This window comes from Molossus molossus, unplaced genomic scaffold, assembly GCF_014108415.1.
Source record: "Molossus molossus isolate mMolMol1 unplaced genomic scaffold, mMolMol1.p scaffold_m16_p_1, whole genome shotgun sequence".
Lineage (NCBI taxonomy): Eukaryota > Metazoa > Chordata > Mammalia > Chiroptera > Molossidae > Molossus > Molossus molossus.
The window spans coordinates 136713029-136956821 of NW_023425344.1; the positions used below are offsets into that span (position 1 = coordinate 136713029).

General features: G+C 37.4%; 3 protein-coding genes and 4 pseudogenes across 12 annotated transcripts; 5 read left to right on the forward strand and 2 right to left on the reverse strand.

Moving 5' to 3' along the window:
- The first annotated feature begins 45109 nt into the window (after positions 1 to 45109).
- Positions 45110 to 81280, forward strand: LOC118641131 (ankyrin repeat domain-containing protein 26-like). The gene is made up of 12 exons (XM_036278219.1): positions 45110 to 45333; positions 49978 to 50095; positions 50257 to 50430; positions 51142 to 51239; positions 60814 to 60841; positions 65184 to 66296; positions 69588 to 69748; positions 75567 to 75600; positions 75867 to 76008; positions 78845 to 79058; positions 80801 to 80984; positions 81230 to 81280. The coding sequence occupies exons 1-12, from the start codon at positions 45110 to 45112 to the stop codon at positions 81278 to 81280; spliced, it is 2541 nt and encodes an 846-aa protein (XP_036134112.1).
- A 130-nt stretch (positions 81281 to 81410) lies between these two features.
- On the reverse strand, positions 81411 to 92683 carry LOC118641194 (annotated as a pseudogene).
- Positions 92684 to 105432: 12749 nt separating this feature from the next.
- KLHL28 (kelch like family member 28) lies at positions 105433 to 142239 on the reverse strand. 3 transcript variants are annotated; one of them, XM_036253244.1, is made up of 5 exons: positions 142136 to 142239; positions 120033 to 120931; positions 113322 to 113765; positions 110951 to 111159; positions 105433 to 107649 (listed from the first exon to the last, which is right to left on the reverse strand). In XM_036253244.1, the coding sequence occupies exons 1-5, from the start codon at positions 142166 to 142168 to the stop codon at positions 107486 to 107488; spliced, it is 1749 nt and encodes a 582-aa protein (XP_036109137.1). In that variant the 5' UTR covers positions 142169 to 142239; the 3' UTR covers positions 105433 to 107485. The 3 variants fall into 3 exon arrangements, with proteins under 3 accessions (XP_036109137.1, XP_036109138.1, XP_036109139.1); XM_036253245.1 differs by lacking the exon at positions 142136 to 142239 and adding an exon at positions 141924 to 142044; XM_036253246.1 differs by lacking the exon at positions 142136 to 142239 and adding an exon at positions 141847 to 142002.
- On the forward strand, positions 134865 to 135532 carry LOC118624937 (annotated as a pseudogene).
- On the forward strand, positions 142155 to 240733 carry TOGARAM1 (TOG array regulator of axonemal microtubules 1). 8 transcript variants are annotated; one of them, XM_036253235.1, is made up of 22 exons: positions 142157 to 144563; positions 161406 to 161565; positions 164593 to 164724; positions 171921 to 172226; positions 174428 to 174687; positions 176497 to 176729; positions 177535 to 177635; positions 188747 to 188896; positions 204413 to 204511; positions 205692 to 205867; positions 207160 to 207313; positions 207516 to 207650; positions 212034 to 212187; positions 215167 to 215272; positions 215568 to 215803; positions 216210 to 216368; positions 219326 to 219452; positions 221501 to 221619; positions 232056 to 232287; positions 234454 to 234673; positions 238829 to 238915; positions 240194 to 240730. In XM_036253235.1, the coding sequence occupies exons 1-22, from the start codon at positions 142659 to 142661 to the stop codon at positions 240445 to 240447; spliced, it is 5505 nt and encodes a 1834-aa protein (XP_036109128.1). In that variant the 5' UTR covers positions 142157 to 142658; the 3' UTR covers positions 240448 to 240730. The 8 variants fall into 8 exon arrangements, with proteins under 8 accessions (XP_036109132.1, XP_036109131.1, XP_036109128.1 ...); XM_036253236.1 differs by having other exon boundaries at positions 232098 to 232287; XM_036253242.1 differs by having other exon boundaries at positions 142353 to 143660; positions 240194 to 240726.
- On the forward strand, positions 209969 to 210065 carry LOC118621871 (annotated as a pseudogene).
- LOC118639457 lies at positions 227503 to 229468 on the forward strand (annotated as a pseudogene).
- Positions 240734 to 243793: the final 3060 nt, after the last annotated feature.

Genomic DNA, 243793 nt, shown 5'->3' on the forward strand with positions numbered 1-243793 from the left:
TTGCTGGATTTATTTCATTATTCCTCACTGGACAATTTCTTCAGGCTTCTAGGATAACATGACTTTCTTTCCTAGACAGTGTTTCCTGACAGTATATATAGAAGCAATATTTTTTAGTGTCATAAAAAAGGAACTCTTATCTTTTGTGACAGCAAAAATGGACCTGGAGATTATTATGCCAAGTGAAATAAGCCAATCAGATAAAGACAAACATCACATAATCTCACTTTTGTTATTAAGAAATCTGTTTCTTTGTGAGCAATGTTATTTATGTGCTATACAAATAGCTGAAGGTTAATTAGAAATATAACTTAATAGTATTGCTACCAGTCTCCCTGAGACAAACATTTTAAAAAATATTAAAAAGAAAGAAAGAAATCTGCTTAGAACATGTCTTCTAGACTTCTTCTACACTATAACTCTCATTTCATGGTAACTAAGCTCCTTCCAGTGCTTAAACCTAACTGAATGTTGGTTCTCTTCAAAGAACAGTACTTCAGTAGTCATTTCATGTGGAACATATTAATATGCAGATACTCAAGTTCCTGGATTAGAAATAAGGTTTTTATTCTTTTAGTTACTGTGACCATGTCCAAAGTATCATACTTACTATTTCATATATATAAAATCATATCTTGTCTAGTGACGTTCTTTCCTTCAGTGAAATTCTTGCTGATACCACCTTGTTATGGTCAATCACCAAGATTCTTTCCACTCTCCTGATTTCACGGAGTGGCTACCTTGATTTTTTCTCCCAACACAACCCATTTTAAACCAGTTCAGTCTTTCCAGTTCCCACCTTAAAAGTCCTAGGAAGGAAAGTGATTCTCTTTCTAGATTTACTTCAGGAATCAGCTTCTTTTTTTTTTTCCTGGTTAGAATCTTTATCATATTTAGTTTATATCTTTCTTTATATTACAAACATAATGACTGGTCTCAAAATGTGCCTGCAGTTTTAGGAGTTCCAGCAATACTTTAAAAAAAAGGGGGCATGCAAGTGTCCATCAGTAGACAAATGGATCAAAAAGCTGTGGTACATATTCACAATGGAGTACTATGCAGCGGTAAGAAAGAAAGATCTCTTATCCTTTGAGACTACATGGAGGGACCTGGAAAGTATCATCCTAAGTGAAACAAGCCACACAGAGAAAGACAAATTTTATTTGATCTCACTTATTTGTGGAATATAATGAACATAACAGTTTGAGGAATGGGGTAGTCCCAGAGACGCGGAAGCGGGGTACAGACTGACAATCCCCTAAAAAGTGGGGAGGTGGGGGAGGGATGAACCACAGAACTTATACGCATGTATGCATGAACAGTGGACATGGACAACAATCTGGGGAAGGGGCGGGGAGGGAGGGGGAGGGGGGAATCAGTGGGGGAAAAAAGGAGAAACATCTGTAACAAAAATTAATCAATAAAATTATATTTTAAAAAGGGGGGGCATGGATTTAATAAATATCCCCACTGGCACCGCAGTATTTTTTAATTAAGTGAGGAGCCTAAGTAGTGCCGAGCCTGCTATTTAAACATATGTTAAAATGTCAAAATTGTATGGTTTCTTGAATAAGTTAATCAGCCATATTTGAGGGTAAGATATAGAGACTCCTCAATCTACTTCAAGTAAGGGGTTACTTTTTTAGGATAGACATAAAATCTCACAGATATGTGATTAACTTCATGAAACTTGAAGTGAAAGATGTTTCTGGTAATTGTAGCAGAAAGTAAATGCTGAATTCAAAGTGAGCCTGGAGGTCTCCTCAGTGGTTCTTAGCTCTATAATCTAATGTTCCTTCACTACTGGTAGATCTGCTAGTTCACTGTGGCTACTCCTAGAACCTGCACCTATAGAACTTCAATTTGCAAATAGTTATCAAGTCACCGAAAATTATATTTTGCATGTAAACACCATTATATTTGGGTAATGCTTTTTCTTTATGGTGCTTGTGACAAATTCTGAGAGAAAACAATTGGTTCAGGTCCTATTATAAAGTAAGTTTACATATACATATGGAATATGTGCCCTTGGGTCCAGTTGAAACCTCCTAAACTGTTACTTGTTTTCTGTGCTACCAAAAGGAATGCAGTATGAGTTGTGAGCCACAATCCTGACAAGATTGTATAAGCAGCATAGTTACTCTGACGGAATACAGAATGTGACAAAATATCTAATCACATTTCAGATATATGAAGTAACCTTGCTGGAGCTGGTTGTGCGATATGGTGTTTAAATAACTTTGGAAATGAGTGAAAACTGTAAGACTAAAGGCAAAAGGAACTATATGTGTAAACAATACACCCTGGTTGGTAAAATTCTTTCCCACATGTTTTAATTCTGAAACCACTATATATCTGTATTAGTATTAAGTGATTCAGTAAATGACTGGAAAATGATGGGAGTTATTTTTCTCCCTGTTACAGTAGGAGGTTACAGATGAACAAGGAAAGAAGGCAAGAATAATCCATGTGGTGAAGTATTAGAATTATAGACAGCGATATAGATTTATGTTTAGCTTAATGTAGACACAGATGAATACACAGAGTAATATATCTATATATCTATCTTGATGTTTGTATACTTAGAGTGTGTGTGTGTATATATACACATATGTGTGTGTGTGTGTGTGTGTATATATACACACACACATATGTGTATATATATGTATATATATATATGTATATATATGTGTATATATATCTTTGTTCTATCAGCTAAGAGAGTCTATACACAGACATCCCAGTAGTAAGAGCAACAAGCACTCAAATCTGCTTTCTAATACCGTGCACCCATGAATGAGACCACCGTTACTCAGAGAACTGGCCCATTCTAGACCTGGATATGGAATGTACAAGATGAGCCTAGAATACCTTGTAGTGCCAGAAAGGAACATAGTGCTTGGGGAAAACACAAAACCGGTATCACAATGGAGGTTTATCAAAGGAACACAGAAGCCAACTGAAATAGTTCTCAGTGCCCCAAACTGAAACAATTTGAGAAATAAAGTAGTACTGCATTATAACCCAAAGTAGAACATCAATATTCTAAGTCTATACTGATATAAATAGATGCTTGGCTACACACATAAGTGGGAGATGATAGATAAGTCTTTGGTGCAGAATAATTCTAAATAATTTATGTAGGATTGTTGACCTCAAGGAAGTGTGGGCTGTTCACTTCTTTCCAAAGAGCAAAGAATGGAAAAGGGGTGAGGACATAGTAACTTTACAGTAGGAAAATTTGACAAACGTTACTTCAGCCATCTGATACGTTCAACATCGGCACTAATAAGTAATATTGACAGAAACATGTACCCTCAGTATGTTGTGAGAAGATGGACACTTTACTGCTGTGGTCTTCCTTTTTTCAAATCATAATTTATATGTAATAATGTCAGAAAAATCCAGAATGAGAAATTTTTCGCAAAATGCTTGTTAAGTTCTCAATATTTTCAAGGTCATCAAAAACCTGAGTGACTGTCACAGCCTAGAGGAGATGAAGGAGGCATGGATACTAAGTTTTACCTGGCATCCTAGAAAGGGTCTTGAAACAGATAAAGAACATATGTAATAGATTAAAACTATAAAAATCTGAATAATAATGGATTTTTAAAATAGTAATGCATCAATATTTTTTCATTAGTTGTGATAAATATACCATATAATGTATGATGTTAAAATATGGAAAATTGTGTGAGAGTTATATGGGAATTCTCTGTGTTGTCTTTGCAACATTTCTGTAAATCTAAAACTATCCTATCATAAAAAAATTATTAGTTGATGTGATTGGTCATCAACTACGACTGATATCGGCAACTATAGGAGGATTCTCTTTTAAAGGCTAAACTATTGCCAATTGCCATTTTTGATTAGACTGGTGAAAGCTATTCAGTATGATAGACTTGGTTCTTCACCCACAAATACATGGAATTAAATAAAAATCAATGTATAGTATTTGCTTTCCTTCTGTTTAGGTAACAAACAACAATTTATATTAAAGACATATCTTATTAAACACTGTTTTAGAGGATATGATTCAGAACTGAAAACAAACTGAAGATCATTGGAACTTCCTGTGGGGAGTGTTGGAATGCTAAATTGCATTATCCCAGCCAGTCACATTAAAGAATAGTGAGGCCTGATTTAGGAGTCAATAGAATAATTCTATAAAGAGAATTATGACAAATTAGTGGACAAATATACATTATATTTTTAATAGAGTGACCCCAACCAGTGGTTAACTTGACTTGATGGGGTTAACCTATCTTGCCAAGCTCTCCATATGTCACCAATCAGATAAATCAATCAATCAATGGGAGGGAATAAATAAAGGGTATAAAAACTCCTGGAACTGTTCACTCTAATGCTATATATTCCAGAGCCTAAAGCAAAGTCTCTTCACACACACACAAAAAAAGACAGGAGCCAAAGATTAAGTACAGTATCAAAATTAAGTTAAAATCAAATCAAATTAATTCAAACTTAAAATATTAAATCTAATTAAAAATTAAATAAAAAATATTTAATAGCAAGAATAATGAGTAAGGTAAACAGACATATTCATGTGAGTAGACAATTATAATTAAGTATACTTTATATCTATAGATGAATAATAAGAATATAGGTAAAATACCTAACCTAGTCTATAGAGATGAAATAAAGCTTTCTGGAGAAAATAATAGTTCAAGATTAAGGTAGGACTTGAAAGAAGTATAGAAATTAGCCTGACATATATTGAGAGTCAATGGGGGTGAGGGATACAGAATTATTTAAGTATAGAAAGAGTATGTATGAATAGCAAATCTAAGGGGGATGGAGAAATATAAATGGACAGCTGATAGAATATGATAAAATCAGCCAGCCTTGGTGATGGATTTAATGGGGGTGAGGGGTTGGGGAGGGAAGAGAGAAATAATAAAGGAATTGAAGAAATAATAAAGACATAATAATATTCAGGTCTGTGGTAAGTAGGAAACTGTCAATACCACATAATATGACAAAAGAAAAGGAAAGGGATAGATCTCAGGCCAAGGGGATTTAACTATTGTTAGACATGCTGAATTTGAAACATATTTTTGACCTCCAGGTGAAGATATCCAATAGGTGAGCTACAGGGGTTTTAGGATCAGGAGTGGATGGGCTAGAAATGTGTATTTGTTGATCCCTGAAGCACGACATATAAATGGTAATTAAAGCCTTGGGAATACACTATTATATAATCTGTATTTTTTTTTTCTTTATTGATTTTAGAGAGAGGGAAAGGGAGAGGGAGAGATAGAAACATCGATGAGAGAGAACATCAATTGGCTGCCTCCTGCATGCCCCACACTGGAGATTGGGCCCACAACCTGAGCATATGCCCTGACCAGGAATCAAACCGGCGACCTCTTGGATCATGGGTCAATGCTCAACCACTTAGCCACACTGGCTGGGTTGTATTTTTTTTTTTTTTTTAAGTAAAATGTTTAAGGAGTGAAAACCATTAATATAGTGATCTCATTGTGAACAAAACATAGGCTTTTATATGTAAGATTGATCTTTTTTTGTTGTTTTGTTTTTAATCCTCATCTGAGGACATTTTCCATTTTTTGTTCAGATAGAGTGGGAGGGAGGGAGAGAGAGAAACATCGATGTGAAAGGGACGCATCCAGTGGCTGCCTCCCACAAAACCCAACCGGGGCCAAGGACAAACTGCAACCAAGGTTTGTGCCCTTAGTGAAAACTGAACCCGGGTCTCTCTGGACCACAGGCTGATGTTCTAACCACTGAGCCAAACTGACCAGGGCTCGTATTTTTTAATATAAAATTATTCAGAACTGAGAGATGGCATTAGATAAATGTTTATCTGAAAAACATTAAAATCAAACAAACCCTGCATGTGTAGAAAGTTTTCAGTCTTTATAGTTTCTCATCTACAGAGTTGTTTCTCAGGTAAGACACTTTATTATTTCTTGTAGAATGCACTAAAATATTTTTTTTAAAGAAATAGTATCAGGCAACCACTGTGACAACAGAGGAAACATACTCAAACTAGGAGAATCAAAAGTAGGTGACTGAAAAGGATAATGCAAGTGGAGCAATGTCATAGCCCAGGGAAAGGGTCATCTCTTACAGAGGTTGATGCCTATTCTGACTGGGCTTTTGCCCCATAGTATGCACAGCTGGGAGCCAAGATGAGTTTCACTCTGTATTACTTTTTTAATTTAATCCGAGGAAATGGAATCTCAGCATTGTAGGGCAGAACTTTTCAACCTGATTCTGAAAGAACTTTACTGTTGTCACTTGCCAAGAAAAAATTCAAAGTAGTTGGAACCCCCAAAGAGATAGAAAGGGAGGAAAATGGGAGAGGTGGGAGATAAAATTATTATTTCTAGAAGAGTGATGGAGTGAGGTATTTACCAGTGACTTTATAACATGTTCATTGTAGGCATGAAAGTTGGGATGAAAACAAACACACTAATATGTTTAGTGCAGCCTGGATGGAATTTGCACCTTAATTTCCAGATAAGATGAGTTCAAATTCTGCCACAAGTCCTTTGTGAAACTAAGAATTCTTTTTTGGTTTTCTACTCTCTATTCACACCTGGCTGTGATTTTCAGCTTTGGCTAAATTCTCATATCCATTTCTGCACAGTGGTCTAGTGCTGACCCAATTTGGGTGCCCACAATTCTGTTTCCTCTTTCCTAGGTCACAAATAATACTACTGAAAGGAAATATAATGAGTTGGAGATTCAAATAAAGCTAGAGGAGATGCGAAATGACAGCATTCTACAGAAGAAAGTTTTCAAATTACACCCAAATTCCCAGCTCCTAAGAAAGGTCTTTAGCCCTATCTGTCTACTCAGGCATCAGACTCCAGCCATGTCATTCTGCCTTCTCTATTCTTCCTACATATCACTATTTTTTCTCATTTTTTATCTGTTTTATCTCATATGCCTGTTCACTTTTTACGAGAAAACTTAAACACTTTATGATCTCCTCACATCTCATGTCCATGAACCCTCAGTTTATATTCTTAAAAGACTTAAAAAAATACTTTCCTAACCAAAAGGAGTTACTTAAGAAAAATGAACTTTGATGTGAACCATTTAAGTTAGAGTTTTTACCCAGTAAATACTTCTTCTAGTGGTCATAGTCCTTAACTCAACTTTTCAACCATAAGTAAGTTAATTACCAGAAATCCTTCTCAATTCTCTTCATTTCTGTTCTGTCAGGTTTTATCACAATGCTTAACACACAGATGATGCTTAAAAAATATTGGGAATATGAATGGAAGAATGAGTGAATACTTGATTAATAAAAAGGCATTGATAAATGTCCTTTGGGGATATTAGAAGAATTCATTCAGTGTAAAAGATTACAGTGCATTCAGTTTGTAGTTTTTTTCCAGGAATCAGAGAAAATGAGAATGGCAATTTTGCTAATAATGCTACATATGTAGCAGCAGCATAGATTGTATCTTTGTAATGAAAATTTTTGTAATAGGAACAGTAATTTCACTGAGTACAGAGAGCTGGCTCAGTTTTCATGCTAATTATTTAATACTCTACACTACATTAACATATAGACACTAATATAAATGTAAGACTTTATTTTGGAAGTTTAGATAATTCTTGAATTTGATGTAGTCAAATGCAGGTCTCTGAAGTCTCATTAGCATAAGAGTTTGCTGCTCTCACCCAAAGGACAATGTTAACCAAGTTAGTAACCAACTGCCTTTCTAAAATCAGATTCCTCCAAATATGCTTAGGAATGTTAATTCTAACAGTTGACCATATAGGCTTTTAACAGCCTGTTTTTCTCTCCCTTGGTTAGCCTTGACCCCCTATGCCTACAGTTTCTGTCAGATCTTTGTGTTTAAATTAAACATGGTTCTTTGGTCAAATTTGTCCCATTTTTTCCTCACCTATCAAACCTACCTGCTCATCCACTTTCTTATCTTCATCTGCTTTCTAACTCCAACCACTATTCCAATCATCCCTTGTTTACATGCATCCTCTCCTTTCTCTTAGGTCTCTATTTTCCTCTTGTTTCTGTTCTTTTTCTACATTATTTTATATGTATTATTGTCTACATTTTAACTTTTTCCTGCTTACTTGTTTTTGAGCTATTTTTCTCCTTCAGAAATAAACAACCATCTAATAGTAGTGGCAGAATTTGTTCTGAACACTGTTTCATTAGAAATGAAATTATGTAATTGAGTATATAGATCACTAGAGAATTTAAAATTTTCAAAATCATTATAAAAAAGACTTAATAGAATCCATTTCAAAACCAGTTGTTAATAAACTTTGGTACATAATTCTTGTCACTTCACTGATTCCAAAACAATGTATAAAAAAAGTGTATATTAAAAATGTTACACATTTAAGTGCACCATATACAACATTTAGCAAAATGTAGATAACATAATTAATCAAAATAATAAAAACAGTTAAATGGTCCTAATGTTTTTCTATATATAGTTTGATAAATTCAGGAAATTAGAGCTTGATGTTTAAATTATTGATAAAAAGTTAACAATACTACCAGCCTACTTCAGAATTTCTGGAAATCAATTTTAGGAACTTCTGGTCAAGATGGCGGTGTAAGTAAATGGGTATCATGTCTGTCCACAACCACTTCAAAGTTACAACTAAACTACAGAACAACCATCATTCAGAACCCTGAAATCGTGCTGAATGGAAGTCCTACAACTACGGAATTAAAGAAGAAGCCATATCGAGACTGGTAGGAGGGGCGGAGGCTCAATAGGCTGGGACCACACTCACGTGTGATGGATAAAAATTAGGAGGATACCTCAGCTGGGAAGGTCCTCCCTGAGGACTGAGGGGTCCCCATCCCACACCAGGCACCCCTCAGGGTTCCAGTGCCAGGAAGAGAAGTCCCCATAACTTCTGGCTGAAAAAAACAGCAGGAACTGAGGCTGAGGTGGCTGGAGCCCAGGCAGCTCCTCTGAAAGGGCCTGCACATGGACTTATCAGACTTTCTCCCTCTAAGCTTAGAGGGGAGGCAGCTTGAGGGGCACCAGAGACATACAGGAAAGAACTGAGCTGTTTGGCATTGGAGCGAGGGCTGGAGAGGGGGCTTTCTCAGGGACAGATGTGCTGTCGGAGACCTTTCCCCCTTCCCTGGGGTGGCAGACAGTAGCAATATCTGGGACTCCAGCAACCTGGCTCACACTGGTAGCCCCACCCTGGTGATTTCGTGAGGTCCCGCCCCACTCAAATTTCAGGCCCACCCAAGCTGTTGCCAGTTGGTTAACTATCGGATTGGCCTGTCTTGGATCCTGCTTCAATTTTTCCTAAATTCTTTCAAACAAGCAGCATCTGGTCTCAGCTAGGCCCATACCTCTCATTAAGTAATACACAGAAACAAACACAGGCAGGCAGCCAAAATGAGGAGACAAAGAAGCAGGTCCCAAATGAAGGAACAGAAGAAAACCCCAGGAAAAGAACTAAGCAAAATGGAGATAAGCAACCTAACAGATGCTGAGTTCAAAACATTGCTAATAAGATGCTCAATGAACTTAGTGAAAACATCAGTGAACTTAGTGAGAGCCTCAAGAGCATAAAAAAGGACCAGTCAGAAATGAAGGATGCACAGTCAGAAATGAAGGAAACACTAACTGAAATAAAGAATAATTTACACAGATTGAATAGTAGAGTAGGTAAAACCAAGAAGCAAACCATTGATTTGGAATATAAGGAAGCAAAAAACACCCAATCAGAAGAGCAAAAAGAAAAAATAAAAAAAAATGAGCATAGTGTAAGGAGCCTCTGGGACAACTTCAATATTCACATCTTGCTGGTGCCCGAAGGAGAAGAGAGAGAACAAGAAATCAAAAACCTATTTGAAACAATAATGGCAGAAAATTTCCCTAACTTGGTAGAGGAAATAGACATACAAGTTCAGGAAGCAGAGAGAGTCCCAAACAAGATGAACCCCAAGAGGCCCACACCAAGACACATCATCATCAAAATGCAAAAGGTTCAAGACAAAGAGAGAATCTGAAAAGCAGCAAGAGAAAAGCAGTTAGTTACCTACAAGTGAGTTCCAATAAGACTGTCAGCTGATTTCTCAAAAGAAACTTTGCAGGCCAGAAGGGAGTGGCAAGAAATATTCAGAGTGATGAAAAGTAAGAACCTACAACCAAGATAACTCTATCCTGCAAACCTGTCATTTAGAATTGATGGTCATATAGTTTCCCAGACAAGGAAAAGCTAAAGGAGTTCATCACCACCAGATCATTATTATATGAAATGTTGAAAGGTCTTCTTGAAGAAAAAGATTAAAAATATGAACAAACAAAAGGTCAATGAGTACATATCTATTGACAACGGAATCTACAAACAAAATGAACAAGCAGAACAGAAACATTCTCAGAGGTACAGAGAACATTTTGTTGGTTGCCAGATGGGAGGGGGTTGGGGGAATGGGTGAAAAAGGTGAAGGGATTAAGAAGTACAAATTGTTTGCTAGACTGACAAACCTCAAAGGGAAGAGGGGTTGGGGGATGGGAAGAAATAAACCAAAGAACTTATATGCATATATGCCTAATCAATGGACACAGACACAGTGTGGGGAAAGATAGGAGGGGGAGCAGGAGTGAAGAGGAGGGGGTCAATGGGGGAAAAATGAGGAACATGTGTAATACATTCAACAATAAAGATAAAAAAAATAAAAAAAAGAATTTCTGGAGTTCTCAGAACTGGACAAATGAAAGGTGTAAACACTTTGTGTTTCATTGTGAAAGTACACAGACACATTGACTTTGGCGCCATAGTGGTAAAGCATATGTGTCCTTTCATAAAAATAACAAAGATTACATGAACTTGTTCTAGATGGTAGTAATTTAGCAGAAAAACATATTAAGGTAACTATGTACTCTGGAAGAAATCTTTGATTTATGAGAGGTTTTATGAAACCACCTTAACATAGCAAAAACACAAATGATAATGCCCATTTTAGAAAGACATTCTCGTGGGAATTGTTATCCATTGTTGTAGTTTTATACATTATTGCACAATGCAAACTTTTAGCTCAAAATATTACAGATACTAAAAAACATACTGCATTTCACACCCGCTAAAATTCCACCTGGCTGTCCCCCAAGACACCGTTTTAATATTATAGAGTCAATCAGCATTTTCTGAGCAGAAAGATTACATGCTAAAAAGTGTTTGGCACAATATGTGACTAATGGTTTTTGACATATTATTTATTAGTATTAATACAACATAAACAATAGAAAGTCAGTGGCTTGGAAAGTTTTCTTTAATAATGTATAAACAATATTAAACTTCCTACCAAGAGAAAAGAGTGTTGCAATAATTAAATAGCAGAGAATCTGATTTTTTAAGAAAATGAATAATGAAATAACAAAGGAAAAATTTACCCAGAGAGAAATCTAGCACCTTTTCAATGAACTCATTTGTTATTACAGGGGAGGTATTCAGAAGACAATTCCTGATGTTTTTTATGTTGTCAGTATCATCTAGCTATCAATTTGCTAATGACATAACTGTCACCCTATTATTCACTTACAGGAAATATTTTTTTTCTACTTTTGGCAGTATTTATGGTATCAAGTTTTTTTTTGTTTTGTTTGTTTTCTTAGTGTTTTTCAGTTTTCTACCAGATGTGCAAATATGAATTGCCTTTGAATTATTTATTGCTATTCATCAATGAATTCTTGGTCCTTCTCATTATGCTCTTTCACGTTCTCTTTATTATATCTGGATCTATTTATCAATCTTTCTGTGTTACTGATTTTCATTTTAAACTTCTTATTCTAGTCTATATTTCTTAACATTATATCCCCCATTTCTTTATATTTTTTGTATATATTATGGACACTTAATTTATATCTATTTATTTCTAAGATTAAAGCAGTTTTTAATTTTAAAAAATTTTCCTGAGGTTTGCTTTTGTACTTTTAAAAATTACTTAATTTTTTATTTTTTTTATTTATTTTTATTTTTATTTTTTTTATCCTCACCTGAGGACATTTTTCCATTTTTTGTTCAGGTAGAGTGGGAGGGAGAGAGAGGAACAGAGAGAGAGAGAGAAACATCGACGTGAAAGGGACACATCGAGTGGCTGCCACCCACACGACCAACCAGGGCCGGGGACAAACTGCAACCGAGGTGCATGCCCTTTGCGGGAACTGAACCCGGGTCTCTCCGGACCGCAGGCCGACGCTCTAACTGCTGAGCCAAACCGGCCAGGGCCTTAATTTTTTAAATTAATAGTTTCAACAAATGATATGGCTGCTTGTTGAATCTGCTGACTCATCTTATTATTTCTGCATTACTTCCTCTTCCCTCCCTTCTTCTCTTCCCCCTCCTCTTTCTTTTCCTTTCTTTCTGTCCGTTTCTTCATCCTTCCCTTTCTCTTTCTTTCTCACTTTTTCTCTCTTCTCTTTGAATTTTAATTTGTGAGAATTATGAGATGTCTAAATTGAATGTACATTTCTCTAAACTACAAAGAATTTGTTTTTCACAGTACAGTTTCCAAGGGACACTTTAACACAAATTAAAAATTAAACCAGTTTATGTCATTTTATTAGGTTTATTGAGATATTAGATTGTATAAGTTTAAGTTGCACAATGTGATGCTTTGATACATGTGTATATTGCAAAATGTTTTCAACAATAAGATTTGTTAACACATCCTTCATCTCACATAATTACCATTTTGTTGTTGTTGTTGTTGTGATGAAACATTAATGCTCTACTCTCATAGAAACTTTTAAGTATACAATACAGCTTTGGAAACTATAGTCACCAAACTGCACCTTGATCCTTGGACTCCAGAAACATTTTTTTTTTTATAAAAAATGTTTATACCATTTAAACAACATTTCCTCATTTTCCCAACCCTTCGACTCTGTCAACTACCATTCTACTCTGTTAATAATGAACTCAATAGTTTCACATTCCACATATAAGATATCATATTTGTCTTTCTCTGCCTGATTTATTTCACTTAGCACAGTGCCTTCAAGGTCCATCTATATTGTCACAAATAGCAGGATTTCCTTCGTTTTTGTGGCTGGCTAATTAATATTCCATTGTGTATATACATAGTATTATGTTTTCTTTATTCATTCATGGGTCGATGCATAGTAGGTTGTTTTCATGTCTTCACTATTGTGGTTGATGCTGCAAAGAACATAGGGTGTAGATATCTTCTCGAGATAGTGATTTTGCTTCCTTTGGATATGTACCCAGAAGTGGAATTGCTGGATCATATGATAGATCTAATTTTAAATTTTAAGAAAACTCTATACTGTTTTCCATAGTGGTTGCACCAATTTATGTTCCCAGCAACAGTGAACCAGGGCTATCTTTTGACCACATCCTTACCAACATTTCATATTTCTTGTCTTTTTTATAATAGGCATTGTAACAAGAATGAGGTAATATCTCACTGTGATTTTGATTTATATTTCCCTGAGAATTAGTCATGTTGAGTATCTTTTCATGTACTTAATTTGCCATTTTTATATCTTCTCTGGAAACATGTCTATTCCAGTCCTATGCCCATTTTTAAATCAAATTATGTTTTTGTTTGTGGTTTTTATTTTGCTACTGAGTTGTATGAATTTCTTGTATATTTAGGACATTAACCCTTTATCAGATATAATTGTTGACAAATATTTTCTCCTATGCCTTATAATTTCATTGATTGTTTCACTGTGCAGGGGATTTTTTTCATTTGATGTAGTCCTGTAAGTTTTTGCTTTTTGAGCTTTTAGTATCATATCCAGAAATCAGTAGCAGGACTGATATCAAAGAGATTTTCCCTGCTTTCTTCTAGGAGAGCTACAATTTCAGTATTTCAGTTCTTTGTTTTTCCCTCTTGGTGGTAACCTTCTCTATGTTGACTTCTTATCTAGGCATCTCTCTACACAGTCATTAAGAAATATGCCCAGCCTTGGCTGGTTTGGCTCAGCAGTTAGATATCAGCCTGCAGTCCAGAGAGACCCAGGTTCGGTTCCCACTAAGGGCATGTACCTTGGTTGCAGTTTGTCCCTGGCCCTGGTTGGGTCGTGCAGGTGGCAGCCACTTGTGTACCTTTCATGTCAATGTTTCTCTCTCTCTCATTCTTCCTCTCTCTCCCTCCCACTCTATCTGAACAAAAAATGAAAAAAATGTCCTCGGGTAAGGATTTAAAAAAGAAAAGAAAAAAGAAAAATATGCCCAGAACCCCATTGTTCCATCATAACCTAAATTTCATATGAACAGAATATACCTCTCCAGTTCACACAGAAAAAGCCCTGGAAAGATCTCATTAGAGAAAATAAAGTATTTTCATCCTAGAGCAAGGCTGAAGGGAGGCTCTAAGAAAGTCTAGGTTACGAGCTCATCTTAGGAATCTTGACGGTGGGGTACCTGATTTTATCATTCAAAATCTCCAACAAATACCTAATAAACATATATTAAGAAACTGTAACTTTACATTATTGGGGTTTTTGTGCTTTCATTTAGGAAATTGAAAGCAACTTTTGAACAGTAGTTGGAAAAGTATTATTTGTTTCCCCTCTGGAAGGGCCACCTGCATTTTGCAAACTATTCTAATGAAAAGATACAAATCTGGATTTAAAATGCTCAGTGTTTAAACAGTATAGGTTTTTCACCCTGAAAAGATGTATGCATGAAATACTGTTTGACTTGATTACACTGGGAAGCAGGAATACAGTAAGAGAAACAAGAAGGCTTGACCTTCTTTAATATGTCACTGAAGTTAAGACTGAGTCTTAACCTCAACCACACATTAGCACACACCTGCCTGGTATCTTGCACTCTTAGATCCTTAACATGTATCTGTTAAATGAATACATTAATTGGCATCACATAAGAGATAATCATATACAATCCTTTTTGCACTATTATGAAGCTAATTTTTTCAAAATACCATCATTTAAATATTTTATTTAATGATTCATTTACATAATATTGGCATACATCTTGCAACAAATGTCCAAAAACACAAATATGTATACTTTTGCAGTATCATGTCTTTCTCTAAATCATTAACAAATTCAGTAAATTAAAATAACAAAATTATTTTTTTGGCATTCTACAAGATGATTAACATCTATGTATATAACAGAAGTACATTTGATGTTAACTAATATGTAAGAAAAGAGATCAAGAGATAGTTAATTCTATTCAGTTGCCATTCTTTTAAAATTAGTAATTCATTGAAATATTATATTAAGGTAATGAAACCTTTTTGGCTATATATGTCATTAAATTATGATAAAATTTATTACAGCATAAAAGCAAGGAACTAAATTTAATGTGTATCATGATTCTTTTTTGCATATCATTATTATTTCCTTCAGGGTTTTAACTTTTTCTAATGCACATGGTTTTGTGGAAAAGTATGAGCACCGTGTGCTATAAACAAAGTGAGGACACTGAAGGGTAGTGAGCATGTCTGTCTTGGGAGCTCAACCTTCCCATGCTCTACAGCTATTTGTTTAAAAATTTAACGCATGTTGCAGTACCATTAAAACATATTGTGACCCAACTAGTAGTAGGCAGCAGTGGTGCCTGAGGACCCACACACCTCAGCAGTGCACCAGTGGGATCCAAGCACCCCAGTAGTAGGCACAGTGAGACTGTGGCCTTGAGAAAGAGAATAGTCAGTCATAGGGTGATAGTCTAGGAAAAATTTAAAATCATAGAATAAAATTGTAGCGTTGTACAAAAAACAAAACAAAGCATTTAAGTAGGAGCCCCAAAAGGAGAAAATTGCAAGCAGGAAACAGAACAGAGGTGGACATCAACATATACAGCACATAAACCTAGAAGCATGCTTACCAAAGAGCCCCTATGTGTTCAAGACTAATTTGGACATTCCATACTGAATCATTAATCAATCTGTCTACCTTCAAGCCAATACCACACTATCTTATTAGTGTAGCTTTATCTACTTGAAATTGAATAGCATTAGTCCTCCAACTTTGTTTTTTCTTCAGAGTTTTTGTGCAGAAATTTTGCTTGAGATTACTTACACTGAAACTATAAATCAATTTGGAGATAATGATCCTCTTAATACTATTGAATCTTTCAACCCGTAATAAAGATATATCTTTCCGTTGTCAACTTTACTGTGTCATCAATATCTTTTTTCACCCCCAGGTATAAAATCTTTCTTTTATTCACAGCATTGCTAAATCAGAAGCATTCACAGTTTCCAGTTTCTGTCTGGAATCTTCCTGTGTGCCTCCCAGCGCGTCCACGTGGCCGGACAGCCTGGGGCGGCCGGCGGGCGCAGGCGCAGTGGCCGGCGCTCAATAGGGCTGCCACAGGGCCTCCTCCAGGCGCGTGGTGGGCGCCATGTTGGTGGGTGAGTTGCTGTGGCTGCCCTCGGCCTCCACGGCGCCGCTCTGGTTCAGGAGTCTGGGGTTGAGCAGTGCCCAACCAGTGGGCACGTTGGTGCAGGGCAGCGGATGCGCGGTGGGGAGTGCTCCCCGCCCACCATGGAGAACTGGTAAGAGCCCTAGTGTTGTAACCCAGGAGATCGACCACACTCAGACTCAATTTTTCAGTTTTTGGGGATGCTTTATTACCTGCACAGGGACTGCAGCCAACCTACACAGAGGAGAACTGCAGCCCCGAGCTCAGGGGGAGGGTTGCTTATATAGGGCAGGGGTCGTTCAAGAGTTTAGCAGAGCAAGCAAGCTGCGTGTACAGAAGCGGAGGCAGTTAGCGATAAGCAGGAGGGCACGGAGGGGGGAGGAGCTGAGGCGAAAGGGAACTGGGTGAACTGGGTCAGCACACATCTATCCTGCTATTCATTCCATTATCCAAGTTTTAAAAACTAACGAATTCGAGACAGATATCAGCAGTCAGTCAGGTGCAATACACACATGTTTAACAGCTACAGTTTTCTGGGGTAAAGGGAGCTTCAGTTTCTCCCTATCAGTTTCTTTACAGAGCATGCGGGACACTCTGGCCTTGGGGCCGTTTCTGTCCTCCCTTTTCTTGAAGGATGTTGCTTTTCAAATTCCCAGTGGAGGTCAAACTCTGGTTAATTTTTATGGGGCTAAAGCCGTCAGTAACATTCCCCATTGTTCATCTTGCTGTCTCTGAGGTTGTTAATTAGGGCAGCTCAAAGACAAGTTGGATTCTAAGGACAGTGAGCTACAACAGTAGTACAGGTGGTAGGACAGCGAGCCGGCCTGGAACGGGCCGCCCTGCGCCTGCCACGAGTCGGGGTAGAGAGGCGGCAAGTAAGTGTGGTAGCTCGTGACCAAGCTCACGGCAGACATGCCAATGCCGATGCCTGAGGTGATGGGCGTCAGGGAGTAGGTGAAGGCGATGCCAATGCCCCGAGGTGATGGGTGTGGGGGAGTAGGTGAAGGCGCAGGGGTAGCGCATGCCAGGGTCCGAGGTGGAGGGCAGGGCCGGGAACTGGTGCAGGTCGCCCAAGGCTGTCAGGTCAGGAGCCACTGGGAGCGGGAAGACAGCGTGAGATGGGAGTTCAGGCGGCCTCGTGCCCTCCTCGGCCAGTCCACTCACAGGCCAATTCTCATCGATATCTTATAGTTTATAACATATAACTCTTATACATCTTTTGTCAGATTAATTCCTATGTATTTCATATTTTTATGTCATTGTAAATTAGTCATTTTATTAAATTTTATAGCAATACGATTGGTTTTTGTGTGCCACTATTATACAAAGTTTAGGTACAATTATCATTTTTCAGAACATTGCGTTTTTTTCCCCTTGCATTTCTTTCTTAAAGGATATCTACTGTCACTGTATTTTGGCTCTTCTGTATTTAGCATGTTTGTTTCCTACGGCAGCATTTGTAAGTTTTGAGCAGCTTTATCATGGCTCTGTGTATTGTTTTTTTCTTTATGTTTTTGTGTTTGAGGTTGTTTGAGCTTCTTGTATTTGCAGATAAATAGTTGTTATCAAACTTGGAAAATGTTCTTGATATAGTTTTTTGTTATCCCTCTTCCCCCACCATTTTCTCATACTGCTACTTTACATTGATTAAGTCATTTGGAGTTTTCCTTGTGCTGACTGATGCTCTTTTTATTTTTTCTGTTTCTTTTGTGTATCTTCTGTACATTCTCTGTGGTACCTTCGATGTCACTAATATTTTCTTCTGTAATATCTAATGTACTGTTCAATTTAACCTGTATATATGTTATCTTGACTTCATCTGTTTTGATTTGTGTCTTTTAAATATTATTCATTTAGGGGGAGGGGAGAGATCAATTTCCACGTATTTATGTATCTCTTAGTCGATTTTTGTATGTGTCCTGACTGGGCATTGAAACCACAACTTTGCCATATCTGAACGACACTCTAACTGACCAAGCTACTTGTCCAGGGTTTATTTGTGTCTTTTTCACATCCAATATTTCTGTACATTTTGAACATGAGAAATGTAATTATAATAACTGTTTGAATGTCCTTAAATGCTAATTTTACCTTTGTCAGTACTGGGTCTATTTTGATATTTTTGGTCCCTTTATTAAAAATTTTTTTTTTATTTTTGCTTTTTGTATGCTTGGCTATTTTTTGTTGGTTGCCAGACATTGTGTATTTTACTATTTGGGGTGCTGGAAAGTTTTCTATTACTACAAATATTCTTGAACATTATTTTTGTGAATAAAGTATTATTGTGAATAATGCTGCACTGAACATAGAGGCACAGATGTCTTTTCAAGATTGTGATTTCAATTCTTTTGGACATATATTTGGGATTCAGTTAAGTTATGTGAAAACTCTTCAGGACACAAAGCAGATGTAGTTTGGGGCTCATTTCATTGTTTCCCATATTATAAGGAACACTGTTCCTTCTTGCTTGTCAGGTGTCTTCAACACCTTAATCCCATATGTTTGGCTTTTTTTTTTTTTTTTCATTCATTTGTATTAAATGAGAGAATGACTTTGATCTCTGTTGCTTCATATTGATTAAAAATGAATTTCTCTTTTTCTATATTTTAAAGGTTTTTAAAACATATTATTGCATTGCTTTTGTTGTAACAAATTATACAAACTTGGTAGCCTGAACAATAAAAATTTATTACCTTACATTTCTGTTGGCTAAAAGAACAACACGGGTTTCTGAACTCAAAGTAAGGGGAGTTACATTGGTTTCTGGAGTGTTTAGGAGAGAATCCATTTCTCTGCCTTACACAGATTCCAAGACCTGTGACCTGCCGGAGTCCATCACCTCCAGTCTTCGTTTTCAGACAGCACTGTGGGCCAAGTCCTCATGCAGCATCACTCTGACATTCACATCTTCTCATCACTTTCTCCAACTCTGACTCTCCTTTTGTTTCTCTTCCACATTGAAAAATTGTTGTGATGACATTGGGCCACCCTGGATAATCCAGAGTAATCTTTCTGTCTTCTCACTGGCAACTTTAATTCTATATGGAATCATAGTTTTCCTTTGCTACTTAATATAACATAATCACATGTCCCATGAATTAGAATGCAGACATCTTTGGTGGGGCATAATTCTGCCTATCACAAGATAGAGTTAGGTTCTGCTTTTTAATCCATTGTTAAAATCTCACCTTTGGCTGAAGAGACTGAACACTCTATATTTAATATAAGTATTTATATAGCTGTTATATTAGTAAAAAATCTTGCATTTTATTTTTAAATTTTCATTGTTATTTGATCAATTCTGTATTTTAAATAAACTCTATATTTAATTCCATTTAGCTCTTCCAATGTTATACTATATATAACTCTGCTGTTGTTTGTTTCATTTTATTTACTCACTTATTTTAGTTGTTGCATCTATTATATTGACTGATTTTTCTCCTGCTTACGAGTTATATTTGGAATACTAATTTGTTGAGTGCCTGGATTTTGTTCTGTTCAATGAAAGGGTTTTGATTTTTGTTTTAACAGGAAGATTAGTCACATGTAGATCAGCTTGGTATTTTTCAAGCCTCATTTTTAAGTTTTATTTTGTGACATGACTAGAATATTTTGTTCTTGAGCTGGTTCAGTCTAACTCTTCAACTGATTTAATCACCTTCCTCATGGTCTGTTCAGATTTTCTATTTCTTCAAAATTAATTCTGAATAGGTTATACATTTCTAGGAATTTATCCATTCATTTATGCTCTTCACAGATTTCCTAGTTTTTAAAGTCTCTACTCTGATTGGTCAGGCTAGGAAATCACCTTGCCCTGCATGACTGGGAATTGTTGTACTTACAGATGTGCAGTTATTTTTTTTTTTTTTTATCCTCACCCGAGGATATTTTTCCATTTTTTGTACAGATAGAATGGGAGAGAGAGAGAGGAAGAGAGAGAGAGAGAGAAACATCGACGTGAAGAGACACATCGAGTGGCTGCCACCCGCACGACCAACCAGGGCCGGGGACAAACTGCAACCGAAGTACGTGCCCTTAGCGGGAACCGAACCCGGGTCTCTCCGGACCGCAGGCCGACGCTCTAACCGCTGAGCCAAACTGGCCAGGGCAGATGTGCAGTTATTGTTCTTTCTCCAACAGTTGTTCTCCACTTAGCTCCATGTATTCTCACCATGTGCCTGAATAGCTTATTTCTCAGTTCTGTTGTTTATGGAGGTCAAATCTTCTTGCAGGTATGCCATTCTGATCCTTTCAGTGGTTTCTGGTGTATTAGTCAGTAAGATTTCTCACAGTTTTTCTATAATACTACAATTATATTTTCACAGATGTGTGTTGCCTTACAAAATCTTTACATATACTCTTTGAAAATGTTGTTGCTTGCTCAGCCAGCGTGGCTCAGTGGTTGAGTGTCAACCCACGCACCAAGATGTCGCCAGCTCAATTCCCGGTCAGGGCACATGTCCAGGTTGTGGGCCCAATCCCTGGTGGGTGACATGCAGGAGGCAGCCAATCCATGTTCTCTCTCATCAATGTTTCTATCTCTATTTCCCTTCTCCTTCCTCTCTCTCTAAAATCAATAAAGAAAAAAAATTTTTTTTAATATTGTTGCTTGTAGATCCCAGCTATAAAGGCCGAACTGTCTATATGTTTTATATGTCATGTGCTTATAGAGTAGCTCTGAATTAATGTTTGATAAAGAAAATTTACAGAAGTCATTTTAAAATTTCTGGCTAATGTAAAAAACATTGGGCTTTAAACCACACTTTTATTTTTATACATAACAGGCACGTGCTATAAAAGCCTAAATTTCACGGCATTAATTACATCTAAAGTGGAAGAGACAAGGTTTTGAATCAAAGATGACCGCTTTGCCAAATGGATAACTATACTGTATTCATTTATTTAATAATGATTTTCAAAGTGCTCTTTCAATAGCATGTTTTCAGCCATCACTGAGTTTCAGTTGACACTAATCTAATCTACTGATTATTCAGAAAGCAAAACTGATCTTTTTTTTTTTTTAATCCTCACCCGAGGACATTTTTTCATTTTTTGTTTAGATAGAGTGGAAGGGAGAGAGAGGAAGAGAGAGAAAGAAAAACATCGATGTGAAAGGGACACATCCAGTGGCTGCCACCCACACAACCAACCAGGGCCGGGGACAAACTGCAACGAAAGTACATGCCCTAAGCGGGAACTGAACCCGGGTCTCTCTGGACCGCAGGCCGATGCTCTAACCGCTGAGCCAAACCAGCCAGGGCCTGATCTTACCTCTTAAGGAATAGAAGTAGTCAATTATCCTGCAGCAATGAAGCATAGATCTGGAAAGCATTTTCCATTTGTATATTTTTCCCAGAGAGCTTACAGATGCATACAGTTAACAACAGTAAAATGCCCACCAAAATATTTATTGAAATAAATGTCAAAAATAAAATATTATATTAAGAAACAAATGACTGTAATCCAAGTAATATTCTTGATTCTCTAGTGAAATATAACTATTTAAAGGTTTTCAAAACAAAGCTCTCCCAAGCATATTCCTTTGATCTGTCAGTAGGAATTACCCAACATCTTTGGTGAGTCTTTCCTAACACAGAAATATAAATTTTTTTAAAAATTAAATCTTTTCAAGAGTTTCAGGAGTGAAAATGTGAATTAGAGAACATGACTAAAGGCCTAAATGCTAATTTTCTGTCAAGAAACAAATTTTGGATGTATTAGATATTAAATTTTTAAAAATAAAAAATATTGAGTTACATTTCAGAATACTAAAGATGAAAAGAAACACTAAAAGCAATCTTTAGTATAAGAAAACTAACAGGTTTTTTTCAATAATAGAGTACGACTAACAATAACAGGAAAAATAGAAGTTTGTTGACAACTCTTCTAATACATTCCTTGGTTGTTTGAAATATTAAGATTTTCTATTTCTCCAATTTTAATTTTCTTTTTATATATTTCACTTCCAAGTTCATTTATTAAAAAACAGTTTAGACAGAATTAGTTAATGAACACAAGTTAGTGCTGCATCATTTCACAAAGGCTATTTCTTTGGCTTCTTTAGCTACTTTTCATAAAATCCAGAGCTTTCCAGGGGATTCCCTGAAAGGGAAAGAATTTCCAGCCTTCTTCAATAAAACTATAAATAATTATTTAGAAGCATATATTTTACTTGTATATTCTTTGCTGTTACATGCTCAAATAGTGCTTTAGCAGAAGCAAAATTATTGCATAAGGCATAACTTTTCATATGGAAGTGTATGCTTCTTTGTCTTCCTTTAATTCAGATTTCCATTGTATTACTGTCTCATAGTTGGCATCCTTCTAGATCGCTAAGAACACAGAATAATGACACATCTCTAAATATATGAATTCCAAAAAGTTGAAATTGCAAGGAAAATAGGCAAATCCATAAACATAAAGTTTTTTGGTTTTTTTTTATCCTCACCCGAGGACATTTTTCCATTTTTTGTTCAGGTAGAGTGGGAGGGAGAGAGAGGAAGGGAGAGAGAGAGAGAAACATCGATGTGAAAGGGACACATCGAGTGGCTGCCACCCGCACAACCGACCAGGGCCGGGGACAAACTGCAACCGAGGTACGTGCCCTTAGCGGGAACCGAACCCGGGTCTCTCAGGACCGCAGGCCGACGCTCTAACCGCTGAGCCAAACCGGCCAGGGCCATAAACATAAAGTTTTAATGCACCTCTGTTAGACACTAAGAAAACAAGTAAACAGGAAGGATACTAAATATTTGGCCAACATACATAACAAATTGAGATATATGCCATCAAATGAATAATAGCCATTCAAATAGAACAATTACTAAATCGACTACTTGCAAGGCATAAATCAAATCTCAATAGTTTTTTTTTTTATTTGTTTTTGTTTTTATTTTTATTTTTTTCTTTATCGATTTTACAGAGAGAGGAAAGGAGAGGGAGAGAGAGATAGAAACACCAATGAGTTGGCAGCCTCCTGCATGTCTCCCATGCAGGAGGGATTAGGCCCACAACCTGGGCAAGTGTCCTGACTGGGAATCAAACTGGCGACCTCTTGGTGCATGGGTCAACACTCAACCACTGAGCCACACCAGCCAAACAAATCTAAATAGTTTTTAAAGAAATTGTAATATCTGACCACAGTAGGAATATATTGAAAAATAAAACAAAGGAATTGGGGTGTTCTCAGCAATCTCATGATATGTCTATAGGAGGGACCAGGCAACTAGTTGTGGACTATACAGAACGAAGAAAAGCATCGATAAACTACAAACTGATTTGCCAGTCTCTCTGACAAGATATTTATTGTATCAATTGTAGACTTCAAACACTCCTCTATCATTTTTCCTAATTATCTTTGTTGTTGAAAATATTACAAATGTCCCCCCTCAAGCCCACATCTGCACCCCCTCAGACCTTCCTCACACTATTGTCTGTGGCCATGGGTTATGCATGTATGCATATAAGATATTTGGTTGATCACTTCCTGTCCCTCCCCTTCCCTCTGAGATTCATCAGTCTATTCCTTGCTTCCATGTCTTGGGGAATATTTTGTTTATCAGCTTATTTTGTTCCTTATATTCCACAAATAAGTGCGATCATATTGTACTTATCTTTCTCAGACTGGCTTATTTCACTTAGCATAATACTCTCCAGGTCTCTTGATGCTCTCTCAAAGGGTAAGAGATCTGTCTTTTTTGCCCTGGCCGGTTTGGCTCAGCGGTTAGAGTGTCGACCTGCAGTCCTGAGAGACCCAGGTTCGGTTCCCGCTAAGGGCACGTACCTCGGTTGCAGTTTGTCCCCAGCCCTGGTTGGTCATGCGGGTGGCAGCCACATCGATGTTTCTCTCTCTCTCTCTGTTCCTCTCTCTCCCTCCCACTCTACCTGAACAAAAAAAATGGGAAAATGTCCTCGGGTGAGGATAAAAAAAAAAAATTTTTTTAAGAGGTCTGTCTTTTTTACAGCTGCAGAGTATTCCATTGTATAACTATAACGCAGTTTTTGTTTTTTTGTTTTTTTAATCCCTTCATCTACTGATTGATGCTTGGGCTGTTTCCAGCACTCAGCTATTATAAATAGCACTGCTATGAACATAGCAGGCGTGCATATATTCTTTCTGATTGGTGTGTCAGGATTCTTAGGATATATTCCTAAAAGTGGGATCACTGGGTCAAATGACAGTTTCCTTTTTAATTTTTTTTTTTTTTATCCTCACCCGGGGACATTTTTCCATTCTTTGTTCAGGTAGAGTGGGAGGGAGAGAGAGGAACAGAGAGAGAGAGAGAAACATCGACGTGAAAGGAACACATCGAGTGGCTGCCACCCGCACAACCGACCAGGGCCCAGGACAAACTGCAACCGAGGTATGCGCCCCTAGCGGGAACCGAACCCGGATCTCTCAGGACCGCAGGTCGACGCTCTAACCGCTGAGCCAAACCGGCCAGGGCTCCTTTTTAATTTTTTGAGGAAACTTCATAGTGTTTTCCATAATGCAGCACCAGTCTGCATTCCTACCAGCAGTGTACTGGAGTTCCCTTTTCTCCACACCCTTGCTAGCACTTGTGCTTGGTTGATTTATTGATGGCAACCATACTGGCAGGTGTGAGGTGATACCTCATTGTCATTTTAGTTTGCATCTCTCTGATGATTAGTGACTTAGAGTATTTTTTTCAAATGTCTCTTGGTCATCTGTATGTCCTCTTTGGAGAAGTGTCCATTAGGATCCTTTGTCCATTTTACAATCAGATTGTTTGTCTTCCTTTTGAGTTAAGTTGTATGAGTCTTGTAGTGCTATGAACTTTCCCTCTAAGGACAGCTTTCACTGTGTCCCATAGATTTTGGGTTGTTGTGTGTTCATTATTATTTGTTTCCAGGTAGTTTTTGATTTCCTCCTTGATCTATTTGGTAACCTATTCTTTGTTTTATAACATGCTATTTAGCCTCTATATGTTTGAATGTTTTTATTGTGGTTGACTTCTAGTTTCATACCATTGTGTTCTGAGAATATGCTTGATATGACTTCAATCTTTTTGAACTTGTAGAGACTTACTTTGTGCCCTAACATGTGGTCTATCTTTGGGAATGTCCCATGTGTATTTAAGAAGAATGTATATTCTGAAGCTTTGGGGTAAAGTGTTCAATAAATATCAATTAAATCCATCTAAACTAATTTGTCATTTAGGGTCACTGTTTCCTTGTTGATTTTTTGTCTGGAAGTTCTATCCAATAAAATCAGTGGAGTGTTAAAGACTCCTTCCCTTAAAGTCTTCCAGAAGTTCTTTTTTAAAAATATATTTAGGTGCTACTATATAGGGTGTATATATGTTTAACAGGGTTATATCCTCTTGTTGGATTGATCTTTTTAGTATTAAGTAGTGACCTTCTTTGTCTCTTTTATGGCCTTTGCTTTGAAGTCTATTTTGTCAGATATAAGTATTGCTACCTCTGTTTTTTTTTCATTTCCATTTGGATGGAAAAATTTTTTTCATCCATTCACTTTCATCCTGTGTGAGTCTTTTATTCTGAGGTGGGTCTCTTGTAGACAGCATATGTATGAATCATGTTTTCTTTCTCTTTTTTTTTTTATCCTCACCTGAGGACATTTTTCCATTTTTTGTTCAGATAGAGTGGGAGGGAGGGAGAGAGAGAGAGGAAGAGAGAGAGAGAGAGAAACATCGACGTGAAAGGGACACATCGAGTGGCTGCCACCCACATGACCAACCAGGGCCGGGGACAAACTGCAACCGAGGTACACGCCCTTAGCGGGAACCAACCCGGGTCCACTTCTATGCTGTGGATATTGTCACACTTCATTTTGTCCCACAGCTCCCTTAAACTGTCCTCCTGTTTTTAATTGTTTTTTTTTCCTTTTTGGTTTTCTGATTGAATGATTTCTACCCTGTCTTCTGGTCTGCTAATTGAATCCTCAGCTTCCTCTAACCTGCTGTTTATTCCTTCCAGTGTATTCTTTATTTCTGCTATGTCATTCTTCATTTCTGACTCATTGTTTTTCATAGTTTCTATGTCTTTTTTTATGCTGTTGAGCATTCATATAGTTATCATTCTGAACTTTATTTCTGATAGGTTGCTTATCTCCATATCTGTTAGCTCTTCTTCTGGAGAATTCCCTTGTTATTTCACTTGGGACTTGTTTCTTTATCTCCCCATTTTGAGTTTCTTTCTATGTATTAGATAGATCTGCTATGACTTCCAGTATTGGTAAATTGTCTAATGTAGGACGTGACCTGTGGGACCTAGTGGTGCAGTCTCCTTGATCACCAGACCTGGTTGCTCTAATAATGTCCCCTGTGCATGTTCTGTAAACCTTCCTGTTATAATTGAGTCTTGATTGATATTGGCCAATTTGTGCATGAACTTGACCCTCTGGCTGGCTGACAGTGAGGCTCATCTACCAACACAGCACGCAGGCTACTGTGCAGGTGCTTATCACATGAAGCACAATTTGCCTAAACAGGGTTTGATCCTGCCAAAATCTCCCTGGATATACTGCTTGTGAGGCTTATTGGATCCTGCTCGGTTGTTGTCTGAAGCAGGCCACTGGGATTATTGCTTTTGGGCCTCTTTGGAGGGTCTCTGGTGAAAGCCAATGCCAGATGCGGTTTGTGATTGGCCCTGTATACCCTATTTCAAGCTATCAGCAGTCCATCTGGGGCTGGGTGCATGCAGAAAGGATCAAGCTGCACACCAAGGTCTGCTTTCATTAGCCTTGGTCCCAGGAGCAAGTCAGGCAAAGACTCAAAGCACCCAGAGATCTGCTTCTGCCAGCAAGCTAACTGTTAGTCTCATTCACTTAATGAGCCTCAGGCTGTAGTTCTCAGCATGACATAATCTCCACAGAGTGAGGTGAGAAGATTTCCAACAGGTGAGGCAATTGCTTTCCCCTAGGCCAGTGGTTCTCAACCTTCCCAATGCCACGACCCTTTAATACAGTTTTTTATGTTGTATGTGGGCGTATCTGCATGTGGGTGAACCCGCCTGGAGACGATAGAGGAGTGGTGTCTCAATTCCTAAGACCATCAGAAATATGTGTTTTCCGATGGTCTTAGGTGACCCCTATGAAAGGGTCGTTTGACCCCAAAAGGGTCACAACTCACAGGTTGAGACCCATTGCCCTAGGCTAAAGCTTCATTGATAGGAAAGCTCTGCCTGAGAAAGATGGCTTCTGCAGCATGGGGGGATGACTCAGCACTGGGGTCCTGGGAGCTGTCCTCTCAGCTATTTCCTCTGAACCACCACCACTAGGCTCTCAAGCAGCTATAGTCCACTCTGCTTCTGGGACCAGGGCTAACAAAAGCAGACCTTGGTGTGCATCTTGATCCATTCCTTTGCCAGAGCCCAGTGTGAGTGACTACAAACGAAATTTAGAGCATTAGCCCTTTAAGACGGTGCCTGTGTTTCTAGCCATCTTCCCTGCCAGACGGAACCTCAGTGCTTTTCATAGATAGATGTTATGTGGGCAACTTTCCTGATTCTGTTACTCTTGGCTGGGGAGCCCAGGTTGGGGTTTAGACTCCAGCTTCTCAGAGGGAACCCCCTACAGCTGAAATATCCCTCCAGAGTTTCACTGCTTTTTGTGGAAGCCCAGCCAGCCCTCTTGCACTTCTGCTATTTCTACCAGTCTTGATGTGGCCTCCTTTTTACATCCTTAGTTATAAGGATTCTCTCCAGATAGTCTTCAGTGGGTTATTCAGGATGATTTTTTCTATATTTTAGTTGTAATTCCAGTTTGATCCTGGGATAAGGTCAGTGTAACTTCCACTGAATCTGCAACATCTTGGGATCTCTTTCCTCTATCATTCTTATGTATTAAGTACACCCTGCCAAATTACTACCAGTCCATGGTTAGAGTCCCTGAACAATTCTGTTATTGTTCTTTATTTCTGTAAAAGTGATGCCTGTGAGGAAAATTACATGTGAAACACTAGATGAAACTAGAGTTTATCTACCACCTTTGAATGCATATATACTTTCTACATCAACTGTCAAGGCACAAATCTTAACAACAGGGCTTACTGCTACTTTAGAAATATTCTGTCTTATATTCAAGGTGTCTTTTAGGCTGTGAGACTCTTTCTCAATGTTTTCATCTCTAGGTTCCAATGTTATTAATTTTAAAATAGAATTCTAATAAATGTTTATTCTTTAATTCAAACCAAAAGTGACTAGAGAAGGCTATTAAAAATAATCATGGGTTATGGTGTTATTTGTTTTCTTTTTAATAGCATTCTATTAGTCTATAGTCTGTGTAAATTCTGATGTTGAAATTGATTTTTCTCTGAATTCTTTATACTATCAACAATTTTATAACCATTTGTTGTTATGAAGGAAAATAAATTTATGAGGTATCTGGATTTATAATGTTTAAAATTATATTAAATTTGTTCATTGTATTATATAAGCTTTTATGTTTTTCTTCAACTTTAATAAATTGAATAGTCAATATTTAAAACTAGTATAGTAAGTCCATCAACTTTGATTTTATTCTGCAAATTTATCAAAAATGTTTTTATATTTCTTAATTTTTTTCTTAATTATTCTATTTTTAATAATTTTCAGATATGATACCTCAATGTTCTTTTATTTCCATTGTTTTCTTCCTCTAACTTATAAAGTTAAAACCATATTGTAGTAATATTATATATTTTCCCTTGATTTTATTCCTCATATGATGTATGTCTCATTTAATACCTGCTTGTAAGTTTTATTATTTATATTTTGTTTGTATTTTTTTACTATAATGTTGCCTTATAATTTTTAATTTTGGGGATCATTTCATTTTATGTATTTTATAAAGTGTATTTCATTTCATTTTAATCTTTTTATTACACTCAACAAAGTAGTCTATTTTAATTTTTATTCTGTTTTATTCTGACATCTTTATATCAGAATAAAATAGACTGAAAATTAAAATATCTCATATTTATATATATATATATATATATATATATGTATACTCACACACACACACACACACACACACATACATTTTCTGTACTATAACTGTCTGGTATTTCAAAACATGGATTTTGACTTTCTTAGAGTTAAATATTTCTAAAATATTTCTTAATTTCAGAATTAAGAGATTAGTAATATCTCTAGAATTAACAAACCTTTTACTTTATTTTCTAATCTCGTTGAACTGCATATTTTAATGGTGATATATATGTAGCATTTGTTACATTATTATTTTAAACCTTCCATATTTTCTCTTCCAAGAAGGAATATTACAATATTTGCATTCTGTATAATTAATGTGCATATAGATACACTTTTCTTTATTTTGAATTGGTTTCAATATTAACTTTGTTTTTTAAATTTTTATTCCATATTTCCTATGTTTTGAATTGAATTTGTTTCAGATTGGAGCACATCTTCAAGTAATTTCTGAGTTCTAAAATATTTTAAAATTTTACATTGTAATTTCATATGTAAACTTTGTTTTGAATAATTTCAATCTTATGTTGCTATAAACTTGATAAATCTCAAGTATTTTCTGTCTTAAAATTGAAGGCTTGCCTGATTTTAGTTGGTATGTAAGATTATGTCCCTAGCACCTTATAATAGCTTTCCTTCATTCTTGTTCAAATCAAAACTGATCTTGTGGCTTTAAGCCTGCTCCTCCTCCACCTTTCCTCATCTGTTTGATAGCTCAGGTCCCAAATTTCAATGTCTTTATATCTCACCATATCCTTTCAAGTGTACATGAAATATACATCCACTGTTTAACACCTCTTGACCACTTCCCCTCCTCCCACCCTGGACCAAGCCAACATCACCTGATCTAAGTCATATCCCTACTGCTACCTTTGTCCCACATGAATTAAAGCAGCAGGCATGGTGATTTATTATAATGTAAGTCATCATGATCCTACCTTGCTTCCTACAGTACTGAGAGTATAAAAGATACTCTTCACAGTGGCCAACAAGGCCCCTGCTGCACACACACCCCCTTCCAGCAACCTCCTGGCCGCCTCTCCTAGAGAGAGCAGCCACAGGCTGGTCTCTGGCTGGCGCCCTCGTCTCCCGGGCTGCTCGGGCCGCTCAGGCTGCTCGTCGCCCCACCTCCTACACTCCGACAGAAGGCCTGCCGGCCGCGTTCTTTCCTCGGTATCAGTCGCAGCGCTGCTCAGGGTGCCAGTTCCACTCGGGCTCAGGTGCCCCCTCTCTCCTGGCCGTCTCTCTGGCTCCTGCCCCTTCCCGGGGCTCCCTGGGAGGCCGACATGGCTCTGAGACTCTCTGCCGGAGCCAGCGGAGTGCACACACCGGGGTGGCGGGACTTCGGAGCTTTATTGATTCTTTTAGAGAGAGAGGGAGGGAGAGAGAGACAGAGAAACATCTGTGTGAGAAACAGATTGGCTGCCTCCTACAGGCCTCCTACTGGGGACTGAGCCAGCAACCCAAGCAGGTGCCCTGAATGGGAATTGAAGCCAGACCTCTCAGTTCATGGGAAGGCGCTCAATCCACTGAGCCACAAGGGCCAGGCAAAGACATGATCTTTAAAGCAAAATTGTCTGCTGTTGCCAAGTGACAGCTTATTTAAAAGAAGTGGTGGACTCACTTTGTTTTAGGAGGATTTAGTCAATGTCTACAAGACTTGAGCACCTTGCCTTACATTTTATTAGGGTGTCGGTACTTTTATTTATGTTACTGTAGTCATTTTATTTTACTTTATTTTCCATGATTTTTTAAAACTTGCCCATCATTTCTTTATAGTCACTGCAAAACCAGTGTATATTTATAAGAAAAATTTGTTGCATTCTTAAGTGCCATTAAAAGTTCTAAACTATTCTTAAGAAGCCATTAGTAATTATAAAACCTAAGTTAATTTGTAAGCATACATGTTATGTCTTGAAACTGTAGCCAGGCAATTTGTTGTTTTCCTCCTTCTTCCATAAGCTGCCAGTTGTAGACTTAAATCTATACTAACAAACTATGTAAAAATCACCTTTAAACTTAAGTAATATTATGCTTTATAAATATTTGCACAGATTATAAAACTTTGCAAGTGATTTTAGTTTCTTCTAATTAAGAACTCAACAGGAGCTACTAATAAACTTGACAGACTGAATATTTTGTATGTTGCTTAACGATATACAGCAATAACTTTAATTAATCTGAATAAATATTGAATAGAAACAAGATGCACTATTGTGATTGGCCTAGATTTTATTTAAAGAAAAGCAATTAAAATTAATTCCATCACATGCTTAATTTAAAATTTCCCAATTTAGTGTTCTGTTTATATCAATGAAGTTGTTAAGTACATCCTGTTATTCCATATGTAATCCTTTTTCTCCACAAGGGAATTTGAAAGACTAGAAAATTATTTTAATTGTAAACAGAGCTATATTATGCATTTTATTTTAATAGTGTTTAGTCAATGTATCATTGCCACTATCAAATTAGTGTAAAAGATCTAAATCATTTGGTATATTAGATTACCAAAGGCATCTATTGATTATTGATTTGGAGAAATTTTAATTTCATGTTGAAGAAGACTAAATGTGAAATATTTGATGCAATAATAGGAGCCATATACCAGAGGAAAAAAATTATGAAAACCTGCAAAGGAGAAGAAAAAAAACCAACAAATTTAAAAATATTTATTTCAGATTTGTTAAGCCTACTGTGCCGTTCCTAATAACTATAGGTATTAATGTGACCTGACAGCTCAAAGTTTACAATACAACCTTCTTGTACAAATTTGTGAGGAGAGTCATTATGAAGACTCTGCTGACAAATTGTGAATTTAAAGCCACATATTTCTTATGTTAAAAAAGATAAAGATATTTGATTAAAAATTTCCAGGATTAACAAAGTTAGAAGTAATGTTGTATATTCAAGGAGAAGACAGCTATTTAAGATTGCCCCAAAATATGTATTTTAAAAGTGATAGTGAGAAATAGAGATTGTCTAATCATTTGGAAGATAATTGCCTTTTATAATTATTTTATGAAGGTATAATCAGTTAGGAATGCTTGGCTATTTAATATTTTTTGAATATAGTAATAGAACTTAAGTGATTTTTAATGTAGGCCAAAGGATATTTATGTAAGTTCCATATGTTGTTTCTAATACATTTTTAGATATGAATGAATATAAAATTATCATTTTATGTGATATCAAGTGATAGAAAAATGGCATTCATTAGGTTTTGAAAATTATTTTAATAGCTTGACAAATATGGAGGGTCTACGGTTTTGTATGAGATATTGTGCTAGATGCTATAGAGGGTAGAAATATAAATAAAATGCAGTCTTTTCATTAAAAGAAGAAAATACAGTGAGGGAGACCTACATCCAAATAACTATTATGGTAAAGTGTGAATCTAATTCCTTATCTCTAACAACACAAAAAGAAATTAGAGACCCCGTTTATGTATAAACATTTGTATCCTTTTGTGTTCAATTAGGTTTTGTTGGCATGAAAGAAAATTATGAAAAAATCCAATGTCAATAGAATTCAAAATTTCTCGGAATTTGATGGTATATTTTCTGGTAGAGAAACATAATTATAGAAGTTTAAAAAAAATACCAAGTATATTATCAAGGCTCTGGCTGACATTGGCAGAAAGAGATGCACATATGATGTTCTGTTAGTTTTTAGTTTGGGCGTTGAATTTCTAGTATTGTCACCTAAGTGTTAATTTTCAGGAAATCAGATTCCACAATAAATGTACTGCTTAAAGTGCAATCAACTTGTGATCATCTGTATAACCTCTGTAGTCTGAAATTAAGAAATTAGCCCTGGCCGGTTTGGCTCAGCGGTTAGAGCGTCGGCCTGCAGTCCTGAGAGACCCGGGTTCGGGCACGTACCTCGGTTGCAGTTTGTCCCCGGCCATGGTGGGTTGTGCAGGTGGCAGCCACTCGATGTGTCCCTTTCACATCGATGTTTCTCTCTCTCTCTCTTTTCTTCTCTCTCCCTCCCACTCTACCTGAACAAAGAATGGAAAAATGTCTTCGGGTGAGGATAAAAAAAAAAAAAAGAAATTATAAGATGTCACATGTCAAATTAACATCGAGTTCTTCTTTTAACCTTTCTTCCTTTGTAAAACAGCACTTTAAATTAGACATGATTTAATTAGATACAGTTATTCTGTGGCTGGATATATACTGGATTTTCACTTACAGTATATTGATTCACGTATCAGTGTTGACACATATTTGAAAAGAGTGAAAAATACAGTGTTAAATACCATAGGTTTACAAGATTTCTTATTAGTCTGAATACATAGTCAAATAAAAATCCAGTTTACATCTCTGCAGAGAGAAAAATTGTTATCCATGTGTCTCATGTTTCACATATTTAACTAGAGGTAACTTATTGTTCCTTTTGTCAAGTTATCATGTGTAAGTCCCATTTATTTTAAAACATGAAGCAAAAGGTTCCAGGTTTGCCTTAAAATACAAGTGAAATTAAAGAACTGGATAATAATACCTATATTTTTGCCTTGTGAATTGTGCTGTACCATAAACCAGAGATGGTTTTGACTTTAACAGGATTCTGAAATTTTGTAGATGTAGAGTACTATAGTATATGTACTCTCTTGTAAAGAATGTGATCTAGTGTGGATTATGTTAATATTTAAATGTTTTTGTATATGTATTTTTCCTCTGAATAGGTATCTTTTTAGCATCAGGGTTTCATTTTACTTTCGTTTACATAGTTAAAGTGGCATTTAACCTGTTGAAGGTTGTATTCTTTTGTCCATTATTTTAAAAATTTTTTGCATGTAGTATTGTGGTAATGCTCTGTAATAAGTGGTTAATTTTCATTTAATGTGAAGTGTTTAGAATAAATTTGAGAAACATGACTTCCTTTGTGTCAATTGTTGTGAACTGACCTAAGCAAACTCTGTCATGCTTAAATTTTTGGTTCTTCTTGGTAGATAGGTAGTGGCCACAGAAATTGAGGTGGGTGTAGGATAGCCATACATTCACAGGCTTATTAAAAAAACATTGATTAGCAGGGCAGGCCCAAGTGTTCAGTGGGTAAGTTCAGTACAGTCCCAGCTTTCTATTCTTTATTTCTCTAACCAGTCTTTAAGAAAGGTGTGCTTGAGGGAGACAAGGTAACATTACAGAGGATTTTGTTACCTTTGTGACCAGCATCAGGTAACCAGCAGCCCTACTTAAGGAAGGGCTATAAACAACAGCTAGGTGCCAGCTTTAAAGATGTTGGACACCACAGGCTTGAATGTATTCAGATAACCTGTCCATGCAAGAATCGGAAATCTCTCATATTTTTAGATAATCAACAGTCTTGAAGAGGGACTTTAATTTTTGGATTTTAATGGTTTTCCTTAGCTTAAAAATCTTGGTTTCTATCAACATTAACAATAAGATGGCCATTGTGAGAGTGTGAGTGAACGTGAAGTTGGACAACCAAACCCGAGCAGTGCAGAGCCACAGAGCAGAAAGTTCCTGTACTGTGGACAGGAGCAGCCAGCTACCACAGTAAGCAACCCTTCAGAGTGTTTCTCCTTGCACTGCGAGGAGGTCCCACCATTTTGGAAGATCCCAGATCTTCCCTGGGAGGAGGCAGTGGGAGCAGCTAGGGCCCAGCTACCTGAGCCCACCAGCACATCTGGCACCATTGAACCAGTGGGGACACTGTGCAAACGCAGACTGGTGCACAGTAGTGGAGCTCCCAAGCCACAGACAGCCCAGAGCCCAGCATCATCCCCCATAGTAGCAGCCTTATCAGAGTCCAGATACACCCCCAGCAACAAAGGCTGGGGAGCAGAAATCCATCCTCAGGCAACAGAAGCACAGACCATCAGCTGAAACCCATCCCCCAAAACTACAACAAAAGTTGAACAGAAGTTGAGCCCCACAGGGCAGCAGCACTCCTCAACTGCCAGTGGCAGGACGTGGGGAAACACAGAGGCCTGTGCAGTCTAGTAGTTCATAAGAGCAGTGGGAAGCCGAAGCCCCAGAGAGACTGGTGTGATCCAGCTGCCTGTCCATGGGAATTGCAGGATACAAGGGCACCAGAGAGGCCTGTGTGACACAGCAGGGACTGTACCATCCAGTTACCCACAGGACCTACGGGGTGCTGAAGCACCAGAGAGGCCTGCATGACCCAGCAGGGACTGTGCCATCCAGTTACCCACAGGACCTGTGGGGTGCTGAAGCACCAGAGAGGCCTGTGCTACCCAGCAGTCCATAAAATAGGCATAGAGCCTGGTCCCCAAAGGGACTGTATGATCCAGTTACTCTAGGGACCTGCACGGTGCTGGGGCACCAGGAAGGCCTGTGCAAGCCAGCTGTGCACAAGATATGTATAGAGGTTGTGAAAAATGAAGGCAGAGTGAATAAAAGCCACACAGATGATCTCCCAGGACCAAACTGGAATTACAACTAAAATAAAGACAAAGCCTTGGGAAAAAAAGCAACAGAAAAGTACCAGGACAGGACCATATAACCAGAGACACTGGTAGGATCTGCGGAGGCACAACAGGGTGGCGGGCTGGGAGCCCATGGACAGCAGCAGTCTTAGCTGCGAGTAGTGCCCTTGGGAAATAAAGACCAAGCCTGACCACACTGCAGAGAGATGGGACAGAGCACTAAAATAGCCAGTCACTCACCTGGGGGTTCCACAGAGGGAGGGCAGACTGGGCTGGAACTCTGTGGGGACACCTGGGATTTAGAGGGCACTCAGAGTATTTGCTGAGTTGCAGCCACAAACGACGGTGGCCAGTGTGCGCCCTCCTGAGCTGTGGGGAAAAGCAGCAGCCCCCCCACCGCTGGAGATTCAGCCTTTCCAAGGGGAGGCAAAGAAATGCAAATTGAGGCTCTTTAACAACCAGCATCTATCCCACCCTGTGGAAATCCTCTTATGCAGAACACCAGGGCTACATTCCAAGGCACTGAGTAACTGTGACTACTAGCCACCAGGAAAAGGCTAGTGGATAACTGAACCATTCCTGAGCTTGCAAATCTACCCAGGAAAGTAAGACTTGACAGTGGTGTTTAATGTGGGTCCACCCAGGCTCATCCAAACCCAGTAGAGGGAGCCACAAACAGCAGGACACGAACACCCACAGGGGAAATTTGGCAGGCTCGAAAACCCACTGAGATAGCCAAAATGGTGAAACAAAGAAACAAATCCCATATGAAAGAACAAGAGAACTCTATCGAAGATGAGAGCAATGAAATGCAGCTAAACAAATTATCAGAGGTAGAGTTCAGAGCCATGATCTTGAGGAAGCTCCACAGCATGAGTAAAGACATCAGTACCATGAGTAAAGATATAGAAACATTGAAAACCAACCAAGTAGAAATGAAGAATGACATAGCAGCAGAAATTAAGAACACATTGGAAGGACTAACCAGCAGAGTAGAGGAAGCTGAGAACCGGATCTGTGAATTAGAAGACAGGGTAGAAAAAAATCAACCAATCAGAAAACCAAATGGAAAAAAACAATTAAAAAACAGGAAGACAGCTTAAGAGAACTGTGGGACAACTGGAAACGTAATAACATTTGCATCATAGGAGTCCCCCGGAAGAGGAAGAAAATGGGCTAGGGTTAGAGAATATATTTGAAAAATAGTCACAGAAAACTTTCCTAACTTGGTGAAGGAAGGAGGCATTCAAGTTCAAGAAGCACAGAGAGCCCCAAGTAAGAAAAACCCAAACAGACCCACACCAAGACACATAGTAATTAAAATGCCAAAAATTAAAGACAAAGAAAATCCTAAAGGCAGCAAGAGATAAGCAACAGGTTACCTACAAAGGAAACCGCATAAGGCTCTCAGGTGACTTCTCAACAGAAACACTACAGGCCAGAAGGGAGTGAGTGGCATGAAGTAATCAAGGTCATGAAAAACAAGAATCTGAATCCAAGACTACCCTATCCAGCAAGACGATCATTCAAAATAGAATGTCAAATGAAGAGCTTTCCAGACCAAAAAAAAAAAAGGCTAAGGGAACATATTAACACCAAACCAGCAATGCAAGTTATGTTAAAAGGACTGTTGTAATCAGTACAAGAAATATAAAGAAAAATAAAACTACACTAAACAAAAATGGCAATAAATAAGTACATATTAATTATCACTTTAAATGTGAATGGTTTGAATGCTCTGATAGAAAAACAGTACCTGACTGGATAAGAAAGCATGACTCCCATATATGTTGTTTACAAGAAACCCACCTCACAACAAAAGACTCACATAGGTTGAAAGTGAAGGGATGGAAAAAATCTTTCAAGCAAACAAAAACAAAAAAAAAAAAAGTTTGGGTAGCAATACTCATATCTGATAAAGTAGATTTCAAAATGAAGACTATAACTAGAGACAAAGAAGGCCACCACATAATATTGAAAGGATCTATCCAACAGGAAGATACAGTGATACCTCGGTTCTCGAACGCCTCAGTTTTCGACCAAATCGGTATTCGACCAGGAGATTCGAGAAACTTTTGTCTCGGAATCCGAACAAATATTTGGAACTCGAACTTCCGAGATGAGCCGAGTTGAGCCGAATGGCGTTCATTCGGCCCAGCGCGCCTTGCTTGCGTCATCAGTGTGAGTGTAGAGAGAGAGTCACGCTTTGTGGAGTCACGCTTTCCTATTGGGTTTCATTGCTTCGGTTCTCGAACAATTCGGTTCTCGACCGTCCTCCTGGAACGAATTATGTTTGAGAACCGAGGTATCACTGTATAACCTTGGTAAACATATATGCACCGAATTTAGGAGCTCCAACATATTAAAAATCTTTTGGAAGACTTCAAAGGAGAAATCAACAGCAATACAATCATAGCAGGGGACTTCAATACACTGACATCACTGGATTAATCTTCTAGACAAAAAATTTACAAGAAATACAGACTCTAAATGAAGCGCTAGATCAAATAGATTTAATAGATATCTACAGAGAATTACAGCCCAAAACCTCAGAATTCACATTCTTCTCAAGTGCACATAAGACATTCTCAAGGATAGACCACATGTTAGGGTACAAACTAAGTCTCTACAAGTTCAAGAAGATTGAAATCATATCAGGCATCTTCTCAGATCACAATTGCATGAAACTAGAAATCAATTGCAACAAGAACATGCAAGGACATTTGAAAACATGGAGGCTAAATAGCATGTTATTGAACAATGAATGGGTTACCATGGAGATCAAGGAAGAAATTAAAAACTTCCTGAAAACCAATGAAAATAAACTCACAAGAACACAAAATTTACAGGATGTAGCAATAGCAGTTCTGAGAGGGAAGTTCATAGCACTACAAGCCTACCTAAAGAAGCAAAAAAATTTTGTAATACGCTATCTAACCTCCCAACTTAAAGAACCAGAAAACAAACAGAAAGAAAACCCCAGAACAAGTAGAAGGAAGGAAATAGTAAAGATCAGAGCAGAAGAAAATAACATGGAGACCAAAAAAAAAAAAAAATTCAAATGATCAATGAAACAAAGAGCTGGTTTTTCGAAAAGATAAACAAGATTGACGGACGCTTAGCTAGATTCACCAAGAAACAAAGAGAGAGAACCCAAATATACAAAATCAGAAATGAAAGAAGAGAAATAATAACTGACACCACAGAAACACAAAGGATTGTTAACAAATATTATGAACAATTATACGGCAACAAATTCGACAATGTAAGTGAAAGGAACCAATTTCTAGAAACACATAGTCTCCCAAAACTGAACTAGGAAGAGATAGAAAACTTGAACAGAACAATAACAACAAAAGAAATTGAAGATATAATTAAGACTCTTCCAGCAAACAAAAGCCCAGGCTCGGATGGCTTCACTGGGGAATTTTACCGAACATTCAAAGAAGAACTAATACCCATTCTCCTCAAACTATTTTAAAAAATTCAAGAAGGAAGACTTCTAAACTCGTTTTATGAGGCCAGCATGATTCTAATTCCAAAACCAGAAAAAGACACCACAAAGAAAGAAAACTACAGACCAATATCCCTGATGAACATAGATGCCAAAATCCTGAACAAAATACTAGCAAATCAAATCCAGCAATACATCAGAAAAATTATACATGACCAAGTGGAATTCATCCCAGGAATGCAAGGTTGGTACAATATTAGCAAATTAACAGCCTGGTACTAGCACAACAGACATATAGAACAGTGGAACAGAACAGAGAACCCAGAAATGGATCCAAGGCAATATGCTCAATTAATATTTGAGAAAGGTGGCAAGAGCATCCAGTGGAGTAAAGACAGCCTCTTTAATAAATGGTCTTGGGAAAATTGGACAGCTACAGGCAAAAAAATGAAACTAGACCATCAACTTTCATCATACACAAGAATAAACTCAAAATGGATAAAAGACTTAAGTGTGACTCATCAATCCATAAAAATCCTAGAAGAAACTGTAGGCAACAAAATTTCAGACATCATACGCAGCAGAATTTTCACTGATACATCACCTAAGGCAACAGAAACAAAGAGGAAAACACATGGGACTACATCAAACTCAAAAGCTTCTGCACAGCAAAAGATAGAATCATCAAAATGAAAAGGCAACTCACTGTATGGGAGAACATAATTGCCAATGATATATCAGATAAGGGGTTAATTTTCAATATATAGAGAATGCTCATACAACTAAACAAAAGGAAGACAAAGAACCCTTTTAGAAAATGGGCAGAGGAACTAAATAGACACCTCTTCAAAAAGGACATACAAATGGCTAAGAGACATAGAAAGAAACGCTCAACAGCACTAGTCATCAGAGAGATGCAAATTAAAACAACAATGAGGTATCACCTCACACCTGTCAGAATGGCCGCCATCAACAAATCAGCAAACAACAAGTGTTGTCATGGGTGTGGAGAAAAGGGGACTCTAGTACACTGCTCGTGGGAATACAGATTGGTGCAGCCACTATGGAAAACAATATGGTGTTACCTCAAAAAATTAAAAATTGAACTACCATTTGACCCAGTGATACCCTAAGAAGCCTGAAACACCAATCAGAAAGAATATATGTACCTGCACGTTTGTAGCAGCACTATTTACAATAGCTAAGATCTGGAAACAGCCCAAATGTCCATCAGTAGACAAATGGATAAAAAAACTGGGGTACATATACACAATGGAGTACTATGCAGCTGTAAGAAAGAAAGATTTCTTATCCTTTGAGACGACATGGAGGGACCTGGAAAGTATCCTAAGCGAAACAAGCCAAGCAGAGAAAGACAAATATCACATGATCTCACTTATTTGTGGAATATAATGAACATAACAGTCTGAAGAATGGGTAGTCCCAGAGATGTGGAAGTGGGGTACATTTCCCACTGATAATCCCCAGAATAGGGGGTGGGGGAGGAGATAAACCACAGAACTTATATGCATGTATGTATGAACAATGGACATGGACAACAAAGGTGGGAACGGTGGGGAGGGAAGTGGCAGGGGGAATCAGTGGGGGGGGGGAGAAACATTGTAACAAAAATAAGTTAATTAATTAAAAAATAAAATAAAATTAACGGACCTCAGAGAGCTCTCTCTCCTCTCTTCCATGTGAAGACACAATAAAAAGTTGGCCATGTGCAACCTTGAAGAGGTCCTTACCAGAACCTGACCATTTTGGCACCCTGATCTCAGCCTTATGGCCTTGAAAATGTTGATAAATAGATTTCTATTATTTATAACCCACCCAGGTTTTGTTTTACAAGCCCAAACTAATGCAAGGGTTTTAGAGCATTGGGCCAGTCACTCAAACATTCTTAGAAATAATGTCTTAAAACATGAGCTAACTGCAGTGTTGCAGAGGAGTTCTAGGAACACAGTGAGAGGTGATCTCCTCATTCTGCATGGCAGCTGAGCAGGGCTGGGGCAGCTGGAGCTGCCTCACCTCAGGCTCCTTGGAGAGCAGCCAGGGTGCGTCAGTCTAATGGCATGCCCTGTGGTCCTGCAGGCAGCACACACAATGAGCAACAACCCTCACCAGTGCCTCTGCCTTTACCACCTGGCGATGGACCTAGGCAGCCAGCCACAAGGTCTGCAGCTGCAGACCATGGACAAGGAGCCCATAAGCTACCGAGGAACTCTGTGCCCGATGTGGCCACAGCCCAAAGGCCAGCGGGGTGGACCGGCTCCCTGCAGGCACAGCTGAACCTCCAGCTTCACATATATTGGATACTTCTGTTGGGATTTTGGGTGATATGCCTTTTAGTGGTGTCCAAGCTAGCTGAGAAAGCACTACTCTAACAATGCATATTTATTCAGCAAATTAGAACTTCTTTATTCTGAAATAGTTGATATGAACTTTGTAGCAATTCCTTTTTAAGTTGACGAAGTGAATGAACATAGAACACAGACACACAGAACATAAGACACACAGAAGACAAGACACATAGACAGGATATAGCTGCAGCCCTGAGTGCTTGCAGCAGTTTATTTTTAAAGGCAAAAGTTTGACAACCTGCCCTGCTTACTTACCAGCCTTATTGGACTTTGTTTCTTATTCTTTCCTTGAACCCTTTATCCGAATGACATAGTCCCTTGTCTGTTCGTGTACTGTTCTTAGTAAGAATCTTCCCAGGAAGGTCAGTACATGCAACTGCTCCTTTCAGCTCCCCCTGTTTGCAGCGTAGGAGCACCTGAGCTGGTTTGCAAAGCTTCAGGCATGATCGTGGGAACCCCGTTTGCAGCTGCTCTTAGTGTCTTTAGTGTGTGGGTCTCACTTTCGTGACCCTTAGAATTCCTTCTAACTAAATTAGTTTAGATCTGAAATTTTGTTCTGATTATCACAGAACAATCAACATTACATATGACACAAGACAAAGAGCTATTAGATTCTTTAAATATGAATATAATATAATATTCACTGACTAGACATTTTTCTAAATGTATTTAAATATATTATATATGATATCTGCTTATATATAAATATATACATGAATGTTGTAAGTATGCAAATGGTGTAAACATTGTCTTTTGTCACCCACCACTACAAAAATATCTCCCCACTCATGCAGTTTGCCATGTAAAGAGTATCATTTTCTTGGTGCCGTGTTATGAATAGGTTGAGAGACCCTCTGCAGTCCCAGCACACTGCCTCTGGTACCTGCCACATGGACAGCACAAACCACCAAAAGGCCTTATATGCTGAAATAAATACTTGAAATAAAGGCCTCCCCGAACATAGCCACAACTGTCCATAATCATTTCTGTCATTGTAGCAGAAAAATTTGCCCATGGGGCTAAAACACACACACGTATGCACGCACGCACGCACGCATACACAGTCTTCAGAGATAACCCTGATACAAGAGTATGAATTGACTTGGGGAGGAGATTGTTCATTTGGAGAAGTAAAAGAAACACAATAACCAGAAATGTTAGGTTTCACAGGGACTATGTTGCTTAGGCACAGCCAATACTGACAGGACTGAGGTTGAAATGCCCTGGTTCTCAGGCCCCTAGATCCCTCTAGGCCTACTAATGAAAAGGGTAAGTTTAATAAAATAGAATAAAAATGAATGGCAATATTAATAAAAGAGACACAGCCTGGTACACATTAAAAACAGGCTAAATTAATCTATAATATTAGCAATCAAGACAGTGGTTAACATAGATGGAGGGCACAAGAGGGGCCTCTGGGTTGTAGATTCTGTAATGTTGCTTAATCAGATGTTGATTACATGACTGTTTCTGTTTGTGACTGCTGACCACATGATCCATTGAATATACTAAAATAATAATGGCATTCACAGGTTAAAATGCTTCTCTCAACCCTCAAAGCTCCAGAAACACCTAAAATACCACCTTGTTTTAAGTCTCTGAGTCTTAGGCATCATGGTGTTATCAGAATGCTTGGACTCCTCTTAACTCTGTACTGGTCCATGTTTTGATGCCTTTGCACCTGCTATTTGTTCTGCTGCAAGGCCTTTCACATTCAAACTAACTCCATCTCACTCTTAAAAGATTTGGCTCAGTTGTTACCTTCTACAAAGTGTAAGTCCTAACACCTCCACTACCCATGGACATAGTACCACTGCTTTTCAAAACACATTACACGTACTTTTATTACATTGTTCAGTTGTCCTACCCTCTTATCAGACTGTACCTCCTTATTCCATGAGATCATATCATTTACTAGAACCCCAGTACTAGTAAATGATTGCCGAACCGATTTCTCATAGACAATAATGTTTATGAAACAGGCTGAGCAGCAAAGAAGTAAAGAATTGTTTATGCACACCAGAGGATATGTTTATTGACTTTGGAGGAAAAGGTAAGGAGAGAGAGAGAGAAACATTGGTTGCCTCCTATATATGCCCTGACCGGGAATCAAACTGGAAATCTAGGTATGTGCCCTGACCACAGATCAAACTCTCAACCTTTTGGTGTATGGGATGATGCTCCAATCAACTCAGCCACCCAGCCAGGGCATGAAGTAGAGGATCTGACCATAGAGACTGAGAAATATAAGTCAGAACTGTGTAAAACTATTACCAAAAACATGATAAAGTGTGAGGAATGAATAGTAGCAACTGTTCTACATACTTCATGAGAGTTAGAATTAGAAAACTGATGAATTTACAACTACATGAAATACACTCCATGAATAAGTTATGACTGACACATTTGCAAACTGAATAGCACTAATGGCTAACTCTCCTGGGCCTGGAAGTTAGTCTGACTTCCTACCTGAGTCTGAAGCTTTCCTCAGTCGGCATTTCACTTCTCCAGAGGGCACAGGCTGGAGTTCTGTCCTGGAAGAATCAGTATCAGTCCCCAGTCCCTTTGGCACAGTCCAGAGGACTAACTTTGTGGATTTTAGTCCTGGTGAGATAAAGTGCTTTTAACTGGGTTAAGTAAGACACACATGGAAAAGCACATAAATTGCATTTTGTATGTTTACATATACACAGGGCATATATATTAAATAATACCCATGTCAGCATTTTATACTACTCATAGGGCAGCACAGCCTCAAGGGACATGGTCATATAGGTAATAACTGTAAGTACAAGGGATGAGTAAAAATTAAACACCATTAAATTTAAAAAGGCAAGTCACAAATTAAGTCCATTATATTTTATTAGGTTAAAACATTAGTTTATAGAATAGATGTTGATATTTTTCATCTATATCTTAGCCCAGACTTTTGCAGATGAGATACACTTTCAGCATCTTGTTTGATTTTTTGGGTTTTTTTTTTTTTCTTTCAGTTAACGGGTGTTAGCTGGAACCATTCTAAGCTGTCAGAGAGGTTCAAATAAAGCTGCAAAAAAGATAAGACTTCACTTTCTCATTTGTTACCAGATCTGTACCCTAAGGCCACTTTATATTCTGTGTGTGTGTGTGTGTAATATATATATATATATATTACACACACACATATATATAACACATATATTTATATATATATGTGTTTATATTTATTTATGTGTATATAATTATATATATAATTATATATATACATATAACATGTTTATATTTATTTATGTGTATATAATTATACTTATTTATATTCTTATTTTATCATCTTTGCATACCCTTAGCCAGTGGGCATCTGGGTGCATGCACGGCGCTGTCAGTTGCTGAAGCAGCGTTGCTTGGTTACCATGATTCTGGGCCTTGAGATTCTAAACCGCTAAGCTGCCCTACTGACCGGTTGTGGCAGTGAGGTGGTTGGCTTATCTACAGATACTATTGTGCTCTGGAGACGCGAAAAGCAGAGGGAAGAAGAGGCTTCTCTGAAGCCCCTAGGCCTCTGCCATGAAGAAGATATTCACCCGTTGGAGGAGACAGGAGTCCTGGTCTTCCGGATCCTCCACCAGCACAGGGAGGAGCAGAGTTGGAGACAGAGGCCCCGGGTACCACATCCGAGGCAAAGATCTCAAGGAGATACACAAAGCTGCCAGCGTGGGCAATGCAGTAAAAGTAAGGCAGATACTCTTGCTCCAGATCAATGCCTTAAATGACAGAGACAAGATGAACAGGTAATAGGGCAGTTGAGACCTGCAAGGTCTGTAGCCCGGGAGTCCCCTGGGAGGAGGTGGGCGGACCTGGGAGAAGTGCTCACCTGCACCGGCTCAGCCTTCTTGTCAGGCAGTCCTTGGTCCAATAGTCTCAAGGCGCCTCAGTGGTGGAGACCTTATGTGGGGTCTAACGTTCAGGCCAATTTATGAACAAACAAAACTAAAACTTAAGGAACCACTCACCATTCCCCTGATACAGCCCTTACAGACAATTTTATTTCTTTTTGTTTTTTAACATTTTTATTGATTTTTTAGAGAGACAGGGAGAGAGAGAAATGTCCATTTGAGAAACATCAATTGGCTGCTCCTGCGTGCCCCCTACTGGGCATTGACCTGCAAACTGGCATGTGCCCTGACTAAAAATCAAATCCTGACCCCTCCAGCCATGTCCACTGAGCTATGCCAGCTGGGCACTGGCACTTCACAGACAATTTTAAAGTGATTTAACTAAATATCAATAATGGAAACAAAATTACAGTGGGAAGAGATAAACCAAAGAACTTATATGCATAACCGATGAACACAATAGTGTGGGGAAAGCAGGATTGGGGAGAAGGTGGTGTGGAGAGGGGAGTAGGGAGGGGCAGCAGGGTAGAAGGAGTCAATGAGGGAATAAAGGGGGAATATCTGTATGACCTTCAATTATAAAGATAAAAAGTAAAATCAGCCCTGGCTGGTTTTGCTCAGTGGTTAGAGTATCGACCCCTGAACCAAAGAGTCGCAGATTCCATTCCAGTCAAGGGCACAAACTTCAGTTGCGGTTGATTTCTGGTTGGGCAACCAATCAATATGTCTATCTCACATGGATGTTTCTCTCTCTCCCTTTCTCCTGTCTGAAAATAAATGAAAAGTATAACCTTGGGTAAGGATTAAAAAATATAAAGTAAACTAAAATTATCAAAGAAAAATATTTAATAAATAAATAAAAGATTTAAAAATGAATAAAATTAAATTTTAATAAATTTATATTTATTAAATACAGAGCTTTTATATTTGATGTTTACTTTTTATACCATAATGTTATATATATAAAACACATATATACACACATATATATAAAATTACATAATGAGAGAAATAATTCCCATCATAAATCAACTTTGGGCTAAAAGTCCTCCAGATAACATCCAATAACCATTTTCTATCAGTATACATAGAGGTACATATGTTCTTTATTGAAGAATCTCACAGAGGAATTTGAACTGGGAAGAGGGTTATGTTCTTGAAAAGAAAGACTTGTTTTCTCAAAATATGTGTTTGTCCTACAATGATCAATTTTATAAACCAGATAAAATATGATTTTAATAGTTTGAGTTATATGTGTTATCTTTTATTGTTGTTATGAAATTAACATTTTAGTAGAGTAGAAAAAGATATTGCCTTCTAAATATCAACATGTGCTATAAATTTCCCAAAATTACTTTTTACCAATAGCTGAGAAGACAGATAAATGATTGGAACAGAAAAGATAATGAACAAACAGCAAAATATATGTAAGACTTTAGAACTTGATCCTGCTGATGTTTCTTGTTGGAGGGAAAGGTGAATTGTATACAAATAGTGGAAAAATACCTGTTAAGTATTTGGAGAAAACTAACTAAATTTCTATCCCCTCATAAAAAGTTTCAGATTAAAATATTTAAATATAAAAACGAGAAAAGTATGAGAAGAAAACACACAAAAAAAATTTATACATTTTTTTTATGTTGTCAAAGACTTCAAAAGTAAGATTTCTGGAGGTTGGTTGGGCAATATAAAAAAATTAAACCCTCTGTCTATCAGAATATAATATTAAGTAAATGAACTTGTAAAATATGTACAATGTGTATTACAGAAAAAGTATATCTTCATTTACAAAGAAGTCTTTAAAATCAACAAAAAAAAAAACCCTCTAATTTGAAAGTGGAAAACATACTTTTTGCATATCTACAGGTGACCTAAAGTAAAAAAAGAAAAAAATATTTAGTGTCCCTGGTAAGAAAAAGGAATTTTAGTTAAAAAGGGGTGACATGTCCCGGCTGGTGTGGTTCAGTGGTTGAGTGTTGACCCATGCACCAAGAGGTTACTGGTTGGATTCTTGGTCAGGGCACATGCCCAGGTTGTGGGCCCAATCCCCAGGTGCAGGTATGCAGGAAGTGGCCAATCAATGTTCTCTGTCATCAATGTCTTTATCTCTCTCTCCCTCTCCCTTCCTCCCTCTCTAAAAAAAAAAAAAAGAAGTGACATGCTGTTTTCCATCTACAAAGTTTGTGGAGATGGCCAACAGGGGTCCTTATACTGCTGCTTAAAGTTTAAGTTGCTTTTGACTTTGAAATAGGCAATTTGGTGCTGAATATCACATTTAAAAATATATATTTTTTTTTCTATACCCATCAATTCTATTTATACTATTATATCTGTAAAGAGAATTAGATAAATTACATACAACAATTTTTTCTCAGCACTGCATAAATAGCGATTAAGAAAAAAATCCGTTTTAATTATACTTACACACAGACTATGATCTTATATTAGCTGAAAATGTGTGAAAAATGTAATACATTTATTTCTGAGCAGTTGTATTATATGTGAAAATATTGTTTATAAAAAATCTGATTTTCTCCCTGGCCTGTGTGGCTCACTTGTTTGGAGGATCATCCAGTGCACCAAAGGGTGGCAGGATCGATTCCCAGTGCAGGTACGTGTAGGAGGCAACCAGCCGATGTTTCTCTCATATCATTGTTTCTCTCTCTCCCTCTCCCTTTCGCTCTCTCTAAAATAATATATGTATATATGTGTGTGTGTATATATATATCCCTGGAGAATAATAATAATAATAATAATAATAATAATAAGGCACTGTTTTGGTTCAAGCAAAGAGATAAAATATCTAATTTCTACAATGAACATGCATAGAAATTATAGTAAATGTAGTATTATTGGGAATGAAGTTATCCTAGAGAAGACCAATAAAATGAATCTTGTACAGATTTTTTTAAAAATAGTTTCTCACTTTCTGTTTTTTTTAAATGTTTTTATTTAAAACCCCAGGCATGTGCCCTGACCAGGAATCAACCAATGACATTTTAGTGTTGTAACAGTGCTCAATCCATTGAGCTACACTGGTAGGCCATCATTTTCTGTTTACCAAGATTGGTGTCTTCTGATAACTTTTAGCCTCTTCAGAAATAAAGGGAATTTTTTTATCTGCTCCTATACAGATAAACAAACATATGTATTTTACTTCATATATCTTTATTACATATAATATGTAATCATTGATACATTATTTATTTTAGTTGTTTGTTTATGAAAATAAAAAATAGCAAGAATAAGTGATTATTATTATTGCAGAAGTATCTCTTTACTTTATAAAAGTGTTCTTTTAAAAAATATTAAACTTTCTCACTATGTTTTACACATTCTTTCAACCCATTTACACAATCTATTTTTAAGGCCCTTTTTATTCTTAAAAATCTTCATGTTGCCCAGTATGATCAAAAAGAGAAATTCAAAATGGAAGTATTAGGACCTAATCACAGTTAAAGCTTTTTTTCCCTCCTTTCAGACAAAAAGATTTCTAAAGGAAGGAAATTGTAAAAGAGAACCTTTACCTGCCCTTTGAAAACATATAATAGTATTAAATACTGAGTACTAGAAATTTCTGATTTCCATACAATCTATAAATCTGAATGTTGAACAAAATGAGACATCCTTCTTCATTTGAATCCAGAGTTTCTTTTGGCTCAAAGATTTTTGAAAATCAAAGTAAGAATTACTTTTTTCAAAAAAATTATTGTTTTGCTCTTTTAGTCATCTTTCCTCTATAAAGCTTTACAAAACTAAAATTTATTTAAATACCAACCCTTTGACTAGCACTGCAAGAGGTCTGTTGTATTTACCATCATTTCACTTAATATAAGGCACCATGGATGGTATGATACTCAGTATTTTATGTACGAAGAAGAATTTTTTAAAATGCTACCAATTGTAGTTGTAAGAAATTCTGGATTATAAATTGCATTCCAATGTCAGAGATGTAAAACTGTGAGAATAAGCACCTTAGAATTATTGAAATACTGTGTTCTTTATGATCCTTAAAATATATCTGCTGTGTAGATAAAATGATATCATTTTGCTTAATTGAAATATTGTCTTAGTAAAGTCATAGTCATAGTAATAATAATAGTAATAGTAAAAAATAATACCAATATTATATAACAATCATTGAGCTATTTTTTGTGCTAGAAACTGTAGGAAACATTGCAGATTTTCATGTAAGCAAACAATCATGTTTTGTGAGGTAACTACTACTTTTATCCCCATTTTGTTAATGAGGAAATTGAGTCACAGAAAGACAAAGTGATAGCTAATGCATGACAGAGTTAAAATAGTATCAGACCCAAGTTGAGCTGAATTCCCTGGTTATGCTTTCTCTTTTCAAATAGGCTGCTCCTTCATGACTGTGGTGAGTAACAAAAACTAACAAATATTGTACTGTCTACAGAAGAAAACTACTATTTTTTAAGGCACAGGGATCACATGTAATGTCTACAATTACATGAATAATTGTATGCTTTGAGAGAGGGCACTCAAAGTTCCTAAAAGGTTCTCTCAATTTCATAGGACTGCCTTACATTTGGCCTGTGCCAATGGCCATCCAGAAGTGGTCACTCTGCTAGCTGACCAAAAAAAATGCCTGTTGGACCTTTGTGATAGACAAAACAGAACAGCTTTGTTTAAGGTATGTAGGAGCCAGTGATGTCAACATGAGATGGATTTGTCTTACTTATTTACATAAAAATGCGTTTATCTCATTTAACAATAAGTAATTGGTGAAACTTGTGGAATGCTTACTTTGAATTTCCAGAATTTACAGTCCGTTTCTTGGCATAATACTGACAGGCCGTGCAGTGCCAGCAGGAGGAGTGCGCCGCGGTTCTGCTAGCCCGAGGCGCTCACCCAAACCTGGTGGACATCGACGGCAACACGGCTCTGCACTATGCTGTCCTGGGTCAGAACGCAGCTATCGTGGCAAAGCTGCTTTCATATGGAGCAAACATGGAAGCTAGAAACAAGGTATCAACCAACTAATTTATTTACAAAACACTTGAGATATATGTCTTTGTTTTAGCCACAAGCATTTTCTTTCTCCTAGACATAGACTGAATACAGAATATCAGAGATTGTCACCATGGAAACCACTCCAAAGCCAAGTCAGGAAGGGCTGGAGAAATGCGATGTCCACAGAAAGGGCTGTCTCCCCACTACCCTTCCAGCCCAGAAGGAAGAACTTCTTATTAACCCTGAGAGTGGGTGATAGGCTCAGAGCCCACCAAGGACTGAAAGGCTCGGGGAGTGAAGTGATGGGGGTGGGTGGGGTTGCTGCTCTGCAGGCTGAGGCCTAGGAAATGGGTGCTGCTGGGGATGGGTGGCAGGAGGAGACCTAGCACCTAGCAGGGGCAGCTGGGCGAGTGTAAGCAGGAAGGGGAGGCAGCAGTCCACAGTCAGTAATATACCGACAGTCCCCCACGATAGACACTGCGACAGGAACAAAGGTTCTTGGAACCGTACTGTACAGGTGTGAAGTGAGTTCTGGACATCGGGGTTCCAGCGGATCTGTTGAAGAGGGAGAGGAGGGCATTTTGAAGAGAAGGAGCTGCCAGTGACAGCTTTTTATTTACTTTCTATTTTATACGTTTAAGTTCTAAGGATCTCTTATCATTTTTAAAATTCAGTTTTGACATATACAACTTTATAAATTATAAATCATTTTTTTCTTCTTCACAGGATGGTTTCACATCACTTTCACTTGCTAAAAAACAAAACAAAGAGCAGATGGTGGAACTTTTAATAAAGAGTAATGCAAAAGTCGATCTGATGGACAGGTAGATTTGTTTGTCCTTTATTATTATTTTTTTATTTTTAGCTTTAGTATTGTCCTAGAATGGTAACAAGCATTCATGTTATAAATATTAAATTAATAAGGAAAGGATAGTGAAAAATATTAGCACATCATCAGTTAAGTACAAAAGCAACTTTTCTGATTGGGCAACTGGAAGAACAGCATACTTCAGGATTCGTATTCATTTATAATACTGACTGATGTTATTTTCAATCTGGTCTTTTAGGTCATGATTTTATACTTGCTAGAGGGGTTTCATATTAGTTTCATTAGTCTTACATAGTATGGACTCTGTTTGCTTACTTTATGATACAATAGAAGACCTAATCTCTCTTACAGTATTTTTAAACTATACTTGGTATATATTTGTTTCAGAAGATGCGTGGTAAAGATACATAGAAAAAGATTTTGTCTTTTGGATGACTTTTGCTTTAAGTTGATTTCTAAGTTATCCTGAAATGGCTGAGCCCAGATAGTATGGGCTCATCAGTGTTTATCCCTTCTCATTTTTAGTATATTTTGATGTTTTTATTTTTAACTGGTATGGATAGGAGGGAGAAAGATAACTTAATTGAATAAACCTTTTCTATAATGAAGACAAGTTCCTATCACAAGTAGGTGATAAAGAAAATGCAAATGGGCTTTCAATTCACACAAGATTGAGTTTAAGGCCTAGCTTTTCTGCTTACCAGGTGTGTGACCTTGAGAACATTACTTATCACTTCCAAACATTTTTTCTGATATAAAAGGGACAATAATAATATAATTATTATTATATTGTGTGTAAAGTTATCCAGCATTTAATTTAGTGCCTAGCACATGCGTATCAGCATCAATAACAGTAACTATGACTACTATTATTATAATTAATATTAATATAATTGTTTTAAGCCTGACAAGTAGATTTTACTTACCTAACTTCTAGCTGACTTGGAAGAATAGTTAGTCTAAGGATAAAATAAAAACTTCTTTATTTAAATGTTTTCCTACTTCAGATTAGTGACCTCAACATAGTTTCTTATCTGTTAGAGGACTTTAAATTAGCAACTTCTATGTAATACCCAAGTTGAACAAGACGCTTCCTTTCAGTCCCTTCATTTTAGCCTCGGAGGTAATTTACAAAGATGAACACTTAGGCCTGTAAATGGTTAATTCTACACAGACAAACAAGATATTAACTTGGCAACATATCAAATTAGCCATTTAAATAGCTTAAATTTCTGAGGATAAATTTGTGTCTGTGGTATATTTGAACAGCCGTCAATGCTGCTGGAAGTGATGAGACTGCAAATAGGGTCAGGTTCTTCAGCAAGGCGTCGATGTCTCTCTCAAGATAACTATGGGTGGACTGCAGATTACGGTTTTGTTAGTAGTTTTAATTTGTAAGTATTTAAAATAAACACTAAACTGAGGTTTAAAATAATTTATTCTTATATAACAAATGAGATTCACAGTTTGGTTCAGGCAGTTTGAGAATGGCAGTGAGTTAATCTGTGTCATCAGCCAGAAACCAAGCAAAAGGTAGCTTAGTTAGAAGAGACAATGGGCCAGATTTTTTATCTTAGAACTTTTAAGTTCTTTATTATTAGGCATGCTAATGTAACCCTTTTCACTCCAAGTAGAATGCCTCTGCATGGGGTACAAATAAAATCATATCTCTGCCCTGGCCAATTTGGCTCAGCAGTTAGAGTGTAGACCTGCTGTCCAGAGAGACCGGGGTTTGGTTCCCACTAAGGGTACGTGCCTTGGTTGCAGTTTGTCCCTGGCCCTGGTTGGATCATGTGGGTGGCAGCCACTTGATGTGTCCCTTTCACATCGATGTTTCTCTCTCTCTCTCTCTCTCTCTCTCTCTCTCTCTCTCTCTCTCTCTCTCTCCCTCTCTCCTCCTCCCACTGTATCTGAACAAAAAGTGGAAAAATGTTCTTGAGTAAGGATAAAAAAGAAAGAAAAAAATTATTATCTCTGATTTTTCTAACTAGTTATTTGGAGTCTTGAAGTCTGCAATTTAGCAGAAAAATCTGTACTTTCGGGGGCTAACTTTTATACTTTCCTCTTTCAAATTTTTAAGAACCTTACGGGTTCACTAAGTCCAAGGGACACAATTCTCTTTCACAGGTCGGATAGAGAGGTATAAAAGAACATTCTGAGTTAAACTTTGAGCATCTTGTTTGGGTTGCTTTGTGTGTTTTTTTGGTTTTGTTTTTTGCTAGCAAATGTTAGTCTGAACCATCCTAACCTGTCAGGGAGCTTCAAATAATGCTGCAGGTAAATATCAGACTTTCCTTTCTGTTTGATTACCAGATCTGTACCCCAAGGCAACTGTGGTTCAGGGAGGTGATTAACTGACCCATGAATTAATAGTTAAGAAATGTTTGATCCAAGATTTGACCGTCAACCTGCTTGGCTCCCAAATGCATTCTGTTGTCCCTCAACATACTGATAAGTTCATGTGTAGCACTGGCATCTAGTTACATATGCAAATCAGATCAACTCAGAATGTCAAATCTCACTGTGTGTTTACTTTGATTTAGAGTTTTCCTAAGAAGCCCAGTGGTAACTAGTACCTTGTTTTTTGTTTTCTTCCTTTTTAAAAAAATTTTTATTAATTTATTTTTGTTGTAGATGTTTCTCCTTTTTTTTCCCATTGACACCCTCCACCCAATCCCCCATCCCATAGCAGGCTTTGTTGTCCGTGTCCATCGGTTATGCGTACATGCATATAGGTTCTGTGGTTTATCTCGTCCCTTCCCCCACCACCCCCTCCATATCTGTACCCTACTTCCACGTCTCTCAGTCTACCCAATTCCTCAGACTGTTATGTTTATTGTATTCCACAAATAAGTGAGATCGTGTGATATTTGTCTTTCTCTGCTCGGCTTGTTTCGCTTAGAATAATACTCTCCAGGTCCCTCCATGTCGTCTCAAAGGATAAGAGATCTTTCTTACAGCTGCATAGTACTCCATTGTGTATATGTACCTCAACTCCTTTCTCTGTCTACTGATGGACACCTGGGCTGTTTCCAGATCTTAGCCATTATAAATAGTGCTGCTATGAACATGGGGGTACATATATTCTTTTTGATTGGTGTTTCAGGCTTCTTAGGATATATTCCTAGAAGTAGGATCACTGGTTCAAATAGCAACTCAATTTTTAATTTTTTGAGGTAACACCATAGTGTTTTCCATAGGGGCTACACCAGTCTGTATTCCCACCAGCAGTGTACTAGAGTCCCTTTTCTGCACACCCTCACCAACACTTGTTGTTTGATGATTTGTTGATGGCGGCCATTCTGACAAGTGTGAGGAGATACCTCATTATTGTTTTAATTTGCATCTCTCTGATGATTAGTGACATTGAGCATTGCTTCATATGTCTCTTGGCCATTTGTATGTCCTGTTTGGAGAGGTGTCTATTTAACTCCTCTGCCTATTTTTTAATTGGGTTCTTTGTCTTCCTTTTGTTGAGTTGTATGAGCACTGTATGTATTTTGGAAGTTAACCCTTTATCTTATGCATCACTGGCAGTTATGGTCTCCCATACAGTGGATTGCCTTTCCATTTTGATGATCATATTTTTTGCTGTGCAGAAGCTCTTTAGTTTGATATAGTTCCACGTGTTCATTTCTTCCTTTGTTTCTGCTGCCTTAGGTGATGTATCAGTGAAAATTCTGCTGTGTATGATGCCTGAAATTTTGTTGCCTACATTCTCTTCTAGGATTTTTATGGATTCATGAGTCACATTTAAGTCTTTTATCCATTTTGAGTTTATTCTTGTGTATGGTGTAAGTTGATGGTCCAGTTTCGTTTTTTTGCCTGTAGCTGTCCAATTATCCCAACACCATTAATTAAAGAGGCTGTCTTTACTCCGTTGTATGCTCTTGCTTCCTTTGTCAAATATTAATTGAGCATAATGTCTTGGATCCATTTCAGGGTTCTCTGTTCTGGTCCACTGGTCTATATGCCTGTTCTTGTGCCAGTACCAGGCTGTTTTAATTCCAGTAGCTATGTAGTATAATAACCTCATATCGGTATTGTGATCCCATTTACCTTGTCCTTCTTTATCAAGATTGCTGTGGCTATTTGAGGTCTTTTTTGGTTCCATATGAACTTTTGAAGTATTTGTCCCAGTTCTGTAAAATATGTTGTTGGTGTTTCGATGGGGACTGCATTGAATCTATAGATTGCTTTGTATAGTATGAACATTTTAAGGATGTTAATTCTTCCAATCCATGAACAAGGTATGTCCTTCCACTTTTTATATTTTCCTCTATTTTGTTTTTCAATGTCCTGTACTTTTCTGAAAAAAGGTTTTTTACTTCTTTGATTAAGTTTCTTCCTAGGTATCTTAATTTTTTGCCATGATGGTAAATGGGATTTTTTTTTAGTTTCTTTTTCTGTGGGTTCATCATTGGTGTATGAGAATGTCGTTGATTTCTTGACGTTAATATTGTACCCTGCTACTTTGCCAAATTTTTTTTATTAAGTCTAGTAGACTTTTGATGGAGTATCTAGGGTTTTTATTGTACAATACCATGTCATGTGCAAATAATGACAGTTTTACTTCTTCCTTTCCAATTTGTATCCCTTTTATTTTTTCTTCTGGTCTGATTGTTGTGGCTAAGACTTCCAGTACTATGTTAAATAAGAGTGGCGAAAGTGAGCATCCCTGTCTTGTTCCTGTTCTTAAGGGAAATGCTTTTAGTTTTTGCCCATTGAGTATGATGTTGGCAATAGGTCTTTCATATGTGGCCTTTATTATGTCGATATATTTACCATCTATTCCCAGATTGCTGAGCATTTTTATCAGAAATGGGTGCTGGATTTTGTTGAATGCTTTTTCAGCATCTATTGATATGATCATGTGGTTTTATCTTTTATTTTATTTATGTGGTGTAGCACATTTATTGACTTGTGAATATTGTAATAGACTTGCATCCCTGGGATGAATCCCACTTGATCATGGTGAATAATTTTTTTGATGTATTGTTTGATCCGATTTGCTAGTATTTGGTTCAGGATTTTGGCATCTATGTTCATCAGGGATATTGGCCTGTAGTTTTTTTTCTTTGTAATGTCTTATTGTGGTTTTGGAATTAGAATTATGCTTACTTCATAAAATGAGTTTGGAAGTCTTCCTTCTTCTTGAATTTTTTGGAATAGTTTGAGAAGAATGGGTGTTAGTTCTTTGAATGTTCGGTAAAACTTCCTCGTGAAGCCTTCCAGGCCTGGGCTTTTGTTTGCTGAGAGAGCCTTGATTACATTTTCAGTTTCCTTAGTTGTTATTGGTCTGTTCAAGTTTTCTATCACTTCCCGGTCCAGTTTTGGGAGACTGTGTGTTTCTAGAAATTTGTCCATTTTACTTAGATTGTCCAATTTGTTTTCATGTAATTGTTCACAGTATTTGTTCATGATCCTGTGTTTTGCTGTGGTTTCAGTTGCTACTTCTCTTTCATTTCTGATTTTGTGTATTTGGGTTCTCTCTCTTTGTTTCTTGGTGAGTCTAACTAAGGGTCCATCAATCTTGTCTTATCTTTTTTATAAACCAGCTCTTTGTTTCATTGATCCTTTGACTTGTTCTTTTAGTCTCCATGTTGTTTATTTCTGCTCTTATCTTTAAAATGTCTTTCCTTCTACTTGCTCTGGGGTTTTCTTTGTTTTTGTTTTCTTTTTAGTTCTTTAAGTTGTGAGGTTAGATAGTCAATGAAAATTTTTTCTTATTTCTTGAGGTATGCCTGTAGTGCTATGAACTTCCCTCTCAGAACTGCTTTCGCTGCATCCCACAGATTTTGTGTTGTTGTGTGTTTATTTTCATTGGTTTCCAGGAAGTTTTAAATTTCTTCCTTGATTTTCATGTAACCCATTTGATCTTAAATAATGTGCTATTTAGCCTCCATATTTTCAAATATCTTTGCATGTTCTTGTTGCAATTAATTTCTAGTTTCATACCATTGTTATCTGACAAGATGCTTGATGTGATTTTAATCTTCTTGAACTTTTAGAGACTTAGTTTGTGTCCTACCATGTGGTCTGTCTTTGAGAATGTTCCACATGCACTTGAGAAGAATGTGAATTCTGCACTTTTAGGGTGTAAATCTTTGTAGATATCTATTAAATCCATTTGGTCCAGTACTTCATGTAGAGTCTCTGTTTGCTTATTAATTTTTTTTATCTAGATGATCTATCCAGTGATGTCAGTGAGGAGCTGAAGTCCCCTGCTATGATTGTATTGGTGCCGATTTCTTCTTTGAAGTCTTCCAGAAGATTTTTAATATATTGGGTGCATATATGTTTATCAAGGTTATATCTTCCTGTTGAATAGATCTTTTCAATATTATGTAGTGGCCTTCTTTGTTTCTAGTTATGGCCTTCATTTTGAAATCTAATTTATCAGATATGATTATTGCTACATCAGCTTTTTTTTTTTTTTTTTTTTTTTCTGTTTGCTTGGTAAATTTTTTTCCATCCCTTTACTTTCAACCTATGTGAGTCTTTTGTTGTGAAGTGGGTCTCTTGTAAACAACATATATATGAATCATGCTTTCTTATGCAATCACCTACTTTGTGTCTTTTTATCAGAACATTCAGTCCATTTACATTTATGGTGATTATTAATATGTACTTATTTGTTGCCATTTTTGTTCAGTGTGGTTATATTTTGCTTCCTATTTCTTCTAATTTCAGCAGTCCTTTTAACATTTCTTGTAGTACTGGTTTGGTGTTAATACGTATGTTTTCTTTGCCTTTTTTTGTCTGGGAAGCTCTTTATTTCACCATCTAATTTGAATGATAGCCTTGCTGGATAGAGTAATCTTGGATTCAGATCCTTGTTTTTCATGACCTTCATTACTTCATACCGCTCCCTTCTGGCCTGTAGTGTTTCTGTTGAGAAGTCAGATGATAGCCTTAGGGGGTTCCTTTGTAGGTAACCTGATGCTTATCTCTTGCTACCTTTAGGATTCTCTCTTTGTCTTTAATTTTTGGCGTTTTAATTACTATGTGTCTTGCTGTGTGCCTGTTTGGGTTCTTCTTACTTGGGTCTCTCTGTGATTCTTGAACTTTAACGCCTTTCTTCCTTCACCAAGTTAGGGAAGTTTTCTGTCACTGCTTCTTCATATGTATTTTCTTACCCTTGTTTATTTTCTTCCTCAGGGAATCCTATGATGTGTATGTTATTATGTTTCCAGTTCTCCCTCAGTTTCCTTAAGCTGTCTTCCTGTTATTTAATTATTATTTCCTTTTGGTTTTCTGATTAGTTGATTTTTTCTACCATGTCTTCTGATTCACTCATCCAGGCCTCAGCTTCCTCTACTCTTCTGGTTAGTCTTTCCAATGTGTTCTTTATTTCTGCTATGTCATTCTTTATTTCCACATGGTTGATTTTCAGTGTTTCTATATCTTTACTCATGGTGTTGATGTCCAAATTCATGCTGTTCAATTTTCTCAAGATCATGGCTCTGAACTCTACCTCTAATAACCCTTTTTTCTGATACATGCTTCTAGTGTGAACCAAACCCGGGACTCTCTGGTCCCAGGCTGATGCTCCAACCACTGAGCCAAACCGGCCTGGGCCCTCTGATAAACTCTTAACTGCATTTCATTTATCTCATCTTCAGTAGAGTTCTCTTGTTCTTTCATTTGGGATTTGTTTCTTTGTTTCAACATTTTGCCTTTCTCAGTGGTTTTTTTTTTTTTTTTTTTTTTTTTTTTAAGTTCTTTAAGTTGTGAGGTTAGATAGTCAATGAAAAATTTTTTTTATTTCTTATTTCTTGTTGCTTTATTAAAGCAAATTTTCCCTTTGGGTGTTGGTGGCTTGCTGTTTGGGGCTCCCTACACAGCGTTTGGATGAGTGTGGGAGGACCCACGTTAAACACCCCTGTCAATTCTTACTTTCCTGGTTAGATTTACAAGCCCAGGAAAGGTTCAGTTATCCTCTAGCTTTTTGCCTGAAGGTGATTATTCTCAGTTACTCAGGGCCTTGAGTTGTAGTCCTCAGCTGCATGAAAAGCTTCTGCCAGCTATGTATTCTTAATTTTTCTATAGATAGAATCAAAGGCATATAAAATTTCATAGGATTAAGGAATCTTAGCAATTAATTAATCTACCTGTGTTCAACATTCTGGCCCAGTGGAGGTTCACATAGAGAATCTGAAACTCAAATTAAAGTGATTCATGTGGATATAAAAAGTGGTACAAATGAGACGTAAATTCACATATCCAAGCCCAATACTCTTCTTTATCATCCTGTATGTGAGTGTTTTAATAATGAAAAATGAGGAGAGGGTCAAGTGAATGCAGTGCAAAGAGAGTACGAATGGAAATTTCAGGGGAATCCCAAAGTTTCAAAACAAATAACACTGGGCTGAGATAGGAGTGAGAGTTTTGCAAAAAAAAGATCAGAATATTGAGGTTTATCACAAGTTAAAGCTAAGTTATAAGAAGGAAGACCACAGGACATTGGCAGTTGTCTAGAAAGGCAGATTAATATAAGGGGTGCAAGGGAGTCATGAAGAGGTTGCTGCTCATTTGTTTGTTGTTTGAAATGGAGGAACTAGCAGAATTCATAACTTCTGTAGAAAGATACTAAAATAATTTGAGCCACTGGAAAGATACATTTCATTGCAAACAAGCCTGTGATATCATCTACCTGAACCACAACTTACAGAGTGGGCTTAGGTCTCAAATCCTAGCAGACCAAAGAGTACTGAACTACATAGGTCTATGGCCCAAGGCAGGTGGCTCTTCAACTCTACTTCTTTTCCCAATTAGGTGATGTCCTTCCCATATATAGGGGGCATTGCGCTGACCAAATAGTGTGGGAGTTGGATAGTTGGTAACATGTTTATGTTAGAAACGGATGGCTGAGACTTATTTTCCAGGAGCAGGGCAATAGACAGCTCCTCCCCTTGGGCATTTGAGCATATTCTTGTTTCAGGAGGCTGTGACTTCATTAGCTGAATATTTAAAGGTTAGAGACTGCCATGGAGCCTGCAGAAAAGTGATCTGGGAGTGGGAATGTGAACAATCTCTACATTGTTCTTTGACATTGGAACATTTAACTTTCATCCATTTCAGGGAACTTCCTGTGTAGCTTTAGGGTAAATAGAAGGAGTAGATTTACCCTAATAAGTGGTTTCTATGCTAAAGACCCAAGACAGTCATAGATTAATCTTTGAATCAGGGACAGACTGTGGGAAAGAGACCATGTATCTTTCTACCAGACTTTTTCTAGCTCAAGTAACAAAAGTTATGTCAGCCATTAATTGGATTTTGGGTTCAGCCTTCAGAACTTTTGGTAAAAACAAGTTCATCTCAAGCTGTGCCAATATGTCAGCTGCCGCTTTCTTATGGCAACTTAGAATGTGTCTTCAATAACTAGTTCATTGTTGGGAGAGGTGGTGGCAGAAATAGATAATTAAAGGTTTTATTAAACTGAAGCAATTGTAATTATATCAAGAAACTTCATTTAATATGCAGTTAGCTGATCTTTCATTTAAAATTTTTGTTGCTTTCTTAAAGCAATGAACTCACTCATTTTTGTTGTATATTTTTACTTCAAGGCCTACAACACAGCGTGAAAACTCCAAGGTAAAGTACTCTCTTGTGAAAGTAGTTTTTCTGCTCTGAATTTAGTTTTGTGTAGCACTTACTCTTAAAATTGAGTAGTGGCCTACCTATTATTGCTTTATGTTTATAATGGAAATTTGTGTTTTCTATCATATGATCTCTTTGATATGAAATTTTCAGAATAAATGAATATATAGAGACTGATACCAGATAAGTGGATGCCAGAAACCATGGTAACAGGAATGGGGAATGACTATATTGTGGGACTGGGATTGTCTTTGTGATGCTGAAATATTTTGGGACTAGGCAGGGTAATCATTGCACAACAGTGTAAATGTACCAAATGCTACTAAGTTTTTCCCTTAAAAATGGCTAATGTTGGTTTGGCTCAGCAGTTAGAGTGTCAGCCAGCAGACCAAAGGGTCATGGGTTCAATTCCAGGTCAAGAGCAAATATCTGGGCTGCAGGTTCAATCACTGACCCCAGTTGGGATAGTGCTGGAGGCAACCAGTCAATGTGTCTCTCTCACATGGATGTTTTTCTATCTCTCTCTCCCTCCCACCTTCCTTTGTCTCTTGTTAAAGGTTTTGTTTTCAGTTCAATTTTGTGTGATATAAATATTGCTACTTCAGCTTTTTTTGTTTGTTTGCATATGCATGAAATATGTTTTTGCATTCCTTCCAATCTGTGTGTATCTTTCATTCTGAGATGGGTGTCCTGTAGACAGCACGTGTGAGGGTCTTGTTTTCTTATCCATTCATGTACTCTATGTCCTTTGATTAAATTATTTAAGCCATTTACTTTTAAAGTGATTCTTTATTTGTTTTGTTTTTGTTATCCTCACCCGAGGACATTTTTCCTTTTTTTTTTTTTTTTTTTTTTTTTTTGTTCAGGTAGAGAGGGAGGGAGAGAGAGGAACAGAGAGAGAGAGAAACATCGACGTGAAAGGGACACATCGAGTGGCTGCCACCCGCACGACCGACCAGGGCCGGGGACCAAACTGCAACCGAGGTACGCGCCCTTAGCGGGAACCGAACCCGAGAGAGAAACATCGACGTGAAAGGGACACATCGAGTGGCTGCCACCCGCACGACCGACCAGGGCCGGGGACCAAACTGCAACCGAGGTACGCGCCCTTAGCGGGAACCGAACCCGAGAGAGAAACATCGACGTGAAAGGGACACATCGAGTGGCTGCCACCCGCACGACCGAGCGTCGGCCTGCGGTCCTGAGAGACCCGGGTTCGGTTCCCGCTAAGGGCGCGTACCTCGGTTGCAGTTTGGTCCCCGGCCCTGGTCGGTCGTGCGGGTGGCAGCCACTCGATGTGTCCCTTTCACGTCGATGTTTCTCTCTCTCTCTGTTCCTCCCACTCTATCTGTACAAAAATTGGAAAAATGTCCTCGGGTGAGGATTTAAAAAAAAATAAAGTGATTCTTGATAGGTATACATTTATGCCATTTTATTTTTTATAATTATGTTCCCTCCTTTTCATTTTTTTTTCTTTATATAAAGGTCCTTTAACATTACTTGTAATGCTAGTTTAGCGTGCCTGGAAAGCTCTTAATTTCTTCTTCAATTTTAAATGATAGCCCTTCTGGGTAGAGTAGTCTTGAGTGTAGGCCCTCCTTTTATATCACTTTCAATATGTTGTGCCAATCCCTTCTGGCATTAAATATTTCTGTTGAGAAAGCATCTGACAGTCTGATAAGAGTTTCCTTGTAGGTAACTTTTTCTCTTGCTGCTTTTAAGATTCCTGCTTTGTCTTTACCCTTTGCCATTGCAGTTATGATGTGTCTTGGTGTTGGCCTCTTTGGTTTATTTTGTTTGGTGCTCTCTCTGCTGTGCTTGTGTGTCTTTTCTCTTCACCAGGATAGGGAACTTTTCAGACATTATGATTATAAGTTTTTAATTTTTACTCTCTTCTTCTTCTTCTGGAACCTCCATGATATGGATGTTGCTATGCTTCAAGTTGTCCCAGAAGTCCCTTAAACTGTTTATTTTTTTTTAATATTATTTTTCTGCTTTAATTGGGTATTTTCTGCTACCTTGTCATCTAAATCAATGACTCAGTTCTCTACTACATATAATCTGCTGCTGATTCCTTCAAGTGTATTCTTTACTTCTGATTGGTTCTTATTTATAATTTCTTTGTATTTTTTTATACTTGCTCTCTCTTTGTTAAAATTGTCACTATGTTTCTTGTGCATTGTTAGAACCATTGCTTTGAACTCTGTATCTGGTAGATAGATATCTTGCCTCCATTTCATTTAGTTCTTTTTCTGGGATTTTCTCTTGTTCTTTCATTTGAAACATGTTTCTTGTCTCCCCATTTTGACTGCCCCTCTGCATTTTTTCCTGTGTGTCAGGTACATTTGCTATGCCTTCCAGTCTTGGTAGGATGGCCTCATGTAGTTGGTTTCTTCTGGGGCTCAGGGTGTGTATTATGTGAACCCTGCTTTAGTAGAATCTTGATTGTTGTTGGCCTGTTCATGGAAGTGGTTGACCACTAGATTGGCCATCAGCATTGATCCCAACCTCAGAGTACAAGCTACTGTACGAAGACTGACCTATGTTGGGTAACTTACACAAACATGTTCTAGTGCCTGCTGAGATCTCCATGTGAGTATTCTGCTTATAAAGCAAATTGGGTTATCCTCTGAAGACTCCCACTGGGTGTGTTGGATCTGGGGCCTCTTGGGAGAGACTCTGGTGCAAGTCAATGTCAGAAAATGCCTGTGACTGGCCCTGGGCTATCTGTGTGGAACTATAAATTGATCCAGTGTTTGTGGTTGCTTCTTCTGGGCCTGGATGTGCCTGGGAGGAGCCAAGCTGCACACCAATACCTCCTTTAACCAGCACTGAGCACAAGGGCAGGTGAGCAAAAGGCCCTAGTCACTCAGAGATCTACTTCCACCTGCTGGCTTCTGCTGGGCTCAGTCAGTGAAAAAGCTTCAGGCAGTATGCATGTTTCCTGAGGTAAGGTGCCAGTGAGTCACCAGGCAGGTGTGAGTGATGTTCACCACATTGATACAGATTTCAAACTCAGCTTCATTTCTGGGTATGAACCCACTCAGCAAAAGTCCCAGGGTACACAAATGCCAGCTACCAACCAATAGGTACCCACTGACCTTTTTGGAAGGGTGAGGCCTCAGAGAGTCATCAGGGTAAGGCCAGCAGAGTTTATCAGTCCCCAGAAGACAACGATTTGTCCATGTGAAGAGAGCTCTCTGAACAGGAACGGTGGATCCAATCTGACCTGCAAGGGAAATATGAGCCCTTCCCCAAGCCACAGCCTCCTGACCCCCCACCCCCACCCTGAGTCTGCCTGGACCTTTACAACTGATTCCTTTGCAGGGTGTGAGCTGTCAAGGCAGCAACATGGAATTAGGATGGTGGGGCTAGAGCATTCTCCATTCTGATGCTCTGTCGAGGGGAGTGCTCAACCCAGGAAAGATGGCATCTGTGGGCAGTGTGGGAGAGCTACTCAGCACAGAGAGGGAACCCTGGAGGCTGTCCCTTCAGCTCTTTCCCCAGGAACACATAGGACAATCTCTCCTTATAAGACTGCAGTTCATTCCTAACTGCCCTTTTTTCATAGGCCCAGAGTGAGTGACAGGAATGAGACAAGAGGGCTCCTGGGTTTCTAGCAGACTCCAGTCTGTCCCTGGCAAACAGAATTCCTGCTGATTTTTGCAGCCAAACTTTATGTGGGTTTGTTTTATTTACTCTTGTGTTCCGGACTGTGTATTTCAGCCTGGGGTTTGAAACCCCACACTCCTGAGGCGGGGTCTTTGCAGCTGAGATAGCTCTCAATCACCATGTGTGGGTGCAGGACCAGCCCTTTTTGCATCTTGGTCCCTCCTACCAGCTGTGGCTTCTTCTATAAATCCTTGGTCATAAGACATGTGTTTAGCTAGCCTTAGGTTAGTTATTCAGGTTGGTAGTTGTAATTCCAGTTTGGTCCTGGGAGGAGGTGAATGTAACTTTCACCTACTTGGCTTCCATCTTGGATTCTTTCCCACCGCCACCTCCACACCAACTTTTTTTAATGCACTGTAGGGACTTACTATTTAAGATATGATGAGGTGAAATAATGTAAGTGAGGAAGACTTTTTGACATTAAAATTCATCTACTAATTGATTTTTGGTAGATTTAACATCTAATAAGTTGTTCAGTACAAACAGTGACAAAATTAGGTGTGAGGGTCCCTGTTTTTCTTTTTGTTTAGACCAAGGCAAGTTATTTTTAATGCCTTAATTACAATCTAGTGATTTGAGAGTAGCTATACATAGAATGAGAAGTCTAATGGTTAAATTTTGATTCTGTTCTAATTTTTTCTTTGTCTATACTTGATTACTTAAGGATCAAGTTATTTCACAAACATATTGCCAGACAGAAAAGACATCTGAAAATCAAAGAATGCAAATTAGGCTTCCACGTTTGCATCTGGAAAAAATGTCTCCAGAATCAGAAATGAATAGGGAATGTGACAGTGATGATATGTCTACATATTCAGGATATCCTTCTGTGCAAAAGTATGAGAAAATGTGGATCAAACAAAGCAAATTAGAACAGAGGAAGAATTTACAACTTATGCCAAATGAGTTAAAGCAGAAGTTTGGTGAAATTTGTAAAAAATACAAAGTTGCTGCTTGCCCTGAGGAAGAGCCACTACGTGATAAGTCTAAAGAAGGACCAAGCTTAAGACAAATACCTTCTAATTTGACAAATAATATACTTGATTGTGAAGAAAAAGATGCATTTGGAATGTCTGTCTCTGCAGTATTCCAAACATCTCCTGAACGAGAAGAGCCCACTCTTGAAAATATTTCTCCATCTCATTCATACTGTGGATCCTCAACAGATGCTCCCTGCTCATTTTCTAAGCTATGTTCAAGAGAAAAGATATTACTTTCTGAAAATAAGCACAAATCAGACACTGAACAAGTTTTTAACAAAAGCGAGGAGAGGTTTTATAATGATGCAGAAAATAAAGTAAGGAACCCAGCAGTTACATTTGAAATGAAAGAATACCAAGGGTTTGGTATGCAGATGACAAAAAATATGAACCCAAATACCACTAACTGGAAATTAGGCATCAGACATACACCTCAGTCTCGTGTTCTGAAAAGCCCTTTTGATTTGTGGCTGCCACACTGCAATCATATAAAAAACACAGTTCAAATAAAAAAGCATGCTATTTCTGCAGTTACAAATACTTATAAGGAAACAAAGCCAAATGCAGACTTGTTCCAGAAGCCATTATTTATAGACAATTGCAGTGCTAGTAACTGTAAAAGCATGAAATATGGGATAGAAGACATGAGTTCCTCTCCACCCTACAGTGACAGAACACCTAACATGTATGCAAATAAAAAGTTGCAGCAAGATATACAGAGGTTTCAGAATGAGATAGACATGTTCAAACTAGAGCTCCTGGCTTTGAAAAAAGAGCAACTTCAACTTCAGAAACAGGTAGAGTTTCACTTGCTGCTACTCTTTGTCAATTATCTGACACATCCTGATTTTCTGCTTCTGAAAAACATTTCTGTGAAACATGGTGTTGTCTATATATGTTATTATGTGTATAAATAGATTATTTCTGTCATCCAAATAATAGGAACTTAGGAAAACCTTCTCATGTTTGGTTTTTAATTCAGTCTCTCTGTCACTCTTCCTTATTAATGGGGAAACTAATTTAGCTATGTATCATGTAACTTCTCTGAACGTGAGAAAAACATAAAGGAAATTGCTTTAAAAATGTAATAAACACTAGTATGTTTTTTTTAAGTCATTGACTTAAATATAAATTGCATTCCATTAATCATAAAATGGAAAGAAGCCATGACTGAGAGAAGGGATATACACAAATATCCCAGCTAAGCTCATTTATTTTTGTGTTTCCCTGTGTGCAGTCTTCTGTGCTTTACCGAAAGCCCTGGAGCTAGAATTCTATCATGACCCCTTTGTTTTTTATTTATTTATTTTATTTCACTTTTCAATTACAGTTTACATTCAATATTACATTAGTTTCATGTCTACAGCATTGTGGTGAGATAATCATATACTGTACAAAGCAGTACCCCTGATTTCAAGTACCCACTGGGCACTGTATGTAATTATTAAAAGACTGTTGAGATATCTTTAATAACAAACATATATACTTACACATATATTATTGTTATCATCACTCTAAGATGTTTTTGTTGAATCAAAACTTTATATCATGTTGTTTAAGTATGGTATGGCCATAGAAAAGAACAAAATCTTATTTGAGACAGCAGGGATGGACCTAAGGGGTATTATGCTAACTGCAATAAGTCAGACAGAACAAGATAAACACTGTAATTTCACTTATATGTGGAGTGTAAAGAGTAAAATAGACTAACAAACAAAATTAAAACAAACTCATAGACACCAGAGATCAGATTGATGGTTGCCAGAGGCACATTTGGGAGAGTGGGTGAAAACCGTAAAGGGATTAAGAAGTACAAATTGGGAGTCACAAAGTAGTCATGGGATGTAAAGTACAGCATGGGAAATAATAGTCAGTAGTATTGTAATATATATATGTAGTGCCAAGTTAGTACTTGAAATATCGGAGGGATCACTGTGTAAAGTATATGAATGCCTACTGCCTATGCTGCACACCTGAAACCAATACAGAATAACAGTAAATGTAAATTGTAATCTGTTGAAAATGTTTTAAAAGATGGAATACCTTCCAAAATAAAAGCATGTTAAATTTTGACATGTAAGATTTTTATCATACAGGTTACATAAATTGTGATAAAATCAGTATCTCTAAAAGAGAAAACTGGGTTTTGAGGTGTATTGACTCTTAAAGATAGAAAAAACTTGAGATATTATTCTCCTTTAAAAGAAAATTGGATGAGTTTTCCCATTATCTAAAGCATAAAATTATTTTGCAAAAGTCATAGTGAATTTATCTGATTGATGAATATTCTGTTCATTTATCTGACTCGACATTATAGAATTGTACCATCTCATATGTTGCCATAATGTGCTAGTGATGCATCTGTAGGAATATTGGACAGATCATTTCACCTTGGTTTTATTCCCATTATCAGTAAAAATGGGGCTAAAGTAAATAATTACTTCTACATCCTCTAGCTATAAAACTCTATTGTTATTGTACGTGAAATTTGGGGAGCATTACTCATTTTCCAGTATTATACATTAACAATTCATCAGGTTTACTCTGCTCCTTTGTTGTGGTAAATTTTGGTTCCTATATTTTAAGAATACCATCATCATGTTTTTGACACCCTCAAAATTCTTAAAGAAAAAGAGTTGTAAAAGGCAATGGGGACGATTTTAGCCATCATACTGGAGGTGAGGGAGATGAGGATGGGGATGTAGGGCTTATAGTTCTCATGGCCTTCCCGATTCTTCATGCCCCCTGGAAAGGAAAGGGACAGGACTGTGATGGAGAGGCTAGGGTGCCCCCTCTCGGATTGCCACTGGTCCTACTTGCATTGTGGACACAGGATTCTAACTAGAAGGGTCCCTGGTCTGCTGGGCATGATGAACAAATACCCACAGAATGTTAAAAAATCAAAACAAACAGAAAAACTTTGGATCTGACACTCATTGACCAGTATCATCTAAATGTTGTCTAAACGACTCCACTTTCTAAAGCTCGTTCTGAAACCACCCAAGTGTGGAGTTTTGTGTGAAAATCACAGGGTCAGGGCACCTGCTGTGCACTGCTCCAGGCCTGGTGGACCTGGGGATGCAGTGACCACATGCAGCTCCTCAGACACGCTCGGTCACACTCGTTCATGGAGCTGAGGCCAGAGCCTAGCACACGGGCCCGAAGGAGGAGATGCTGCTGTGCTAACCCTGCCAAGGCAGTGGCTTTCATAGACCCTGACGGGGTGAGCTGAGACCCCTACTGTGCCCTCTGGGCAGGCGTGTGCAGGTGTGTGCATGTTCACACATGGGTGTGTGTGCCAGATATGACATGCTCTGGCACCAGCTGTCCCTCTGTTCACTGCCCATCCCAGTGTGACTCCGACTGGAAACATTTGAGCCCAGCACCTTTCTAAGGGGGTGGTGTGGCCACTGGGGGTCTCACTGTTTGCATGTGGCCAGGTGCTAAATGACCAAATATGTGTCATCTACCTTTGGATGACAGATCATGTCCGACTGGTGATACCTCCGCCTGTGTTTTGTATCCAAACTACATTTTCAGTGAGTGTTGTCATGTAAATTTGGGACATGAGAAAAGTTTCAAATAAAGTGGACTGGATTTAGAAGAAGAAAAAAAGGCAGTGAGGGAAAAAATAGCTTTGTGCAGAAACAGGAAAGCTCCCCATTTGTTCCTGAAGAACAATGTTACATCCTCTAAATCTGGTCCTATAGTGCATAAGCCAGGTGGGAAAACAGAGGACAAATTCTGTGTCTTTGACTTTTTATTCCTCTGTCTCTGCTAGACCAGTGGGGGAGGGCGAGGAGGGGGAATGGTAGGTAGCAGAGTGGATGTGGTGTGAATAAGAGCACAGCACTCAGAAAACCCTTTTTGAAATCATGGCAAATTCTGCTTCTTAAGCAGAAATGAGGCAGAATCTACAACCATTTCAAAAACCTGCCATAATAAAATTAAAGAAAGCACAAAAATATTTTTATTAATTCAAGTTATGGCAGTTAAAGTAAGAGCCAAATGATAAAATTAATGAAAACACAAAAGGTCTTTTTAATTAATAAAGTAATTGTATCTTGAATATCACACTTTCATCAAAGGTTGAAGAAGAAAACGAGAAACAGAAAATTAGTAAAATGAAGGTAACCAAAGACATAAATAAAGTTGCTGGTGATGACAGCAATGGATTAATTAAGCAAAGAGATTGCAAACAAGCTGATGACCAGCAATTTCCTATTATGAAAAAAGGTGATTCTGATAGGTAAGCCTATAGCAATATTTAACAGTAGGTAATTGTTATTTTTCTACAAAACAGATTCAAAATTGAGCTGATATTCATGAGGCCTTTTCATGGGGTCTTTTAATTGTATTTGTGAATTCATTATTTTATATCTGATTTGGCATTTTTTTAAACCATGTTGGTGCCACAGGTATGCAATTTAAAAAACTTTTAAGCATTACAAAAATATTTTGTAATCATTATGAAAGGATTGAAAACTACAACTAAACAAGAAAATTAGGTCATCCATGATCATGCCACGTAGCTACAAAGTCAAAAGATGTATCTATACTCACGGATTCTAACTTCTCTTCCTCTTCCTCGCACTCTTGAACCTACTCTAGTAATTTTCAGTCCCACCTCTTTTCCAAAATTGTTTTCTGTGTTACTAGTGATTTTCACTTTAATACACCAGACATAATTTCTTAGAACTTGTTTTACATAACCTGTCATCAATATTTGACCAATGGAAAACTCTCTCTGTTTTCACTTGGCTTTCAGGACTTTGAATTTTCAAAGAGGGAAACATACTTACCTCGTTTCCCCTCTGCCTCTCTGGTTTGTCCTTTTTCCTTTGGTTTGTTTGTCTCCATTTCCCACCTTTTACACATTTCAGTGTCCCAGGATTCAGTTCTTGATCTTTTTTCCTCATTCCTTTTACTAATGTGTATATACTCGTGATCTTTATATTTATATCTCCAGACTAGATCTCTCTCCTTAATTTCAGACCTATATATCAAACTGTCTACTAGATGACTCTTTTTGGATAGCTCTTGGGTGTTGCAGACTTTAGATGTCCAAAATTGAGCCACTGATACCCTTTCTCACACCTGCCCTTCACATAGTCTTTCCTGTTTGAGTTAATGACAACTGTTCCAATTGCTGTGCCAAAAACTTGGTGTCATCCTCGACCCCTGTCTTTCACTGTCTCTTGCACCTCACATCTAATCTGTCAGCATATCTTGTCAGGTTACCTTCAAAATACACCCAGAAGCCAATCACATCTTCCCGGACCAAGCCACTATTATCTGCTGTATAGATTAGTGTAAGAGGTGACTATTGGTTCTCTTTTTTTTCCCCCCTTTCTTCTTTCCTTCTTTCCCTCTTTCCTTCTTTCCCTCTTTCTTTCCTTCTTTCCTTCCTTCCTTCCTCCCTCCCTCCCTCCCTCCCTCCCTCCCTCCCTCCCTCCCTCCCTTCCTTCCTTCCTTCCTTCCTTCCTTCCTTCCTTCCTTCCCTCCCTCCCTTCTTCCCTCCCTCCCTTCTCTCTTCCTTCCTTCCTTCTTCTTTCCTTCCTTCTTTCCTTCCCCTTTCTCTTCCTCCCTTTCTCTCTTCCTTCTCTTTTTACTTATTCTCCATCAAGTCTACCCTTTTGATCAATTCTAAACACAGTGGACCTATTAAAAGATAAGTCATATTATTTTGTTCCTCTGCTCATACCTTCTAATTGCCTGCTTCCCTCAGAATACATGCCAGATGCTTCCTAATACCCATAATCTGTGCATCTCAGATCTCTGCCTCTGACTTCAATTTCTATTTTCTATCTCTTTCAAACTGTTCCATTGACACTAAATTTTTTACTATTCCTTAAACACTCCAGGCATACTTCTGTACCTGCTGTTGATTCGATCTGCAATGCTTTCCCCTCAGGTAGCTTCATGGCACACTTTTTTTTTATTCCTTTAGTTCTTGACTTACAAGCTACTTTTTGGCCAGCCTAAGATTTTTCCCATCCCTCCCCTCACAGTACATCAAAATATTATTTACTTCTCTGCTTTATTTTGTCTTCTCTAACATGCTGTATGTTTGGTCCATCTAGTTTATTGTTATTGTGTGCTTACTTCACTCTCATGACTAGGATCTTTGTGTGTTCACTGTCATACAGCCTCAGTGCCTAGAAAAGGGCCTAAGATACAGTACTGCACAAATATTTACTCAGTGAATGGATTTGACCTACTATGTTATTTTAAACATGCTAATTCTCACTTTAACATAAAACAAGTTTGATGTGGAAACATTCTGACAATTATGTAATTATGTGCATTTTAAATATTCTATTTGGCTTTTTCTAAGAAGCTCTGTTTTTCCATTTGGGGAACAAAGTCCCATATAGTACTTACTATTTTATAATTGATATTTCTAGTAGTTTTAATTATGGCAAAATGGATCAAAGAAATAACAAGCTTTATTTAAATTTTATTAAGAAATAGAAAATATAATAGTGGTAAGTTATTCTAGGCCTTGAACAACATTTTGCAAAGGTTAATGAGTCCTCGATATCTGAAATAAAAAGACAAAGTTGAAGTGTGTTGTAGGAGAAGTGTGTTGTAGTTGAAGTCTGTAGTAGGAGAGCTATGCAGATCACGCACAGCCTTTTCTCACACTGCAGCCGGCTCCTCTTCTCCATGGAGTCAGGACAAATGGGGTTTGAGGACTAGTGGACTTTCAGAGGGAAGGTGGGAAGACATCATCTGAAGCAGCATGGTTCATCGGATGAGACAAGTGTTGATTGGTTGGCAGTCTGAGGCACGTTTATTCAAATAAGATTGTCTCTGATTTGCTTTTCTTTCAGAAGGAACTGGGTGACATTGCTTGATTGGTGAGTGAGGCCTGCGGTCACTTATTGAATAAACACATTCAAAGCCAAATCTAGTGGCTTCTTGATTCTACATTCTCTTTCAAGTTCCTAAAACCCCTGGTTGTTATGTGTCTAATCTTTGTGCTCACATTCTGTTCCCTACGTAGAACAGCTTTCTCTTCTATTTTTTTCCTGGTGATTTCCTCTGTTTATTTTACATTTTTCTTACAAATTGTCTTTGTGTTCACTTAAAACTTTTCATATGTCAACTCTTAAATATCACATTGTATTAAACTTGTATATCTGTCTTTAAAGCAAGGGATGTGCACCTGTCCGTGTGGCTCAGTGGTTGAGCATAGACACATGCACCAAGTGGTTGACAGTTCAATTCCCAGTCAGGGCAAATGCCCAGGTTATGGGCCCGATCCCCCGTGGGGGGCATGCAGGAGGTGACCAATTGATGTACTCTCTCATCGATGTTTCTATCTCTCCCTTCCTCTCTCTCTAAAATCAATAAAGAAAAAAATTTTAAGGAGATTTTAAAATATATATTTTTAAATAAAATAAAGCAAGGGATGAGCATATTTTGCATGTGGTTGGTATTTTTTAACTTTTTTGTGAATTAATAAGAAGATGGGTAAGAGTTGGAATTTACAAATTTTTTAATTCTTTTTTTTAGTATGATTTATTGATATTTTAGAGATAGAGGTAGCAAGAGAGAGATAGAAACATCTATGTGAGAGAGAAACATCAATTGGCTGCCTCCCTACTGGGGATCAAGCCCACAACCCATCATGTGCTCTGACTGGGAATTGAACTGGGATTTCTCAATCCACGGAATGGCACTCAATCCACTGAGCCACATCGGCCAGGTATTGTTTACATTCTTTATCCATAGTATTATTAGAAAACATACGTTTTTTATAGACTTTTAAAAACCTAGCAGTTATGCCTCACAAACTGCTAGTAAAGAAATATGAAAGTGAAAAATGAACGTCAGAAGAGCTTGTGATTGCACCAATGCTTGAGAAGGCTGATTCACTAACTGGTGGTCTACTTCAAGTGACTGATAACAGCATTTTAAGTGAAAAAGATCAAAATGGTAAAAGGGGGAATCTATATGTTTTTTATTTCTATGTAATGGAGTATTTGTAGTGATTACTTTTACTGGAAATAAAATAGCATAATGTAGTATACAGGCCAAGGCAAGAAAATACTCAACTGTATTGAATGCTGTTGAAAGGTTAAGTTGAGGACAAGTGACTCTGACAAAGCGCATTTTTTTAAAGATTTTTTTTCTTTATTGACAGGGAGAGAGAGATAGAAACATCAGTGAGAGAGAACATTGATTGGCTGCCTCCTGCATGCCCCCCACTGGGGATCAGGCCCACACCCTGGGCAGGCGCCCTGGCCAGGAATCAAACTAGTGACCTCTTGGTGCATGGATCCATGCTCAGTTACTGAGCCACACTGGCCAGGCACAAAAAGCATATTTAATCAATAGTTGCCATAGAAGCCAGACTGCAGTGAATAATGTAAACAACACCTTAGTGAATTTTTACTGGGAAAGGCAATAGAGAAATGGATGATGACAAAAGACTAATGTAGAGTTCAAGGGAGTTTAATTTTTTATTTTAAGATGGGAGCTTCTAGAGCATGTTTGTATGTTGTTAGAAAACATCCAGGAGAGAAAAACTTGTTTATTGAATTTAAGTTTATTTGCATTTTTAAGTATTTGAAAGCTGGTTGATTGCATTACATTCTTTTTTTTTTTTTTTTTTTTTTGGTATGTGCCCCTAGCAGGAACCAAACCTGGGACTCTCTGGTCCACAGGCTGACACTCCAATTGCTGAGCCAAACCGGCCAGGGCTGTATTACATTGTATTTTAAAGATTATAGTAAACTAATTGTCCATAGTATTTCTATAATGCATAATTTTATGGTAAGAAGTTGTTCATTCAGAATCATTTGCAGAGTGAATATTGTCATATACCGAATATACAGATAATTACTTAAAAGTCATACTATCATAGATTTTTAAAAATTATATAATAATGAATATATAAACATTGAGACCATACTGAATAGAATTTCATCATTTCTTAATGACTCTAGACATTACAGTGCCTTTGACAGTATCTTCCTAAATAGTAGTTATAAGGTACTCTAAAATATTAGCATATATTAAATTAAGAGTTTTATCGGTTCTGGAAAAAGAGGAAGATTTTATTTATGTACAATACAAAGTTAAACTAGTCAACTATCACAGATTACTACTTTTGTATTATAAAGTTCTAAAGTATAAATAGCATGCCTTCTGTAACAAAGGTGTCATTGACACATGCTGTGTGCTCAGTAAGTGTAGGGCCAAGGCATGAATAAACAGTTGAATGGATGATTGAATACTGGTTGATGAATTTGTTTAGAAAAAGCAAACCCTTAATTTATTAAAAGAATAATTCAATGCCTAGTTGTAAAATTTTCTTATTTTAAAAATATGCATAAGTTTCAGAAATTATTGTTTGTAACTAGAAATGGAATGATAATATAGATGTATATGCTATCATAGTACTTAAAAACACTTAAAAATAAATATTACTTTCAAGACACATTGTGAAACACTTATTTTGAAGCCAGATTTCCTGGGTTTAAGGTGTCTGCTTCTGGCTTAGGCAAGTAACTTAGGCTTTCTGTGCCTCGTTTTCTTGCTTTGTAAGATACTGAATAGATTGCCTACTTCCAGCATTTGTGGGAGAATTTAAATGCCCTTAAAACATGTGAACTGCTTATAATAATGCATTGTAGTTGCATGCTAAGTCCTCAAAAATGAATATCATGTTTATTAAAAATGAGTTTCCTTCATTTTAGGACTTAAATCATACTTTTCAAATAGGTTTTAGTAAAAGTTGTTTTTATTGAAAATGACAAAATACAAAATAAAACAAAAACTTAATGCAAATAACAATCAATGTACTTTTCTTTCTGCTTTGATTCTCAGCTTGAAATTTAACTCTTTGTATTAATATTATTAGTAACATACTTTCTTTGTCCCTTAATGTTAGTTAAACTTTTCATTTATTGTTTAATTCTTCTTACAAAAAAATTAGTTATAAATGAAGAAATTTTATATACAAAACAATAGCTTTAAATATTCTTTGTATTTTAAGCATTTAATATTTGTCTGAAAAGAATTGTTTGATTTCTTTACTTTTTTTTTTTTTTTAGGTCTTTAAAGGAAATATCTTATGAAGAGTATAAGGTATATAAAATATTTTCAAAAAATATTATTTGTAGTAAAAAATTACATTAAAAAAGATATAGTGAAAAAATAGAAAATTTTTTGTTGTAAAGACATTTACTTTGAAAAGTAATTTAGAAACTCAAGTTATTAATATAGGTACATTTTTTATAAAAATGTTGTTTTTAAAGAATAGCTATGTTTTTGCTTTTTTGAAAAGGTGTACACCTAGTATATATTAGAAATATTTTGGGAACATTTTGAAAAACAGAATTATTTATTTTTAGGTCAAAGAGAAAATTAATTCCATGGATGACCTTGATGACTTAATTCACTCAATTGAAACAGTTTCAGAACCTTGCCAGTCACCTCACTCCAAGTGTGAAAATTTCACATTGCTAATTAAACAACCTTGCAAGCATTTTAAAGGTAGCACCATTGTATAAATAGAAAGCCTTTTTGTGTATAGTGTAGTAATATATAGATTCCTTGTCTAGTTCTGCACCTCAAGGATAGTATTGTTAGCTACTTATCTGGGAAATACATTTTATATTTTAATAAAATGAGAGCGATTGTATGCCCTCAGCCAAAGAGCTATGATAATTTCCACTGTACTTTTCTCAGTGTGAATAGCAACATCGCGTGTGGTTATTGACTCTGCTCGTCTCTGATACCTTCACCCAAGGTGAAGTTATAATTTCCCTCCCAGAATACTGAAATAAGCTCAGACTGTTTTTTCTTCTATTTCTCCTCCTGGAACCTTAGTCTACACTGCAACCATAATTATTATATATTTTAAAAATTCAGATCTCATCGTGTTTAAAACTCAGCTATTACTTCTCACTGCCCCATAGGTACTTGAGAGAATGGTGGTGTTCAAGTCTCCTCTATCCAGGATGGTGTTCTGGCTACTTGTTCTGTCCCTTATTGATTGAGTGCTATTGAAATCTCACATGTTCATTATAAATTTGTCTACTTCTGTTTGCAGTTCTATCATTTTTTGCTTCATGTAATTTGAAGTTGTTATTTGGTGCAAGATCATTTACAGCTGTTATGCTGCTCTTTATGCAGTGACTTTACTAATTGCTGCTGATACTATTGTTTTACTCTGAAATCTACTTTGGTTGTTATTAATAGAGCCACTTTAACTCAGTTTTCTTTTGTCAGGTGTTAGTGTTATATATCTTATTTCTATGTTTTAAAAAATTGTCTTTGCATGTAAAGTGCATTTCTTACAGGTGGCATCCAGTTACATCTTGCTTTTATATCCACTTGGACAATCTGTCTTTTACTTGAGGTTTTTAAACCATTTTCATTTGATGTGACAATTGATATGGTGATTTTAAATCTGTCACCATGCTGTTTGAATTGTCTTTGTCCCATCTGCTTTGTGCCCATTTTCTTTTTTTTTTCTGTCTACTGTAAGATTAATCAAGAAATTATTATGATTTAGTTGCATTGTCTTTTACTTATTAGCTATAATTTCTTGGCTATTGTAGTGGTTCCTTCAGGGTTGGTTTATGGTAAATGACTTTAAATTATCACAATGCCCCTTCAAGTAATATTATATCACAACACATATACTATAACAAATTATAATAGTTTACTTCCATTTCTTCTCTTGTAACAGATACTTCCTAGATCTGTGGGATTATAGTTTCATGAAGTTGTAGAGAGTTTTTGGCCATTGTTTCTTGAAATACCATTTTTTAAATCCTCTCCTGAGGATACTTTTCCATTTATCTTCAGATAGAGTGGGATGGAGGGAGAGAGGAAGGAGGGAAGAGAGACAACCATCGATGTGAGAGGGACACATCAATTGGTTGCCTCCCACATGACCCCGACCAGGGCCAGGGACAAACCGCAACTGGAGGTAAGTACCCTTGGCCGAACTCAAACCCAGAACTCATTGGTCTGCAGGCTGACACTCCAATCACTGAACTAAACTGGCCAGGGCTCTTCAAATACTCTGTTCTGTCCCTTCCTTCTGCTTCTTTCATGAAATATACATTAGCCATTTGAAATTTTCTCACACGTCACTGCTATCAATTTTACTAATCTTTTTTTTTTTTTTCTGATGTCTAATAGGCATTTTTTCCATCCAGTGTACTTTTCATGGCTGACAGAATTCACATCTTCTTAAGTGCTACTTGTTTTCTTATTAACAAAATAGCTTTCGTGCTTCTAGGTATATTTGGAACTTGTTTTGGGATATAGTTAAGTTACTTACAAGCAGTTTGATTCCTTTCAGTCTTGCTCTTATGATTTGTTAGGTGAATCCAGAGCACTGCTCGGCTGAGGGCACTACTGAGGCAAGACCTCTCTGACGAGTCTGGTCATTGTCCTGTGGGTTACGGGTTTTTCCAGCCTGGCTAATGGTTACAGACCGTGTTCCTGGTGCAGCTGGGTGAGCACCAGGCACTGTCTCCCTCCACTCTTTTCAGATGTGTTTTTCCCGTGGTCTCGATTGATTTCCTCCATGTATGCACTGTTCATTACTCAGCTGAATACCCTCTGCAGATCTCCAGAGCCCTTTTCTGTTCCACTTTCTCCTTTCCAGCATTCTGACCTGCAAGCTCTACTTGACTTGGTTTCCCCAGACCCTCAACTTCATCCCTTAACTCAAGGGGACTGTAGACTCTACCTCAGTTCCTTCTCCTTGTGTTTTGGCCTGGAATTTCTCTCAAGTCAGTGAGCTGGGACATACATTAGGCTCACTTCATTTGTTTCAGAAAGCATTGTCCTTCACTGCCTGAAATCCGTTGTCCTGAAAGTACGTTTTCATTGTTTTTTTGTCCATTTTGGTTTTGATTGTTTCAGGTAGGAAGGTAAATCAGCACTTGTTACTCCATCTCACTAGAGACAGATTGGTAGAACTTTGGCACATGTTGTAGATGGTTTAGAAGGCTCTTCTTCCTCCTTTGTCTGATTGCTTCCTGCTCATTCTGCATTTGACACTGTTGCCATGTCTTCTTCAGGGAAATTTTCCCTGGGCCCAGTGTTGACATAGTTCTGTTATATGACCATAGAATTCTTTTTTAGACTATCCATCTGAATTTATAATGATCAGTTTATTTGTCTTTCTCCTCTATTAAACTTTAAGCTAAATTAGAGCCAAGAGTCTTATCTGTTTCATCTGCAGAGCTTAGTCTACGATCTTCCACACTGTAGGTACTCAACATATGTTTGTTCAATGTATGAATGAGTATGAAAATGCGCAGTCCTCTTATATGTTATATCTATTTTTGTTTTCTGTCTGGTGTAGATTCAAATATCTTATTTCAAATCCAGGATGCAGTTCTTGTATCTGAAAGAGCAAAAGAATGTGGGAAATATCAATGTGAATTGCATACCCAAAAAGTTAAAACAGTGGAAAATGGGGCTAGTGGACTACACAAGAAGTCATCAGAAACAAGAGAAATAGAATCACTGTTAAAGCATCAGAAAGTGGAATTGGAACAAGAACTCTGGAATTTGAGGTATTGAACAACTTGGTTTTCAAGCAATATTTGAATATTTAATTATAGTTTACAGATATGTAGAAACTTTTAATTGCTAACTTACCTTTTTGGATTTTATGGGAAAGTACACTTCTTTAGTAAGTGGAATATGAAATTCTTGGCAATAACATACCAAGTTGTTAACAGTGCATACTTCTAGTAATAAGTTAATGTAAATTCTTTCAAATCAACATTTGAATGATTATATAGTGGTCCATGGTATGGAAACTTTATTATTTATTTAACAAATTGAATTGTGGTTGTTTTTTATTCTGCATTATATTTAGTGGTGCCAGGAATATTTCTTGTACAAATCTGTTCCTACATTTCTGATTATGTACTGTGAATAAGTGCTTTTGCTCTCTTTTTCAGTTACAGTTTCCATCCAGTGTTGTTTTGTAGTACTTTCATATGGACAACATAGTGGTTACAGAATCATGTACTTTACAAAATGCTCCCCCTGGTATTTCAAGTCCCCACTTGGCAACATACTACAATGCTATTGACTATACTTTGTATGCCAGACTTTATGAATAAATTCTTTATTAGAGTATTACTGGTTAAAGTATAAGAACATTTTGAAAAGGCTTTTGACCTATATTTCTAAATTCTTCTCAAGAAAGTTCATATTAATCTACATTCCCAACAAAGTATGATATAAGCATTTTTCTCTACAGCAAATACTTTTTAAAAATTTATGTAGTTTTCTTTAATTTACACAGTTTTAGTCTTACAGAATGAAAAGTGAAATAGAAAGTGATTACTGATTAGTTTATTCAACATCTTTCTTATAAAAAAATAAAATTAATTCCTCATTTTACTCTTTATTATCAACTCCATAAATATGGATTTTGTCTTGTTCAAAAGGGTTTTTAAAAATTCAGTTTCTTGGGATGGCATTGTTTAATAAAATTATAAAGGTTTCAGGTGTGCAATTCTATAACACATCGAGTATGTATTGTATTGTATGTTCACCACCACAGGTCAAAACTTTTCCCATCACCATGTATCTGCCCTGTACCTTCTACCTCCCCCCAGCCACTGTAAATCATTTTTAGGAGTACCTGCAATATTCTGTGGATCTAAAATTCTGTTTCTAGCCCTGGACAGTCTAGCTCAGCAGTGAGTGACAAGGGTCCTGGGATCAATTCCAGTTAACAGCACATACCTGGGTTGCAGGTTTGATCCTGGGACCCCATGGATGTTGAACAGGAGGCAACTAATTGATATGTCTCTCTCACGTCAATGTTTCTCTATCTCTCTCTCTTTCTCACTCCCTCTCTCCCTCCCTTAAAAAATTTTTTTATGTCTAGTAAATTAATAAACTTATTCATAAACAACAACTCTCTTTTTAATTAGTAACTAAATCATCTGGCCTAATGGAGGAGTAATTAGGACTGTGAAATAAAAAATAATTTCAATTCTACCTTTACTGAATAATTTCAAAATTCTTTTCCAACAATAAATACCAGAATTACTATTGAGTAAAACTTACTCAGTAGCACAATGTTTTTTTTAATGCTGCTTTTCAGAGATTTATGTATACCTATCTTTTGGAAGAGATTGCAGAGAGAAATAAAAACAAGAAATCTAGAAAGGAAATAAATTTGGGAACAGAAAATTTTATAAGGATAATAAAACAACATAGTAGAAGCGGATCATAAAATGAACTTTATGTTTTCTAACAAAATGAATTTTAACATAAGTGTATTTAACTGCAGATTTGCCTTAAAAGAAGAAAAGGAGAAAAGGCAGAAAGCTGATCTATTGCATGAAAAAAGTAGGGAGCAGCTAATGAAAACAGAAGAGCAGTACGCTAAAGAGACCGAGATGAACAGAGACCTTGAAAGCACTGTCAGAACACTAGAGATGGAACTGAAGAAAGTCAGACAGAATTTAAGCCAGGTAAATTTAATTTTGGTAAAAATTTATTATTTTTTTTCTGTGAAATATAATTATATTAATTAATAAAAGAACATGTCTTACCAGATATACTATCCCCAAGTAAATAAAATATCAGCATCATTAAAAGTGCACAAACACACACGTTTTACAGGGTACAATACAAAGTCAATTTTGATTCTTGCTTGCATTTACTAAAGATGTGAGAAAGACTGTAATCAATCTCTAAATGATTATTTTGCCTGAAGAGAAAAGTACAGCACAATTATTTTATAGAAGGTTTTGGAATGACAAATTGAGACGACTTTGCTTTAAAAGATATGAAGATGTATCACAAATCAAGTCATACTCTGTAACATTAGAACATGGAATTGTACTTAATAAAAAATAAAAGTAGCTGGAGAAGGCTGTATACTTTCTTTCCCCACATTATACTATTTTCGATTTTGGGCAGGAATTAACAACCTTTTCCATCAGTAGGAAAATGTGCTCTGCAAACTCTCGAAGGGCATCACGGCCACCATTACATTTGCAAATATAGCCATCAGCCTTCTGGGCAGTGAACAGGCATCAGCAGGAACAGCTCTTAGGCCCACTTTCTTCCGGCACTCCTCCTCAGACACGCCATTTCCAAGATATGCCACTTCTTTCCAGCAAAGGCCCATTTCTTTTTCTTTCTTTTTTTTTATTAATTAATTTTTGTTACAGATGTTTCTCCTTTTTCCCCCACTGATACCACCTCCCCCTCCCTCCCTGCCCTGTCCCCAGCTTTGTTGTCCATGATCATTGTTCATGCATACATGCATATAAGTTCTGTGGTTTATCTCTCCCCCACCACCCCCTCTTCTGGGGATTGTCAGTCTGTACCCCACTTCCACTTCTCTGGGACTACCCCATTCCTCAGACTGTTATGTTCATTCCACAAATAAGTGAGATCATATGATACTTGTCTTTTTCTGTTTGGCTTGTTTCCCTTAGGATGATACTTCCCAGGTCCCTCCATGTAGTCTCAAAGGATAAGAGATCTTTCTTTCTTACAGCTGCATAGTACTCCATTGTGTATATGTACCACTGCTTTTTTATCCATTCGTCTACTGATGGACACTTGGACTGTTTCTAGATCTTAGCTATTGTAAATAGTGCTGCTACAAACATGGGGGTACATATATTCTTTCTGATTGGTGTTTCAGGCTTCTTAGGGTATATTCCTAGAAGTGGGATCACTGGGTCAAATGGAAGTTCAATTTTTAAATTTTTGAGGTAACACCATATTGTTTTCCATAGTGGCTGCACCAGTGTGCATTCCCACCAGTGGTATACTAGAGTTCCCTTTTCTCCACACCCTCGCCAACACTTGTTGTTTGATGATTTGTTGATGGTGGCCATTCTTAACAGGTGTGAGGTGATACCTCATTGTTTTAATTTGCATCTCTCTGATGATTAGTGATGTTGAGGATTGCTTCATATGTCTTTTGGCCATTTGTATGTCCTGTTTGGAGAGGTGTCTATTTAGTTCCTCTGCCCATTTTTGAATTGGGTTCTTTGTCTTTCTTTTGTTGAGTTGTATGAGCAATCTATATATATTGGAAATTAACCCCTTATCTGATATTTCATTGGCAATTATGCTCTCCTATACAGTGGGTAGCCTTTCTGTTTTGATGATTGTATTTTTCACTGTGCAGAAGCTTTTGAGTTTGATGTAGTCCCATGTGTTTATTTTCTTCTTTGTTTCTATTGCCTTAGGTGATGTATCAGTGAAAATTCTGCTGCGTATGATGTCTGAAATTTTGTTGCCTACAGTTTCTTCTAGGATTTTTATGGATTCATGAGTCACATTTAAGTCTTTTATCCATTATGAGTTTATTCTTGTGTAGGGTGTAAGTTGATGGTGTAGTTTCATTTTTCTGCATGTAGCTGTCAATTTTCCCAACAACATTTATTAAAGAGGCTGTCTTTACTCCACTGTATGTTCTTGCCACCTTTGTCAAATATTAATTGAGCATATTGCCTTGGGTCCATTTCTGAGTTCTCAGTTCTGTTCCACTGGTCTATATGCCTGTTCTTGTGCCAGTACCAGGCTGTTTTGATTACAGTGGCTTTGTAGTATAACCTGAAACCTGGTAATGTGATCCCTCCAACTTTGTTCTTCTTTTCCAAGATTGCTGTGGCTATTTGAGGTCTTTTTTTGGTTCCATATGAACTTTTGAAGTACTTGTTCTAATTCTGTGAAGTATACCATTGGTATTTTGATGGAGATTGCATTGAATCTATAGATTGCTTTGGGTAGTATGGACATTTTAATGATGTTAATTGTTCTAATCCATGAACAGGGTATGTGCTTCCACTTTTTTATATCTTCCTCTATTTTTTTTTTTCAATGACCTGTAGTTTTCTGCGAATAGGTCCTTTATTTCTTTGGTTAAGTGTATTCCTAGGTATCTTAAAAAGGCCCATTTCTTTTCTCCATTCATCTACAACTGCTAGCATGCCTGTACATTGACTTCCATCTTACAATCCAGTTTTAAGGAGGAGAGTGTCTGCTTTGAATAGGCCCTTTCTGAGATTAACCCCTCACCTCAATACCACTTTTCTGTAATAAACTTATTCTAATAGCATCTTTTACATCATAAGATATTATTATTATTTTTATTTTTTGGTCTCCTGATGCATAAATGTGGCCATTGGTGAGACATCCATCAATACTGCAAACCAAAAGTTTTATCTCCTTAAACTTCTCTTTGCCAAAATAGCCATATCTTAACACTCGTTGTTCGCAATAGGCCAATCGATATCCGCATCTATGTCCACACTGTGCTCACCTCGCATTTCGCAGTAGGCCTTTTTCCCACCCTGTAAGAACCCATCTCTATCAAATGTCTTTTAGCAAAATAAAATGAGCCGTTTTCATATAATTCTCCATCCGATTCTTGTTGACAAGATCATTTAGCTGGATTCAAATTCAGAGGTTCAGTCACTTTAGGAACTTCCTGAATTTCACTTCATCAAAATTGATGTCATCTCACACAGAGAAAACAGAATCGTATCCTTCTTCTCTAATCATTTCTGCAACTTTGTGAAGGTCAGCAGGATGTAAACATGGAGAAGTAGCTTGAATATTTCCTACAATGTCCACCTCATTGTGATGACTAAGAAATTCTATGATGGCATCTAATGAGGTAGAGCTATCTTTTGAAAATTCAGAACTTCCTCGATGAACTTGTGCACCAAATTGTTGGCCATGTTCTCAATTTCATCACGGTCCACTGAAACCTACACATTCTGGAAGACCCCCGAGTCCAGGACCGCACGCAGGACCCAGCCAATGAGCGGGACCCCCCCCCCCAGATGCTTAATGTTCTTCAGGGGGATGACCTTGCTGTCCCCTCGTGCCAGAACCAGGGCCGCCAGGTGTGGGGGCCTCTCCACACCTGGGCCCTGGCTGCTGCGGGAGTTGCGCTGCAGCTTTGGCGACTGTCTCGGGGCCGGCCTCCCCGCGGGTTGGAGACTGAGGTGGTGGCCCCCTTCTCCACCCTGTCCGTCTTCCTCCCACGCCTTCTCCCCAGCTTCTCCACATCTGGGAGCTCATCTCTCACCACCGCAGCCCAAATTTCTTATTTCTAACAGTGTTTCATCAGTATTTGTAATATCCCTTTCCTTTAATGTACATTGTTAGGTTTAAAACAAAATAAAAATTATCTCATTCAAAATATGAACTGTGGCCCTGGCCAGTTTGGGTCAGTGGTTAGAGCATCGGCAGAGGACCAAAGCTTCTGGGTACAATACCGAGTCAAGGGCACATACCTGGGTTGCAGGTTCAGTCCCCAGCCCTGGTCAGGATCGAGCGGGAAGGAACCAATCAAAGTGCCTCTCTCACATTGATATTTATTTTCTCTCCCTCCCTCCTTTCTTTTCACTCAATCTAAAAATCAATGGGAAAATATCTTCAGTTGAGGATTCACCAAAAATAATCCAGTAAAAAATATGAACTGTGACAATTATGACTAAAATTATTAATTTATTACTATTCTTGGCATCTAATAGATGCTCTGTATACTTCATCTGAATGAAAAAATGGAAAATAGGGGGAGCTTAACCATTAACTTAAATGTTAATTTTGGCTTTTTTAATGTGAACATCAAACTAAATTGCCTTGAGACTGTGATGAAACTAATCAAATGCCCATGAAGAAATATTATAACAAAGTTGTGTATTTTTGCTCTGTGGCAAGTTTAACTATCATTTACATTAAGATTTGAGTTTTTTATGGAAAATAAAGATTCTTGTGTCTAAGAAGGCTACTTTCTTTTAATAGTTATTTAAATGTTCTGTTCCTAAGGTTTGGACTTTTTTAAATGGTATGAGACCAAAACTAAATGAAATGTGTCCCTAGGTTGTAGAAGTGCAAAATGAAACTCAGAGGCAACTTTCTCAAGAACAGAATGCCAGAAAATTACAAGAGGAAAACCTGATCAATCTGCTTTGCAAACAAAACGAGCTAGAAATAGCTTATAAGGAAATGAAGTCTGAGGTATTTTATTTAGTCCTTTTCAAATGTCTGTGTGTATGTATTTGTATCTCTATATTTTAAAAACCAAAACTGTACATATAGAAATTTCTCTATACTAATACTTACATATGGTATACAGGATTTTAAAAGGTTAAAAGGAGATCTGTGTGTGTGTGGCATTTTTGGTCCATTGGATAAAATTATATTCTTTTTTTTTTTTTTTTTTTTCAAATCTTTATTGTTGGATGTAAATTGTATTACAGATGTTCCACATTTTTCCCCCATTGACCCCCTCCTCCCCACTCCCACCCCCCTCCCACCTTTTCCCACGCTATTGTCTGTGTCCATTGGGTATGCATATAAGTTCTTTGGTTTATTTCTTCCCATCCCCCGCCCCAACCCCTTTCCCTTTGAGGTTTGTCAGTCTAGCAATGAATTTGTGCTTCTTAGTCCCTTCACCTTTTTCACCCATTCCCCCAATCCCCCTCCCAACTGGCAACCAACACAATGTTCTCTGTATCTATGAGAATGTTTCTGTTCTACCTGTTCATTTTGTTTGTAGATTCCATTGTTGATAGATATGTATTCATTGCCATTTTGTTTGTTCATACATTTTATCTTTTTCTTCAAAAAGACCCTTCATCATTTCATATAATAACGGTTTGGTAGTGATGAACTCCTTTAACTTTTTCTTGTCTGGGAAAGTTTTTATATGTCCATTGATTCTAAATGACAGCTTTGCAGGATAGAGTAATTTTGGTTGTAGGTTCTTGGTTTTCATCACTCTGATATTTCTTGCCACTCCCTTCTGGCCTGCAAAGTTTCTTTTGAGAAATCAGCTGACAGCCTAATGGGAACTCCCTTGTAGGTAACTAGCTGCCTTTCTCTTGCTGCTTTTAAGATTCTCTCTTTGTCTTGAACCTTTTGCATTTTGATGATGATGTGTCTTGGTGTGAGCCTCTTGGGGTTCATCTTGTTTGGGACTCTCTGTGCTTCCTGGACTTGTATGTCTGTTTCCTTCACCAAGTTAGGAAAGTTTTCTGCCATTATTGTTTCAAACAGGTTTTCGATTTCTTGTTTTCTCTCTTCTCCTTCTGGCACCCTCAAGATGCGAATGTTGGCACGCTTGAGGTTGTCCCAGAGGCTCCTTACACTATCCTCATTTTTTTGGATTCTTTTTTCTTTTTGCTGTTCTGATTGGGCATTTTTTGCTTCCTTATATTCCAAATCGATGGTTTTCTCCTTGGATTTACGTACTCTATTGTTGAAGCTGTGTAAATTATACTTTATTTCAGTTAATGCCTCCTTCAATTCTAACTGTGTATCCATGATTTCTAACTGTTCCTTTTTTATGTTCTTGAGGCCCTCCCTAAGTTCACTGAGTTTCTCACTAAGTTCATTGAGCATCCTTATAAGCAGTATTTTGAACTCAGTATCTGTTAGGTTGCTTATCTCCATTTCGCTTAGTTCTTTTATTGGGGTTTTGTTCTGTTCTTTCATTTGGGACCTGCTTCTTTGTCTCCTCATTTTGGCTGCCTCCCTGTGTTTGTTTCAGTGTGTTACTTAATGAGAAGTATGGGGCTCGCTGAGACCAGATGTTGCTCATTTGAAAGAATTTAGGAAAACCTGAAGCAGGATCCAAGACAGGCCAATCCTATGGTTAAGCAAGTGGCAACAGCTTGGGTGGGCTTGAAAGTTGGGTGGGGCGGGGCCTCAGGGAGTCAGCAGGGAGGGGCTACCAGTGTGAGCAAGGTTGCTGGAGTCCCAGATATGGCTTCTGTCTGCCGCCCCAGGGAAGGGCTCACCAAAGGAACAAAGGCCTCTGACAGCAGGTTTGTCCCGGAGGAAGCCCCCTCTCCAGCCCTCGCTCCAGTGCCAAACAGCTCAGTTCTTCCCTGTATGTCTCTGGTGCCCCTCGAGCTGCCTCCCCTCCGAGCTTAGAGGGAGAGAGTCCGGTAAGTCCTTGTGCGGGCCCTTTAGGGAGCTGCCTGGGGCTCCAGCCGCTTCAGCTTCCCTGAGCCTCAGTTTCCGCTGGTTTTTCCAGCCAGAAGTTATGGGGACTTCTCTTCCTGGCACTGGAACCCTGAGCGGGGCACCTGGTGTGGGACGGGGACCCCTCAGTCCTCAGGAAGGGCCTTCCCAGCCGTGGGAGCCTCTTGATTTTTATCCACCACGCTTGGGTGTGGGACCAGCCCGTCGTCCCTCCTACCAGTCTGGATGTAGCTGCTTTTTTTTTTTTTAATTCCGTAGTTGTAGGGCTTCCATTCAGCTTGATTTCAGGCAGTTTTGAATGATGGTTGTTCTGTAGTTTAGTTGTAACTTTGATGTGGTTGTGGGAGGACGCGATACCGCGTTTACCTACGCTGCCATCTTGACCGGAAGACTAAAATTATATTCTTAATTCAAATCCATTTGTCTCCAAAAGTCAAGTAGTGACATTCACAAGAGGGGAAGACGTTTAATATTTTCTATAAGAATTAATGAGTTTTCTATGATCTCTAAAGTATTACTCCTAACAACAGATGTTCCCGTTTTGGGAAGTGATTTCATTTTCTAGATATATTAATAGACAGGTTAGTTTTTACTTCCACTGCTGTTAGGGAGAAATAGTACAGCTGGTTCAGAGTTCATATTTTAGATGTCATTGTTCTACTTTTGAAAAAGTAACAATTTGTTCTAAGCAGTACCCCATTTAAATAAAAGAAGTTTTTAAAGAGGATAGGCCATAATAGCTATTCAGTAATAATTTATTGATAAGTGTTTTATTCCTACTAAAATAGCTCAGCGTATTTTCTCCCATTTCACATTTATTACTACTTTAAACACCATGAAAAGAAAATAGAAGTTATTGCAGCAAGACATCAACTCACGATTTTCTAAGAGGAGCTCTATACATTTTATCTTATTTACCATGTGTTTTTTGAAATATAAGGCTTGTTCACACTAGGGAAGAACTGTGCATTGGTGCAAGAGCTCTGATTGTGGAGTCAGAAGACCTGGGAAATCTTGGACTTGTTTATCTTTTGAACTTCTCCATTCCAGGTCATGATAACTGAATGAGTTCGCCGATGTGTACAGAAGTGCTTAGGACAATGCCTAGATTTGGAGACAGGCCTTTCCAATTCTGGTCTCTCGAAAATTCTTTTCTGGTTTCTTTTGTACTTTCAGGAATTCATAGTCTTATATCACAGTTTTTAACCTTGGGAGTTTATGCTTGCATAAAGTTAGAGGTTTAGATTGAAATTCTTTTTTTTTCCCCAAAAGGATATTGACCCATTGCACCTTTTTATTATAGATTCTTCTTTAATTTGAGAGGATATCATGATAGGTCATTTCATTGAGTGCTAGCTACAAGTCTTTTATGTTTCACTTAGGTTTTTTTAATTCATTTTTTACTTTTTATTTAAAAACATTTTTCATTTACAGTTTGTATTCGATATTATTTTGTATTAGTTTCAGGTGTACAGCATAGTGGTTAGACAAGCTTATCCCTTACAAAGTGTTCCCCTGGTCATTTCCAGTACCAACCTGGCACCATACATATTTATTTGAGCATTATTGACTGTATTCCCTATGCTGTACTTCACATCCCCATGACTGTTCTGTAACTACCCATCTGTACTCAACCCTTTCACCTTTTGCACCCAGTCTCTCAACTCCACTTTCCTCTGGCAATCACCAGTCTGTTCTCTGTATCTCTGAGTCTGTTTCTGGTTTGTTTGTTTTTGTTGTTGTTCTTTTATATTGTCCTTTAGATTTCACCTGTATGTTAAATCACGTGGTATTTGTTTTTCTCTGTCTAATTTTACTTAACATAGTACATTCTGTGTTTATTCATGTTGCAAATGGTAATATTTCATTCTCTTTTATGGCCGAGTAATATGCAACTTTATCCCCTTGTCTATTGATGGGACTTGGGCTGCTTCCATAGGTTGGCTATTGTAGATGCTGCTGCAATGAATGTAGGGGTGCAATATTCTCTTAAATTTGTGTTTTGATTTTCTTTGTATATATAGCAGAAGGGGAATTGCTGGGTCATAGGCAGTTGCATTTTTAATTCTTTTTGGAATCTCCATACTGTTTTTCTGCACCAGTCTCCATTCCCACAAACAGTGCACGAGGATTCCCTTTTCTCCACATCCTCACCAACACTTGCTGTCTATTGACTTATTGATGATAGCCATTCGGACAGGGGTGAGGTGGGATCTCATTGTGGTTTTAATTTGCATTTCTCTGATAATTAGTAACAATGAGTACCTTTCTTATGTCTATTGGCCATTTGTGTGTTCTCTATGCAGAAGTGTCTATTCAGGTAGTCTGCCCAGTTTTTTATTGGATTGTTTATTATTTTGGTGTTGAATAGTATCAGTTCTTTATAAATTTTTGATATTAACCCCTTATCAGATGTATGATTGGTGCACATGGTCTCCCATTACTTAATTTGTCTCTTCATGTTGTTGATGGTTTCCTTTGCTATGCAAATACTTTTTAGTTTGTTGTGATCTTATTTCTTTTTCCTTTCTTCCCCTTCCCTGAGGAGCCATATATATATATATATATATATATATATATATATATATATATATCTTTATATATATAAAGTTTCTTAGCATACCAATTTTCAAGGGAAGTTTTTTTTAAAATTATAATTAATTTATTATGATTTTATGTTAATGTACTTAATTTTTAAATTCTGGCTTTTAACCTGCCATTTTTATTATATACATTTAATAGTATTTACCCTTAGGAAAGCTGAGATTTATGCATCATTCCTCTTAGAGGTCAAGAGACTTCTTTTCCCACTAAACCATATTCTTTTAGTGATATCTCCATTATCATGATGAGGCAACCAGATAAAATCAGAGGATAATGTTTAATGGAATGTTTAGAAAGTACCTTTTTTCTCTATCATCACTTTTGTGAATGGATATAGAATTCACATATATTTCATGTATTTTAGAGTAACTTGTATGGGAAGGTCATATACAAATGTGTTGAAGTAGGCATTTACTTCATTTTCTCTTAATTTTAGAAATATTGTCAAAACATGGAAATATTCATGTCATTATGGTATGCACACCATCATACAGAATTCAGAAAATTATGGAGAGCCACCATTAGACTTTTTTAAGTTCATTGAGATTGTATAATATAACTTTATAATTCACATCGCATAATTTGCCCATTTAAAATGTACAGTCCAGCCCTGGCCGGTTTGGCTCAGCAGTTAGAGTGTCAGCCTGCGGTCCAGAGAGACCCGGGTTCGGTTCCCGCTAAGGGCATGTACCTCGGTTGCAGTTTGTACCTGGCCATGGTTGGTCATGTGGGTGGCAGCCACTCGATGTGTCCCTTTTATGTTGATGTTTCTCTCTCTCTCTCTCTCTCTCTCTCTCTCCTTCCCACTCTATCTGAACAAAAAATAGAAAAATGTCCTCAGATGAGGATAAAATGTACAATCCAGTGCCTCTGTTTATTCAGAGAATTGTGCAACTACCACCTCAACCAATTATGGAACATTTTCATCACCCCCAAAAGAAACTCCACATCTCTTAGCTCTCACTCTCAGCTTCTAATCTCCCTGCCCCCGGCAACAGCCAGTCTAATTTCTGCCTCTGTAGATTTGCCTATTCTGGATATTTTATTTAAATGGAATCACACAATGTGTAGTCTTTAGTGACTGGCTGCTTTCACTTATCCTCAAGTCTTCAAGGTTCAACATATTGTAGAACAATACTTCATTGTTTGGTTTATTGTCACTTTCTTTAATCCAGACAAAGGTTATCTGCTTTTTCCTAACAAACTTCCCCAACTTTAGTGGCTTAAATAAACAACACTTATTCTGTTCACAAATCTACTCTTAGAAAAGGTGTGGTCAGGGCAGCTTGTCTCTGTTTCCCTCAGCTTCAACTGGGGCAGCTGGATGGCTGGTGGCTAGAGTCACCTGCACATTGGTTCACTAACACATCTGGTGGTTGATGCTGACCCCTGGACTGAACGCCGGCTGGGGCATAGGCTGGGACATCTGCCCTGGAACACCGAGCTTCCTCTGTGGCTGAGCTGCTTCACTTCACAGGGGCTGGGCTCCGAGGGGGAGCAGCCTGGCACACTTGCCTGTTCTAACCTAGCCTGGAAAGTCACACAGCATCACTTTCACTGTATTGTGGTCATTAGGAGCAAGTCACTATGGTGGACCCATATTCTACATTTTTTTGGAATAAATACTTAAAAACTTAGGGCGCAGTAAAAAACCAGCATGGCCCCGGCTGGTTTGGCTCAGCGGTAAGAACTTTGACCTGTGAAGTAAAGAGTTGCAGGTTCAGTTCCTGGTCAAGGGCACATACCTGGGTAGCAGGTTCAATTCCCCACCCCTTTCAGAGTGTTGAGGGAGGCAACCGGTTGATGTGTCTCTCTCAGATTGTGGTTTTTCTATCCCTCCCTCATTTCCTCCCTCCCTCCCTCCCTCCCTCAAATCTTCCTTATAGGTCTTCAAGGTTTTCCAGTCTGGGTTTCATCCTTAGATCATGTTGTCCTAGAAGCACCATGGATTTGCTCTTAGCCCAGAAGCCATTTCTCTATCTTAGCATTATTTCACAATTGAATGTGTGGGAGAAACTATAAATGGGAAATGGATATTTGAAACCACTAGCTCCTGGTTCTTTATATATATATATATATATATATATATATATATATATATATATATATATATATATATATATATATATTTTATCCTCACCCGAGGACATTTTTCCATTTTTTGTACAGATAGAGTGGGAGGGAGAGAGAGGAAGAGACAGAGAGAGAGAAACATCGACGTGAAGGGACACATCGAGGGGCTGCCACCAGCACGACCAACCAGGGCCGGGGACAAACTGCAACCGAAGTACGTGCCCTTAGCGGGAACCGAACCTGGGTCTCTCCGGACCACAGGCCGATGCTCCAACCGCTGAGCCAAACCGGCCAGGGCTATATTTAATAGTCTTTCTACAGCTTGTTGTTCTCATTGATTTTACTTGCAGCTGTTTTCAAGTAAGAATCCTTTTTTGTCCTCATTTCAGTGTCTTTTGTTCACTTGCCTCGAAGCACTAGCTGTCAGTCTCCTCAGGGGCCAGCGGGGCTCCACCCTCGGACTCTTGGAGGCCCTTTTGGTGTTACTCTCGCGCTTCTTCACATTATTCAGGTTCCACTCCCTCATGCTTCAGAGACACTCTTACAGGAGCATGGTTTTTTGGGGGAGTGGCTCTCTTTTTAACATCAGTACCTGTGCCAACTACTTATTGCTTCCAAACAAACCTCCAAACTCATTGGGTCAAAACAGCATTTATTTTGTTCACAAATCTGCAGTGAGGCCCAGCTCCTCGAGGCCAGCTCATTTCTGTTCTACAGGCCGTCAGCTGGGGTGACTTGAAGCTGGGAACTGGAATCATCTAAAGGCTTGTTCATTCCTGTGTTTGCCGGTTGCAACAGGCTTTTGGCTGGGACATTAGCTTGGCAGTCTCAGCTCTGTGTGGCCTGGGCTTCATTCCTCACCACACGGTGCTGGGTTCTCAGAGTGAGCTTCCCTAGAGAGAGCATCAGACGGAAGCTGCTTCGCCCCGTCATCAGTCACACAGCAGTTCCACCTCATCCTATGCACTGGAAACCAGCACTTCCTGAGGCCGGTGCCTGTTTCATGAAAGAAGTGCCAAAGAATCTGTAGACGTGTTTTAAAAACTCCCCATTACTTACCAAATGATCATTATATCTAAAGAAATTAGTTCTTCCTAAGTCATAATTGCTGAATTATCAGCTAGTTTTTTGTTGTTGATGTTTGTGTGGTTTCATATGTTCTCTCATTTTCTGGGAAATAACAAAGAATTATTAAGATAGCAGTATTAAAGTAAGCCATGGTTTGCCCTGGCTGGTTTGGCTCAGCAGTTAGAGCATCGGCCTGCAGTCCAGAGAGACCCGGGTTCGGTTCCCGCGAAGGGCATGTACTTCAATTACAGTTTGTCCCCGACCCGACCCAACCATGCGAGTGGCAGCCACTCGATGTGTCCCTTTCACATCGATGTTTCTTTCTCTCTCTCCCTCTCGCTCTGTCTGAATAAAAAATAAAAAAATGTCCGCGGGTGAGGATTTTAAAAAAAAATTAAGCCGTGATTTTAGTTTTGGTTTTTTGTTTTGTTGTAGTTCTAAAAACTGGAGGGCTCATCTCACTAAACTTTTATAGTGAGAGATGTGATTTCTCCTTAATCCTGGGAATCATTTCTTCTTGGAGTGCAATTAAAATTTGAATCGAACGTTTGTAGTTAAGTAAACGGCTCATGGCATTAGAACCCAATATTTATAAGATTCATTAATTAGAGTTTCATTTTCAAAGTCTGATTTGGGGAGGTATTTATTAACAAAGGCCTAAACACCTCAATATGATATCCCTGAAATGTATTTAAAGTTATGAAGAGCTGAGAGGGGGATGAGGTAAGAGACTTTCTACTGAAAGGCGACATATAGTCATTTTGTAGGGGAAGACAAGAAACAATCATAGAAAAAAAGATGGTAAAATTAAGTACAGATGTTGAGTGGCAAAGACAACAACAGTAAAAGATATAGTTTTGTGAGTTTTGGCGGTTTTAACTTTTTTCTTGATTCTGAATTATTCTTTGTTCCACATTTTAGGACTCTTCTACAGTACAGATAACATCTCATTGCAACTGAATTCATTTCAAAATTGTATACTGGTGTTGAGTTAAACTGTTCTCAGTCTACACCTTCATAACCAAACTGTATGATTTTATTCCTTCAGAATAATGATCTTACAGAAAAATTGGAAACTGTATCTTCAAAATGTCTACTCCTGGATGAAAACAATAAATTTCTTCAACAGGAGTTATTATCTATGAAAGCAATAGATAAACAATGTGAAAACCTAGAGGACAAAAACGAGAAGTTGAAACAAGAAGTAATGAACCTCAAAAGACACATGAAAATGAATATGGTAGAATTCAGTGAAGTAGAACAGTATAAATGGAAGATTGAAAAACGAGCAAGAGAGCATGTAGCAGAAAAATTAAAACAAGTCCATCTATTTTTACAGGTTAATTTATGGATCTTTAATGTGCTTTAATTCTGTTCACTGTTAAGTACATTTTGGATATATACAGTGTTTCCATTTCTTCTACTTCCTTTAATAGCAATTTCTTTTGTAGATTTCTGGAAGGAAGGTGGCATTTGTTTTTCCCTTTTAGTATTTCAGTTTCCATAATTATTATCACCAAGTTGATCTTTCAGAATGATTCTTACAAAAGGATTATTTTATTTTTAAGAGCAGTTAATGTAAAACAAGACTATTGGGATGAAAAGAGAGAAATGTGGTTTAAAATTTGTCCAATACTCTTTTGAATTTTTAAGTTATATAAACTTTAAGCTTTTTAAACTGATTCTACTATTATTTGAATTATCAGATTATGTGAGTACTAATAGAAGAATGATTCAACTTTATAAATCAGATTTAATCCAGTTGACATGATGGTAGATATTTTAAACCAGTTTTCTTTCACATTTAAAGTTGATCTCTAAGACATTGACTCAAAACAAAAGAAAACAAATATACTATAAGTGTTCGGGTTATACATACTTTAAAAATGTGCCCTTTTCTTTGCCTTAGGTACAAAGAGCATCTCAAGAGTATAATTCTGAAATACAAAGGCATTTGGAAATTGTAAATAACTATCTAGAGTCAAAACTCTCCAAAATGCAAGCTTCTCTAAATTGTAGCAAAATAGAATTGGAAAACTATGTGAGACTCTACCAAAAAGAAGTAGAGAGCAGAAAATCGTTGGAAAATGAATTAAATAAGTAAGTCAAAATATAGAATCAGAGAAAATAAATGTAATTCATTAATTGGGCTCTAAAGCATAATTTTTAATGATCCAGGTTTATGAGATGAGTGGAATGTGAAAGCTAACTAAAAGGTATAACTTTGGAAACTCATGCTAATAAATACACTTACCTTTAAATGTTCTTTCAGGACAGTTTGCATCTCTCCCCTTTGTTGGTTTTATGTACCTGCATTTTTCCTCCTTAATATTTCCATGTAGTTAATCTGATCTACTAGCCTTTAAGCTGAGTGTCTTTGAAGCTTTATCATTTAGACAAAAATATTTTTGTAGAATTGCTTGTCAGAATTCCCCGAAGTAGAAATATTTAAGATAACAACTTTAAGCGCAAAGGGTTAAGTTATCCAACACATTCTGGCACTTGGTGATTTTCTTTCTTGATTGTGATTTTTGTTATGATCACTAATGGGCACCTTTAGACAAACTACCTTTATAGTTTTTCTACTCTACATAGAGGCATGCATGACATATAAAGAGAGATTAACACCAGTTATAATTGACAAATTGGTCTGCAGAAGGGGAAGACAGAAAGGGCAGATCCCACCTCGGGTGCTTTGGTAACAGTGTTTGTTATAAGCTGATGGCCTCTGGAGCCGGTTTAGTTCACTGTGATCACCAGCTAGGCTGCCTTGTTCTCCCTTAGAGGTGGTTGCTCTAAACCAGCAGTTCTCAACCTGTGGGTCACGACCCTTTTAGGGGTCAAACAACCCTTTCACAGGGGTCGCCTAAGACATAAGAGTAGCAAATTTACAGTTATTAAGTAGCAACAAAAATAATTTTATGGTTGGGGGTCACCACAACACGAGAAACTGTATTAAAGGGTCACAGATTTAGGAAGGTTGAGAATCATTGCGTGGCTTCGTGTCAAATGGTTCATGTCTCCAAGGTAACGAATGTATTGTACAAGAATGATGAAAGCAAATGCTTGACAATGTCCTGAAGGGATTTGTCGTCTCCTTTTTTTAATCTCTAAACTGGTTTACTAAACATGTCCAAGGGCATCCTCAAGAATCATGCAAGTGCAGCCCTTCCAGAAGGCAGCCAGTGTTACCTGAGACGCCGTCTGTATGACTGACAGCCATTTCTCTCCCCTCCCTCCGTAGAAACCACCCCCCTTAAAAACATAAATTCTTTTTTAGAAAAATTTAGAACCTATACTTGTATAGAGTAGGTCTGCTTTGATATATTTTTGGTGTTAATAGGCTGTTATAGGGAAATTCCATTGACTATATGGCAACCTTTTTTTTTTAATGCAAGTCTGCTTAGGGAAAGATAAAACACTGAGCACTTGTGTTTTACAATTTACACAGGACTATGGAGAGGCTGGCCAAGATCCATGGTATACTTCTTCTGCAGAAACGGTACAACTGTGACTTACTCAGCATTATTCACAGGAGGCAAGTCCAGCAGACACTTAGTATTGTAAACACTAGTAATAGATTTGAGTCCAATGCACCATCTACTCCAAAACAAAGTGAAGATTCCTAAAAGAGCTGAATTGATGAAGGTTAGTTATATCATCTTTTTTCCCTTGGGTAACAGATTCCTGATATAACTCTTGTGTTTAATTTAGTAAAATTCTGAGTTGCTTAATAGACCAGTGCACACTAATAAGAGATCTTTTTTCTTTTTTTTTCTTTTGGTATGTGCCCCTAGCAGGAAACAAACCTGGGACTCTCTGGTCCGCAGGCCAATGCTCCAATTGCTGAGCCAAACCAGCCAGGGCCTAATAAATGATCTTAATTATGTGTGCTAACATAGACAGGAGACAGAAATTTCTCAATCATTTTTAAGTCCCTGGATCTCTCATTTTCAAAAGATACCTTATCATTAACTTTAGTCAATAAGAATGACTAAAGCAATATATTTTAAATTTCTTAAAAAGCTGTATTATATATGATCTTACAAATTAAGTATTAATGCCTGATAACCAGTGGTATACTTGGAGATGCTTTGGCTTACTGTCTAATGGATTTTACTTTGGTGATGGGTCATGACAATCTTTAAGTTTGCTGGACCCCGATTTTTCCATCCCTGACCATAAATAAATGATTGACATCCAAACACTTAACCGTATATGGATGTTAATTATTTAAATGAAACTGAGATAAACTTTTTCAATAATTAAATCAACTTGCATCACTAAAGGATTAACTTCTGTCTTCAAGTAAAGAAGTTCGTTATCTTCTTACATGAGAGAACAATCTTAATTGATCTTTACTCCAGCATTTTTATTTCAATTTTTATAAAATCCCTTGATGAACAAGTGTACATTTCCAAAATAGCTAAATTAAGCAAATGTTTCCATTTTTTTAAATGTTGGCATTTTAAAGTGAAATTCACTGTGTTCGTATAACTTGCCTGCACTTGACTGCTGAGGAAGATGGCAGTGACAGGGTCTGAAAGAGCAACTAGCGTCATGTGTGTGATTACTAACAGATCCCTCCTTCATCTCATGCATTGAGTTCTTCAGCTCCACAGTTCTGTTTGGTTGTCTTGTATAGTTCTCATCTCTTTGGTAAAGTACTCCTTCTGTTCATTAATTTTATTCCTGAGCTCACTGAACTGCCTTTTGAGTTTCCTTGTATCTCACTGAGTTTCTTTTTCTTTTTTTTTTTCTTCATTGATTTTAGAGAGGGAGAGGAAGAGAGATAGAAATATCAATGAGAGAGAACATCAGTTGGCAGCCTCCTTCATGCCCCTCCCCAAAGATGTGGCCCATAACCTGAGCATGTGCCCTGACCGGGAATCAAACCAGTGACTTCTTGGTTCATAGGTCAACACTCAACCACTGAGCCACACCAGCCAGGCAGACTTGGTTATTCTTGGAGTTACTCCAAACTCCTTGCATGGAGTAACAACACTGAAATCCACTTAGGTCTTGGCAAATAACTCAGCCTTATCTTTGCTCCTTACCCTGCTCTGCCCCTGTGCTCTGGCATCTAGCCAAACCAGATGACTTCTCATTCCACAGTGTGCTTCCTCACTGGAGTCCTGTCATCTGCTTCGTTTCTCTTTGGGGCCTGCTTTTTTGTCCTTCAGATATCAGCTTACATATCACCTCCACCGGGAAACCCACAATATTGACACAAAACTGGGATGTCCCCTCTGTGTGCTCCACTAATGCCCTGTTTTATATTTGTCCTGGTACATATGACTCTGAGTAGAAGTTGCCTCTTCATTTGTTTTTTGGTTTATAATATATGATTGTTCAGGGGTGGACTGTGTCACTTTCATCTTGTAACTACAGTGTTGACCCATACTACCCTAACCCATGGTGTTGAATAAATGAAGAATCAGAAACCAGCAGCTCTGATATGTAGCCATAATACCCATTCATTTAGTGTGCAACCATGCCAAATTATATTTCACAGTATTCTAATGTTGTGTATTGTAGTCACATATGGATGTTTTTGTTCTTCTTAACACTTACACTTAGTTGTAGTTTAGATAAATAATATAATTATTTTTCTTTCCAGATGCTGCTGAATTTTATTCTGAAACCTGTACAGCTTATTTTCTGTAAGAACTATTCAGTCATGCTCAAATAAAGATCTACTTTTGAAAGCAGAAAACTATAAAGTTTTTGAATTAAAAATATATGTTCTGGAACATGAACAATAAAAATTTGTTTACTGGGCTGTTCATATAACATTTTGTCTTTCATTTAACACATGATGTGAAATCTTCATTAAAAAATATTTGGGGATCATATGTGTATGATGAAAGTTTATATAGTATTCTAAACTGAGTTTTTTCTCATCTAAGTTTACAGCAGATTTTGTAAATGAGAGCCAGCGCTATTAAGTTATACATAATCAAACTGCCCAAATACCACTTGATTAAATAACACCCACACAACCAAGTTGTCATTCATACTTTAGTGGTGTTAGTTGTAGATTTTTTTTTTATATTTTCCAATTTCATCCCTATATTTGGTCCAAAAAATTTAGACAGACATCATTTTGATACCTGCTGCTGTGGCTGCCAATTGGATGTATTATAATTGTTATAGTGCCATCAGACTTATAGTATGTAACCTTAAACACTGATTCAAAAGTCTTTCCTTATGGGGAAATAAAATTTGCCTAAGTTTTTTCCACTTTTCTATTGATTTATTTATTTTTTACAAAGTCGTAATTAGAGAAAGTTTCAAGTTCAGTTTTTGTTTTGCTTTTTTCCTTCTTTTGTTTTTTTTGTTAATCCTCACCTGAGGATATTTTTCCATTGATTTTTTTTTTTTTTTTGATTGAGTGGAATGGAGGGAGACAGAAACATCAATGTGAGAGAGACACATTGATTGGTTGCCTCCCACACAACCCTGACTGGATTTCAAACCTGCAAACCAGGTACGTCCCCTTGACCAGGAATTGAACCTGGGACCATTTGGTCCATAGGCCGACACTCTAACCCCTTAGCCAAACTGGCCAGTGCAAAGAACTTTTTTCCCCTGAACCACTGGGGAGAAAATTGCTGACATTGCGACAACATCCCTTATTTCTTTAGTGTTAATTTCCTACCAGTCAGTACATTCCACTTGCCCAGAATACCACCTTCACAGTCAGAAAATTAACACTAATACATTCTATTTAATCCTCATATTGTTTTTAATTTTTGCCACTTGTCTATAGAATCTGTTATAGCAAACAGATTCTGTTCAGATCCATGGTTTACATTTAACTGTTGTGTATTATTCATCTCCTTCAGTCTGGAACAGTTCCTTAGTCTCTCCTTGACTTTCATGACCTTGAATCTTTTGAAGAGTAAGTTCCAGTAATGTAGAATGTCCCTCAATATGGATTAACCTGATGTTTCCTTATAAGATTTAGATCACAGTTTTAGCAAGAGCATCACAGAAGTTGTCCTGTACTCTTCTAATGCAACCTGTGATGTGACCTGCAGTTTGGATTTGTGCCATTGTTGGTGATGTTAATGTCGATCACTGAAGATAGTATCTGCTGGGGTTCTCCTCTGTGATGCTTCCTTTTCCACCTTCCAGTCAATTATTGTTTTATAGGGAAGATTTATGGAATCTATGTAAATATCTCCTCATTAAACTTTTGACTTATTCATTTATCAATCTGGATTCATGGTTTATTTTATTCAATGGGTTATAATTTGTTAAAATCATCTTTAAACTCATTTTTCTTTTAGAAATATTCTGTCTAGGCAGGTTCAACTTTATAGAAAAGTTACAAGAATTCCTGGAAACTATTCCCCAAATGTTAACATTTTACTATATTTGCTTTATCTTTTCTCCCTTCTTCTCTATTACCTAGATACATATAAATGTCGGTTTGTTATATGTAATATTTCAACCATTTATAAGTTGCAGACATGATGACTCTTTACTCCTAAATACTTTATTGTGCATTTCCTCAGAAAAAAGAACTATCTTACATAACTATAGTATAATTATTAAAACCAGGGAATTAAAATTGGTTCAGTATTAATATCTAATCTTGGATCTTATTCAGATTTTCCCTCGTCTCAATAATATTGGTATTTTATTACAGCAGCCAAAACTACCTGCAACAGGCAAGATCTAGCAAATTACATATCATCTACCTTTCCACACAAAAATTCCACTTCTTAAAACCTATGTCAGAAAAAAAATGACAAATGCACAAGGCTATTCATTGCAACATTATTTGTAAATGAAAAAGTCTGAAAATAACCTAAATGTCCATCAGCAAACTGCTTAAAGTTCCTATGTCTTGTATATACATATAGCAACGTACTATATATAACTGCAGAAAAGAATAAGAATTTATCTCCATGTATTGATATGGAATAATCCTCTGAATGTATAAGTGAAAAAAGTTGAGCAGTGTTTTTACAGTATACTATGTATTTTTTAAGATAATGGGGAAAGGGATGTAGTCATATTTTCAAAATGAAACAACGGAAGAAACATCTAATAAATATATTTACCTACAAGAGAATAAAATTAGAGTGGAAGACATGGAAATTTAGACAAAACTTAATGTATTCTCATATAGTTTCAACTTTAGGGTCAAATAAATATTTTATATAATTTAAAAATAAAAGTAGCCTGGCCAGTCTCGTTGATGTTTCTCTCTCTCTCTCTCACTGCCCCTTCCTATCTCTCTAAAATCAATAAAAATGTTTTAAAAATTAAAAGTATATCCCTAGAAATTAAAATATGAGTTAAAATAACCAATGTGTATAGTAAATGTACAGCAATGATGTTTTGAGCAAATAAAAAAAGTACTCAGTTTGACTCTAAAAGGAGCATTTTTGTTTATTCATGTGAAATATATTCTAAGGACAAAAATGAATTATAAAGGCATCTTAACTGCATTCATTGTTATTTATATCATATTATTTTGACACTATAAATGTTTATGATAAATCAAATAGGTAGGTATTGTTAATGTTGATAGAAACCACGATTTGTAAGCTAAGGAAAACCATTAAAATCCAAGACTGTTGATTATCTAAAAATATGAGAGATTTCCGATTCTTGCGTGGACAGGTTATCTGGATCCATTCAAGCTTGTGTCCAACATCCTTAAAGCTGGCACCTGGAGCTGCTGTTTATAGCCCTTCCTTAAGCAGGGCTGCTGGTTACCTGCTGCTGGTCACAAAGGTAACAAAATCCTCTGGAATGTTACCTTGTCTGCCTCAAGCACACCTTTCTTAAAGACTGGTTAGAGAATCTAAAGACTAGAAAGCTGGGACTGTACTGAACTTACCCACTGAACACTTGGGCCTACTTTCTTACCAATGTTTCTTTAATAAGCCTGTGAATGTATGGCTACCTACACCCACCTCAACTTTTGTGGCCACTACCTATCTACCAAGAAGAACCAAAAATTTAAGCATGACAGAATTTGCTTAAGTCAGTCCACAACAATTGACACAAAGGAAGTCATGTTTCTCAAATTTATTCTAAACACTTCACATTAAATGAAAGTTAACCAGTCATTACAGAGCATTACCACAATAGTACATACAAAGAATTTTAAAATAAAGGACAAAAGAACACAACCTTCAACAGGTTAAATGCCACTTTAACTATGTAAACAAAAGTAAAATGAAACCCTGATGCTAAAAAGATACCTATTCAGAGGTAAAATACATATACAAAAACATTTAAATATTAACATAATCCACACTAGATCACATTCTTTACAAGAGAGTACATATACTAGTACTCTACATCTACAAAATTTCAAAATCCTGTTAAAATCAAAACCATCTCTGGTTTATGGTACAGCACAATTCATAAGGCAAAAATATAGGTATTATTATCCAGTTCTTTAATTTCACTTGTATTTTAAGGCAAACTTGGAACTTTTTGCTTCATATTTTAAAATAAATGGGACTTACACATAACTTGACAAAAGGAACAATAAATTACCTCTAGTTAAATATGTGAAATATGAAAGACACATGGATAACAATTTTTCTCTCTGCAGAAATGTAAACTGGATTTTTATTTTGACCACATATTCAGACCAATAACAAAACTTGTAAACCTATGGTATTTAAAACTTCCTGTATTCCTCACTCTTTTCAAATATGTATCAACATTGATACATGAATCAACATAGTGTAAGTGAAAATCCAGTATATATCCAGCCACAGAATAATTGGATCTAATTAAATCATGTCTAATTTAAAGTGCTGTTTTACAAAGAAAAAAAGGTTAAAAGGAAGAACTGGATGTTAACTTGACATGTGACATCTTATAATTTCTTAATTTCAGACTACAGAGGTTATACAGATGATCACAAGTTGATTGAACTTTAAGCAGTACATTTATTGTGGAATCTGATTTTCCCGAAAATGAGCACTTAGGTGACGATACTAGAAATTCAACACCCAAACTGAAAACGAACAGAGCATCATATGTGCATCTCTTTTCATCAATGTCAGCCACAGCCTTGATTATGTACTTAGTATTTTTTTAAGCTTCTATAATTCTGTTTTTCAACTAGATAATATACCATCAAATTCTGGGAAATTTGGAATTCTATTGACATTAGGTTTTTTCATAATTTTCTTTCATGCCAATAAAACCTAACTGAATACAAAAGGATACAAATGTTTATACATAAACTGGGTCTTTGATTACTTCTTCTGATGTTGGAGATAAGAAATTAGATTCACACTTTACCACAATAGTTATTTGGGTGTAGGTGTCCCTCACTATATTTTATTCTTTCAATGAAAAGACTGCATTTTATTTATATTTCTACCCTCTTTAGCATCTAGCACAATATCTCATACAAAACCGTAGACCCTCCATATCTATCAAGCTATCAAAATTAAGTTTCAAAATCTAATGAATGCCATTTTCCTATCACTTGATATCACTTCCTATCATTTTATATTCACTCATATCTAAAAAAGTATTAGAAATAACATAGAACTTAAATAAATATCCTCTGGCCTACATTAAAATTCACTTAAGTTCTATTACTATATTCAACAAATATTAAATAGTCAAACATTCCTAAGTGATTATACCTTAAAATAATTACAAAAGGCAATTATCTTCCAAATGATTAGACAATCTCTATTTCTCACTATCACTTTTAAAAAATATATTTTTGGGGCAATCTTAAATAGCTGTCTTCTCCTTGAATATACAACATTTCTTCTAACTTTGTTAATCGTGGGAATTTATAATCAAATATCTTTATCCTTTTTAACATAAGAAACATGTGGCTTTAAATTTACAATTTGTCAGCAGAATCTGCATAATGACACTCCTCACAAATTTGTACAAGAAGGTTGTATTGTAAACTTCTTAGCTGTCAGGTCACATTAATACCTAGTTATTAGGAATGGTACAGTAGGCTTAGCAAATCTGAAATAAATATTTCTAAATTTGTTTTTTTTCTCCTCCTCTACAGGTTTTCATAATTTTTTCCTCTGGTATATGGCTCCTATTATTGCCCAAAATATTTCACATTTAGTCTTCTTCAACATGAAATTAAAATTTCTCCAAATCAATAATCAATAGATGTCTTGGATCGAATTTACCAAATGATTTACATCTTTTACACTAATTTGATAGTGGCAATAATACATTGCCTAAAACACTATTAAAATAAAATGTATAGTATAGCTCTGTTCACAATTAAAATAATTTTCTAGTCTTTCAAATTTCCTTGTGGAGAGGAAGGATTAAATATGGAATAACAGGATGTATTTAACAACTTTATTGATATAAATAGAACATTAAATTGGGAAATTTTAAATTAAGCATGTGATGAAAACTATTTTAATTTGCTTTTCTTTAAAGTCTAGGCCAAACACAATAGTGCACCTTGTTTCTATTCAATATTCAAATTAATTAAAGTTATTGCTATATATCGTTAAATAAGCAACATACAAACTATTCAGGCTGTCAAGTTCATTAGTAGCTCCTGTTGAGTTCTTAATTAGAAGAAACTAAAAATCACTTGCAAGGTTTTATAATCTGTGCAAATATTCATAAAGCATGATACTACTTATGTTTAAAGGTGATTTTTACATAGTTTGTTAGTATATATTTAAGTCTACAACTGGCAGTTTACAGAAGAACAAGGAAAACAGCAAATTGCCCAGCTGCAGTTTCAAGACATAACATGTATGCTATCAAATTAATGTAGGTTTTATAATTACTAATGGCTTCTTAACAACAGTTTAGATCTTTTATGGCACTTAAGAATGCAGTATGAATTTTTCTTACAAATATACACTGGTTTTGCAGTGACTATAAAGAGATGGTGGGCAAGTTTAAAAAATCATGAAAAATAAGATAAAATAAAATGACTACAGTAACATAAATAAAAGTACCGACATCCTAATAAAATGTAAGGTAAGGTGCTCAAGTCTAGTAGACATTTACTCAAACCTGCTAAAACAAAGTGAGTCCACCACTTCTTTTAAATAAGCTGTCACTTGGCAACAGCAAATAATTTTGCTTTAAAGATCATGTCTTTGCCTGGCCTGCGTGGCTCCGTGGATTGAGCGCTGTCCCATGCACTGAGAGGTCTGGGTTCCATTACTAATCAGGGCACAAGCCTGGGTTGCTGGCTCAGTACCCAGTAGGAGTTCTGCAGGAGGCAGCCAATTGATGTTTCTCACATAGATGTTTCTATGTCTCTCTCCCTTCCTCTCTCCTTAAACAATCAATAAAAACAGAAGTATTTTGTAGGTATTTTTGCTGGTCATATTCTGACCCCTTTGAGGTGACAAGCTGTGTGGTTTGTCACCTTTTCTGCATTCAAAAGGATTAGGTCTTATCAGTACTTTTCTGAAATAGCTGGCCTGGCCTGCACATAGTATTATAGAACTAGAATTTTTGCCATTGGATGAGGCTTATAGGTTAGAGTCTAGCTCTCTTCTGCACTGCAAGTCAACTTTGCAGTATTCCTAAAAAGAGGTCAGTGATCACCTTCCAACACTATATAAATAGATGGATTTATTTCCATTTGATAGAAAGTTCTTCCTTTGGATGGCCCAAAGCACCTATTACCTTGCATATATGTGCAGATCAGCTGGGTGGTTCTTTTGTGTCACCTGGGTTCCCTTGAGCAACCACAGTCACCTGCAGAAGCCTGGACCAGTGTACAGAGGGTGAGACCTCATGGAGCAGAGACAGGCTGTCCCAGCTGAGGCCCCTAAACCACAGGTTCCAGGCAATCTACCAGCTGACTCGAGCTACACGAGTCACCCGGGCAAGACCAGCAAAAGAACCACTAACTGAACCCAACCCAAATAGCTGCTTCACAGCAAATAAAATGGTTGTTTTAAGCAATTTTAAGTAAAAAAATTAAAAATCAATAAAAACATATTCTTAAAAAATATTATCTTTTGTCAAAGTAGAACCAAATTTAGAACTATTGCTCAAGTAAACACCGAATTTCCAGTTTTCCTCAATAACTTTAAAATATTCAGTTACCTAAGAAATGTACAGAGTAATGTATAACTGCGGAGTACTTTATATTTAATGCATATATTTGTTTTAAGAAGGATGTAATATCTAGCACAAGAAGAAAGAAAATTTAAAAATGTATCTTTAAATCACTATTCAGGAACCATGGAAAGCAAAACATAAGCATTTGGATTTTTTGATGTTAACACTGGTATACTCACTAACATTTTTAATAAGAAGAAATAAATCAAGCCAGTAAAAAAAAAATACTCTCAAAACATGTCATGCATATCTCATACTGAACAACCAAAAGAACATTGCCATAGTATCCTTGTTAGAACGCCTACAGTTAGCACCATTTTTATATCTGAACACTTTGAAAAAGCAAACAGATGTCTTAAACACAACTTATTATAAGGATATATGAAAAAAGCAATATGCACTAAGAGTGATACTAAACATTTCTCAATTATTTACATCAACACTGGGTAGCTTGATGTACTACGACAAAAAAGAAACTGATATGCTTAACTCTATCCATGCTTAGCATAGCATTGCTGGAGAAGATATCATCCAGCACTGACCTGCCATCTAAAAAAGATATAAACAGCAAATATGACTTCCTTAACTAGGCCTGCAAATATTATGACAGTAAAAGCATTTGTCTTGCAAAGTTATTACATCCCCAGCCCTAAAGCCATTTAACAGGAAGAATGTCCAGCTGACTCACTATGGCATATAATTTATACCCCTTAGAAATACCCCCAAAAAAGCGCACGGCCCTTTATTTAAAATGTGAAGCATATGCATTTACATCCAAGTGTCAGCACTGTGTTCAGTCATTCACTACACTCCAGCATCCAAACGTCGCATCATTCATCCCAGTAAATATGGTGCATATCAAGGAGGAAGGAAGCCAACATTTTAAAACAGCAAGGTTTTCTTCACGTGTACACTTATGAACATAAAAGTCCTTTATGCCAGAATTAGAAGGGAAAAAAGTGCCCAACTGGCAAGATCTTTCCTTCTTGATTATCGATTCACTGTGTAATCAAGAACAACCAAAGCTACTTGTCATTTCAAAGTACCCAACAAAACATTGAGTTTTCATGTCATTTCAAGTTCAAAAGAAAGCAATGCAGCTTTAGGGTTTTAGAAAATTTGACATCCTTTCATACGGCACGAGGTTCATCACCTCACTATTTCCTTGAGTCCACACTTGTCAAAGTGCAGTTAGTCCAAAATTGCAGCGACAGTATATCATGCCAGCCGAATCCAGCCATGTGTCTGAGATAGGGTCATATTTCTGCACGGTGTTCAGATAGGAAGACCCTGAGTGACCACCGACTACATAAAGGTAGTTATCAATTACTGCAGCACCAACTCCTAGGAAAGATGAATAAAAATGAGGGGAAAACATTAACCATCTAGTAAGACTCCTCAGGAAAAAAATGAATTTGTATTTCAATGTTGTCTTGAAATACATTTCAACAATCTAGTATTAATTATATAAGCAATATAGTAATATGAGCTCAAAGGGAAAATATCCCTGAGTATAAAAGTAAAGTAAGAGTTGAAGACGTTGTTCACCTCTGCTCTCCAATCTTATCCTCCCTCTCCTGCACCACAGAAAAATACTATTAAAAATGCAGTGCCCTGGCCAGTTTGGCTCAGCGGCTAGAGTATCAGCCTGCAGACCAGAGAGACCCAGGTTCGGTTTCCGCTAAGGGCACGTACCTCAGTTGAGGTTTGTCCCCGGCCCTGGTTGGGGTCATGTGGGTGGCAACCAGTCAATGTGTCTCTCTCACATCGATGTTTCTCTCTCTTTCTCCCTCTCTCCTTCCCGCTCTATCAGAAGATAAATGCAAAAAATGTCCTTGGGTGAGGATAAAAAAAGAATTAATATAAAAATGCAGTCATTCCTTTCCTGCAGTTTGTGTTCAACTATTTGTCATTATCATTAGATTGCAAACTCCTTGAGTTGGCACCATATTTAAATTCATCTTTGTAATCCTTTAATATTTTGCACAGGATTGTGCATATGGTGGGTACTTAGTAAAGGCTTGGATGAGTTTTTTACAAAGGCCCTGGCCAGTTTGGCTCCGTGGTTAGAGTGGACTGAAGAGCTGTGGGTTTGATTCCAGTCAAGAACACGAACCTAGGTCGCAGTTCATTCCTGGGCCTAGTCAGGGCCGTGTGGGAGGCAACCAATCAATGTGTCTCTTTCATATCGATGTCTCTCTCTCTCTCCCCCCACCCCAACTCTATCTGAAGATAAGTGGAAAAAAAAAAAATACACTACCCACCTTGACTATTTATGAATCAAAATGTTGGCAACATATTTTTAATGAATAGGAATGAACATGAAAAAGAAGAATGCAGTATATATCTTTCCATATGCTTTCTTCTCAATTCGTAATTACATATACTTTTAAAGAAATCTTTTTTCGCCCAGCTGGTGTGGTTCACTGGTTGAGCGTCGACTGTGCACCAAGAGTTCACTGGTTCAATTCCCGGTCAGGACACATGCCCAGGTTGTGGGCCAAATCCCCAGTGGCGGGCGTGCAGGAGGCAGCCAATCGATGTTCTCTCTCAACAATGTTTCTATCTCTCTCTCCCTCTCACTTCCTCTCTTTCAAATCAATAAGGGAAAAAAAATCATTTTTATCAGGATTTTGAAAGTTTACATTACACCATTTTGCTTTTACAAAAGTCCTACATTAAAGCTGAACTTTGAACAATGCAGGGGTTAAAGGCACCAACACCTCCACGTTAAAAAATCCGAGGAGAGCCCTGGCCAGTTTGGCTCAGCGGTTAGAGCGTCCACCTGTAGTCCAGAGAGGCCCGGGTTCGGTTCCCGCTAAGGGCACGTACCTTGATTGCAGTTTGTCCCTGACCCTGGGTGGCAACCATTCGATGTGTCCCTTTCACATCGATGTTTCTTTCTCTCTTTCTCTCCTCTCCCCACTCTATCTAAGCAAAAAATGGAAAAAAAATGTGCTCGGGTAAGGATAAAAAAAAAAAAAAAAAAAATCCGAGGAGATCTTTTGACTCCCCAAAAACTTAATATAGCCTACTATTGACTGGAAGCCTTACTGATAACATAAACAGTTAATGAACACATAATTTGTAATTACATGTATTATATACTGTATTCTTATAATGAAGTAACTTAGAGGAAAAAAGTTAAAATCATAATGAATAGAAAAAAAATATATATAGTATTTTTTTGGGGAAAAAAATGTATATGTGGACTCAAGCGTTCAAACTCATGTTGTTCATGGGTCAACTGTACCTGTTTCATTGATGTAAAGAAATCAAAACGATTTTCCTTTTTACACAAAATGGCAAAAAGTGAAACTAGCATTCAGCATTTGTTTTGCAGCAAATGGTTACAGAGGCAGCATGCACCCCAAGCAGGGAAAATGGCACCATGAGCTCCTTTCCTGGGAACTCAGCCTCTCCACATCAAGCCACCAGAGCTCTGAACTTGGTCTGTGAGCATCTTTGCTTTATCTCAGTTTATTTTGGGCATCCATTAAAAAGATGTGTCCTAAGGCAATTGCTTCTAGGCTTCAGCCATTTTGTTAGAGAGGGTTTCACGGGAATGTTCTTTGTTCGAGTAGCAGGGGAACTTGTATACTGAAATATTTAAAATATCTATAGAGCTACATAATTTATGCTCTGAAAATTTTACTTAATATATTATAGTTCTAAAAAGAACAAGGCTACCTACATTTTTTACATTCTCATTTTTCTATGGCTTGCTCTCTCAATGACACCACAGAAACTAATTCTAGTAGCAACTGAAATAGTTCATTCCATTTGTTCCTTTCAGTTTCCTTTGCATGTTTGTTTCATGAGTTTCTTAAGTCACAAAGGCAAAGACTACTCTAACGTAGTCCAACAGTAACTTATAACTTTCCCCTTATAATGTTCTTTAGTCGGACTCAAAGATTTTTGTCCCTTGATGTATTTGTTTTTCTCCAGGAACCCTGAATTTCAACCTTTTCTTGGTCAATTATACCCCTCGAGGAGAAGAGAACATTAAAATGAACCTACAGACTGCTGATGTGCAATAAAAACAAAACAGAACATCCAAGGATTCTGTGTGTGTGTGTGTATGTAACATATAAAAAGGTGACACTTGTTATGTGGACAAGAGTTTCTATAAAGATACACTGTTGCCCTGGCCAGTTTGGCTCAGCGGTTAGAGCGTCGGCCTGCGGTCCGGAGAGACCCGGGTTCGGTTCCCGCTAAGGGCACGTACCTCGGTTGCAGTTTGTCCCCGGCCCTGGTTGGCCATGCGGGTGGCAGCCACTCGATGTGTCCCTTCACATCGATGTTTCTCTCTCTCTCCCTCCCACTCTATCTGTACAAAAAATGGAAAAATATCCTCGGGTGAGGATTAAAAAAAAATAAATAAATAAAGATACACTGTTACCAGCATTTTTCAAAATGTGTTCTCCAAGTTCAAGACATGATAATGTGCATACTGGTGTATTAAAATTGCAGTAAAGAAATCTATGTAATTTTGTCTAATCTAGCTGTCTCTAAAGTTTACCACAAAATTTTTTTTTTTCTGAACAAGTAATATTCTTTACTATTATATTCCAAAGAACTACTACTCCAAGAAATCACTATAATAATACGGTCCTATATGTTAGAAATTAAAAGTTATTATTACCTGTTCTGGGTTCTTTCATTGGTCTACACACAGTCCACTGATTCTGATGAGGGTCATATCTTTCAATGCTTGACAAGTGTGAGACACCATTATGTCCACCTACCACAAAAATAAAGCCCAGCATAACACCCACACCAAAGTGAATCCTTTTATCTGCCATAGATGCAACCATCTCCCAGGAGTCCTTACTTGGATCATAACGCTCCACACTGCAAATATTCACAAAAGAAAGAATTAATTCACATATTCTTCGTGTCACTATTCCTACTAAAGCAAAAGTAAACTCCACCATTTGAACTTTAAAAAGTTTCATAAATAAAATAGACAGACATAAAACTAGAGTTGTTTGTCCCAAATGTGTTTATTTCACTGATGAGAGTGCAGGAATAAAAGCTTACATTGTGGACCAGGTGCAAACACAGCCACATGCTATCGCATTATATTGTGTCAGCAGCGAGGTATGTTATGGTTATAGAACTTCTGAAGTCAGAAAACCTGAGTTCGAGTGCTGGTGCAGCATATCTAGAGCTGAATGCACCCCAGTCCTACCACTTTGGATTTGTGTGATCCTGGATGTGTCACATTTCCTCTCACCTGCAAAAATGGCAATAATACAACCTCAAAGGATCCATGCAAGAAAAATGTCCAATGAGTATTCATGAGAAAGGACTTTGGAAATCACAAACTGAATATAGATGTATTCTAGGGATACTGAGAGTTTTCTCAAGGGGAGAGAAGAAAAAAAGAGGGATTTCTTTTCTTACAGGAGAATTTTCATGGTGGTTTACCGCAAAGCAAACACTGCAGATTTCATAACACAAACTGGCTAATCATAATAATCTCAGAGTGTTTCAGGAGACTTCAGGGATTTAAGTCAAATCAGCATTCTAGAGAACACTTGGCATTTTCTAGCTGTATTACGAAAATCTGAATCAAATCAGAATTTCCAAAAACACTGCCTAAAAAATTGCAGTAGGCCTTGTAGACTATGCTTTTCCTTGAAGAAGCACAAAGGCAAGCTTATTAAGCTTGTTCTGCTCGTAACCGAACTTCTCAGGAAATCCTAAAGTATTTGAGAGTCAGTGACATAATTCTGGATAGAGACTCGACTGTAGACTAGATTAGAATATAGACTAAACTGTAACTGTTTCTGAAAGGACACGACAATAAAAACCATTAGCACAAAAATACCCGGCCGGTGTGGCTCAGTGGCTGAGCGTCGACCCATGTACCAAGAGGTCACCAGTTCAATTCCTGGTCAGGACACACACCCAAGTTGTGGGCCTGATCCCCAGTGGGGGGCATGCAGGAGGCAGCCAACTGATGTTCTCTCTCATCGATGTTTCTGCCTCTCTCTCACTTCCTCTCTCTCTAAAATCAATAAATAAAAAAAATAAACCATTAGAGCAAAACCACTGGACAAGAATCGATAAACTATAGCAAAAACTTAAAATTCCAGAGTGTTATCTCAAAACTAAAATACTTAACCTTGTATCTAAAGTCTCTGCCAGCAACTTTTCAAAGGAACAGAAATGTATGCTGGGACCCAAATATTGTTCCTCCAACTAAGGGAACAATAAAAAAAGGAAATACTTTACCTAACACAGAAATACATACAAATGCATAGATGAGATGCTGTAGTGCTATTAACTCCTCAGTCAGGTAACAAACCACAATATATTCTTTCATTAAAATGCTCACAATAAATAAAACACACACTACTGTAATTAGTATTAGAGATAAAATGTTTGGAACATCAATTTTCAACAAAGATTCAAAATTATGATTAATTTTCTTTTTTTAAATTATGATTAATTTTCCATATAAGCAGTCACATCATGCTTTTACTTTCCTCAAGTATGTTTCTCCTTTATTGAGAGAATACAAAATACAGAAATCTCAAATTCAGACTCTAGCGTCACTCAAGATACATAACATATATGATTATAGAGTAAGAATCCAGAATATAAGGATTTAAGTTTATGATAAATTATAATATTGTGTAAGCATGTAGGAATTACATGTTTATTCTATTAAGCAATGCAATAACAGGCTATTTACACACACACACACACACACCACCCCAAATCTAAAGTTATCTAAGTTATTTTTAGATTTCTGAATTTTAAAATCTACCCATTTATATTGATTGAATGTAAAATTTAATGAGGTATTTGATTCTTAGGTTTGTATTAAATCCCCATGTAAAACAATTACAATTACACTCACAGAGCAGATTAAATTTCCAAAATGTCTACCAATTACTTTAAAAATTAAAAAGGGAAGTTATTTTAAACATGCACATTGTCTAAAAAGAAGAAATCATTGTTAATAATACTTTAAAAATCTACAGCTTGATTAAGTGAAATACCTGTTCATGTGGGCGGGACCATACCCACCAATGGCATATATCATTCCATCCAGCACAGCTGCAGCAAAACAGCTTCGTGTTGTAGTCATTGGTGCCACAGGTTCCCATTTGCTCAATTTTGGAATATACTTCTCTACAGACTGTAAATAAGACTGTCCATCATAACCACCTAAAGCGTAAAGTTCTCCTGCAAGTACTACTACTCCAAAGGTACTTCGGTGCTCATTCATTCTCTCCAGAGAAGTCCAGGTATTTGTATCAGGATTCCAGCATTCTACTGAATTTTCATGTTTTCTGATAGTGAAATCAGGACGCACATCAGTTTCGATACCACCTATAACATACACTTTTTGGTCTAAAACACATATTCCAAATTCATAGCGAGGAATGTTTAGGGGTGCCAAACCAATCCAAGAGTCACTTTGAGGAAAGTACATCTCCACACTAAAAAATAAGCAGAAAAGATTAAATTTTAAAAATCAAAATGGCCAATAAACAAAAATGTCTATCTCATTAGTAATCAAAAACATGAAATTAAAAACACAATAAACCATGACACACTTTCCAGACTAGAAAAAATTTAAAGTCATATAAAACCTTGGCAAGAAGGTGGAGCAAGGAATGGATACTCTGTTGTTGAGACTGTAAACTGGTAAAACAACTCTGGGAAACAATTTTTCCATTACCTGGTAAATTTGAAGATATATACATGTCTGACTCATCAATTTCATTCCTGTGTATGTATTCTATTGAATTCCTATTATGGTTTTGGACCATGACACACATATAAAAATGTTCATAGCAGCACAACACAATCATCCATCAAAAGAATGAAAAAAGAAGATGGTATATCCACCCTATGACTGAGCAATTCCATCCCTAGATATGTACCCAAGAGAAATGTACACATACATATGCTCACAGATGCATTATTTTTAACAGTTAAAAACTGGATGTTTTCAAATGTTCATTAACCAAAAAATGGATAAATTATGGCATATTATATATGAGAATACTACACAGCAATGAAAATGAACCAACTCTAGCTACAGGTAAAAGGGATGAATCTTACACATATAATATTGAGGAAACGAAGCCAAAATTCAGAAGATTATATTCTGTCTAGCTTCATTTACATAAAGTCAAAAACATTTCTTATCTCTGAATTAAAAATGAGGATAGTGGTGACCTTTGGGAGGACAGGGAAGGGAACTCAAGAATGGTTTCTGGGTGTTGGTCATGTTTCCTATTTCTTAAACTAGTTTGTAATGTTCACTTTGTGACAATGCCCTGAGCTGTATGCTTAGAATTTGTGAACTTTTCTGTATGTGTGTAGCACTTCAATTAATTTTTATAATTAACACGTTCACTGTAGAAAATATTGTATTAGGTCCATATACTATCATACCACATATCGATGAAACTAAATGAACTATTTCCTCATGTAGTCTCACAGATGAATTTCATAAACTTACTGTTGATTGAGAAAACACTTCTCTAGATATATATAGTACTATTTCATTTAAATGAAAATATGTAGCCCTGGCTGGTGTGGCTCAGTTGGTTTGCCACATCCTGTGTACCAGGAGGTTGCCATCAGTTCCTAATCTGGGCACCTGCCCGGGTTGCAAGCTCGATCTCCGGTAGGGGGCATGCAGGAGGCAGCCGATTGATGTTATGCTCTCACATCAATGTTTCTCTCTCCCTCTCCCTTCCTCTCTCTCTACAAATCAGTAAACTATTCTTTTTTTTTTTATCCTCATCCGAGGACATTTTTCCATTTTTTGTACAGACAGAGTGGGAGGGAGAGAGAGGAAGAGAGAGAGAGGGAAACATTGATGTGAAAGGGACACATCGAGTGGCTGCCACCCCCACGACCAACCAGGGCCGGGGACAAACTGCAACCGAGGTACGTGCCCTTAGCGGGAACCGAACCCGGGTCTCTCTGGACCGCAGGCGGACACTCTAACCGCTGAGCCAAACCGGCCAGGGCAGTAAACTATTCTTAAAAAGAAGAAAAACCATGAGGCACATAAAAGATGCTGCAAAATTATAACACAAAGGAATAATGCATAGAAAATTCAGAATAGTGGTTCCTTGTGGGAGAGGGAAGGAAATGGCATCAAGGCGGGACATAAGAGGGCTTTAAAGGTATCATTATTAGCCCCGGACGGTTTTGCTTAGTGGTTAGAGCTTCTGCCCATGGCCCAATGAGTCACAGATTTGATTCTGGTCAAGGGCATATACCTCAGTCCTGGTTCATCCCTGGCCCTGGTCAGGGTAGTGTGGGAGGCAGCCAGTCAATGTGTCTCTCTCACATCATGTTTCCCTCTCTCTCTCCCCTTCCCTCCCACTCTATCTGAAGCTAAATGGAAAAGTACACTCAGGTGGGGATAAAAATAAATAAATAAAAAGGTATCATTATTAGTCTATTTCTTAAGCTGGTTGATAGATACTTGGGTATATATTATACACATTCTATATAGTTTCTTGCATGTACATATATTTCATTAGGGAAAAAGCAGATAAAGTCAATAATGCAGCAGCATAGTTTAAAAATATATACTCTTGCAAGGCCAGTGTGGCTCAGTGGACTGAGTGTGGTCCCATGGACTGAGAGGTGCCGGTTTCATTCCTGTTGGGGCACATGCCTGGGTTGTGGGTGCCATCTCCAGTAGGGGGCATGCAGGAGGCTGCTGATAGATGTTTCTCTCTCACATCGATGTTTCTCCCTCTTTCTCTACCTTCCTGTCTCTCTAAAAAAATCAATAAAAACACTAAAAAAAAAAGAAAAATGAATATATATATGTATGTTCATACATATATATATACATGCACACACACACTTTTTTTCTCTATCCAGTATGATCAAAGTACATCCATTTACTTAGAGTTATTAAATAACCAAATGCAGTTTTATTATATTGCTTGTTTTACAAATGTGAATTTGTTCCAATGAGAATGATATATCAGGGAACTATTTGATCTCTAAGGAGAGCAGTTTCAGTGAGGTGGTGGGGACAAGTATTGACTGGAGTGGTTCAGGAAAGAATGGGAGATGAGGAAAACAGAGGTTGTAGACTTTTTTCCCAAGAAGCAGCTATAATGATGAGCACAGAAAAATCACAGAGTGAAAGGTAGACCAATTTAATCTGGGAGCTTAAACCAGACATTTTTGTATGCTGCTGGCCGTGACGGAGTAGAGTGGGAGAAGGTGATAATGTAGGAGAGTGACAGGACATTTGCACAAGCAAAGTCCTTGTGCAGAGAGGGAATGGAGGCTGGTGAATAAATGGAGAAGTGAAGGGGCTGGTTTTAGAAGTAACTTGGTAGATTTGGTGAGGGGAAGATGAAAGGGTTCTCTTCAGACTGCTACTGTTTTCTCAGTCAAGTAAGAGACATGGTCATCAGGTGAGAGATGTAAGGTGACTTTGGATGTTTTTATGGAGATAATAGGTGTGAAACAGTCCTCCAAGGAAGTGAAAGAGTACGTTAATTAGAGAAAGGCAAAGGGGTGACAGGGAATACTGAAAACCCCAAGTGAGACCAGTTAAGGTGAATGTGTGTTTCCCTAGCCACGTTCTGTTGCTCAGATGCAGTATGGCGTTAAGGAGAGAACTGAATTTAGATGAGTGTGATGGAAGAAAAGATGGGTAAAGGGAGCCATGGGTATATTCAAAGTAGTGATGACACTGCTGTCCCTGGAATCTAAGCTGGATAAAGAATGAGGACATGAAGAGGTGTGGGGGTTGGGAAGAGCTAAGCCAAAGAAAGAACTTATATGCATATATGCATAACCAATGGACACAGACAACAGTTTGGAAAAAGCAGAAAGGCGGTGGGAGCGGGAAGGAGGGGTTCAATGGAGGAAATAGGGAGGACATCTGTAATTTTCTCAACAACAAAAATTAAACAAAATAAATAGGGACTATTTAAAGTAAAAAAATAAGAATGAAAGATAGAGTGAGGACATGTGGTGGTCAGTGAGCAATAAGTTTTACTACCTGATTAGAAGGCCAAAGCGTCAAAATCTTGAAGGGAACAAAGAATGGTTGCAGTGGGTGTACTCAAATAAATAAGCTTGCAAGAGTCCTGGCCGGTTTGGCTCAGCGATTATAGCATCAGCCCGCAAACCAGAGAGACCCGGGTTCGGTTCCAGCTAAGAGCATGTACCTCGGTTGCAGTTTGTCCCCGGCCCCAGTTGGGGTCATGTAGGTGGCAACCAGTCGATGTGTCTCTCTCATGTTGATGTTTCTCTCTTTCTCTTTCCCCCTCTCTCCCTCCCGCTCTATCTGAAGATAAATGCAAAAATGTCCTCGAGTGAGGATAAAAAAAAAAAAATATTTCTTACATGAATGCCCCATTCTCTGTCTTTACTACTACCACCCTAATTTAGGACCTCATAATCTCCTGCCTGTACTTTTACAATAACCTCTTTCCTAATCACTTCCCTGGCCCCCTTGGTATTTCTCTATAACAGAGTCAATAATGATCTAATACACAAATATGATCATTTTACTATCCTCCTTAAAATTATTTTTCAACCCACGTAACAAATATCATCTCTTCATCATAGAACACAATACCTTTTTTGACTTGGTCTTTATTGACCACGGCCTACTATTTGCTGGTTAAAATTTTATACTTTGGAATACCAAACAGCTTTTTATTTCCTGCATAGCCTATACTGTAACTACTGTAACTTGCTACTGTGTCTTTGTGCATTTCCTGTGACCATCCCACTGTTTTTTGCTTGGCTCTTGCTTAGCCTTTAATACTCAACTTGGACATTAACTTTTCCATATCTTCCCTAAATCCCCCAAATGGGATAAATGCCTCTCCTTAATACTTTCATAGAATTATCTTTATCTCTGTACTAAAACTATGCATTACAATTATCTATTTAAACATTTATCCTCTTTACTAAATTACGAACTTGTGAAAGATCCATTACCAAGCACAATATTTGATGCACAGGTGTTTAATACGTTTTGTAGAATTAAACTAAATATTTATTCAGACTGATTCTAATTTTATCATAGTTATAAATAACTGCAATAAAAAGCTTTGTGCAAATATTTAAATTTTCTTTCTTTCTTTCTTTTTCTTTTTTTTGTATGTGCTGCTAACGGGAACTGAACCCAGGACTCTCTGGTCCGCAGGCCAAGGCTCCAACTGCTGAGCCAAACTGGCCAGGGAAAATTTTTTTTTCTTATGATAGATTCCAAGATGAAAGATTATTGGCTCTAAAAACATCAACAGTTCTTATAATTCTTCAATAATTTATTGTTAATACTCAAGAGACCAAGAGAAAACTGTCCAAGAATTTTTACAATGTAAATTTGTATTTGGAATTTAGTATTATGACATCTGACTGATGAATGTACTTCATGCCAATAATCAATGCCCTTACAAAGAGTTAACAGCCTTGGCTGGTGTGGCTCAGCTGGTTGGCGCTTCACAGAATGGTCACAGGTTTGATTTCAGGTCAAGGCAAATAGCTAGGTTGAGGGTCTAGACCCTGGTTGGGGTGGATATGGGAGACAACTGATCAATTATTCTCTCTCTAAAAAAAAAAAAAAAAATCAATAAACATATCAGGTGAAGATTAAAAAAAAAAAAAAAGAACAGTGAACAATTCACATAGTCACCATAACTTATGTTTTAACTGTAGCCCAATTTCAACAATACTAGTTTTGGGTTACAATTAAGATGTACACTGAGGCTTTTTAAAAAGATACAGCATATATCAGTTGACATTTATAAAACATCAATAGTTTCCTACCATTGAGGCAAGGAAAGCAATCTACCAAATTTTTGGAAATGACCAGAAGGGAATCCACAGTATTAAAGAAATGTATCAAACATAAAAGTTTTCATGAAGCAATCTCATTTAAGGGAAAAGCAAAGGTAACACCCAGTTATGTTTTAGTTATTTGTATAATAATGCTCTAAATCAGGGATTGGCAAACTACAGCTATGGGTCAAATTTAGCCCCCCAGCTACTTTTGTAAATAAAGTTTTATTGGAACTCAGCTATGCTCATTCATTTATGTACTGTCTATGACTTCTCTTACACATGGCACGGTTGAGTAGTTATGACTGACCATATGGCCCTAAAGTCTAAAATATTTATTATTTGGATGTTCACAGAAATAGTCTGACAACTCCAAATTACTAGAAAAGAAAGCACTTTTTGCTACCGTCATTAAAAAAATTTACAATGAAGAAAATAAATTGCACACAAAGTCCATGATTTGTATCACCATCCTACTTTTTCTTATTTCTTTGGTCGTTCTTCTAAGTAACGGAATTCATTCAAACCCAGTCTTTTCCCCAAGTTGCCCTCATCACAGATTCCTAGCTCTCCTCTTTAGCATCTTCTGATATAGCTGGCAAAAATAAAGCCCTCTGACCTAGTTTGACACAAATAAAGATGAAAATGGTTTCACAAAGAAAAAAAAGACATAAAATAGAAGAAAACTTAGTAATCAGAAGAAATGAAGTTTGTGCAGGTGTTAATAATTGAGAGTATTGCAGAGAATAAATAACAATGTCATTAAAACAACTAGATAAGTGTTTAGGAAGAAGAAAAGAAAAAAACAACAAAAAGAATCAAATTTAAAAAATAGTAAAATTCAAACAATTTTAAAAATATAGAAAGCACATTTAAAAAGTGTAAAATCTATTAACATCAATCCTTCTATTTACCTATCCAAACAGGCAAACAGTCCAGATTTTCCTCCTACTGCACAAAGTACTTTGGGAGCACAGCGAGGTCGTGTCATCAAGACTGTCTGATGAGAGAGTCTATGCTCAGGCATAAAATGGTACTTTAGTGCTTCATTCAAAAGATGTTTACAAGTGCGATCATCACGAATAAGATGATTTGCTTCATACAGTCTAGTGAGAAACTTAACACTTAGCAATGGTAATCGCACACTGTTAAGTAGCTGTGCTAAGTATTTCTGGCGTTCTTGTACATCGTAATTGATCCAAGACTCAAGTGCATAAAAAACAGTCTCTTCAGTAGCTACATTCAAACAGTCATTGGAAACAATTTCATCCAAGTCAGCATGTGTCAGCTCAAAAAACTCTTCAGTCTGGCAAACAGCTTCAAAATTCTGGCATATGTATTTAGTGGCTGCCAAATAAAGGTCATGACAACCATATGTCTCTGCAAAACGAGAAATTCCAATACAATTACCAGGATCAAGTTGGCTTTCAAGAAATGCACAACATTCTTTCAGGACGAGTTTTATCTGGAGTAGGTTTGCTGCTGGAAGGAGAGATTCAACTGTGTCTTGTGAAATAAAAATAGTCCCTGTGTAGGCATAGTCCACAATGGCCTGGAAAGCGGTTTCATCAACGCACTGAAACTCAACCTCACTGTTTTCTTTTTCAGAAAGGTTTCCAGTGAACATAGCTTTGAAATATGGGCTGATGCTGGCAAGTACCACTTTGTGAGCATGGATTTTAACATCACCTACTCGAAGAATAATGTCACAGAGTTCGTGATGTTGACGAAGAAGATTTAGACCCTGCAGAAGTTGTTCAGAATGTAAGTGGGTTAAGTTAGCTAGCATGTAGGTCGGGGATGTGTGGTCCATCTACAGAAAAACAAAAAGTACAAACAGTTAATTCAAAATAATCCTGCCAATATGAGTTCTTTTCCTAATAGCACAAAATAAGTAATACTGTATCTGTTGTTTGTTGGTTTTTAAATACATTATGCTAAATACCAGACAGAGGTTTTTCAAGTTAAAAGGGATATTAGCAGTCATATAATTCAACTCCTTCAGTATAAATATTAAGAAACAGCAATTATGTGTTATGCCCCAAACGACAAAGGTCTCTTGACAATGGACTTCTGGATCAGAACTCTTCCAACTCTTCTGTTTACCTTCATTAAATTCAAGTCTGAGCTACCACTGTAACAAAATGTAAATGTGGAAAAAATTTCCTTAAATGAAAACTAGTTTTGAAACAATGCTAGTAGTTATTTAGCTATTTTCTCAATGACATTATCAGTGCCTGACTACAGAAAGAAATTTCATGTTAACTCGCACTTTACCCAAAGATTCAATAATTACTTTGATAAAGGGTGCTAAACTTAACACAGTTGCCACTACTGTCAACAAATTCAATGACAACAATATAATTCATAAATTAATATAGTGAGAACAATAATGCTCACTCAGTGAGCTAGACTATATAAACTCAACTCTTGTTCACAACTTCAGATTATACCCACACAATCTACTTGCCACTATGTGCTTCTGGAAAAGGAAAAGAATAAAATTAGGAAAGAAGAAAAGAGATGAGAAAAAAACAAAACAAACCAAAAAAAACCCAAAAAACATATGGATAAGATAGGCTAAACAATAACTCCCTAAAAAGACACACACATCCTAATACCTGAATCTTTTGAGCATTACTTTATATGGCAAAAAAGACTTTGCAGATATGATAGATATGATTAATGAGTCTGAGAAGGGGAGAGTATCCTGGGTTATCTGGTGGGACCTAAATATAATCGCAGGTTCATTATAAGAGGGCAGGGGATTTGACGCAGACAGCTGAGAAAGTAATGTGGCCACACACAGATTACAGTGACCAAGCCACAAACCAAATAACACTGGCAGCCGCCAGAAGCTAGAAAAAGCAAGGAACAAATTCTTCCCTAGAGCCTCCAGAAGATGCACAGTCCTGCCAACACCTTAATTTCAGCCCAGTTATACTAATTTTAGATGTTGAGCCTTTAGAACTGTGAGATAATAAACTTCTGTTTTTTTTTAAGCAACTGTAATTTGTTACATCAGCCATAAGAAATTAATACATAGCCCTGGCCAGACAGTTCAGTTGGTTAGAGCATCATGCTCATAAACCAAGGCTGTGGGTTCAATCCTGGTCAGAGAAAATACAAGCAATAACCAATAAATGCATAAATAAGTGGAATAACAAATCAATGTTTCTCTTCTCGTCTCTTTTCTCTCTTTTTCCTACCTACCTCTCTCTCTCAAATCAACTAAAAAAATTAAAAATATATAAAAAGACAAAAAAATATATAAAAATACAAAAAAATTAATTAAAAAAGAAAGAAAGAAAGAAATTTGCCTGGCTGGAGTGGCTCCGTTGGTTTAGTGTTGTACTGCACACCAAAAGATTTGAATCCCGGTCAGGGCACATATCTGGGTTATGGATTCAATCCCTGGTCAGGACATGTGCAGAACGTAACTAATTGATCTCTCTCTCTCTCTCTCTCTCTCTCTCTCTCTCTCTCTGTCTCTTTCTCTTTCTCTCTCCAGGCTCTCTCTCCCTTCCTCTCTCTAAGCATGTCCTTGGGTGAGGATTTAAAAAAAAATTAATACATTGATACTTCAAACTCGATCATAGCAGCTGCTTAGAATGTATAAAATATAAGACATCTGTACAGTATAAACCATTTCCTTCCTGTCTCAAATAAAAGTTATGGAGATAATGAAAAAGGAGATTTAGGGTGAGAGAACGTGGCGAAGTAAGGGTAAGAGAACGTGGCGAAGTAAGGGTAAGAGTGTAGGCAGGTGAGCATGTGTGGCAGAGTGCGCGTGGGTACAAGTGTGGGTGGGCATCTGTCTATTCCTGGGGGATCCCAGGGTGGGCAATTTGGGCGCTCCAGACAGAGGGGGCTGCAGGCTGCAGAGGCACGCTCCCCAGCCAGGCACTTCTTCCTACTCAGGCTCAGAGAGCATGCCATTTGGGAGGGTCCCCCGTGGGAGGGGGCTGTAGGAAACCCCAGAGGCCCAGTGCCCGGAGGCCACAGAGAGGTGTGTCCAGCGCCACAGCCTCTCTTTTGGGAGCAGAGGGCCCCAGCAGCTCCCATGGGACCCACCAGCAGCAGAGGTCTGCCTGCCCCATTGCCGCTGAAAGCTGTCGGCACTCCAGCCCCCAACCCCCACAACAGAGTTGCCCTCCCACCAGCACCGCTGCCGCCAGCCCTGGGCAGCAGCCAGCTGCCAGCACTGCAGGCCCACCCACAGCAGAGCGCCGCTGTCCCACCCAACCTGCCACTGCTGAGAGCAGCTAGCTCCCCCGTACAAGTGGACTGGATTCTGAGATCCAGCCCTCACAACCTGCCACAACCCCACAACCCTGGAAGCACCAACCTGCTCCTGCCACCTGGCCTGCCCCACCTGGCCCCGGACTACTGACTGGACTGACAAAATGGTAAGACAAAGAAACAAACACCAGTATAAAAGGAGAAATCTCCAGAAAAAGAACTAAATGAAGTAGAGTCAGGCAGTTAATCAGATTAAGATTTCAAAGTAATGGTTATAAGGGTGCTCAAACAACTTAATGAGAATTACAAGCAACTCAATAGAATTATAAAGAACTCAGTGGGAACTACATCAGCATGAAAAGAGGTAGAAACTATGAATAAAAATCAAGTGGAAATGAAGAATGACATAGCTGAAATAAAAAATATCCTAAAGATTTCAATAGTAGATTAGAAGAAGCTGAAGACCAAATCAGCAAGTTAGAAGAGAAGGTAGGGAAAAAAAAAAAATTAAAGCAGCAAATGGAAAAAAATTAAAAAGCAGGAGAGTTCAAGGGAGGTTTGGGACAACATGAACATTAACTACATTCACACCATAGGAGTGTATGGAGACGAATCAGAGAAAGGAATAGAGAACCTGTGTGAAGAAATAATGACAGAAAACTTCCCTAACCTGGTAGAGGAAAAAGTGACACAGGTATAGGAAACAGAGAGTTCCAATCAAGATGAACCCAAAAAGATCCACATGTAGATATATTATAATTAAAATGGCAAACATTAAAGATAGCAAGAATCGTATAGACAGCAAGAGAGAGACAGAAAGTTACCCACAAGGGAGCTCCCATTAGACTATCAGATGGTTTCTCAATAAAACACTGCAGGCCAGAAGGGAGTGGCATGAAGTATACAAAGTAATGAAAAACAAGGAACTGAGTCCAAGAATACTCTATCCAGGAAGGCTATCATTCAAAACTGAAGGTGAAATAAAGTTTCACAGACAGAAAAAGCTAAAGGAATTAACTACCAGCACTGCAAGAAATGCGAAAGGGACTGTTCTAAAGAGAAGAAATAAAGAGAGAGAACACAGGCATAAAGAATAAAAATGGCAACAAATAAGTACCTGTTAAAATTAACCTTAAATATAAATGGCTTAAATGCTCCAAAGGCATAGGGTAGCTGAATGGATAAGAAAACATGACTCATATATATGGTATCCTCAAGAGACCTACCTCAGAACAAACGACTCACACAGTGTTAAAGTGAAGGAATGAAAAAAAGTTTTCCATGCAAATAGAAATGAAAGAAAAAAAGCAGGGTAGCAATACTCATATCTGATCAAATAGACTTCAAAATGAAGGTGATAATAAGAGACAAAAAAGATCACTAAATAATATTAAAAAGATTGATCCAACAGAGGATATATAACCCTGGTAAACATATATGCATCCAATGCAGAAGCACCAAAATATATTTAAAAACTTCTGAAGGATTTCAAGATTGACAGCAATACAATCATAGTAGGAGACTTTAACAATCCATTGAAATCACTGGATATATCTTAAAATTAACAATGAAACAGAAACCTAAAATAATGCACTAAATCAGATGAATTTAATTGATATTTACAGAATATTTTGCCCCAAAGTAGCAGAAAATACATTCTTCTCAAGTACACATGGGACATTCTCAATGATAGACCACATGTTAGGACACAAAGTAAGTCTCTACAAGTTCAAGAAGCCTGAAATTGTATCAAGCATCTTTTTGGATAATAATGACATGAAATTAGAAATAAATTACCATTAAAACACACAAAAAACATTCAAACATACGGATGCTAAATAGCATGTTATTAAACATTGAGTTACCCATGAGATCAGAAAGAAATCAAATACTTCCTAGAAACTAATTAAAATGAACACACAACACAAAATCTATGGGATATAGCAAAAGCATCCTGAGAGGGAAGTTCACAGCATTACAAGCCTACCTCAAGAAACAAGAAAAATTTATAACAGACTAATCTTACAATTTAAGAATTAGAAAGAGAACAAAAAAAGAAGAAGTAGAAGGAAGAAAATAATAAAGATCAGAGTGGAAATAAATGACATGGAGACTTAAAAATATACAAAAGATCAATGAAACAAAAAGCTGGCCCTGGCTGGTTTCGCTCAGTGGTTAGAGTGTCAGCCTGCAGTCCCGAGAGACTCAGGTTTGAATCCTGCTAAGGGCACGTACCTCAGTTGCAGTTTGTCCCCGGCCCTGGCTGAGTCATGTGGGTGGCAACCACTCGATGCGTCCCTTTCACATCAATGTTTCTCTCTCTCTCTCTCTCTCTTCCTCCCACTCTATCTGAACAAAATATCAAAAAAAAAAAAAAGTCCTCATCACCATTTATCCCCCTACATCTCCCACAATCCCCACACTATTGTCCATGTCCATGAGTTTTCTCTTTTTTTGTTCAATCCTCCCACCACCACCACCCCCTCCCTGGGATAGTGATCTTAGTCTCAGTTTTCTCATCTGTAAAACAAGGACAAAACAATATACACAAACACTCAATCATTGCTAGATGTTATTTATTATTGTCATTAACATCCTTAAAAAGGCTTTGCTTTTGCCAGTTAAACGCATGAGACTCCCTTCCATGCTTACCAAAAAAAAAAAAGACTTCCAGTCCAGATGGCTACATAAGTAAATGTGGTATTGCCTCCACCCACAATCACATCAAAATTACAACTAAACTACGGAACAACTATCATTCAGAACTGCCTGAAATAGAGCTAAATGGAAGTCCTACAACTACAAAATTAAAGAAGAAGCCACATTAAGACTGGTAGGAGGGACGGAGGCGTGAACAAGGTAGGCCCACACCCACATATGGTGAATGCAAATCATGAGGGATATCTCAGCTGGGAAGGTCCTCCCTGAGGAGTGAGGGGTCCCCTTCCCACACCAGCCCTCCAGCTCAGGGTTCCAGTGCGAGAGAGAGAAGTCCCCATAACTTCTGGCTATAAAAACCAGTGGGAATTGAGGCTGAGGGAGACAGAGGTTACTGGAACCCCAAGCAATTCCTCTTAAAGGGCTTGTGCACGGACTTACTTGGACTTGCTCCCTCTGAGCTCCAGCGTGGGGGAGGCAGCTTGAAAGGCACCAGAGACATATGGGGGGAAACTGAGTTGTTTGGCATTGGCATGAGAGCTGGAGGGGCAGCTTTCTCCTGGACAGACTTGCTGTCTGAGGCCATTGTTCCTTTGGTGAGCCTTTCCCAGGAGCAGCAGTGGGCTGCCATATCTAGGATTCCAGCAACCTGGCTCACACTGTTTGTCCCATCCTGGTGATTCCCTGAGGCCCTGCCTCTCCCAACTTTCGGGTCCACCAACCTGTTTCCAGTTGCTTTACCACAGATATGGCCTGTCTTGGATCCTTCTTCAGATTTTCCTAAATTCTCTCAAACAGCATCTGGCCTCAATGAATGAGCCCCATACATATCACTAAATGGCCCCAGGCCTGGAACTAGAAACAACCAGACTTGGTTCACAAGTTGGCTTTGCCTGGGCACCTTCAAACCCAGCACAAGCAGCAGCCATCAGCAGATTTCTTTGTACCTTATGCCTGGTGGCCTTGAGTAGAATATGGGCAGTGGTTGACCTTGGCCCAGAGCCAGCACGCCCAGTGGACAGCTTCAGACCACGTTGAAGCAACATCACTCAACCACTTCCACAAGTGACATACTCAAGGAGTGAGCTCAGTGGGTACCAGAGCCCTGCTGAAGTAAGTCTTGCTCTGTGTGGTGGGCCCCTTCATAGTTGATCCTCTAAAGCAGTCAGAGATCAGTGGGCAGTGGGCACAGCCAGTCCTTGCAGCAGATCAGCCTGAGTAAATCCCTCCCTTTGACATGCTAACAACAATCAAGACTCAATTACAATAGAAAGGTGTACAGTCCACACCAGGGGTGCATACTGAGGGCCCAGCTGGAATAATCAGAGGCTGTGCCACTGGACCCTACAGGATACCTACTATAATAGGCAACCCTACCAAGCCTGGGAGACATAGCAACTCTACCTGATATATAGAAACAAACACAGGAAGCAACCAAAATGAAGAGACAAAGAAACATGTCCCAAATGAAGGAACAGAACAAAACTCCAGGAAAAGAACTAAACAAACAGAGATAAGCAACCAATCAGATGCAGAGTTCAAAACAATGGTTATAAGGATACTGAAGGAACTTAATGAGAACTTCAAAGAAGTTAGTGAGAACATCAACAACATAAAAAAGGACCAGTCAGAAATGAAGGATGCATTAACTGAAATAAAGAATGATTTACAGGGAATCAATAATAGAGTAAGTGAGGCCAAGAAGCAAATCATCGATTTGGAATATAAGGAAGCAAAAAATACCCAATCAGAACAGCAAAAAGAAAAAAGAACAAAAAAAAAACCAGGACAGTATCAGGAGTCTCTGGGACAACTTCAATTCTACCAACATTCACATGGTGGAGGTACCAGAAGGAGAAAAGACAGTCCCCAACAAGATGAACCCAAAGAGGCCCATACCAAGACACATCATAATCAAAATGCAAAAGGTTCAAGACCTTAAAAGAGAGAATCTTAAAAGCAAGAGAAAAGCAGTTAGTTACCTACAAGGGAGCTCCCATAAGATTGTCAACCAATTTCTCAGTAGAAACTTTGATGGCGGCCATCAACAAATCCTCAAACAACAAGTGCTGGAGAGAGTGTGGAGAAAACGGTTCTCTAGTACACTGCTGGTGGGAATGGAGACTGGTGCAACCATTGTGAAAAATAATATGGTACTTCCTTAAAAAATTAAAATTGGAATTGCCATTTGACCCAATGATTCCACTTCTACGAATATATCCTAAGAGGCCTGAAACACTAATCAGAAAAAATATATGCACCCCTATGTTCAATAGCTAAGATCTGGAAACAACCCAAGTGTCCATCAGCAGATGAGTGGCTAAAAAAGCTGTGGTACAGTTATACAATGGAATATATGCAGCTGTAAGAAAGCAAGATCTCTTACCCTTTGAGACGACATAGAGAGACCTGGAGAGTATTATGCTGAGTGAAATAAGACAGTCTGAGAAAGACAAGTACCACATGATCTCAATTACTCATGGTACACCATGAATGAAATAAGTTGTCAATCAAAATAGATCCAGAGACATGGAAGTAGGGAACAAACATAAACCTCAGAGGGATGGGGGGTGGAGCAGGAAGAGACAAACCAAAGAACTTATATGCATATATGCACAAGCAATGGACACAGACACTAGTGTGGGGAAGGCAGGAAGGGGGTGGGAGCAGGGAGGAAGGGGTCAATGGGGGCAAAAATGGGGGACATCTGTAATACATTCAACAATTAAAGATAAGTTTTTTTAAAAAAAACGAAGCTTACTTACTATCAAGCAAACAAATACAACCAGTTCAAGACCAAAATCTGACTAATTTGACCAATTAAAGATACCATGAGCCACTTTTAAATTTAGATAGCTGCCCTCAGAGGTTGGAGCGTCCGCCTGCAGTCCAGAGAGACCCAGATTCGGTTCCCTCTGAGGGCATGTACCTTGGTTGCAGTTTGTCCCCGGCCCTGGTTGGTCGTGCGGGTGGCGGCCACTCGATGTGTCCCTTTCACATCGATGTTTCCCTCTCTCTCTCTTCTTCTCTCTCCCTCCCACTCTGTCTGTACAAAAAATGGAAAAATGTCCTCGGATGAGGATTAAAATAAATAAATAAATAAATAAATAAATAAATAAATAAATAAATAAATTTAGATAGCTTATTACTGTCCAAGGCCATGCCACCCTGAATGCCCCCGGAACCCATCTTGTCGCACAATAAAATATCTTATTACTTACAGACAGTGAAAAAAGGACTAATAAGCCAAAGACTAAGCTCCCAGGATCTTTGTTTCACAAACCCAAAAGGTCAACAATAAACAAAGGAGCCTGGATGACAGCAATACAAATGCTAAGGAACCTAAACTGGACTGCAGCTAAGCAGTTTTATATCCTGCAGCACTATTCTGTGGGATGGGGTAAACAAAAGCCCCAGACCTCATAGGAACCAGGGACTTGAGGAGAAACTGTATAGTGACAGACTCCCAGGGGTGACTGAGAGGTAAGTGGGAGAGGGCCGTGGAGCAGTTCTTTAAAGGTCTCCCATCCTCTTCTGTTCCAAGAGAATCACAAGGTATTCCAAGACACAGATAAGCTATGGTCCCGCAGACCATGCTTTTGCCTGTGTGGACAAAGACAGGTCACCAGGGTGCCATGATTAGCTATTTTCCTGCATGTATACCCTCTATAGTATTTCTCCTTTATGGCAATTCCTATCCCCCTACTCCCTAAATAACAATAATAGTAATAATAATAATAATAATAATAATAATAATAACCAAAATTTTAAAAGCCACTCCAAGAAACAGTACCAGTAAAAATGAAGTTGTAAAAGGGTACCCATACATGTACTGCATACAAATGACGATGTTCACTCCCTTTAAGAACTATTGAGAATAAAGTTTAAAAGATCATACTTTTAATACTTAACTGAAACAATTCAAACTAAAAACTTAGTTTAAAAGGGCAAGACAAAGCCTGGTGGGTGTAGCTCAGTGGATTGAGCATCGTCCCATGGACTGAGAGGTCCAGGCTCCATTTCCAGTCAGGGTACATGCCCAGGTTTTGGGCTTGATCCCCAGTAGGGGGTGTGCAGGAGGCAGTCCATCCATGTTTTTGGCTCACATCAATGTTTCCATCTCTCTCTTTTCCTTCTCTCTCTAAAAAAAATCATATAAAAAATATTTAAAAATTTTTTTTAAAGGGCAAGGTAAAAATTGGGAACTTAATATGAATTACACTGCAGGTTTGTGATAACAATTTTTTTTAATTGTACACTTTATTTTTTTAAATCATTTTTTACTTTCAATTACAGTTGACATACATCATTATATTAGTTTCAGGTGCACACCCCATGACCAGACATTACATAACTTAATAAATGATCATCCGAATAAATCCTGCACCCATTCAGCACCTTGCCTTGTTATTAGACTATTATTGACTATGACTATATTCCCTAAGCTGTATTTTACATCCCCATGGCTATAACATAATTCTTAAAATTTTTTTTTTTTTTATCCTCACCCGAGGACATTTTTCCATTTTTTGTTCAGGTAGAGTAGGAGGGGGAGAGAGGAACAGAGAGAGAGAGAAACATCGACGTGAAGGGACACATCGAGTGGCTGCCACCCGCACGACTGACCAGAGCCGGGGACAAACTGCAACCGAGGTACATGCCCTTAGCGGGAACCGAACCCGGGTCTCTCGGGACCGCAGGCCGACGCTCTAACCGCTGAGCCAAACCGGCCAGGGCATTCTTAAAATTTTTAATTTGATCTCTCTACTCTCTCAAGAAATATGACTTAAGAGAAATGCACAGAACTTTAACTTATTAAAACAATGGCATGCAAAATATAATCCTTATACTAGCAACTTCGGCATCACCCACGACCTGACAGAAATGCAAACTCTTGCGCCCAACAACACATCTAAGGAATGAGAAACTATAAGTGAGGGAGGGATAGCAATCTGTGTTTTATGACTTTCAGACAATTCTTATACATGCTAGTGTTTGAGAACCAGCTAAAATATTTCCAGCACAAGTGTAATTGTTTAAAAAATTATTGTAAACTACAACTGCAACTTCTTTAAAATTACAAATTACAGCTATATTTGGTGACTATATTTGGTTCTCAGCTATTTACCCATAAGTGGCTAAAAATAACTCGAAGATGCAATAATTTCTAATATTAAAAACCTAAGTTTTGTCAGTTTGACATGGTTTCATTGATCTCAATACAACCTTGTGCAGAAGGAAGGGCAAGTAACATGGAAAACAGAAAGAATGGTGAATTCTAAAAGTATGACTTTTAGAGCCAGAGATTTGGGTTCAAGTCTAAATTTGATTACTTAATAGATACTCTATATGACTTTGGGCAAATAATTTATTCTAAACTTGAACTTCCTCATTCCTAAAACTTGTGGATTAAACAGAATGTTTTGTCTAGAGAAATAAACCAATGGAAAAGAGTAGAAAACGTAGAAAGAGATCATTTAACATGTAAATTTAGTTTATAAACAAGGCAGCATCTCGAAATCAGTGAGGAAAAGAGGGACTTTTTAATAACCTGTTGGGAAAACTGAATAGCCATATGAAAATAGGCAAAATTAGATCCCTTCCACAACAGGGTAAATTCCTAATAGACCATAGGTATAAATGTAAAAAATAAAATCATACAAGTATAAAATAAAATAAAGTGAATTCCTCTATAACTTGAGATTAGGGAACAGTTTTCTAACTATGACACAGAATCTAGAAGCAGTAAGAAAAAAGATAGATCAAGCTGATTACATTAAATAACTTTGAATAGTTAAAGATATCATAAGGAAAAATATACATGAGATTGAGAAAAATATTTGCAACATATATAAAACTTAGTAATATATAAAACATTTCTAAAATACTCTAGCTCTGTAGAAAAAAATAAGCTGAAGAAATGGCTTAAAATGCAAATTGTTCTTAACTACATGAAAATTGCTTAACTTCACTTAAATAAAATAAATTAAAACTACATAGAGTTAATTCCCTCTTTTTTTTTTTTTAATCCTCACCCGAGAACATTTTTGCATTTATCTTCAGATAGAGCCGGAGAGAGAGAGAGAGAAACATTGATGTGAGAGAGGTACATTGACTGGTTGCCACCCACACAACTCCTACTGGGGCCAAGGACAAACTGCAACCAAGGTACATGCCCTTAGCAGGAACCGAACCTGGGTTTCTCTGGTCTGTGGGCCGATGCTCTAACCACTTAGCAAACCAGCCCCAGGGCTAATTCCCTTTTGATCACAAACTGTTGGTGAAGCTGTGACAAAACAGGCACTCTGGAGGTAAATCTGGCAAATCTAATAAAATTACATTTGGCCCAACAATCCTACTTCTAGGAATTTACTAAATACACTGGCAAAAAGTATATAAAGACAATACATAAAGCTAAAAATTGCAGACCTATTTGTAAAAGCAAGAGAATACTACTTTATGCATCTTAATTTCATACTTGAAACAACAAGAGGCAAATGACCAAGAATTTTAAAACAACTTTAATGTCCACCAACAAAAGAATGGGTGAAAAAATATAGCACATCCCCACAATACAATGCAGTTGTGAAAAGAAATGAGGTATCTCTGCATATACCACTCTGCAGGGACCTCCCGAATCCAAGCAAGGAAAAGAAATGTGTGTCATCATTTATTTAAGAAAGAGGAGGTTAGCCCTGGCCGGTTTGGCTCAGCGGTTAGAGCGTCGGCCTGCGGTCCTGAGAGACTCAGGTTCGGTTCCCGCTAAGGGCACGTACCTCGGTTGCAGTTTGTCCCCAGCCCTGGTCGGTTGTGCGGGTGGCAGCCACTCAATGTGTCCCTTCACATCGATGTTTCTCTCTCTCTCTCTGTTCCTCTCTCTCCCTCCCACTCTACCTGAACAAAAACAAAAAAAAGGAAAAATGTCCTCTGGTAAGGATAAAAAAAAAAAAAAAAAAGAAAGAAAGAAAGAGGAGGTTACAAATATACATATCCCCTTTGTTTTTAAAAAACAAAGGAAATATTAAATAATATATTTTTAAAAGGGTACCCATAAGAGGGAGGAAAGAGTGAAGGGGATACAGAAACGAGACATCTTTAAATATACCCCATATTTTACAGATTTAACCATGGAACCAGTAACATCTTTTACATAATTATAAAGTAAAATTAAATCTTAAAAACACAATCCACAATAAATATTAAAATAAAAGGAAGCAAAGGAACCCAATGTTCATCTAGTTAGTGGCCTAACCATATAATTCAATTCCAAATAACTTTAAAACAGTAATTTAATATACTATCCCTAGTGAGATATGCCCCTCCTCCCATTATTTCTTACACTATTTTCAGTAATCACAGTATTGGTGAAAGTGTTATTTGTATTTTGAAACTGTTACTCGTGCACTGCTGCAAATGCATAACTATAAGACATTTGTAATTCTACCATCCCTGGGATCATTGTGATCTGGGATTCTCAGTACGGGAGAAAAGAGACAAAGATGTAAGACTAAGACATTAAGTATAAACCTTGTAGTCTGATTTTGAATAAAAGTATCAGAACAAGTATATAGAGAAACATTATTTATATATGCTAACACATAATCTTCATATATAACATATAAAATACATATAAGATATAAAATGTATAACATATAGATATTATTTTAAAGAAAAAAAATAAATTCTATCACCTATCTCTGTCTACTGAAAAGGGCTAGAAACTATGACCAACCCAGTAGCAAAGAGCACTCCTAGCATCCAAATGTGGTCCCTAAATATCATTTTGCTCCAAGGGAACAGAATTCCTTAGACAAATGGCTGATTTCAGGTCTGGGGCAGAAAAATGTCAAGACAAATTGGGAATCTTTACATATTAGGAAGCAAGAAAGCTATCAACGAATAAGCTCTCACTAGTCAAAGATGGAACAAACTGATCATCAATAATAACTATTGATTAAAACACATCAGATATGCTTAAATCCATGAGTTTATAATGATAAAATTGTTTTTTGATTTTATTTTTATTCCTATTTAAAGTGCACAATTTAATGGTGTTTAGTATATTCACAAAGGTGGGCTACCATCACCACAATCAATTTTGTAAAATTACCAATACCCCCAAAAGAAACTTATACTTATATGCAGTTACTATACATGTTTCCCCAACTTCTCTCTCTCTATTCCTACCAATCCATATATAAGAACTGTTTTCTGAATCAACAGCCTTGCTTATTCTGGAAACTTAATATAAATGGAATCATACAATATTGGTCTTTAAATTAATCTTTATTGTTGAGAGTATTACAGATGTTCCCTTTTTCTCCTCATTCCCACCCCCTGCCTTCACCACACTATTTTGTCTGTGTCCATGGGTTATGCATAAATTCATGTTTTTAAAGTTCTAGTTGATCACCACTGGAGGATGCTAATGAACCAACTCATTATTGGAAACCTAGTAACTAAAAAGAAAGAATCAAGCATTTATCATGTGTTTCCTATACTCACTCTACCGCTGGGTTACCAGATAGATGAGGGGAGGATTCTCTTTATAAAAGTACTCCAGTTAGTAAATAAAGAAATGATAGAGTATTACCATTCTGCAATCTTAATGAATTAATAAAGGTAGGCACTGATTATGACGTACTGCTAACATCACAAAAAGAAAGACAACCAAACATCAGGGCCTTCTGATGGGAGACCATAATACTACCTGTGAATATTCTTGTACCCCTCCCCACCACGCACCAAAATCAAACGTAGTCAACAGTATAGATCCAACTAGACATTTATAAGAAATACAGAGAACAGGGAGCAGACGGCGCAGGCCGGCACAACCAGCAGCAACCATGTCGGTGTTTGGGAAGCTGTTCGGGGCGGGAGTGGGTAAGGCTGGCAAGGGCGGGCCGACCCGCCAGGAGGCCATCCAGCGGCTATGGGACATGGAGATGCTAAGTAAGAAGCAGAATTCCTAAAGAAGATCCAGCAGGAACTAACGGCCGCCAAGAAGCACGGCACCAAAAACAAGCGCGTGGCCCTCCAGGCACTGAAGCGCAAGAAGAGGTATGAAAAGCAGCTGGCACAGATTGACGGTACATTATCAACCATCGAGTTCCAGCGAGAGGCCCTGGAGAATGCCAACACCAACACCGAGGTGCTCAAGAACATGGGCTATGCTGCCAAAGCTATGAAAGCTGCTCACAACATGGACATCGATAAAGTTGATGAGTTAATGCAGGACATTGCTGACCAGCAAGAACTTGCAGTCGAGATTTCATCAGCTATTTCAAAACCTGTAGGGTTTGGAGAAGAGTTTGATGAGGATGAGCTCATGGCAGAATTAGAAGAACTAGAACAGGAGGAACTAGACAAGAATTTGCTGGAAATCAGTGGACCTGAAACAGTCCCTCTACCAAACGTTCACTCTGTAGTTCTACCATTAAAATCCACCAAGAAGAAGGAAGAGGAGAATGACGACATGAAGGAATTGGAGAACTGGGCTGGAACCTTTAATTAACTGGTCCATTGAGAGCTGGGTCCAGACAGACTCTGGTGGCCTGCAAACAGGCAGGTGTGTGCGCTTGCAGGGCAGGCAGGGCATGGTGCAGGCAGGTTCCATCGCTCTCAAATCTCTCCCAAAGCAGTAGGGTTGTATCACTGCTCACTCTGCATAGCATGGTCTGCACCAAACGGGGCAGGCAGGGAGTAGGGGTGGGTGGGAGGTGCCTGCTATTTATAATGTTGAATTCTGTGAAATAAACTGTATTTGCAAATACAACTTTGAGCTTCTGGACTAAGCTAACCCCCCTGCTGAACCTCAATGGAAAGGGTCAACTGTTTGCATTTGAAATGATCTGAAAATGTAGTTTCTGTCCTTTTAAGTCAGTTGATTTGTCGCACATCTCTTTGTAAGACTTGTATGGTACTGGCAGAAAAGTCATTTTTCAAAAGCCATAGGCTTTTCCTTGTCCTTAGCTGTAATAATGCATCTGATTTTGGTTTCCTCTAGAGCTGTATTTCTGTCCATCACCTTTGTACTGGCCCCCGTGTTTCCTATTCTAGCCCACTCCTCACTTCCACTCCCCTGGTCTTTTGGAGTTTGTGACACTGATTTGAAATGGATGGTGTTTTCTTGAGAGCAAGCAAGATTGTTAGAGTTAAATTCCAGCTATAAGTTTTTCTAACATAGCTCTAAGGTCCCTGTTGCTGTTTGTGATAACTGAGAGATAAATCACTGGAAACATGTGCATACATTTATATTCAGATGAAATTGTGGTTTGCACTATGAAATATCTCAATTAATTTTCAAAAAAAAGAAATACAGAGAACAGAAAAAGTAGAAGGATGCAATCAGCAAAAACATCCTGTAAAATTTTATGTTATTACTTAGATGAACTAAAAGAAACTTCAATAATAAAATAAAAGAAATAAAAAAAGAATGAAGCAACAGATTAAAATAAACTTAAAAGTTTGTGAACCATACAGGCACAACATGCACATACATACGTATGCACACAAACACATACATTCCAGGAAACAACTAAAATTTTGTACACTGACTGGATTATTATCTTAAGTAATCACTGTTATATTGTTGCTGAACAGTAATATTATAGTTATGTTTTTAAGGGTTTTTATCTTTTACATATACAAATCCATAGTGAAATATTTATAGATAAAATAATATAATCTCAGAGATTTGGTTCAAACTAATATAGGATAGAGTGGATAGAGATAGAGATGATGTAATGAGTTCGTAACTGTTGAAGCTGGCTGACAGGCACATGAGAATTCATCATATTATTCTAATCTATTTTCACGTTTTTTAAATTTTACATTGAAAAAAAAATATATATATATATATATATATGTATATGGCACTAAACTAGGCATAAGATTTACCAGGGTTATATTCTCTTATATTTTTCAGATTAAGAATCTGAAGTTCAGAAAGCTTAAATGAATCAATAAGATCACACAATTAAGAGACATTACTGGGACTATAACTATTTTTTAATGTTAGAACAATGTTCTCTACACATTATATCAAAAAAAATATAATGCTACCCTGGCCAGTTTGGCTCAGCGGTAAGAGCAGTGGCCCTTGGATCAAAGGATCACAGGTTCGATTCCCAGTCAAGGGCACATACCTGAGTTGCAGGTTTGATCCCCAGCCAATCGATGTGCCTCTCTCACATCGATGTTTCTCTCTCTCTCTCTCTCTCTCTCCCTCCCTCCTTTCCTTCCACTCATATAAATAAATAATAATGCTGAACAAAGTTGACCTGCTTAAAATATTTACTGAATCTATTTATAATTGTTGCCACTCTTGACACAACTAAATTATTCTATAAACGGAATCTAGAATGCCTCTGTTTGTCATAACGTACTAAGCTTTTTACATGTATTAACTCCTTTCATCCTCACTGTTAGTATTATTTCCATTTTACAGATGAAGAAACCTTAGGCACAAAGAAATTAAAACCAAGGGAAGATTTAAACCTTGGCACTCTGTCTCCAAAGTTCTTAAATACTATAATGCCTCATTTATGAGCTCATAAGTTCTTAATCTTAAAATTTTAATTTAAACAAGAAACTAGAAAAGGTGCAAAGTAGAAATCCAAAAAGGATAGATCTCTCTCTCACACACACACAAACAAATACTATGTAGCTCAGATACAAAAATACTTAAGGAGTTAAAAAGGAAATAAAGAGGGATCACGGAACGTTCATTTTCTTTTGTTATTTATATCACAGAAGGATTGATTCTTCTTCCCCACATCCCTGCCATATTTATTTTGTCTTTAATTTTGGTATTATAAAACAAACATTAAGGAATACTCTAAATCCAGATAACTAGATTAGTTGATATTGAATAAATAGCACCCATTTGAAGTTTTTAATTTTTTGTTTGTTTGTTTGTTTATGGTACATGCCCCTAACAGGAACTGAACCAGGGACTCTCTGGTCCGCAGGCCCACGCTCAACCGCTGAGCCAAACTGGCCAGGGCCATTTGAAGTTTTTAAAAAGGTAAGAGAGTATTGTACTTCACTTCTAATCCCATTCTTATTACATAAATACCCGCAACATAGACAATGTTAGATAAAATTAAGCTTTCCAGAGTTCAAGGAAGCTTCACTATTTTAGGTTCTGAAACAAAGCTAATAAAGGTCAAGCTGTGTGTTTAGTAACTGCTCAATTGACACCTAAGCTACAACAGTGGTGCTGACAGTGGTGCTGAAATCAGCTGGGAGGCAATTATCTGCGTATCGTTTAAAAACAAAAAATCCAAACACATATGTACTTTTCTGTAAAAGTGTAATTTATGAAGAAATTAAGAGACTATGTTGTCGTATCAGCTACTTTCTTAAATTTCTTTCCCACAGTTCCACTTTCCTCCCAGAAGATTTCAACTAATGATGACATACAATTTTATCAGTGAGCCTATAGCAGAAATTGACATATTTTCCTTTTCTCTAAGATTGACTTTCATTATAGCTGGAGAAACAAAAGTAAAATTAGATTCTGTAATAATACAAATCATAAGATCACAGACTCAGGAATAACACAGAAAAAAGCAAGTCCCCAAAGCCATTACTAAAAACTAAAAGTTACACAATTAAACAATCCACTGAAAAACTGGTTGTAATGGATGTGAAATCCTGTTAACTTTTACTGATTGGTACTTAAAATGCAACAAAAATTGGATTTCTGTGTTAAATTGTAGTTTTGACTCAGATGCACAATGGCTTTGGAACATAAACCTAAGTAATTTAAAATATATCACTGATTTACATCAATAACACCTATTTAATCCCACATGTGTAAAAATAATCTAATAATATCTTAACCTTTTAAAATTTTGACTTGAGAACAGAAAAGGTTCAGAACAGAAACTCAAAAATATTTAAAAAATATATAATATGTAATAAAAGATATGAATAATCAATAATGGAAAAAATCTAATTTTATCCTATAGTTTCAACACTTTTCCCCACCAAAACTTTTCCTAAGCTCCAAGCAAGTAGCTAAATTGACTAATTTTACTTTTACTTTCTTTCTCTGTCCAATTAGTTTCCAATGGAAACATTCATAAAAACGTAGAAAATGTAATCTCAAAAATGTGTGATTAAATGAATTAAAAATTCATTAAGTCTCTAGCACATAGCAAACATTCAATAAATGTTAGTATTATAATTACCTATTAATAGCATCTTTCATTGCATAGTATTTCTTCACAATAACTTCTTACCCCATACAAAAGTCTTTATAGTTTACAGAACTCACATGATTTTCAGTATTCCTGAATGTCTGTAAAATTTGAGTAAGAACACAGAAAAAACTAATGGTTCATCCAACCAATTAATATCTTATCACTGATGAAGGAAATAAAGGATGTTTTTAGGCAACTGTGTTTAACTTGCTTAAATTCAGCTCAAAATTAAGATATATATCACAAACACTCCTGTAATCCCTTATTTCAATTAAACTTCTTTGAAATTATCGATATTTTTAACTTGTTTTACCTAAATTTACTATTTTCAATGTATATTTAATTATCTCCTTTCAACTTTCAGAGGTGTACTGTTAATACACCTAACAGTGTAGTGTATCCCTATTCTGGAATTTAATTAATTATTTAATCCTACCTCTATCTATGGTTCAATATAAAAGGCTTTTCTAGTCCATACACAATTCCTACAATTCCCTGGATTTCCAGAATTCAAAAAAAGATTTTTTAAAAAATCTGTAATAAAAATAAACAATACACATTAAATGGATGAGATTTATCTTGCCCAGAATAACCCTAAAAGATAATTAGTAAGATATGTGATGCTGTTAAGATCCCATTTCCTATATATTCACCATGGAGACTAATGCATCTTCCAAGTTTTCATCAAGGAAATTAAATGTAACACATATAAAATAAATTGCAATCTATAATACAGTAATTTTATCTACGAGGCCCCGAGAAAAGTAGTCAAAATGAAGACTCATCTTGCTTTGTTCCAAAGAAAAAGACATGATAACTGGTTGATTTATATAACTAAGCCCCTTGAGAAGAATTCTCTAGAGATAAGGGATAATTCTTATGCTTTTACCATAACTTTGATGATGCATACCATTCAAGACTTTCCAGGTTCCTTTCCATTAATTCCATGATTACCACACAACCTCTACTTACTATTCCCAAGTTCTCAAATACAGGAAAGAGTGCCTAAGATTTTCAACCTGAAAATTCTAATCACTGGAAAGGGTAATCTTCTATTCCAACATAAACTGACATTCTAATGTGTTAAATCATTCTCTTACTTAGATTAGTTTGACTTGAGTTCCTGAAGTCTGAAAATACACAAGTAAAAGTACGCACTGGAAATATGAGAATCATTCTATCTTATTGACAACTGCTACAATCATCTCTTGGTTTTCTCTCTCTGCCCTTACCCTATTCCTACAAGAAAAAAAAGAGTGGTTTTTCTTTGGTCTGCTGAAACAAAATTTGGTCTGCCAAACAAAATTTAACCATCAAAATGAGTAATTTGAAAGGAAAAACCTAAAACTTAAAACCAAAACAAAGCCGCATGTTTTAAACAAGTCTCATTTACATTTACTCTAGTCCCCAAAGAAAAAAAGAAACGGATGATATTCAAATTGTGCTTCAAGACATCAGGAATTATTTACTTTTATTTTTTTATTTATTGATTTTAGAGAGGAAGAGAGAGGGAGAGACATAGAAACATTGATGAGAGAGAACATAGATTGGCCACCTCCCCCATGCCCCCTACTGGGGATTGGGCCCACAACCTGGGCATGTGCCCTGACCAGGAATCTCAGTGGCCACCTCTTGGTGCATGGGCCAATGCTCAACCACTGAGCCATATCAGCCTGGCCAGAAATTATTCATCAACATTATTTATAAAGTGGTTTGGTATATGTGACTCAATTATTCTAAGGCTTAAAAATATATTTAGTACATCCCATGTGACGCAGGGTAGGTGAATTTGTATTTGAAGTGCATAAACTGGAGATTTCAAATAAAAATTTAAGACGTTTCTCACTAGGTCATTCAAAAGTAATTGTGTCATTCCTTTAAAAACAAAAAATTCTCTTCCACACTTTAAAGAACTCAGCCTTACACCAGACACTCCATCTCTTCCATTGTGTCCAGTTAAGTTTCATTAAGAAGGAGAAAATGCTTATCAAATTCATAGTTAACCTAAAACAAAGAAACGTCTAGTATCAGCCTTAAATATACAGGGCAGAACTCTCTTAGGACCGTGATGCCCAGAACTTCTATCCCAACTGAAATTTTCTTTGCAATCTCCGTTTCCAGGTGAAAGGCTGCAGAGACGCAAGAGGCTCCAGGAGCGAGGCTGGGGAGGCAGAGGCAGAGGGAGGGGTGGAGCGGTTAAGTCCCACAGAGGAACTGCATTAGAAGACTGAGAACGTATAAGGGAGGGGCGGTTGGCTTTAGGGAAAAATAGACTTATATGCAGATTAAGTATGTTTTCAAAGAGAACTTAAAGTGATGATGGTAAGGAAAAATGACAAAAACCTTGAACCCTCCAAGGCCGGAGGGTAAGCAAGTAGGGAAACGCGAGTCGGGGAGAAGGCGGGAGAGTAAGGGCCTAAAAGACCAAGATTTGAAAAAAGTACGCAAGCTCTGAGCTTGGCCTTGATCCGATTCTTCTGCCCCAGTATCAAGCGGACGGCAAGGGGAAAGGCTCGCAGTCCTCAAGGTTGCAGAGAGCATCGCGTTTACAACGCTAACTAGTCCTGCACAAAAAGATGTCTCCTCTCTCACGGCTTTCTCCCGTTTATTCCTTTACCTCTCTCCAGCACCAACGGCACTCCGGCAAAACTCAGCCAATGCCTGCGCCGCAGGTGGACAGCCAAAGAAAAATACCTGAGTCCCAGGAATCGCGCCGGCAACGACAGGAGGAGGAGCCGTGGACAACTGGAGCCCGGGCAGGATCCTCGCTCGCCTCTAGTCAAACCTCGATTCTTACGGGTGGGGCAGCGAACTTCCGTTCTGAACGTGGAGACCGTCACTTCCGCCCAAGGCCTCCTCCCCCACCCCCGTCCGTGGCCACCCCCTCTGCCCCCACACACACGCACCCACTTTCCTCTACGGCTCGGCTCTGGATACATTCTCTAAATTCGCAACGTTCTCACTTCCTTTTCCAGGAGACGTCTGCCTAGGCTTAACACCAAACGTGGACTACTTGACCCAGCACTGACCGCGGCAGGTTGATTTCCGGGTCAAGAGGTCCGCGCTACATAGATCACCATGGAAGCGATCGGTTTGGTCACGTGGCGCCCCTGGTTACGCCCGGTGGTAGCTGTGGGGTCTGGGGCTTTGGCGGGGGCCATTTTGCCGAAGGCTTCCGGAGTTAGGGATGGCCTGGCAGCTGACTGAAGCAGTTTCTTTTCTGCTTGTGCGGTTGGGGGCTTAGAGAGGGGCAAGAAGACTGGGCTCCGTCAAGCCCTTCCGAGACGATGGTTTCCTCCAGCCTCCGCCACCTAACGACCCTCCGCGCTGCTCCTGCTGCTTCCCCTTCCAGCCAAATGCTCCTATCGCCCCCAGAGCCGCAGTCGTCCTTCCGCCCCAGAAACTGATGAAAGTCGAGGTAGGGGCACCATGAGAGGCGAGAAAAACTGCTGCCGCGGAGCTGCAGGAGACCACGGTTCCTGCCCCCCGACACCTTCGCCGCTGGCCTCGACCCTCTTGATGCCTGCGGAGGCGATCTCCAGTAGCTGGTCTGGGTCTGGAGGTGGTTTGTCAGGGGGAGATGAAGAGGAGACTCGGCTCCTTCAACAACTCCGGACCGCGCCGGATCCTTCCGAGGCCTTCCAGGCTTTGCAGGCAGTTTTGCCGCGGCGGGGCAGTCGACTTGGCTTCCCCAGACGGAAGGAAGCTTTATATCGAGCCCTGGGCCGAGTGCTTGTGGAAGGAGGTGGTGATGAGAAGCGACTCTGCTTGCAGCTCCTGTCGGACATTCTTCGGGTTCAGGGGGAGGCAGGCCAGCTGGAAGAGGCCTTTAGCTTAGCACTTCTGCCTCAACTAGTTGTCTCTTTACGAGAAGAGAATCCAGCTCTGCGGAAAGATGCGCTGCAAATCCTACACATATGTCTGAAACGTAGTTCTGGACAGGTGCTGAGGACGCTTATACAGCAAGGACTGGAAAGTGCGGATGCTCGGCTTAGAGCTTCTACAGCACTACTGTTCCCTATCTTGCTTACTCCTGAGGATTTGTTGCTCAGTCTAGATCTTACCGAGGTGATAATATCCTTAGCCCGAAAGCTTGGCGATCAGGAGACAGAAGAATCTGAGACAGCTTTCTCTGCACTTCAACAAATTGGGGAGCGACTTGGCCATGAGAAGTTTCAGTCCTATATCTCTCGCCTGCCGTCTGCCCTGAGGAGACACTACAATCGCCGCCTGGAGTCCCAGTTTGGCAGTCAAGTTCCTTATTATTTGGAACTTGAAGCCTCTGGATTTCCTGAAAATACCCTTCCCTGTGCAGTGACCGTTTCTAACAGCAATCTTAAATTTGGGATTATTCCCCAGGAGCTGCATTCAAGACTGTTAGATCAGGAAGACTATAAGAACCGGACTCAGGCGGTTGAGGAACTAAAACAGGTGATGGGACGATTTAACCCTAGTTCTACCCCTCATTCTAGTCTTGTCAGTTTTATTAGCTTGCTGTATAATTTGTTAGACGACTCTAACTTCCGAGTGGTCTATGGCACACTTCAGGTTCTCCATTTACTGGTTATTCGCCTTGGAGAGCAAGTACAACATTTCTTAGGACCAATTATAGCAGCTTCTGTCAAAGTGCTGGCAGACAACAAGTTGGTGATCAAACAAGAATACATGAAAATCTTCCTCAAGCTATTGAAGGAGGTAGGTCCTCAACAGGTGCTTTGTTTACTCCTGGAACATCTCAAACATAAGCATTCCAGAGTGAGAGAGGAGGTGGTGAACATTTGCATTTGCTCTCTCTTGACTTATCCCAGTGAGGATTTTGACTTACCCAAATTGTCTTTTGATCTTGCCCCAGCTCTTGTAGACAGCAAACGCAGGGTTCGCCAAGCAGCTCTTGAAGCCTTTGCTGTGCTGGCATCATCTATGGGCTCAGGTAAAACCAGCATCCTTTTTAAAGCTGTGGATACTGTTGAACTACAAGATAATGGAGATGGAGTGATGAATGCTGTACAGGCCAGATTGGCTAGGAAAACTCTCCCAAGGTTAACGGAACAGGGATTTGTGGAGTATGCGATACTCATGCCATCATCTGCCCAGTGTAGGTCAAGCCATTTGGCACAGGAAGCAGATACAGACTGGCTTTTGACTCAGAGTGCATACTGTCACTGTGGTGATCACACAAGGGATAGCATGCAAATTTATGGATCTTACAGTCCAACTATCTGTACCCGAAGGGTATTAAGTGCAGGAAAAGGAAAAAATAAATTACCATGGGAAAATGAGCAGCCTGGAGTCATGGGAGAAAACCAGACCTCCAATTCCAAGGATGTAGAACAGGTATGCATCTTTAATTTTCTTGTGTTGAAACTAAAATAATTTAAAATGAAAATATGCCTGTAATGATTTAGGTGTGAGGCTGCTTTAGGGTTGTTAATGCATTGCTTTTAAATCAATTTGAATGCTGATATGGGTATCTATTATAATGGTACAGATCACATAGAAACGTAATAGACTTTCTGCTTGATGGATTTGATTAAATTCTAGGCAAAATGTGATATAGAGAATACTAGGGTTTCAGTTTTTGACCGGTCACTTTGGCATATCAGTGATCTCATTTATACAACAAACAATTACCTAGTAGGTACCAGTTAAAGAGCTAACTTATGGGAATGAATATAAGACAAGTCCTACAAAGTCAGACCTGTAAAACAGGCAGTTAACAAATTTGTTAAGTGCTAAAATAGAAATAGTCTTGTGGGAATACTGAAAACAGAAAAAATAATTCCACTAGAAAAGTCAAAAAAACCTTCAGAGAAGATGTGACATCTGAACTGAAATTCCCCCCGTTCACACCCTCCGAGTTTTTCTTTTGAAAATTTTAAACATGCAGATTATAGTACAATGAATATTCATATACTTCATCTATATATACCAGTTATCATCTTGCCATATGTACTCTATATTTGCAAAACCATTTGCAAGTAAGTGCAGATATCTTAACATTTCACTCCTAAATATTTTCCCATGTATCTCTTGAGAAAGACATTTTTCTTTGTACCTATCGTACCATTATCACACCTCAGAATATCAATAGTAATTTAATAATATCTAATATATAGCCTGTATTTAAATTTCTCTAGTTGTCCCCAAAGTGTGTTTTATAGTATTTGTTTTACTTTAATTATCCGGGATCCAATCAAGATAATGTGATTAATATATATCTCTTATCTAGAACAATATGCCCACCTGTTTCTTTTTTTAATCCTCATCCGAGGACACTTTTTTCCATTTTTTTGTTCAGATAGAGTGGGAGGGAGAGAAAGAGAGAGAGAGAAATATCAACGTGAAAGGGACACATCAAGTAGCTGCCACCCGCATGACCAACCAGGGCCGGGGACAAACTGCAACCGGGGCACGTGCCCTTAGCAGGAACTGAACCCGGGTCTCTCTGGACCGCAGGTCAACGCTCTAACTGCTGAGCCAAACCGGCCAGGGCTTTTGTTTGTTTCTTAAACATAAATAGTTTTAGCAGAAATACTCCATAGGAGACATGGTGTAAAATTAACATTATATCACACCATGAGGCATATAATACCAGGTTATCCCTTCATTGGTGATGTTGCTAAATGTTATCACTTGCTTAAGGTGGTGATAGCCAGATCACACCATAGTAGAGGTTAATTTTTTCTGTTCATAATTAGCACCTGATCTGTAGGATATTTTGGGATCCTATGAATACCTCAATAACCTTTCACCCACTGTTCTTAGCATTCCTTAATTATTCTTACCTGTATCACTTATTATATTAGGGGCCACCAAAACGAGTAACTCTTTAAAAAAATTCTAATATTTCTCCTATATTTGTTACCTGGCATTCTTTTAAAATCTATATGTAAATAATTACATCAGTATTCCTTTAGCTGCTAAAATTGTCTCGAAGATTTGATCACTGACTGGCTCCTATGTCTTTTGACATGACTCTTTCAGTCTTTGAACACTTCCTTAACTTAAACATAACATGATGCCCAGGCTTACCTTGCACTTTTCTTGCGCTAGATGTATAATCAAACCCCCCCCCCCCCCCAAGAGCTCTAACATTGCTTTTTCAGTGAAGAATGGAATCTAAAAATCAAAGTTTGGGTATAGATGCACTCATTGCTATTGTCTACCATTGCAGATTGACCCTTTCACCTGCCAGAACCAGGGAGTACCTTTTTTTTAAAATGAATTCATGCCATACCTTCAGTTCAAATTCAGCACTACAGGGTTCTTCCTCATCTAATTTTAGTCCATATTTGTAACTCCCACAATAAAATTCTGGTTCCCAACACCAGTCATATTTATTTATTCATATGCTGTATTCTACAATACACAAAAAATAATTACTATACCAGTAACACAACAACTAACTACCTATTAAAATAAAGTTCACAGATTTCTTTGCAGTTCTTTTTCTGCTTAGAATTAGCGTGATAGATGATGAATAGGAGTTTGCTAAGTGTGCATGGGTCCTGGTGAATTTCAGAACAAAGAAATATATGTTCAGAGATACTGGGTTACGAAAAGACTTAGCAAATTAAGAAATGGTGAGTTTCTGCATAGCTGAATAAGGCATTTTTGTGGGAAGTAGCAGAAGATAATAGTAGAAATGTAGGCAGGGGCAGAGTATGGAACCATTTTTGCAGATAAGGATTTCATACTTTTTGTGGTTGACCTCAAAGGGATTGAGGTGAGCTAAGTATTCTCTCTCATTGCTTCTAGTCCCAAAATTTATCGGTTTTTAAAGATAATTTTTAGATTTACATACTGTAGTTACATGATTTTTCTTGTGTATTGTAAACTACGTGGCAGTGGATGATTTTCTGTAAGCATTGATTGCAACATAGCTTGTTATGCTTCAAGTCTGAACTGTTAATATATTAAGAAGATTATGGTCCTGGCCAAAAGCACCAAGAATCTGAAATTAAGTGCCTTTCTGAAATTCCAGTGTAGACATTTGTTGCTTTTGAAAGATTTTGGTGAAATTAAAACTTATCTAAGAAATTTAAGTTACACTTTCTTGCTCAGAAATGATCTGTAGAAGAATTACATTGGAAATGATCTTAATAGAAGACAGAGATGACATTTTTAAATATTTTTATGTGGGCAGTTTTTTTATAATAAACAATTTTAGATTAGTTTTAGGTTTACAGTAAAATTGAACAGAAAGTACACAAATTTCCCATATACCTCCTTCCCCCAAACATGCACAACCTCCCACGCTACATCAAACACCACAGTATTACAATTGATGAACCTACACTGACAAGTCATTATTACCCAAAGTACATAGCCTTACTGTAAGATTTACTTTTGGTGTTTAACATTCTGTGAATTTGGACAAATATACCCATGTCCATTATCTCTCACTGTAGTATCATACAGAATAGTTTCACTGCCTTAAAAATCCTGTTTTGCCTGTTTACCCCTCCTTCATTCCCTCTCTAACCCCAAGCAACCACTGGTCTTTTTACTCCATAGTTTGCCTTTTGCAGAATGTCATGGCCCCTAGTCAGATTTGTACTGGCTCTTACCAAGCGCTGCCTTAATATTTACAGTCTACTGTTAATCTGTTACTGTAAACCCTCGCTTTTGCAGACCTCGATTTAATGGACTTCGGATTTAACACACAAAATTTCCAGTCCGTGTGTAATATGTGAAACTTAACACCCTGTTAATTTTAAAATGCTTTTGACCAAGATTTGTTTATAATTAAATTAACAAGGGTTTTTTGTGTTATTAATTCAGTTATTTTTAACAGATTTTAGCGGATAGGCCATATGTTGGAAAAAACACTGCAGTAATTTTGCAGACATAAATAAATGTTACATATCTACAACTACCGTCTGCATATGTTTTGTGTACGTTTTTTTTTTAATTCATCTTTATTGATTTTAGAGAGAGAAAAAAGGAAAGAGAGATATAGAAACATCAATGAGAGAAAACATCGATTGGCCGCCTCCTGCATGCCCCACACTGGGAATCAGGCCTACAACCTGGGCATGTGCCCTGACTGGGAATCACACTGGTGACTTCTTGGTGCCTGGGTCGATGTTCAACCACTGAGCCACACCGGCCAGGCTGCATATGTTTTATAAAGTAATTTTTCTATGTTTTTATTGATTTTTTTAGAGAGAGAGGAAGAGAGAAATAGAAACATCAGCTGCCTCCTGCACACTCCCTACTGGGGATCGAGCCCCAAACCTGGGTAATCAAACCAGGATCTCTCAGTTCATAGGACAGGCTCAATCCACTCAGCCATACCCACCAGGCTAGTCACATATTTAAATCCAAGAGTCACCACTCATAAACAGTGTTCTGTGAATGATTAGCAGGTGAACACATCGCATTGAGTTGGGTAATTGACTTTGTTGTCTTGTGTTGTGACTTTCTGCAGCAGTTTTAACATGCCGGCAGATGTTCCAACAAGTGTTGATCCACGCCCCACTGTGTGCATTTGTTTATTTGTGGTGACTGGTGAATGCACACATTTACTAGTATATATTTTAAATTACTGTAATACATACAGGAAGCTTTTCTGTAAAATTAAATGTTTCATACATACTTAGTTTTAATTACACTAATGTGTCTACGTAAGTAAAAACAGATAATTTGTCAATTTTTTAATATGTGTATTTGGAAAATCTACTTTATTATATAATGGACTTTTGGCTTTAATGGACACCCCCTTGCCTGAATTAGTTCTTGTCCACATGTAGCATTGGTTAGTGAAATTAACCAATAGCAAAGCTTCCAGAAAAACTCAAGAACATTTCAGTTACATACTTCTGTAGCTCATTTTGAAAATAAACTAGTTTGCTTGGAAGGATGATTTTTATAGTGCAGTGGTAGGAAATGAGGTTACAAGGAGGAGGTAGGAGCTAAATTGGAGACTAGAATTTAGTCTCTAATTTTTTTTTTTTTTAATCCTCATCCGAGGACATTTTTCCATTTTTTGTACAGATAGAGTGGGAGGGAGAGAGAGGAAGAGAGAGAGAGGGAAACATTGACGTGAAAGGGACACATCGAGTGGCTGCCACCAGCACGACCAACCAGGGCCGGGGACAAACTGCAACCGAGGTACATGCCCTTAGCGGGAACCGAACCCGGGTCTCTCTGGACCGCAGGCGGACGTTCTAACCGCTGAGCCAAACCGGCTAGGGCTAGTCTCTAATTTTGATAGTGATTTAAGACTATAGGGTTTAGGTGTTTTTTTGTTGTATTATTTTTGTTTTTGTTTTTTGCTTGCTTTATTTTTTTAAGCAGTGTTTTAGGAAAATTAATCACAACAGGAGCAATGCATAAGGGATGTGTTTGTGTGTTTTCAGAGAAGCTAGAGACTGGAGACTTAGAAGATCAGTTAGACTTACAGTTATTGGATTACTTTAGGTGTGAGGTATTGATTTTTATGAGGATTGGCAGGGTATCAGGATTAGATTGGAAAGAAAGTGATGAATATAAGAGATATTTCAAAGGATTCAGTGACTAAGTGTTGAAGAGAGGTAGAGAAAGAGGGGTAACTCTAAAATTTGAATGACATGACAAAATGCATAATAGATCCATGAATTACACAAAGGAAAGGAAGTTAATTTGGAGGAAAAAGAGTTTTAGGTGGAAGAGGATAGAATATTTCAGTTGAGTTTAAAGACTACTATTTAAGAGATAAGGAAAGAATTAGAGATATAAATCTTGAAAGTCACATACTGAGAAGTAATTGCTGAAAGGTCTTTCTGTAGAAGGGCATGTAGGGCAAGAGCAGAGTGCTTAAGACTCAATCTTGGCATACAGTCCTATTTAATAGGGAATAGAGCCAAACACGTCAAAGAAAAAGGATGTCTATGAGTTGGAAGAGAACCAAGAAAGAACAAGGTTTTAGAAGTGAAGTAAGTTTCAAGAAGTACACCAGTACTGTTATATGCTGGAGAGATTGAAAAGATATATATTTTTTTTCAGCCTGCCACTTGTAAGATAATTTTTATGGTAATTTTCTCTTTCTTAATTTCCTCTAATAATTCTTCAGGTTGTAAAAAATGTTATATGTGCTCATTATAGAAGATATAAAAGAGCACAAAGAAGAAATTTAAATTTTCAGCAATCCCATTACTAAGAGAGGTCTGCAGTGAATTTTTTTTTTGCTTGTACTTCAAGTATCATTTCAGTTTATGTTTACAGATTTAGATTCTTTTTTCTTTTTAAAAATATTTTTTTATTGATTTAAAGAGAGAGGAAGGGTGAGGGAGAGAGAGAGAGAAACATCAAACATCAATCTGTTGCCTTCCTCATGCACTCTGACCAGGGATCAAACCCCAAATCTGGGCATGTGCCCCCACCAGGAATCAAATCAGTAACCTTTCAATGCATAGGACAACTCTCAACCAACTAAGCCACACCAGCCAGGACTAGAATTGTTTTTCCATATGTGAAACTCTCCCCTTTTCACTTACTTTACCTTGAGCATTTTTTTCTTTTACATCAAATAAACTGTAGCAGGATCTTTAATGGCTGTTTAATATTAGATCATGCAATATCTTGGTCTGTTTAACTGTTCTTACTTTTGAGTACTTAGACTTTTTAATTCTGTTTTTGTTTCCACCATTTAGTTGATTAATTTTGTGTCCTGACATACCGTATAGACTGATGTCTTGACATATCATATAGACTCATAACCAAATTCCTGTGATGTTCTAACTGCATCTCTTTCTATTTTTTTATGAGTGTTTTAATGACTTAGTGAGGTCAAGTCATTGGGCATAACAAGCTAGTTACTGTATGAGCTGTATTTTTCCTAACAGATTTCTCTACAACAAAGTGGAAGTCATAGTAGTTAGTAAGCTAGACAGAAAAATAAGGAGCATGTTTCCTTCCAGGTAGAGGATTTGATTATTGCACGGTTGTTGGGACATGGAAAAGACTAGTTTTAGAAGAACGTTGTTGACAGAGGTGCAAAGCCAAGTGTGAGTTTGTAGACTACTTTTTAGTGCACTACCTAGAATTTTTTCCTTTTTTAGTATTTAGCAGATGTGAACCATGTTTTTTTTTTTTTTTTTTACTTAATGATGGTAAGCACTGTGATAGTAGGGACTGGGTTTTTTGTTTGTTTTTATAACAGTACTAACCATGGTGCCACATGCACAGTCAATATCAACAAGTATGTCTTAAGAGAAAATACGATATCTAAGGGTTTGACAGTAAAAACAAAACAAAAAAAAGACCAGGATACAGCAGGATAAGTTATTACTGTGTTTTTAAATAGGAAACACCTGATTTGAAAGAGGCAGAGAAAGGAGACACCTGTGAATTTAACATGCCCACTCTGTGTCTTGCACTGTGGTAGATGTTAGACATGCAAGGTATGTACAATTCATTCCCTGTAATCGTATTTGAGAATCATATTTGACAGACAAGGCAAGGAATAAATGTCCCTAAACACAGACTGAATGAGTCAAGAAACAGGTATAGGGAGAAAATAGCTTTGGAACAGAAGAGGAAGTCTTTTCCTCTGGAATTGAAGAGAAAAAATCGGGAAGATAACTTAAGATACAGAAAAAATTTGAGGTAGCAAGAAGGGCGTGTGTGTTTCAGTCGAAAAGATATGAACTCTAGAATAGTGCCTGTCAAACTTAATGTGCATATGAGTCATTTCATAATCTTGTTAAAATACAGTTAGTCTGATTCAGTTAGTCTGGAAAGAGGTCTGAGACTACATGTCTAATCAGCTTGTAGGTGTTACTGATGCTGCTGATTTGTGAACCACATTTTGAGAGCAGGGCTCTAATATTAGGCTTCCATATTCTGGTAGAATAACAAACAAGCTAAGAATGGAAAATAGAGGATCAGATATTTGAAGAGTGTGGGAAAGATTTAGAATACTCAATATGACAAACCTAAAATTATTAAGTTACACTAATGTATTTGGTATGAATTTAATCCTAAAAATTGGAATTTTCCTTGGATGTTGGATTGTTTCCAATAAGTAGTCTTTAATTTTCTTTTTAAAATATTAGAGTTTCTGAATAAGAAAAACCGTTAGTTTTAAAGTTTGTCAAAATCGTGATCAACTTTTGCCCTGGCTGGATGGCTCACTTGGTTAGAGCATCATCTCAATACTCCAAGGTGTGGGTTTGATCCCCGGTCAGGGCACATACAAGAGTCAACCAGTGAATGCATTGATGAGTGGAACAGCAAACTGATGTCTCTCTCTCTCTCTCTCTCTCTCTCTTTCTCTCTTTCCACGCTTTCTCTTTCAAATCAATCAATAAAATTTTTTAAAAATCATAATCAACTCTGAAAGCATATCTAATAGTGTAAATGTTGGGTTGTTTCAAATAACTAGTCATAATTTCTTTTTTTAATTTTATTGGGTTGTCTGAATAACTTGAAAAACTTTTTAATACTTGTCACAATCATGAACAATCAAAAAGCATATCTATTCTTAGTGTAAATGATTTATTTTTAAACTTTCAATTAATTTTTAGATAAATTTTTAAAAATAAATCTTAAGCTCTGGCCGGTTTGGCTCAGCGGTAGAGCGTCGGCCTGTGGTCCAGAGAGACCCGGGTTCAGTTCCCGCTAAGGGCGTGTACCTGGGTTGCAGTCTGTCCCCAGCCCTGGTTGGGTCGTGAGGGTGGCAACCACTCGATGTGTCCCTTTCACGTCGATGTTTCTCTCTCTCTCTCTCTCTCTCTCTCTCTCTCTCTCCCTCCCCACTCTATCTGAACAAAAAATGGAAAAATGTCTTCAGGTGAGGATAAAAATAAATAAATCTTAAAAGCACATTAAATAAAACAACATATATTATTAGTGATTTAACCATCTCTTTTGTTTTGTTTTTTTTTATCCTCACCCGAAGACATTTTTCCATTTTTTGTTCAGATAGAGTGGGAGGGAGAGAGAGGAAGGGAGAGAGAGAGAGAGAAAAAAAAACATCGATGTGAAAGGGACACATCGAGTGGCTGCCTCCTGCAGGACCCCAGCCATGGCTGGGGACAGACTGCAACCGAGGTACGCGCCTTTAGCGGGAACCAAACCTGGGTCTTTCTAGACTGCAGGCAGACGCTCTAACCACTGAGCCAAACCGGCCAGGGCTCTCTCTTTTTTTTTAATGTGTTTTTATTTATTTTGTAGATAGAGGAAGGGAAAGGGAGAGGAAAAAAGGAACGTCGATGTGAGAGAAACATCAATCCATTGCCTCCCGTATGCGCCCCCACCAGGATCAAACCCACAACCTGGGTATGGGCCCTAGTCCAGAATCAAACCTGCCACCTTTCAGTGCATGGGATGATGCTCAACCAATGAAGCTATACAGGCCAAGGCTGATTTTACCACTTTTAAAAAGTCATAACAATTACCTTGATAAATGGATAAGACATATTTATTATTTTGTATATATATTTTTATTTCCCTGTATTTATTTATTTTTTTAACCCTAGGATAGTGTCAGTTATATCTGTCAAATACAACTTTATCCAAAGAAACCAACTTTTGTTTTCTCACAGACGCAGAAAAAACTTATGTAACCAAGAACTGTCTTTACATTCTCTTTATGGCTACACATTTAATATCTTTTTTATAATGATTTAAGTGGCAAAATAAATGTATTTAACATCACCCAAAGCCATTTATATATCCTTTAACCTGTTTGGTAAATGTTTACTCTAGAATGTATAACTGACAAGGGTAAATTAAAAATATTTGGTAACCAGTGATTTGCATTTTTATCTTATTTAGATATGGTTCAAGAGCTAAAAATTTTTCATTATATTATATATTCATTTAAAATCTTAAAGTTAACTTAAGGGTTTGAAACTTACAACATAAGCTAATATATTAAGCTGTAAGATTTGTGGTATTAGAAGAATTGATCCCTTTTTAATAAAGATATTACCTATTATAAAATGTAATGGAACACATAACTTCACAATTTTGTATTCTGAAAAAGAATGATGTTAAATGTGAAATCAGTATAGGAAATTTAAGGAATTTGCCGTGGCTGGGTGGCTCAGTTGGTTGGAGCATCATCCCATATACCAAAAGGTTGTGGGTTCGATTCCCAGTCAGGGTATATACCTAGGTTGCATGTTCGATCCCCTGTCAGGGCACATGGGGGAGGTAACCAATCAATGTTTCTCTTTTACATCAATGCTTCTCTCTCTGCCCCCCCTTTCCTGTCTCTCTAAAATCAATAAAAACACATCCTCAGGTGAGGATTTAAAAAAAAAGAAATTTAAGTTAAGTGAGGCATTTCCTGAGAAGAAAATTCAAGTTTGCACAAACTCTTATATCATACTAACATTATTTTCACATGGTGATAAGATCTGGGCAACAACAAAGAGCTGTTTTTTAAACAAGTTTAGGTTGTCCAGAGAGCTGTTACAGGATTTTATTTATTTTTTACTTTTCTAATCCTCACCAAGGATGTTTTTCCATTTATTTTCAGATAGAGTAGGAGTGAGGGAGAGAGAGAGAAACATCAATGTGAAAGAGACACATGGGCTGGTTGCTTCCCACACAATCCTGACCAGGGCTGGGGACCAACTGCAACTGAGGTACATGCCCTTGACCGGAATCGAACCCATGTCTCATTGGTCCGCAGGCCGACCCTCTAACCACTGAGCAAAACTGGCCAGGGTCCATTGTAAATAGGATTTTTATGTGAATTTTTTGTACACAATTACATACCAAATATTAAAACTTTTATTTGTTTAAGAACATTTTTTGTTGTTCTAGTGACCAAGGTGAGTAATTAAACTCAGAGCTAGTCTATATTTTCCCTTGAATATACAGCTTTTGGCAAGACCATTTTTTTCCTTAGTACATTTAAATCATAAGAAGTAAGAGAAATCTTAGAAATCTGTGTGTCTTACTTAGTTAACCTGTTAAGAGTGATTTTTTTTTTTGGGTACGTGCCCCTAGCGGGAACAGAGCTCAGGACTCTCTGGTCCGCAGGCCAACGCTCCAACTGCTGAGCCAAACTGGCCAGGGCTGTTAACAGTGATTTTTATAAGCCAGTTGGAACAGGAACTTGTTCTAGTTTATTTTATCCTGATTGTTTAATGCTCTCTATAGATAGACAAGGTTTACCAATTTGTTTGCTAAAAAAATATTTCATGTTCATAAAATGGAAAATTTTTACCTTAGTGTAATTTAGACCTAAGGATAGAAGAAGGTGCCAATCTATTTAAAAAGTTAACCATATTGTCAAAGATTTTTTTCTTTATTTCTGTTAACATTTTAAACTTAAAGGAAAGGTAAGATATTTTTGTACTTCATGGCCTTGTCTAGGTAGCTCAGTAAGGTTAGAGTGTCATTCTCATACACTAAGGTTGTGGGTTCAAACCCAGGTCAAGGCACACACAAGAAGCAATGAATATATGCGTGAATAAGTGGAACAACAAATCATTATGTCTCTCTCTCTCCCCCTTCCTTTCTCTCTCTTAGATTAATAAAGAAAAAGTTTTTTTAAAGATTTCTTTCCAGCCTGGCCAGTGTGACTCAGTGACTTGAATGTCCTCCCATGGACTGAGAGGTACCAGTTCCATTCCCGATCAGGGCACTTGCCCGGGTTGTGGGCTCAATCCCCAGTAGGGGGCGTGCAGGAAACAGCCAATCAATGTATCTCTGCACATCGATGTTTCTATCTCTCCCTTCCTTTCTCTCTAAAAAAAAAATCAAGAAAAATATATATTTTTAATTTAGATATTAACTTCAAAGACTGAAAACTTAGTGCCAGGTTCCTAAGGTGCTCTGAACAGACTGCTTCACATTTTGTAAATTTAATTTATAATTCTTTAAAAATATATCTATACTTTTCTCTTTACACTAACTCATTTCCTTTTCCTTTTATTCATTGTTTAGTTTCGTCAAAGTTTATCCTGATGAAAAATAATTTGACTGGTTTTGAGAGAGACCAAAAAGGGCCTGTCATGCCCTCGCTGGTTTGGCTGAGCAGTTAGAGCGTCGGCCCAAGGACTGGAGAGTCCCAAGTTCAGTTCCCGCTAGGGGAGGTTTCCTCGGTTGCAGTTTGTTCCCAGCCCCAGTTGGGGTTGAGTGGGTGGTGGCCTCCCGATGTGTCTCTCTCACATTGATGTTTCTCTCTCTCTCTTCCTCCTGCTCTGTCTGAAGATAAATGCAAAAAACAAAAAAAGGGTCTGTCATGTTAATTGGTGTGCCCTAGAGTCTGTTTTTAAATATTTGTAGAATTTTTGCCCTGGCTGGTTTGGCTTAGTGGTTAGAGTATGGCTTAGTGGATTGAGCATTGGCCCATGGACTGAGAAGTCCGGGTTTGATTCCAGGTCAGGGCACATACCCAGGTTGTGGGCTTGATCCCCAGTAGGGGTTGTGCAGATGACAGCCAATTGATGTTTGTCTCTCACATTGATGTTACTGTCTCTCTCTGCCTTCCTCTCTCTCAAAAAATCAATAAAAACATATTTTTAAAAATGTATTTTATTCTGGAGAATTCTCTCTGGATTACTATTTTAACTAGGTATGTCTTTAAATGTATCTAATGAGAACTTGACTGTAATTAGTTTCATTTTTATTCTATTGTGTTTTTAATCTTGGGTGCATATATGTTTGCCAAGGTTATATCTTCCTGTTGGATAGATCCTTTCAATATTATGTAGTGGCCTTCTTTGTCTCTAGTTATGGCCTTCATTTTTAAATCTACTTTATCAGATATGAGTACTGCTACCCCAGCTTTTTTTTTTTCCTCACCAGAGGACATTTTTCCATTTTTTGTTCAGATAGAGTGGGACGGAGAGAGAGAGATAGAAACATCGACGTTAAAGGGACACATCAAGTGGTTGCCACCGGCACGACCCAACCAGGGCCTGGGACAGACCACAGCCAAGGTACGTGCCCGTAGCGGGAACCATACCCAGGTCTCTCTGGACCGCAGGCCAACATTCTAACCGCTGAGCCAAACTGGCCAGTGCCCAGCTTTTTTTTTTTTTTTTTGCTTTCTGTTTGCTAGAAAGATTTTTTTCCATCCCTTCACTTTCAACCTATGTGAGTCTTTTGTTGTAAGGTGGGTCTCTTGTAAACAACATATATGTGAGTCATGCTTTCTTATCTAGTCAGCTACCCTGTGTCTTTTTATCGGAGCATTCAGACCATTCACATTTAAGGTGATAATTGATATGTACTTATTTATTGCCATTTTTGTTTAGTGTGGTTATATTTTTCTTCCTATTTGTTCCACTAATTACAGCAGTCCTTTTAGCATATCTTGCAGTGCTGGTTTGGTGTTAATATATTCCCTTAGCCTTTTTTTTGTCTGGGAAGCTCTCTATTTTACCTTCTATTTTAAATGATAGCCTTGCTGGATAAAATAGTTTTGGATTCAGATCCTTGTTTTTCATGACCTTGGTTACTTCATGCCATTCCCTTCTGGCCTGTAGTGTTTCTGTTGAGAAGTTAGCTGAGAGCCCTATGGGGTTTCCTTTGTAGGTAACCTGTTGCTTATCTCTTGCTGCCTTTAGGATTCTCTCTTTGTCCTTAAGTTTTGTCATTTTAATTACCATGTGTCTTGGTGTGGGCCTGTTTGGGTTCTTCTTACTTGGGACTCTCTGTGCTTCTTGAACTTGAATGCCTTCTTCCTTCACCAATTTAGTCAAGTTTTCTGTCACTATTTCTTCAAATATATTCTCTAACCCTTGCCCATTTTCTTCTCCTATGGGGGCTCCTATGATGCGAATGTTATTACATTTCCAGTTGTCCCACAGTTCTCTTAAGCTGTCTTCCTGTTTTTTCATTGTTTTTTTTCCTTTTGGTTTTCTGATTGGTTAATTTTTTTTCTACCCTGTCTTCTAATTCACAGATCCGGTCCTCAGCTTCCTCTACTCTGCTGGTTAGTCCTTCCAATGTGTTCTTAATTTCTGCTATGTCATTCTTCATTTCCACTTGGTTGGTTTTCAGTGTTTCTATATTTTTACTCGTGGTGCTGATGTCCTTACTCATGCTGTTGATCTTCCTCAAGATCATGGCTCTGAACTCTACCTCTGATAATTTGCTTAGCTGCATTTCATTGATTTCATCTTTGATAGAGTTCTCTTGTTCTTTCATTTGGGATTCTTTTCTTTGTTTCACCATTTTGGCTTTTTCAGTGGGTTTTGGAACCTGCCAAATTTTCCCTGTGGTTGCTGATGTTCTACTGTTTGTGGCTCCCTCTACTGGGTTTGGATGAGCCTGGGTGTGCCCACGTTAAACACCATTGTCAGATCTTACTTTCCTGGGTAGATTTGCAAGCCCAAGAAAGGTTCAGTTATCGTCCAGCTTTTTTTCTGGAGGCTAGTAGTCTCAGTTACTCAGTGCCTTGGAATGTAGCCCTGGTGTTCTGCATGAGAGGATTTCCAGAGAGTGAGATAGATAGATGCTGGTTGTTAATGAGCCTCAATTTGCATTTCTTTGTGTCATCTGGGAAAGGCTGAATCTCCAGGGTAGGGGGGCTGCTGCTTTTCCCCACAGCTCTGGGAAAGAGCACACTGGCCAATGTCCTTTGTGGTGGCAACTCAACAAAAACTCTTGAGTGACCTCCAAATCCCGGGTGTCCCCACGGAGTTCCATCCCAGTCTGCCCTACCTCTGCCAGGTGAGTGGCTGTGGCTATTTTAGCGCTCTGTCCTGGCTCTCTGTGCTGTGGAGTGGGCTTGGTCTTTATTCCCCAAGGTCGCTACTTACAGCTAAGACTGCTGCTGCCTGTTGGCTCCCAGCCCTCCATCCTCTCGTGCCTCCGCAGGTCCTACCAGTGTCCCTGGTTATATTGTTCTGTCCTGCTGCTTTTCTGTTGCTTTTTACCAAGGGTTTGTCTTTATTTTAGTTGTAATTCCTTTTTGGTCCTGGGAGATAGTCTGTGTAGCTTCTATTCACTCCGCCTCCATTTTCACATCCTCTATGCCTATCTTGTGCACAGCTGGGTCACACAGACCTCTCTGGTGCTCCCACACTCTGCAGGTTCTGTGAGTAACTGGATCGCACAGTCCCTTTGGGGACCGGGCTCTATGCATATGTTATGGGCTTCTGGGTCGCACAGGCCTCTCTGGTGCTTTAGCACCCCTAGGGTCCAGGGGGTAACTAGATCACACAGTCCCTTCTGGGTCTCACAGGCCTCTCTGGTGCTGCAGCACCCCACAGGTCCCGTGGGTAACTGGATCGCACAGTCCCTGCTGGGGCGCACAGGCCTCTCTTGTACCCCCGCACCCTGCAGGTCCCATGGGCAGGCAGCTGGATAGCACCATTCCCTCTTGGTCTCTGGCTTCCCACTGCTTTTGTGGGCTACTGAGCTGCAGAGGCCTCTCTGGTGCCCCCACACCCTGTAGGTCCCGTGGGAGGGCAGCTGGATCGCACCAGTCCCTTTCGGGCTCAAGCTTCCCAATGCTCTTCTGAGCTGCTGGACCACACAGGCCTCCGTGGAGCACCAGGTCCTGCCGCTGGTGGCTGGGGAGTGCAGCTGCCCTGTGGGGTTCAACTCCCACTCATCTTTTGTTGTTTTTTTGGGGGATGGGTCTCAGCTGCTGGTCTGTGCTTCTGTTGCCTGGGGATGGATGCCTGCTCTCCAGCCTCTGTTGCTGGGGCTATATCTCGACTCTGATCAGGCTGCTACTGTGGGGGATGGTGCTGGGCTCCCGGCTGTCCGAGGCTTCCGCGATGGGCACCTTGGGAGCTCCACTACTGTGCACCAGTCTGTGTTGGCACAGAGTCTCCACTAGTTTGATGGTGCAAGGTGCGCTGGTGGGCTCAGGTTGCTGGGCCCTAGCCGCTCCCACTGCCTCCTCCCAGGGAAGACCTGGGATCTTCCAAAATGGTGGGACCTCCCTGATGTGCAGGGAGAAGCGTCCTGAAGGGCAGCTTACTGTGGTAGCCGGCTGCTCCAGTCCACAGCACAGGATCCTTCTGCTCCACGTCTCTGCACTGCAGGAGTTTGGTTGTTCACCTTCACGTCCACTCACACTCTCTCACACACTAGCTCACTCTATCATACACTCACCCTCCCTCAGGTCCTGCCCGCCACCATCTTTTAATAATTGACGAGGAGCTAAAAAGTTTTCAAATAGATATTGCTTTAATTTTTTTTTTAAATCATTATCTGAGGATATGTAGAGAGGTTGGGAGAAGAAGAGAGAGAGAAAGAAATATCTATCGGTTGCCTCTTATATGCATTCCAATCTGAGATCTAACCTGAAACCTGAGTATGTGCCCTGATGGGGAATTGAACTCACAACCTATGGCTCGCAGGATGATACTCCAACCAACTGAGCCACGCTGGCCAGGGCTACATCACTTTAATTTTATTGTATTTCAGTGGTATTAGATATTTGGCAAAGTTTGCAAAGAAGCTTTACCGAGAAGTCTTATAGTTAACCAAATGTCTAGATTTTGTGTCTGTAAGCTCCAAGTAAATATATAGACAGCATGTATAATTTCTTGTCTGTTCACTCAATTTTTGAAATGTTCAGTAGCCATGTTGAATGTGAAGTGATCCAGAATAATTGAGGTTGTCAATGGTGAAGAATTCTGAACACTTGAATCATGTTTTTATTTAGTTTTTTACTATGATTATGTAGAACTTCAAAATTCTATCCCGGCACTTTTGTACCTTAAGGATCAAAGCGGGTATGTGAAAAAGCAATTAGAAACTAAAGTACTAGACATATATAAAGTGTTATATACTTTGATTTTTACTAAATATCTACAATATGAAAATATTTTGAGGGAACCATGATTATATGTTCATTTACATTTGGGCTGCAGATTATGAATGAGAAATTTGCTTTAGTAATAATACTCGCATGGGATGCTTGCTAGTTCAGTGACCTTCAGTTGTCATTTATTGTCTAATATTAAAACAGATGGCATAGTGTGATGGGCTGTGCTACTGAATCAAAAATGTTCTTTTCTCTATTCAAATTGTCATTTAACTCTTTTTGTTATTACTATTCTTTCTTTTCCAGCAGCCACATGTGTACTATTGGAAGGCAAGATACAGAAAAGATTTAGGGTGAAGTAGTATTTGTATCTGTATATTTGATAAAGTTAATTTTTCTTTTCATCTGATTTTCATAATTGGGTCTAAATTATTCTGTTTCATTTATTGCAAGTAGACTTAACACAAATTTACTAACTTACTATTCTGTTTTTATAGTTTTCAGCATATGATTTCATCCCATCTTCAAAATTAAAGCCTTCCCAAGGAATGTCAGTCAACAATGATGATTTATGTTTTAGCAGAAAAAGAATGTCAAGAAACTTATTTCAGAATAGTCGGGATTTTAACTCAGATTCACTTCCTGTATGTGCTGCTGGTAAGTGATAGGTCCAGGTAATGGACATGTAGAACTCAGTGAAAGATTTCTCTAAACTTTATAGATTATTTAAGGTCTCATAGAACTTACAATCTATTAGATAGTTCAGATTCAATAAATATTTGTTAAACATCTGATAAGAAGTGGACACTTTGACATAATTGTCTCATAAGACCCTGGAGGGATTTTCTCACTGAAACCCTGTAAGTATTGATGTAAGTCAATATTGTTGAGTATCTTCTATGTGTCAGGTACTTTCCTAAGTACTAGGCATATAGCAGTCAATAAAGAGGGAAAACTTTGTGCCTGGTAAATCTTGCATTCTGTTTGGGGTGAAGCAGATATTAAATAAATGCAAAACATATTAGGTTAGATGGTGATAAATGCTATGGGAAAAAATAAGCAAAGAAGAGGAAGGAATATGAAAGAAGCACTATTTCAAATAATGTGTTGAAAGAAGGCCATATTCAGAAAAAATTACTTGAAGCAAACAACATAGATATCAAGAAAGAAGAGCAAATAATTCCAGGAAGAGGGAACAGTAAGTACAGAGTGTGGAACATGTTTGAGAAAGATCAAAGAGGCTGGTAAGTCTGGAATGAAATGAGTAAGGGGAAGAGAAGTCGAAAATGAAATTTAAGAAATATTAGGTGTTCTTATTTATAAGACTTAGTGGGCTATTGACAGAACTTTGGCTTTTACTTTGAGTTAGGAACATTTTGAGGAAAGAAGTAACATCAGTTGCCTTGTTTTGGACGTTACATTTAAAGTAGTCTTAGGAGGACAAGGGCAAAAACAGGAGTCTCTTTTAGTAATCCAGGCTAGAGTTGATAGAGGCTTTGACCAGGGTAGCAGTGAAAGTGATTCGATTCTGGTTATATGTCAGAAGTAGAGTTGAGATAATTTGTTGATGGATTTGGTATTAGGAATGGAGTGTCTGAGAGAGAGAGAGAGAGAGAGAGAGAGAGAGAGAGAGAGAGAGAGAAGTCAAGAGTACCATAAGGTTTGCTTGGCCAGAGCAACTAGAAAGATGTTTAATTGCCTAAGTAAGTGTTACAGAAAGTAAATATCATTGTAGTTCAGAGGACATTGTCATTGTCATGGGTCATATCAGTTAGAAAATACATTGAAGAGGAGATAGTACTTGAGTTGCATCTTTTTGGGATGTATATGATACAAGTAGTTAGATGGGAAGTATGAGAAGAGCAAAGACTTATACTAAGAATGGGCTTAGCCCTGATCGGTCTGGCTCAGTGGAGGAGTGTCGGCCCGAGGACCAAAGAGTTGTGGGTTTGATTCTGGTCAAGGGCACTGTACCTTGTTTGAGGTTCAGTCCCTGGTCCTGGTAATGGTTGTATAGGAGGCAACCAATTGATGTGTCTCTTTCATGTTGATGCCCTCCCCACACACACACACACTCTATCTGAAGATAAAAATGGAAAAAAGTATCCTTGGATGAGGATTAAAAAAAAGAATGGGCTTGAGATATTCTGGGAGCTGTGTTAAGACAAGATTCATTTTAGATGGTCAAAGATAAATTTGGATACAGGGACCCCGGTAGCCAGGCTTAAAAATTTGAGCTCATACTTATAAGCTATAGGGAGCTAATGGAGATGCTGTTGTTAAGGAAAAAAGCCAAGTGATAAGGTGTTTACAAATGGACTAAAAAGGAATAATCAGGAAAATATGATGACTGGACATAAAAGATGAAGCAGAGGAGTAGAGTAACATATCAAGACTTAGCTCCCAGCTAATTAGAAAAATAATAGTCCATGGTATTTTTATGTAAAAATGAAGTGTTGTAATGATTGTATAGTTTAATGTTTATTTAATAGAGAGCAAGAAATACAAGAAGATATCCAGTTATGCTTATACCATTACTTTGAGAAGCTCTTACCTAGTAGTACAGATTTTAAATAACTAGATGATAAGACAACATATAACCTAATGCTATATACAAATTATAAGTATATAGTGATTCAAGAAGGGAAAAGATCATAGGTATTGAAGCGATTTACAAAAACACCAAGAAAGAGACTGGACTTGAGCTGGGCTTGAAAGAAAGGAAGGGTCTGTGATTGGTAGTAAGGCAAAAGGGACTATTGCATGTAGGGAGAATAATCAAAACATGAAGATGAGAATTAATTTGGAAGATGTCCAGTACATGAATGATAAAGGGACTTCAAATTGTAAGAAAAGAATTTTAGAAATCATAGTTACAGAACTGTAAGAGATCAGCTCATTTTATATATGAATAAATGAATGCTAGAGAGGTCATTGTTACCTTCTTTAATTCAGACTTATTCCTCCGCCTGGGTTTAATCTTAACCAGACACAGGAGAGCGAAAGCAATCTGGGAAGTATAGCTGGGTAAGCTTGGAAGCTATGTGAATGCTGTGTTATATGTTAGGAAAGAAGGTAGACGAGTTCTGCAGTAGAACTTTTTGGGTAGAATGTATACTACAAATACTTAGGAAGGCCCTGGCCAGTTTGGCTCAGCAGTTAGAGCATTGGCCTACGGTCCAGAGAGACCCGGGTTCAGTTCCTGCTAAGGGCGCGTACCTTGGTTGCAGTTTGTCCCTGGCCCTGGTTGGTCGTGCAGGTGGCAGCCACTCGATGTGTCCCTTTCACATTGATGTTTCTCTCTCTCCCTCCCACTCTATCTGAACAAAAAAATGGAATAATGTCCTCGGGTGAGGATAAAAAAATAAAATACTGGGAAGAAGAAAAGCCAGGTCTGAGGGAACATTTTATGGTAAGAGAAGGGAGCGTGTAGGAAGAAACTGTCTTTATCTACATTTTCAACGTGCTTTGCTCTGCAGTTTACTTGTCTATTTTCTGTCCTTTAATCCCTACTAATTAGATCTTCCAATAGCAAAAGCTTTATCCGTTTCTTGCCTGCCAGCATCACTGTCCATATACTTTTATATTTATTTCACACAAATGACACCTACATTTATGAAATTAGATATTCATGAAATAAAACTAATTTTTACTTTTATGTTTTTCTTCTCCTTCCTGCCAAAGGCACTACTGGGACTCAGACAAATCTTTCTGGGAAATGTGGACAACTTGGATTTTCACATATATGTAGTAAAACTGGAAGTGTGGATTCTGACTTACAGTACCTGGGGACAACTAACAGTCATCAAGATAAAGGTTTAAATTCCAAATTTATTTAGATACAAATGATTTATAAATGTTGTGTGGAGTTCCCAAATCTAGCTTGTATGATATTTTTATATAATTATACTCATCAAAAAAAGTTATATTTTAGTAAAATTTATAATAATATTTTAATACTATTACCCTAAAATGATAGATACCATAATTTTGGTATATATATGACTGATTAAAATTAGAGTTTCTACTCATGGTAGTGATGAACATTTTAATACTAAGTAACTGAAAGTAAGATTATCCATTAAGGAGTACTGTGTTAGCAGGAGTACTATTTTCCATAATAGTTTTGTTCATATTTTTTTAAATTATTTTTGTTACAGATGTTTCTCCTTTTCCCTGCAGACAAGGCTGTTTAGAATTTATTATGTCTCCTGTTAGGAGCCATAACTTCCTGACTGGCTTTCATTTTAGATCTCTTATATGTCTATAGATATAGAACAAAAGGAAGATTTGAGGCTGTAAGTCATAGATTTTGGATATGAAGAGTTTGTGTGTGGTTTTTTTTTTTAGTTTTCCATGCTAATTATTAGTTTTATCAATTATTAGTTAGAACTAGGAGCAAAAAAAATATTTCTTGAGATATTTTAATTTTTGTGTATTTACTAAAATTTTTTGAATGGTAGCAATGTATGTACTTCTGTTTGTATTTTTTTATGAAAAAGTAATACTCATTTGAAATTAATAAGGAGGATATAGTTAATATAGCACTTACATTTATTTTGGCTACCGTTTCCTCCAACCACTCCAAAGGACTTTATGACTCCATAAAGTTTTTCTCTGTGGTGTTGTTCCACATAAAATAGTTCATCTTTCTTAATAATACAGGTATTTCCTAAATCTTGGCTAGATGCCTTTAGGATTCATAATTAGTAGAAGCAGAGAGGATTCTCTGTGTTGCTTAGCCTGTTCCCATTTAGGATATCCCTGAAAGTTTACTTGATTTTGAAGACTATTTTCACTCTCAGTGTTTAATTAGATCTTTGTTGTGCATCTAATTTCCTATAACCTCTCAGAATACCTATTAGAGCAGCTGTTAAAGGGATAGCATATTCTTCTAAAGTCAGTAAGTATAAATTAAAAATTTTCTTCAGACCACCACCTTCTCAGCTAACATTCTCCATGGTTTTTCTAAAGGACTAGGGGTGTGAATGCCAGATGCCAAATCATCTAGAAATTCCTGTCCCAATTTTAAATGTTACAGTAAGCCACACTAAGTGTTGGTATATTTTGTTGCATACCATTGATTCTATTTATATGCATAAAGAGATCTGATGTTTGATTTCTTTGTAAGAAATATACTTAAGTTTCTTAATAAAAGAAATGTATAATGAGACCCTGACATGGAAGCATCAGAATGTATTAATAGAGCACTGTGATTGAACTCAGGAAATAAAGTTATCATTCTATATATAAATTTTTTACCACTGTAGCCCATTTTCCATCCAAATAAGATTTAGGTAGTAGTAGAGGGTCTAACCATGTTGGATATGAATTAAAACGAAATGATATATGATATATATAGTTGTTTTAAGTCATCAGAAGAACGTTGTATTTGTTAGTATATATAATGTTAGGTCTTTTGTCATAGAAAGTCTTCAAAAAAAATACTGAAGGGCTCAGCCAGTATGGCTCAGTGGATTGAGCGTTGTCCCATGGACTGAGAGGTCCCTGTTTGATTCCTGGTCAGGTCACATATCTGGGTTGCAGGTTCAATCCCCAGTGGGGGACATGCAGGAGGCACCTGATAGATGTGTCTCTCTTACATCCATGTTTCTCGCTCTCCCTTCCTCTCTCTCTAAAAAATCAATAGAAACATTAAGAAATATATATTGAAGGAAATTTTAAGGGAACCCCTAAAAGGTTACTAGTAGACTTTTATATTAGTTGAGCAGTAAAATGAAAAGGTCAGTAGAAGACAAGAAAAAAGTAATAAAGAAGAAACAGAACACATAGGAAGCACAAAATAAGGCAGTAGAAGTAAACCATATCAGTAGTTCCTATAAACATAAATGGACAGAATGTATCATTTAACAAAGATGATTACATTTTTTTTAAATCTAAATGCTATTTTTAAGTCACACCCAAAATAGATCAAAATAGAATGGAAGAAATTAAAGCATGGCCCTGGCCGGTTTGGCTCAGCGGTTAGAGCATCAGCCTGCAGTACCAAGAGACCCGGGTTCGGTTCCCGCTAAGGGCACGTACCTCGTTTGCAGTTTGTCCCCAGCCCTGGTTGGGTTGTGTGGGTGGCAGTCACTCGATGTGTCCCTTTCATGTCGATGTTTCTCTCTCTCTCCCTCCCTCCCACTCTATCTGAACAAAATATCAAAAAATGTCCTCGGGTGAGGATAAAAATAATAATAATAATAATATTTTTTTAAAAAAGAAATTAAAGCATGGAAAACATACTGTAGTTCCCTCTTATTCAAGGTTTTGGTTTCTGTGGTTTCAGTTACCTAGAACCAGAAAATCGAAATGGAAAAATTCTGGAAATAAACAATTTTAAGTTTTAAATTACATGCTGTTCTGAGTAGCGTGATAAAATCTCTTGCTCTCTCACTCATGCCACTTAGGACATGAATCATTTCTTTGTCCATTATATCCATTCTGTATATACTACTCTCCCATTAGTAGTTGTCTTGGTTGTCAAATCAATTGTCATGGGATTGTAGTGCTTGTGTTCAAGTAACCCATATATTACTTAGTAGTGGCCCCAAAGCACAAGAGAAGTGATACTGGCAATTCAGATATGCCGTAGAGAAGCCGTAAAGTGCTTGCTTTAAGTGAAAAGGTGAGTACGGTACAGTAAGATATTTTGAGAGAGAGACCACATTCAATTTACGTAACTTTTATTGCAGTGCATTGTTATAATTGTTCTACATCACTGCTTCTAATGTTCTTTTTATTATTATTTATCATTAACTTCTTACTCTACCTAGTGTATAAATTAAACTTTACCATAGATATTATGTACAGGAAAAACATAGTATATATAAGATTTGATGCTATCCGTGGTTTCAGTCATTCACTGGGTATCTTGGAACCTATACCTCAGGATAAGAAGGTAACTACTATACTAGACAAATACTCAGAGCAGGTATAAAAATATTGATGTTAAGGAAAATATACACACTAAAGCTAAAAACACTTTTAGGGCTAAAGAAGGTCATTATGAGAAAAAAGAACAATTCACTAAGATAAGACTTTTTAAAAATGTGTGTGTACATGTATGTGTGAGTGTATATCTATGTAATTTGACAAAATTACAAGGAGAAAATGAATAAATTTACAAATGTTAGTAGAAAATTTTAATAGGATAAAGAAGTTTGGGGTAAGATGGTGCAGAATATTTGAACAACACAATTAATAAGCTTGTCACAGTTATCTCAGTTAGAAATACAAAAACTGAACAGACTTATAATCATTAAAGGAATTTTAGATTTAAATTTTACCTACAAAAACAAACAAAATATCCCAGACACAGATGATTTTCCTAGTGTTATATCAAACCTTCAAGGCAAAGGTAAATCCTATCTTATACAAACTAAAAGAATTAAGAAAGAAAGAAGCCTCCCTAATTAATTTTATGAAATGAATATAACCTTAATACCATGAGCAGATATGAGCAGTGAATAAAGCAAAATAAATGTGGTCTGGTGTTACTTGTATGAAAGTCAAAGTCCTAAATAAAGTACTAGCAAACCAAGTCTACATACTACCTAGTGATGTGTTTATAAAATTTGTATGTTACATATTACGCCTAAGTAGGTGTTTTCCAGAAAAACCTGTAGTTAAACCTCATCACAGCAAGTGAAAACCCATATAATTGTATCAATAAATGCAGTAAAAGCAGTTGATGATAATTCAACATCCATGTGTAATTACAAACTCATAACAAACTAAGAATAATTTTCTTAACCTGACTAATGATACCTGTTAATACCAATAGCAACTATACATATTGTAAAATATTAGAATTCATTTTAAAGTCAAGAATAACACACACATGCTCACTGTTACCACTGCTATTGAGCATTTATTATTATTCCTCTAATATTTTTTGAGACCAGACACTGTTCTAAAATCTAAAGATCAAAATCTAGTAGAGGAGAAGATAATAAATGAGCAATAAGAATGGAATTAAGGCCCTGGCCAGTTTGGCTCAGCGGTTAGAGCGTTGGCCTGCGGTCTGGAGAGACCCGGGTTCGGTTCCCGCTAAGGGCACGTACTTCGGTTGCAGTTTGTCCCCGGCCCTGGTTGGTCGTGCGGTTGGCAGCCACTCAATGTGTCCCTTCACGTCAATGTTTCTCTCTCTCTCTCCCTTCCTCTCTCTCCCTCCCACTCTATCTGTACAAAAAATGGAAGGATATCCTCGGGTGAGGATAAAAAAAAAAAAGAATGGAATTAAGTGCTATGAAAAAAAAATAAGGCAGCATGGGGGGACAGAATGTGACAGGGAAGTCCTCTTTGAGGTGATAACATCTAAAAGGAAACTTGAATGAAATGAGGCTGTGAACCACACGGGTATCTGGAGAAAGAACATTCCAACCAAAGAGAACAACAAAATACAGATGCTATGAAATGGGACCTTATTTGGCTTTTTTGGAGGAATAGATAGCAAGGAAGTCAGTGGAGTGAATGAGGGGGAGATAGGTGATAATATGTCCTTGTAGGACATGGTAAGAATTCGGGATTTTATTCTGAGTGAGTGGGAAGTCATTGCAGGTGTTTGAAAAGAGAAATAGCATGATCTGACTGCCTTTTAAAAGGATCAGAGCTGCGGTGCAGAGAATAGACTTGGCAGGAGTGGTGTTAGGTACAAAGCAGACGAGTTAGGAAGTTATGGCAACAGTAAAGGTGAGCTGATAGGGCTTGTGTTAGAGAGGAAGCAATGAAAATGATGAAAAGTGGTTGGATTTGATATATAGCATGGCTGTAAAGTCTGGAAACATCAGTAATTTTATTTTACATATATACTAATGTAATATGAATAAGCCATTTAGTCTACATTCACCCAAGTTTCCATATTTAGTGATCACCCTATATCACTAATGTAGGGCCAGTGAGATTTTCTAATAAGATTAGATATGAAGTTCCAGAGAAGAGTTAAGGATGAGTCCAACACTGTTGGCCTGAACAACTTGAATAATAGAGCTACCATTGACCAAGAAGAGGAAGTTGAGACGAAGCAGATTTGTCTGGGAAATCAAGAGTTTTGTTTGGGATATGTAACATTTGGAACATCTGTCTCTTTAGAGAAGATGTCGAATGGTGTTTTGATGCTGAGTCTGGAGTTTAAGGGAAAAGCAGTCCTAAAAATGTGGGAGTGATTATATTATCTGTCTGGGGAGTACCTAGCTCAAAATTAAAAGTATAAAATTTGAAGATGAAGCCCTGGCTGCTCTGGCTCAGCAGTTAGAGTGTTGGCCCATGGACAGTAGAGTCTCAGGTTTGATTCCGGTCAAGGACTCATGCCTAGATTTCAGGTTGGATCCCTGGCACCAGTTGGGGTTATGTGGGAGGCAACCAATTGCTATGTCTCTCTCACATCGATGTTTCTGTCTCCCTTCGTCCCTTTCACTCTCAAAAAAAAAAAAAAAAATCAGTGGAAAAATATCCTCGGGTGAGGATTAACAACAAAAATAATTGATGAGGAAGAAACAAAAATTGCCATTATTTCCAGATAAAACATGGTATAGTGTAGTGGTTTAGAGCACAGGCTTGGAAGGCAGAATGCCTGGGTTAATATCTCAGTTTTATAATTTCGTAGTGTGTGATTTTTATTAATTTTGTACTTTTCTAAATCTGTAAAATAGAAATAATACCCACCCCACAGGATTGTTTTAAGGATTAAATTAGTTAATACATATAAAGTATTTAGAACACCACTTGGCACATAGTAAGAGCTCAGTAAACATTAGCTCATCATTACTATCATCATAGTCATCATCATTATTAGGTTATCTCCACAGAATATCCAAAAGAATGTACAGAAAACTATTAGAATATTAAATAATTCAGCAAGGTTGCCATGTATAATACTAGATATAAAGCTCAATAAAGTTCTTGAACATGAGCAACTTTCAGAAAATGTAGTTTTAAGAAATTATAATATCAACAGAATTTGTAAATATCTGGATATCTAACAAAGATTTGTATGTCCTTTATATAACAGATAAAATACTTTTTTGAGAGACATGAAAGAAGACCTGAATAAACTAAAAGATCTCATGTATAAATTTTAATCCTCAGTCAAGGATATCTTCTTTTTTTTTTTAGAGAGAGAAAATAAAACATCAATGTAATAAAGAAACATTGATCAGTTGGTTGCCTCTTGTATATAGCCCCACCAGGTATTGGACCTGCAACTTAGGCATGTGCCCTGACTGGGAATCAAACCCGTAACCTTTTGGTGTACAGGACAACACTCTAACCAACTGAGTTACCTGGCCAGGGCTAAAATATCCTATATTTTTAAACAGGGAAACTCAATATCAGAAAAATGATGGTTCTTCCCAGATTAATCTGTAAATTCAATGTCATTTCAACCAAAATCCCAACAGAATTTATTATGGATCCTGTTTCAGGCTGATTCTGAAATTCCTGTGAAAGAATGGACAATCAAAAATGGCCTAGTGCCCTGGCCAGTTTGACTCAGCAGTTTGAGCAGGTCGTCTTGCAGACCAAAGAGTTGCGGATTCAATTCTGGTCAAGGGCATGCACCCCAGTTGTGGTTCAGTCCTGGCCTATATAATTCTAAAGAACAAAAATGGAAGGGAACTTATTCTAACAGATGGCGTGGTTATAAAGAAAACATAATAAGTATACACAAATAGATTGATGGAACCAATAAGAAGCATCTAAGAATAGACCCAAATAATGTATAGGAGATTTATAGATGAAAGGGAAAGAATGGATAGCTCAAAATGTGGCACTGGGAAAATTGCACTATCTATATAGAAAAATGTTAAATTAGATCTTTACCTTACACCATACAAAAATATAAATGCCAGATGCAATAAAAACCTTAATGTGAAAAGCAAAATCTTAAAACTCTTAGAAGTTGTATATAAAGAGAAAATATATTCTCTCTCTTTTTTTTACATTTTATTCTGTCTTGGTTTCAGGTGTACAGCTTAGTGGGAATAACATATTCTCTTGTTTTATTGCAGTGTATGCTAGCCTAAATTTTGGCAGTAAGACACAGCAAACATTTGGTAGTCAAACAGAACATACTTCATCATACTCGGATCCAAATCCAAATCCAGGAGCCTTCATCCTTCCATCCTATCCTCTCTCATCACCTCGAACTAGCCCAAAACATATATCTCTTACTGTATCTCCAAAGAAGTCTCAAGATAATTGTGTTAATTTCTCAAATTCCTGGCCTCTTAAAAGCTTTGAAGGACTATCAAAGCCAAGTTCTCAAAAAAAGTTTGTCAGCCAAAAATCATCTGGATCTACAGGAAAAAATGATGGTAAAAATTAGTATTTTCTTCAGATTTATTTGTATGTTTGATTATTCTTTTGAAGTTATGGTTATTAGATCTTTAAAAGCTGGTAAATTGCATTTTATTTCTGTGCCTTAGGAAATATTTAGGAAAATAGCAATATGTTAACTAGATCAAATATGTAATACAAAATTCAGTTGAACTTGTCATTTCTTTTTTTTCTTCTATTACCACTTCAAATCTTTTTCAGAACTAGGCAAATAATAATGCTTTATAATGGATATGAACATAACAGTCTGAGAGACTACTAACAAATTTTAGCTTTACAAATATAAAATGTCATTCATATATTTACTATAATGTCTAGTATTTATTCATTCAGCATTTATTGAATGTTTAGTATATGTTAAAATTATTTTGCTGGACCTGGCCAGTGTGACTCAGGGTCTTGAGCATTGTCCCATGCACCAAGATTCCCAGTTAAGGCACATGCCCAGGTTTCGGGCTCAATCCCCATAGGGGGCCTGCAGGAGGCAACCATTTGATGTTACTCTCACATCGATGTTTTTATCTCTCTCCCTTTTTCTTCCTTTATTTCTAAAAATCAATAAAAACATGTTTTTAAAAATACTGTTTTGATGGATTTTCTATTATTTATTTTTAGCTAAAATATTCTTTTTATTGTCTGGCCAGAGTGCCTCAGTTGGTTAACTGTTGTCCTGTGCACCAAAAGGTTGCTGGTTTGATTCCCGGTCAAAGCATATACCTGGGTTGTGAGTTAAATCCTCGGTTGGGGCACTTAGGGAAGGTAACTGATGGATGGTTTTCTCTCACATCCATGTTTCTTTCTCTCTCTATGCATGCCCTCGGGTGAGAATTAAAATATTATTTTCTTACCAATAGCCCTCTCAAAAATTATGAAATTAGCAAATAAGTTTATTCAAGACAGATTCAGTCTCAAAAATAAAAAGTCTGTTAAAGGTAAGCCCTGTGTCCCACATGCTTGCTTATCCCCAGCATCTGAGGTAAGATAATTTCACCTTTAAACTGTCCAACAATGCACCCTGGCCGGTTTGGTTCAGCGGTCAAGCATTGGCCTGCGGTCCCGAGAGACCCGGGTTTGGTTCCCGCTAAGGGCATATACCTCAGTTGCAGTTTCTCCCCAGCCCTGGTTGGGTCATGCAGGTGGCAGCCACTCGATGTGTCCCTTTCACGTCGATGTTTCGCTCTCTCTCTCTCTCTCTCTCTCTCTCCCTCCCACTCTATCTGAACAAAAAAATGGAGAAATGTCCTCCGGTGAGGATAAAAAAAATAAATAAATAAATAAACTATCCAACAATGCTAATGCTCCAGTTTATAAACATAAGGTCACTTTAACATATAGTCAGTCAATTTTATCACTTTCTGTTAGCACTGAACCTTCATTCCTTGCATTAATTTCTTTCTGAATTTGTCTTTCCTATAAGATCAAATATTATTGAAAGTTGAGACATTATTCACTTTGTTCTCCCCAGTGACCAATATTACTGATTTGTATATAATAGTCGTTCAAATGTTGCTTATGTAATTAAATCAAGCAAGAAAAGTAGCTCTTCTACCATATTACGGACTTTACCATACAAAAATCAGTCACAGTGATGTATATAAAGAGAAATTTAACTTGGTATGCAATATTTTTATTTCTATAAATTAATCTGTAGTGGTTCATTTTTGTTATATTTGTTTAGCGGACAGTGATCCTTTTTTTTTTTTTAATCCTCACCTGAAGATATTTTTCCATTTTTGTTCAGATAGAGTGGGAGGGAGAGAGAGAAACATCGACTGATTGTCTCCCACACAACACCAACCAGGGCCAGGAACAAAATGCAACCAAGGTATGTGCCCTTGACTGAAATCAAACCCAGGACTCCTTGGTCCTCAGGCCGATGCTCTAACCACTGAGAAAAACTGGCCAGGGCCAGATAATGATACTTTTATCTCATTTTAAGTAGTAATCTATTTCTAATAAAAAATAATGTGCTTTTTTTCTTTCTTTCTTTCTTTTTTGATTGTGGCAAAGGCATTTGCCACTTTAATCATTTTTAAGTGTAAAATTCAGTGGCATTAACTATATTCACAATGTTGGGTAAACAAAAATAATGTGCTTTTTAATGTTAAAACACTGAATATTAAAATTTCCACTTTTCTGAAATTTAAAAAAGAAAACAAAATTTACATTTTTTGCACAGGAGAAAGTTCTCAAGAAAATCCTCCAGTTCAACTTAGACCTGCCTTGGTGAGATCACCATCTTCCCGAAGAGGTCTGAATGGGAACAAGCCTGTCCCTCCCATACCAAGGGGAGTCAACCTTTTGCCTGATAAAGCTAATTTAAGCACAGTGGGACCCAAAAAGAAAGAGCCTCATGATATTTGGAAGAGTGAAAATGATAATCTTAAAATTGATCTTTCCGAATTAAATATCAAGGATAACGATTTGGATCAAGAAGAGGTTAGAACCAAATACCATTTTTTATGTGAAATATGTGTAATTTTTTATAATAGTTTTATTTAAGGAAAAATCAAGTTGTTTTTAATTCCATAACATGTTTTCTTACTTTTTTCCTTTAAGAAGTCTTCTTTACCTACCTAAACTCATTACATGTTTTCTTATTTATAAAAATATTTCACATTCATTATAGAAAATATGGAAAGTTTAGTGAACTAGTAGGAAGAAAATTCATTACACCAAATCCCACTGCCTAGAATAATTTACTGTTAACACTCTAATGTGTTTTCCTTCAAGTATTTCTTCTATGCATATATTATTCCTTTTAAAATTAAGAGTAATACAACAGTATACTCTTATACTAACCCCTCCCTAATGACAATTTGTCATATTTATTTCCATTTTTTTAAAAATAAATGAAACATAATATAGTTCCCTCCCCATTCTTGAACATGTTCCTTGTGCATATATGTGCAAGTTTATTTATCTTTATGAAATTGAGATCATAATGGATACTCATCTTTGAATTCTAGGTCACTCCATTTAATCTATAGAAATAGATTGCCAATATAATAACTCTGTACATATTAACATGCCAAAGAAAGAATGTGGCTGCTGTTATTACTTTGGATTCAGAGCACTATTTTGATAGATGCTTTCTTTTTATCATTTCAATTTGCCTGACGTCAGGTTTAAAAAAGTGTTCCATTAAATATGTAAACTGAATGTTGATATTTTGTGGTGTTTTTAAACTGATTTTTAAAGTTGTAAGCATCATGTACCGATTGCTCAATAAAATACATATTAATACATATTTATTTTTAAAGTATTTTTTAACATTAAGCATGTGTAAAACTAATAAAGTACCCATATTGATTCTAAACGAGTCATTCAAAATTCTAACTGCTTGTAAAAAATTTTCCTTGGTTTTTGTTTATATTTGCAACTGTATTCCAATGGTACTTGGAAAGGGATTTATTTAAAGAGAAGAAACTTACAGAAGAGGCATTTATCTATATAACTCATAAGTTTCATCTGATTATACATTTTTGCCTTGTTTTTATAACTTAAAAATAGGCCTTTTTCTTTTAGTGGATAATTGAAAAGGTGCTTTTTAAAATATAATTATTAGTAAATGTAAAAGGATTCTACTCTTTGGACATTGTGTCTTTCAGAGATTTAATAGTAGGCAAGTGGCCATACTATTGAATCAACAATTATAACTGTTATAAACAAAATGCAAACAAAACACAGTTTATGTATATTTCTGTGTTCCTTGATTTGTTCAAATTTCTATTCTCAACCTTAATGTATTAGTTTCAAATAGCGATTTCTACTCTGCATTCTTTGAAATACTTGGCTTTAGAAATTACATAAAAAGATGTTGCTTTCTGAACTCTCACACTGGCAGGCTGGATGTGAACTTTAAATTTTAGAAAACTGATTATTTTTTACTAACCTCGTGCAACTTCTAGTCACATAAACACACAAGTGACCTAAGATTAGCTGGACCTCTGTGACGGTAACTCTACTGTCTACTACCTGACTCAGTGATTCAATTATTAATTGAATTGTTGCGATGTATTAGTCTTTGTTCCCAGTGCTGAAAATACCATGAGATCCTTCCTCTTATGGGGTTTACAACCTAGTGGGTTGTTTATAAATACCTAAGTGATGAAAACTTTATACTATGTGCAGATATGTTAATATCCATCTTGTTAGTACTGGATTAAAAAAGAGTGGCTAGATGGATACAGTTAATAGATTTTATAAGGATAACTTTTACTAATATAATTATTTTGTTTTTCTCAGATGCAGAGCTCTCTTAGGTCCCTTCGTAACAGTGCAGCTAAGAAAAGAGCAAAACTGAGTGGCAGTACTTCTGATCTTGAAAGCCCTGATTCTGCAATTAAGCTCGACTTGACTATGGACTCCCCATCTCGATCTTCCTCTCCAAACATCAGTTCTTACAGTGAAAGTGGAGTTTACAGCCAAGAGTCACTGACTTCTTCTCTGTCTACAACTCCCCAGGGGAAGACAATAATGTATTTTATGTTTCAAGTTGTTAAATGAATGCTAATCTGTAGTTTGTAGTCTTGAAGCCCTAATATCATGTTTGGGGGGGGAAAAAAACACCTTTAAAACAATTTTCTAATTTTTAAAATGTTGAAATACATTTGAAAGACAATGGAAAAGTTTACACATATTACTTTGCTTGGCTTTGGTTTGGGATGGGGGTGAAGAGAGAGAACACAACCCCAATTGTAATCTAGAGCACCTAAATTAATGTGTATAAAGTCTGTTTCTCCATGCCCCAGTTTTTCATTTACCTATCTAAGATTTACCCCAATATTTCTTGTTCTTTAGCTCATTGACTCTTTGACAACTGACTATAGCTGATATTACTGCTTTCATTTAAAGCTCAGCACCAATTTCCTCTAATTAATAAACTCCACTTAGCTATTACCCTACTATTCCTTTTTCTTTTTTTAATATTTTTTTCTTTATTGATTTGAGAGAGAGAGAGGAAGGGAGAGGGAGAGATAGAAACATCGATGAGAGAGAACATCTATTGACTGCCTCCTGCATGCCCCGCACTGGGGGTTTGGCCCACAACCTGGGCATGTGCCCTGACCAGAAATCGAACCGGTGAGTTCTTGGTGGATGGGTCGATGCTCAACAACTGAGCCTCACCAGCCAGGCAATACAAAAATATTTTTAGCCATAGTTTTTTTCTACTATTTGCTGCCTGTTTATTGAGTTAATAAAAATATAAATAATGTTTGATTTAAAAGTGTTGAACAGCTCTAGATCTTAAATGTTTATTGAAATTACTTTGTTTCATTGTAGGTCAGACGTATTACCAACATTTGGATCAAAACCTTGTCTAATAAGACTTTCTTCTACAAAGAAGAAAATTTTTCAGGTAGCTGAACAAAGCCCCAGTACAGGTATTGTATGACTGTTTTATAAATGTGTTTTATAAAATGTATGATTTTTAAATGACATCAAAAATTATAATGGATACATTTAGAGTTTAAATTTTATAGTTACCAATTAAGACTAATCATCCTTTTAACTCCTTAAAAAAACATTTTGGCAAGAATAAATATTGTATTGTTCTTGGGAGAGAAAATATTTACCTGAAATATTTATCTCCCTTTAAGCCCATAGCTCCCACACCCAGACATTTAGACTTAATTTATATGGAAAGAGACCTGGCCATCCATTTTTCAAAGCTTTCCTGGTGATTCTGATATGCAGCTTATTTTGGGAACCACTGGGCATCACAAAAGACAATTTCTGCAAAAGAAAAAAAATTAACTAGTAGTTGAGTTCATGTGTATCTTGTGTTAAAAATTTTGTGAAGTAACCTGGAAGTCTCTAATTTATAATCATTTTTCACAGAACTAATTTATTAGTAATCAATTGGAAAAATATTTGGATTCTGATTTATTTAGGATGGGAACTGCATATAAGTCTTTTTTATGATTAGTGAACTGTATAGAATTATGAATGAATTGTAACAAATTAGGATATAATACTTATTTTCACATGATCTCAGTATAAAAGTCCTAACAACTTTTTTTAAATCAGTCAATTTATTTTTGTTACAGATGTTTCTCATTTTTCCCCCATTGACACTGTCCTCCCAATACCGCCCCCCACCCCCAGCATTATTGTCTGTCTTTGTTTACATATACATGGGTAAAAGTTCTCTGGTTTATCTCTTCCCTCCACCCACATCCACTTCTTCTGAGGTTTGTCAGACTCCACCCCACTTCCATGTCTCTGAGTCTATTTTGTTCCTTAGCTTGTTTTTGTTCATTATATTCCACAGATAAGTGAGATCATGTGATATTTGTCTTTCTCTGATTGGCTTGTTTCGCTTAGGATAATACTCTCCAGGTCTCTCCATTTTGTCTCAAAGGATAAGAGATCTTTCTTAATGGTTGCATAGAATTCCATTGTGTACATGTACCACAGCCTTTTTTATCCATTTATCTACTGATGGACACTTGGACTGCTTCCAGATCTTAACGATTGTAAATAGTGCTGCTATGAACATGGGGGTACATATATCCTTTCTGATTAGTGTTTCAGTCTTCTTAGGGTATATTCCTATAAGTGGGATCACTGGGTCAAATGGCAGTTCCATTTTTAATTTTTGAGGAAACACCATATTGTTTTCCACAGTGGCTGCACCAGTCTGCATTCCCACCAGCAGTGTACTAGAGTCCCCATTTCTCTACACCCTCACTAGCACTTGTTTGAGGATTTGTTGATGGCGGCAGCCCTCTGGTAGGTGTGAGGTGATACCTCATAGTTGTTTTAATTTGCATCTCTCTGATGATTAGTGACACTGAGCAGTTTTTCATGTCTCTTGGCTATTTGTATGTCCTGTTTGGGGAGGTCTATGTCCTCTGCCCATTTTTTAATTGGATTCTTTGTCTTCCTTTTGTTGAATATGAGTACTCTATATATTTTGGAAATTAACCCCTTATCTGACATGTCATTGGCAATTATGCTCTCCCATATAGTGGGTTTGATGGTTATTTCCTTTGCTGTGCAGAAGCTTTTGAGTTTGATGTAGTCCCATGTGTTCATTTTTTCCTTTGTTTTTCTTGTCTTAGGCATTGTATCAGTGAAAATTCTGCTGCGTGTGATGTCTGAAGTTTTGTTGCCCCTAACAACTTTTAAGGCTGCTTTACCTTACATCATAATTACCACCCCAAAAAGCTATATATGTAGCTAATTGCTTGATATGATTGTTAATTTCTTGCTGCTTAATATGTCTTAAATTCATCTCATTTTAATTCCCACTATCATTCTTATTCCTTTCTTACCTTCTTAGCCTCCTAAGATTTCCCTCCAGCGTCAGTCTCATTCACTTACAATCTGTTCCCTACCATGCAAATCTGACTGTATTGCCCAGCCTAAATTTGTTCAGGACATTGTTCCATGATCTGACCCCGGCCTACCTCTCCAACCTCTTTTACTTCCTTCTTTGTTTTGTTGTTGTTGTTGTTGTTTTTAAATATGTTGTTATTGTTTTTTTTGGTTTTTTTTTTTTTTTAGAGAGTCAGGGAGAGAGAGAAACATCCATGTGAGAAACATCAATCAGCTACCTTCTGCATGTCCCCTACTGGGGATGGAGCCTGCAATCTGGGCAGATGTCCTGACCAGGAATCGAACTGGGACCTCTCAGTCCATGGGATGATGCTCAGTCCACTGAGCCACACCGACTGGGCTTGCTTCCCTCTTTGTATCTTATGCTCCAGTTAAATCAGACCACCTTCCATACCTTTTCTGATCTCTTTGCAGTGGTACATACTATTTCTTCTGGACGAAATCTGGAATTCACACCACACCCATTCAGCCATGAAAATAGCTCAGTTGCCCTCTCTGGGAAGCCTTCCCCAATTCATAAGCAAAATTGATTATTCTTTTGTGATACTACATTTTGCACTGACATCTTTATATTGGTATTTCAGTTGTTTTACTTTTTGGACTCTCAGATTCTTGATCGCCAGAGATGTTTACCTCTGATTACTTACCAAGTTCCTGTCAAAATTATGAATGCCTAACTCACCCATGTGTGCCCTCGTATACTGGCTTTCACAAAGGTAGATTTAACAAAGAGCTCTACTAGGCACAGGAAGACAGTGTGTATGTGCTTTGGAATCTGAAAGACCCCAACTATAATCCCAATTTAATATTTGACAACCATATTCATGAGCTGTGTAAGTTACTTAACTGCTTTGGAACTCAGTGTCCTCCTCTGATAATGTAAACCTTGAGAAGGTTAGTGAAGATTTGGGTATATAACATAAGTAAAGCACCTAGTGGGCACTTGGTAAGTGTTTGTTTCCCTAAATAAAGGGGAAGACATAAAGAAATGTAATATATAAACTTACTCTTTAATCTTGTTTTAAGGCTGATTATCCTAATAAATTATTTATAACTTTACAAATATTTATATAAGTTTGAAGCTACAGGTTCTAACTAAGTTGTATCTAGTTTATAAATGTGGAGCTCTCTATTGGAAGAATATATTTGGAAGTAGAAAAGAATAGACTTAGAAAACATAGTGTGAGTGTTTTGTATGACCATGTGAATCGTTTAAGTTTTGTTAGAGTATAGCTCTTATAACACTATATACTTCTAAATGCAATATTTAGCCCTGGCTGGTTTGGCCAGTGGTTAGAACATTGGCCCATGGACCAAAGGGTTGCGGGTTTGATTCCCTGTCAAGGGCACGTACCTGGGTTGCAGATTCAGCCCCAGTCAGGATTGTGTGTGAGGCAACCAATTAATGTGTGTCTCTCACATCGATGTCCTCTCTCTATCTCTCCTCCACCCCTCCCTTTCACTCTATCTAAAAAAAAATCAATGGAAAAATATCCTCAGTGAGGGTTAACAACAAAAAATGCAATAGTGTTTTCCAAGGTTGTTTAATATTTAATGGTTCTCAAACTTACCTAATTCTAGAAATAACCAGGTATGCATATAACATACAGATTCTAGGGCCTCACCTAATACCTAATGAATTGATCTTTAGGGTTAGAGATCTGTACTTTTAACAAGTAACTTAGTTATCTCTAAGGTAACTTAGGTATTTCTAGGATCAAGATTTGGAAACACTATTATTAAATTCACTATAAAATATTCTTTTTTTTTTTTATCCTTACCCAAGGACATTTTTTTGTTCAGATAGAGTGGGAGGGAATGAGAGAGAGAGAGAGAGAGAAACATCAATGTGAAAGGGACACATCGAGTGGCTACCACCTGCACGACCCAACCAGAGCTGGGGACAAACTGCAACTGAGGTACATGCCCTTAGTGGGAACCAAACCCAGATCTCTCTGGACCGCAGGCCAACGCTCTAACCGCTGAGCCAAATTGGCCAGGGCTAAAATATTCTCTTTTTTTAAATAAATTTTTATTGTTTTTTTTTTAGAGATAGAAGAAGGGAAAGAGAGATAGAAACATCGATTGGTTGCCTCCTGCATGCCCCCTACTGAGGATCAAGCCCAAAACCTGGGTGTGTACCCCGACCGAGAATTGAACCGGAACATCTCAGTCCATGGGAAGATGGTCAATCCACTGAACCACACCAGCAGGGCAAAAAAATTTTTTTTTCTTTAATCCTCAACCAAGGATATTTTTCTGTTGATTTTCAGAGAGAGAGAAACATCGATATGAGAGAGACACATCGACTGGTTGCCTCCTACACGACCCCAACCGTGACTGGGAATCAACCCCATGACCCTTCCACCCATGGGCTGATGCTCTAACCACTGAACAAACTGGCCAGGGCACTGTAAAATACTCTTGGTTAAATGTAATATACTCTCAAAATGTAAAGTCGCTAATGGTTTAGGATTTAATAAATTTGGGTTTGTATTTTTTGTTTTTGTGGGATGAAGTTTGTTTTATTTTCAGTAAACAAATAATTCCTATAAATTTATTATTTAATGAATAAAATGTAATACTCAGAATAAAGACTGAAGACAAAATGAAAAATAATTATGTTAAAAACTGTAAACTTAATCTGTCCTTACAACAGCACTACCAATAGATATTTCACATATATTCTACCACTGTCTATTATAGCACATTGTGCTAAATTTCCTGAACGATGTTATAGTAAACCTTTTTCCCGTAGCTTTTGGTTATTATCACCTTTTTTTTTTTTATTGAGGTATAATTGATATAAAACATTGTATTAGGTTCAGGTATACAAATAATGATTCATTATTTGTATATATTACACAATGATCAACACTTATCTAATTAACATCTGTCACCACACAGTTATAGAATTTTTCTCTGATAAAAACTTTTAAAAGCTACTCTTTTAGCCCTGGCCGGTTTGGCTCAGCGGTTAGAGCATCAGCTTGCAGTCCTGAGAGACCCGGGTTCAGTTCCCGCTAAGGGCATGTACCTGGGTTGCAGTTTGTCCCCGGCCCTGGTTGGGTTGTGCGGGTGGCAGCCACTAGATGTGTCCCTTTCACATTGATGTTTCTCTCTCTCCCTCTCTCTCTTCCTCTCCCTCCCTCCCCCTCTATTTGAACAAAAAAATGGAAAATTGTCCTTAGGTGAGGAAAAAAAAAGAGCTACTCTTTTAGCAACTTTCAACTATACAGTGCAGTGTTATTAATTACAGTGGCCATGTTACACATTATATCCTTATGACTTATTTATTTTAGCTGGAAATTTGTATTTGACTCCCTCACCCATTTAGCCCACCCCAGCCCTCACCTCTGGCAACCACCAGTGTGTTCTCTATCTGTGAGTTTGTTTTGTTTTAATTATTATTTCATATATAAGGGAGACCATACAGTATTTGTCTTTCTCTCTTTTTTTGCTTAGCATAATGCCCCCAAGCTTCATTCATGTTGTTGCAAATGGCAAGATTTTATTCTTATGGCTGAATAATATTCCATTGTGTATCTATATCTTATCTTCTGTATCCATTCATCCATAGGTAGACACTTAAGCTGTTTTCTTATCTTGGCTATTATAAATAATGCTTCAGTGAACATGGAGGTGCAGATATCTTTTCAAGGTAGTGATTTTGTTTTCTTTGGCTATATACCCAGACATGGAGTTGCTGGGGTTGTATGGTAGTTCTATTTTTAATTTTTGGAGGGACCTCCATACTGTTTTCCATAGTGGCTGCACTAATTTACATTCCCACCAACAGTGCACAGGGGTTCCCTTTTCTCTACATCCTCACCAATACTTGTTACTTGTTGTCTTTTTTATAATAGCCATTCTAACAGGTGTGAGGTGATATATTATGATTTTTATTTACATTTACCAAATGTTAATGATTTTGAGCATTTCTTCATGTACCTGTTGGCCACCTTTGTATCATCTTTGGAATAATTTCTCTTGAGATCTTCTGAAATCAAGGAGTGTGATGCTAAAGGTTTGTCAGTTTTGTTTAGTTTTTTAAAGAACCAGCTCTTAACTTTCATGATTAGTCTCACTTATTAATAGAAAGCCAGTATCTTTCCACTCAAAGCCAGTATCTTTATGAGGCTTACATTATGAATTACCAAAATTAAGAAGAATTTAAAAAGATATCCATTTTACCTCTGCAAGTTCTCTATCATTGATTATCAGATTTTTTTTTTAATCATCATCTGAGGACATGCTTAGAGAGAGAAAAGGAAAGACAGAGAGAGAGAGATCATTGTGAGAGATAAACATTGATGGATTGCCTTCCCTACGTGCCCCAACCATGGATCGAACCTACAAGCCAGGTATGTGCCCTGACTAGGAATTAAACTGACAGCCTTTCCATGCACAGGGTGACTCTCAACCAACTGAGTCACTCCAGCCAGGCTATTACCGGTTATTTTTTAAGTCAATGTGAACTGGCCCAGTACCCTTTATAGTCCTCTCTAGCCCAGCTATAACAAGCCACCTTCCTTCCTCACTATCGTTTTTATTAAAATACCCACAATAATATGAAAAACATTGTTTTATTATTACTACTTAATGGTTTACATAGGATCTATATATAAATATGGATGTGACTCAAATACATTGCCTAGGATTTTTATTTAGTCATATATTCTGTGGTTTTCACAGAGTATTAATATAGGGTAGTCAGTTTAAACACTCAAACATATAGAATAAATTGTTGGTATTTGTTAAAAGGAGGCCTATGTTAAGGTTTTGACTTATTTATTTATTTTTTATCTTTATTGTTAAATGTATTACAGATGTTCCTCATTTTTCCCCCATTGACCCCCTCCTCCCGACTCCCGCCCCCCTCCTGCCCTTTCCCACACTGTTGTCTGTGTCCATTGGTTATGCATATAAGTTCTTTGGCTTATCTCCTCCTGCCCCCCAACCCCCTTTCCCTTGAGGTTTGTCAGTCCAGCAACCAATTTGTACTTCTTAATCCCTTCACCTTTTTCACCCATTCCCCCAAACGCCCTCCCAACTGGCAACCAACAAAATGTTCTCTGTATCTATGAGAGTGTTTCTATTCTGCCTGTTCATTTTGTTTGTAGATTCAATTGTCAGTAGATATGTATTCATTGCCATTTTGTTTGTTCATATATTTTATCTTTTTCTTCAAAAAGACCCTTCATCATTTCATATAATAATGGTTTGGTGGTGATGAACTCCTTTAGCTTTTTCTTATCTAGGAAACTCTTTATATGGCCAATCAATTCTAAATGACAGCTTTGCAGGATAGAGTAATCTTGGTTGTAGGTTCTTGCTTTTCATCACTCTGAATATTTCTTGCCACTCCCTTCTGGCCTGCAAAGTTTCTTTTGAGAAATCAGCTGACAGCCTTATGGGAACTCCCTTGCAGGTAACTAACTGCTTTTCTCTTGCTGCTTTTAAGATTCTCTCTTTGTCTTGAACCTTTTGCATTTGGATGATGACGTGTCTTGGTGTGGGCCTCGTGGGGTTCATCTTGTTTGGGACTCTGCTTCCTGGACATGTATGTCTGTTTCCTTCGCCAAGTTAGGGAATTATTTTCTGCCATTATTATTTCAAATAGGTTTTCAATTTCTTGTTCTTTCTCTTCTCCTTCTGGCACCCCCAAGACGCGAATGTTGGCACGCTTGAAGTTGTCCCAGAGGTTCCTTACACTATCCTCATTTTTTTTTTTTATCCTCATTTGAGGACATTTTTCAATATATTGTTCAGATAGAGTGGGAGGGAAAGAGAGTGAGAGAAACAATGATGTGAAAGGAACACATCGAGTGGTTGCCACCCACATGACCCAACCAGGGCACGGGACAAACTGCAACCAAGGTACGTGCCCTTAGCGAGAAATGAACCCGGGTCTCTCCAGACCGCAGGCCAGTGCTCTAACACCTAGGCCAAACTGGCCAGGACCACTGTCCTCATTTTTTTTGGATTATTTTTCCTTTTTGTTGTTCGGATTAGGTGTTTTTTGCTTCCTTAGATTCCAAATCGATGGTTTGCTTCTTGGCTTTACCTACTCTGCTATTGAATCTGTGTAAATTGTTCTTTATTTCAGTTAGTGACTCCTTCACTTCTGACTATGCATCCTTCATTTCTGACTGGTCCTTTTTTATGCTCTTGAGGCCCTCACTAAGTTCACTGAGGTTCTCACTAAGTTCATTGAGCATCCTTATAAGCAGTATTTTGAACTCAGCATTATTTCCATTTTCCTTAGTTCTTTTCCTGGGGTTTTGTTCTGTTCTTTCATTTGGGACCTGTTTCTTTGTCTCCTCATTTTGGCTGCCTCCCTGTGTTTGTTTCTGTGTATTACTTAACGAGAGGTATGAGCTAGCTGAGACCAGAAGCTGCTTGCTTGAAAGAATTTAGGAAAAGCTGAACCAGGATCCAAGACAGGCCAATCCTATGGTTAAGCAACTGGCAACAGCTTGGGTGGGCCTGAAAGTTGGGTGGGGCGGGGCCTCAGGGAATCACCTGGGTGGGGCTACCAGTGTGAGCCAGGTTGCTGGAGTCCCAGATATGGCAGCTGTCTGCTGCCCAAGGAAGGGCTCAACAAAGGAACAAAGACCTCTGACAACACATTTGTCCCGGAGAAAGCCCCCTCTCCAGCCCTTGCTCTAGTGCCAAACAGCTCAGTTCTTCCCTGTATGTCTCTGGTGCCCCTCTAGCTCCCTCCGCTCCAAGCATAGAGGGAGAGAGTCCAATAAGTCCGTGCGCGGGCCCTTTAGGGAGCTGCCTGGGGCCCCAGCCGCCTCAGCCTCCCTGAGCCTCAATTCCCACTGGGTTTTCCAGCCAGAAGTTATGGGGACTTCTCTTCCTGGCACTGGAACCCTGAGCGGGGTGCCTGATGTGGGACTGAGACCCCTCAGTCTTTAGGGAGGGAGGGAGGATACCTTCTTAGCCAAGGAATCCTGATTTTTATCCACCACACATGGGTGTGGGACCAGCCCGTCCGCCTCTGCCCCTCCTAACAGTCTCAGTGTAGCTGCTGCTTTAATTCTGTAGTTTTAGGACTTCCATTCAGCTTGATTTCATGCAGTTTTGAATGATAGTTGTTGTATAGTTTAGTTGTAACTTTTTTTTTTTTTATCCTCACCCGAGGACACTTTTCCATTTTTTGTTCAGATAGAGTGGGAGGGAGAGAGAGGAAGAGAGAGAGAGAGAGAAACATCGACGTGAAAGGGACACATTGAGTGGCTGCCACCCGCACGACCAACCAGGGCCGGGGAAAAACTGCAACCGAGGTACGTGCCCTTAGCGGGAACCGAACCCAGGTCTCTCTGGACCGCAGGTCGCCGTTCTAACCACTGAGCCAAACCGGCCAGGGCTAGTGGTAATTTTGATGTGGTTGTGGGAGGGCGTCATACCACATTTACCTACACCACCATCTTGACCGGAAGTCTGATTTGTTTTATTTTTCATTAGAAATGTAAAATTTTGGTATTTATAATATTCTAGGCACTGTGCTAAACACTTTGCATCTGTTTTCTTCATTTTATCCTCAACAGTTCTGGAAGAAGTACTACTATTATCCCCATTTTACAAATAAGGTTTAGTGTATTGCCCAGGTCTGGTCAGCGTTTTAAGTGGCAGTACTATGATTTAAAGCCAGGTCCCTGGCCAGTATGGCTCTGTTGGTTGGAGTGTTGTTCCATGCACCGGAAGGTCACGGGTTTGATTCCCAATCATGGCATGTGCCTAGGTTGTGGTTGATCTCCAGTTGGGGTGTGGTTGGGAGGCAACCAATCAGTGCTTCCCCCCCTTGCCGCCTTTCTCCCACCCTAAAATCAATGTAAAAAATGCTATTGCTCTGCCAGTGTGGTTCAATGGTTGGAGCGTCGGCAGTGCACCTCAGGGTGGTGGGATCAATTCCTGGTCAAGGGCAGGTAGCTGGGTTGCAGGTTCAATCCTTGGCCCTGGTTGGGGAGAGTATAGGAGGCAACCAATTGATGTCTCTCTCACATGGATGTTTCTCTCTCTCCCCCCCTCTCTTTCCCTCTCTCTCTTCCTTCTTTCCACTCTCTCTAAAATTCAATGGAAAAAATGTCCTCAGATGAGGATTAACAAACAAATAAATAATAAAATTAAAAAAATAAATAAAGCCATGACAAGAGATTGCAGATTCTGAGCTCTTAGTCACTATGTAGTAGAGAAATGAAGAATATAGCCATCTCTCAAGACATAATTTAGGCATTTTAGATTTAAATTTTTGTTTTTGCTGTGAAGTTTCAAATGTCATTTAAATATGAAATACTGGTCATATTTTTTAAATATATGTATTTGACCCAAGCCCGTGTGGCTCAGTGGATTATGTGTCATCCCATGGACTGAGAGGTCCCAGTTCAATTCTTGGTCGGGGCGCCTGCTCAGGTTTTGGGCTGCATCCCCAGTTGGGGTCATGCGGGAAGCAGCCGATTAAAGTTTCTCTCTCACATTGATGTTTCTCTCTCTCTCTCTTTCTTTGTCCTTCTCTAAAAAATCAATTAAAAACATTTTTTTTAAAAAAGCTTGAATATATGTATGTATTTGATTACGTCTTTCAACATTACATTTTGTATTTCATTATAATTTTTTGTTTTGTTTTTTTCATCCTCACCAGAGGACATTTTATCCATTGATTTCTAAAGAGAGTAGAAGGAGGGAGGGAGTGGGGGAGAGAGAGAGGGAAAGAGAAACATTGATGTGTGAGAGAGACAGTGATTTGTTGTTTCACACATGTGCCTGGACCAGGGCCAGGGATCAAACCTGCAACCCAGGTACATGCCCTTGATTGGGAACCGAACCTGCCACACTCTTCAGTGCAGGAGTCAATGCTGTAACCACTGAGGCACGCCAACCAAGGCTCATTGTAATTTTAAAGGCTATTTTATAAAATGTTGTAATAAATGTTCTTACCTGCTAGTAAGTAAAATGTTAAACAAAATTTAAAATCAAAAGGTAAAACTTTTAAAACCACTGTAATGTTATAACTTCTACTGTTATGTTACTGACATTTTTTTAAAGGCTAGAAGGGAAGATAGATTTAGAGGGGAGATATGTACCTCTCTATCATATTACCGAAATCATTCAAATAAATATTTTTATGTATTTTATTTTATAGGGATTACATCATCCAGTGTACGCATAATTGGTCAACGTATGAACTATGGGTTTGGATGTGGTGATTTTGAAGATGATAGGTCACATGACATTTCATCTAGTGTTTTAAAAATACAAAATAAGGAACAGTCAAGACATAAGCATACGAAAGGTTAGTAAATTTCATAACAAGTTAATTTTTAAGATTTATTGTCTCTAAATCAGAATCATTCCTAAGCATACCACTAAAGAAACAGTAACTGGGATTTCTCAGTTTTAAAAATTTTCCTCTTACCCTTGTGCTAATGTGTTGCTGCTTAAATAATTTTGCTAAGGAGAAGAACATACCAATTCATGTATTGGCTTATGGGCTTGCTTGAAAGCCAGTGCAAGGAAACTACTGCATGACAGGTTGAAACTAAGGAATCCCTACTGACACTGCCCCCCACCCCTGCACACACACACTTTTTTTTTTTTTTTTTTTTTATCCTCACCCGAGGACATTTTTCCATTTTTTGTTCAGACAGAGCAGGAGGGAGAGAGAGGAAGAGAGAGAGAGAGAAACATCGACATGAAGGGATACATTGAGTGGTTGCCACCCGCACAACCAACCAGGGCCGGGGACAAACTGCAACCGAGGTACGTGCCCTTAGCGGGAACCAAACCCGGGTCTCTCTGTACCACAGGCTGACGCTCCACCTGCTGAGCCAAACCGGCCAGGGCCACACACACTTTTTTTATAAGACATTTAACCACTAAAATGGGGTGGAGAAATCATGTGAGTAAATGACTCTCAGATACCTACTTAGGTTTTAACCATGGAGTAAAACTCTGGAAACTGGAATATAATTTTCATGTAGTGGAACCTGGGAAAGCTTTTTTGTTGTCCCTTACAATTTATGTTCTTTGTTTGTTTGTTTGTTTACTTAGTAGCAAGTAGAATCTCTGTGAGTACTCTGTCCTTTTTTACAGCTGCATTTAAAACATTTCCTTTAGGGTAAGGAGTAAGAGAATTATTTTTTTAATCCTCACGCAAGGATATATTTATTGATTTTTAGAGAGGTAGGGAGACGGAGGAGAGGGAGGGAGAGAAATGAGAAACATCATATGAGAGAGACGTTGTATAGTTGCCTCCCATACATGCCCCCACTGGCGATTGAACCTGCAACCTAGGTATGTGTTCTGACCAGGAATCCAACCTGCAACCTTACAGTACATGGAACAGTGCCCGCCAACTGAACCACACTGGCCAGGGCAAGGAGTAGTGACTTTTTCAGGGTATAAATACTTAAATAGAATAATTAGATGTCACTTGTATTTAAGCATTTTAATCTTCTAGTAAGTGTAAAGAGCTGTCATTTTTGTGTATGGCAACTGTGGTTGAATCAGGTCAACTTCTGTTATTTCTTCAGTTGTGTACCGGCAATCAGGCATTCCAGGACATGTACTTTTTGGGTGGAAATAACTCAAATTGAGTAAGAGAGAACTTGATAAGAATCTTTATTTTTGTGTAAATTTCTTAAAACTTAATCTATAATGTAATTCTATATCTTTTCTTTGTGGACGAGATAAATTGTTTACTGTTTTGGGTGGGGTTAGTTCATTGTTTTTATAAAAGAGAATGACAGGATTTTTTTTTCATATTTACTTCCATATTTTATTTTCCATGGAAAGAAAATCAAAACTCGAAGGTCCTCCCTGAGGACTGAGGTGTCCCTGTTTCACACCACGTGCCCAGCTCATGGTTCCAGTGCCAGGAAGAGAAGTCCCCATAACTTCTGGCTGGTAAAACCAGTGGGAACTGAGGCTCAGGGAGGCTAAGGTGGCTGGAGTCCCAGGAAGCTCCTCTTAAAGGGCCTGTGCATGGAATTACTTGGACTCTCTCCCTCTAAGCTTGGAGGAGAGACAGCTCGAGGGGCACCAGAGATACAGGGAAGAACTGAGATGTTTGGCACTGGAGCATGGGATGGAGAAGGGGCATTCTTCAGGACAGATTGCTGTCAGAGGCCTTTATTCCTTTGATGAGCCCTTCCCTGGGGCAGCAGACAGCTGCTATATCTGGGACTCCAGCAACCTGGCTCACACTGGTTGCCCCACCCTGGTGATTCCCTGAGGCCCCGCCCCACCCAACTTTCAGGCCCACCCAAGCTGTTGCCAGTTGCTTAACCATAGGGTTGCCTTGTCTTGGATCCTGGTTCAGGTTTTTCTAAATTCTTTCAAATGAGCAGCATCTGGTCTCAGCTAGCCCCATACCACTCGTTAAGTAATACATAGAAACAAACACAGGGAGGCAGCCAAAATGAAGAGACAAAAAACAGGTCCCAAATGAAAGAACAGAACAGACCTCAGGAAAAGAACTATGCGAAATGGAGATAAGCAACCTAACAGATGCTGAGTTCAAAATACTGCTTATAAGGATGCTCAATGAACTTAGTGAGAACCTCAGTGAACTTAGTGAGGGCCTCAAGAGCATAAAAAGGACAAGTCAGAAATGAAGGATGTATAGTCAGAAAAGAAGGAAGCACTAACTGAAATAAAGAATGATTTACACAGATTCAGTAGTATAGTAGGTAAAGCCAAGAAGCAAACCATCGATTTGGAATCTAAGGAAGCAAAAAACACCCAATCAGAACAGCAAAAGAAGAAAGACTCTAAAAAAATGAGAATAGTATAAGGATCGTCTGGGACAACTTCAAGTGTGCCAGCATTCGCATCTTGAGGATGCCAGAAGGAGAACAGAGAGAACAAGAAATCGAAAACCTATTTGAAACAATAATGGCAGAAAACTTTCCTAACTTGGTGAAGGAAAAAGACATACACATCCAGGAAGCACAGAGAGTCCCAAACAATATGAAACCAATGAGGCCCACACCAAGACACATAGTAATTAAAATGCCAAAACTTAAGGACAAAGAGAGAATCCTAAAGGCAGCAAGAGATAAGCAATAGGTTACCTACAAAGGAAACCCCATAGGGCTCTCAACTGACTTCTCAACAGAAACACTACAGGCCAGAAGGGAGTGGCATGAATTAATCAAGGTCATGAAAAACAAGGTTTTGAATCCAAGACTGTTCTGTCCAGCAAGGCTATCATTCAAAGTAGAAGGTCAAATAAAGACCTTTCCAGACAAAAAAAGGCTTAGGGAATATATTAACACAAAACCAGCACTGCAAGATATGCTCAGAGGACTGCTGTAATTAGTAGAAGAAATAGGAAGAAAAATATAACCACACTAAACAAAAATGGCAATAAATAAGTACATATCAATTATCACCTTAAATGTGAATACTTTGAATGCTCCGATAAAAAGACACAGAGTAGCTGACTGGATAAGAAAACACGACTCACATATATGTTGTTTACAAGAAACCCACCTCACAAAAATAGACTCACATAGGTTGAACGTGAAGGGATGGAAAAAAATCTTTCAAGCAAATGGAAACCCAAAAAAAAGCTGGGGTAGCAATGCTCATATCTGATAAAGTAGATTTCAAAATGAAGGCCATAACTAGAGACAAAGAAGGCCACTACCTAATATCGAAATTATCTATCCAACAGGAAGATATAACCTTGGTAAACATATATGCACCCAATATAGCAGCACCAACATATATTAAAAATCTTTTGGAGGACTTTAAAGGAGAAATCAACAGCAATACAATCCTATCAGGGGACTTCAATACCCTGCTGACATCACTGGATAGATCTTCTAGACAAAAAATTAACAGGGAAACACAGACTCTAAATGAAGTGCTAGATCAAATGGATTTAATAGATATCTAGAGAGAATTACACCCTAAAACTGCAGAATTTACATTCTTCTCAAGTGCACTTGGGACATTCTCAAAGATAGATCACATGTTAGGGCACAAACTAAGTCTGTACAAGTTCAAGAAGATTGAAATCATATCAAGCATCTTCTCACATCACAATGGCATGCAACGAGAAATCAATTGCAACAAGAACCTGCAAAGATATTTGAAAAACATGGAAGCTAAATAGCATGTTATTGAACAATGAATAGGTTACCTTGGAGATCAAGGAAGAAATTAAAAACTTTCTGGAAACCAATAAAAATAAACAGACAACACAAAATCTGTGGGATGCAGCAAAAGCAGTTCTGAGAGGGAAGTTCATAGCACTACAGGCATACCTCAAAAAGGAAGAAAAAATTTTAAAAGACTATCTAACGTCACAACTTAAAGAACTAAGAAGCAAAAAAAAGAAAACCACAGAGCAAGTAGAAGGACGGAAATAGTAAAGGTCAGAGCAGAAATAAATGACATGGAGACCAAAAAAAAAACAATTCAAAGGATCAATGAAACAAAGAGCTGGTTCTTTGAAAAGATAAACAAGATTGATGGACCTTTAGCTAGACTCACCAAGAAACAAAGAGAGAGAACCCAAATATACAAAATCAGAAATGAAAGAGCAGAAATAATAACTGATACCACAGAAATACAAAGGATTGTGAATAAATACTATGAACAATTATACGGCAAATTTGACAATCTAAGCGAAATGGACAAATTTCTAGAAACACACAGTCTCCCAATATTGAACTGGGAAGACAGAGAAACCTTGAACAGACCAATAGCAACAAAAGATATTGAAGATGTAATCAAGACTCTCCCAGCAAACAAAAGCCCAGGCCCAGACGGCTTCACTGTGGAATTTTATCGAACATTCAAATAATTAATTCCCCTTTTCCTCAAACTATTTCAAAAAATTCAAGAAGGAAGACTTCCAAACTCATTTTATGAGGCCAACATAATTCTTAATTCCAAAACCAGAAAAAGACACTACAAAGAAAGAAAACTACAGACCAATAGCCCTAATGAACAAAGATGCCAAAATCTGAACAAAATACTAGCAAATCGGATCCAGCAATACAGCAGATATATTATTCACCATGACCAGGTGGATTCATCCCAGGGATGCAAGGCTGGTACAATATTTGCAAATTAATAAATGTAATACACCACATAAACAAAATGAAAGATAAAAGTCATATGATCATTATCAATAGACGCTGAAAAAGCCTTCAACAAAATCCAGCAGCCATTTCTGATTAAAACGCTCAGCAATCTGGGAATAGAGGAATCATATCTCGACATAATAAAGGCCATGTATGAAAGACCTACAGGCAACATCATACTCAATGGGCAGAAATTAAAAACCTTTCCTTAAGAACAAGAACAAGACAAGGATGCCCACTTTCGCCACTCTTATTTAACATAGTACTGGAAGTCTTAGCCACAGCAGTCAGACAGAAAGAAAAAATAAAAGAGATTCAAATTGGAAAGGAGGAAGTGAAACTGTCATTCTCAGATGCATGATACTATATGTAGAAAACCCCAAAGACTCCATCAAAAATTTACTAGACTTAATAAATGAATTTGGCAAAGTAGTAAGATACAAAGTTAACATCAAGAAATCAATGGCATTTTTATACACCAATGATGAACTCACAGAAAGAAACTAAAAAAACAATCCCATTTACCATTGTGGCAAAAAAATTAAGATACCTAGGAATAAACTTAACCAAAGAAATAAAGGAGGTATTCTCAGACAACTACAGGTCATTGAAAAAAGAAATAGAGGAAGATATAAAAAAGTGGAAGCACATACCTTGTTCATGGATTGGAATATTTAACATCATTAAAATGTCCATATTACCCAAAGCAATCTATACATTCAATGCAATCCCCATCAAAATACCAGCGGCATACTTTACAGAACTAGAACAAATACTTTAAAAATTCATATGGAAGCAAAAGAGACCTCGAATGGCCACAGCAATCTTGAAAACGAAGAACAAAGTTGGAGGGATCACATTAGTAGATTTCAGTTCATACTTCAAAGCCACTGTATTCAGAACAGCCTGGTACTGGCATAAGAATAGGCATATAGACCAGTGGAACAGAACAGAGAACCCAGAAATGGACCCAAGGCAATATGCTTAATTAATATTTGACAAAGGTGGCTAGAGCATACAGTGGAGTAAAGACAGCCTCTTTAAAAATGGTGTTGGGAAAATCAGACAGCTACATGCAAAAAAATGATACTACCATCAACTTACACCATACACAAGAATAAACTCAAAGTGGATAAAAAACTTAAATGTGACTCATAAATCCATAAAAATCCTAGAAGAAACTGTAGGCAAGAAAATTTCAGATATCATACGCAGCAGAATTTTTACTGATTCATCACCTAAGGCAACAGAAACAAAGGAGAAAATGAACTCATGGGACTACATCAAACTCAAAAGCTTCTGCACAGCAAAAGATACAGTCATCAAAATGGAAAGGCAACCGACTGTATGGGAGAGCATAATTACCAATGAAATATTGGATAAGGGGGTAGTTTTCAATATATAGAGAGTGCTCATACAACTGCACAAAAGGAAAACAAAGAAACCAATTAAAAGATGGGCATGGAAACTAAATAGACACCTCTCCAAACAGGACATACAAATGGCCAAGGACATATGAAGAAATGCTCAACATCACTAATCATCAGAGAGATGCAAATTAAAACAACAATGAGGTATCACCTCACACCTGCCAGAATGGCCGCCATCAACAAATCTTCAAACAACAAGTGCTGTCGAGGGTGTGGAATAAGGGGGACTCTAGTGCACTGCTGGTAGTAATGCAGACTGGTGCAGCCACTGTGGAAAACAATATGGTGTTACCTCAGAAAATTAGAAATTGAACTTGCATTTGACCCAATGATTCCACTTCTAGGAATATACCCTAAGAAGCCTAAAACACCAATCAGAATATATGTACTCCCGTGTTTGTAGCAGCACTATTTACAATAGCTGAGATCTGGAAACAGCCCAAATGTCCATCAGTAGACAAATGGATAAAAAAGCCATGGTACATATACACAATGGAGTACTATGCAACTGTAAGAAAGAAAGATCTTTTATCCTTTGAGACAACATAGGGGGACCTGGAAAGTATTATCATAAGCGAAACAAGCCAAACAGAGAAAGACAAGTATCATATGATCTCAATTATTTGTGGAATATAATGAACATAACAGTCTGAGGAATGGGGTAGTTCCAGAGACGTGGAAGTGGGGTACAGAGTTACAATCCCCAGAAGAGGGTGTGGTGGGGGATAGATAAACCACAGAACTTATATGCATCTATGTATGAACAATTGACATGAACAACAAAGATGGGGACAGGGTGGGACAGGGGTGGAAATCAGTGGTGTAAGAAGGAGAAACATCTAACAAAAACAAATAAATTCATTAATAAAAACAGAAAAAAATAAAATACCTAAGATAAATATTTTTCACATGCAGAACAGATAAAAGAATTACAAATTGGTTGCTAGACTAACAAACCTCAAATGGAAGGGGGTTGGGGAGTGGGAAGAAATAAACCAAAGAACTTCTATGCATATATGCATAACCAATGAACACAGACAGCGGTGTGGGAAAAGGCAGGAAGGCAGTCAATGGGGGGAGGGGGGGGTGAAGAACATCTGTAATACATTCAACAATAAAGATATAATTTTTTTAAAAGAAAGAAAATCAAAATATACTCTTGCTGACTAGTTTGGCTCAGCAGTTAGAGCATCGACCTATGGACTTAAGTTTGTGGGCTCAGTTCAATTCTGGTCAAGGGCACATGCCTAGGTTCAGATTCGATCTCTGGGCCTGATCAGGGTCATTTGGGAGGCATTCAGTCAATGTGTCTCTCTCACATCGATGTTTGTCTCTCTCTCCCTTCCACCCTTTCTAAAAATAAAATCAATGGGGAAAGATCCTCAGGTCATGATTAACAACAAGAAAAATACTTTTCTTTCTAAAGATAATTCATATCCTAACATATTTTTTAAATTCTTTTTCATAATTGTTTTTGAAATAATTGCCAAATATATTTACTCACTGCTAGTGTATCCTTTTTTGTACAGCAAAATCATAAAAATATGTGTATCATTTGACTATCAGTTAATTCTACCCAGAAAATTACTTCACACTCACATTTCCTATTCTAAAGCATGTACTAGATCTCTGTGGTCAACAAGAATAAACATGTTCAAACTTAAATTTACCTTTCTTTCCAGACCTGTTCATCTTCCTTTGTTATCCATTTCTGTTAGTAGCATCAGCATTTTCCCATGTATGGAGACTTTAGAGTCATCTTCTTTCTCTCCAAGTTCAGTTAGTGACCCATCTTACCAGTACTTCTCAGTTTAATTTGGACCTTCATTACCAACCCTGGATAATTACAGTAATCTTCTGATAAGACATCTTGCCTCTTATTTTCATCCCTTTTTATGCAAACTGCATACTCTTCCAGTATTATCTTAAGTAAAGTCATCCTCTCTTGCATACACAAAACCTTTAGTAGTTCCCCATTTCCCACAGAATAAATTTCTTACTCTGTAGCTTAATATTTTAGACCCCTAAGAATCTTACCTTAGGTTAACTTTGTTTTAAATCCTCACTTGGCGTAATGTTTTTATTGACTTTTTTTTTTTTTTTTTTTAGAGAGCAAGGGAGGAAGAGAGAGAAACACTGATCCTATTCACACCCCGAGAACAGGGATTGAACCCGAACCCCAGGTATGTGCACTGACCGGTGATCAAACCCGAAGCTTTTCCATGTTTGAAACTATCCTCCAAACAACTGAGCCACACTGGCCAGGGTGCCTTAGCTTAACGTCTTTGCATGATTTCTTACTATTATACCTCCTTTCATGCTCTATGCTCTAGCATTTTTAATACTAGTAGTTTTCTCAGCATATACAGTATGCCTACATTCCCTTTTTCAATCTTTATGTGTCCAGTTCATGTATGCTCTTTGAATAATGGTTTAAAAGCCATTTCTTTAGCCCGGCTGGTGTGGCTCCGTGGTTGAGCATGGACCCATGCACCAAGAGGTCGCTGGTTCAATTACCGGTCAGGGCACATGTCCAGGTTGTGGGCCTGATCCCCAGTTGGGGGTATGCAGGAGGTGGCCAGTTGATGTTCTCTCTCATTGATGTTTCTTTCTCTCTCTCCCTTTCCCTTCCTCTCTCTCTAAAATCAATAAAGAGAAAAAAAAGAAAAAAGGCCATTTCTTTAGAAAGCTTTCCCCATTCTCTGGCCTGAAGTAGGACAGGATACTTAAAAGTAAAGATACTGTTATATTTATATCCTTCTTGTGCTTTGTATATAAACGTGTTCAGCCCTGGTCGGGTGGCTCAGTTGGTTGAAACACTGTTCTGTGCACCAAAAGCTTGGGAGTTCGATTCTCAGTCAGGGTACATACCTAGGTTGCGGGTTCACTCCCCATCAGGATGCCTGCAGGAGACAACCGATTGATGTTTCTCTCTCATATATTTCTCTCATCCTTTCTCCCTCTCTCTCCATTAGTCAATAAAAAATACTTCCTCAGATGAGGATTAAAATAAATTAAGTAATTAATTAATGGAGTGGTGATGAGCTGACCAAAACTAATAGTGTATTGATAAAAAGCATAGATTACTTTGCTAACTTGATATTTTATATTCAGTTTTTATGTTTGTAGACTACTGTTGAGTAAGTTGTTTCATTTACTGAAGTTTGCTTCTGTTTGTTTGTTACTGAACATTTTGGGGGGCTAACTGATGTTTCTGTTAGTTGGCATGTGCTGTAACAGTGCAGATTAATTTTGATCATTCCAAGCTATACTTAAAGGAAAATAGGAAAAATGACCATCTACATGGGTTTCTTTCTTTAATCTCTGCCATTTTCACATGTAGCCAAAACAAGTTATTAGCTTAAGCAAGTTAGCAAAATAATCTATGTGCTTAATTTTTTTTCTTTCACATTTTATTTATTAACTAATTATTTTTATCTGTTTTATGTATGTATAATTAGTTTTTTTGCCACTTATGTTCATTGAAAAATATATGAGTACACATAGATTTTCAATAAGAATAGAATACTGTACATGTTCTACTCTTTTATTTTTTATTTAAATAATTTTTTATTGTTTACTTAGAGTTGACATACAACATTATATTAGTTTCAGGTGTGCAGCCCAGTGATTAGACATTATATAACTTAAAGTGATCACCCTGATAAACCTAGTACTCATCTGATATCAAACATGTTATTACAGTATTATTTACTATATTCCCTATGCTATACTTTACGTCTCCATGAGTATTTTGTAACTACAATTTGTACTTGGGAATCCCTTTACCTTTTTCACCCATCTCCCCAACCTCCCTCCCTCTCATCTGGCAAATGTCAAAATGTTCTGTTTCTATGAGTCTGTTTCTGTTCTGCTTGTTCATTTATTTTGTTTTATAGATTCCATATATAAGGGAAATCATATGGCATTGTATTCCTCTGTCGGACTTATTCCACTCAGCACAATATTTTCTACTTTCATATATGTTGTTGCAGATGGCAAGATTTCATTCTTTTTTATGATTAAGTTATATTCCATTGTATATGTGCACCACTTCTTTATCCATTCATCTATTGATGGACACTTAGGTTGCTTCCATATCTAGGCCATTGTAATTAATACTACAATGCATATATGGGTGTACATGTCTTTTCATTTTAGTGTTTTGGATTTCTTTGGATATATACTTAGAAGTAGAATTAGTGGGTCCTTCTTTGTCTCTTGTTGTATAGTCTTTGTTTTAAAGTCTATTTTGTCTGTTATTACTACCCCAGCTTTTGTTTGTTTCCATTTTCATGAAATAACTTTTTCCATCCTTTTATTTTCAGTCTCTGTGTGTCTTTCTATCTGAAGTGAGTCTCTTATAAACAGCATATGTAAAAGAATCGTGTTTTGTTATCCATTTAGCCTCCATATATACGTCTTTTGATTAGAGGATTTAATCCATTTTCATTTCATGTAATTATATATAGATATGTATTTATTGCCATTTTATTATTCATTTTTTGTTGTTGTGGTTGTTAATTTTCACCCGAAGATATAGTTTTCATTTGTCTTCAGGTAGAGTGAGAGGGAGGGAGGGAGAGAGACCCAAAGCGCATCTAAGGTACGTGCCCTTGACCAGAATTAAACCCACGACTCTTTGGTCCATGGGCCAACGCTCTAATTGCTGAGCCAAACTGGCCAGGGCTAATTCTTTTTTCTTTTTTGCTGTTCTAAATGGGTGTTTTTTGCTTCTTTACCTTCTAAATCCCTGCTTTGATCTGCTTCATCTACACCACTGTTGATTCCTTATAATGTATTCTTCATTTTAGTTAATGTAGTCTTCATTTCTGATTAGTTAACTTTTGTTTTCTATCTCTATTTTCATGTTTCCTACCTCTTTGTTGAAATTCTCACTAAGTTCATCTACTCTTACTCTAAGTTCATTGATTATCCTTATAACCAGTGCTTTGAAGTCTGCATCTGGTAGATTGCTTGTCTCCATTTTTCTGGAGTTTTGTTCTGTTCTTTCATTTAAGACATGTTTCTTTGTCTCCTCATATTGGCTGCCTTTTTGTGTTTGTTTCTATGTATTAGGTAGAGCCGCTGTGTCTCCTGGGCATGGTAGGGTAGCTTTATATAGTAAGTATCCTCTAGGTTCCAGTGTCACAACCTCCCCCATCACTGAGCTGGGCACTGTAGGTGTACCCCCAGTGTGGGGTGTGTACATCCTCTTGTTGTAGTTGAGCCTTGATTGCTGTTGGCACCTCAATGGGAGGGGTTTACTTCCAGGTCAGTTGACTGTCAAGACCGCTACAACCACTGTGGAGGATCAGCTATGCATGGGTGTACCCCACAGAGCAGGACTTAATTCAGCGAGACTCTGGCACCTACCAAGTCTACCCCTTGATTGTTTTGCTTGTGGAGGTGGTTGGATGGTGCTTCAACATAGCCTGAAGTGCTTTTGCTCTGAGGCCTCCCAGGTAGTGAAGGCCAAGGTTAGCTGCCACCTGTGCCCTGCCTGTGGCCACCATCCGTGAGCTACAAAGCAATCTGCAGATGGCTGTTAGTGGTGCTGGGCTTGGAGGTGTCCAAGAGAGGCCAAGCTTCAAACCAAGGCTAGCTGCCACTGGTACTCAGCCTGGGTCTACTTAGCAAGAGGTGTAGGGAATGCTGAAGCCAGATTGTTGCTTGTTTGAGAGATTTTAGGAAAGTCTGAAGCATGAGCCAAGACAAGCTGTTTGTATTGAAAAATCACTTTTCTGGGACTTGGGTGGGCCTGTACTGTAAGTTGGGTGGGATGGGGTCTTAGAGAATCACCTGGGTAGAAAGGCAAACATTGTTAGCCAGGTTGATGAAAACTCAGTTTGCCACCTGTGTGCTGGCTCTGTGGAGGAGAGGGCTCAGAAAAGGGACAATGGCTTTTGCCAGCACTTCTGTCAGGCAAAAAGTTGCCCCTCTAGCTTTCACCCTAATTCCAGACAATTTACTTCCTTCCTGTATGTCCCTGGTGCCTTTCGAGCTGCTACCCCAGTGCTAGAGCTCAGAGCAAGTTCACTATGGGTCCTTTAAGAGGACCATCTGGGACTCCAGAAGTCCTCTGTCTCACTTAACCAAAACCCTTGCTGATTTTCACAGCCAGAAGTTATAGGGACTTCTCTTCCTGGCTCTGGAACCCTGGGCTGGAGAGTCTGGTGTCGGGCTCCTCTCTCCTCAGACGGGACCTCTGCCACCAAGATATCCCTCCTGTTTTTATCTCTGACACTTTGGTATGGGGCCAGCGCTTCCATGTCTCCACCCTTCCTGTCAGTCTCCCTATGGCTTCCTTTTTAATTCCCTAGTTATAGAACTTCGGTTCAGGTAGATTTTAGGTGATTCTGAATGATGATTGTTCTGTTGTTTAGTTGTAATTTTGATTTGGTTGTGGGAAGATTTGAGAACCACATTTATCTATGCCACCATCTTGACCATGTATCTACTTAATTAAAAAACAAACAAACAGTTTTTAAATTTAACATAGTTAAGTGATTTTCTCTTTTTTTGTGGTATGTGCCCCTAGCAGGAACCGAACCCGGTACTCTCTGGTCCGCAGGCTGATGTTCAACCACTGAGCCAAACTGGCCCGGGCTGATTTTCTTTCACACACTCTAAATTAATGTATTTTGCATTTCATTTTTTTCTGCCTTGTAACATTCATCTAACACAGATTAATTGAACACCTGCTGTGTGCCAAGCACCGTACTAATGGGCTCTGAAATATAATGATCAACTCTAGACGTTTAATAGGTTCTATCTCCATAGAGCTCATAGTTTAGTAGGAGAGAGAATAATTAAATAAGTAATTACAAACGTCAACCTAAGAAAGTACAAATTGCTGTGAGAGTCACATGATCTGTTTCCAGGAGTTAGAGGCTTTCCTTCATGGTTGTCACCCTTTTGTTCCTTGATTATCATGCTGTGATTATTTTCTTGCATGTCTTTCCCACTAACCCTGGCATGTGTAAACTTCTTTTTTTTAAAAATCTTTATTGTTGAATATATTACAGATGTTCCTCATTTTTCCCCCATTGACCCCCTCCTCCTCACTCATGCCCCCATCCCATCTTTTCCCACACTGTTGTCTATGTCCATTGGTTATGCATGTAAGTTCTTTGGTTTATTTCTTCCCACCCCCTCAACCCCTTTCCCTTGGAGGTTTGTCAGTCAAGCAATGAATTTCTACTTCTTAATCCCTTCACCTTTTTCACCCATTCCCCCAAACCCCCTCCCAACTGGCAACCAACAAAATGTTCTCTGTATCGATGAGAATGTTTCTGTTCTGCCTGTTCATTTTGTTTGTAGATTCCATTATCGATAGATATGTATTCATTGCCATTTTGTTTGTTCATATATTTTATCTTTTTCTTCAAAAAGACCCTTCATTATTTCATATAATAACGGTTTGGTGGTGATGAACTCCTTTAACTTTTTCTTGTCTGGGAAAGTCTTTATATGGCCATCGATTCTAAATGACAGCTTTGTAGGATAGAGTAATCTTGGTTGTAGGTTCTTGCTTTTCATCACTCTGAATATTTCTTGCCACTCCTTTCTGGCCTGCAAAGTTTCTTTTGAGAAATCAGCTGACAGCCTTATGGGAACTTCCTTGTAGGTAAGTAACTGCTTTTCTCTTGCTGCTTTTAAGATCCTCTCTTTGTCTTGAACCTTTTGCATTTGGATGATGATGTGTCTTGGTGTGTGCCTCTTGGGGTTCATCTTGTTTGGGACTCTCTGTGCTTCCTGAACTTGTATGTCTGTTTCCTTCACCAAGTTAGGAAAGTTTTCTGCCATTATTGTGTCAAATAGGATTTCAATTTCTTATTCTCTCTCTTCTCCTTCTGGCACCCCCAAGATGCGAATGTTGGCACTCTTGAAGTTGTCCCAGAGGCTCCTTACACTATCCTCATTTTTTTTTATTCTTTTTTCTTTTTGCTGTTCTGATTGGGCTTTATATTCCAGATCAATGGTTTGCTTCTTGGATTTACGTACTCTACTATTGAATCTGTGTAGATTATTCTTTATTTCAGTTAATGCCTCCTTCATTTCTGACTGTGCATCCATCATTTCTGACTGGTCCTTTTTTATGCTCTTCAGGCCCTCACTAAGTTCATTGAGCATCCTTATAAGCAGTTTTTTCAACTCAGCATCTGTTAGGTTGCTTATCTCCATTTCGCATAGTTCTTTTCCTAGGGTTTTGTTCTGTTCTTTCATTTGGGACCTGTTTCTTTGTCTCCTCATTTTGGCTGCCTCCCTGTGTTTGTTTCTGTGTATTACTTAACGAGTGGTATGGGGCTAGCTGAGACCAGATGCTGCTCATTTGAAAGAATTTAGAAAAACCTGAAGCAGGATCCAAGACAGGCCAATCCTATGGTTAAGCAACTGGCAACAGCTTGAGTGGGCCTGAAAGTTGGGTGGGGCGGGGCCTCAGGGAATCACCAGGGCGGGGCTACCAGTGTGAGGCAGGTTGCTGGAGTCCCAAATATGGCGACTGTCTGCCGCCCCAGGGAAAGGCTCACCAAAGGAACAAAGGCCTCCGACAGCACGTTTGTACCAGAAAAAGCCCCCTCTCCAGCCCTCGCTCCAATGCCAAACAGCTCAGTTCTTCCCTGTATGTCTCTGGTGCCCCTCGAGCTGCCTCCCCTCCAAGCTTAGAGGGAGTGAGTCTGATGAGTCCGTGCACAGGCCCTTTAAGGAGCTGCCTGGGGCTCCAGCCGCTTCAGCCTCCCTGAGCCTCTGTTCCCACTGGTTTTTTCAGGCAGAAGTTATGGGGGCTTCTCTTCCTGGCACTGGAGCCCTGAGCAGGGCACCTGGTGTGGGACAGGGACCCCTCAGTTCTCAGAGAGGACCTTCCCAGCCAAGGTATCTTCCTGATTTTTATCCGCCACATGTGGGTGTGGGACCAGCCCTTCCGCCTCCGCCCCTCCTACCAGTCTGGATGTGGCTGCTGCTTTAATTCCGTAGTTGTAGGACTTCCATTCAGCTTGATTTCAGGCGGTTCTGAATGATGGTTGTTCTGTAGTTTAGTTGTAACTTTGATGTGGTTCTGTGTAAACTTCTTAAGGGAAGCAAGGTTTCTTTTCTCTCTGGTGCCTAGTCTGTACTAGTTATTCCAATGATAAATATTTATTGAATTAATGAACATGTGTGAATAAATAAATTCTAAATTCTTTGTATGAAATAAATTTTCAGTTTTAAAAGACCATATGATATCCCAAAACACTATATAATAAGTATTTTTAAATGTGGGGTTTTTTTCTTCAGGATTTACAGGGTCATCATCAAATTTACAGCAAATTTCCAGTTTTGACTTCTCATCCACAAATACCTTATCAGAAGACTCAGTAGTAGTTGTTGGAAAAGGTATTTCAAAGTTATTTAGCTTTTTAACTATATTTCATGTTCTTCACTCATAAGCAAAGTATATCAATAAAGAATAGAGAGGAGTTTGATTTAGGTGTTGAGTAGAACTTACTCTTTGAAAAGTTATTAAATTGAAATAATTAGAAGTGAATATTTCACATTTTTGTCCTCTAGCAAAACTATTGAAAAAAATTCATGTCAGTGATTTTCAGAGAAATGTTTTATGTATATGACAACTACAGTTTGGATACCTCTAAGACACTTTTAGGATAGCTAAGACAGTTTTATCATAATTTAAATGTAAATGGTAGTCCTTATTCATGAGCTTAGTAATCTGTATACATTAATATAATTTTATTACGACTTATATAATGTCTAGCCAAATCAGAATTAACACCTGTTAAATAGTTTAGAGGGGTTAGGGGACCTTTGTAGTACATATTTGCAAATATGCTTTAAAAACGAGATGGGTTTTTTTCCCAGCTTTATTGATGTTTAATTGACAAATAAAATTGTAAATGTTTAAAGTATAAAACATGATTTGACATCCATACATTGAGAAAGGATTCCCCTATCGAGTTAATTAACACATCCCAGCTGGTCTTTTTCTTAATTAAAGACCTAGAACGTGATGAGAGGCATTGAGGGTATACATCTTATTTTTGATAAAAAGAACGAAATGTTTGAAAAGCTTTCCTAACTACTTTACTTGATACTCTCATTAAGTTATGTTAAGGCCCTTCTCAGATTGGCTCCAACCTACTCTTGCAAACTATTTCCTGTTATTTTTCTACTTGACTTATGCCAAACCAAACTAATGTATTCACTCTACTTATATACTTTATACTTGCTCAGTTCTCATAGGATAGCCTTCCCTCCTGGTCTCCAAATCCATTGTGTCTTCCAATCCCAGCTCAAATCCTTGCTTCTTGAAACCATCTTAAACATCCAACCTTTCCTTCCTGCGAACTCAGCACTTACAGGATCTCATTTCATGTTATATCCTGTAACACTCTTATATTATCATTCTGTTAGGGTATTTGCTTTTATATTTTAGTTTTTAACATGTGTTTTATTAACTGTATTGTTTATTTCTTGAATTCCAGAGACTTAAACTTTGTTTATTCAGAGTGACAGCACATAAATACTTAATTGAAATTTGATTGTTGGTTGATTTCAGGTGTATTTGGAAGTCCAAATTCAGCACCAGCAACCTACAGCCAATCAGTGATATCTTCTGTAGAAAATGGGTGTAAATTTTTAGTTAAACAAAGCATTGAACCACCACCAGGGATTTACGGAAGAGCAGTCCAACAAAGTATTCCATCATATCTTAATGCTGAGGATGAAAAAGATGTAAGGTTATTTGCTTAATTATTTCGGTAACTTTAAGCCTCTAATACATTACTGTTTTGTTTTGTTTTTAGAGAGAGTGGAGTGGAAGGGAGGGAGGAAGGTAGAGGCAGAGAGAAAGAGAAACGGAAACATCAATGTGAGAGAAATACATTGATCTGTTGCCTCCAGCACGACCCCAACCGGGGACAGTGATTGAACTTCAACCTAGGTACTTGCCCTTGACTGGGAATTGAACCTGCAACCCCTCAGTCCTCAGACCGATGCTCTAACTGCTGAGTCAAGCCGGCCAGGGCATTACTGTTTTTTATACATCAGATTTTGGTTGGTATAAGTGTTCCAATTAAAAATTTTTAAATTGTAGTATAATTGAAAATTCTGATGCTTAATTATTTAAATAATAAATTACTCTTATTTTTCACCAAATATGTTCATGTTCTGTTGTAAAATATCTAGTCTATTTTATACTATACATGTACTTAGTATACATATATACATGTGTATGTATATAACAATTTTCTAGGAAATAATCCAAGGGTAACAGATTAATATTTTTAGGCACAAGTTTAGTTGAATATTACCACTATATAATTCTATTCAATTTTAGAATTTCTGGAATAAGAACTAAGATATGTATATTTTATATTGTATATATTCATTTAATGCCTATATACTGTTGTCCGAGGTGAAGATATTTTATTTTATTTTATTTTATTTTTTTTATCCTTACCCGAGGACATTTTTTCATTTTTTGCTCAGACAGAGCGGGAGGGAGAGAAGAAGGAAGAGAAAGAGAGAAACATCAATGTGAAAGGGACACATCGAGTGGCTGCCACCCACATGACCCAACCAGGGCCGGGGACAAACTGCAACTGAGGTACATGCCCTTAGCAGGAACTGAACCCGGCTCTCTGTGGACCGCAGGCCAACGCTCTAACCGCTGAGCCAAACTGGCCAGGGCAAAGATAGTTATTTTATTTTATTTTTTTTATTTTTATTTTTTTTATCCTCACCGGAGGACATTTTTCCATTCTTTGTTCAGATAGAGCGAGGAAGAGAGAGAGAGAAGCATCAACGTGAAAGGGACACATCGAGTGGCTGCCACCCACATGACCCAACCAGGGCCGGAGACAAACTGCAACCGAGGTACATGCCCTTAGCGGGAACCGAACCCGGGTCTCTCCGGCCCACAGGCCGATGCTCTAACTGCTGAGCCAAACCGGCCAGGGTGAAGATAGTTATTTTAAATGTCAAACTCCCTGAATATTTTCAGATATTTCAACTTTTTCATGCAGATCAAAATTTCTGTTTCAAAATCTACTTTTGACAAGATGAAACAAAAGAGAAAAGAGGAAAAAGAACTTCTTGATATTAAAGACAGTGAAAAGAAGGAACAGAATCCTTGGGAACAAACTAAACATACAGGAACTGAGAAAATGGCATCTGAAAGTAAGTGGAATCTAGCTTTTTTTAACTAGTAATATTCTAAAGCTAGTATATTGTGTGTGGTTTAACTGAGGGTGATATATGGCTAATAGTGGAATATGTTGAACTATATTGATGAATTTTGCAAGACCTAGTAGCTTAACTATTATAATAAATATTAACTATTTCTCATAAAGAGAAACTTGATTGTTTTTCTCTTTTCTAGATTTAAATATTTTTGGAGATGAGGTGGGAATATCAAAACATGAGAGTTCCTCATTAGAAAACATTACCTACAACCCTCCGCTGAAAGGAGGGGCCAGTTTAAGAAGGTCACCATCTTCAGTGTTTTCAGATTCAGGTAAATCACTTGTTTAAATGTAAAGAGTGATGCCACAAATGCCTGTTAAGCTTAAGAGACCACATCTGGTTCGGGTCACTAGCGATGGAGAGAGCACTAAACTAGTAGGAGTCATTTCAGTGGTTCTCAACTTTCCTAATGCCGTGACCCTTTAATATAGTTTCTCATGTTGTATGTGGGCATATCTGCATGTGGGCGGACCCGCCTGATAACTGATAGAGGAGTGGTGTCTTCAGTTCCTAACACCATCGGAAATATGTTTTCCAATGGTCTTAGGCGACCCCTGTGAAAGGGTCGTTCCACTGTATACTCTTGCCACCTTTGTCAAATATTATTTGAGCATAATGTCTTGGGTCAATTTCTGGGTTTTCTGTTCTGTTCAATTGGTCTATATGCCTGTTCTTGTGCCAGTACTAGGCTGTTTTGATTACAATGGCTTTGTAGTATAACCAGATATTCGGTGTTCTGATCCCTCCTACTTTGTTCTTTTTCAAGATTGCTGTGGCTATTCGGGGTCTTTTTTGGTTCCGTGTAAACTTTTGAAGTCTTTGTTCTAGTTCTGTGAAATACGTTGGTATTTTAATGGGGATTACATTGAATCTATAGATTGCTTTGGGTAGTATGGATATTTTAATTATGCTAATTCTTCTCATCTATGACCAAGGTATATGCTTCTACTTTTTTATATCCTCCTCTATTTCTTTTTTCAGTGACCTTTAGTTTTCTGAGAACAGGTCCTTTATTTCTTTAGTTAGTTTATTCCTAGGTATCTTAATTTTTTTGCTGCAGTGGTAAATGGGATTGTTTTTTTCTCTTTCTGTGAGTTCATCATTGGTGTATAAGAATGCTGTGGATTTCTTGATGTTAATTTTGTATCCTACTACCTTACCAAATTTGTTTACTAAATCTAGTAGATTTTTTGATGGAGTCTTTAGGGTTTTCTATGACCAATATCATGTCATCTGTAAATAATGACAGGTTCACTTCCTCCTTTCTAATTTGGATCCCTTTTATTTTTTCTTCAAATCTGATTGCTGTGGCTAAGACTTCCAGTACTATGTTAAATAAGAGTGGCGAAAGTGGGCATCTCTTTCTTGTTCCTGTTCTTAAGGGGAATGCTTTTAGTTTTTGCCCATTGAATATGATGTTGGCTGTAGGTTTTTCATATATGGCCTTTATTATGTCAAGATATGATCCATCGCCCTGGCTGGTTTGGCTCAGCAGTTAGAGTATGATCCAGTGGATCAGAGAATCCCAGGTTCGGTTCCCACTAAGGGCATGTACCTCTGTTTGCAGTTTGTCCCTGGCCCCGGTTGGGGTCATGTGGGTGACAGCCAGTTGATGTGTCTCTCTCACGTCAATATTTCTCTCTGTCTCTCGCCTCCCTCTCTCGCTCCTGCTTTATCTAAAGAGAATGCAAAAAATGTTCTCAGGTGAGGATAAAAAAAAAAAGATATGATCCCTCTGTTCCCACATTGCTGAGCATTTTTATCAGAAATGAATGCTGGATTTTGTCGAATGCTTTTTCAGCGTCTATTGATGTGATCATATGATTTTTATCTTTCATTTTGTTTATATGGTGTATCATATTTATTGATTTGCGAATATTGTACCATCCTTGCATGCCTGGAATGAATCCATCTTGGTCATGGTGAGTAATTTTTTCAATGTATTGCTGGATCCGATTTGCTAGTATTTTGTTAAGGATTTTGGCATCTATGTTCATCAGGGATATTGGCCTGTAGGTTTCTTTCTTTGTAGTGTCTTTATCTGGTTTTGCAATTAGAATTATGCTGGCCTCATAAAATGAGTTTAGAACTCTTCCTTCTTGTTGAATTTTTTGGAATAGTTTGATGAAAATGGTTGTTAGTTCTTTGAATGTTTGGTAAAACTCCCCTGAGAAGCCGTCTGGGCCCGGGCTTTAGTTTGCTGGGAGAATCTTGATTACATCTTCAATTTCCTTAGTTGTTACTGGTCTATTCAAGTTTTCTATCTCTTCCTGGTTCAGTTTTGGGAAACTGTGTGTTTCTTGAAATTTGTCCATTTGTCTAGATTGTCCAGTTTGTTGGCATATAATTGTTCATAGTATTTGTTAACGACCCTTTGTATTTTTGTGGTGTCAGTTGTTACTTCTCTTTTGTATCTGGTTTTGTTTATTTGGTTCTTCTCTTTGTTTCTTGGTGAGTCTAGTTAAGGGTCCATCAATCTTGTTTATCTTTTCAAAGAACCAGCTCCTTGTTTCATTGATATTTATATATATCAGTCTTACATATGAAATCTAATAAAGGTATCTGAATCACTAAAAAAATAAAATGAGGGTGCTTGCTTCGGCAGCACATATACTAAATTTGGAGTAACACAGAGATTAGCATGGCCCCTGATAATATGCAAATTTGTGAAGCCTTCCAAAGTTATTTTATGTAAAATAAAGTGAATGTAAACTGTAATTGAAAAAAATTTTTAAGAAAAATAAAATGAGGTCTAATTATTATATTCTTTTTGTTTTAATTTATTGATTTGAGAGAGAGAAAGAAACAATTGATATTATTCCACTTATTTATATATTCATGGGTTGCTTCTTGTATGTGCCCTGCCTGGAAATCAAACCCACAACCTTGTTGTATTGGGATGACACTCTAGCTAACTGAGCTACCCAGTCAGATATATTTTATATATATATATATATATATATATATATATATATTTTTTTATATTTTTTTTTTTTTTTTTTAAAGGAGAAGTGTATAGAGGGATATTTATTGGATTTAGCAACATGTAGATCATGGGTATCCTTGGCAAGTGTTTTTTTTGTTGCTTTTTTAAGAGAGAGAGAGGAAGGAAGAGGGAGAGAGAAAGAGAAACATCAATGTGAGAGTGCACATGGATCATCTGCCTCCTGCACAACCCCTACCAGGGATCGAGCCTGCAACCCCCTAGACATGAGCCCTGATCAGCAATGAAATCGGCAACCTTTTGGTGCACAGGTGACACCCAACCAAGTGAGCTGCACCCACCAGGGCTATTTATTTATTTTTTTTATTTTTTTGTGTTTGTTTTGTTTTATTAATCTTCACCTGAGGATATTTTTTCCATTGATTTAGAGAGAGTAGGAGGGAGGGAAGGAGGTAGTAAGGGAGAGAAAGAGAAAGAGGGTGGGAGGGAAAGAGAGAGAGAAACATCGATATGAGAGAAACACATTGATTGGTTGCCTTCTGCACGCACCCTGACCAGGGCTGGGGATGGAACCTCCAATCCAGGTAAGTGCCCTTGACCAGGAATCAAACCCGTGACACTGTGTACAGGCTAACACTCTAACCACTAAGCCACACCAGCCAGAGCAGGGCTATTTATTATATTTTTCTCTTGTCACATCATCTTCCTCATGTGATTTACTGTAGCACAAACTATTACTAATTTATTACTACAGTAATCCAAAATATCATATTTATCTATTTGAATACTTCTTGTCAGGTATGTGGTAAGTTTCTTGAAAGCAGAAATTTTGTCTTAGATCTCTTTGTTTAAAATCAAATGTGATAGTGGACCTAGATCTAAATCCTGCCTTTGCCGCTCATTATCACTGCGACCCTGAATAAATTTTTTAGCCTCTGTATAGCTATTATTTTCTCAGCCACAAAATAGAGATAATGAGAGTATCTACTTCAGCGTTTTAGAAAATTAAATACAGTAAAGTTTGTAAAGGCAGATAACATAAGATCTGGCACAAAATATTTAATAAAAGTTAACTAATATTGTTAATAATACCTCGTTGCCTTTGGATTGTAAATGCATGAATAATCAAGTGAAATTTTTTATATTTATGTATCTCATATATTTCATATAACATTTTCTTACAAATAGCATGATCAATAAATGCTTTTAAGATAGTCATTTTCTAGTACCTGAAACTATTTTTCAAGGGTAATATTAACATGACAAATAGCTAATACATCTTTACCCATTTATAAAAGCCAGTACACATTTCTAACACCTCCCTGCACAGCTTACATTGTGTGGTACCCTCAGAACATAATCCTCAGCAGTCAGGGACGATTTATTTCCCCAACATCTTAAGAAAATGCTTTACGTCTGGAAATGGTTGATTTTGGAAAAAGCATTGTTTTTATTACAACACATAAAGCTAGGCTTTGTTATATAACTCATAACTGAAAAACCACTTATATATTTATATTACATGTAATTTAATAATTTTGTATATAGTTTTAAATAGCTTTTGTATGTGGATATTATAATTTTGTGGGAGACTAAATTAATAGTACTAATTCCTAGTAGAAATATTCATAGAATCTATCATCAGAATACCATTCGAATCCCTTTGTATCAGAGTTCCTGATGCTTTATTGAATATGTGGTTTGTTTCAGGTGAAGCGTCTCCTGGAGCCTTTCCACAGTATAAGGAAAGGATCCCTTCTGTCACTCATAGTCCAGAAATAATGGATTCATCAGAACTACGGCCATTTTCCAAACCAGATGTAGTGCTGATAGAAGCCTTGAAGCTTTTAGCCGATGAGGATTGGTAAGTTCACCATTCACTTTTTTTTTTTTTTTGAGATTTTCTTATTGATTTTTAGAGAGAGAGAGAGACAGAGATGTGAGAATGTAACATTGGCTGCCTCCTACACTTCCACTACCGAGGATGGAGCCTGCAACCCCTGCATGTGCCCTTATCAGAATTGAACCAGAACCCCTAGGGGCATGGGACAACACCCAACCAACTGAGCCACACTGTCCAGGGCAAGTTCATCATCCTTAGTTTAAAACTAAGCTAAGTTCCAAAAGATTTAGTAAATTTTTAATTAAAAAACTTGAAACATTTTCTATTAAAATAATCTTAGAAATGATTATTTTAGCTCTTGGATAGTTTCAGTTTTTTAAATGAATAATGTAGCTGAACTTTGGCTCTAATAGTACTGTATTACCAGTTATATTATAACTTATATACCATAACGATAGTTCAGCTTTATTATGGATTGCACAAAGATTTTGGCATTGGAATATAAATATTACCATTTCTCCAAGTGTTTCTCTGAAATATACCCTTCAGCAATCCTGGAAATATTGATCTGTTCCTACTACAGCTACAGCAGCCACCTAGCCAGCCCAGCCCAAGTCCAGGGAAACACCAACAGTGGCATCCCACTTCAACTGAGCATCCACTGGCTGTCCTTATCTCAGTTAGCCCCCAGTTCCTTCAGCATCTCTTTCCATCCCCATCCTACAGTTGATCATCGGTTTTGCTTCTTTACTAGATCATATTCATAGAATATGCTATAATAGCTCTTATTTTTTAAAACCTGCCAAAATTGCACATCTTCATATTCCTTTCCTACCCTTTTTTAGCAAAAGTCCCTAAACAGGTTAATTCATTGTCTCTTATATTTCACCTCATGTTCTCTTCTCAACTTTTTCTTTTGTAATTTTTTTTTCTTTATTGATTTTTAGAAAGAGGAAAAGAGAGGGAGAGAGAGATAGAAACATTAATGAGAGAGAACATCGATTGGCTGCCTCCTGCATGCCCCTCACTGGGGATTTGGCTCACAGCCTGGGTGTATGCCCTGACTGGGAATCGAACCGGCGACCTCTTGGTGCATGGGTCAGTGCTCAACTACTGAGCCACACCAGCTGGACTCTTCATCATTTCTTTAATTGGCTTTCAACCCTCTCTCCATGACCACCACTTCACTAAAACTGCAGGAGCAACTGACCATTTTCCTAAATCTACACTAGTCATTTATTTGTCCTTATCTTATTTAACCTTCAGTAACATTTGACATAGTTGAAATTCCCTTCTTCTTGATACACTTTTTTTTTTTACCTTGGAAAAATCATTATTTTGATTTTTTCTGCTTCAGTACTTTCTGATTACTTCTCTTATGTTTTACTTCAAAATGAACAGTGCTCCAGAATTGGTGTTCTCCATCTACATTCATTCCACAGATCTAGGCTGGCACTCTTTTTCTGTAAAGAGCCAGCTAGTAAGCATTTTAAGCTTTGCAGGCCAGGTGTTTTTGTCACAGCCGCTCACCTTTACTGTTGTAGTGCAAAAGTAGCTTAGACAGTATGAAAACAAATGGACATGAATGGGTTTCTTTACTTGAAAAACTTTACTCGTAAAAAAATCTGATGGCCCTGGCCAGTTTGGCTCAGCGGTTGGAGCTTCAGCCTGCAGACCAGAGAGTCCCAGGTTCGGTTCCTGCCGGGGGCACGTATCAAAAATAAATAAATAAATTGTAGTAGAATCCATGTGACATCAAGTTTAAAAAAAAAAAAAAAAATTGATGGAGCCAAATTTGGTCTATGAACCATAGTTTGCCAACCCCTTTCTTAAATGATTTCTTTATTTCCATAACTTAAATATTCGTCTATACTCTGATTTCTCATAAACATATATCTAGACCCCTGGTATTTTCTTGAGCTCTAAACTTGTATTCCAGATGCCTCCTTGACACTTCCACTTGGATGCCAATAGACATCTTAAGTTTAACATGTCCATAATAGAACTCTTGGACTTCCACTTTCTGCCAAGATGGATTAACAGACATTAGATTTGCCTTCACATTTGAAAGAACTAAAGAAATCATACAAAATCCATGAAACAATGGTTTTCAAAGTATTGTTCACCAGGCAATGAAATCTAGTGATCCCTGAGAGATGGGAAATAAGCAAGGTGAGCCCTATAGTTGCCCTGGCTTACTCCCTGCAGAGAGTTTCCAGGTCACAGTTCAAGGAGGGAGAAACCATCTAGATATCAGCAGAGATGGGGATGGATCTGTGAGTTTAGGAAGGCCATGGTAGCTAGAGTTTGCAGGACAGAATGCCAGAAAAGATAGAGCTCCACACAGAACTCCAGAGACCATGAGAGAAATTTCTCAGATGTTTAGCTGAGAACTGGTCAGGACATACATGTGAGTTAATTACCTGAAGCCAGAATAAGGGCCACTCGAAGAAGTTATAGGGAACAATCCCTGGAGCATATGCAAGGCCAAGAATATATCCTGTTCCTACCAGCAGAGTGGAAAACTTCGTAATTCACAGGGCTTTGGGTAGAACATTCAGAAGAGGTTTGCTTCTTCTGTGGAGTGAATAAACCTTAAGCTAAAGACTAGATTGGGCCCACCTAACAAAGCATAATAGCAAGGCCTGAGATGATCAGATTTTCCAAATAACTACATCCCAGAACAAAGTTCAAAAATATTTATAGGCGTACAATAATATTCAAGGTAAAATTCACAATGCCAGGCATCCAATAAAAAATTGCCAGTCATGCCCGGCATTACCAAGCATGAGCTTAGTTTGTCAGTAATGGTTTTGAATCATGAAAGAGAACTATTAGATCAAACAAAACTTTACATACTTTCTTTAATTTGAAATTCCTACATGATAAGGGAAAATAGGCCAGGTGTCCTATTGGCAGTATTTCAGACACAGAAGACATCCTGTTCCAGTTGAGCCCCATTTTAATAAGTGATTAATCATTTGTTTTTTTTTCCCATAGGGAGAAGAAAATTGAGGGACTGAATTTTATTAGATGCTTAGCTGCTTTTCATTCTGAAATATTGAACACAAAGTTGCATGAAACAAATTTTGCAGTAGTTCAAGAGGTAAACTTATTTTCAGCTGAGTTAAGGATTGTTTGAATAACAAAGAATAAATATGTCACATTTATTTTACCTTTAAAAACTATACTAAATGATGTGAGTTGGCTTGTATGTAGTTTAAAGTAACTCATACTTTACATTGCAACATTAAAAATATTTTATGAAATGTTGATTTTTAGGACATCAGATAATACATATTATAACATGTTACTTTAGTAGTAAATTTGGTTTCAAAGTCATTATTACTGATTTTCTTTCAGAATATCAGCAAAATGTACATTTTGGACATTTTTTTTAGGTGAAAAATTTACGCTCTGGAGTTTCTCGTGCTGCTGTGGTCTGTTTAAGTGACCTTTTCACTTACCTGAAAAAGAGCATGGATCAAGAACTAGATACTGCAGTAAAAGTTTTGTTGCATAAGGCAGGAGAATCCAATACATTTATAAGAGAAGATGTTGACAAAGCTTTGAGAGCTATGGTCAGGAATGTAACTCCTGCACGTGCAGTCGTTTCTCTCATCAATGGAGGACAAAGGTAATGTTTACAGTAGTCTCGATATGTCCTTAAACTAAAAATGCAGTTGTTTGTAATCTGGGGTATAGAGAAAAACTAGGAGATTTCAGTATTCTTTCTGTTGAAAAACATTTATTAAATAATTTATATGTAATAAACACTATATTAGGTGCCAAACATACAAAGAATATTATTATCCTAAAAATAGTATCTATTTTCCTAGATCTGGAACTAAATCAATGCTAGTGATTGAGTTTTTATTTATTTTTAACTTATTGGAGAAGGATAGCTAATATAAATAATTTGTGATTCTAGCTTTCAAGGGTGATGAAGGTTAGTAGTAGTTTAATCATTTAACTTGAAAGGTATATCTTTGGAAAATTGTTCATGCATCAACTTTGTTTTAATTCACCATGTTTCCTTGTAGCCATTTACACATTGCAGTAAGGAGATGTACAGCCCAGCACCTTTCAGATGTAGTGGAACTTATGGAAGTGGAACGTATTTTGTCTGGAACAAAAGATATGGCTGACCGTATATTACCAGCTGCTGCTAAGTTTGCTCAGGACAGCTCACAAGAAACCAGGTGAATAGCTACTAATAATGTTTGCTGAATCTTTTAGTTTAAGGGCTTAAAATAAAGAAACAAATGTTTAAAAAGAATGAACATTTTTCTACGTGGACAAGGTTGTCCCCAGGGATTGGTGCTGGGGAATGGTTTTATATAACCAATTTGTAAATGATCTTGGGGGAGTACACAATGAATTTTCCAAATTTACAGATGATACTACATACCTCTGTGTAGTAAGATGCCATGTCACAGGGATGAACTGCATGAAAAGAGCACAAAACTGTATGAATGGGCAAAAAAGTGGCAGAAGAACTTTATTGTGGGCAAATATAAGGTAGTGCATTTAGGAATAATGATATATTTTCCAAGCAGTCAGGTAAAATCATGGAAATAGTTGCATGTGAAAAAATGGATAGCATAGTATCTCCTGAAACATGAGATATCTGTACTTAGAAATTTCCATGAATTTTTTATTGCTGTCTGTACTTGAAGAACAATTTTATGAAGGTTAAGAACAGTCAAGGAAAGATGACAAAATAATTAAGATGTGGATGGTACTATAGGTGAAATTTTGGATGCAGTCAGAAGCCTAGGTTCAATTCCTAGACCCAGTCACTGTTTGCCCTTAAGCAAGTTACTCAACCTGTTTGCCTTTGTTTCCTTGTCTATAAAATTAGGAAGGTTGGACTGGGTGATTGATAATGCCCCACACAAAATTCTAAAATTTATGGCAGTTATATATGAAGTTAGATTTAAAGGGTAAAAAGAGACTCCTGAGTTCATAGAGACCAAAGTAAAAAAGGATATCAAATTCTTAACATTTTAAGACAAAGATGCCCATTACTTTAGGTAACTGGAGTTGCTCGTGTGGACATCATTATACCAAAAGCTAATATAGAAGGTAAATATATTCATTTTCTCTTGCTGTATAACAAATTATCACAAATGTAGTGATTTAAGTCAACACAGATTTTTTTTTTTAGCTTACCATTCTTTAGGTTAGAAATCTGGCATGGCTCAAGTGCCTCACTTTAGGGTCTAACAAGGTAGAAATCAAGGTGATCACAGTATTGGACCCTTACCTTGAGGCTCTATAGAAGAATCTACTTAGAACCTCATTCAGGTTTTTGGCCAAATTTAGTTCCTTGTGGTTATAAGAATGAGTTACCCATTTCCTTGCTATCAGTCAGGGTTCTCTTACTTAGCTCCTTAAGGCTACCTGAATTCTTTCTCATGCAGCCCCGCTCCATCTTCAAGTCAGCCAGCAAAATGCTGAATCCTCCTCAAGCTTAGAGTGCCTGACTTCTGCTGCGAACCACGAAAGCTCGCTGCTTTTAAGGGCTCGTGATTAGATCCAGATAATCTCCCTATCTTAAAACCATCTCTACCATATAACATAACATAATTCTGAAAGAGCAGGACATCCTGGGGGAATCGTTTTAGAAGTTCTGCATACCACAGTAATGTTCAAAACAATTTAGGAGGGTTGGATCATAAAAGACTAGTTAGGAACAAAAAAAGAATGGTTGTTTTGTGCCGTAACTTTTTCTTAATGGCATAGTAATTCTTACAATCCATTTGTCACTTCCTAGATTCTTATTTGAAGATTTAAAAGTACAAAATGGTTACAGATTTCCAGATATTTCTCACATTTTGTGTTCCTGTTGCCTGCTATTGGGTTGTTTTAGCCATTCCCAAATTATTAGGGCCTTTGGTAGACCTCTAGTCTTCAACATTCTGGGTTAAAAGGTAGAATTGTCTTTGAAACTATAACTGATTAGGCACCGCCTATCTGGGTGTAGACCTTATTCAGGTTGTGGGAGAGAAAAGGTAATTTTTATTCTCTGGAATACCCTTTCTGTAATTTTATTATATTTGAGAATCTGTTGATACATATGATACTGTTGGTACCACTCCCCCGCAAAAGGATTGCCTTCTCTGGTTCTTCTAGTCCCATATACATATCTAAGTTATATGCTAAAATATAACTGTTATTTATTTTGGGGCCAAGCTTCCTTAAAAAAAAATATGCTATTGTTTTGAGATACTATATGATCTCTCTATCCAAAAATATCCCCAATATGCACTTCCATGATATTTGAGTTTCTACCATTAGAATGATATCTTGGCTTAAGGTATAACCCAAAAGAATGATTTTAAAATCCATCTACCATAAAAATTTTAGTTTGGAGAGGATTACCCATTCATTAATATACCAACCATGATTTATCAATTAACTTTGGGTATATTTTAGGTAGCAGAGAATAGGTTTTTGACACATTGGAACCCAGGTAAATTATAGCTAGGAAAAAAGAGAGAGGGTCAGAAACACAGAACCAAGAGAGGGTGACTCAGGTCAAAACGTCTAGCAAGCAGGGAGGAGGGTGTCAATGGGGTAAAAAAAGAAGAAACATCTGTAACAAAAATAAAATTTAAAAATAAATAAATAAACAACAAAATAAATAAATAAATTTAAGAAAAAACAGCCCTGGCCGGTTTGGCTCAGCGGTTAGAGCGTCGGCCTGCGGTCTGGAGAGACCCGGGTTCGGTTCCCGCTAAGGGCACGTACCTCGGTTGCAGTTTGTTCCTGGCCCTGGTTGGGTCGTGTGGGTGGCGGCCACTCGATGTGTCCCTTTCACGTCGATGTTTCTCTCTCTGTCTCTTCCTCTCTCACCCTCCCACTCTATCTGAACAAAAAAACCAAAAAAATGTCCTCAAGTGAGGATTAAAAAAGAAAAAGAAAAAGAAAAAACAAAAACATCTAGCAAGCAGATGAATAGCAAAAGGTCACTGGGCAAGGAGTCCAGGACAAAGACTTCTCCTAACTCACAGTTCTGCCAAAGGACAGCCTTGATATGAACCCTGACGTGCCTGAAAAATAGACTGAAATCTTTTGACTCTTCATATCTAAGGACAGAAATTGAGCTTGTTAAGATATGTAAGATTATTTATAATTTCTCAAATATCTATAGGTATTATGGTCGAAAGATGCTTTTCCTCATGATGTGTCATCCTAACTTTGATAAAATGCTTGAAAAGTATGTCCCATCTAAAGATTTGCCATATATTAAGGAATCTGTTAAAAGCTTACGACACAAGGTATGTAGAAAAAGTTTAATATAAACAACTTTCCAAGCAAAGTTTATTTGCCCAGGATGGTAAATGGATAGAAACAATTACTTTTTCAGTTGTCTCTTAATCATTTAGAATGTATCTACAGAAGTCTATCAGCAACTGCAGTACTAAGTAGGTAGTCATAGTGTCAATAAATGTTTATTGAACAGAAGCTTGATATTGGGTAGAATATAGTGTGTCTTATTGGAGTTATAAGACTTGGGTTTAAATCAACTGTGAGAATTAGCAACTATATATAATTTTAGGCACATCATTTCTTTAACCAGGATTTTTATTTTTATGAAATTAGGATAGTGATACTTATCACTCTGGGTGCCTGCTTTATTTACCTGTATGTTTCACAATTAGAGCTCCTACCACACTGCAGAGCATTGAGAGGTATCTCCTTGAAAAGAAGCCCATTTATCCTGGTAGATAATGGGGTTCAGAAATGTCTATGAAATGAGTGGCTAAGGGAATACCAAGTGAAATTGTCTTGTAGAAAAATATTTCATTTACATATTATATTTATAAAAGTATGTTTAATAATGTAAAATTTTTCTATGGTAATTTTTGTTACTTCTCTCTGATAACCTTGGGTAAAAGATTAATTTATGAAAGGATATTTCAAAGATATATGATAATATACATTTTAGAACACTTTTTCTGTCTGTTGATATTAAAGACGTCAGCTTCTTCATATAGAACTTACTAAAATAACCATTAAAAATTATCTTACTCAAATGAGGTGTATTGTATTTGTGAATTATTTCAAGTACAAGTATCAGGGGAAAAAAGAAGTTTGAAATAGTTCTTACCTGAATGTTTATTCTTATATTAGTATTCCATAGGAATTCATTGTTTATGTAATGTGTTCTTATTTTTTATATAGATTTTAGCTTTAAGAAGTGTTCTTATAACCCTGGCTGGTTTGGCTCAGCAGTTAGAGCATTGGCCTGCAGTCCAGAGAGTCCCAGGTTCGGTTCCCGCTAAGGGCACGTACCTCGGTTGCAGTTTGTCCCCGGCCCTAGTTGGGTGTGTGGGAGGCAGCCACTTGATGTGTTCCTTTCACATCGATGTCTCTCTCTCTCTCTCTCTCTCTCTCTCCCTCCCTCCCTCCCTCCCTCTCCTTCCAACTCTATCTGAACAAAAAATGGAAAAATGTCCTCGGATGAGGATAAAAAAAAAAGTGTTCTTATAAAATACAGCATATTAATTTTTAAAATTTTAACACTTTACCAAGCCAATATCACTTCCTGTTAATTGGTTACAAATATTGTTAATTTACCACTAATTACAAGGTATTTTACATATCTGATATATCTGATAGTCTTTAACGCAAAGTATAGCAGATTACTCAAATGTTTTCAATCATATGCCCTGGCCAATTTGATTCAGTGGTTAGAGCATCCGCCTGTGAACCAAAGGGTCACGGGTTCAATTCCTGGTCAAGGGCATGTGCCTGAGTTGCAAGTTCAATCCCCAGCCCTGGTTGGGGTCGTGCAGGAGGCAACAAATCGATGTGTCTCTCACATTGATGTTTCTCTCTCTCTCTCTCTCTCCCCCCTCCCTCCCTTTCACTTTATCTAAAAAAAGGAATGGAGCCCTGGCCAGTTTGGCTCAGCAGTTAGAGCGTCAGCCTGTGGTCCAGAGAGACCGGGGTTCTATTCCCGCTAAGGTCATGTATTTATAATTGGTTGCAGTTTGTCCCTGGCCCAGGTTGGGTTGTGCAGGTGGCAGCCACTCAATGTGTCCCTTTCACGTTGATGTTTCTCTCTCTCTCTCTCCACCCCTCCCACTCTATCTGAACAAAATATGGAAAAATGTCCTCAGGTGAGGATTAAAAAAAATAATAATAAAAAAATTTAAAAAGGAATGGAAAAATATCCTAGGGTGAGGATTAACAATAAAATGTTTTCAGTCATTAAAAAAAGATTAATAATGATTATTATGGAAATTACATTTTATGAGTTATTTCAATTTATTAGTGTTAAGACTTTCATTACACTGCCTTTCTTTATATTTACTTATAGGGTTTGGGAGATTTACCATTAGATACACCTTCAGCAAAAGGAAGACGATCTCACACTGGGAGTATTGGAAATACAAAGTCATCATCTGTTTCCAGAGATGTTTTCAATTCAGGGGAAAGGTAAGATCATTTGATAGTCCACATCATTAGAGAAATTACTCTCTAGTGGTAGTAGTCTCATTTGGATGTTTCCATGAGCTATCCCACAGGTATTTGCCAAGATATAATGGAGCTTTAAAAGTTGTTAAGGACTTAGAAAGTGTGAGGTAATTAGATTTAATAAGGCAATTATACATATATTCACAACTTGCTTTTACATGTATTAAACATTAGTAAAGCTTTAGTGTTATTGAACTTACCATATTAGCCTTATGTTGGACAGCTATGATTAATTTTTTTTAATTTATAGTGTATTTTTTTTCTTGATTATAAAAGCAATACATAATTATGGTTAAATTTAAAAACTTTAGAAAATACAAACATTAAAAGAGAAATTTAACCTGTAATACCAGTAACCAGTAAAAAACTGCTCTTAAATATTTTATAAATATAATTATATATGCAGTGGTCTCACCTATTTAAACTCTTTTAACAACATTTAATAGATTGATTATATTATTTTTAAAAATCTTTCAAAAGTATTATGATTTCTGATATATTTTTAAGTATATTTTAAACATTTTAAAACTGTAAATAGGTATACAGGTATATTTTATGTTTTCTGTATTTGCATATCTTTGAAATATTTTATAAACTAAAATAATAAATTTTATAAAAAGTAAAAATTCATGTGACAATATAGGCTTTGGGGACCTTGCTATTCAAAGTACAGCCCACAGAACAGCCAGTTGCATTGGCATCACCTAAGAGTTTATTAAAAATACAAAATCTTGCCCTGACCGGTTTGGCTCAGTGGTTAGAGCATCAGCCAGCAGACCAAAGAGTCCCAGGTTCAGTCCCCACTAAGGGCATGTATCTCAGTTGCAGTTTGTCCCCGTGGGGTCGTGTGGGTGGCAACCACTGATGTGTCTCTCTCACGTTGATGTTTCTCTCCCTCTCTTCCACCCTCTCTCCCTTCCACTCTATCTGAAGATAAATGCAAAAAATGTCCTCGGGTGAGGATAAAACAAACAAACAAACAAAAAAAACAATTAAAAATACAAAATCTTATACTGGCCGGTTTGGCTCGGTGGTAGAGCATCAGCCTGTGGACCAATGAATCCCAGGTTCAATTCCAGCGAAGGGCACATACCTCGGTTGTGGTTCGTCCCCAGCCTGGTCAGGGTCATACGGGAGGCAACCAGTCGATGTGTCCTCTCACATCAATGTCTCTGTCTCTGTCTCTGTCTCTGTCTCTGTCTCTCTCTCTCTCTCTCTCTCCCTTTTCCTCTCTTTCTTCCTGAAGATAAAATAGAAAAATATCCTCAAGTGAGGATATAAAAATAAAAAATTAATAATTAAATAAAGCAAAATCTTATACTGCCTCCAGGCTTACTAAATCAGAATCTGCTATTTTTCCACATTGAGATATAACCACATGATTCTGGATCAGATTTTTTGGTCCAAAATCTTTTTTTCATACCCAACAAGAAATTATTTTTTAACACTTATTGAGAGTGTATTGTGTTCCTAGTCTTTTCTACACACTTTTACTAGTCACTTATTTTGTAAATGTTTCTCAATTTTGGTTTATCTAATATTTTCTCACAGTAAGTTGAGGTTATGCAGTTTTGACACACATACCACAAAAATGATGTTTTGCCCTTCTCAGTGCATCATTTCATTAGGTAAATGATGTTATTGTCTTATTACTGATAGTGTTAAGGTGATTTTTCCTGGTATTGAAATAATGCTGGATAATACCCTTGTGGTTTCTCCTTTAATTCAAGAACTTCTGTAATGCAGGGGCTATTTAGAAGTGTGTTTAATTTCCAGATATTTGGAGATACCAAATATCTTTTTGTTAATGATTTTGAATAGTTCTGTTGTGTCATTAATTGTGCTCCATATGATTTCAATTCTTTTAAAATTACTGTTTTGGGGGTATTTTTTATCCTCACCCGAGGACAGTTTTCTATTTCTTGTTCAGATAGAGTGGGAGGGAGAAAGAGGAAGAAAGAGAGAGAGAGAAACATCGACGTGAAAGGGACACATCGAGTGGCTGCCTCCCGCATGACCCAACCAGGGCCAGGGACAAACTGCAACCGAGATACAAGCCCTTAGCGGGAACCGAACCCGGGTCTCTCTGGACCGCAGGCCGACGCTCTAACCACTCAGCAAAAATGGCCAGGGCTAAAATTACTGCTTTATTGTGTATATGTACCACATCTTTTTAATCCACTCATCTACTGATGGGCACTTGGGTTGTTTCCAGATCTTAGCTATTATAAATAGCGCTGCTATGACCATAGGGGTACATACATTCTTTCTGATTGGTGTTTCAGGTTTCTTAGGGTATATTCCTCGAAGTGGGATCACTGGGTCAAATGGCAGTTAATTTTTAACTCTTTGAGGGACACAGTAGTGTTTTCCACAGTGGCTGCACCAGTCTGCATTCCCACCAGCAGTGTACTAGAGTCCCCTTTTCTTTTCTTTTTTTTTTTTATCCTCACCTGAGGACATTTTTTCATTTTTTATTCAGATAGAGTGGGGAGGGAGAGAGAGAGAAAGAAACATCGATGTGAAAGGGACATATCGAGTGGTTGCCACCCGCACGACCCAACCAGGGCTGGGGACAAACTGCAACCCAGGTACATGCCCTTAGCGGGAACCGAACCCGGGTCTCTCTGGACCTCAGGCCGACGCTCTAACCGCTGAGCCAAACCAGCCAGGGCTAGAGTCCCCTTTTCTTTACAACCTTGCCAACACTTGTTGTTTGATGATTTGTTGATGGCGGCCATTCTGACAGGTGTGAAGTGATACCTCATAGTTGTTTTAATTTGCATCTCTCTGATGATTAGTGATGAGCATTTCTTCACACGTCTCTTGGCCATTTGTATGTCCTTTTGGTAGAGGTGTCTATTTAGGTCCTCTGCCCATTTTTTAATTGGGTTCTTTGTCTTCCCTTTGTTAAGTTGTATGAGCATTCTATATCTTTTGGAAATTAACCCCTTATCTGATGCATCATTGGCGATTATAGTCTCCCATATAGTGGGATCCCTTTTCATTTTGATGGTTGTTTCTTTTGCTGTGGTATATGTACATGATGGAATACTATGCAGCTGTAAGAAAGAAAGGTCTCTTATCCTTTGAGATGGCATGGAAGGATCTGGAGAGTATTATGCTAAGCCAAACAAGCCAAGCAGAGAAAGACAAATATCACATGATCTCACTTATTTGTGGAATATAATGAACTAAATAAACTCCTGAACAAAATTAACCCAGAGATATAGAAGTGGGGTATAGACTGACAAGCCTCAGAGGAGGGGTGTTTGGGGAGGGAGAGATAAACCACAGAACTTACATGCATTTATGCATGACCAATGAACATAGACAACAAAGCTGGGGAGGGGTGAGAAGGAGGGGGGTGTCAGTGGGGGAAAAATGAAAAACATCTGTAACAAAAACAAATTAATAAATAAAAAATAAATTAATTTTAAAAATTTAAATTACTGTTTTATGGTTCAGCATGTAGTTTGTTAGAAAATATTTTTATATCTACTTGAAAGAAAGTGTATTATACTCTTGTTGGGTGTCATGTTCTATAAAATGTCAGTTAGGTGAAGTTGATTGATTGTGTTAGTAAAGTCTTCCATATCCTTACTGATTTTCTGTCTACTCTCTATCAATTGCTGAGATAAAAGTATTGATATCACCAACCACATATGTAAAATTGTTTATTTATACTTTCAGTTCTATCACTTTTTGCTTTATGCATTTTGATGCAATGTGATTAAGTTCAGCTATATTTAGAATACTTATGACTTTTTGATAAAGTGACCTTTTTATCATTGTAAAGTAACTGTCTTTCCGTCAGCTAATATTTCTCTTCCTAAAGTCTACTTTGTCTAATAGTTTAGTGGTATTTGTATATGTCTTTTTACTTTTGGTATGTCTTTTTTTTTTAATAAGTATTAATTAGATGTAATTCTTATACCATATAATTCACCCATTTAACATACAGTTCAATAGTTTTTAATATATTCACTGAGTTGTGCAACGATCATCACAATCAATTTTAGAGCATTTTCATCACCTCAGAAAGAAATCCCATACTCATTAGCAGTCACTACTCATTTCCTCACAGTCTTTCCACTCCCAGATGTAGGCAGTCTTTTTTCTGTGGAATTGTATATTCTGGACATTTCATATAAATGGAATCATGTGATAAGAGGTTTTTTTGTGACTGACTTCTTAGATTTGGCATTATGTTTTCACGTTTCATCCAACTTTTTATTTTTTTTATTAATTAATTTTTGTTATAGATGTTTCTCCTTTTTCCCCCACTGATTCCCCTTCCCCCTCCCTCCCTGCCCTTTCCCCAGTTTGTTGTCCATGTCTACTGTTCATGCACACATGCATATAAGTTCTGTGGTTTATCTCTCCCCCACCACACCCCTCTTCTGGGGATTGTCAGTCTGTACCCCACTTCCACGTCTCTGGGACTACTCCATTCCTCAGACTGTTATGTTCATTATATTCCACAAATAAGTGAGATCATATGAAACTTGTCTTTCTCTGTTTGGCTTGTTTCACTTAGGATGATACTTTCCGGGTCCCTCCATGTAGTCTCAAAGGATAAGAGATCTTTCTTTCTTACAGCTGCGTAGTACTTCCTTATGTATATGTACCACAGCTTTTTTATCCATTCATCTACTGATGGACACTTGGGCTGTTTCCAGATCTTAGCTATTGTAAATAGTGCTGCTACAAACATGGGGGTACATATATTCTTTCTGATTGGTGTTTCAGGCTTCTTAGGGTGTATTCCTAGAAGTGGAATCACTGGGTCAAATGGAAGTTCGATTTTTAATTTTTTGAGGTAACACCATATTGTTTTTTATAGTGGCTGCACCAGTCTGCATTCCCACCAGCAGTGCACTAGAGTCTCCTTTTCTCCACACCCTCGCCAACACTTGTTGTTTGATGATTTGTTGATGGTGGCCATTCTGACAGGTGTGAGGTGATACCTCATTGTTGTTTTAATTTGCATCTCTCTGATGATTAGTGATGATGAGCATTTCTTCATATGTTTCTTAGTCATTTGTATGTCCTGTTTGGAGAGGTGTCTATTTAGGTCCTCTGCCCATTTTTTAATTGGATTCTTTGTCTTCCTTTTGTGGAGTCGTATGAGCACTCTATATGTCATCCAACTTTTTAGCATGTACCAATACCTCATTCCTTTTTAGAACTAACTAATATTTCATTGTATGGACTTAACTGCATTTTGTTCATTGATTAGTTGATGGATCTTTGGGTTTTGTTGTATACATATTTCCAATTCTCTTGGATGTATAGGAGTGGAATTGCTGGTTCACATGATAACTCTATGTTTAACCTTTTAAATAATTGTCAGACTGGTTTCCAAGTGGCACCATTTTACAATCCCTCCAGCAATAAAGAGGGTTTCAATTTCTCCATATCCTCGTCAACACTTGTAGTTATCCAAGTGTGTATAAAGTGATACTTCATTTGACAGACTCTCTCTTTGACTGAACTTTAGATAGGCTCCTTTGAACCCTCTTTTACACTGGGCTTTCTTCTTGGGCACTATTCTTGGCCTACGTAAACCAGTCTTAGCAAAGAATTCTGTTACGTCATTTTCTCCCCCCCCTTGTTATCTGAGTAGGTTCCTCATTCTCCACCATTGATGTATAACTACCTAGCCTGCTTTTGGCAAAAATCTTACTAGGCCAGTTTAGCAAGAAACTCTCTACCCTTGATGTCTTCTCTTAGTAATTTTCCATCTACTGACCCCCTCAGTATGCATATTGGCTATAAATCCCCACGTGTCTCTGCTGTATTCAGAGTTGAACACACTTTTTCTCCCTTGTTGCAGTAGTCATGATCCATATTGTGGTCATCTTGAGTAAAGTTTTCTTTATCATTTTGCCAGTGTCAATAATTTTTGTAACACATTGTGGTTTTGACTTGCATATCCTCATATATATATATGTTTTTCTGTAGACAGTATATTGTCTTGCTTTTTTATTCGATCTGATAATCTCTGTCTTTTAATTGGCAGATTTGACTATTTATATTTTGTTAATATTCATATGTTTGAGTGTAAGTCTGTCTTGGTAGATTGTTAAATTAGTCCCATGTTTTTGTTTCTTATTTTCTCTTTTCTTGCCTTCTTTTGAATTGATTGATGTGTATATGTGTGTGTTTATTTTTGTATGTCTTCTTTGGAAAAATGTCTATTTTGTTCCTCTGCCCATTTTTTAATCAGATTTTTTTTTTTTTTTGCTATTGAGTCATATGAGTTCTTTATAATTTTGGATATTAACCTCTTATAATATAGGATATATATCATTTGCAAATATTTTCTCTCATTCCATGGGTTGCCTTTTTATTTTATGGTTTCCTTTACTGTGTAGAAGCTTTTTCGTTTAATGAAGCCCCTTATGTTTATTTTTTCTTTTCTTGCCTTTGTTTTTTGGTGTCAGATCCAAAAAATTCATTGCCAATACCACCATCTAGGAACTTACACCTTTTTTTTCTGTTCTAGGAGTTTTATGGTTTCAGGTGTTATATTTAAATTGTTAATTCCTTTTGAGTTGATTTTTTTTTTTTTTTTTTTTTTTTTTTAGAGGAAGGAAGAGAGAGAGAGAAACATCAATGTGAGAGAAACACATTGACCAGTTGCCACCTACACAATCCCAACCCGGGCTGGGGACAAACCACAACCAAGGTACATACCTTCAGCAGGAACTGAACCTAGCACTCTCTGGTCCGCAGGCCTATGCTGCAATCGCTGAGCCAAACCAGCTAGGGCTTGAGTTGATTTTTATGTATAGTTTAAGATAGGGGTCCAGTTTCACTCTTTTGCATGTGGGTGTTTGATTTTTCCAACACCATTTATTGAAGAAGTTATAATTTCTCCATTATATAGTCTTCACTCCTTGTCATAAATTAATTGACCATATATGTGGGAGTTTATCTCTGGGCCCTTTATTCTGTTCCATTGATTTATGTGTCTGTTTTTATGCTAATAACATACTGTTTTGATTACTGTAGCTTTGTAATAAAATTTGAAATCAGGAAGTGTGATGCTTCCAGCTTTGTTTTTCTTTCTCAAGATTGTCTTAATCCTCATCTGGGGTTGGTGACTTCAGGCATTCACTGTGGTCCAGCATTTGACGTACTGTCAGAGGCTGTCCTACAATACAACCTCTTAACAAAACTAGGCTGTCCTGAACCCCTGGTAATAGAATTATTTACCTTTATACCAAAAAGATTGGAAAAGCAACAAAATCTGCATGTGGTGTATCCTCAGGCTGACTTTGTGGAGTTTGTGCTGTGAGGCCTAAAGTTCTAATGAGGTTATCTAAAACTAAAAAAAAAACATGTCAATAGAGTCTATGGTGCATCCATGTGTTCTGACTGTGTTCATGACAGGATCAAGCGTGCTTTCCGTATTGAGGAGCAGAAAATCATTGCGAAAGTATTGAAGGCACAGTACAGGGTCAAAAAGCTAACTTTAAAAAATGAATCTTCTTTGACTAATAAAAACAAAGGGGAAAAAAAGATTGCTTTGATTAATCTGGGTCTTTTGTGGTTTCATATAAATATTAGGGTTGTGAAAAATACCACTGTAATTTTGAAAGGGAGTATAATGAATCTGTAGATTGCTTTGGATACATATTATGGACATTTTAACAATATTAAGTCTTTCAGTTCATGAACACAAAATATATTTTATGTATTTGTGTCTTCAGTTGTTTTCACCATTATCTAATAGTTTTCAGTGTACAAATCATTCACTTTCTTGGTTAAATTTATTCCTAGGTGTTTTATTCTGACATAATTATAATTGGGGTTATTTTCTTAATTTCTTTGTCTGATAGCTTGTTGTTAGTGTTTACAAACACAACTGATTTTTTATATTGATTTTGTACCCTGCAACTTGGCTGAATTTATTGTTTAGTCCTAAAAGTTTCTTGGTGGAGTCTTTAGGATTTTCTCTATATAATATATCATTTGCACATAGAGACTATTTTACTTCCTCCTTTTTGATTCAAATACCTTTTTTTTTTTTTTTCTTGCCTAATTGCTCCTGCTAGGATTTTCAGTAGTATGTTGAATAAAAGTGGTGAGACTGGGCATCTTTGTCTTGTTCCTAATATTAGAGAAAAAAAACTTTCAACTTTTCATTGTTGATTGTTATAGTAGCTGTGGGCTTGTTACATATGGCCTTGAATATGTTGAGGTACGTTTTCTCTATATCCAATTTGTTGAGTGTTTTTATGATGAATGGATATTGATTTTTATCAAATGCCTTTTCTGCTTCTATTGAGATGATCGTGTGACTTTTTATCTCTCATTTTTATTAATGTGGTGTATCATATCAATTGATTTGTGGATATTAAACCATCCTTGCATTCCTGGAATAAACCCTACTTTGCCATTGTGTATGATTCTTTTTAATTTATTGAATTTGATTTGCTGATATTTTGTTGAGGGTGTTTATATCTGTTCTATTTTATTATTCTTTAATGTCGTCTCTTTTCAAATAAATTTTATTATTGTTTTTTGTTGTTGTTTTTTTATCCTCACCCGAGGACATTTTTCCATTTTTTGTTCAGGTAGAGTTGGAGGGAGAGAGAGGAACAGAGAGAGAGAGAAAAACATCATTGTGTTTGTTTCTTTGTTTTTATCCTCACCCAAGAACATTTTTCCATTTTTTATTCAGACAGAGCAGGAGGGAGGGAGAGAGAGAGAGAAAGAGAGAGAGAGAAACATCGACGTGAAAGGGACACATCGAGTGGCTGCTACTCTCACAACCCAACCAGGGCCAGGGACAAACTGCAACCGAAGTACATGCCCTTAGTGGGAACCGAACCCTGGTCTCTCAGGACCACAGGCCAATGCTCTAACCGCTGAGCCAAACCAGCCAGGGCTAAATTTTATTATTGTTAATATACCTAGTGAGTTCCTCCATGTTACTTTATCTTTTCCCCGTAAAGTATATTAAGTGTTATTTTATAATCAAGTCCATCCTGTTTTGAACAATAAAAGGCCCATCTTATAGATAGGTTTCAGTAATTAAATGGTTTCTTGAGGTGTTTTCTGTTTTATTTTCATTTATTTACCTTTTATGTATCACATAGTCCTCCGTTAAAATATAAATTTCATCCTTTATTTTCTCAGTGTGGAAGTAATTAGAATAGAATTAATCATTTCACAAATTAACCTCAGATTAATTTATTTAAACAAATTAAAAATAATTGATAAGAATATCTAGGATCTGCGTTTTTAGATCACCATCCTGTGTCTACTTTTATAATGATTCTGAGTCATTCATTAACTCCCTGCTCTTATGACAACTTTAGCATTGAGTTTTGGTGGTAACTGACAATTGTTACCGTTCTCTTTAAGACCTATCAATTTGCAGGCTTCTTTAGTTTCAAAAGGATTATCATCTGCCACATTGAGTCACAGCTTTTTAGCAATGAAAAACATTGTACTACTAGTACTAAGTCATTGAAATAGTAAATCCTGCCAATCTCAAATTCCTAATTCTCCCTTGCATGTTCACATGGGTATTTCTTAGAAAAGAGTTAACAGAGCAGGCCTGGGACTATAGTCCTTAGAAAGGATTACTTGCAAGGTTAGCCCTTGGCTGGCATCTAGGAACTAGGATTTCAAGAGGATTTTCACTATTCCCTAACTGACAAGCAGAGTTTACAGTGCCTAAATTATTTGGGCAACCAAAATGGTTTATGCTGAAGTTCGGCTTTCCTTTTGGGAGTCTGTAATTTTGGTATATTCAGGCAGAAGACTAACCATGACCCACTACCAATAAAAACCTTGAACTCTGACCATCTAATAAGCATCGTTGGTAGACAACATTTCACATGTATTGTCAGTTTATTGCTAGAGAGAAATTAAGTCACTGGGAAGCTACTTTAGGAAGCTTACATCTGGTTCCCTCCAGATTTTGATCCATGTGCCTTCTCCCTTGGCTGATTTTGCTTTGTATCTGTCTACTGTAATAAATCTTAGTCATGAGTAAAACTGTGCTGACCCTCATGGGTCCTCCTATCCCAGCAAATCACCAAACCCAGGAGAGATCTTGGAGGTCTCAATATAATTATAGTGGTTATGGGTTAGATCATTTTGTGACCTTTCAAAATATGTTTTTATTGATTTCTGAGAGAGAGAGAGAGAGAGAGAGAGAGAGAATCAATGTGAGAGAGAAACATCAATAAGCACCCCCTTCTGTGGATCAAGCCTGCAACCCTGGTATGTTCTCTGACTGGGAATTGAACCAGTGACACATAGGATGACATTCTACCAACTGAGCCACATTGGCCAGAGCTGATCATTTGTGAATTTTTAGAAAATAAATATATAATAATAAGTATTATGTATTACATTTGTTTTTTTTATAGGAAATTAATAACGAGATTAAATTTACCTTTCTTTCATTTTAGAAAGGTAACTGAAATTTCTGAAGTCACCAGAAAATCAGTTCCCCGTAATTCCTTAGAAAGTGCTGAGTATATCAAAGTCATAACAGGTTTATTAAACGCAAAAGACTTTCGTGATCGTATTAATGGGATTAAGCAGCTTTTATCAGATACTGAAAACAATCAAGAGCTCGTTGTTGGAAACATTGTGAAGGTAAGGCCGTGTCAAATTTAATTTTCATTTTCAATCTGTGGCTAATAAAGTTTATTAGTATGAAAAGTTTTCCTAAATCTTAGTATTTGTATATATTATTTAAAAAAATTTTTTTTTTTCTCTCTAGATTTTTAGAGAGAGAGGAAGGGAGAGGAGAGAGAGAGAGAGATAGAAACATCGATGAGAGAGAACATCGGTTGGCCGCTTCCTGCATACCCCCAACTGGGGATTGGGCCCACAACCTGGGCATGTGCCCAGACCAGGAATCAAACCAACAATCTCTTGGTACATGGGTCAATGCTCAACCACTGAGCCACACTGGCCAGGCTATTTTAAAAGGTTAAAATACTGCCCTGGCTGGTTTGGCTCAGCAACAGAGCATGGGCCCGTAGACCAATGCATTGTGGGTTCGATTCTGGCCAAGGGCAGGTCTCGGTTGCTGTTCGTCTCCATCTGTGTTCGGGGTCCTGTGTGAGGCAACCAATTGATGTGTCCCTCTCACATGGATGTTTCTCTCTCCCTTGCTCTCCCTCTCTCTCCCTCCCACTCTGAAGATAAATTGAAAAATATCCTTGGGTGAGGATTTAAAAAATAAAATAAAATGTTAAAATAACCTTAGTGAAAAGGATGGATTAGTTAGGTTTTGCTGTTTTAAAAGCATTCTAGAACAATTCAAAGTAATTAGAAAAAAATAAATTAACAAAATACTGCTTATTTGTATGAATTTTCCCACTAGATGGTAAATCCTTGAAAGCTCTTGGAACCCGACAGTCAGTAAATATAGTATAAGTTGAGTGATTCAATAAATATTTTAAAAACCAGAGGATTTAAGAGACTTGATATTACTCTAGAATGGTTATATTAAATATTTTCGTATGTAGGTTAGACATCTAAATATACCAGTTTATATATCTATCTTTAGGAAAACAAGAAGAAATAGAAAGAGAGATAGTAATAAATACTGGTAGTATTGAAGCATAAATTATTTATGACTCATCAGAGTTTAGTTTAGATAATTTTATTAGTAATTTATTAATTAAATTTCATTTGAAAATTTATATTATGTGCATTAAACTTGGAAAACATACTAGAACTACTCTTTTAATCCCAGTATTGTTGTCTCTTAATTTTCAGAAGCAAAGTACCACATTACCATATCATGAAAACCAGAAAGTTACATTTTCTGATTCTGTTGAGTAAAAATAAATGTCTTGAGAAGACTATTCTTAACATGAAAAATGTATATTATGTATATATTATTTATATATATTTATATATATATATTATTTATATATATCAGGAATTATTTGTTAATAGTCTCAGCCTCACAGAATAGCTCCTCACTCATTTAACATGAATTAAGAATTGCCTAGCATTCACTTTATTATATCTTTAATTTATGAAAGTTAAGAATTCTAAAGAGCAAGGAATAATTGTTAAAGTAATTGGGTTAAGAGGAAATAAGAAAATTTAACTGACATTGCAACTAAAATTATCATAAAAAACCTAAACTGAAATCTTTATAGTAAAACTTACATGTCTACTTTTGCTCTGAATAGATTAGTGTGTGTGTGTGTGTGTTTCTTTATTGGTTTTAGAGAGAGAGAAAGGGAGAGGGGAAGAGAGAGATAGAAACATTGATAAGAGAGAACATGGCCCCCCGCATACCCCGCACTGGGGATTAGGCCTGCAACCTGGGCATGTGCCCTGACCAGGAATCGAACCAGTGACCTCTTGGTGCATGGGTCAGTGTTCAACCACAGAGCCACACCAGCTGGGCACTATGAATAGATTAAAAATAGAAACTTATTTTAAGTGCTTAGTGTTAGATAAGCTAACCTATACCTTCCAGAAACAGCATTTTTATCACATTAATAGTGAACTAGTCATCTGTCTACTGAGCCAAATTTGTCTGCCTTAATTTATTAGTATGTCTTTGGGGTGATTTTTGAAGCCTTCTCTTTTTGCTATAAGAAAATTCAACACTTAGATTTATCATCCAAAGTTTTATAAAGTTTCTATTTTCTAAAATCAGGTTAAATGAGATGGTGTGTGTGTTTTTAAACAGTGTGCTAAAGGAGAAATACTATTAAATGCCCCCCAAAATGTAAATATAATAGCTATGAACAGCATTTTACTTTAAATAATTTACCACTTTACTTTCAGATTTTTGATGCTTTTAAATCTCGACTTCATGATTCTAATAGTAAAGTAAATCTGGTGGCTCTGGAAACCATGCACAAAATGATTCCTTTGCTTAGAGACAATTTGTCTCCTATCATCAACATGCTAATTCCAGCAATAGTCGATAACAATCTGAATTCTAAGAATCCAGGCATTTATGCTGCTGCCACAGATGTTGTCCAGGCACTGAGTCAGCATGTCGGTAAGAAATCTTACTTTGGCACTGTTGTTACTTGGATTTTACATTTGTACTTTCTCATTTTACATATTTTTTATAATGCTGAAATTTTAATTCTTCAATTTTTATCATTTAATGTCATAAAAATTTTTTATTTACTTAGTATATTTTAAATTACTTTTAGTGATTAAATGTTATCCTACTAAATTGATTTTCTCTTCCCTTATCTTTGACTTCTCAATTATTTTTTCCTACCTCAACCTTATATTTTATACAAAATTAACTCAAAATGGATCATAGATTTACATGAAAAACTTAACTGTAAAACTTTTAGAAGGTAACATAGGAGAAAATCGTCAGGGCCTTAGGGCTTGGTGAAGTATTATAACATGACATTAAAAGCATGATCCATTAAAGTTGATAAATTGGACTTCATCAAAATTAAAAACATTTGCTCTGCATAAGTCCGTTAAGTGGATAAAGAGAAAAACTACAGATTGGGACAAAATACTTGCAAACCACATATACGACAAAGAACTTATATCTAGAACATATAAAGAACTCTCAAAACTCAATTTAAAAAAAAAGTGAATAGTCCAATTAGAAAATGAACAAAAGACATAAAAAACATTTTTTAAATAGTTTTTTATTGATTTCTTTTTTTTAGAGAGAGAGAGAGAGAGAAACATCGATGTGAGAGAGAAACATTAATCAGCTGCCTCCTGCAAGCCCCACACTGGGGATTTAGCCCACAACCTGTGCATGTGCCCTGACTGGGAATCGAACCAAGACCTCTCAGTCCGTGGAATGACTCTTAATCCATCAAGCCACACCAGCCGGCCTAAAAACACTTTTTACCAAACAGGATACTATATGTGGATGGTAAACAGAAACATGAAAAGATGTTCAACGTCACTAGTTATTAACGAAATGCAAATGCAGATTAAGATCATGATCGCTACATGGGCATTTTAGGGCTGCCATAACAAATAACCACAGACTGAATTACTTCAAAACAACAAACGTCTATTTCTCACAATTCGGGAGGATGGGAAGTCCAAGATCAAGGTGTTGGCAGGTTCTATGGCTGTTAAGAACCCACTTTCTGGTTCATGTTTTGGCTGTGTCCTCCCATCATGAAAGGGGCAAGGGAGCTCTCTAGGGCTTTTTTATAAGGGCACTAATCCCATTCATGAGGGCTCTTAAGGCCCAGTTTAGATACTATCACATTGGGCATTGGGTTTCAACATATGTATTTGGAGGTTGGGAACACAAACATTCATTCTATAGCAAGTATTAGAACAGCCGAAATAAAAAATAGTGACAACACCAAATGCTAACAAGGTTGCACAGAAACTGAATGTCTCATACACTCCTGGTGAAATGTAAATAAAATGTTATGGCTTCTCTAGAATAGTTCTGTTATTTCTGTAAAAAAACTAAACCTGCACTTATCAAATAACCCATCAATTGTATTCCTAGGCTTTTATCCCAGAGAAATGAAAACTTCTGTCCATGCAAAAACCTTCACAAGATTGTCCATAGCAGCTTATCTGTAATAGCCAGCTGGAACAACCTTTATGTAATTCAGTGGGTTAATGGTGAAACAAACTGTGATACATCCATACCATAGCATACTACTTAACAATTAAAAGGAATAAACTGTTGACACACAATACAATTTGGATGGATGTCAAAGGCATTATGCTGAGTGAAAAAGCCAGTCCCAAAAGGTCACACATTCCATAGGATTCCATTTATGTAACCTTCTCAAAGTGACAAAATTACAGAGATGGAAATGGATTAGTGGTTGTCAGGGTTTAGGGGCAGGGTTTATAGTCACTGGATGTGACTCTAAAGAGGTAGCACTAGGGAGATCTTTGTAGTTATAGAATAATTCTGTATCTTAATTGCAGTACAATTACCCAAATCTACACATGATAAAATGATGTGGAATTATATACACATATTATATCATTGAATGTCAGGTTCCTTGTTGTTGTTTTTTTAATTTTTTATTAATTAATTTATTTTTGTTACAAATGTTTCTTCTTCCCCCCCCCCCCAGACACTGTCCTCCCTATCCCGCCCTCTCCCCCCCCCCCCCCCCGGCATTTTGTCTATGTTCATTTGTTACATAAACATGCATATAAATTCTTTGGTTTATCTCATCCCTTCCCCCACCTTCACCCCCCTCTTCTGAAGTTTGTTAGTCTGAACCATATTCCTTTCTATGTCTCTGGGTCTCTTTTGTTAATCAGCTTTTTTTGTTTTATATTCCACAAATAAGTGAGATCATGTGGTATTTGTCTTTCTCTGATTGGCTTATTTCGCTTTGCAAAATACTCTCCAGGTCCCACCATGTCATCTCAAAGGATAAGAAATCTCTTTCTTACAGCTGCATAGTGTTCCATTGTGTATATGTACCACAGCTTTTTTATCCACTCATCTATTGATGGACACTTGGGCTGATTCCATATCTTAGCAATTGTAAATAGTGCTGCTATGAACACAGGTGTACATATATTCTTTCTGATTGGTGTTTCAGGCTTCTTAGGATATATTCCTAGAAGTGGGACCACTGGGTCAAGTGGTAGATCAGTTTTTAATTTTTTGAGGAAACACCATACTGTTTTCTTTTCTTTTTTTTTTTTTATCCTCACCTGAGGACATTTTTCCATTTTTGGTTCAGGTAGAGTGGGAGGGAGAGAGAGGAACAGAGAGAGAGAGAGAAACATTGATGTGAAAGGAACACATCGAGTGGCTGCCACCCGCACAACCGACCAGGGCCAGGGACAAACTGCAACCGAGGTACATGCCCTTAGCGGGAACCGAACCCGGGTCTCTCAGGACCGCAGGCCGACGCTCTAACCGCTGAGCCAAACCGGCCAGGACACCATACTGTTTTCCACAGTGGCTGCACCAGTCTGCATTCCCACCAGCAGTGTACTAGAGTCCCCTTTTCTCCACACCTTCACGAGCACTTGTTGTTTGATGATTTGTTGATGGCAGCCAAGATTCCTTGTTTTGATATTGGGCTGTACATGGACCCCCTTAAATCTGAAAGTAAAGCATTCCTGTGAAACCTTTCAGAATCTAAAATGGCATACATTGAAAAAGCAATTACCTTAAGAGACATCTTTCTAATGGATTCACAAAATAAATCAAGATAAAGCACAGATCCTCACAGACAAAGTTCAGAGTTATGGCAGCTTGATGCTAAGATGCTTAGGGAAGGAATCTGGCGGTTCCACTCACTGCTCGGGGTTATGCGCAGCCTCGATGTTGGCTCGCTCAAAACAAATATTGAATGGTATTTTCAGTTTTCACTCTTTTTCTTAAAAGCGAAAAATCATCTTTGGATTTCTTTTGATTAGCAAAAACAGGTACTAGTGTACGTCTTTCATAAAAACAAGGTGACAAAACGTGGGGGACACCTATAGGGTGTAACTTTTGGGTGAAAGATACACAAGACCTCTCTGTACTGTCTTTGCAACTTCCTATAAATCTATAATTATTTCTAAATTAAAACTTTGGAAAAATAAGTAAAGGTAAAAACTAACCCCCAAAAAACAATTATTTTGGGTTTTTGGGGGTTTTTTTTGTTTTGTTTTTTTTATCCTCATCCGAGGACATTTTTCCATTTTTTGTTCAGGTAGAGTGGGAGGGAGAGAGAGGAACAGAGAGAGAGAGAGAAACATCGATGTGAAAGGAACACATCGAGTGGCTGCCACCCGCACAACCGACCAGGGCCGGGGACAAACTGCAACCGAGGTATGCGCCCTTAGTGGGAACCGAACCCGGGTCTCTCAGGACCGCAGGCCGACGCTCTAACCGCTGAACCATACCGGCCAGGGCTTGTTTTTTTTTTTTTTTATAAAACTATATAGTATTTAGAATAAAAAACCTAGGATATAGACAATTCATACACACACACACACACACACACACATATGCCATACAATAGTTCCTTTAATATGTTGTGATGTATTTTTATGTCTCATTTGCTCTAAGAATATTACTCTGTTAAAGTTTTATACAGAATTTTAAACAGTGATCAACTAGATTAAAAAATCTTAACACATTTGTTATTTGCATATTTTTGCTTTTAATGCTATATAATTGAAAATAACTAAGCTCTCATAACGCTTTAATCATGTCTCTGTTCTTTTTGTTCAGATAATTACTTACTTCTACAGCCATTTTGCACAAAAGCTCAGTTTTTAAATGGAAAAGCAAAACAGGATATGACTGAAAAGCTTGCTGGTAAATTGTTTTTTCTTTTAATTTTTTTTATTGATTGATTTTGGAGAGAAAAAGGGGGCAAAAGAGAGAAGAGAAGAGAGAAAAATTGATATGTTTTTCCACACATTTATGCATTCATTGGTTGATTCTTATATGTACCCTGACTGGGGGGTTGAACCCGCAACCTTGGCACATTGGGATGACACTAACCAACTGAGCCATCTGGCCAGGGCAAAAGAAATATTTTATTAATTAAAGATAAACTGATGGGTATTTGATTTTAATTTAAGAATAGCTAGCAAATTCAGTATCATTGCCCCTGAATTAGAAATAGATCCACAAGAGGACCTTTTAAGACTTACCCCAGAATTTTTTTTTTTTTTTTTCTCTACTGATTTTAGAGAGTGAGGAAGGGAGAGAGAGAGAGAGTGAGATGGAAACATTGATGAGAGAGAACATCAATTGGCCGTCTCCTGCATGCCCCCCACTGGGGATTTGGCCCACAACCTGGGCGTGTGCCCTGACTGGGAATCAAACTGGTGACCTCTTAGTGCATGGGTCGATGCTCAACCACTGAGCCACACCAGCCGGGCCAAAATTTTCTGTTTTGTTTTGTTTTGTTTTTAATCCTCACTCGAGGATATGTTTTTCATTTTTGTTTAGATAGAGTGGGAGGGAGGGAGGGAGGGAAACATTGATGTGAGAGAGACATTGATTGGTTGCCTTCCATACGACCCCGACCACGGCCGGGAACCAACCACAACCGAGGTACGTGCTGTTGCCTGGAATCGAACCCAAAACTCATTGGTCCACGGGCCAGTGCTCTAACCACTGAGCAAACTGGCCAAGGCCAAAAATTTTCTTTAAAATAATTTTTTTTCTGTAAGTATTTAATCTTCTTGTTAGTAGAAATAAACAGGATAAATAAAAATAATTAAAATCAAATCTTGGTGTTCATGGAAAACTGCTATTTCATATTATATGTTTGATAAAAGGTCCATGGGTCAAAATGCATAAATTTTTAATTAACTGAATTTGGAAAACATTGAGATGAATTTTGGATTTCATTCCCATGTTTATTACTTTTGCCTGAATTAATCATCATATATGGAATTCTAATACTTGAAGATTCTAATCTTGGGGAGGAAAATTCTGACCTACTTCTTTTAAGATGCTTAACATTTTAGAAAAGTGGCATTGGGAAGACGTTTGATATATATTTTATATGCTTTTTAATTAGCAGAACTTGAATTTATTTTTTTTTTAAACTTCACGATTTACCATATTTTTGTATTTCAGATATTGTTATGGAACTCTATCAAAGGAAGCCCCATGCCACAGAACAGAAAGTGTTGGTTGTTTTATGGCACCTCTTAGGGAACATGACAAATAGCGGCTCTCTGCCTGGAGCGGGAGGAAATATACGAAGAGCCACAGCTAAATTATCAAAAGCACTTTTTGCACAGATGGGCCAGAATCTGTTAAATCAGGCTGCATCTCAACCACCACATATTAAAAAGAGTTTAGAGGAATTGCTCAATATGACAATTTGAAATGAATTATGAATCTTTCATGATATACGGTATAATGAACAAAACTGTTTACATGATGACAAATGGAACTTTTTAAAAGTTACATTTTCAGTGCCTGCACTTCTCAACTAGTAAATTAAGTCAATGGCTATTTTTATTTGCAGCCTATGAATACACATCTGTCCTATATCAACCCTACCACTGTCCCATCACACAAAAACCTAAAATAATTAATATAACTTAATACTCATGAAATGTGAGGAACATGAAGTGAATCCAATTTTAATATTTTTGAGAAAAGTCCTGCCCATTTGCACTATTCTATAGAAATCACAATTTGTTGTCCTATACGTACAATTAGATCTATAATTAAAAATATACTTTTTATTATGTAATCATGTTCTGCTATGTCTCATTACTCAACCTTATTTTATAAAGTGGAAGAAAAGTCATTGAATTATGTTATCACAAAGTTTTGTGTGCTATTTGTGAAAAATATGTATTTCTCAAATCAATCTGCTAATATGATTGTGCAGTATTAGATTGCTTTTGCTGTTTAGTGTTAATGTGATATATTTGCTTACCACTTGGGTTTAATCATCTACATAATTGTGAAGTTTAACAAATTATAATAAAGCATGATGACCAAAGTTTTAGAAAACATTTAAACATTTTAAGTGCACGTTTAAGAAAACGTGTCAAATGTATTTTTTGTGCAAACACTAAATTGTATTTTTATATGTCCTAACATTTATAAAGGTGTTATTTTGCTGTCCAGTTATGTAATTCTCAAAAATAGTGCCAGGTCTTCTATAGCTTTTCTCAGAATTCTTGGGCTACAAGTACTGTATGCATCTTAAAAAAGAAAAGGATTGTTATAAATGAAAAGGATTTATTTCTGTAGATGTGTGAAAGGCGTCCTATTTTTCCAACTCTCATATATGTTAAGATGGAAATATATATAGTATAATATTGACCTATCTCTACTCCTGGGTTGTAGCTCTAGCTATACAGGAAAGTAGCTGTGTGACCTTGAGTAAGGCACTTGCCAAGTTTTGGTCTCAGTTTTCTCATCTCTAAAATGTGAAAGATGGACTAGATGACTTTTTAAAAATATGTTTTTATTGATTTTAGAAAGAGAGGAAGGGAGAGGAAGAGAGAAACATTGATCAGCTGCCTCCTGCCGGCCGGATCAAGCCTGCAACCTGGGCATGTGCCCTGACTGGGAATTGAACTACAACCTTTTGGTGCACGAGATGACACTAAATCAACTGAACCACACTGGTCAGGGCTGGACTAGATGATTTTTAAGACCACCCCCCCACCTTGTTCTAAAATTCTATGATTTCATGATGATCACTTTGTTACAGTTTATTACAGAATGAAGAGAATCTTCATTCTCTTTTACTTCTAGTGTCACTGACCAGTTTTTTTTTAATGTATTTGGCTGCTTTTTAAGTTGTGATTTTTTTTTTTAATATTAATCTGGGACTTTTTTGTTGTTGCTAATTCTCACCTGAAGATATCTTTTTTCCATTGATTTTTTTTTTTTTTTAGAGAGAGTGAAGGGGAGAGAGAGAGAGAGAGAGAGAGAAACATCGATATGAGAGAGACACATCGATTGGTTGCCTCCTGCACATGCCTGGATCGAGGCAGGGATTGAACCTGCAACCCAGATATGTGCCCTTGACAGGGAATCGAACCCAAAACCCTTCAGTGCTTGGGCTAATACTGTAACCACTAAGCATACCATGACTTCTGAAAACAAAAAAATGTAATGAGTATTTAATGCTATTTGAAGCTAAGCTGAAAGGAGAGTAAAGACTTGGTTACTTTTTCTATTTATGTGCACTTGCTTATTGTTACATACTTCTAAAATACTTTGTCTTTTCTTCTAAGTGTATTTTATGTTCCTATAGTTGAGATCTGAAGTTGGCAAACTTTTTCTGTAAGGCATCAGAAAGTAAATATTTTTGGCTTTGTAAGCCATGGACAGATTGTGGCATGTTCTTTGTTTTTTGTTTTTGGATTTTTACAACTCTTTAAAAATATTCTTAGCTCAGGACAAACAAAAACAGGTCTCTGGCATAGTTTGCAACACCTGGTTTAGGCTCTAGAACCTAAGTTGTAAATCTGAATGCATCATAAATTTGCTTCAACCCTTTATGATGTGCATCATTGAAACCATAATTACAGATTCCACATTTCATTAATTTTGACCACTGACCTTGTATCATTGCAAATGTGTCTACCAAGTTTGCATTGATTGATTGTTGGATAAGGTAAAGTTTAATTTTTAAAGGCAAAAGAAGACCATTGCTTTATAAGCTTATACATTATTTTATATAAATATATTTTTTAATCTAATGTTTTCTTTATTGATGTTAGAGAGAAAGGAAGGGAGAAATAGAAACATTGATGAGAGAGAACATCGACTGGCCACCTGCTGCATGACCCTCACTGGGGATCAGGCCCACAACCTTGGCATGTGCCCTGACTGGGAATTGAACCAGCAACCTCTTGGTTAATGGGTTGATGCTCAATCACTGAGCCACACTGGCCAGGCTTATTTAAATAGTTTTTATTGATGTTTAGAGAGAGAGGAAAGGGGAGAGAGAAACATCTATTGGCTGCCTTCTGTGCACCCCACACTGGGGATTGAGCCCACAACCCAGGCCTGTGCCTTGACCAGGAATTGAACTGGGACCTTTCAGTCCACGGGATGGCATTCAGTCCACTGAGCCACACTGGTTAGGCATAAATGGATTTTTTATAAGCAGTGATAATTATAAAAATCTAACCCTACTAACACTGCAACTAAAAACAACTAAAAACAAAAGAATAAAACATTTTAATGGAATATTTACCCAATGGAATTTATATCATTTAGTCATTAATATGTGAAATACTTTAATCACAGGACAATATTTATAATGTGTTACAGGGGCAAAAAAGCCTAACTATTAAGTACAGTGTCTCTATCAAATATATATGCACACAGAAGATAAAATCGGAGTTACATACACCAACATGTCAGTGGTGGTAAACCACAGGTAAAAAGGTGTTTGTTTTTTTTTTCAGTGTACTATTCTGCAATTTCCATTTTTTTCAGAAATGATCAACATGTATTGCTTATGTAATCATGCCCCTATTCCTAATCATGCCCCTTTGCCTCTAATAATTGAGTTCTCTGCCATCTAGGAATCTGTGTCACCTCTGAAATCATGGCACCTATATCAATTGTAGCATCCCCAGCCAAAAACAACAACCCCTAGTCTTTTAAAAAATGCTGACTTTCCCTTCACCTATGTATTTCTTAAATTCTTGGTGAAGGAAATGTACCTAGCACTCTAAAGGTACATGGTTA

What these genes read in the sequence shown, in the direction of transcription:
- LOC118641131 (XM_036278219.1), top strand. Translation starts at nt 45,110, where the DNA reads ATGAAGAAGATATTCACCCGTTGGAGGAGACAGGAGTCCTGGTCTTCC. An exon ending in ACATGGAAGCTAGAAACAAG is followed by an intron (nt 50,431 to 51,141) that starts GTATCAACCAAC and finishes TCTTCTTCACAG; the next exon opens with GATGGTTTCACATCACTTTC. An exon ending in AAAGTCGATCTGATGGACAG is followed by an intron (nt 51,240 to 60,813) that starts GTAGATTTGTTT and finishes TTTTACTTCAAG; the next exon opens with GCCTACAACACAGCGTGAAA.
- KLHL28 (XM_036253244.1), bottom strand. Translation starts at nt 142,168, where the DNA reads ATGTATCCAGAGCCGAGCCGTAGAGGAAAGTGG. An exon ending in CGAGCCGTAGAGGAAAGTGG is followed by an intron (nt 120,932 to 142,135) that starts GTGCGTGTGTGT and finishes GTTTTTCTGTAG; the next exon opens with ATGGACCACACATCCCCGAC. An exon ending in AATGAAAGAACCCAGAACAG is followed by an intron (nt 107,650 to 110,950) that starts GTAATAATAACT and finishes CATCTTTCCTAG; the next exon opens with GAGTTGGTGCTGCAGTAATT.
- TOGARAM1 (XM_036253235.1), top strand. Translation starts at nt 142,659, where the DNA reads ATGAGAGGCGAGAAAAACTGCTGCCGCGGAGCTGCAGGAGACCACGGT. An exon ending in ATTCCAAGGATGTAGAACAG is followed by an intron (nt 144,564 to 161,405) that starts GTATGCATCTTT and finishes CTGTTTTTATAG; the next exon opens with TTTTCAGCATATGATTTCAT. An exon ending in TGAGAAAATGGCATCTGAAA is followed by an intron (nt 207,314 to 207,515) that starts GTAAGTGGAATC and finishes TCTCTTTTCTAG; the next exon opens with ATTTAAATATTTTTGGAGAT.